At 45.5% G+C, this 288358-nt stretch overlaps 2 protein-coding genes across 5 annotated transcripts; one reads left to right on the forward strand and one right to left on the reverse strand.

Annotated features, from left to right (window-relative positions):
• Positions 1 to 12045: 12045 nt before the first annotated feature.
• On the reverse strand, positions 12046 to 132343 carry LOC138657123 (cytosolic beta-glucosidase-like). 4 transcript variants are annotated; one of them, XM_069744671.1, is made up of 6 exons: positions 132246 to 132343; positions 104844 to 104980; positions 40815 to 41042; positions 37905 to 38704; positions 26816 to 26939; positions 12046 to 13026 (listed from the first exon to the last, which is right to left on the reverse strand). In XM_069744671.1, the coding sequence occupies exons 2-6, from the start codon at positions 104908 to 104910 to the stop codon at positions 12827 to 12829; spliced, it is 1419 nt and encodes a 472-aa protein (XP_069600772.1). In that variant the 5' UTR covers positions 104911 to 104980; positions 132246 to 132343; the 3' UTR covers positions 12046 to 12826. The 4 variants fall into 4 exon arrangements, with proteins under 4 accessions (XP_069600772.1, XP_069600776.1, XP_069600773.1 ...); XM_069744675.1 differs by lacking the exon at positions 132246 to 132343 and adding an exon at positions 126175 to 126307; XM_069744672.1 differs by lacking the exon at positions 132246 to 132343 and adding an exon at positions 125819 to 125875.
• Positions 125923 to 213820, forward strand: ADGRA3 (adhesion G protein-coupled receptor A3). Its single transcript, XM_069744670.1, has 19 exons — positions 125923 to 126357; positions 163359 to 163430; positions 167288 to 167359; positions 169857 to 169928; positions 172866 to 172937; positions 173370 to 173530; positions 176916 to 177129; positions 178925 to 179089; positions 191042 to 191243; positions 192576 to 192725; positions 196374 to 196535; positions 197032 to 197235; positions 200427 to 200646; positions 201667 to 201875; positions 205064 to 205188; positions 207382 to 207505; positions 209979 to 210124; positions 212263 to 212358; positions 212439 to 213820. Exons 1-19 carry the CDS (start codon positions 126146 to 126148, stop codon positions 213676 to 213678), a joined length of 3918 nt encoding a protein of 1305 aa, XP_069600771.1. The 5' UTR covers positions 125923 to 126145; the 3' UTR covers positions 213679 to 213820.
• Positions 213821 to 288358: the final 74538 nt, after the last annotated feature.

Below are 288358 nucleotides of genomic sequence, written 5' to 3' on the forward strand. Positions count from 1 at the left end.
CCGGTGCTGTGGCCTCAGGCAATGCACAGTGTAAGGGGTATCGTGAGGGAACAGGCACTTACTTGATCAGCAGCAGGTTCTCCCAGCGGTGATGATCCCAATCCTGGATAGATGGCTATTGTCCAAATGAAAGACTGAGGCACTGAAACGTTTAACCAGTTTACTTTAACAAAAAAAGGATTTACAACCAGTCCTGTCACCGGAGTCTGTATGGGAACTCTGAGTTACTTTGACCCTGCTGGGGTCTTCGTCTCTTATTGTACGCAATATCTGTGTGGCCCTGCTGCTGTATGTGAACTGGCTGCCGGCCCAATCTGTCCCCTCCGGGTCCTGGTTCGACGGGCAACCCGAGTCCTTTTATCGGCTTACCCCCTCCGGGAGTACCGCTGAACTCTGTGTCTGTTGCTGCGTCCGACCCTAGTGAAGCTGATATCACCTCACGTTTTTCCGGTTGCTGTATTATATGTAATGAATACAGCCACGGATCCGGTATCCGTCTTTGCGCCTGTTCTGGGTAGTGATGAATGCTACCCGGTTCTCACAATGTGCTTTTTCTCTATCCCTCTTCTCCTCAGGCCGGTGATTTGGGCCTGGAAACCGTCATAGGGCTGTTAGAAATTCAGCTGTATGACCTCTCACTTTCAGCTCCTTAGCCCAACTGCCATTTCTTCTCTCAGACCAGAATGGATCAAGGGGAGTCTCTGGAGCTCCCCCTTCTGGCCGGAGGAGGTAGTGCAGTCTTGCGATTTTAGTATTTGTATTCAGTGTCAGTAACTATATTTGTGGCAAATACCTCTAGGGGTGCCACATTAACATTAATGCCATGACTGTGGAACTGGACTCTTGCTCATTTTGGGCTTCCAATCTGGAAAAATGGCCTGAGCTCACCACTCACGCCTTGGAGATCTTGTCGTGCTCCGCTGCTAGCATTCTCTCTGAACGTGTGTTCAGCGCTGCTGGTGGTGTGCTGACAGATAAGCGCACGCAGCTGTCCAGTAACAATGTAGACAGACTAACGTTCATCAAGATGAACAAATCCTGGATCCGCAAGGACTTTTCTACCCCTGTGTCATTCTGGGGAGACTAAAAGCTTGATGATTTTTGAAAATCCCCTCAACAACCATTTTAAGAAACTGGCGAAATTGATGCCACTTAAGTGGTGTATGGGGCCCAATTTTTGGAAAAAATGGAGACTCTTTTTGGAGTCACCTTGCTGTGTTTTACATGACGTTGGTATCGTCAATTCCAGGTGGGTGGAGTCGCTCTCCCACCTCCCTTTTAACCTTTAGAATCTACATACACTATGGCTTGGGGTAACACAGATGGTTGAGTCTGCAGAGCTGTTTACTCATACTATGGCCTGGGATTCAGAGGTCTGCTCCAAAGCATCAGTGTCTACTAGTCAGCAGAGTAGCCCACCCATGAAGTAAGCTACACCGCCTGTTTATCTAATTAATAATTTTTAACTGCATCTAGCCCAGGAAATCGTTTTGGGCCTAGTAGCAGTTTCTGCTACTCAGCAGAGTACCCCACCCATGAAGCAAGCTACACCGCCTGTTTATCTAAGTACTAATTTTTAACTGCATCTAGCCCAGGAAATCCTTTTGGGCCTAGTTGCATTTTGTGCTACTCAGCAAGCTACACCGCCTTCTTCCTTTCTCAATCTAACCCCTCGACTCTGGGGTGTCCGCTCTCCCTCCAGCTCTCTCCTTCTCACGGGTGGACTACCGCGTGTTTTCACACTGTGGCGAATCTTTTGGGCCCAGGCATAAGAAGTCGTCGAGGTAATGGATATGTGCCCCCTTAGAAACGTCCATGACGACCCATTCGAGGAAGCAACAAAACGCCTCAAATAGTGAGCAGGATATGGAGCATCCCTTGGGCAAACACTGATCTATGTAGTATGCTCCTTCACAGAAGCAGCCCAATGGGAGGACACTATTCGGAGGCACAGGTAGTAACCAGAACGCCCCCTCAATGTCAGTTTTGGCCATTAGGGTGCTCTTTCCCAACTTCTTGACCTGCCTGATTGCCTCGTCAAAGGAGGTACAGTATATAGTACTGTACTTGGTTCTGCGTCGATGTTTACTGACCTGCCCCTTGGATATGACAAATGGTGGATTAGTCTGAATGTATTGCGTTCCTTTTTTGGCACGACTCCCAACAGGGATACCATTACGTCTTCTAAGGAAAGTGTTCTGAATGGACCCGCCATTCTACCTACAAAAATTAGTGATGAGCGCGTGTACTCGTTGCTCAGGTTTTCCTGAGCACACTCGGGTGACCGAGTATTTATTACTGCTCGGAGATTTAGTTTTCATCGTGGCAGCTGAATGATTTTCAGCTACTAGCCAGCCTGAGTACATGTGGAGATTCTCTAGCAACCAGGCAACCCCCACATGTATTCAGCCTGGCTAGTAGCTGTAAATCATTGAGCTGCTGTGATGAAAACTAAATCTCCGAACACTAACAAATACTCGGAGGACCCCCGAGCGTGCTCAGGAAAACCCGAGCAATGAGTACACTCACTCATCACTAAAAATAATGTCTCACCCCCTTCAGCAACATCATCCACACCAGAAGAAATTTACTTTAAATGAACCTTACTCATATGCGCCCTTTATTGTATAAGACGTCATATACAGCCTGACCAAGGGCGAAGAGTGATGGACATGGCAGTACCTTGTATGAACGGTCCACTGATTCCAGATGGATCCATGTAATGTCTTAGGCTACGTTCACATTAGCGTTGCGCCGCCGTGCGTCGGCGACGCAACGCGCGACGCACGCTAAAACGCACGCAAACGCGCGCAAAAACGCGCGCGTTTTGCGACGCGTGCGTCGTTTTCCGACGAAAATCGGACGCACAGAAAATGCTACATGTAGCGTTTCCTTGCGTCCGACGCTAGCGTCGGAAACGACGCACATGGCGAAAAACGCCACCAAAACGACGCACGCGTCCCCTATGTTAAACATAGGGGCGCGTCGCCGCTGCGTCGCCGCTGCGTCGCCGGCGCAACAGCGACGCACATTGGCTGAACGCCAATGTGAATGTAGCCTTATTTCTGCACTACAATTTCTCTCAAGGACCACAGCTGGATAGTGGAAGTCCTGGCAGAGGTGCCGACACCTGAACTGTTTTTTTGTACATGATCTATCAAAACAAGACTATCCCGTTATAGCACTAAAGAAGATCTGCCGCCAAATTTCACAAATCCTAGACCTGATTAGACTAGTGTACTTATTTTGAAAATTCACACGAGAATGTCTGACTTGTCCGTTATTAACCCCTTCCCGACCTTTGACGCCACGTAGGCGTCATGAAAGTCGGTGCCAATCCGACCCATGACGCCTATGCGGCGTCATGGAAAGATCGCGTCCCTGCAGACCGGGTGAAAGGGTTAACTCCCATTTCACCCGATCTGCAGGGACAGGGGGAGTGGTAGTTTAGCCCAGGGGGGGTGGCTTCACCCCCTCGTGGCTACGATCGCTCTGATTGGCTGTTGAAAGTGAAACTGCCAATCAGAGCGATTTGTAATATTTCACCCATTATAACGGGTGAAATATTACAATCCAGCCATGGCCGATGCTGCAATATCATCGGCCATGGCTGGAAATACTAGTGTGCCCCCACCCCACCCCTCCGATCGCCCCCCCACCCCCCCGATCTGGCCGGTACACTGCTCCGGCTCCCCTCCGTCCAGTGCTCCGCTCCCCCCCGTGCTCGTGTCCGCTCCCCCCGTGCTCCAATCACCCCCCCGTGCTCCAATCACCCCCCCTGCACTCCGATCCACCCCCCCGTGCTCCGTTCCAGCCCCCCCGTGCTCCGTTCCACGCCCCCCGCGCTCCGTTCCACCCCTCCCGCGCTCCGATTCCCCCCCCCGTGCTCCGATCCCCCCCCCGTGGTCCCCCCCACCCTATCATACTTACCGATCCAGCCGTGGTCCCGTCCGTCTTCTCCCGGGCGCCGCCATCTTCCAAAATGGCGGGCGCATGCGCAGTGCGCCCGCCGAATCTGCCGGCCGGCAGATTCGTTCCAAAGTGCATTTTGATCACTGAGATATAATCTATCTCAGTGATCAAAATAAAAAAAATAATAAATGACCCCCCCCCTTTGTCACCCCCATAGGTAGGGACAATAAAAAAATAAAGAAATTTTTTTTTTTCCACTAATGTTAGAATAGGGTTAGGGTTAGGGGTAGGGTTAGGGTTAGGGGTAGGGGTAGGGTTAGGGTTAGGGGTAGGGTTAGGGTTAGGGTTAGGGCTAGGGTTAGGGCTAGGGTTAGGGTTAGGAATGTGCACACGTATTCTGGTCCTCTGCGGATTTTTCCGCTGCGGATTTGATAAATCCGCAGTGCTAAACCGCTGCGGATTTATGGTGGATTTACCGCGTTTTTTTCTGCGCATTTCACTGCGGTTTTACAATTGCGATTTTCTATTGGAGCAGTTGTAAAACCGCTGCGGAATCCGCACAAAGAAGTGACATGCTGTGGAATGTAAACCGCTGCGTTTCCGTGCAGTTTTTCCGCAGCATGTGTACAGCGATTTTTGTTTCCCATAGGTTTACATTGAACTGTACACTCATGGGAAACTGCTGCGGATCCGCAGCGTTTTCCGCAGCGTGTGCACATACCTTTAGAATTAGGCTATGTGCACACGGTGCTGATTTGGCTGCGGATTCGCAGCAGTGTTCCATCAGGTTTACAGTACCATGTAAACATATGAAAAACCAAATCCACTGTGCCCATGGTGCGGAAAATACCGCGCGGGAACGCTGCGTTGTATTTTCTGCAGCATGTCAATTCTTTGTGCGGATTCCGCAGCGTTTTACACCTGTTCCTCAATAGGAATCCGCAGGTGAAATCCGCACAAAAAACACTGGAAATCCGCGGAAAATCCGCAGGTAAAACACAGTGCCTTTTACCCGCAGATTTTTCAAAAATGGTGCGGAAATATCTCACACGAATCCGCAACGTGGTCACATAGCCTTAGGGTTAGGGTTGGAATTAGGGTTGTGGTTAGGGTTAGGGGTGTGTTGGGGTTAGTGTTGTGGTTAGGGGTGTGTTGGGGTTAGGGTTGTGATTAGGATTATGGCTACAGTTGGGATTAGGGTTAGGGGTGTGTTGGGGTTAGTGTTGGAGTTAGAATTGAGGGGTTACCACTGTTTAGGCACATCAGGGGTCTCCAAACGCAACATGGCGCCACCATTGATTCCAGCCAATCTCGTATTCAAAAAGTCAAATGGTGCTCCCTCACTTCCGAGCCCTGACGTGTGCCCAAACAGTGGTTTACCCCCACATATGGGGTACCAGCATACTCAGGACAAACTGCGCAACAATTACTGGGGTCCAATTTCTCCTGTTACCCTTGTGAATCTAAAAAAATGCTTGCTAAAACATAATTTTTGAGGAAAGAAAAATGATTTTTTATTTTCACGGCTCTGCGTTGTAAACGTCTGTGAAGCACTTGGGGGTTCAAAGTGCTCACCACATATCTAGATAAGTTCCTTGGGGGGTCTAGTTTCTAAAATGGGGTCACTTGTGGGGGGTTTCTACTGTTTAGGCACACCAGGGGCTCTGCAAACGCAACGTGACACCCGCAGACCATTCCATCAAAGTCTGCATTTCAAAAGTCACTACTTCCCTTCTGAACCCCGACGTGTGCCCAAACAGTGGTTTACCCCCACATATGGGGTATCAGCGTACTCAGGAGAAACTGGACAACAACTTTTGGGGTCCAATTTCTCCTGTAACCCTTGGGAAAATAAAAAATTCTGGGCTAAATAATTATTTTTGAGGAAAGAAAACGTATTTATTATTTTCACGGCTCTGCATTATAAACTTCTATGAAGCACTTGGGGGTTCAAAGTGCTCACCACACATCTAGATAAGTTCCTTTCAGGGTCTAGTTTCCAAAATGGGGTCACTTGTGAGGGGTTTCTACTGTTTAGGCACATCAGGGGCTCTGCAAACGCAACGTGACGCCCGCAGAGCATTCCATCAAAGTCTGCATTTCAAAACGTCACTACTTCAATTCCAAGCCCCGGCATGTGCCCAAACAGTAGTTTACCCCCACATATGGGGTATCACCGTACTCAGGAGAAACTGGACAACAAATATTGGGGTCAAATTTCTCCTGTTACCCTTGGGAAAATAAAAAATTGCAGGCTAAAAGATCATTTTTGAGAAAATAATTTTTTTTTTTATTTTCATGGCTCTGCGTTATAAACTTCTGTGAAGCACTTGGGGGTTCAAAGTCCTCACCACACATCTAGATTAGTTCCTTTGGGGGTCTAGTTTCTAAAATGGTGTCATTTCTGGGGGATCTCCAATGTTTAGGCACACAGGGGCTCTCCAAACGTGACATGGTGTCCGCTAATGATTGGAGCTAATTTTCCATTTAAAAAGCCAAATGGCGTGCCATCCCTTCCGAGCCCTGCCGTGCGCCCAAACAGTGGTTTACCCCCACATATGGGGTATCAGCGTACTCAGGACAAACTGGACAACAATATTTGGGGTCCAATTTCTCCTATTATCCTTGGCAAAATAGGAAATTCCAGGCTAAAAAATCATTTTTGAGGAAAGAAAAATTATTTTTTATTTTCATGGCTCTGCGTTATAAACTTCTGTGAAGCACCTGGGGGTTTAAAGTGCTCAATATGCATCTAGATAAGTTCCCTGGGGGGTCTAGTTTCCAAAATGGGGTCACTTGTGCGGGAGCTCCAATGTTTAGGCACACAGGGGCTCTCCAAACGTGACATGGTGTCCGCTAACAATTGGAGCTAATTTTCCATTCAAAAAGTCAAATGGCGCGCCTTCTCTTCCGAGCCCTGCCGAGTGCCCAAACAGTGGTTTACCCCCACATATGAGGTATCGGCGTACTCGGGAGAAATTGCCCAACAAATTTAATGATCCATTTTATCCTACTGCCCATGTGAAAATGAAAAAATTGAGGCGAAAAGAATTTGTTTGTGAAAAAAAAGTACTTTTTCATTTTTACAGATCAATTTGTGAAGCACCTGAGGGTTTAAAGTGCTCACTAGGCATCTAAATTAGTTCCTTGGGGGGTCTAGTTTCCAAAATGGGGTCACTTGTGGGGGAGCGCCAATGTTTAGGCACACAGGAGCTATCCAAACGCGACATGGTGTCCGCTAACGATGGAAATAATTTTTCATTCAAAAAGTCAAATGGCGCTCCTTCCCTTCCGAGCCTTACCATGTGCCCAAACAGTGGTTTACCTCCACATGTGAGGTATTGGTGTACTCAGGAGAAATTGCCCAACACATTTTAGGATCCATTTTATCCTGTTGCCCATGTGAAAATGAAAAAATTGAGGCTAAAAGAATTTTTTTGTGAAAAAAAAGTACTTTTTCATTTTTACGGATCAATTTGTGAAGCACCTGGGGGTTCAAAGTGCTCACTATGCATCTAGATAAGTTCCTTGGGGCGTCTAGTTTCCAAAATGGGGTCACTTGTGGGGGAGCTCCAATTTTTAGGCACACGGGGGCTCTCCAAACGTGACATGGTGTCCGCTAAAGAGTGGAGCCAATTTTTGATTCAAAAAGTCAAATGGCGCTCCTTCCCTTCCAAGCCCTGCCGTGCGCCAAAACAGTGGTTTACCCCCACATATGAGGTATCAGCGTACTCAGAACAAATTGGACAACAACTTTCGTGGTTCAGTTTCTCCTTTTACCATTGGGAAAATAAAAAAATTGTTGCTAAAAGATAATTTTTGTGACTAAAAAGTTAAATGTTCATTTTTTCCTTCCATGTTGCTTCTGCTGCTGTGAAGCATCTGAAGGGTTAATAAACTTCTTGAATGTGGTTTTGAGTACCTTGAGGGGTGCAGTTTTTAGAATGGTGTCACTTTTGGGTATTTTCAGCCAAATAGACCCCTCAAACTGACTTCAAATGTGAGGTGGTCCCTAAAAAAAATGGTTTTGTAAATTTCGTTGTAAAAATGACAAATCGCTGGTCGAATTTTAACCCTTATAACTTCCTAACAAAAAAAAATTTTGTTTCCAAAATTGTGCTGATGTAAAGTAAACATGTGGGAAATGTTATTTATTAACTATTTTGTGTCACATATCTCTCTGGTTTAACAGAATAAAAATTCAAAATGTGAAAATTGCGAAATTTTCAAAATTTTCGCCAAATTTCCGTGTTTATCACAAATAAATGCAGAATTTATTGACCTAAATTTACCACTAACATGAAGCCCAATATGTCACGAAAAAACAATCTCAGAACCGCTAGGATCCGTTGAAGCGTTCCTGAGTTATTACCTCATAAAGGGACACTGGTCAGAATTGCAAAAAACGGCAAGGTCTTTAAGGTCAAAATAGGCTGGGTCATGAAGGGGTTAAAAGGAACATTTCATGAGTCCAGCTAGAGCTAGTTATAATGTCAACAGGGAAGATAGCATTACACAGCCATTTTGACTTGGATTTTGAAAATAAGTATATCAGCCTCATCAGGACTAAAATTGACTAATTTATGAAGTTGGCATGGTGACAGATTCACTTTAAAGAGAATCTGTCACCAATTTTTTGTGATATGATGTAAAAATATCAGTCAATTTAGTGTCGGCTCTGCATTATAGCAGTACTTTTGTTTTGATACCCCCTGACTCCCCACCTTTGATGACTAGATACCGTTGTATGTAAATCTCCTAGATCCAGTCCGATGGGCGGGGCTTATTCTCCTCTCCCCCCTCAGCTTGCTGTGCATAATGTGATCTGTGAATATCACAGATCCCGTAGAGTTGCGCGCGCATTGAAATGGCCTCTCACGCTTTCACAGTATGCTTTGCCCAACTGTGGTCAAAAACATAAAATCAGTATTGCGCATGCGCCTGCATTTTTCATTATGGTCTATGCCCCGGAAGTCTTGCCATGCAAATTCTGTGTTCATGGACGCTGGAAACCTTTGTAAAGCCCTGCACATAACATCGGAAGCTTAGGAAACAAACTAAATATTGAGATACTGCACCCACCTGTGCTCACCTCAACGGCAGCAGAGCCAGCTGCACCTGCCTGTGCTCATCTCCATGGCAGCAGAGCCAGGTGCACCCGCCAGTGCTCATCTCCATGGCAGCAGAGCCAGCAGCACCAGCCAGTGCTCACCACACCGGCAGCAGAGCCAGCTGCACCTGCCAGTGCTCACCACATCGGCAGCAGAGCCAGCTGCACCCGCCAGTGCTCACCTCACCGGCAGCAGAACCAGCTGCACCGGCCAGTGCTCATCACACCGGCAGCTGAGCCAGCTGCACCCGCCAGTGCTCACCTGACTGGCAGCAGAGCCAGCTGCACCTGCCAGTGCTCACCTCCATGGCAGCACAGCCAGCTGCACCCGCCAGTGCTCACCTCACTGGCAGCAGAGTCAGCTGCACCTGCCAGTGCTCACCTCACCGGCAGCAGAACCAGCTGCACCTGCCAGTGCTCACCTCATCGGCAGCAGAGCCAGCTGCACCCGCCAGTATTCACCTCCATGGCAGCACAGCCAGCTGCACCCGCCAGTGCTCACCTCACTGGCAGCAGAGCCAGCTGCACCCACCTGTGCTCACCTCCACAGCAGCAGAGCCAGCTGCACCTGCCTGTGCTCACCTCCACGGCAGCAGAGCCAGCTGCACCGGCCAGTATTCACCTCCATGGCAGCACAGCCAGCTGCATCCACCAGTGCTTCCCTCAATGGCAGCAGAACCAGCTGCACCCGCTGGTGCTCAAATCCACGGCAGCAGAGCCAGCTGCACCCACCAGTGCTCACCTCTACGGCAGCAGAGCCAGCTCCACCCGTCAGTGATCAACTCTCCGTCAGACTGTCCTGTCTGCACCTGCGGTTTCTGTCACCTTTTCCACCTGCCTACATCTATTGGACATTCCCCCAGGCCATTCCAGCTATCCGCTCCAAGGGGTCAGCCGCCATCTACCCAAGGTCAGTCCTGGAGTAGCACCTGGATCACCTCCATTGTCACTCCAAGGACTGCGGTGTCGTTAGCTGCTGCATCCGTGGTCAGAATAGGTGAGGCTCCTAGTCATGCCCCTACAGGTCTTCCTTGGGCTTTGGCACAGTGCTTCCACCACCCAGCCCATTACATAACTTCGTGAACCACAATATTCGGTTCAATAAACAGTACGGTATACACCGGTTATGTACGAGGGGTAAATGCTGGATTTACCATCACACTGAGTCATCATACATGAGTTCATACACATAAAATTGTATGATAATTGGCATCACCATAACCTGGAAAAATATTGGAAGTCTTTATGTTTTTTTCTATGTACCATATCTCTTTATTTTCTTCCTAATATGCCCTTCATCATTCTTCCTAGAACTATCAGAAGATAGGGGGGAGGGGGGATCAAGGTGTAAGATATTGGTAGTGATAGAAAAGCTTTAAGTATCTTGAGGGAATCTCAAGCAATCTAATCATCAGGAGGTATATAGACAATTGTTATCTTTTTTCTTCTTTTAGTACGGTAGTTATTCTCATAGTGGGGTCTCCTGCCTTGTGAGACCACCTTTACACCAGTGGTAAACATTTATTAAAATTGGGCCTCCACACAGTGACCTTTCCCGGGCAATCACATTTCCTTATGCTATGTTTGCACAGAAGACAATGAAATAAACCAAAAGAAGCGAGATCAGGACTTTCTAGTGTTTTGCTGTGACCTGCAGATTTCTCTGCTGCATCAAATGCGGGCATAAAGATCTATGAATTTTAGAGCGGATTTTCTTCCATAATGTTCTTTCTATAAGCAGCATAATAAATTATTGGCTTGGTTACGGTGTCAATGAAAGTAAAGGAAAACTAAAGAAGTAAGTCAGTCTGGAGCAAGTAGCCTAAGAACAAGAAACACTTTAAAAAAAATTACTCATGTGTTAAATCCTCCAACGCTCCAGCAGTGCCGGTGCGGACACCAATCATGGTGGTCACATGAAGGATGTACATTATTGCTGCAGGACCAGCAGGGACCATCACGTGTCTAATTCCTGGAACCCCAGACAAGGTTTTATCCAGCCATGTATTCTCCAGCAGAGGACACTGAAAAGAAAATATAAATATCAAGCTGCCCATAATCATGAGACATCATCTGCCAAATGTCAAGACAGAAGGCATCTACATAAGCACTTGGCTTGGCTAAGCATTCATGTGTTTCAAGGGGATGGGAGGAGAAACCATTGAAATTCCAAAAGTTGGATACTTCTTTCCCCCCAAATCATCTGTCTGAAGGCCCACCATCACATCAAATAGCCAACTTTCATGCTATGTGTATGGAGGCTTTTAGAAGCTGTCAAACGGCCAACCAAGTAATAAAAAGCAGACACGAGATGAAAGAGCAAGAGCTACCTCAGTGCTAAACATACACATTTGCTGGCTATGGGCTGAACAATTCTTTGACTGATCATTCAGCCAACAATAATCTCAGACATCTCTCCCATACAGAGGAACGCTTGCTCAGCCGAGTGCTCCAGTATTCTTTATGAGAAAGCCCCCAATTAACATATCAGTAGGGAGAACAATCAGCAGTCTGAAATCAGACATGGCCGATCGACAACTCTCACGACTTCCAGAAGGCTGTCGCCTCCATATACATTAGAATGTAGGCTCAACTGTTCGATATTTGGTGGGATCAGCCAACTTTAGTCCAACGGGCCTATAATCACTGGATAGCTGTCAGCCGAATGATTGTTTGGCCGATGCTTTGACAAGCAACTATCTCAGTCATCTCTCCCATATATATAGGAGCACTTGCTTAGGTGAACGATTTTGTGTTCTCTATGAGAGATCAGCTGCCAGACATCATCGGTGGCAAACTATCTCATTGAGAACAAATAGATCGGCAATCTGAAATCAGACATGCCGGAACCTTATCTCCTCTTTCATCTGCTGGGGAGAGTCATGAGGTCCTCATACATTGTTGGACAACGTTAGTCTAATGTGTAAGGGGGCTTTACTGAGAAACTCCTTGCTCTGACTCATGAAGGGGAACCTTAGTGTTGTAATCTTCTCTGTGGTGAGATACAGGCACTTCTCACAAAATTAGAATATGATCAAACAGTTAATTTATTTCAGTTCTTCAATACAGAAAGTGAAACTCATATATAGAGTCATTACAAACAGAGTGATCTATTTCAAGTGTTTATTTCTGTTTATGTTGATGATTATGGCTTACATCCAATGAAAACCCAAAAGTCATTATCTCAGTAAATTAGAATACTTTATAACACCGGCTTGAAAAATGATTTTAAAATCTGAAATGTATGATCAGTAAATGCACTCAATACTTGGTCGGGGCTCCTTTTGCATCAATTACTTCATCAATGCGGCGTGGCATGGAGGCGATCAGCCTATGCCACTGCTGAGTAGAGTTGAGCGAATTTGTTCGGATTTGGTCGCCGAATCTGAATTTGCCATATCTGGGCAATATGACTGTGTACAAGAAAAGGGAAGACGGGAGTAATAGCTGTCGGCCAAATGACAGCTATTGAATGAGTATGGTTACATCTAGTCTAAGACGTAGCGGGTTTGGTAGTCTTATCAATCCGATCCCTCTCCACAGAAGTCTTGGTAACAATACCTATCACAACAAGGTCAGGATTCCCAAGGTGGTCATTGATTTCCTGTTGGACAGGTTTATGGGCTAAAGGCCAGAAAATGCAGGATTTCCATAATGTTTGATATATTTGCTACTATGCGAAGTAACATGTTATTTTTTTTAATTAAGAATGTATTTCTCAGATCACATAAATGTAGTAGGGTGTTTTTTTAATATGACAAAAAATGATAAAAACATCGCAGTAAGAGGAAGCTAGGATAATATCTACTTATAAACCAATTCATTTCCTTTGACCACTTTGGCATACTCAAAAGCTGAATAGTACGGCATTCTTGGAAGATTCGGCTGATTAAAATCCACATTGAACAATCCAAACCGAGCGTTGTAGCCAAAAATCCACTCAAAGTTGTCAATCAGGGACCAAGCAAAGTAACCTTTAACCTTCACCCCATCTTGTCGGATCGCTGCCAAGGAAAGAGATGCAAAGTGTTAGATCTAATGAACATTTAATGCAATGTCTTATGTTACATATATCAGTAGATGCAAGTAGTAAAATTCAATGGCTTCACTTAAAGGGCCACTGTCACCCCCTCCAGCCGTTATAAACTAAAAGAGCCACCTTGTGCAGCAGTAATGCTGCATTCTAACAAGGTGGCTCTTTTAATTTTAGGTTCAAGTATACCCCAAATAAAGCGTTTTTATACATAGCCACAATTCCTGTCTCTAGCCAGGGAGGCGGGTCCTCACTCCCCAGCTCTAACCGCTCCTCTGCCGTCACTCACATCTTCCTGCGCTTTCGGCACCACCCCCTCAGCGCTGTGTACATTTCAAAACCGGCGCCTCCGCAGTGTACTGCTGTGCTGCGCAGACGCAGTGAGCTCTGGCCATCTGACGTCCCAGCCAGGCTTGCAGACTGCGCCTGCGCGGGCATTGCGGCCAGCCACCTTTGGAATCCCTGCCCCGCACTGTGTTATGCATTCATGCCTGTGTTATGCATTTATGCCCATAAAGGTAGACACCCTCAAGTGTATAACCTATGCTTTTCAGACTGTAGCTCATGAATGTAGGATCCATGAATAAGGACCGAGCTTCAGTCAGAAACGCGTTGGGAAAGAATATACAACTTTGTATACACTGGAGGATGTCTGCCGTCTAAACTATTATCTGGAATACAGCTGGAGGACTTTTTTATCTTGGCTACAGTTTCACAAGTACATATGAGCGCTCTTATAATCAGCCATAGGCAGCTGTGACCATCAAATGATCAGAGGTGATTTTCGATCTTTACATTTAGAAAATGACAAGTTCTATCAATTAAGTCAAGATTTTGAAATTAAGCAAAAATCACTTCCCTTGTGAAGTGGTGTGTACGTGTTACCACCACTCCATTCACTTCTATGAAACTGATGAATGGAATGGTGGTGTACATGTGTTACCCTCACTCCATTCACCTCTATGGGACTTATGGAAATCTCTGGAGTCCCCAAATCACCTTTGTAAATGGAGTGGTCGGGTGCAGGTGTGTCCACTCGTCTTTCAATTTCTATGGACAAATAGAATTCTTGGGGTCTGAAAATCTCCTGTGTGAATGTAGCAGCAGTGTGAATGTGTGACCATCACTCCATTCACTTCTATGGGTGGTCCCAAAATCTCCTGTGTGAATGTAGCAGTAGTGTGAATGTGTGACCACCACTCCATTCACTTCTATGGGTGGTCCCAAAATCACCTGTGTGAACAGGAAGGTACTGTGCTTGTGCAACCATTGCTCTTTTCATCTCGGTGGTCCAAAAAAAAAAAAATCTTGTGTGTGAATGGAGAAGTAGTGTGCATGTGTGACCACCACTCCAATCACTACTATGGGACCTATGGAAATTTTGGTGGTCCCAAAATCACTTGCGTGAATGGGGAAGTACTGTGCATGTGCAACCACTGCTCTTTTCACTTCTATAGGACAGAAAGATGTCTTGGAGGTCCAAAATCATGTTTGTGAATGAAGCCGTATTGCACATTTTTAACCACTGCTGCATTCACTTTTATGGGACAGAAGGATATCTTGGGGGACCAAAAAAAAAAAATCACCTTTGTGAACGGAGCAGTGCACATCTGTGACCATTATTCCATTTTCATCTACTGGATTGGCATAATTGCTGTCAGTCCCATAGAAGTGAATGAAGTAGTGGTTAGGAGCTTTGCTCTTGGGATTGGTGGTATTTCCAGCAATCGGACCTCCCTGTGATCATACTTTGGACAGGTGATAAAAAATATTTAGTGGGAAAAACCTTCATGGAAATCAGGCATATCTCACTGTCGGTAACTAAGGAAGTGTACAAGATAAGTTGATACAATGTATCCACAAAGTTGCATACTAAATGCAAAGTGATGCAAGACACAAATAAAACTGTAACTATGTGAATTCTTGTCAACTAAACTGTTTATCCAACAAATAAAAGTACGAATCCTCTACATTTCCAAACACTGTAGAAAAAACACACACATCCAAGTAGAACTTTTATAATCCATCCAAAGAAACCCAGAAAAAAAGGCAAAGAAATGTAATAGTGTGATATGCCAATATGATTTATGAAGCACTGAAGCAGTGAAAGTAAAGTAAAAAGCAACCTTTGTGCGCTCAACTTCTCCTTAAAACTGAGTGGAATTTTAAGATAACAGACAGAATGGAACGGCTGTGGATCCAAGGAAACTGGAACAAATGCGATAAGCGCGCTCTTCTTAAGTTTCAAGAACATTCACTCGTACCTGAAGACTTTATTAAGAAGAAAAGAGCAGGCAAGACGTATCGCACGCTTCGTAATGCCTCTCACCAGCTACACATTACTTAACCCTTTTGAACGTTTTACAAGACCCCCAGCTATAATTACACCAGGATTGAGAAGACGCAGAGATCACTGCTCTGAAGGTGCCCAAAGATCCCATTCAATAGAAAGCAGTTACCCTGTCACCTGCCCCAAGAATCATTTCAAAGGATAGGATGCATTCTCATAAATTAAAGGGGTAGTCTACCCTTCCCATGTCACAGCTGCAATGGATCTATCCGCTATTCCTAACAGGTCTGTTATAATGCCACATCTAGGGCATCTTTTCTTAAGAGTTCTGCATTCTGGGTTCCTCTTTTGTTCCTCCTTGAAATCTGTAAATAATGTATTATTAGAGTTACAATTATTTAGGAAAAATAGGAGGAACAAAGCGAAGAGGAAGACCATCAACATGACGGCTTGATACTATCAAGATAATGGCAGAGAAGACCCTGGTGGACCTATCTAGGCTTGCACAAGATCGATCTTCCTACAGATCATTTGTCCATTAAGTCGCCAAGGCTTGAGATCGAGCTATTAATTCCTCTGTGCTTTTCGGAAATCATCATCATTACTGTCCCTACTGGGGCTCACAATCTAAATTCTCTATCAGTATGTGAACCCGTAGGAAACCCACACAAACATGGGGAGAACATCCAAACTCCTTGCAGATGTTGTCCTTGGTGGTATTTGGACCCAGCGCTGTAAGGATACAGCGAGGACCACTGGGTCACTACGTCGCTCCCTTTGACTTGAGCAAAAATATTTGCAAGACTCTGCTCCAGCGTCTACAACTTTAGTCCGTGGCTGAAGATCAGATCCCTGGAGGGAGGGAGTTTGCAGTGCTCAAATATGGCCATTGGATCAAGGTCCTGAAAATCTTTTTCATCATCTTCCCCCCCGCCCATCGGGGTCGTGGCATCATCAGACCAGAGGTATTGTAAATCATACAAGTTTATCTTTTGTTATTTTCCATCATGCCGTTTGTTTTACTGACCTATTTGTGGAAATTGTGAATGACTGCCGTTAAGGCGAGAGAGACTTTTTATCCACGGGGTTAATGAATAATGCAGCAGTGGATTAAATGGCTCACTATTACCTTTGGTCTGTGGTGTTGTTTTTTCATTTTTGGTACCATTTCCATCATTATTGTTTCAAAATTTTACATGTTATCAATAAAATTTATGGAATTTTTTGTATGTTAAGGTCTAGTGTGTGCAATTTTTTATAGGTTTATATATGTGCTTGGTGCACGGGACTGATTATGATTTATATCTCCAGATGGGCACAGAGTCTATTGATTGATAACCCTGTGCATTGTGTGTCTAATTGGTATTTCTATGGGAAGCAAGAAATCAGAAGAATAGTACGGCAACACTCACCGGTCCAGTTGTGGTGCAAAAATCTTTATTCAAGCCATAAAAACGCCTTCACATAGACGGCCCGGGACAGTGGAAGGAGGTGAGCAGGATGTGACGACAGCCGTTTCGCGCTTGCGTCAGCGCTTCAACGGCTCTCTCTTCTATGGGAAGTAATAAGACTTTCTACTGATTGTTCCTCTGATTAACCATTGGGTGCCATTACTGGTCTCACCACTGTGCTGCCTGACGACACTCTTGAGTTTTTATTCAGCCTGACCTCCTGGAACTGGCCTCGGCTATCTCCAACTATATATTTGGTAACAACTATGTCCTTTTACTATGGTCTCTGCTTCTGACCTCAACCTATTTGCATATTCCCGCTGCTCCCTCTACTAGTCAGTGTTACACACCAGGTGGTGCAGGTGGTTCTTGGATCCACTGTGCCACAGGGATGGGCTTACCTAGGATACCTAAGCGGCTAACTGGTGTTCACTGGAGCTCCTGATGGTGGAGTCAGGCTTGCGCTGCAGGTAGCCGCCAGATACCACTCACCAGGTTCGCCGACATGGACTGGTCATGGGTCCGATCAGACTACTCCTCGGGCAGGATGGATACTGACTTGGAGTACTGGAATAGGTACATTTTCAGACACACAGGACTCAGTAACTGACACAAGTTCAACCGGAGTAGCTTCAGACTTCAGGGATCGCCAGAGTGGCTTCAGAGTTTAGGGACTGGCCACACAAGGACCAAGGTTTCAGGTTCAAGCACCGACTGCACAAGGACTGGGGGAGCAGGTTCTGGCACTGGAAGCACAATGACCAGGGTTTGGGTTCAGGCACCAGCCGCACAAGACCTGGGGGAGCAGGTTCAGGCACTGGCTGAACAAGGACCATGGGTTCAAGTTCAGGCACTGGCCGCACAAGGTCTAGGGGAGCAAGTTCAGGCACTGACTGCACAAGGACCAGGGATTCAGGTTTCAGGCGCTGGCCACACATAGACCAGGAGAGAAGTTTCAGCCACCGGCCGTACAAGGACAAGATTGAGCAGCTTCAGGCACTGTCCGCACAATGACCAGGTGTTCTGGTTCAGGCACTGGCCGCACAAGGACCAGGGTTTCGGGTTTAGGCACTGGCCGCATAAGGACCAGGGGAACATGTTCAGGCTCGGCCGCACAAGGACCAAGGGTTCAGGTTCAGGCACTGGCCACATAAGATGCCTCCCAGCTATTGGCTGGGGGCAGCTTAGCAATCTGTGTGAGCTGCCCATTTAGGAGCAGGGGAGCGTGAGTGCACTAGGTGTGCCGCCGGAATCAGTGCACAGGGACATGTGCCAGGTGACGGGGAAGTGACCGCCCGGCCGCAGCAGTAAGTACAGTATGTCAGCGCCCTGCATGGAGGGAGAACTGTGCAAGGGTACAGGCATGTGTGTTACATAGTGACTATACCACAGACAAAACTGGAGACTGCTGCAGCAAAGTACAGAGCTCTTATAGGGCATAAGACAAAAAAACAGTAAACCGCTTACTATAGATTCTACCAAGCAAAGTTGCAAGCGCCAGCTCTGGCTGTGGCACCTTTTTTTGCGCTGACAGCTTGTAATAAAAGCCTCCTAGTCCGAGCTGTGTCACATAGTTATGACCACCAGCGTTTAGTAAATATTTCTCATGATCGGAGGTTCAACTGTGAGAACAAAAATGTGACCATTTTCCCCCATTTCATGGAGTGAATTGTAGGTGCATAAATACTGAAAGCACAACTCCAGTGTTTTTTATTATTGCAGCGCTGGAGTGGTGCCACTAATCTAAGTCACTTGCCCCTACTTCCAGCCACCATCTTCATCTGTTATTAGCGCTGCTCTGGTTGGTCTCCAGCAGTTTGCAACCTGCCATATCACTCCAGTGTTTGCTGGGCGATCGGTAAGTTATATCTCAATGTAAGTCTGTAAGACCGAGGCCAAAACAAGGATAGCACCACACAAGTCTTCCAGTAAAAAAAAACTGGAAGATTTGTGTGGTGCTGCTATTTTCTTCCTCTTTGGATTTCCACTCATGTTTTTTCAAGCAAGCACGCCTTATTCCATTGGATTACCGTTTGGTGGGGTTGTCGACTCAGCTCATCCTACTGGATTCTGCTAGACTGCTCAAACAGTGAGTACTCACCTGTTTCTTAGTGCCATTCAGCTTTTTTCTTGTTTTTTATGTTATGCAAAACAAGGATAGACTTACACTGAGAGGTTGTGATCATTACCTCCGACTTGTGGTCACAAAATGGTGATCGGAACAGCACCGAGAAGAGCTGAAAATGGCGGACGGTAAATATATTAGGGTCAAAGGAGTTAGACTAGTAGCACCTTTCCTGGCACTGCATTAGTTAAATCATCATTGGCCACAATTCAAAGTCCCCAAATTCTGAACTTATTGCATTCTGGTTCTGAGGTGTGAGTGATGGAGCTACTTGTGACTCAGGGCATTGAGGGAACTTGAAATGTCTCTTTTTTGTATCCCATCTATTCTGCAGAAAGTATAAAATGAGTGTTTGTGTGTGATTGCAGCCAGGGTTTGTGCCGATCGCTCCAGGCATCTCCGGGATACCAAGTGATTCTATGAGAGACGTGCTGCAGAGGAAAGCTGTCCTTGCTGCATGCAGAGGAGCTCTCACCCCGCATTTATTACCGCCATTTATATACATTGGCTATGTTAATGAATGGAAAGTTGTAGAAAAGGCTTTTTATTTAAGTAAAGACATTTTTCATATCGACTTAATCTCAGTTTCCTAGAACAACTTTTGAACAGGTGTACATGCCTAGCATCTAGAAGACGGAAGAATTGTATAGGAATTTCACAGACGCTGGGTTTAATCATTTCTATATAGTATTGGAGACGTGTGAGAACACTGCCATCTCCAGTCTGTGCCGAGCCAGCACCAGGGACATGATGGGAGATAATCACTACATCACCATTTCTGGTTACTACAATGGGGAAAATAAGTATTTCATACACTGCTGATTTTGCAAGTTTTCTCACCTATAAAGAATGGAGAGGTCTGTAATTTTTATCGTAGGTACACTTCACCTGTGAGAGACAGAATCTAAAACTAAAAACCAGAAAATCACATTGTATGATTTGCATTTTATTGCATGAAATAAGTATTTTATTCAAACGAAAATCAGAACTTAATATTTGGCACAGAAACCTTTGTTTGCAATTACAGAGGTCAGACGTTTCCTGTAGTTCTTCACCAAGTTGGCACACACTGCAGCAGGGATTTTGGTCCACTCCTCCATAAAGATCTTCTCCAGATCTTTCCGTTTTCGGGGCTGTCATTGGGCAACATTGAGTTTCAGCTTCCTCCAAAGATTTTATATTGGGTTCAGGTCTGGAGACTGGCTAGGACACTCCAAGACATTGAAATGTTTCTTACGGAGCCACTCCTTAGTTGCCCTGACTGTGTGTTTTGGGACATTGTCATGCTGGAAGATCGAGCCACAATGCATCTTCAATACTCTAACTGAGGGGGAAGGAAGTTGCTGGCCAAAACCTTGTGATACATGACCCCAGTAATCCTCACTTCAATAGAGTGGAGTCGTCCTGTTCCCTTTGCAGAAATGCACTCCCAATGTATGATGTTTCCCCCACCATGCTTCATGGTTGGGACGGTGTTCTTGGAGTTGTACTCATCCTTCTTTCTCCAAACACGGTGAATGGAGTTGATACTAAAAAGTACAAAAAAGTTCTATTTTGGTCTCATCTGACCACCTGACCTTCTCCCATACCTCCTCTGGATCATCCAGATGGTCATTGACGAACTTCAAATGGGTCTGGGCATGTGATGGTGTGAGCACGGGGAGCTTGCATCCTCTGCAGGATTTTAATCCATGACAGCATAGTGAGTTACTAACGGCAATGTCTGAGAAAGTGGTCCCAGCTCTCTTCAAGTCATTGATCAGGTCCTCCCATGTACTTCTGGGCTGATTCTTAACCTTTCTCAGAATCATCCTTACCCTAAGAGGCAAGATCTTGCATGGAGCCCCAGAAGTTTGTCATCTGGCGTTTCTTCCATTTTCTAACAATTGCGCCAACAGTTGTTGCCTTCTCACCAAACTGCGTGCCTATTGTATGGTAGCCCAACTCAGCCTTGTGCAGTGCTACAATTTTGTCCCTGGTGTCATTACACAACTCTTTGGTATTGGCCATGATGGAAGGGTTGGAGTGTGATTGATTGTGTGGGCAGGTGTCTTTTATACAGGTAATGAGTTCAAAGAGGTGCAACTAATACAGGTAATCAGCACAGAGTAGGAGGCTTCTTAAAGAAAAACTAACAGATCTGTGAGAGCCGCATTCTTGCTGGTAGGTAGGTGATCAAATACTTATTTCATACAATAAAATGCAATTTAATTATTTAAAAACCATACAAAGTGATTTTCTGTTTTTTATTTTTAGATTCTGTCCCTCACAGTTGAATTGAACATAAAATTACAGATGTCTCCATTCTTTGTAGGTGGGAAAACTTGGTCAACAGTGTATCAAAATCATCCTAAAAAGGACTAAAGGGATAATATAAATGATGCCTATACAATAAAGCACTGGAGAAATTAAAGGGGTTTTCCTCCTTCAGGAAATATTTGTCCTCCGAGTCAGGTTGGTATAAAAAACAAACTGCGCTGAACTCACTGTCCATCACTGCTCTGGATATCTAACATTGGGCGCGGCACCGACGTCACACTGACCATCAACCAGTGAGATCGGCGGCCAAGCCCAGGTAGGCGGGACGCTCCATTCCGAGCCGCTGACCTCACTCACTGGCTGCCACACAACTCATGGGGACGATGATTAAATCATGTTTGTTTTTTGTTGTTTTTTACTAAGCTGCGCTTAGGAATAACTCCTTTAAAACCTTTAAGGGATTTTCCAGCCTTATGGAGCTTAAAAATTTGAACATTTACAAAAATGAAAATACTTTGGACGTGATTCCATTGTTGTCTTCGTGCCTTTTTTCAGAAGTAAAAATGGTTCTAATTGTGACTTCTTAGTTTTTGCTTTATTCATTATTTGATTTGTGCCCTTTAAAAAAAAAAAAAGGGTAGTCCAAATGAAGAAGTAATTTTCATCTAAATCACTATCTATTTTGTGCCATTATACAAGATATTCTCTAATATATACTTGTTTCAGAGGCTAGTCGAGTCCCTGCATGCTGTGCACAATGACAGCGCACTCCCTCACTGGCTCTGGTCAGCAGTAATGAGCCAACAACAGAGAAGAGCGTACTGTTAGTGTAGAGTGTCAGAATAGCCGACGAGCAGAGATGAGCGCCGCCCCCGGCAGTGATGTAATTAGTCTCTGCCAGGTAAGCTGGCAATAGAGCAGAGCACACTGTCAGAATGTTACTGCTCATCTGAGCTAGCAACACAGAGAGAGCTGTCATTGTGCACATTGCACAAAGCGCAGGGACTAGCGCAGCTCCTGAAATGAGCGTCACTGATGATAAAGGGAGAGGGCAGAGGTTGTGGCATTGATCACAGCCTCTGCCCTCCTGATGATGCTTTGTTTGAGCATCCCAGCATGCACTTGGATTCTCAGAGGAAGCATTATCAGATAGAAATTAGGGAACAAAATACAATAGCAGTTATATAGTGTACTTAAGGAACGGTAGGGAATTTTTAATGCAAGTTTATTAGAAATTGGTTTAGATTGTGGCAATAAAAAGATAGAGATTTAGATGAAAGTTACTTTGACCTTTTGATCAAACCTTTAAGCTGTCTTTTCTTGGTTTCATCTTATTTTTTGTTTACCATTATCACTGTGGTTTTCTCTATCCAGATGCTGCAGCTGACGTCATCATTTGCAAGTATGCATGTATTTTGAGCAGTTGAAGACTAATGTGTGACATTTTAAAGGATTATATCACTTTTTGCACTGAAAGGTAAAACATACAGAAAAAGCATGTTTCATTTTTTGCAAAATTCATTAACCCACATGCGCCAGTTCGAAGAATTTGGTGCAAAAAACACCAATGAATACCACAAGACAAAAATGTAAAAGTCATTTTAAAAAAAATATGAATTGGGGGGCTTTTTTGTTTCACTATTTCCAAGATCTGTTTGCTGTCGGGGAGTGTAAACACTTTGAATCTTCATTCTTTCATTTAGTTTTAGACCTCCTGAAGTGCAGTAGGCAGTGTGATCCAAGCTTCATTTTTTTTTTCTGTGGGAGTGTCTCTACCAGAAATATAGGCTGGATGTGAGGTCTGTATGTATTAAGTTTGCTGCTATCTTCATTGCTCCTAATCAGGACAGCTTCCATTCTGCATTTACCTTTTTTCTTATCTTATATTTCTTATCTCTGCCCTCCCCGAGATACTTTCTCCCCTTTCCACTGTAATCTCTGCACATCCTTCTACCCCTGAGTATTGCAATATACAACACTGGGAGGAGGGAAAGCAGATAGCGTCATTACAACCATAAAAAGGAGTTCTGATGGAAAAACTGTGTTTTAAATTAAATGTCATAAGCTTTAAATGCTTAGCAGATGGGAAATGCAGAACTTTAATAACAGAGACTACCAAGGGCACACCACCTCTACTGCTATCATACAACATACCTGCAAGTTCTCCTCAACTGCCATTATATTACAATGTAGAAAAAAGTATAAATGTGCCTATATATATATATATATATATATATATATATATATATATATATATATATATATATATATATATATATATATATATATATATATATATACACACTAGATGAAGAGCCCGGCGTTGCCTGGGCATAGTAAATATTTGTGGTTAGTTATAGCACCTCACTTCTCTTATTTTCCCATCATGCCTCTCATTTTCCCAATCACATCTTTCATTTTCCCCCTCACATCTCTCATTTTCTCCCTCACTCCTCTAATTCCCCCCTAACACTTGTCATTTCGACCTCACATCTGTCATTTTCCGATCACTCCACTATTTTCCCTCACTCCTCTCATTTTGCAATCACACCTTTTCATTTTCACCTCACACCTCTCATTTTCACCTCAGTATATACATGTTTGTCATCTCCCTTATATATAGTATACACCTGTATGTCATCTCCTGTATATAGTATATACCTGTTTGTCATCTCCCCTGTATATGGTATATACCTGCTGTGTGTCATCTCCCCTGTATATAGTATATACCAGTATGTCATCTCCTCCTATATATAGTATATACCTGTATGTCTTCTCCTTCTATATATAGTATATACCTGTATGTCATCTCCTCCTGTATATAGTATATACCTGTATGTCATCTTCTATATAGCATATACCTGTATGTCATCTCCTCCTGTATATAGTATATACCTGTAGGTCATCTGCTCGTGTATATAGTATATACCTGTGTGTCATCTCCTCCTGTATATAGTATATACCTGTGTGTCATCTCCTCCTGTATATAGTATATACCTGTAGGTCATCTGCTCCTGTATATAGTATATACCTGTATGTCATCTCCCCTGTATATAGTATATACCTGTATGTCATCTCCTCCTGTATATAGTATATATCTGTGTGTCATCTCCTCCTGTATATAGTATATATCTGTGTGTCATCTCCTCCTGTATTAGACCGCATTCACACGTTATTTGGTCAGTCTTTTTACCTCAGTATTTGTAAGGTAAATTGGCAGCCTGATAAATCCCCAGCCAACAGGAAGCTCTCCCCCCGGCAGTATATATTAGCTCACACATACACATAATAGACAGGTCATGTGACTGACAGCTGCCGTATTTCATATAAGGTACATTTGTTGCTCTTGTAGTTTGTCTGCTTATTAATCAGATTTTTATTTTTGAAGGATAATAACAGACTTGTGTGTGTTTTAGGGCAAGTTTCGTTTGTCAAGTTGTGTGTGTTGAGTTGCATGTGGCGACATGCATGTAGCGACTTTTGTGAGATGAGTTTTGTGTGGCAACATGTGTGTAGCAACTTTTTGTGTGTCGAGTTGCATGTGACAGGTTAGTGTAGCAAGTTGTGTGCAGCAAGTTTTGCGCATGACGAGTTTTGCGCGTGGTGAGTTTTATGTGTAGTACCTTTTGAGTATGTGCAAGTTTTGTGTGAGGCAACTTTTGCATGTGTTGCAACTTTTGTGCATGTGGCAATTTTTCCGCGTGTGCAAGTTTTGCGTGTGGTGAGTTTTCCATGAGGTGAGTTTTGCACTTGTGGCGAGTTTTGTGTGAGCCTAGTTTTTGCATGTGGCGAGTTTTGCGCGTGGCGAGTTTTGAGCGGCGACTTTTGTGTTTCGACTTTTATGTGGCGAGGTTGGTGTATGTGTGGTGAAATGTGTGCTGAGGGTGATATGTGTTCAAGCACATTTTGTGTGTGTGTTCATATCCCCGTGTGTGGTGAGTATCCCATGTCGGGTCCCCACCTTAGCAACTGTATGGTATATACTCTTTGGCGCCATCGCTCTTATTCTTTAACCCCTTACCGGCATCGGACGTACTATACCGTCCGATGCCGGCTCCCCTGCTTTGATGCAGGGCTCCGCGGTGAGCCCGCACCAAAGCCGGGACATGTCAGCTGTTTTGAACAGCTGACATGTGCCCGTAATAGGAGCGGGCAGAATCGCGATCTGCCCGCAGCTATTAACTAGTTAAATGCCGCTGTCAAACGCAGACAGCGGCATTTAACTACCGCTTCCGGCCGGGTGGCCGGAAATGACGTCATCGCCGACCCCCGTCACATGATCGGGGGTCGGCGATGCGTCTCCATTGTAACCATAGAGGTCCTTGAGACCTCTATGGTTACTGATTGCCCGTCGCTGTGAGCGCCACCCTGTTGTCGGCGCTCACAGCACACGTGCAATTCTGCTACATAGCAGCGATCAGCAGATCGCTGCTATGTAGCAGAGCCGATCGGATTGTGCCTGCTTCTAGCCTCTCATGTAGGCTATTGAAGCATGGCAAAAGTTAAAAAAAAAAGTTTAAAAAAATGTGAAAAAAATAAAAAAAACATAAAAGTTTAAATCACCCCCCTTTCGCCCCAATCAAAATAAATCAATAAAAAAAATATCAAATCTACGCATATTTGGTATCGCCGCGCTCAGAATTGCCCGATCTATCAAATAAAAAAAAGTATTAACCTGATCGCTAAACAGCGTAGCGGGAAAAAAACTCGAAACGCCAGAATTACGTTTTTTTGGTCGCCGCGACATTGCATTAAAATGCAATAACGGGCGATCAAAAGAACGTATCTGCACGGAAATGCTATCATTAAAAACGTCATCTCGGCACGCAAAAAATAAGCCCTCAACCGACCCCAGAGCACGAAAAATGGAGACGCTACGAGTATCGGAAAATGGCGCAATTTTTTTTTTTTTTTTTTTTTTTTTAGCAAAGTTTGGAATTTTTTTTCATTACTTAGATAAAAAATAACCTAGTCATGTTTGGTGTCTATGAACTCGTACTGACCTGGAGAATCATAATGGCAGGTCAGTTTTAGCATTTAGTGAACCTAGCAAAAAAGCCAAACAAAAAACCAATGTGGGATTGCACTTTTTTTGCAATTTCACCGCACTTGGAATTTTTTTCCCGTTTTCTAGTACACGACATGCTAAAACCAATGATGTCATTCAAAAGTACAACTCGTCCCGCAAAAAATAAGCCCTCACATGGCCAAATTGACGGAAAAATAAAAAAGTTATGGCTCTGGGAAGGAGGGGATTGAAAAACGAACACGGAAAAATGAAAAATCCCCCGGTCATGAAGGGGTTAAGTCCCTCTTGTTCACATCTGGCAGCTGTCAATTTGCCTCCAACACTTTTCCTTTCACTTTTCCCCATTATGTAGATAGGGGCAAAATTGTTTGGTGAATTGGAAAGCGCGGGGTTAAAATTTCGCCTCACAACATAGCCTATGACACTCTCGGGGTCCAGACTTGTGACTGTGCAAAATTTTGTGGCTGTAGCTGCGACGGTGCAGATCCCGGCCAATCCCGGACATACATACACACACACACACACACACATACACACATTCAGCTTTATATATTAGATATATATATATATATATATATTTTTTTTTTTTTACACACAAAGTTTCACCTTTCAAAACTTCCTCCAGAGTTTCTTGAAAGTATCCCCATCTGTGTATGTCCTGGAGGACAGGAGGGTCACTTTGAGCAAATCCATTCTCAGTGATGTAGATATCTGGGTCACCAAATGTGTCCTAGAAAGATACATAATCATTAGTTGCCAATGGTGAAAATCCAGGATACATACAGTCAGGATGGCTGTATATTTGTAGAGTTTCCACACTTGATATTAAAATGAGCATTCTGTCAGTTTCATAAAATCAAAAAGTATTGTACAGCTACTTTTAGATGGATATTCACAGCATGTATAACAGCCTCATCAGGTCTAAGAGATCTACCTATACAATATTGTATGCAGTTTGCATTATGAAATCTGTTGACAGAAAGGAAAACATCATCCAAAAAATTATCCTATTGTGTAAATCAGGCGTTGCGCAATTCTTTTTGGAAATTGATGGAATTTTTTTTTCATATCATAATATCTCTCTCTCTCTCTATATATATAATTATTATACATTTTTTATAGCGCCATTTATTCCATGGCGCTTTACATGTGAAAAGGGGGCAAATATAGACAAACACAATAAACATGAGCAAAAAACAAGGCACTAACAGGTACAGAAGGAGAGAGGACCCTGCCCGCGAGAGCTCACAGTCTGCAGGGGATGGGTGAAGATACACTAGGAGAGGGTAGAGCTGGTTGTGCGGTGGTTCAGTAGGTTGAGGATCCCTGAAGGCTGTAGGCTTGTTGAAAGAGGTGAGTCTTCAGGTTATTTTTGAAGCTTTCTATGGTAGGCAAGAGTCTGATATGATGGGGTAGAGAGTTCCAGAGTATGGGAGAAGCACGGGAGAAGTCTTGGATGCGGATGTGGGAAGAAGAGATGTGAGGAGAGCAGAGAAGGAGATCTTGAGAGGATCGAAGATTGCGTGTGCGTATGTACCGGGAGACCATGTCACAGATGTATGGAGGAGACAGGTTGTGCATGCCTTTGTATGTCATTGTGAGGGTTTTGAACTGGAGTCTCTGGACGATAGGAAGCCAGGGCTTGGCATAGGGGAGAGCCTGGGGAATATCGGGGACACAGGTAGATTAGTCAGGTAGCAGAGTGTAGGATGGATTGGAGTGGTGCCAGACTGCTAGAGGGGAGGCCAGAGAGTAGGAGGTTGCAGTAGTCAAGGCGGGAGATGATAAGGACGCGCACTAGAGTTTTTGTGGTTTCGTGGTTAAGGAATACGCAGATCCGGGAAATATTTTTCAGTTTGAGACAGCAGGAGGCAAGGGCTTGGATATGTGGCTTGAAAAAGAGGGCAGAGTTTAGGATCACCCCGAGGCACTGAGCATGCAGGACTGGGGAAAGTGAGCAGCCACTGACATTGATGGATAGGTCTGGTGGAGGGGTAGAGTGAGATGGGGAAAGATGATTTTGTCCATGTTCAGTTTTAGAAAACGAGCAGAAAAGAAGACCGAGATAGCAGACAGACAGTGCGGGATTTTGGTGAGTAAGGAGGTGAGGTCAGGTCCGGATAGGTAGATCTGCGTGTCATTGGCATAGAGATGATACTGCATACCGTGGGATTCTATGAGTTGCCCTAGGCCGAAGGTGTAGATGGAGAAGAGTAGGGGTCCTAGAACAGCCTTGAGGAATGCCGAGAGACAAGGGGCGAAGTGAGGAGGTGGTGTGGGAGAGGGAGATACTGAATGTTCGGTCTGTTAGATATGACAAGATCCACGATAGGGCCAAGTCTGTGATGCCAAGAGATGAGAGGACCTGTAGCAGAAGGGAGTGGTCCACAGTGACAAAGGCAGAGTACAGGTCCAGGAGAAGGAGGACAGAGTAGTGTCGCTTGCTCTTGGCAGTCATTAGGTCATTGGTGACTTTAGTTAGGGCAGTTTCAGTTGGGTGATGGGGTCGGAAGCCAGATTGTAACCGGTCAAAGAGGGAGCAGGACGAGAGGTGGGAGGACAGTTCAAGACGGACATGCTGTTCCAGTAGTTTTGAGGCATAAGGGAGAAGAGATATCGGGCGATAGCTAGACAGAGAGGATGGGTCGAGGGAGGGCTTTTTGAGGATGGGTGTGATCATGGCATGTTTGAAGAATGAGGGGAAGACGCCTGTTGTGAAAGGTTGAAGAGGATTGTTAGGGTTGGGATGAAGCGGGTCAAGCTTGCAAGTGGTGAAGTGTGATCTTGATAGGAGGGTGGAGAGCTGATCTTCTGTCATGGTGGAGAAGCTGGTTTTTGGAGGAACAGGGTTGAGCAGCTAAGAGGAGCATTGGGCGATGTGGGCCAAAGCCTCCTCTGATCATATTGATATTCTGTTTAAAGAAAGAGGCAAAGTCTTAAGCAGAAATGAGAGGGGACGGAATAGCAAATTGAAAATGTTGAAAAGCTGTTTAGGGTTGTGATACAGGGAGGATGAGAGATGTGAAGTTTGTTTTATATATATATATATATATATATATATATATATATATATACACACACACACACACACACACACACACTGCTCAAAAAAATAAAGGGAACACTTAAACAATAGAATATAATTGCAAGTAAATCAAACTTCTGTGGAATCAAACTGTCCACTTAGGAAGCAACACTGTTTGACAATCAATTTCACATGCTGTTGTGCAAATGGAATAGAAAACAGATGGAAATTATTGGCAATTATCAAGACCCCCTCAATAAAGGAGTGGTTCTGCAGGTGGGGATCACAGACCACATCTCAGTACCAACGCTTTCTGGCTGATGTTTTGGTCACTTTTGAATGTTGGTTGTGCTTTCACACTCGTGGTAGCATGAGACGGACTCTACACCCCCCACAAGTGGCTCAGGCAGTGCAGCTCAACCAGGATGGCACATCAATGCGAACTGTGTCAAGAAGGTTTGCTGTCTGTCAGCGTAGTGTCCAGAGGCTGGAGGCGCTACCAGGAGACAGGCCAGTATACCAGGAGACATGGAGGGGGCCGTAGGAGGGCAACAACCCAGCAGCAGGACCACTACCTCAACCTTTGTGCAAGGAGGAACAGGAGGAGCACTGCCAGAGCCCTGCAAATTGACCTCCAGCAGGCCACAAATGTGCATGCATAAACAGTTAAAACCGACTCCAGACAGACGAGTCTGGAGATGCCGTGGAGAGCGATCTGCTGCCTGCAACATCCTTCAAAATGACCGCTTTGGAAGTGGGTCAGTAATGGTGTGGGGTGGCATTTCTTTTGAGGGCCACACAGCCCTCCATGTACTAGCCAAAGGTATTCTGACTGCCATTAGGTACCGAGATGAGATCCTCAGACCCCTTGTGAGACCATATGCTGGTGCGGTTGTCCCTCGGTTCCTCCTAATGCAGGACATGCCAGACCTCATGTGGCTGGAGTGTGTCAGCAGTTCCTGCAAGATGAAGGCATTGAAGCCATGGACGGGCCTGCCCATTCCCCAGATCTGAATCCGATTGAACACATCTGGGACATCATGTCTTGCACCATCCACCAACGTCACACTGCACCACAGACTGTCCAGGAGTTGGCGGATGCTTTAGTCCAGGTCTGGGAGGAGATCCCTCAGACCATCCGCCGCCTCATCAGGAGCATGCCCAGGCATTGTAGGGAGGTCATACAGGCACATGGAGGCAACACACACACAACTGAACAGCATTTCCTTGTCATGAGGCATTTCCACTGAAGTTGGATCAGCCTGTAATTTGATTTTCCACTTTGATTTTGAGCATCATTCCAAATCCAGACCTCCATGGGATATTAATTTTGATTTACATTGATTATTTTTATGTTTTATTGTTCTCAACACATTCCACTATGTAATGAATAAAGATTTACAACCGGAATATTTCATTCAGTGATATCTAGGATGTGGGATTTTAGTGTTCCCTTTATAGATAGATAGATAGATAGATAGATAGATAGATAGATAGATAATGAGAATTATTTTTTTCTACATGGCATTTTGCAATTTTTACACAGGACACTGGGTTACCTTTAAACTTATACTTCCTGTTCTTTAGAGGAAGCTTTTCAGAAGTCTCATTATCATCACAGGCAGGAAAATAATCACAGGTAACAATTCAGCTAATTATAATAGTTACTGACACAGCTCCTCCTGGTCACTGTCATTTCAAAATAACCTATGCACATGCTCATTAGATGCTTTAATACAAAAATAGGGTCTGAGCAAGTCTATTGCTACTAATATGCGTGTGGATTTCCAGACAGAAGAGGTAGGAGTTGAAAATATCCCTAATGGCCAGTGTGAAAACAGAACTTCTTTTTTTTTAATACAGGTCAAAATAGTCAGGAAAGTTCTGATAATAATAATAATAATTCCCTTTACAGAGGTTTTCTCACTTTTATTATATACTAGAAGGGTCAACTACCTTTTCTGGTGGGTCTTTTCTTTAACAAATCCACTTATAAAAGAAGATACAGACTTTAATCCAAGAGAGGATTCACATTAGGTTCCCATAGAGTTGTAGAATATCTAAAGAGAGGATTGGCATTAGGTAATGGCATCGAGAAGCGCCTTAACATGGCTGCCAGGTACACATGAATTGGCCAATTTATGCGCTAAGTATGCTTAATTTTTCATATTTCTAGTGCAGTAATGCAATTCAATTCTCGTATTTTATGTTAGCATGCTATAGCACTACAGAGTGCTGCCTTATCTGTTTCATTGTATATGAGTTAGCGACTCTAGGTAAGCACCTGTTCAGACCTGAATTATGTTTGGATGTGAAGGTCAGTTTTTTTGATATAACAAGAACATAGACATCCCATCCTTAATTTTTTTTACACATTTGGATACAAAAAATATATATTTTGCCATTAAACATTTCTGATTGCCTTCAGACATGTATTACTATAAAAGATATCTATTGTCTAATATCCTTTAGTTTTTAATACTGTTTCCCAACAGATTAGTAGCTTTTCATCTACTGTAAGTTATTAAAACAATCTCTTACAAAGGATGCCCATCCGAGTGACATTCGGTGTATAAAACGCTAGTATATCTGTTCAGATCAATAATCAGCTTTTTTTCTGCCACGCTTGCCAATTAGAAGTGTTCAGTTTTAGATATGAATCATTAAACCAGCACAGTTATTAGCAATACATGTTATTTTACGAGAGGGAAAGTTGAATATTACGCTTTAATAGTGCTTCAGAAAGCCTCCGCTATTGATGTACTCCTTAGAAACCTGTTATTTTCTGGACATTCTCCGCTCCACGTTTTAAATGGTGAAACATTTTATTTTTTGTCATCATCTTCCAGAAATAGCGTTTAAACATTAGGAGTAACAATCTTCCAACAATGAAGTCTGGATCATTACCAGCGATACATAGAAGAGCATCATTAACAATCCCGAAGTTCAGTCCTTATCTGGTGCCGCTAGAAGTCATGGTAGATGGGTTTACAACTTGCATTCCATAGATTATAATTATTTTTCTTATTCTCCTTACCCTAGATGTGGTGGCAGGGTAGTAATTAGATGATAGAGAATCTGGTCTGGATCATTACAGTCTCGTTGAGAGTGGAAGTTGATAGCTCTTTTCATAATTAAATATAAAATATATGAAAAGTCTCATATCTACGATTTGATTCTGGCTAACATGAGGGAAAAGCAAATTTTAAGGTTTAAGGAGCCACCATTGAGACAATGGGCACTCGGTATAGACTTTGCATTTCATATCAAGTCACTGCAGCTCCCCGACTAAGCAGCTGATTGAGGAGTCATAAGATCTCCAGAAATCTGCATTTCGAAGCTGGATGACCAATCTAAACAATTATTAGGCGAGTGTTGTGACCATATCACCATTTTTACACAGACTTTCCAACTCCAAGTTTTATATACTTGTATTTGTGTAATGAGTGGGGTGAGGGCTAAGGACACAGCACCCCTTTGAAGGTGTGCAGAATTAATAGGCAGCTTGTTTTCCTTCGGCAAATTGAGCAAAAAAAGGAGTTTTAACTTACTCTGAAAAGTCAAAAAAATATTGGGTTGTGAGCACAGGAACCATCAAAAGTGGTGTTGCAACTAGTCAACAGGATGGAAACAGGTTGAGAAATGAAGACGCACATTAAAGACCAAAGATTTGCTAAGGCTGAAAGGTGAAGCAACCAGGAAGCCATTATTCCAGAACTGTAACCTCCATGGATTGCCCAAAAGTGTGAGGTGTTCAGTGCTCAGAGACACGGCCAAGGTAGGGAAGGCTTAAACCCGACATTCCACTGAACAAGACAAGTGGAAACGTGTAGACTGGGCTAATGAATATGTGAGGACAGATTTTTTTTTTAAAGGTGTTATGGACTGATCAGATGAGAGTGACTACTGATGTACCAGATGGATGGACTGGTGGATGGATCAGTATTGGTTACAGACCTCCCACTTTGACTCAGATGCCAGAAAGGTGGCGATGGGCGCTAGTCTGAGCTGGTGTTATTATAAAGATGCTAATTAGACCTTTTCAACCTGAAGATGGACTCAAAATCAAATCCCAAACCTACTGCATGTTTTTAAAAGACAATTTCTTCAAGCAGTGGTAAAGGAAAAAGTCTTCATCTTTTAAGAAAACCATTGTTTTCATGTAGGACACTGATCCATTGCAAAGTCTCCACTGCTTGGCTAGCAGTTTCTTGGCCCAGTCTTGACATTTCAACTTTAGTATGTTGTTCAGTGGTGGTTGGTTAAAGCCTTCCATACCTTGGCTGTGCCTCTGAGCACTGAACACCCTGTACTTCTGGGCCGCCAAATTATGATATGGTCAAAATCGTTACTTTATATTTCTGCACACAGTGTATTATAGGAAAATAATACAGAAAAAGACTGATATTTCAATCAATCATTCGGGCCTGCTGAGGGTCTCCTGACCCACGCTCAACAGCCTTATAGGAACATATGAGGATGTTGAGTTTGATCAGGCCAGTGAATGTCAGACCATGAATGTTAATGCAAGTAAAGAAGCTGCGGAGACACCATCACGTGTTTCTCGACGCAAGCAATGAATAGCCAGGCCTTTCCCCGGGAAGGAACAACCACGGGAAGGGCAGCATCCTAAGAAGGAAAGCCACCTATGCCAAGCATGGTATCCATCCACAGACAGCCGTTTCGGGGTTTTTGCCCCTCATCAGTGTGGAGTAGGAATCTGGCTATTAGGAGCAGTGCCTAGTAAAAAGGCTATAAAGGCACAGATGATTGGCCTCGGGGAGACCAAAACATCCAACACCGCGGAGACACCATCACGTGTTTCTCAACGCAGTGATTCCAGAACACTGCCCCCATCCCTTATGGGAAATATGCAAATGCAAGTAAAGAAGCTGCGGAGACACCATCACGTGTTTCTCGACGCAAGCAATGAATAGCCAGGCCTTTCCCCGGGAAGGAACAACCACGGGAAGGGCAGCATCCTAAGAAGGAAAGCCACCTATGCCAAGCATGGTATCCATCCACAGACAGCTGTTTCGGGGTTTTTGCCCCTCATCAGTGTGGAGTAGGAATCTGGCTATTAGGAGCAGTGCCTAGTAAAAAGGCTATAAAGGCACAGATGATTGGCCTCGGGGAGACCAAAACATCCAACACCGCGGAGACACCATCACGTGTTTCTCAACGCAGTGATTCCAGAACACTGCCCCCATCCCTTATGGGAAATATGCAAATGCAAGTAAAGAAGCTGTGGAGACACCATCACGTGTTTCTCGACGCAAGCAATGAATAGCCAGGCCTTTCCCCGGGAAGGAACAACCACGGGAAGGGCAGCATCCTAAGAAGGAAAGCCACCTATGCCAAGCATGGTATCCATCCACAGACAGCTGTTTCGGGGTTTTTGCCCCTCATCAGTGTGGAGTAGGAATCTGGCTATTAGGAGCAGTGCCTAGTAAAAAGGCTATAAAGGCACAGATGATTGGCCTCGAGGAGACCAAAACATCCAACACCGCGGAGACACCATCACGTGTTTCTCAACGCAGTGATTCCAGAACACTGCCCCCATCCCTTATGGGAAATATGCAAATGCAAGTAAATAAGCTGCGGAGACACCATCACGTGTTTCTCGACGCAAGCAATGAATAGCCAGGCCTTTCCCCGGGAAGGAACAACCACGGGAAGGGCAGCATCCTAAGAAGGAAAGCCACCTATGCCAAGCATGGTATCCATCCACAGACAGCTGTTTCGGGGTTTTTGCCCCTCATCAGTGTGGAGTAGGAATCTGGCTATTAGGAGCAGTGCCTAGTAAAAAGGCTATAAAGGCACAGATGATTGGCCTCGGGGAGACCAAAACATCCAACACCGCGGAGACACCATCACGTGTTTCTCAACGCAGTGATTCCAGAACACTGCCCCCATCCCTTATGGGAAATATGCAAATGCAAGTAAAGAAGCTGCGGAGACACCATCACGTGTTTCTCGACGCAAGCAATGAATAGCCAGGCCTTTCCCCGGGAAGGAACAACCACGGGAAGGGCAGCATCCTAAGAAGGAAAGCCACCTATGCCAAGCATGGTATCCATCCACAGACAGCTGTTTCGGGGTTTTTGCCCCTCATCAGTGTGGAGTAGGAATCTGGCTATTAGGAGCAGTGCCTAGTAAAAAGGCTATAAAGGCACAGATGATTGGCCTCGGGGAGACCAAAACATCCAACACCGCGGAGACACCATCACGTGTTTCTCAACGCAGTGATTCCAGAACACTGCCCCCATCCCTTATGGGAAATATGCAAATGCAAGTAAAGAAGCTGCGGAGACACCATCACGTGTTTCTCGACGCAAGCAATGAATAGCCAGGCCTTTCCCCGGGAAGGAACAACCACGGGAAGGGCAGCATCCTAAGAAGGAAAGCCACCTATGCCAAGCATGGTATCCATCCACAGACAGCTGTTTCGGGGTATTTGCCCCTCATCAGTGTGGAGTAGGAATCTGGCTATTAGGAGCAGTGCCTAGTAAAAAGGCTATAAAGGCACAGATGATTGGCCTCGGGGAGACCAAAACATCCAACACCGCGGAGACACCATCACGTGTTTCTCAACGCAGTGATTCCAGAACACTGCCCCCATCCCTTATGGGAAATATGCAAATGCAAGTAAAGAAGCTGCGGAGACACCATCACGTGTTTCTCGACGCAAGCAATGAATAGCCAGGCCTTTCCCCGGGAAGGAACAACCACGGGAAGGGCAGCATCCTAAGAAGGAAAGCCACCTATGCCAAGCATGGTATCCATCCACAGACAGCTGTTTCGGGGTTTTTGCCCCTCATCAGTGTGGAGTAGGAATCTGGCTATTAGGAGCAGTGCCTAGTAAAAAGGCTATAAAGGCACAGATGATTGGCCTCGGGGAGACCAAAACATCCAACACCGCGGAGACACCATCACGTGTTTCTCAACGCAGTGATTCCAGAACACTGCCCCCATCCCTTATGGGAAATATGCAAATGCAAGTAAAGAAGCTGCGGAGACACCATCACGTGTTTCTCGACGCAAGCAATGAATAGCCAGGCCTTTCCCCGGGAAGGAACAACCACGGGAAGGGCAGCATCCTAAGAAGGAAAGCCACCTATGCCAAGCATGGTATCCATCCACAGACAGCTGTTTCGGGGTTTTTGCCCCTCATCAGTGTGGAGTAGGAATCTGGCTATTAGGAGCAGTGCCTAGTAAAAAGGCTATAAAGGCACAGATGATTGGCCTCGGGGAGACCAAAACATCCAACACCGCGGAGACACCATCACGTGTTTCTCAACGCAGTGATTCCAGAACACTGCCCCCATCCCTTATGGGAAATATGCAAATGCAAGTAAAGAAGCTGCGGAGACACCATCACGTGTTTCTCGACGCAAGCAATGAATAGCCAGGCCTTTCCCCGGGAAGGAACAACCACGGGAAGGGCAGCATCCTAAGAAGGAAAGCCACCTATGCCAAGCATGGTATCCATCCACAGACAGCTGTTTCGGGGTTTTTGCCCCTCATCAGTGTGGAGTAGGAATCTGGCTATTAGGAGCAGTGCCTAGTAAAAAGGCTATAAAGGCACAGATGATTGGCTTCGGGGAGACCAAAACATCCAACACCGCGGAGACACCATCACGTGTTTCTCAACGCAGTGATTCCAGAACACTGCCCCCATCCCTGCTTGGCATAGGTGGCTTTCCTTCTTAGGATGCTGCCCTTCCCGTGGTTGTTCCTTCCCGGGGAAAGGCCTGGCTATTCATTGCTTGCGTCGAGAAACACGTGATGGTGTCTCCGCAGCTTCTTTACTTGCATTTGCATATTTCCCATAAGGGATGGGGGCAGTGTTCTGGAATCACTGCGTTGAGAAACACGTGATGGTGTCTCCGCGGTGTTGGATGTTTTGGTCTCCCCGAGGCCAATCATCTGTGCCTTTATAGACCATGAATGTTAGACATGTGAAACTGGTCTCATATAGAAAATAAATGGCTAAAGTTATCATGTGCCCCACCTAATGTAGCTAGTCAAATCTGTTTTAGAGTTAAGGTGGCCAATTAAATGAGTATCAGTCAACCCAGACTACCATCTGATGTGAACATTGGTGTTAAGGCGCCAATACACACAAGACTAATGTCAGCCATATCCACAGACATCGGAGACGATTGCCTAAAGTGTAATGGGAGCGCCCTAGCTCTTCTCCAATAAATTACATCGAGGGAAAGAAAGATCATTTTGTTCTCTAAGAGGTCTCTTATTTGACTAAAATTGCAGTAAAGCTTCCATAGAGATATGCTAAATAGTGCATGGAACTTTTAGAATTTGAAACCTGTACCATCTTGGCTCTAAATTTATGGTACATAGTCCACAGGGGGCACAAGCCAATTCTTTAGGGGGTATTCACAGTTTGCTCATGCTACGTTTTTAGTAGCATAGAGTATTTTCATAGCTTTGGCTGTAATTGACCCTAAATAGAGGGAACTTTACCAAGGAACACTGAGAAAAACTGCTCATGAACTTACTGCAGTTCTTGATTAGAAAGAATCTGGGACTATTCGCGAATTAAACAGGAATCTGGACGGTATGTCTAAAGAACATAAGTCACATTATTTCACTATCACCGTTACCATACAAGGATATGATAAGACTTTATTATATATCACCACATACCTTTATATAAGCCAGCAGTCTACGTAGACCCCAAGGAACAACAGCCAGCCATTCCACTCCTGCTATAGGCCATTGTGGATCCTTAATTCCTTCTCCTCCCATGTCAGAGTCATAACTTGGCCCACTTTGATTTGTACTGATAGGTTTCACTTTTCGAGTGGTATAATAGTTTAGACAGAAGAAATCGGCTGTGCCTTTTATCATATTCTTTTCTCCGTCTGTGAATTCTGGGAGTCGAGAGGTCGTTAACCCTTCTTTACTCTTTTTGGAAATCTCTGATTTCATCACTGCAGGATAATCCCCATCTACGAAGATTGGTTTGGCAAACCAATCGAGGTAAAACTTCAAATATCGCTCACACGCTTCTCTATCATCTGAACAATTTGGGTCGAAAGGCTCTGCCCAATCAGAATTCAGAGCAATGGACACAAGGCCTTTCTGCTTTTCTTTAAAAAAATTGTTGTATGCATGCCATGCCTTGGCATGGGCTTTTATCATGTTGTGAGCAGACCGATATGCACCAAAGCCTGGTTCTTCTTTCCCCGGGGCAATTAGGCCTTGCTCATAGCCAAGCTTGGCAACAATATATGGCTCATTAATGGTAATCCACAATTTGACCCTGTCACCAAAGGTAGAGTAGCAGAATTTTGCATATTGCTCGAAGACTTCTGCTGTCTTCTCCGAATACCATCCACCTTGGTCTTCTATGGCTTGAGGCATGTCAAAGTGATAGAGTGTCACCAGCGGAGTTACATTCATCGCAAGAAGACTGTCGATCAACTTGTTATAATAATCAACCCCTGATTGGATGAGAGCATTAGGTTAGAAACAATGTAGTACACCATAGTAACCATTTTATAAGTTTAGTGACCAGATCGGTAGTCTCTGCCCCTGTATGAGAGTCCTAAGAACTGCCTCTTACCTCCTGACACCTGTCTCCCATACTTAGGAACGTTCAGATCAGATCAGCATCCCTGTGATTTCAGCACAGGGCGGCTTATTTTACTTGAAAATAAAATAATTGGGCATTTAAATTGCAATTTTCTTCAGACAGATGATGTTGGGAGGTCAGGAGGCCCCTGTAGACATCAGATCATCTTGTCGAAATCATCGGATTCTGCCAACTCTTATTCAATGTGTATGCACACCTCAAATAGAATAAGACATCAGAGTTCATCTTCCCCACAAACCGCTAATAGGGTCAGGTATCCCTTCTAAAGATAAGTCAATTCATTCCTTTCTTTATAAAAATGACTTCAGAATAAAAAAAAAAACGTTTTTATTAAATTTCGGAAGAGGCCACAGGTGCTATGGGTGTGACAGAACACTACCCAAGATTCTGCCTCTCATTTTCAAGCCCCTGTCTTGACTGACAGCTCAAGAACCAGCAAAGGAAATTTTGTGTCAGTCAAGCAGTAGTGGGAGGCACAAGGTTGGAGAGGCAAAGTCTTAGGAAATGCTTAGTCACGCCCAGAGCACTTGTGGCTTCATTTGCATATGAAAAACCATGATTTTTTTTCAATGACTGAGGCCTCTTTCACATTTCCATCGGTACGGGCCCGTCGCAATGCGTCGGGCTGACGTGCCAATGGACGTTGTGAATTCTCTGCACGACGAGGGAAGTGGATGGACACATCTGCTGCCCATTCTGCAGTCCGGGGAGGAGGGGGCGGAGTTTCGGCAGCGCATGCGTGGTCGAAAATGGCGGACCCGTCGCACAAAAAAACGTTACACTGAACGTTATTTTGTGACGACGGTCCGCCAATTACCGACGCATCTAGGGCACGACGTATAGAACGTGTGTCCATACGTCGCGATTCGTCGGTAATACAAGTCTATGTGCAAAAAACGCATCGTGTGGGCAACTTTGCAGGATGCGTTTTTTGCACAGAAAGACGCATTGCAACGTCTTAAAAAAGACGGAAGTGTGAAAGTAGCCTGAGCTGCAAATTTTATAAAGATATGGACTGAGCTACCAGACCAGGTGTGTACCCTGATGTCTGGCAGCGCCTTAGAGGGAATCAGTCATCTATTCTAGTGGTTATCTCCCATAAGAACAGATAGGGTGTTAAAATTCAGCAGGATTCTCTTTCCAACACCATGTGCCAGGAGAAAATCAGCAAGTCTTCATACCAAGTTGGTCTTGACAAAATCACTAAGTTAGCAGATTTGGCGGCCTTTTCACATTGCTTTCAGGCACCCGATCCTTGGCCTCATCGGGGCTTGAGTTCAAACCACCCGCAAAACAGGATTTGGGCATATGTGCCGATGAGGCCATAGACTCTAATGGTGTGGACAGAACGCACTTGTGCTCTGTCGTGCATCATTTTCCAGACTGTACGTCTACTGGTGGTGGACACTCAGATGTAGCAAATTGCGTATAGGCCCAAAAAGAATGCACGGCAGAGTACTTGTTCGTCCTGCTGGCACCATTATAGTCTATGGCCCTGTTGGCGCATAGGCCCGAATCCCATCCCATTTTGCGGGGGGATTGGACGTAAGCCCCGTCAGGGCCTCTGAATGGATGCCTAAACGCAATGTGAAAGAACCTCAAAGCCTAAAGAATATAATGGTTCAGTATAAGAGCGGAGTACGTACAATCTCAGCGCTATATCATTACTATTACTATTTTATAGTCGTCAGTGATTTGTAAATCTCCTTATAACATTTAGTAAATGTACATGGTGACTACATTAACAACATATCAGCTCGGCCAAGTCCATCCATGACATAAAATACCACTTAGGACCCGATACCAATAGTCAGGAACTATACCGCAGAGCGCTTCTTTGCTCTTCCGCATGTACCCGTACATAGATTGATGCTGGTGAACACCCAAAATGAATTATGCCAGACAATAGCAATAACCTTGATTAAAGCTTCAACCTTGTATCCGTAAGAAACAATTACCTTTCTGGTTGATAAAACCTGTCGTCCCATCAGGTAACAGACGTGACCAGGAAAGAGAGAAGCGGTAATGAGTCAATCCAAGCTGTTTGATGCATTTCACATCTTCTTCCCACAGTGCGTAGCTGCCACAAGCTACATCTCCAGTCTGGTTCTGAAAAACGCGACTTCCTCCCTGATGAGTGAACGTATCCCAGATATTCAGGCCTTTCCCATCTGCATCCCATCCTCCTGGCGAAAGGCAATCAGGCAGTGCTTTATTATAGGTCTTTGTGAGGACTCTAAATACACAACGGACGTTACACACCATCGCAGATGGCTTTACACTGCATACACATGGTTAATGGAAACTGAAGGACTGCAGAGCAAATAGAAGATTGCTTCCCAATATATGGCCTCAGTGTAGACAGGCACGGGCAATTCGGCATTCAGGAGGACACTGCCAACAGAGAATCTGACACGTTGTACATGCCGTCCGATCTGTGGGCAGCACAGTGTAGAGGGGGAGAAGGGGAGCAGAATGATGTGTAGAGTTGTGGGAAAAGAATCAGTATAACTTGGGTATTATTCACTGAAATCCCTGGTGTTTGTATGTATAGGAGTCCAGTGGGCGGTCCTCCTAGTGACTGACAGCTCTGCATGCACACAAGGAAGACTGCCAATCACTGCACAGCACCGCCCACTGGACTGATGCATACAAACACCATGGAATTCAATGAATAAAACATAACCTTTCCCACAAAAATATTAAAATATATATCAATTTGATATCTGTTCCCTGTGTCTGTTTTTACAATCCATTTGTCCTCCGTGTTTTTTCTCATATAAGAAAAAAAAATGTTTCCTAAGCTTCTCCTAACATTAGTCAGTGATAAAGAACAGCATGTGAATGCATCAGAAACGACATACGGTAGTTATGTTGTCTTTTTTTTTTTTTGAAGACCCAAAAATGGACATGCAAAAAGGCCTACAGACTCCAATGGGTGGGTGCTCTATCCAAGAAGAATCGGATAAAAGATATATGTGAAACTTAGATGTGTGAATGGGGCCTGAGGGGTCCGTCACCTCTTCTGTGTTCAGTTTATCTAGTGCTCAGAAAACACAGACTGGTCACAAAGACTCTGCAATCACATGATCGTCGGGTCTCTGCCTGACAATAGCCGGGGTGCCTGGTCGTGGAAGACCCAGATCAGCCCCTCTAATAATTTATGCCATAGCATCAAGCTTTCTTTTTTTTCTTTCCATGAAACAGGGTCATACAGGTATTCCATTAACAGCAAAAAAAACACATAAAAAAATAACCCTGTGAGATATTTTAGGACCTCTTGATGGACTTATTATAGAACAAGTACAGTATATATATATACACATATATATATATATATATATATATATATATATATATATACATATATATATATATATACACACAGTACAGACCAAAAGTTTGGACACACCTTCGCATTTAAAGATTTTTCTGTATTTTCATGACTATTCACACTGAAGGCATCAAAACTATGAATTAACACATGTGGAATTATATACTTAATAAAAAAGTGTGAAACAACTGAAAATATGTCTTATATTCTAGGTTCTTCAAAGTAGCCACCTTTTGCTTTGATGACTGCTGTGCACACTCCTGGCATTCTCTTCATGAGCTTCAAGAGGTAGTCACCGGAAATGGCCTTCCAACAATCTTAAAGGAGTTCCCAGAGATGCTTAGCACTTGTTGGCCCTTTTGCCTTCACTCTGCGGTCCAGCTCACCCCAAACCATCTCGATTGGGTTCAGGTCTGGTAACTGTGGAGGCCAGGTCATCTGGCGTAGCCCCCCATCACTCTCCTTCTTGGTCAAATAATAATAATAATAATAATAATCTTTATTTTTATATAGCCCTTACACAGCCTGGAGGTGTGTTTGGGGTCATTGTCCTGTTGAAAAATAAATGATGTCCAACTAAACGCAAACCGGATGGAATAGCATGCCGCTGCAAGATGCTGTGGTAGCCATGCTGGTTCAGTATGCCTTCAATTTTGAATAAATCCCCAACAGTGTCACCAGCAAAGCACCCCCACACCATCACTCCTCCTCCTCAATGCTTCACGGTGGGAACCAGGCATGTAGAGTCCATCCGTTCACCTTTTCTGCGTTGCACAAAGACACAGTGGTTGGAACCAAAGATCTCAAATTTGGACTCATCAGACCAAAGCACAGATTTCCACTGGTCTAATGTCCATTCCTTGTGTTCTTTAGCCCAAACAAGTCTCTTCTGCTTGTTGCCTGTCCTTAGCTGTGGTTTCCTAGCAGCTATTTTACCATGAAGACCTGCTGCACAAAGTCTCCTCTTAACAGTTGTTATAGAGATGTGTCTGCTGCTAGAACTCTGTGTGGCATTGACCTGGTCTCTAATCTGAGCTGCTGTTAACCTGCAATTTCTGAGGCTGGTGACTCGGATAAACTTATCCTCAGAAGCAGAGGTGACTCTTGGTCTTCCTTTCCTGCAGCGATCCTCACGTGAGCCAGTTTCTTTGTAGCGCTTAATGGTTTTTGCCACTGCACTTGGGGACACTTTCAAAGTTTTCCCAATTTTTCGGACTGACTGATCTTCATTTCTTAAAGTAATGATGGCCTCTCGTTTTTCTTTACTTATCTGCTTTTTTCTTGCCATAATACAAAGTCTAATAGTCTATTCAGTAGGACTATCAGCTGTGTATCCACCAGACTTCTGCGCAACACAACGGATGGTCCCAACACCATGTATAAGGCAAGAAATCCCACTTATTAAACCTGACAGGGCACACCTGTGAAGTGAAAACCATTCCCGGTGACTACCTCTTGAAGCTCATCAAGAGAAAGCCAAGAGTGTGCAAAGCAGACATCAAAGCAAAAGGTGGCTACTTTGAAGAACCTAGAATATAAGACATAATTTCAGTTGTTTCAAATTTTTTGTTAAGAATATAATTCCACATGTGTTAGTTCATAGTTTTGATGCCTTCAGTGTGAATGTACAATTTTCATAGTCATGAAAATACAGAAAAATCTTTAAATGAGAAGGTGTGTCCAAACTTTTGGTCTGTATTGTATATACACACAGTATATACACACACTCTTCCTTAAAAAAATGCAAGAAAAAAATACATACATTTCTCCTGTCTAAAGCAAAGTCACATTCAGACACATCTGTGAATAAGAAGTTACAACTGAAATAAAGAGAAAGGTAGGAAGATAGAAAAAAAAAGTAATTAAGGCCCTTACTCGGCAGTTACAGGGGTATTCCCATCTCCAAGATCCCCCCAATATCTAGTAGATGTAATAATAACATTAGTAAATACCTCCCATTAGAAATGTAGTATAGTTCTCCTGATTAGCTATGTTGCTTACCTCATGGGCAGGGCAATGCAGTATCTAAGGAATCCCTGGTTATGATCACTCATATAGTGACAGTTAGTTAGCTAGCTGCTAGTGGTTGTAACCATAGAAACCTAAGCTACTGCAATACCCTGCACATGAAGTAAGCGACATCGTTAATTAGAAGAACTATAGCACATTTAAAATTGGAGGTACAGTATTTGCCAATATAATTATTATTGCACCTTCTACATATTGGGATAGGATCTGGGAGATGGAAATACCTCTTACATTTAACCAGCCATGCTGATTGCCTCTTAAGAGAGGAAGACGACTTGAACTCTAGCACCACTTATTGGACGCAGCAATCCTAAAAGTCAATACTGACTATTCAACGAGCCTTGCCACATGACTTAGGATAAAAGCCAAACCAAAATCTCAATTTGCAGACTTGTGTTTCAGGTGCTGCCCCTCCTCGATGGAAAGCATACAGCATTGCACGGCCTATAAGCCACTCTGGCATTTTAGAAAAAAATTCTAGTAGACACTGCTCCATAGCGTAACATTGGAGTGAGTGTGTGAAGCGGAGTCACAACCCACGGGCAAGTCATAAGACAGGGTAGTCAGAAAGTCAGATACCAGGAGGGCTCGTAGCTCAGGCGGGTAAGACAAAGGCGTGGTAAGGTAACATTCCGGGGTCAAATGCCAGAAGGGTACGATAAGGGAGGACAACAAATGGATAGTCAGAGGCCATGTCCGGGGTCAGATACCTGAAGTCATAGAGCATCAAAAGCAGAAGGGATAATCCACACGAATAGTGACAGCAAGCACACACACCTATCAAAAGGAAGACGAAAACGATCCACTAGCCTAAATATAAAATGTACAAATACTTTATTAAACATCAAAATGGGAGTAACTTAAATACAGGTAAGGGAAAAGACATTGATGTATAACAGATCAATATGAATGTATATAGTCATGACATACTGCAGCAAAATAAATGCATATGCAACCCTAATGGTCTAATCATATAGTCCAGTGTGCATCCACAGAAGAGGAGATCTTGCTGACAGTGCAGCACAGTGCAATAACTAGATAGGCATATGTGCCAATCACATCATGTGGCCATTATAGCCCAAATAGCAAAAGTATTACCATAGTAGGAACATATACCTTGGGAATGCACACCAGAAGGGTCAAAGTCACCGGCGTCTACGTGACCGCCCGCACCCAACTATACAAAGCTACAACTGACCATGGACTGCAAACAGCAATCCAGCAAAATAACTAAAGATGGGAAGCACCTGGGGAAAAACCTGCAGGCAAGACCAGAGAGGGCAGCAGGGCTGTCAATCAACATCCCAGCATGTCCCAGGATCAGACTGGATGACTGGACCGTCACTCACAAAACCGACAGTCCAGCACACTCCAGATCCCACAGGACGGCTGAACTGTCACTCAAAGCGCCCCTAGGCCACAGTCAGACATGAAACCATGGTAGAATGCTATCTGCCGAAACATTGGACAGCACTTGTTCCAGTTAGGCTACTTTCACACTTGCGTTTTTTTAATCCGTCGCAATCCGTCGTTTTGGGCAAAAAACGGATCCTGCAAATGTGCCTGCATTATGCGTTTTTTGCCCATTGACTTGTATTGCCGACGGATCGCGACGTATGGCCACACGTCGCGGCCATCGTGCACTGGATCCGTCGTGTTTTGGCGGACTGTCGGCACGAAAAAACGTTCAAGGGAACGTTTTTTCGTACGTCGCATCCGACAATTTCTACCGCATATGCGCGGTCGGAACTCCGCCCCCTCCTCCCCGGACTTTAGCATGGGCAGTGGATGCGTTGAAAAACTGCATCTGCTGCCCACGTCGTGCATAATTTTCACAACGTGCGTCGGTACGTCGGGCCAACGCTTAGCGACGGAGCCGTACCGACGCAAGTGTGAAAGAAGCCTTATACACTGGCTACTGACCAGTGTGAGCGAACCCTCACTCTCACCTTTTCATCATTTCCATATCACCAACATGTCTATCCATCCTCCAATATCCATAATTTCACAACTTTTCCTTCATGGTTGCACAATTTCAGTATTTAGAGGTGTATAAACCGACCACCCAACCCATAGTCTTCTACCTTTCCCAGATGAGCTTCCATACTTCACCAAATCTACTTCATGGTGTCGCAATTTTTTTTTTTTTTTTAATGCATTGAATAAAAAAATAAAAGAAATACCTAAATAAAAATATATAAAAAGAAAACTTGTTTTATCCTCTGGTTTTAAAGGAGGTTTCTTGGCGAGTACATTTCCAATTACTCCGTTAGATCACGCAAAATGAAACGATTTTTCCATTCTTTAATATTTCTACATGGCAGTCTGTGCGGTTTTGTAAAACCTTTTTGCAAACTGCCGGCATTTGCACGTATTTGGTAACTGTTTAGAAATGTTGGGGCTTCCAACTCTACCACTCAGGCTCTTGTTCACACAGACTTTTATGAGGAGTTATTGGAGCAAACGCGTTCCAAAATCTTTTTTTGAAAAACCCTTCCTATTTCTTTCTTTGTGTGAAACCCACTTTGCTGATCACATTTCGAGTTCGGAGATCTTTTTTTTTTTGTTTGTCTCTGGAAGAAGTTGTGAAAAACACATAGTTCGGAAAAAAAAAAGTGCACGTCACTTCTTCGAAGTGGCTCCTGATGAAATTCGCTCCAAACGTGGCACTGTCAAATCAAAAGGCTGCAATAAAAATAAAATAAAAAAGTTTCAAAACTTCTTCAGGAATCATTTCAGAAAAGAGAAAAAAAACTCCTTCAAAAACTTCCCCAAAAAAGAAGCATTATCTTCTTGAGAAATTAACTGAAATTAACAGTTTTGAACGCTCGAATACGGTATTTTGATCCGTAGACAGAGGACTTTAAGCACAGATGTGCATTGGTTTATTTAGGGCCGGCAAATTGAAAAACAAGCAATAGGTAAGAGAATTATTTTGGTGTTTTTTTCCTCTCTATCACCTTTTTTTAACATTTAATTTGCCTTTAATTGTAATAATGAAACGTTTAATCTGCACTAAATACTGATGAGATCCGCAATCGTTTCTTAAATTATTTATTTCCCAGCAGAGGGAAGATTTACATATGTCAGAAAACTAATTGTGTGTGCAGCGGTTGATTAGAAAAGGATATTTTTGGACAGGACAGACATGAAATGAGTAGCTGAGGGATATTCCTGTTAAAAGGCTGTAAATGACCTTCATCAGTAGAAGTGCAGTTTTCTGTAAAATACGGCTCCTTATGGAATGTTTTTTTTTTTTCGCTCTTGCTGTGATTGCACTTGTCTTTCCCCCAGGCTTTGAGCCTATACATTAATGGTTAGATAATGCTTTCCCCGATTGGTGGGCAAGGTTTCATTAAAAAGGGAGGTCACAAAAAAGGAGATTTAACAAAATAAAATAATTAATTATGATCTAATACAAATAATGTTAACGTGGTAGAACAAGAGCAATTCTTGTTTTAACCTTTTCTCAAATGCCAATTCTATAGTACATGGTGGAAATATTTTGATGGGTGTATGTGTTGTAAAAGGAAACATTTTCATTATGGGAAAACAAAAAATGTTGGCAAATAGAGAAACGCGTAAAGAGAAATTGTATGGAATGTTTAGGACGTGGATATTAAAGGGAATCTATCAGCAGGTTTTTGCTATGTAATATGAGAGCACCTTGATGTAAAGTCTGAGACCTTGATTCCAGCGATGTGTCACTTACTTGGCTCTGCGTTCCCATTTGAATGAAATAATTATTTTATCAGCAGGAGATTATCACTACAGGACTAGGTGTCACATGTCTCCTAGTCCTCCCAGTCTGTTTGACTCCGCCCCCACCTCCGATTGGCAGCTACGCCACAGAAAGCTGCCAATCAGAGGTGTGGGCGGGGTTATACAGGGCTCAGATCTGCAGCAGAGAAAACGGTGATTGCAATTAAAAACGACAGCATGCAGAGCAGCAAGTGGCAACGATGGATTCTGGGTCTCAGCATCTACGCTATGCTGCTCTTGGATTTCATAACAAAAACCTGACCACAGATTCGCTTTTTACAGAAAATAACTCACATCCCCATTCACAGACACATTCCCATTTTTCACCACCCTCTTACACAGACCACATCGTAAGAGTGTTCATACAGTGCCTACAAGTAGTATTCAACCCCCTGCAGATTTAGCAGGTTTACACATTTGGAATTAACTTGGCATTGTGACATTTGGACTGTAGATCAGCCTGGAAGTGTGAAATGCACTGCAGCAAAAAAGAATGTTATTTCTTTTTTTCTTTTTTTTTTAAATTGTGAAAAGTCTTTTCAGAGGGTCATTTATTATTCAACCCCTCGACCCACCAGAATTCTGTTTGGTTCCCCTAAAGTACTAAGAAGTAGGCACAAAGAACAATGAGCTTCACATGTTTGGATTAATTATCTCTTTTTCCAGCCTTTTCTGACTATTTAAGACCCTCCCCAAACTTGTGAACAGCACCCATACATGGTCAACATGGGAAAGACAAAGGAGCATTCCAAGGCCATCAGAGACAAGATCGTGGAGGGTCACAAGGCTGGCAAGGGGTACAAAACCCTTTCCAAGGAGATGGGCCTACCTGTCTCCACTGTTGGGAGCATCATCCGGAAGTGGAAGGCTTATGGAACTACTGTTAGCCTTCCACGGCCTGGACAGCCTTTGAAAGTTTCCTCCCGTGCCGAGGCCAGGCTTGTCCGAAGAGTCAAGGCTAACCCAAGGACAACAAGGAAGGAGCTCCGGGAAGATCTCATGGCAGTGGGGACATTGGTTTCAGTCAATACCATAAGTAACGTACTCCACCGCAATGGTCTCCATTCCAGACGAGCCCGTAAGGTACCTTTACTTTCAAAGCGTCATGTCAAGGCACGTCTACAGTTTGCTCATGATCACTTGGAGGACTCTGAGACTGACTGGTTCAAGGTTCTCTGGTCTGATGAGACCAAGATCGAGATCTTTGGTGCCAACCACACACGTGACGTTTGGAGACTGGATGGCACTGCATACGACCCCAAGAATACCATCCCTACAGTGAAGCATGGTGGTGGCAGCATCATGCTGTGGGGCTGTTTCTCAGCCATGGGGCCTGGCCATCTGGTCCGCATCCATGGGAAGATGGATAGCACGGCCTACCTGGAGATTTTGGCCAAGAACCTCCGCTCCTCCATCAAGGATCTTAAGATGGGTCGTCATTTCATCTTCCAACAAGACAACGACCCAAAGCACACAGCCAAGAAAACCAAGGCCTGGTTCAAGAGGCAAAAAATCAAGGTGTTGCAGTGGCCTAGTCAGTCTCCTGACCTTAACCCAATTGAAAACTTGTGGAAGGAGCTCAAGATTAAAGTCCACATGAGACACCCAAAGAACCTAGATAACTTGGAGAAGATCTGCATGGAGGAGTGGGCCAAGATAACTCCAGAGACCTGTGCCGGCCTGATCAGGTCTTATAAAAGAAGATTATTAGCAGTAATTGCAAACAAAGGTTATTCCACAAAATATTAAACCTAGGGGTTGAATAATAATTGACCCACACTTTTATGTTTAAAATTTATAAAAATTTAACTGAGCAACAAAAATTTTTGGTTTGTAAGATTTATGCATCTGTTAATAAATCCTGCTCTTGTTTGAAGTTTGAAGGCTCTAACTTATTTGCATCTTATTAAACCTGCTAAATCTGCAGGGGGTTGAATACTACTTGTAGGCACTGTATATCCACCTCCTTACTGCCTGTTACTTGTTTCTTAGAACAAGTCAGATTCTGCCTGTGGCAAATTATAGGCAAGGTGACAGACAGCCACAGATGCAGGAAAAAGGCACCGGAGACGCTGCGGGCTGCGCCCTTGTGCATCAGGATGCATGTCGAGAGCGGTATGTAAAAACCAGCCCTCTCCAAAAAATGCTATAGCCCTCGCACATTCTGCCTAGTCCTATCAGAATGGGACAGTTTCCAAGAAATTGCCTTCTTGCTTTAGATGATTTGGCTCAAAGATGCATTTTATAAATAGCCATCAAATTTAGTAGTGAATTAAAAGAAATAACGTTGATATGTCTATACAATGATGCCGGTAGGAGTATTTTCTTTAATTTTGTGATAAAAAAAAATAATAATACAAAAACATAGGAAAGCAACCTCTTACCCTTCACCTTAACCAAAACAGTATAAACATGACAAAAGCATTTTGCGTGACACAACTAAAAATAAATAAACCAACATAGGAAAAGGGGAAAAGGATTTACTCAGAGCTCACGAGAGTATCACAGGACCACGGGTGCTAGGTTCAGTGTGGCTGGAGTCCACTTACAAATGCAGGCAAAGAGGAAAAACCAGCACCGGGCGATTTCCATTAAAATTCAAAATTTTTATCTTTTATTTAATCCATTGCTTGCAAAATGTTAAAAACATATTTGTCATTAAGTGTCAAGGGGCAAAACATCCCCCGCACGCCTGACCGCGTTTCGGACTTCATGTCCTTACTTATAGGCATTTAAAAATGTGTATGTGTTATAAAATATATATGTATGTTCCGTACAGAAAAAGAAAATAGGCAACAATTAGGATCTATTCTGGATACAATATGAACAAAAAAACAATTAAGTTATCTGTGCAGTCCGACAGACACGAACTACTCCCATCCGACAGACGCGGTCTAGCCCGTCCGACAGACGCGGACTAGCCCATCCGACAGACACGAACTACTCCCGTCCGACAGACACGAACTAGCCCGTCCGACAGACGCAGACTAGCCCGTCCGACAGACACAGACTAGCCCGTCCGACAGACGCAGACTAGCCGGTCCGACAGACGCAGACTAGCCAGTCCGACAGACCGACTACCCTCGTCCGACAGACACGGACTAGCCCGTCCGACAGACACGGACTAGCCCGTCCGACAGACACGGACTAGCCCGTCCGACAGACACGGACTAGCCCGTCCGACAGACACGGACTAGCCCGTCCGACAGACACAGACTAGCCCGTCCGACAGACACGGACTAGCCCGTCCGACAGACACGGACTAGCCCGTCCGACAGACACGGACTAGCCCGTCCGACAGACACGGACTAGCCCGTCTGACAGACACGAACTACTCCCGTCCGACAGACGCAGACTAGCCCGTCCAACAGACGCGACTATCCCCGTCCAACAGACACGGACTAGCCCATTAGACAGACATAGACTACTCCCTGTTGTGAATTCCGCTCTTGGGCTCCCTCCGGTGGTTGTAAGTGGCACTTTTGTGAGTTCTGCTCTTGGGCTCCCTCTTGTGGTTTCTAGTGGTATGGCTGCTCCTTGGAGTTAGCTGTCATCAGCTGCCTCCACTTATCGTCTCTTCTGCTCGGCTATTTAGGCCTGGCTCTTTCTTCAGCCAGTGCCACTTGTAAATGGTTCCTGGTTCGATTCACATCTCTTTGGAGTTCCCTGTTATCCTGACCAGTTCAGCAAACCTAAGTTTTTGCTTGCTCTTTTCTGTCCATAGATTGTGGACTTATCCATTCTGTGCTTTCTATGTTTGTCCAGCTTATCAGTGTGAATTAATTCTGTCTTGCTGGAAGCTCTGGGAGGCAGATTTGCCCTCCACACCTTTAGTCAGGTGTGGAGATTTTTTCGTAAACTCTGCGTGGATTTTTGTAGTGTTTTATACTGACCGCACAGTATTCCATCCTGTCCTATCTATTTAGCTAGACTGGCCTCCTGTGCTCATCCTGGTTTCATTCTGTGTATGTCTTTTCCCTCTCCTCTCACAGTCATTATTTGTGGGGGGCTAATCTATCCTTTGGGGATTTTCTCTGAGGCAAGATAGCTTTCCTGCTTCTTTCTTTAGGGGTAGTTAGCTCTTAGGCTGTGACGAGATGCCTAGGGAGAGTTAGGAGCATTCCACGGCTACTTCTAGTGTTTTGTTGAGCTTAGGGACTGTGGTCTGTACAGTTACCACTTCCTTCAGAGCTCGTTCCATGTTGCTCCTAGACCACCGTATCATAACAACTCCCGTCCGACAGACAGAAACTAGCCCGCCCGACAGACGCAGACTAGCCCGTCCGACAGAAGCAGACTAGCCCGTCCAACAGACGCAAACTAGCCCGTCCGACAGACGCAGACTAGCCCGTCCGACAGACGCAGACTAGCCCGTCCGACAGACGCAAACTAGCCCGTCCGACAGACGCAAACTAGCCCGTCCGACAGACGCAAACTAGCCCGTCCGACAGACGCAAACTAGCCCGTCCGACAGACGCAAACTAGCCCGTCCGACAGACGCAGACTAGCCCGTCCGACAGACGCAGACTAGCCCGTCCGACAGACGCAGACTAGCCCGTCCGACAGACGCAGACTAGCCCGTCCGACAGACGCAGACTAGCCCGTCCGACAGACGCAGACTAGCCCGTCCGACAGACGCAGACTAGCCCGTCCGACAGACGCAGACTAGCCCGTCCGACAGACGCAGACTAGCCCATCCGACAGACGCAGACTAGCTCGTCCGACAGACCGACTACCCTCGTCCGACAGACATGGACTAGCCCGTCCGACATACATGGACTAGCCCGTCCGACATACACGGACTAGCCCGTCTGAGAGACACGAACTACTCCGTCCAACAGACTCGAACTACTCCCGTCCGACAGACGCAGACTAGCCCGTCCGACAGACGCAGACTAGACCGTCCAACAGACACGGACTAGCCCGTCCGATAGACACGGACTAGCCCGTCCGACAGACACGGACTAGCCCGTCCGACAGACACGAACTACTCCGTCCGACAGACACGAACTACTCCCATCCGACAGACACAGTCTAGCCCGTCCGACAGACGCAGACTAGCCCGTCCAACAGACGCGACTATCCCCGTCCAACAGACACGGACTAGCCCGTTAGACAGACACGAACTACTCCCATCCGACAGACGGAAACTAGCCCGCCCGACAGATGCAGACTAGCCCGTCCGACAGACATGGACTAGCCCGTCCAACAGACACGACTACTCCTGTCCGACAGACACGGACTAGCCTGTCCGACAGACACGGACTACTCCCGTCCGACAGACGCAGACTAGCCCATGCGACAGATGCAGACTAGCCCATCCGACAGACACGGACTAGCCCGTCCAACAGACACGACTACCCCTGTCCGACAGACATGGACTAGCCCATCCGACAGACACGAAGTACTCCCGTCCGACAGACGCGGACTACCCCCATCCGACAGACACGGACTCCCCCCGTCCGACAGACACGGGCTAGCCCCATCCGACAGACACGGACTACCCCTGTCCGACAGACACAGACTAACCCGGCCGACAGACACAGACTAGCCCATCCCACATAGACTAGCCCGTCCGACAGACATAGACTAGCCTGTCCGACATAGACTAGCCCATCCGACAGACATAGACTTCCCCTTTCAGCTCTACCTACATACATCTTAGGAGCCTGGTACATTAATAATAAATACAAAGGTTATCTTTATAGCACCTAACATAGATATAGAGCGGGATTATAGCTCTATATCTATCACTGATGTCACAGGAAACAAACCAGGGCTAATATGTCATGGGAGATCTGGATATAGAGATAGCTTCTAGGTCTACATGAAATACAGTAATAAAGTCCCGCTCACATTAATGTGCCGGGACTAGAACCAATTTTTTGTATTTCTAATTGGCTGTTATTATGCTGCCATTAATGTTACCTTGCACAGCTTTATGCCCGATATGTGGCGAGTACCTATGGTGGTACTGTTTAGGCTTTCGGTCTGCTGTGAACACTAGTATATGGCACTAGGAGGACACGTTGGTTTTGTCACATGGTATTGTCCTGTAGTAATGACCAGAGGTAGAGCTAAGATAATCAGGAGTAAGCTTGGGATATTCAGGTGTGGGTTAGGATAACCAGGAATGGGGTTGTGTTAATCAGGAGCATGGTTGGAATAATCAGAGGTGGGGTTCAGATAATCAGGGATGAGGATAATCAGGAGTGGGGTATGGTAATTAGGGAAAGGGATAGAATAATCATGTGTGGGTTATGATAATGAGGAGTGGGGTTGTGGTAATCAGAGGTGGTTTTGAGATAAACAGGGGTAGAGATAGAATAATCAGAGGTGAGGTTCAGATAATCAGGGATGAGATTAGGATAATCAGGAGTGGGGTTATGGTAATTAGGGCAAGGGATAGAATAATCATGTGTGGGTTATGATAATGAGGAGTGGGGTTGTGGTAATCAGGAGCATGGTTGGCGTAATCAAAGGTGGTTTTGTGATAAACAGGGGTAGAGATAGAATAATCAGAGGTGAGGTTCAGATAATCAGGGATGAGATTAGGATAATCAGGATTAGGTTATGATAACCAGAGGTCTGCTTAGAATAATCAAACTGGGATAGGATACTTAAAAGTGGGAAAATGTTGTGCCAACTTCAGGAAAATTTGTAGCATACTAGCAGACTGGACTTGTAAGGAGAGGAAGGTGAGGAAGGAGAGCACCCAGAAAAGGTGGGGAACTGGAGAAGGTGCTTTTGTATCAGAATTCAACCAGCTCCACCCACGGGCATGGTAGCCCATTACGGACTAGATCTGGTATAAGAATATGTATTTTTATATAGCTCTGTAATCAGATATTACATACAGATTTTTTTTATTACCTTGTGACTTTTTTGTAAAAATATTATTGCAAAATGTGCGCTAACAACCTACATGGAGTGCTCAAACTGGCAATGGCTCTGGCGTCTTCTGTCATGTTTCCTGGTCAGCGCTGTGAACAGCTGCAGAAGCAAAGTGATTCAATCAGTAAGTGAATGGAGGGCTAAGTGTTCCCAATATGTTGAGAAGTCCTAAGGGCCATCCTCAATTGTTCATGCAGATGCAAATGACTCACAGTCCTCGTCAATTAGTTCTCTAATATGTCTGCTTACTCTGCAGTCTTGATGGGAACATGATGAAATGCACTGGAAACGTAAAATACATTTATTCTGACACAGAGTCAGAACTGGAAGGATTTTCTTAAAATCTTCTACCCTAAATGCTGCTTCCTGTATGAGCGATATATACATCTATTCAATTAATTGCTTCTTTTACGTGCAGGAATGGTTTGAGAAGTAAAACAGAATAGCGAAGGATTGCAAGCCCCGCATTGATTCACATAGGCACCATCTGGCTCTGTGTGGGTAAAGTATGGCACATTCAGTGTAAAGCTTGACTTGTATGGTTACTGTGCAGGTCTATGTGGGTGCAGTATATTACTAAGTACGTAGGGGCAGTCTGTCTCTATATGAGGACTATGTGATAATGAGGGCAAATATGGCTCTCCAGGGCGTGAAGTGTATGTAACTCTGCAAGGAGTATAGAGAATTTACCCCAGGACAGCTGGTGCTTAGGGATTTAGGAGATGTGTATAAGTTATGCTATCACATCTCTGGCTTATAGTCATTATTTATTTATCCTTGTCAAGCCTTTAAATTCCAGCGTTTTGCAGGAAATTTAAAGTCACAATAAAGACATGTCAAAACTGACCCCCTGATGAAGCCGAGACTTGGCAAAACGCGTGGGGATTGTTCTGTCCCTCACAGAGGCTTTTTTACACTAATTCATCCATCATTCATCAGGCGGCACGGGAACGAGCGCAGGGAGTGCAGGAAAAAGGCACACTGTGCACAAGGACCTGAAAGTACGGTAAGTAGTGAGCACAGGACCTGGAACTGAGGAGTCACGTAACCAGGGGCAGAGTCACCGCGCAGAGTGCAGGGAAGGCAACTGAGTGCATGGAGTGTAAGGCACAGACAGTAAAAGTAGTCAAGGAAAGCCGAGGGTCAAAAGCCAGACGACAGCGTAGTGCCTTGGGATAAGACAAAGAGTAAACGGAGACAAGCCAAGGGGTCAGATAACCGGAAAAGACAAGGCAGGATACAGAGGCAAAAGTCAGGGAATAATCCGGGTCATACACAGCAAAGCACAGAGGCACAACGTTTACGGACAAGTAACCTGGGTCGGCAACCATAAACAGAGTATATGGAAGTATCACCGACACCAATCCAGGAACTGCCAACATTAAAACAGCCACCCCAGAAGCAAAGAGAGGCAAACTGAAATTACCCCTGACCTGACCAGAATGGAGGCAGAACCATCCTCTCCAGAGTCATGGCAGTATCTATTCACCATGAGTATTCTTTCATGTGCTCCTTGATTATGTTTTTTTTTTTATAACTCTGTGCTCATATAGCCTGTCATGGGGCCTATTCACTCATTATCTTGAGCATAGACCTTTATCCTAGCTGGACACATTGATTTCTGCGGCTTTTAATTTAGAGTAATTGGCGTTTTTGTATATTTAAGTATTCTTATAGGATCTCTAAGTAAAAATTGTATTTTTCTTTCTTGGGATCTGCCCTTTTCTAGCATAGTTTTCTTCTTTTCTCTAAATTATTTACATTTTTTTTTACTATGCATTGTGCACTCCCCATTGTTTCAGTGGTGCCTGATCTATAGGCAATAGCAGAATGAGAGGTCATTCCCTTTACAGGGTAAGGACACCTCTGAGGCCATTGACTTGGTCAGAAATCAGCTAAAAAGATCGTTTCGGGAGAAGAGAAAAAAGTGGCTGGAGGTACGGGCTGTGAGATCAAATTGTCTTTCTTCAGTCTGCTATGTACAGTGATACAGAGAGGCTGCAGAAGTCAAAATTTTCATTAAAACCTGTCACGAAAAAAAGATTTTGAAACAAAAAAAAAAAAGCTCCCCCGAAAGGAATCTATTGCATTTATGGACAAACTTTCTAAAGCGGATCTGTTAGCAGATTTCATGATTTAAACTGAACACATTACCAGATCTGTTAGACCTGTTGATGCTGGTGTAATTATTATGAAATTTCATTTCAGAATACGTTTATCATCCTGATATTAGGATGAGCAGGTTCAAAATCCAGCTTTATCATCATATTAATATCAATCGGAAAAACTTTCCAAAAAGATCATACAGCAGTTCTGGCAAAGATTTTCAAAGTATATATACCAGCAGGGTGGATTTGATTTAAATCTAACTGATTTAAATCACTAGTCAGTAAGGCTTGATTTAAATCAGTGATTTAAATCAAAGTTTCTACCTAACTGAATTTGACTCCGCAGAGGTCCCAGCCTCTTCTTCACGGCAAAAATGTTACAACATGAACAGAGTTGAGAAAAAGACCTTAATCCTATTGTTCTACAAACCTATGAATACAGAATCAACCCCTTCAGTGCCAAGTCCAAGAAGTTAGACAATATGTTTCTGATTGTTTGGAGTGGAATAGATCTGCACAACACAAGAAGAATGTGAATCTAAGTGTGAGGAGGAGGATGACTCCTCTTCATCACCGCACTTCTCATGATGTTGCCTCATTCGCGCCACCAGGCCTTGCATCTCTTTGTTGCATCGTTTGCATTTTGCATGCATGCCTGCCTTACCGATAGGCTAAGGAGCTTCATTAAAATATTCCCAAACTGGGTCTCTTTTACGGACTGCTGCCATTATAAGGAAAGAATGTAATAAACCTCAGATCGTACACACAAACAGATCCAGACTTGTCTGTCTGTGGCTATGCTGCAGTATTGTGCTCAAAGTTTCACTTTCATTTTCTTGTCTGCTTGCCCTTCCTCCTCCTTAATCCTAGAACAATAGGATTAAGGTCTTTTTCTCAACTCTGTTCATGTTGTAACATTTTTGCCGTGAAGAAGAGGCTGGTACCTCTGCGGAGTCAAATTCAGTTTTGAGAACTGCGTAAGTAAAGCGAGCGTCTATGATAATATAGGAGAGAAACTGCCCACTAATCCTACAGAAACCTCTGGAAGAGCATGGCATTGTGAATGTTACACATATACAGCCTTTATTCTACTGAGTTAAACAACTCAGCTTTATCTCATGATGGAAGAACCTTTGGATGGTAAAATATTTTCCTCAAAAAGCAGTTTATTGAAAAAAATCCGATTTAAATAAAAAAAATCCGATTTTTTTGATTTTTTTTTTTAAAAAACATTGATTTTTATCCACCCTGTATACCAGCCACCTCAGGTCTAAAAGATCCATTTAATAAGGCAGGCAAATAGCATTGTGAAATCTGATGGCAGGTCAGGGTTGAGGAAATGTTACATAGAATTTCTGGATAGTCTACAACTAGTGATGAGCGAGTGTACGCATTGCTTGGGTTTTCCCTAGCACGCTCGGGTGGCCTCCGAGTATTTGTAAGTGTTCGGAAATTTAGTTTTCATCGCGGCAGCTGAATGATTTACAGCTACTAGCCAGGCTGAGTACATGTGGGGGTTGCCTGGTTGCTAGGGAATCCCCACATGTATTCAGGCTGGTTAATAGCCATAAATCATTCAGCTCCGATGATGAAAACTAAATCTCTGAGCAGTTACAAATACTCGGAGACCACCCGAGTGTGCTCTGGAAAACCTGAGCAACGAGTACACTCACTCATCACTATCTACAACTAAAAAATACTAAATCTGTACATTCTTTTGGCGTGCCAAGTACTTTGATATATTTCTCTACTGAAGATTTTTATTGGTAAAAATGATGTTAGGGTATGTGTCCACGTTCAGGATTGCATCAGGATTTGCTCAGCATTTGACGCAGGTAAAATCTGCACCAAATCTGCACCTGAGGTCACTGGCAGGTTACGTGCGTTTTTCATGCGTTTTTTGACACGTTTTTCTCCTGCGGATTTGTGTGTGTTTTTGTAAGCTCAATAAAGATATACAAAAAAAAGAATTGTGATGTCATTTCTTGTCCAACCTCTTCATTTACATACTCCATTGAAGAATATACACACACAGATAGACAGATAGATAGATACGTTAGATGGATACAATAGATAGATACGATACATATCTATCGTATCTGTCTATCGTATCTATCTATGGATCTATCTATCGTATTTATCTATGGTATCTATCTATCGATATATCTATTATCTAGCGATATATCTATATAAATATATCTATAGATAGATATATCGATAGATAGATAATAGATAAATAGAAAATAGATACGATAGATAGATAGATAGATACAATAGATAGATGTATACGATAGATAGATACGATAGATATCTATCGTATCTATCTATTGTATCTATCATATCCATTTATCGTATCTATCAATATATCCATCTATAAATATATCTATCTATATATAGATATATCGATAGATAGATAGATATCGATATATAGACATATTGACAAATAGATATATCAATAGACAGTTTAATACCCGGCACTGCCGCAGGCACTCGGGTGCGGAGCGTACAGCTGCATGTATTTCTATGCAGCCGCACGCTCCGGTCCCGAGTGCCGGGTATTGAAGCGAGAGACTCGTCTGAGTTTCTCGCATGTGTGAACCCGGCCTTAAATAAAGAAACACACACGAAATCTGCGTCAGGCCGGGGTCACACTCGCGAGAAACTCACACAAGTCTATCGCTTCAATACCCGGCACTGCCACCAGTGTCATGATCCCAATGGCAGGGGATCACTAAAGGACAAGCACAGATACAAACAAGCTCTAGGGCGATGGAACCTGAGCTGACCGCGACCCTGAACCTAACACACAAATAAAAGTAGCCGGGGAACGTGCCTGCGATGATCCTAGACGTCTCGCTCCAGCCGAAGATCTAACTTCCCCTATTAGAAGAAACACAGACCTCTCTTGCCTCCAGAGAAATACTCCACAGAAATAGCAGCCCCCCACATATAATGACGGTGAAATGAGAGGAAAGCACATACGCAGTATGAAAACAGTTTCAGCAAAATGAGGCCCGCTAAAGCTAGATAGCAGAGGATACAAAAGTGAACTGCGCGGTCAGCGAAAAACCCTTTAAAAAACCATCCTGAAATTACTTGAACTCATGTGCCAACTCATGGTACATGAGGAGCAATTTCAGCCCACTAGAGCAACCAGCAGCAATAATCACATATCTGCAGGCTGGACTAAAAAACCAAATAAAGCAAAACACCAAAACAGGAAAATCCAAACTTAGCTTGACCAGAAGGTTCTAGGAGCAGGAAGCAGAGGTAACAAGACACACTGGATACATTGATAACCGGCAAGGAAATGCCAGCAAAGCCAGGTTAAATAGGAAACTCCCATATCCTGATGGAACAGGTGGAACCCAGAGACCCAGGAAAGACAAGTCACCCAGTACCATCAGTAACCACCAGAGGGAGCCCAAAAACAGAACTCACAACAGTACCCCCCCCTTGAGGAGGGGTCACCGAACCCTCACGAGAACCACCCGGGCGACCAGGATGAGCCCTATGAAAAGCGCGAACCAAATCATCAGCATGAACATCCGAGGCAACCACCCAAGAATTATCCTCCTGACCATAACCCTTCCACTTGACCAAATACTGGAGTTTCCGTCTGGAAACACGAGAATCCAAGATCTTCTCCACAACATACTCCAATTCTCCCTCCACCAGCACTGGAGCAGGAGGCTCAAGCGAAGGAATAACAGGTACCTCATACTTCCGCAACAACGACCGATGGAACACATTATGAATAGCAAACGATGCCGGGAGATCCAAATGAAACGACACAGGGTTAAGAATTTCCAAGATCCTATAGGGACCGATGAACCGAGGCTTGAACTTAGGAGAAGAGACCTTCATAGGAACAAAACGAGAAGACAACCACACCAAGTCCCCAACAAGAAGTCGAGGACCCACGCGGCGACGGCGATTAGCAAACTGCTGAGCCTTCTCCTGGGACAACTTCAAATTGTCCACCACATGACTCCAAATCCGATGCAACCTATCCACCACCATGTCCACTCCAGGACAATCAGAAGGTTCCACCTGACCAGAGGAAAAACGAGGATGAAACCCCGAATTACAAAAGAAAGGAGAAACCAAGGTAGCAGAACTAGCCCGATTATTAAGGGCAAATTCGGCCAGCGGCAAAAAGGTAACCCAGTCATCCTGATCAGCAGAAACAAAACACCTTAAATAAGTTTCCAAGGTCTGATTAGTTCGTTCAGTCTGGCCATTCGTCTGAGGATGGAATGCAGACGAAAAGGACAAATCAATGCCCATCTTAGCACAGAACGTCCGCCAAAATCTAGACACAAACTGGGATCCCCTGTCAGAAACGATGTTCTCAGGAATCCCATGCAAACGAACCACATTCTGAAAAAACAGAGGGACCAACTCAGAGGAGGAAGGTAACTTAGGCAAGGGTACCAGATGAACCATTTTAGAAAAGCGATCACACACAACCCAGATGACGGACATTTTTTGAGAGACAGGGAGATCCGAAATAAAGTCCATGGAAATGTGCGTCCAAGGCCTCTTCGGGATAGGCAAAGGTGACAACAATCCACTGGCCCGAGAACAGCAAGGCTTAGCCCGAGCACAAACCTCACAAGACTGCACAAAAGAACGCACATCCCTCGACAAGGAAGGCCACCAAAAAGACCTGGCCACCAAGTCTCTAGTACCAAATATTCCAGGATGACCTGCCAACGCAGAAGAATGGACCTCGGAGATGACTCTACTGGTCCAATTATCCGGAACAAACAGTCTCTCAGGCGGACAACGATCAGGTTTACCCGCCTGAAACTCCTGCAAAGCACGTCGCAAGTCTGGGGAGACAGCAGACAAAATCACCCCATCCCTAAGGATACCAGAGGGCTCAGAATTTCCAAGGGAGTCAGGCACAAAACTCCTAGAAAGAGCATCCGCCTTCACATTCTTTGAACCTGGCAGGTATGAAACCACAAAATTGAAACGAGAGAAAAACAGTGACCAACGCGCCTGTCTAGGATTCAGACGCCTGGCAGACTCAAGGTAAATCAAATTTTTGTGATCAGTCAAGACCACCACACGATGTCTAGCACCCTCTAGCCAATGACGCCACTCCTCAAATGCCCACTTCATGGCCAAAAGTTCCCGATTACCAACATCATAATTCCGCTCAGCCGGCGAAAACGTTCTAGAAAAAAACGTGCATGGCTTCATCACTGAGCCATCGGAGCTTCTCTGTGACAAAACCGCCCCCGCTCCAATCTCGGAAGCATCAACCTCAACCTGAAAAGGGAGCGAAACATCTGGCTGACGCAACACAGGAGCAGAAGAAAACCGGCGCTTAAGTTCCTGAAAGGCCTCCACAGCCGCAGGAGACCAATTAGCAACATCAGCACCCTTCTTAGTCAAATCCGTCAAAGGCTTAACAACACTAGAAAAATTAGTTATAAAACGACGATAGAAATTAGCAAAGCCCAAGAACTTCTGTAGACTCTTAAGAGATGTAGGCTGCGTCCAGTCACAAATAGCCTGAACCTTGACGGGATCCATCTCAATAGTAGAAGGGGAAAAAATATACCCCAAGAAAGAAATCTTCTGGACTCCAAAGAGACACTTTGAGCCTTTTACAAACAAGGAATTGGCCCGCAGGACCTGAAACACCTTCCTGACCTGCTGAACATGAGACTCCCAGTCATCAGAAAAAACCAAAATATCATCCAAATACACAATCATAAATTTATCCAGATATTCACGGAAAATATCGTGCATAAAGGACTGGAAGACTGAAGGAGCATTAGAAAGTCCGAAAGGCATTACCAAATACTCAAAATGGCCCTCAGGCGTATTAAATGCGGTTTTCCACTCATCACCTTGCTTTATTCGTATAAGATTATACGCACCCCGAAGATCAATCTTAGTGAACCATTTAGCCCCCTTAATGCGAGCAAACAAATCAGTCAACAATGGCAAAGGATACTGATATTTTACGGTAATCTTATTCAAAAGACGATAATCTATACAAGGCCTCAAGGAACCATCTTTTTTGGCCACGAAAAAAAAACCTGCTCCCAAAGGGGACAAAGATGGACGGATATGTCCCTTTTCCAAGGACTCCTTAACATATTCCCGCATAGCAGTATGCTCTGGCACTGACAGATTGAACAAACGACCTTTAGGAAATTTACTGCCTGGAATTAAATTTATAGCACAATCGCAATCCCTGTGAGGAGGAAGCGAACTGAGCTTAGGCTCCTCAAAAACATCCCGATAGTCAGACAAAAACACAGGAATCTCAGAAGGAGTAGATGAAGCGATAGAAATCGGAGGTGCATCATCATGAACCCCCTGACAACCCCAGCTTAACACAGACATCGATTTCCAGTCAAGGACTGGATTATGAGTTTGTAACCATGGCAGACCAAGCACTAGGACATCATGCAAATTATACAGTACCAGGAAGCGAATCACCTCCTGATGAACAGGAGTCATACGCATGGTCACTTGTGTCCAGTACTGAGGTTTATTCATAGCCAAAGGTGTAGAGTCAATTCCCTTCAAAGGAATAGGGACTTCCAGAGGCTCCAGACTAAACCCACAGCGATTGGCAGATGACCAATCCATAAGACTCAGGGCAGCGCCTGAATCCACATAGGCATCGACGGAAATGGATGATAATGAACAAATCAGAGTCACAGACAGAATGAACTTAGACTGTAAAGTACTAATGGCAACAGACTTATCAACCTTTTTTGTGCGTTTAGAGCATGCTGATATAACATGAGCTGAATCACCACAATAAAAGCACAACCTTTTTTTCCGCCTATAATTTTGCCGTTCACTTCTGGACTGAATTTTATCACATTGCATTATCTCAGGTGACGGTTCAGACGACACCGCCAAATGGTGCACAGGTTTGCGCTCCCATAAACGCCGATCAATCTGAATAGCCATAGTCATAGACTCATTCAGACCAGTAGGCGCAGGGAACCCCACCATAACATCTTTAATGGCCTCAGAAAGGCCATCTCTGAACCTTGCAGCCAGGGCGCACTCATTCCACTGAGTAAGCACCGACCACTTCCGAAATTTCTGACAATAAATTTCTGCTTCATCTTGCCCCTGAGAGAGGGCCAACAAAGCTTTTTCAGCCTGAATCTCTTGGTTAGGTTCCTCATAGAGCAAACCCAATGCCAGAAAAAACGCATCCGCATTAAGCAACGCAGGGTCCCCTGGTGCCAATGCAAATGCCCAATCCTGAGGGTCACCCCGCAGGAAAGATATAATAATCTTGACTTGCTGAGCAGGGTCTCCAGAGGAACGAGATTTCAAAGAAAGAAACAACTTGCAATTGTTCCTAAAATTCAGAAAACGAGATCTATCTCCAGAAAAAAATTCTGGGACAGGAATTCTAGGTTCAGACATAGGAGCATGTACAACAAAATCCTGTATATTTTGAACCTTAGCGGCAAGATTATTCAGACTGGAAGCCAAACTCTGGACGTCCATGATAAACAGCTGGGATCAGAGCCATTCAAAGATTAAGAGGAGGAGGAAGTAGCCAGGCTGCAATAAGGCTAGGCAGCAAACTCTGAGGGGAAAAAAAAAAAAAAAACTTCCTCAGACTACTTATCCTCCTACTTCAGCCAATACAATTAACACTTTGTGTGCCGGTTATACTGTCATGATCCCAATGGCAGGGGATCACTAAAGGACAAGCACAGATACAAACAAGCTCTAGGGCTATGGAACCTGAGCTGACCGCGACCCTGAACCTAACACACAAATAAAAGTAGCCGGGGAACGTACCTGCGATGATCCTAGACGTCTCGCTCCAGCCGAAGATCTAACTTCCCCTATTAGAAGAAACACAGACCTCTCTTGCCTCCAGAGAAATACCCCACAGAAATAGCAGCCCCCCACATATAATGACGGTGAAATGAGAGGAAAGCACATACGCAGTATGAAAACAGTTTCAGCAAAATGAGGCCCGCTAAAGCTAGATAGCAGAGGATACAAAAGTGAACTGCGCGGTCAGCGAAAAACCCTTTAAAAAACCATCCTGAAATTACTTGAACTCATGTGCCAACTCATGGTACATGAGGAGCAATTTCAGCCCACTAGAGCAACCAGCAGCAATAATCACATATCTGCAGGCTGGACTAAAAAACCAAATAAAGCAAAACACCAAAACAGGAAAATCCAAACTTAGCTTGACCAGAAGGTTCTAGGAGCAGGAAGCAGAGGTAACAAGACACACTGGATACATTGATAACCGGCGAGGAAATGCCAGCAAAGCCAGGTTAAATAGGAAACTCCCATATCTTGATGGAACAGGTGGAACCCAGAGACCCAGGAAAGACAAGTCACCCAGTACCATCAGTAACCACCAGAGGGAGCCCAAAAACAGAACTCACAACACACCAGCACTCGGGAGCAGAGCGTGCGGCTGCATGTATTTCTATGCTGCTGAACGCTCTGGTCCTGAGTGCCTGCGGCAGTGCCGGGTATTGACGCCGGACTTAAACGCAATGTTTAAATGGCGTGGGCTCCCGCGCAATTTTCTGCGCCAGAGGGGGAAAGTCGACAGCTGGGAGCCAATATTTGTAGCCTGGGAAGGGGGTAATAGCCATGCCCCCTCTCTAAGCTATAAATAGCCCGCAGCTGTCTGCGTAGCCTTTACTGGCTATTAAATTAAGGGGACCTTAAAAAAAAATGACATGGGGTCCCCCTATATTTTATAGCCATAAAGGCTATGCAGAGAGCTGCGGGATGATATTCATAGCCTAGAGAGGGGCCATGGTTATTGGCCACCCTGGCTATCTCTAAGATGCGCCAATTCCGGCACTTAGCCCCTCTCTTCCCACTCCCCTGTAGCGGTGGGATATGGGGTAATAAGGGGGTTAATGTCACCTTGCTATTGTAAGGTGACATTAAGCCTGGTTAATAATGGAGAGGCGTCAATAAGACGCATATCCATTATTAGTCCTAGAGTAGTGAAAGGGTTAAAAAAAAATAAAGACACAGCCAGAAAAAAGTATTTTAATATTCTTAATTTTACCATACTCGATCGCCTGCATAAAAAATTAAAATAATAAACCAACCGTATACTTACTTTCCGCCGTAGTCAAATTAATAACGAATGTCCCACGACGATCTCCCCTATAGAACAGTGACATCGGGTGATGTCATCACCCTATGGGCCCTCCAGTCACACACTGACAGGAGACAATGGCTCCTGCAGTGTATCACTGAGGTTACCTTTATGGCAAAGCTGTGTTGGAATTTTCCCACACAGTAGTGCCACAAGTGAGACTAGGGACTATTTTCTCACAGGGGCGGAGGAATACATTGTGGGGAATACATTGTGGAAGGATACCTTCCATCATTGTATTCCTGGAGCCCCTGGGGAGCGGTCACATCAGCAGATGTGGCTGCTCTCCACGGGAGATCGTCATGGGACACTCGTTTTAATTGGATATCTGCGGATCAAGGAGTATATTGTGTGTTTATTATTTTATTATTTGTTACAGGTGACACTGGCTTCGGGGATCAAGGTGACAAGGTGATGGTGAGTATGTACTCTATGTTTAATGTACTGTATGTTTATATGTATGTATTGTATGTACTGTATGTATGTATTGTATGTTATGAATGTTGCATGTTCTGTATGTATGTACAATATGTTGCATGTTGTAGCATGTTGCATGTCGCATGTCTCATGTCTCATGTTGCATGTCTCATGTTGCATGTCATGTCGCATGTCATATGTCGCATGCCATATGTCGCATGTCTCATGTTGCATGTCATATGTCACATGTCGCCGCACTGTAAACAGACATGCTGCGTTCTGAAAAGACGTGCCGCATGTCTGTTTCCACGGGTCTGCCGCCTCCGTGTTTTACCGCATAGTGGAGACAGGATTTCATGAAATCCCCTCCACTATACTGTAACATCTGGACGCTGCGTGTTTGACGCTGCGGCTCTAAGCAGCGTCAAACACGCAGCGTTTCCTGAACGTGGAAACATACCCTTATTCTGCAGATATCGGGTTAATCTGCATGTAAATAGCATTGAAATCCTGTATGGCTGCCTCAAAGGAGCAGCGGATACAGGGCGAAAATGAAGCTTTATTCTCCCTGCAGCCACTTGTGTGCAATCATCGGAGCGGTGCAGGGAGCGGCTACAGTCACCGTTCACTATACTGCGAGCAGCGGCTGTAATCACTCACCGCTAGTGATGAGCGAACGTGCAGGGATAAGGTCTTATCTGAGCATGCGCGGGTGTTTATCGGAGCATCTTGGGCACGCTCGTATATTATGTTCAAGTCCCTGCGGCTGCATGAGTTGTGGCTGAAGTTAAATAGCGTTTCTCTAAATCTATAAGCCGGGGGAACGCTCAACAACTTATGTTAAAAAAAAAAAGCGATTAAAAAAAAATCCAGATTACTTAAAAGGATATTTGTTAAATCCCACCCAGTGTAATGCCACATTCACCCTCTCCTCCGTGGCTTAGTACGGCATGTCGGTCCAAGCCATGCTGGCTCGTCTTGGTCTTCTCCATCTGCTAAGCCACACGCATGTCTCCCAGCCTCTTAAAGGGCCAGTAGGGCCAAATCCCTAGTCCCCGGCTTCCCTGAGTTTTTCGATGGACCTTTCCCTATTGCTCCTATTGTTTAGATGCGAGTGATCCGCACAGTGCTCTTTTCCAACATTATATATCAGTCTGCTGGCAGTACAGACCACATGCCCATCTACGTTCCGACCAGCCTGTCTCCTCAATCTGCCCTTACCACTGAGGGTTGGAGTACTATTCAGTCTTGGCACCATGGATTTTAAATGTCCAGTTGTTGATAATGGAGGTGTAGTAGTGTACTCGGGATTTTTTGGGGATAAATTCACACCCAAAGGGACCTAGTCAGCATGTTTTCACATATGGAAGCAGTGGTATGGAGGGGTAGGAACTTCTATCTGGGTTTAGCGCTGACAGTAAATATTAAGAATGGAGGAATAATACGCCTATATTGTTCCCGATGAAAGCTTCTAATGGCAGCTGCTGCATTAATAGAATCCCTGTGAAACAAGTGAGATCCGACACTTGCTAATAATTTACCAGGTCTACATGAAGCATTGACGCCGGCTTCAGTCCAGAATAACAGGATCATCGGGTTCTGCTACAGATTTCCACCATAATCTTCTTTTATGAGACGTTGTCTCCCTCTAGTGGCCAAAATAGGTTACCACATGTAAACCGTGTGTATAGGAATACAACGTGCTTCTGACAAGCGGTGACATGGATTAAATACAAATGAAATCAAATAATTCGATTTGTCTCTTTCTAGCATTTTCTGTGTAAATAAATCCTCTTTTATTAGTTTTGTAATAGGTTATAAAAATCCATAGCTTTAATAATCTATAAAGTTTGCTGTGTATAATATTGGTATATTTCAGAATTTATTCTATTGATTTCTCAGTAGAAAAGGTTTGAAAGTGAATTTTCCCACATTGATTTTTGGTTGAATTAATTCACCGTTCCTCCTTTTTTTAAATGTCCTTTTTTGTTTGTATCAATTTTCATCTTGGGTTCAATATATTAACCTTCAGTAAAATGAACATTTAATGATATTTGAAGCATGAATTTTTACAATACAATGTCTTAGTGCTGGGTTCCGTGTACATAACGGAGATATCGTTCTACCTTTATTTCTACATATGTTATTATCACACATACAATTAAGTCCTATAATCCAGAACCCAACAAGCAGACAGCACTGAGAGGGGAGAGCGAAAACTGTAGACGTGTTTGTACGGTGACGGAGTTCAGCTCTGCTGTACTGCCATCTCCCACATAGAATGCTGTACGATAAAAGCTGAAAAGTGTATGTAATCACACGCATCTACTCTTCTCCCAGCACTTTGCAATCACACACAGCCCTGGTTTACCACACAGAACTGCCCTGTTCTACTCCTGACACTTTGTGATCACACACAGCCCTCATCTACTCCCAACACTTTGCGGTTACACACAGTCCTGTTCTACTCCTGACAACTTGCAGTCACACACAGCCCTGCTCTACTCCCGACACTTTGTGGTCACACACAGCCCTGCTCTACTCCCGACACTTTGTGATCACACACAGCCCTCCTCTACTCCCGACACTTTGTGATCACACACAGCCCTCCTCTACTCCTGACAACTTGCAGTCACACACAGCCCTGCTCTACTCCCGACACTTTGCGGTTACACACAGCCCTGCTCTACTCCCGACACATTGTGATCACACACAGCCCTCCTCTACTCCCGACACTTTGTGATCACACACAGCCCTCCTCTACTCCTGACAACTTGCAGTCACACACAGCCCTGCTCTACTCCAGACACTTTGTGATCACACACAGCCCTGCTCTACTCCCTACACTTTGTGATCACACACAGCCATCCTCTACTCCCGACACTTTGTGATCACACACAGCCCTCCTCTACTCCTGACAACTTGCAATCACACACAGCCCTGCTCTACTCCTGACACTTTGTGATCACACACAGCCCTGCTCTACTCCCGACTCTTTGTGGTCACACACAGCCCTGCTCTACTCCCGACACTTTGAGGTCACACACAGCAGTGCTCTACTCCCGACACTTTGCGGTTACACACAGCCCTGCTCTACTCCCAGCACTTTGTGATCACACACAGCCCTCCTCTACTCCCGACACTTTGTGGTCACACACAGCCCTCCTCTACTCCTGACAACTTGCAGTCACACACAGCCCTGCTTTACTCGCGACACTTTGTGGTCACACACAGCCCTGCTCTAGTCCCGACACTTTGTGATCACACACAGCCCTGCTCTACTCCCGACACTTTGTGGTCACACACAGCCCTGCTCTACTCCCGACACTTTGCGGTCACACACAGCCCTGCTCTACTCCCGACACTTTGTGGTCACACAGCCCTGCTCTACTCCCGACACTTTGTGATCGCACACAGCCCTGCTCTACTCCCGACACTTTGTGGTCACACACAGCCCTGCTCTACTCCCGACACTTTGTGGTCACACACAGCCCTGCTCTACTCCCGACACTTTGTGGTCACACACAGCCCTGCTCTACTCCCGACACTCTGCGGTCACACACAGCCCTGCTCTACTCCTGACACTTTGTGATCACACACAGCCCTGCTCTACTCCCAACACTTTGCGGTTACACACAGCCCTGCTCTACTCCCTACACTTTGCGGTTACACACAGCCCTGCTCTACTCCCAACACTTTGTGGTCACACACAGCCCTGCTCTAATCCCTACACTATGCAGTTACACACAGCCCTGCTCTACTCCCAACACTTTGTGGTCACACACAGCCCTGCTCTACTCCTGACAACTTGCAGTCACACACAGCCCTGCTCTACTCCCAACATTTTGCGGTTACACACAGCCCTGCTTTAATCCCTACACTATGCAGTTACACACAGCCCTGCTCTACTCCCAACACTTTGTGGTCACACACAGCCCTGCTCTACTCCTGACAACTTGCAGTCACACACAGCCCTGCTCTACTCCCAACATTTTGCGGTTACACACAGCCCTGCTCTATTCCAGGCACTCTGCGGTCACACACAGCCCTCCTCTAATCCCGACAGTTTGCGGTTACACACAGCCCTGCTCTACTCCCGACACTTTGCGGTTACACACAGCCCTGCTCTACTCCCAACACTTTGTGGTCACACACAGCCCTGCTCTACTCCCGACACTTTGTGGTTACACACAGCCCTGCTCTACTCCTGACACTTTGTGATCACACACAGCCCTGCTCTACTCCCAACACTTTGCGGTTACACACAGCCCTGCTCTACTCCCTACACTTTGCGGTTACACACAGCCCTGCTCTACTCCCAACACTTTGTGGTCACACACAGCCCTGCTCTAATCCCTACACTATGCAGTTACACACAGCCCTGCTCTACTCCCAACACTTTTTGGTCACACACAGTCCTGTTCTACTCCTGACAACTTGCAGTTACACACAGCCCTGCTCTACTCCCTACACTTTGCGGTTACACACAGCCCTGCTCTACTCCCAACACTTTGCAGTTACACACAGCCCTGCTCTAATCCCTACACTATGCAGTTAAACACAGCCCTGCTCTACTCCCAACACTTTGTGGTCACACACAGCCCTGCTCTACTCCTGACAACTTGCAGTCACACACAGCCCTGCTCTACTCCCAACATTTTGCGGTTACACACAGCCCTGCTCTAATCCCTACACTATGCAGTTACACACATCCCTGCTCTACTCCCAACACTTTGTGGTCACACACAGCCCTGCTCTACTCCTGACAACTTGCAGTCACACACAGCCCTGCTCTACTCCCAACATTTTGCGGTTACACACAGCCCTGCTCTATTCCAGGCACTCTGCGGTCACACACAGCCCTCCTCTAATCCCGACACTTTGCGGTTACACACAGCCCTGCTCTACTCCCGACACTTTGCGGTTACACACAGCCCTGCTCTACTCCCAACACTTTGTGGTCACACACAGCCCTGCTCTATTCCTAGCACTCTGCGGTCACATACAGCCCTGTTCTACTCCCAACACTTTGCAGTTACACACAGCCCTGCTCTACTCCCGACACTTTGCGGTTACACACAGCCCTGCTCTATTCCAGGCACTCTGCGGTCACATACAGCCCTGCTCTACTCCCTACACTTTGCGGTTACACACAGCCCTGCTCTACTCCCGACACTTTGCAGTTACACACAGCCCTGCTCTAATCCCTACAGTATGCAGTTAAACACAGCCCTGCTCTACTCCCAACACTTTGTGGTCACACACAGTCCTGTTCTACTCCTGACAACTTGCAGTTACACACAGCCCTGCTCTACTCCTGACAACTTGCAGTCACACACAGCCCTGCTCTACTCCCGACACTTTGCGGTTACACACAGCCCTGCTCTACTCCCGACACATTGTGATCACACACAGCCCTCCTCTACTCCCGACACTTTGTGATCACACACAGCCCTCCTCTACTCCTGACAACTTGCAGTCACACACAGCCCTGCTCTACTCCCGACACTTTGTGATCACACACAGCCCTGCTCTACTCCCTACACTTTGTGATCACACACAGCCCTCCTCTACTCCCGACACTTTGTGATCACACACAGCCCTCCTCTACTCCTGACAACTTGCAATCACACACAGCCCTGCTCTACTCCTGACACTTTGTGATCACACACAGCCCTGCTCTACTCCCGACTCTTTGTGGTCACACACAGCCCTGCTCTACTCCCGACACTTTGAGGTCACACACAGCAGTGCTCTACTCCCGACACTTTGCGGTTACACACAGCCCTGCTCTACTCCCAGCACTTTGTGATCACACACAGCCCTCCTCTACTCCCGACACTTTGTGGTCACACACAGCCCTCCTCTACTCCTGACAACTTGCAGTCACACACAGCCCTGCTTTACTCGCGACACTTTGTGGTCACACACAGCCCTGCTCTAGTCCCGACACTTTGTGATCACACACAGCCCTGCTCTACTCCCGACACTTTGTGGTCACACACAGCCCTGCTCTACTCCCGACACTTTGCGGTCACACACAGCCCTGCTCTACTCCCGACACTTTGTGGTCACACAGCCCTGCTCTACTCCCGACACTTTGTGATCGCACACAGCCCTGCTCTACTCCCGACACTTTGTGGTCACACTCAGCCCTGCTCTACTCCCGACACTTTGTGGTCACACACAGCCCTGCTCTACTCCCGACACTTTGTGGTCACACACAGCCCTGCTCTACTCCCGACACTTTGCGGTTACACACAGCCCTGCTCTACTCCTGACACTTTGTGATCACACACAGCCCTGCTCTACTCCCAACACTTTGCGGTTACACACAGCCCTGCTCTACTCCCTACACTTTGCGGTTACACACAGCCCTGCTCTACTCCCAACACTTTGTGGTCACACACAGCCCTGCTCTAATCCCTACACTATGCAGTTACACACAGCCCTGCTCTACTCCCAACACTTTGTGGTCACACACAGCCCTGCTCTACTCCTGACAACTTTCAGTCACACACAGCCCTGCTCTACTCCCAACATTTTGCGGTTACACACAGCCCTGCTTTAATCCCTACACTATGCAGTTACACACAGCCCTGCTCTACTCCCAACACTTTGTGGTCACACACAGCCCTGCTCTACTCCTGACAACTTGCAGTCACACACAGCCCTGCTCTACTCCCAACATTTTGCGGTTACACACAGCCCTGCTCTATTCCAGGCACTCTGCGGTCACACACAGCCCTCCTCTAATCCCGACAGTTTGCGTTACACACAGCCCTGCTCTACTCCCGACACTTTGCGGTTACACACAGCCCTGCTCTACTCCCAACACTTTGTGGTCACACACAGCCCTGCTCTACTCCCGACACTTTGTGGTTACACACAGCCCTGCTCTACTCCTGACACTTTGTGATCACACACAGCCCTGCTCTACTCCCAACACTTTGCGGTTACACACAGCCCTGCTCTACTCCCTACACTTTGCGGTTACACACAGCCCTGCTCTACTCCCAACACTTTGTGGTCACACACAGCCCTGCTCTAATCCCTACACTATGCAGTTACACACAGCCCTGCTCTACTCCCAACACTTTTTGGTCACACACAGTCCTGTTCTACTCCTGACAACTTGCAGTTACACACAGCCCTGCTCTACTCCCTACACTTTGCGGTTACACACAGCCCTGCTCTACTCCCAACACTTTGCAGTTACACACAGCCCTGCTCTAATCCCTACACTATGCAGTTAAACACAGCCCTGCTCTACTCCCAACACTTTGTGGTCACACACAGCCCTGCTCTACTCCTGACAACTTGCAGTCACACACAGCCCTGCTCTACTCCCAACATTTTGCGGTTACACACAGCCCTACTCTAATCCCTACACTATGCAGGTACACACATCCCTGCTCTACTCCCAACACTTTGTGGTCACACACAGCCCTGCTCTACTCCTGACAACTTGCAGTCACACATAGCCCTGCTCTACTCCCAACATTTTGCGGTTACACACAGCCCTGCTCTATTCCAGGCACTCTGCGGTCACACACAGCCCTCCTCTAATCCCGACACTTTGCGGTTACACACAGCCCTGCTCTACTCCCGACACTTTGCGGTTACACACAGCCCTGCTCTACTCCCAACACTTTGTGGTCACACACAGCCCTGCTCTATTCCTAGCACTCTGCGGTCACATACAGCCCTGTTCTACTCCCAACACTTTGCAGTTACACACAGCCCTGCTCTACTCCCGACACTTTGCGGTTACACACAGCCCTGCTCTATTCCAGGCACTCTGCGGTCACATACAGCCCTGCTCTACTCCCTACACTTTGCGGTTACACACAGCCCTGCTCTACTCCCGACACTTTGCAGTTACACACAGCCCTGCTCTAATCCCTACAGTATGCAGTTACACACAGCCCTGCTCTACTCCCAACACTTTGTGGTCACACACAGTCCTGTTCTACTCCTGACAACTTGCAGTTACACACAGCCCTGCTCTACTCCCTACTCTTTGTGGTCACACACAGCCCTGCTCTACTCCCTACACTTTGCAGTTACACACAGCCCTGCTCTACTCCCGACACTTTGCAGTTACACACAGCCCTGCTCTACTCCCAACACTTTGTGGTCACACACAGCCCTGCGCTACTCCTGACACTTTGCGGTTACACACAGCCCTGCTCTACTCCCTACACTTTGCAGTTACACACAGCCCTGCTCTACTCCCAACACTTTGTGGTCACACACAGCCCTGCTCTACTCCTGACACTTTGTGATCACACACAGCCCTGCTCTACTCCTGACACTTTGTGATCACACACATCCCTGCTCTACTCCCAACACTTTGCAGTTACACACAGCCCTGCTCTATTCCTGGCACTCTGCGGTCACATACAGCCCTGTTCTACTCCCAACACTTTGCAGTTACACACAGCCCTGCTCTACTCCCGACACTTTGCGGTTACACACAGCCCTGCTCTATTCCAGGCACTCTGCGGTCACATACAGCCCTGCTCTACTCCCTACACTTTGCGGTTACACAAAGCCCTGCTCTACTCCCGACACTTTGCAGTTACACACAGCCCTGCTCTACTCCCTACACTTTGCAGTTACACACAGCCCTGCTCTACTCCCAACACTTTGTGGTCACACAGCCCTGCTCTACTCCTGACACTTTGTGATCACACACAGCCCTGCTCTACTCCTGACACTTTGTGATCACACATATCCCTGCTCTACTCCCAACACTTTGCAGTTACACACAGCCCTGCTCTACTCCCTACACTTTGCGGTTACACACAGCCCTGCTCTACTCCCGACACTTTGCAGTTACACACAGCCCTGCTCTAATCCCTACACTATGCAGTTACACACAGCCCTGCTCTACTCCCAACACTTTGTGGTCACACACAGCCCTGCTCTACTCCTGACAACTTGCAGTCACACACAGCCCTGCTCTACTCCCAACATTTTGCGGTTACACACAGCCCTGCTCTATTCCAGGCACTCTGCGGTCACACACAGCCCTGCTCTACTCCCAACATTTTGCGGTTACACACAGCCCTGCTCTATTCCAGGCACTCTGCGGTCACATACAGCCCTGCTCTACTCCCTACACTTTGCGGTTACACAAAGCCCTGCTCTACTCCCGACACTTTGCATTTACACACAGCCCTGCTCTAATCCCTACACTATGCAGTTACACACAGCCCTGCTCTACTCCCAACACTTTGCAGTTACACACAGCCCTGCTCTACTCCCTACACTTTGTGGTCACACACAGCCCTGCTCTACATCACACACAGCCCTGCTCTACTCCTGACACTTTGCAGTTACACACAGCCCTGCTCTAATCCCTACACTATGCAGTTACACACAGCCCTGCTCTACTCCCAACACTTTGTGGTCACACACAGTCCTGTTCTACTCCCTACACTTTGTGGTCACACACAGCCCTGCTCTACTCCCTACACTTTGCAGTTACACACAGCCCTGCTCTACTCCCTACACTTTGTGGTCACACACAGCCCTGCTCTACATCACACACAGCCCTGCTCTACTCCTGACACTTTGTGGTCACACACAGCCCTGCTCTACTCCCGACACTTTGCGGTTACACACAGCCCTGCTCTATTCCAGGCACTCTGCAGTCACAAACAGCCCTGCTCTATTCCCAACACTTTGCGGTTACACACAGCCCTGCTCTACTTCCGACACTTTGCGGTTACACACAGCCCTGCTCTACTCCTGACACTTTGTGATCACAGACAGCCCTCCTCTACTCCCGACACTTTGCGGTTATACACAGCCCTGCTCTACTCCCGACACTTTGCGGTTACACATAGCCCTGCTCTACTCCTGACACTTTGTGATCACAGACAGCCCTGCTCTAATCCCGACACTTTGTGGTCACACACAGACCTGCTCCGCCCCTGGCACTATGTGGTTACACACAGTCCTGCTCTACTCCTGGCACTTTGTGGTCACACACAGACCTGCTCTATTCCCGGCACTTTGTGGTCACACACAGACCTGCTCCGCCCCTGGCACTATGTGGTTACACACAGACCTGCTCTACTCCTGGCAGTTTGTGGTCACACACAGCCCTGCTCTACTCCCGGAAGTTTGTGGCGACACAAAACCATGCTGTACGCCTGTCACTTTGTGGTCACACACAGCTCTGCTCTATGCCCGACACTTTACAGTCACACAGAGCTTTGTTCTACACCCAACCCTGTTCTACTAAGACACTTTCAGATCACATACAGCCCTGCTTTAGCCCCGACACTATTGTGGCTCTATTATACTCCCAACATTTTGTGACCACACACAGATGCCAACTTTATGACATTAGATATTTCAAACTTGCCCTAATCGGTTGTGGAGGAGTGTTCTTTTTTCCATATGTTGCTGCTTTCTTATGATTGGTTAACCTCATTCAGGGGTAAAAATACAAGCTTCAAAAGACAAGTCTCCGGAAACTAAAATATACGTATTCAGCTCTGCATCAACTCTTCTATGGGACCAGTTTACCATTTTGAAACTGGTGAAAGGTCCTCTTTAAGTTGCTGTTAATTGACTATCCTGTATTCAACGTTTTTTTCAGGACTAACATATTGAAGACATAATGGTTGAATAGATCATCAATATAAGATCAGTGAGTGTCTGACATCCAACAGTCCCACTGATCACCTATTCTAGTGAACAAGAGATAAGGTGGAGTACCTCTGAGTGACCACTAAACAGCATATGTAGCAGCGGTGTTTAGATTGGGCAGCTGCAGGTATGATAACAGCTGATGGGTGGGAGTACCAGGTGTCGCATCCCCAAAGATCTGACAATCTTGACCTATCCAACCAAGAGGTCATCAGTATATTAGTCACAAACAACCCCTTTCAGTTCCTGTTAATGGAGCAGAGAGCATTTTAGGATGTAGGTATCGATTTGTAGAGACAATTCAGTAAGGGGCAAGGGTTTATTGCCACTGTAATAGTAGTAACCGTTCTGTGTGCGCTGTGGGACTGTGCATGTATAAATTGCGATATGGCTGGTGCAGTATTATGGGTACATTTTTGGTAATTTTTCAATAATGACTTTAGTGTTCTGAAATAATAGTTTGCTGTCTGCCTAATTTCCTCTAGGTACTCTGATGGTGCTAAAGCTGCAGGAGGCATTACTGTGTAGGTATTATTCTGCTCTAGTTTGAGGACATCTGTATGTGGGAACAAGTAAGAACACTTCAGAGGTGTCAAATTTATTCATTTAGATGTGAAATTGTGCTAGCTTATATAGCGCCATTAACTCTTTCATGACCTTAGATGCATCCATAAGTCATGGAAGGGGTTCCCGACCTCGGACGTATGGATACGTCAAGGAGAAAATGTGTCACCGTGACCGAGCGCACAGTAATCGCATTAAGATGACTGCTAATTCTATTAGCAGGCACCAGGATTTGTCACTACGGGGCCTTGCGCCATCACCCCCGCCCAAGCAAACACAATTTCTGTTATTGACAGTTCAATTCAGAGGCTGGAGCTTAGTAACAGCAGCGTCACCAGCCCCAGCCCCTAATTGGAGCAATTGGTGATGACGTCCAATCGCATCAATTCGCGAGCAGCGAACGCTCTGCACTTCCTCATTCCTGCTTGGTGCCACAGGCTTTTCCAAGCTTGTGCCATTACTGCTGCTATTCCTACTAGAAGAAAGAACACATTCCCGATCCGTGACTGACCTGTTCCTGTCCCCTGCTTCTTCCTAATCCACCCCATTCCCCCTCTCCCTAACCACTTCCCCACCCCACTCCTTCTGCCTGCAAGTGCTGATCAGTACTTGATTTCTCATTTTTGGGCATTTTTGTCAGTTTTCTTGTGCGTCCTGCAGCCGCCGAGTGCTAATCAGTGATGCAAATCACTGATCGGCACCCGTGCTCTATTTGGACAAGACTTTTTTTCTCTTGTCCATCTTTTCTTCCCCTTCCCTGCATCGCCTCCGTGCTTTCATCCTGCAGCCACTCAGCGCAGATCAGAAATTAGGCAAGTACTTTTTTTTTTTTCTTTCCTGTACATTATTTCCCCCCAACCACATCTGTGAGTGTGTCCTACAATTGACGAGCCCTGATCAGTGATGCATATCACTGATTCGCATCTGGTTGTTGGAGGTTTTTTTGTGAAAAAAAAAATCAAATAAAAATAACTTCGATTAGTTGATGGGGCTAGATAAGGGACGGTAAAAATATACCGTTGTAATCAGCGTATAGTCAGTATTAGTGTCAGATAGTTGCGGGCACTCAATTTTTTTTTTTACTGACATTCGTTTAGTACCGTATATACTTGAGTATAAGCAAACCAGAGTATAAGCTGAGACCCCTAATTTTGCCACAAAAAAAAACTGGGAAAACTTAATGACTCGAGTATAAGCCTAGGGTGGAAAATGCAGCAGCTACCGGTAAATGTCAAAAAAAAAAATAGATACCAATGAAAGTAAAATTAATTGAGACATCAGTAGGTTAAGTGTTTTTGAATATCCATATTGAATCAGGAGCCCCATATAATGCTCCATACAGTTCATGATGGGCCCCATAAGATGCTCCTTATTAAAATACTAGATTGTGGCCCGATTCTAACGCATCGGGTATTCTAGAATATGCATGTCCCCGTAGTATAAGGACAATGATGATTCCAGAATTCGCGGCAGACTGTGCCCGTCGCTGATTGGTCGAGGCAACCTTTATGACATTATCGTCGCCATGGCAACCATTATGACATCTCGTCGATACTGTGCCCGTCGCTGATTGGTCGAGGCGAATTCGCGGCAGACTGTGTACGTCGCTGATTGGTCGAGGCAACCTTTATGACATCATCGTCGCCATGCTGTGCCTGGCGGCCTCGACCAATCAGAGACGCGGGATTTCCAGGTCAGACAGACAGACAGACGGAAAAACCCTTAGACAATTATATATATAGATATGCCCCATAGAATGCTGCACAAATGTTGATTATGACCCATAAGATGCTCCATACAGACATTTGCCCCATATAATGCTGCACAAATGCTGATTATGGCCCCATTAGATGCTCCATAGACACATTTGCCATGCATAATGCTCCACAAATGCTGATTATGGCCCCATAAGATGCTCCATAGAGACATTTGCCCCATATGCTGTTGCTGCGATAATAAAAAAAAAAAAAAAAAAAAATCACATACTCACCTCTCATCGCTCAAGCCCCCGGCACTTGCTATAGTCACCTTTCCGCGTTCCACCACCGGGCGCCGCTGCATCTTCTGCACTGAAGTTCAGGCAGAGGGCGGCGCGCACGTTGCGTCATCGCGCCCTCTGACCTGAGCGTCACTGCAGAGAACGCGGAAGACGGAGCCCGGCGGTGGAACCAGGAGAGGTGTATATCGCACACTGCCCCAGTTATACTCACCTGCTCCTGGCACGGTCCCTGCACATCCCTGGTTCTCCGGGCGCCGGCAGCTTCTTCCTGTGTTGAGCGGTCACCGTTACCGCTCATTACAGTAATGAATATGTGGCTCCACCCCTATGGGAGTGGAGTCGGGTCCATATTCATTACTGTAATGAGCGGTACCATGTGACCGCTCAACGCTGGAAGAAGCTGTCAGCGCCCGGAGAAGCAGGGAAGCGTAGGGACCGTGCCAGGAGCAGGTGAGTATGATTAGACAGCTGCTGCTCCCCCTCCCCTGCCGACCCCTGGGAATGACTCGAGTATAAACCGAGAGGGGCAATTTCAGCCTTAAAAAATGGGCTGAAATTCTTGGCTTATACTCGAGTATATACTGTAAGTTTGTTTTTTATTATACTAATTTTTTTTTATATTCTTTTTACTTTATTTTTGTTTCTAGATTCATTTCTTCCATTTTTTTCTTTCTTCTATATACAAAAGTTTAAACCAAACACTCACGCACACCTTAATAATATTTGGTTATTTTGCGCGCACACACACACACACACACACACACACACACACACACACACACACACACACGTAAGAAAAAATATCCCACTCGTCCCAATCATGGTATTCAATCGAAGAGGCATACGCTTTCCCTTTCTCCGACACTGATAGTGAAGGAGAGGATCCCACCTTCCTTTATCTTTTGCCTCCTCCTTGAGTGATACCTAATCGCCACGTAGCCACTCCAGGACAGAAAATGAACCAGTGCGTACATTTAGTGACCTCCTATGGACGTCACCCCAAAGACTATAAGCCACAAATTCCTGATTTTGTGGTGCAATCAGGAATCAAGTTTGACACTACCAGCCACACAGAAACCTCATGGGGGCTGAGACAAATTTGTACACAACAATTTTTGGCCCAAAACCCCACTTCACCATTGTCTAACTGGACCCCCGCAGACACAGTAGAAATTATGAAGTTTTGAGACTTTGTTCTTCACATGGTGTTAGTGAAGAAGCCAGAACTTCGGCAATATTGGAGTGTTGAGGTTTTATACAGCACTCCAGTATTATGCATGAACTGTAAAGGCTTTGAGGCAATACATAAATTTTTGCATTACAATTATAATGCACAATGTCCTCCCCGAGATGACCCCAAGTTTGACTGACTTTCAAAAAATTAGGCAGGTCACTGATCACGTCAGCAACATGTTTGAGGAGGTGTACAGTGGGTACTGAAAGTATTCAGACCCCTTTAAATGTTTCACTATGTTTCATAGCAGCCATTTCGTAAATTCAAAAAAGTTCATTTATTTTCTCATTAATGTACACTCTGCACCCCAGCTTGACTGAAAAAAAAAAAAACAGAAATGTAGACATTTTTGCTAATTTATTAAAAAAGAAAAACTGAAATATCACATGCTTATAAGTATTCAGTATTTGCTCAGTATTAAGTAGAAGCTCCCTTTTGAGCTAGTACAGCCATGAGTCTTCTTGGGAATGATGCAACATTTTTACACCTGGATTTGGGGATCCTCTGCCATTCTTCCTTACAGATCCTCTCCAGTTCCATCAGGTTGGATGGTGAACGTTGCTGGACAGCCATTTTCAGGTCTCTCCAGAGGTTTAGGTTTAGGTTGGGGCTCTGGCTGGGCCAGTCAAGAATGATCTCAGAGTTGTTCTGAAGTCACTCCTTTGTTATTTTAGCTGTGTGCTTAGGGTCATTGTCTTGTTGGAAGGTGAACCTTTGGCCAAGTCTGAGGTCCAGAGCACTCGAATAGTTTTTCATCCAGGATATCTCTGTATTTGGCTGCATTCATGTTTACTTCAATGACAGCCAGTCATCCTGTCCCTGCAGCTGAAAAAGACCCCCATCGCATGATGCTGCCACCACCATGTTTCACAGTTGGGATTGTATTGGGCAGGTGATGAGCAGTGCCTGGCTTTCTCTACACATACTGCTTAGAATTATCACCAAAAAGGTCTATCTTCGTCTCATGAGACCAGAGAATCTTATTTCTCATAGTCTGGGAGTTCTTCATGTGTTTTTTAGCAAACTCTATGTGGGCTTTCATATGTCTTGCACTGAGGAGAGGCTTCTGTTGGGCCACTCTGCCGTAAAAGCCCGACTGGTGGAGGGCTGCAGTGATAGTTGACTTTGTGGAACTTTCTCCCATCTCCCTACTGCATCTCTGGAGCTCAGCCACAGTGATCTTGGGGTTCTCCTTTACCTCTCTCACAAAAGCTCTTCTCCCACGATTGCTCAGCTTGGCTGGATGGCCTGGTCTAGGAAGAATTCTGGTTGTCCCAATCTTCTTCCATTTAAGGATTATGGAGGCCACTGTGCTCTTAGGAACCTTGAGTACTGCAGAAATTCTGTTGTAAACTTGGCCAGATCTGTGCCTTGCCAAAATTCTGTCTCTGTACGAAAGAAGAGAAAAAAGACTAGACTAATAATGGTGTGCACATCCACATAGTAAAATATAAAAGAAAAAACCTTTATTGCACCTCAAGACAAAACAACATTTAAAAATATGTAAAATACATATAACATGACAAATAAATGTTGTTTTGTCTTGAGGTGCAATAAAGTTTTTTTTCTTATATTTTACTATGTGGATGTGCACATCACTATTAGTCGAGTCTTTTTTCTCTTCTTTCGTACATATCCAATACAGACTAGGTGCTGCACCCCATTTTCGCAATTTATATGGTGATATATTTGTGATAGCAGTGCACCCGATTCCTCTTGTAACAATTCTGTCTCTGAGCTCCTTGACCAATTCCTTTGACCTCATGATTCTCATTTGATCTGACATGAACTGTGAGCTGTGGGGTCTTATATAGACAGGTTTGCGTCTTTCCAAATCAAGTCCTATCAGTTTAATTACACAGCTGGCCTCCAATAAAGTAGTAGAACCATCTCAAGGTTGATAACAAGGAAATGGACAGCATGTGACATAAATATGAGTGTCTGAGCAAAGGGTCTGAATACTTATGACCATGTGATATTTCAGTTTTTTTTATTAAGTTTGCAAAAATTTCTACATTTCTGTTTTCTTTCAGTCAAGATGGGGTGCAGAGTGCACATTAATGAGAAAAAAAATGAGCTTTTTTAAATTTACGAAATGGCTGCAATGAAACAAAGAATGAAAAATGTAAATGGGTCAGAAAATTTTCCGTTTTCACTGTGTGGCACCCCTAGGGGTATTTGCCACAAAAATAGTTACTGACAGTAAGTACAAATACTAAAATAGCAAGACTGCACTACCACCTCCGGCCAGAAGGGGGAGCTCCAGAGACTCCCCTTGATCCATTCTGGTCTGAGAGAAGAAATGGCAGTTGGGCCAAGGAGCTGATAGTGAGAGGTCATACAGTTGAATCTCTAACAGCCCTGTGACTGTTACCAGGCCTAAATCACCGGCCTGAGGAGAAGAGGGATAGAGAAAAAGGACATTGTGAGAACCGGGTAGCATTAATCACTACCCAGAAAAGGCGCAAAGACAGATACCGGATCCGTGGCTGTATTCATTATATATAATACAGCAACCGGAAAAACGTGAGGTGATATCAGCTTCACTAGGGTCGGATGCAGCAACAGACACAGAGTTCAGCGGTACTCCCAGAGGGGGTAAACCGATAAAAGGACTCGGGTTGCCCGTCGAACCAGGACCCGGAGGGGAAAGATTGGGCCGGCAGCCAGTTCACATACAGCAGCAGGGCCACACAGAAATTGCGCACAATAAGAGGCGAAGACCCCGGCAGGGTCAAAGTAACTCAGAGTTCCCATACAGACTCCGGTGACAGGACTGGTTGTAAATCCTTTTATGTTAAAGTAAACTGGTTAAACGTTTCAGTGCCTCAGTCTTTCATTTGGACAATAGCCATCTATCCAGGATCGAGATCGTCACCGCTGGGAGAACCTGCTGCTGATCAAGTAAGTGCCTGTCCCCTCATGATACCCCTTACACTGTGCATTGCCTGAGGCCACAGCACCGGGTCAAGCCACCTGTGACATCCCCCTCAAGAGACAGACCCCATTGGTCCGGTGCTGGGTATCCCGGTCTCCTGGGCGTCACAATTGGCGTCACGAACAGGATCTAGCCAGCCCGTATACCGGGTATTGTGTGCCGTGATTGGAGCCCAAAACTGTGAAAACTGGGATGAAAAATCTTGAAAATTGACTTTATTAAAGAAAAATCCATTCCCCATTGAAAACTATTGAAAGTGACTTTTCCCCATTGGTTATAATGGAGTAAAGATGGCCACCATCCCCTGAGGTAATCACTTCATAACCGTTAGGCACGAGACTGTTAATTGAGCTACGCCATCACCTGAGCCCCAGTCTAACTGAAAAACTTCAGAATCCGCCATTACAGAGCGCGGTGGGTGGGAGCAGCAGGGGACGTGTCATTGTGGGCGGCACCAAGCTGAGCGCTCTGACATCAGAGCAAGGGGAAAATCGATCCTGCTGCACAGCGGAACGAATCTACACTATCCCGACGGAAGCGGAGGACCGGAAGGGTCCGGATTAACTAAGGGGGCACAGTATGTCGCAGCACGGAGACGCAGCAGCACTCGGCAACGCTAATGCAGCTGAAAGACAGAGTGTCAATAGAGAGTCCGGCAGCGCAGCGGTTCAAGGAGTGGCGCCCATCATGCCGGTGCTGATGCCATATACCCCGGGTGGCCCATGGCTTCCAATGTATGAAGGTGAGCCTAATACCCTTGACGATTTCAGAGAAAAGATGCTGGCCCATTTTGACATGTTCCCTGTGGGTGAAGTTCAGCGTGTTAGTCTCCTGATGATGCAGTTAAGTGGCCATGCTAAGCGAGAAGTCACAGCATGGGCAGCTGATCTAAAAGGCACTGTTGAACGCATATTTGCTGGATTAAAAGCTACATTTGAAACCACGGCCAGCAGCAAAGCTAAAATACGATTCTTTAGTTGCAAACAAAAAGCTAATGAGGGCGTGAGAGACTTTGCCTTAAACCTGCAGGAAGCCCTTAAATCACTTACACTGGCTGAACCCATTTTTAACACCGGAGCGGATAAACTGCTAAGAGACCAATTTATTGAGGGACTCTACACCCCTTCTCACCGGGGGCATGTGAGCATGCTTGTTTTTAAGAACCCTGAATTGACATTTGCCCAATTAAAGGAGAGCGCTATACGTCTCCAGCTGGCAGAGGCACCTCGGGATCAGGATCCTGCGCAACCCATGGCAGAGGCACCTCAACAACAGGGAGTGCCAGTGACATCAGCTATGTCTGGGGCCATTGCTAAGCCCCTGGGGCCCAGTACTAATGAGGCTCTTCAACAAAAGCTTGACTCTTTAGCTGATGTTGTCGCTTCAATGGCTAAAACCATGCAGGAGATGAGAGGACACAAGATGGAGTTGGCAAACTGTAGAGAGGATGTTCCATGGATGAGACCCCGGAGATACCCGACATGGAGAGGACGACCGCTACCAACCGGATGGACAGCCCATTTGCCGCCGTTGCCAGCAGCCGGGCCACTTTGCACGAGATTGTGATTTAAACGGGAATCCCCTGGGAATGCGGGCCGCTTCGCAGGAATGAACTTTCAAGGCCCAACACCCTGGCACAACAGGTACATCGGAGGACGACCCATTATCCCTATCGTGCTGAACGGAATTCCCCTCAACGCTTTGCTGGACACAGGTTCCCAGATTTCATCTATACCGTATATCCTTTATAAGAGGTACTGGGCTGATGCAGATATTGATAAAGGGCCCTCTGATGTTGAACTAGATATATGGGCCAGTAATGGTAAGTTGGTACCGAAACTAGGATTCAGGGAGATGACCATAAAGATTGGTAAAGTAGAACTGAAGAAACAGGGTTTAATTGTTGTTGATGTTGACCGGCGGAACTGTGAACCAACTGTATTGATAGGAATGAATGTGTTAGAGAACTGCTTTTCCGAAGTCATTTCTGTCTTACAGCAAATTGCTGAAACTGCCCAATCCTGCCAGCAGAGAGTTCTCCGGAGGGAAATAAAAGTATTGATGTTAAGGCAACAGGTAGAAGTTGCAGGTGGAGAAATCGGCAGTGTGAGGGTAAGTGATCCAACGTCTATTGTAATCCCACCAAAAACAGAAATGCTGGTATGGTGTAGAGCAGCCATTGGTACTAAGGGACGAGATTATCAAGCCTTAATAGAACCAGTGTACACCGACAGCAGGCCCACTATACTCACAGCACGAGGGATAGTCGAGGTACACCGGGGACGAGTGCCGGTACGACTTTTGAACTGTGGAGAGGAAGAGGTCACTTTGCCAAGGTATGCTACAATGGCAAAGCTATATACTGTTGACAACAATGCCATCACAACCATTGAGCCCTTAGAACCAACCTGTCAGGTGGAAGGCAATGGCTCAGATGGAGAAATGGAGGATTGGTGCCAACAGCTACACGTGGGCATAAATTCAACACCTACCCATCAAAAACAAGGGGTGTATAGGCTAGTGACGGAATATGAACAAGTCTTCAGTAAACACCCATTGGACTTCGGACGGATAGAAGGGGTAGAACACACAATCCCCACAGGTGACCATCCCCCAATAAAAGAAAGATATAGACCCATACCGCCCGCTCACTATCAATGTGCAAAAGATATGCTGAGGGAAATGAAACAGGCCGGGGTAATAAAAGACAGCTGTAGCCCCTGGGCGGCCCCTCTAGTGATTGTCAAAAAAAAGGACGGAACCATGAGAATGTGCGTAGACTACCGGAAGATTAATAACATCACCCATAAAGACGCCTACCCCTTGCCTAGGATAGAAGAGTCCTTAACTGCTTTGAAATCTGCTAATTATTTTTCCACCTTAGACTTAACAAGCGGGTATTGGCAAGTCCCTGTGGCTGAGAGAGATAAGGAAAAGACGGCATTCACCACACCAATGGGTCTATGTGAATTTAATCGCATGCCGTTCGGACTCTGCAACGCATCCGGTACCTTCCAGCGGCTGATGGAATGCTGCCTCGGACACAAGAACTTCGAGACCGTCCTCCTGTACCTAGATGATGTGATCGTCTACTCAAAGACTTACGAACAACACTTAATAGACCTGGCAGAAGTGTTCGAAGCCTTATCCAGGTATGGCATGAAAGTCAAGCCATCCAAATGTCACCTTCTCAAGCCAAAGGTACAGTACCTGGGACACATCGTGAGTTCGGAGGGAGTAGCACCGGATCCCGAGAAAATAAGCGCCATAAGGGATTGGCCAAGACCTACCAGCGCAAAAGAAGTGAGACAATTCCTGGGATTGGTGGGTTACTATCGCAGATTTATAAAAGGATTTACCAAGTTGGCAGCACCCTTGCAAGACACCTTGGTAGGGCAGACGAAGAAACCTTCAAACCGAAACCCTCCTTTTCAGTGGAACGACGAAAGGGAAGACTCCTTTGAACAACTAAAGAAGGCACTAACCGGAGAAGAGGTTCTGGCATACCCAGATTACCATAAACCTTTCATCCTCTACACCGATGCCAGTAATGTGGGACTAGGAGCGGTGCTGTCACAAAAGCAAGAAGGTCGGGAGAAAGTCATCGCCTTTGCAAGTAGAAAGCTCCGGCCTACTGAAAGAAATTCAGAAAATTACAGCTCCTTCAAATTGGAACTACTGGCAGTAGTTTGGGCTGTGACGGAGCGTTTCAAACACTATCTGGCCGCTGCAGAATTTATTGTCTGTACTGACAACAATCCGTTGACCCACCTGGACACAGCCAAATTAGGTGCGTTAGAACAGCGATGGATAGCCCGGTTATCTAATTACAACTTCATAATCAAGTATCGAGCAGGTCGCAAGAATGGAAATGCCGATGCCCTATCCCGGATGCCACACTTGAGAGATGTAGAAGAGGAAACGGGGGAGCTTGAAGAAATTGAACTACCAGCCTTCCATCGTCCCAAGGCAAAACATCATCAGTCAAGTACCTATCAGAAACAACAAGAGGTGAATTTTAATCCGTTAGCACACCATAGATGGGCTGACACCCAAGACAGCAATCCGGCTGTGAAGTTGGTGAAGGAACTGTTGACTGAGCAAAGTGCATATCCCTATGAGGATGCCCCAGAAGAGACGCATCAACTCTGGAAAGAGAGAGGCAAAATGTTCCTGTATCAAGGGAAGCTCTGTAGAAGATACACCAATCCGAAAACACATGAATTGGTTTGGCAGATTATTGTGCCTAAACAAGATGTGAAGATGGTCCTCGAAGCTTACCATAATGGTGCTGGTCACTTCGGTTGGAAAAAGTTAGAAGTACTTCTAAGAGAAAGATTTTATTGGGTCGGGATGAGAAAATCAATCCTACAGTGGTGCAGAAATTGTGGCCCGTGCAACCTCAGAAGAAACGATCAAAAGAACCAAAGAGCACCACTGCAGCCCATAATCACCAAACAACCACTTGAACTTGTAGCCATGGACCACGTGAAGTTGACACCAAGCCGGTCCGGCTATGTCTATGCCTTGACCATCGTGGACCATTATTCACGTTTCTTGGTAGTAGTACCCGTAAAAGATCTGACAGCAAAAACAGCAGCCAAAGCGTTCCAAACGTACTTTTGTAGACCCCATGGATATCCGGAACAGGTTCTCACCGACCAAGGTACAGCCTTTGAATCAGAGATCTTCAGAGAATTCTGTAATATGTATGGTTGCAAAAAGATCCGGACGACGGCCTATCATCCACAAACAAACGGCTTATGCGAGAAGATGAACCATATTGTAATAGACCTACTAAAGACTTTACCTGAGACAGAAAGGAATCAATGGCCAGAGAAATTGCCTGACTTGGTGGATCTGTATAATCATGTCCCGGTGAGCTCCACCAACTGCACCCCAGCTTACCTTATGCGTGCAAGACCCGGCCAATTACCAATCGATCTAGAAATGGGAATTCTGAAACCAGACGCAGAAGTTCAAGACTCCAATTGGGATATCATACGGCAAAAGGTGCGGGGTCTGGAAGAAAGAATAGCAACTTTGAAACTCATCAAAGAGAATGAAGACTTTCTAGACAGAACAGAAGCATCTCTACTGGTCACAGAAGGTGCAAAAAGTGTCAGAGAACCTCCAAAAGCAGATGAGTGGAAGCATGTGACCAAAAGAAGCAAGAAGACCATGGAGAAATCACCAACCACACAACTGAAGAACCGATATCAAATCTTTGTAGAGGATGAAGATGGCACACCTAAGAATGAAGCAATACCAGCAAGCAAAAAAGAAAAGGGCACACAGCAACAAGTGACAGCAAAAAGTACAGCCAAGAAGCAACGAAGAGTGGTGGTGGTGGGAGACTCACTACTGAGAGGCACCGAAGCAGCCATCTGCAGACCAGACATAACTGCAAGAGAAGTATGCTGCCTTCCAGGTGCGATGATCAAGGATGTGACCGATAGGATACCAAAGCTCTTCAGCTCCAAGGACGTCCACCCATTTCTTCTGATACATGTTGGCACCAATGACACGGCAAGGAAGGACCTACCGACAATCTGCAAGGACTTTGAAGAGTTGGGGAAGAAAGTAAAGGAACTGGATGCACAGGTAGTTTTTTCTTCTATCCTTCCAGTAGACGGGCATGGCACCAGGAGATGGAACAGGATCCTTGATGCAAACAACTGGCTAAGACGATGGTGCAGACAACAAGGATTTGGATTCCTGGACCACGGTGTGAATTACTGGTATGATGGACTCCTCGCCAGAGACGGACTACACCTCAACAAACCTGGGAAACACACATTCGCCAGAAGACTCGCTACACTCATCAGGAGGGCGTTAAACTAGAAGAAGAGGGGACGGGAAGAAAAACATTAGACTCGAACAAAGACGACCCAGGAAAACATACTCAGAAGGGAGGTAAGAACATTTCTAAAACAATCCACAGTGAGGAGATTGGAACAAAACAAAATCCTCTAAACTGCATGCTCGCAAACGCCAGAAGCCTGACAAACAAGATGGAAGAACTAGAAGCAGAAATATCTACAGGTAACTTTGACATAGTGGGAATAACCGAGACATGGTTAGATGAAAGCTATGACTGGGCAGTTAACTTACAGGGTTACAGTCTGTTTAGAAAGGATCGTAAAAATCGGAGAGGAGGAGGGGTTTGTCTCTATGTAAAGTCTTGTCTAAAGTCCACTTTAAGGGAGGATATTAGCGAAGGGAATGAGGATGTCGAGTCCATATGGGTCGAAATTCATGGAGGGAAAAATGGTAACAAAATTCTCATTGGGGTCTGTTACAAACCCCCAAATATAACAGAAACCATGGAAAGTCTACTTCTAAAGCAGATAAATGAAGCTGCAACCCATAATGAGGTCCTGGTTATGGGGGACTTTAACTACCCGGATATTAACTGGGAAACAGAAACCTGTGAAACCCATAAAGGCAACAGGTTTCTGCTAATAACCAAGAAAAATTATCTTTCACAATTGGTGCAGAATCCAACCAGAGGAGCAGCACTTTTAGACCTAATACTATCTAATAGACCTGACAGAATAACAAATCTGCAGGTGGTTGGGCATTTAGGAAATAGCGACCACAATATTGTGCAGTTTCACCTGTCTTTCACTAGGGGGACTTGTCAGGGTGTCACAAAAACATTGAACTTTAGGAAGGCAAAGTTTGAACAGCTTAGAGATGCCCTTAATCTGGTAGACTGGGACAATATCCTCAGAAATGAGAATACAGATAATAAATGGGAAATGTTTAAGAACATCCTAAATAGGCAGTGTAAGCGGTTTATACCTTGTGGGAATAAAAGGACTAGAAATAGGAAAAACCCAATGTGGCTAAACAAAGAAGTAAGACAGGCAATTAACAGTAAAAAGAAAGCATTTGCACTACTAAAGCAGGATGGCACCATTGAAGCTCTAAAAAACTATAGGGAGAAAAATACTTTATCTAAAAAACTAATTAAAGCTGCCAAAAAGGAAACAGAGAAGCACATTGCTAAGGAGAGTAAAACTAATCCCAAACTGTTCTTCAACTATATCAATAGTAAAAGAATAAAAACTGAAAATGTAGGCCCCTTAAAAAATAGTGAGGAAAGAATGGTTGTAGATGACGAGGAAAAAGCTAACATATTAAACACCTTCTTCTCCACGGTATTCACGGTGGAAAATGAAATGCTAGGTGAAATCCCAAGAAACAATGAAAACCCTATATTAAGGGTCACCAATCTAACCCAAGAAGAGGTGCAAAACCGGCTAAATAAGATTAAAATAGATAAATCTCCGGGTCCGGATGGCATACACCCACGAGTACTAAGAGAACTAAGTAATGTAATAGATAAACCATTATTTCTTATTTTTAGTGACTCTATAGCGACAGGGTCTGTTCCGCAGGACTGGCGCATAGCAAATGTGGTGCCAATATTCAAAAAGGGCTCTAAAAGTGAACCTGGAAATTATAGGCCAGTAAGTCTAACCTCTATTGTTGGTAAAATATTTGAAGGGTTTCTGAGGGATGTTATTCTGGATTATCTCAATGAAAATAACTGTTTAACTCCATATCAGCATGGGTTTATGAGAAATCGCTCCTGTCAAACCAATCTAATCAGTTTTTATGAAGAGGTAAGCTATAGACTGGACCACGGTGAGTCATTGGACGTGGTATATCTCGATTTTTCCAAAGCGTTTGATACCGTGCCGCACAAGAGGTTGGTACACAAAATGAGAATGCTTGGTCTGGGGGAAAATGTGTGTAAATGGGTTAGTAACTGGCTTAGCGATAGAAAGCAGAGGGTGGTTATAAATGGTATAGTCTCTAACTGGGTCGAAGTGACCAGTGGGGTACCGCAGGGGTCGGTATTGGGACCTGTTCTCTTCAACATATTCATTAATGATCTGGTAGAAGGTTTACACAGTAAAATATCGATATTTGCAGATGATACAAAACTATGTAAAGCAGTTAATACAAGAGAAGATAGTATTCTGCTACAGATGGATCTGGATAAGTTGGAAACTTGGGCTGAAAGGTGGCAGATGAGGTTTAACAATGATAAATGTAAGGTTATACACATGGGAAGAGGGAATCAATATCACCATTACACACTGAACGGGAAACCACTGGGTAAATCTGACAGGGAGAAGGACTTGGGAATCCTAGTTAATGATAAACTTACCTGGAGCAGCCAGTGCCAGGCAGCAGCTGCCAAGGCAAACAGGATCATGGGGTGCATTAAAAGAGGTCTGGATACACATGATGAGAGCATTATACTGCCTCTGTACAAATCCCTAGTTAGACCGCACATGGAGTACTGTGTCCAGTTTTGGGCACCGGTGCTCAGGAAGGATATAATGGAACTAGAGAGAGTACAAAGGAGGGCAACAAAATTAATAAAGGGGATGGGAGAACTACAATACCCAGATAGATTAGCGAAATTAGGATTATTTAGTCTAGAAAAAAGACGACTGAGGGGCGATCTAATAACCATGTATAAGTATATAAGGGGACAATACAAATATCTCGCTGAGGATCTGTTTATACCAAGGAAGGTGACGGGCACAAGGGGGCATTCTTTGCGTCTGGAGGAGAGAAGGTTTTTCCACCAACATAGAAGAGGATTCTTTACTGTTAGGGCAGTGAGAATCTGGAATTGCTTGCCTGAGGAGGTGGTGATGGCGAACTCAGTCGAGGGGTTCAAGAGAGGCCTGGATGTCTTCCTGGAGCAGAACAATATTGTATCATACAATTATTAGGTTCTGTAGAAGGACGTAGATCTGGGTATTTATTATGATGGAATATAGGCTGAACTGGATGGACAAATGTCTTTTTTCGGCCTTACTAACTATGTTACTAAAAGCAGTATCGCCAAGTGCAAGAGAGTGTGGAAAGAAGCCTTCAGCAAACTAGAGAAAGACAAGAGCGAACTTTCAACCAGAATGCTCTAGCGACCCCATTAAGACCGGGTGACCAAGTGCTCAAGAGAAATCGTCGAACCAATAAACTGGACAATCAGTGGGAAGCCGTACCCTACACAGTTTTACCAACAAGAGTGGATAATCCTAAAATGTGTCTCATTAGCAAAAACGGAGGCTTAACATCTGTACTAGTGTCAAGAGACAATCTTAAATTATGTCCGGAAGCATTGAAAGAGCCAGACGTTGTCCAGCCAGAACCAGAAGTTATTCAACCCATACAGGTTCAACCAGTAAAGGAAAAAGAAGAGGAAGTGTATCACACCTGTATAGGAGACTTTCCCAAAACCCTACTAACATACCATGGTGCAGTAGTGGTTCCCATGGTGGCCTTTTACCCAACACCGAACCCAATACCAGAAGTCCCAAGACAGGAAGAGGCTGACCCCGTACTACAGGAGGTTCCAGGCCAGGAAGAACAGATTCCTGGTCAGAGTAATCCCATTCACGGTGGACTTGCCAACTCCATAGTCGTGGAATTATCTTTAGCAGAGCGGGCAGATACTACATCCGCAGTAGACAGTAGTACACCACATGAAGAGACACCGCTATTACGTAGATCACAGCGTAGTACCCAGGGTCAATTACCGGCCAGGTATGCAGATTACCAACTATAAAGCTCATAATGTGAATTGTATATATGTTATGCCGTATATAGTTAAACAGAAAATGTAGTATAGTCATTGCTATCAGTCTGCAACGTTTAAGCCCAGTGCCTACAGAGACTTGTCTGTATGAACTTATTGCATATTCTTGAACTTTTTATCAGCCCGGAGGCACTAAATCAAAGCTCCGGAAAGACTGCTTTTTGAACTTTGCTTTTTGCTCTTTTTGAACTTTCTTTAGACTTTATATTGATAACTCCGTTGGAAAAATGGAACTAAATTCCTGGACACTAAGTACAGTGCCGTTCCTAATACCTTCAAGGATAGAACTGTATTAATGGACGCTATTTGAAGTGACTTTTTACAGAACTCTATTTTTGTTTCCTTGAGTGGTTTTTGTAACTTTTCATTTTTAAGACTCTGTACATATTAATTGTTATTTCAAAATGTTATTGTCCCACAGTCCCGGAGTACTGTTATTAACTAAGGGGGAATGTGGCACCCCTAGGGGTATTTGCCACAAAAATAGTTACTGACAGTAAGTACAAATACTAAAATAGCAAGACTGCACTACCACCTCCGGCCAGAAGGGGGAGCTCCAGAGACTCCCCTTGATCCATTCTGGTCTGAGAGAAGAAATGGCAGTTGGGCCAAGGAGCTGATAGTGAGAGGTCATACAGTTGAATCTCTAACAGCCCTGTGACTGTTACCAGGCCTAAATCACCGACCTGAGGAGAAGAGGGATAGAGAAAAAGGACATTGTGAGAACCGGGTAGCATTAATCACTACCCAGAACAGGCGCAAAGACAGATACCGGATCCGTGGCTGTATTCATTATATATAATACAGCAACCGGAAAAACGTGAGGTGATATCAGCTTCACTAGGGTCGGATGCAGCAACAGACACAGAGTTCAGCGGTACTCCCAGAGGGGGTAAACCGATAAAAGGACTCGGGTTGCCCGTCGAACCAGGACCCGGAGGGGACAGATTGGGCCGGCAGCCAGTTCACATACAGCAGCAGGGCCACACAGAAATTGCGCACAATAAGAGGCGAAGACCCCGGCAGGGTCAAAGTAACTCAGAGTTCCCATACAGACTCCGGTGACAGGACTGGTTGTAAATCCTTTTATGTTAAAGTAAACTGGTTAAACGTTTCAGTGCCTCAGTCTTTCATTTGGACAATAGCCATCTATCCAGGATCGAGATCGTCACCGCTGGGAGAACCTGCTGCTGATCAAGTAAGTGCCTGTCCCCTCATGATACCCCTTACACTGTGCATTGCCTGAGGCCACAGCACCGGGTCAAGCCACCCGTGACATCCCCCTCAAGAGACAGACTCCATTGGTCCGGTGCTGGGTATCCCGGTCTCCTGGGCGTCACAACTGTATACCAGAAAGAGGCCCAGGTTGTAGGCATATATACCAGGATGAGGAAAATATATACCAGATACCAGGAAGGAATCCAGGATGGCAGGCCTACAGTGGGTACAGAAAGTATTCATACTCATTTAAATTTTTCACTCTTTGTTTCATTGCAGCCATTTAGTAAATTCAAAAAAGTAAATTTTTTCCCCTCAATAACCCTTTAACCCCCAGACCTTTTTCCCGGTTTTGTGTTTTCGTTTTTCGCTCCCCTTCTTCCCAGAGCCATAACTTTTTAACTTTTCCGTCAATATGGCCATGTGAAAGCTTATTTTTTTTGCGGAACGAGTTGTACTTTTGAATGACACTATTGGTTTTACCATGTCGTGTACTAGAAAACGGGAAACAAATTCCAAGTGTGGTGAAATTGCAAAAAAAAGGCAATCCCACACATGTTTTTTGTTTGGCCTTTTTACTAGGTTCACTAAATACTAAAACTGACCTGCAATTATGATTCTCCGGGTCAGTATGAGTTCATAGACACCAAACATGTCTGGGTTCTTTTTTATCTAAGTGGTGAAAAAAAATTCCAAACTTTGCTAAAAAATAAATAAAAATGCGCAATATTCCGATACTCGTAGCGTCTCCATTTTTTGTGATCTGGGGTTGCTTGAGGGCTTATTTTTTGCGTGCCGAGCTGATGTTTTTAATAATACCATTTTGGTGCAGATACATTCTTTTGACCGCCCGTTATTGAATTTTAATGCAATGTCGCGGCGACTAAAAAAACATAACTGGCGTTTTGACTTTTTTTCTCGCTACGCTATTTAGCGATCAGGTTAATCCTTTTTTCATTGATAGATCGGGCTATTTTGAACGCGGCAACACCAAATATTTGTATGTTTTATTTTTTATTTTTATTTTGAATGAGCGCGAAAGGGGGATGATTTTAACTTAAAAAAAAAAATGTCATTTTTAAAAACATTAAACAGCCTCCATGGTAGACTAGAAGCTGCCACAACCGGATCGGCTCTGCTATAGAGGCTATAATCAGATCGCCTCTATAAAGCTGAATTACTCACTTACTATGAGCGCCAAACACTGGGTGATGCTCACAGCAAGCCGGCACTGACAATCATAGAGGTCTCCAGGAGACCTCCGGTTGTCATGCCAACACACCGGTGACCCGCAATCACCTGACGCAGGTCACCGGTTGGTGGATTTCTGGCACGATTGCTGGAAGCACTTGTTAAAGGGAACCTGTCACCTCATTTTTGAGCTATGAGCTGCGGCCACTGCCTTTCGGGGCTTATCTACAACATTCTAGAATGCTGTATCCAAGCCCCAAAAGGCAGTGGCCGCAGCTCATACAGTACAGACCAAAAGTTTGGACACACCTCATTTAAAGATTTTTCTGTATTTTCATGACCATGAAAATTGTACATTCACACTGAAGGCATCAAAACTATGAATTAACACATGTGGAATTATATACTTAACAAAAAAGTGTGAAACAACTGAAATTATGTCTTATATTCTAGGTTCTTCAAAGTAGCCACCTTTTGCTTTGATGACTGCTTTGCACACTCTTGGCATTCTCTTGATGAGCTTCAAGAAGTAGTCACCGGGAATGGTCTTCCAACAATCTTGAAGGAGTTCCCAGAGATGCTTAGCACTTGTTAGCCCTTTTGCCTTCACTCTGCGGTCCAGCTCACTCCAAACCATCTCGATTGGGTTCAGATCTGGTGACTGTGGAGGCCAGGTCATCTGGCATAGCACCCCATCACTCTCCTTGGTCAAATAGCCCTTACACAGCCTGGAGGTGTGTGTGGGGTTATTGTCCTGTTGAAAAATAAATGATGGTTCAACTAAACGCAAACCTGATGGAATAGCATGCCGCTGCAAGATGCTGTGGTAGCCATGCTGGTTCAGTATGCCTTCAATTTTGAATAAATCCGCAACAGCGTCTGTTGTGAATTCTGTTGTCGAACTCCCTCCTGTGGTTGTGAATGGTACTTCGGCGAGTTCTGTCCATGGACTCCCTCTGGTGGCTGTGAGTGAAGCTGCTGCTTCTGAGGTTCCTTACACAGGTGACGTGGTTTATCCTTTGGTTGGCTGCTCTATTTAACTCCACTCAGATCGTTATTCCATGCCAGCTGTCAATGTTCCTGCATTGGTTCAGTTCGCTCTTGGATCTTTCTGGTGACCTGTCTTCTCCAGCAGAAGCTAAGTTCCTGATAGTTATTATTTGTTCATTGTTTCCTTGTCCAGTTGGCTTTCATGATTTTGTCTTGCTAGCTGGAAGCTCTGGGATGCAGAGTGGCACCTCCGCACCGTGAGTCGGTGCGGAGGTCTTTTTGCACACTCTGCGTGGTCTTTTGTAGTTTTTGTGCTGACCGCAAAGATACCTTTCCTATCCTCTGTCTGTTTAGTAAGTCTGGCCTCCCTTTGCTGAAACCTGTTTCATTTCTGTGTTTGTGACTTTCATCTTTACTCACAGTCAATAATAATAATAATAATAATAATAATAATTTTTATTTATATAGCGCCAACATATTCCGCAGCGCTTTACAAATTATAGAGGGGACTTGTACAGACAATAGACATTACAGCATAACAGAAATACAGTTCAAAACAGATACCAGGAGGAATGAGGGCCCTGCTCGCAAGCTTACAAACTATGAGGAAAAGGGGAGACACGAGAGGTGGATGGTAACAATTGCTTTAGTTATTCGGACCGGCCATAGTTTAAGGCTCAGGTGTTCATGTAAAGCTGCATGAACCAGTTAACTGCCTAAGTATGTAGCAGTACAGACACAGAGGGCTATTAACTGCATAAAGTGAATGATAACATGATGCGAGGAACCTGATTGTTTTTTTTTTTTTATAAATAGGCCACACAGGGATCGTTAGCTTAATGCATTGAGGCGGTAGGCCAGTCTGAACAAATGAGTTTTTAGGGTACGCTTAAAACTGTGGGGATTGGGGATTAATCGTATTAACCTAGGTAGTGCATTCCAAAGAATCGGCGCAGCACGTGTAAAGTCCTGGAGACAAAAGTGGGAGGTTATGATTATTGAAGTCAATATATGTGGGGGGCTGCCTTTTCCTTTGGGGAATGTCTCTGAGGCAAGGTAGGCTATATTTTCTGCGTGAACCCGTTTAACGGACTACGTTACACCGCGGCATAACGCGGCATAACGCGGTGTAACGTAGTCCGTTAACGCCGCCATTACAAGCAATGGCGAGCGCATCGCTAGCGCACGCCCACAATGGGCGTGCGCTAGCGATGTGCCCTCATTGAGTGCCGGACCCGAGACGCCGCCTGCAGCGTTTTCGGGTCCGTCACTGCTAGCTCGCCGCTAGCGCAGATGGAGCTAGCAGAAGCTCCATCTGCGCTAGCGCTGTGCAAGTGCCGGCACTTGCGTTAGTGCAGTCCGTTTAACGGATATGTTGAACGGATTGCACTAACGTAGTGTGAACCTAGCCTTAGGCTGTGAAGAGGCATATAGGGAGTGTCAGGAACGCTCCACGGCTATTTCTAGTTGTTGTGATAGGATTAGGGCTTGCGGTCAGCAGAGCTCCCACATCCCAGAGCTTGTCCTGTGTGAGTTTAACTATCAGGTCGTGCCGGGTGCTCCTAACCACCAGGTCCATAACAAGCGTCACCAGCCAAGCACCCCCACACTATCACACCTCCTCCTCCATGCTTCACAGTGGGAACCAGGCATGTAAAGTCCATCCGTTCACCTTTTCTGCGTCGCACAAAGACACTGTGGTTGGAACCAAAGATCTCAAATTTGGACTCATAAGACCAAAGCGCAGATTTCCACTGGTCTAATGTCCATTCCTTGTGTTCTTTAGCCCAAAAAAGTCTCTTTTGCTTGTTGCCTGTCCTTAGCAATGGTTTCCTAGCAGCTATTTTACCATGAAGGCCTGCTGCACAAAGTCTCCTCTTAACAGTTGTTGTAGAGATGTGTCTGCCGCTAGAACTCTGTGTGGCATTGACCTGGTCTCTAATCTGAGCTGCTGTTAACCTGCGATTTCTGAGGCTGGTGACTCGGATAAACTTATCCCCAGAAGCAGAGGTGACTCTTGGTCTTCCTTCCCTGGGGCGGTCCTCATTTGAGCCAGTTGTTTTGTAGCGCTTGATGGTTTTTGCCACTGCACTTGGGGACCCTTTCAAAGTTTGCTCAATTTTTCAGACTGACTGACCTTCATTTCTTAAGGTAATGATGGCTACTCGTTTTTCTTTACTTATCTGCTTTTTTCTTGTCATAATACAAATTCTAACAGTCTATTCAGTAGGACTATCAGCAGTGTATCCACCAGACTTCTGCACAACACAACTGATGGTCCCAACACCTTTTATAAGGCAAGAAATCCCACTAATTAAACCTGACAGGGCACACCTGTGAAGTGAAAACCATTCCAGGTGACTACCTCTTGAAGCTCATCAAGAGAATACCAAGAGTGTGCAGAGCTGTCATCAAAGCAAAAGGTGACTACTTTGAAGAACCTAGAATATAAGACAAAATTTCAGTTGTTTCACACTTTTTTGATAAGTATATAATTCCACGTGTGTTAATTCATAGTTTTGATGCCTTCAGGGTGAATGTACAATTTTCATAGTCATGAAAATACAGAAAAATCTTTAAATGAGAAGGTGTGTCCAAACTTTTGGTCTGTACTGTAGCTAAAAAATGAGGTGACAGGTTCCCTTTAAATGCTGCTGTCAGCGTTATTTAACGGGTTAATAGCCGCGGGTGGATCGCGATTCCACCCGCGGCTATTCCAGGCACATGTCAGCTGTTCAAAACAGCTGATATGTACCAGGAAAGGGAGGGAGTCCGGCATCAGCGTAAATGTACACCCTATGTTGGAAAGGGGTTAAAAATGGGAAAAAAATGTGATGCCTTATTCTGCAGGTCTTCCAGGGTGTATTGCAGTCCATCCTTCTAATTTTTGGCAGCCCTTGCACTTAGTGCATAGGCTTTATGAGTCTAGGAGTCCCACTTCGATATGACTTGCGTTTATCTGTGAAAAAAACGGAAATTTGGCGAAAATTTTGAAAATGTTGCCATTTTCAAACTTTGAATTTTCATGCCCTTAAAATCAGACAGATATGTCACACAAAATACTTAATAAGTAACTTTTTCCACATGTCTACTTTACATCAGCACAATTTCGTAACCAATTTTTTTTTTTGTTAGGGAGTTAAGGGTTAAAAGTTGACCAGCAATTTCTCTTATTTTTTTTAGGGACCACATCACATTTGAAGCCACTTTGAGGGGGTGCACATGACAGAAAATACCCAAAAGTGACACCAATCTAAAAACTGCACCCCTCAATGTGCTCAAAACCACATTCAAGAAGTTTATTAACCCTTTACGTGCTTCACAGGAAGTGAAGCAATGTGGAAAGTAAAAATGAACATTTAACTTTTTTCACAAACATTTTACTTCAAAACAATGTTTTTCTATTTTCACAAGTGTAAAAGGAGAAAATGAGCCACAAAAGTTGTTGTGCAATTTCTCCTGAATATGTCGATACCCAACATGTGGGGGTGAACCACTGTTTGGGCGCACAGCAGAGCTCGGAAGAGAAAGAGTGCCTTTCGATTTTTTTTCAACACAGAATTGGCTGGAATTGAGATTGGATGCCATATCTTGTTTGTAGAGCCCCTGATGTGCCTAAACAGGGGAAACCCCCCACAATTGACACCATTTTGGAAACTAGACCCCCCAAGGAACTTATCTAGTTGTGTGGTGAGCACTTTCAACTCCCAAGTGCTTCACAGAAGATAATAACGTAGAGCCAAGAAAATAAAAAAATGATCTTTTCGCCCCCAAATTTTTATTTTCCAAAGGGTAACAGGAGAAATTAGACCCGCAATGTTGTTGTGCAATTTGTCCTGAGTAAGCGGATACCCCATATGCGGGGGTAAACCACTGTTTGGGTGCATGGCAGAGCTCAGAAGGGAAGGAGCGCCATTTGACTTTTTGAATGCAAAATTGTATGGAAACAATGGTGGCACCATGTCGCATTTGGAGACCCCTTGATGTACCTGAACAGTGGAAATCCCCCAATTTTAACTCTAACCCTAACCAACGCACCCCTAACCCTAATCCCAACCCTAACCATAATCCTAACTACAATCCTAACCCCAACACACCCCTAATAGTGATGAGCGAGTATACTCGTTGCTCGGGTTTTCCCTAGCACGCTCGGGTGATCTCCGAGTTTTTGTTAGTGCTCGGAGATTACATTTTCTTGGCGGCAGCTGAATGATCTACAGCTACTAGACAGCTTGATTACATGTGAGGATTCCCTAGCAACCAGGCAACCCCCACATGTACTCAGCCTGGCTAATAGCTGTAAATCATTTAGCTGAGGCGATGAAAACTTAATCTCCGAACAGTAACAAATACTCGGAGGTCACCTGAGCATGCTCGGGAAAACCCGAACAACGAGTACAATCGCTCATCACTAACCCCTAACCCTAATCCCAACCTTAACCACAACCCTAACCCCAACACACCTCTAGCCCTAATCCCAACCCTAACCATAATCCTAACCACAAACCTAACCCCAACACACCCCTAACCCTAACCATAATCCTAATCACAACCCTAACCCCAACACACCCCTAAACCTAATCATAACCCTAACCCCAACACACCCCTAACCATAACCACAAACCTATCACCAACACACCCCTAGCCCTAATCCCAGCCCTAACCATAATCCTATCCCCAACCATAATCCCAACCCACCCCTAACCCTAATCCCAACCGTATCCATAACCCTAACCCCAACGCTAACCCTAACCCCAACACTAACCCTATCCCTCACTTTAGCCCAACTCACTTTAGCCCAACTCTAACCCTAATGGAAAGATAGAAATAAAGATATATTTTTTATGTTATTATTTCTCCCTAAATAAGGGGGTGATAAAAGGGGGTTATATTTACTATTCTTTTATTTTGACCTCTGTGATAGGGTATATCACAGTGATCAAAATGAACAAAAGGCATATCGGTGGTTGTTATGGGGTTAAGTCTATTTCAAGGTGTATCAGAGCCACTCTAATGTTCCTTCTAATTTATGGCAGTTCTTGCATTGTCCACATAAACTTCCTGAGTTTTACAGTCCCTCCTTCATAAATTATACAGGAAGTTTCTGACCATGTCACACACCACGTGTCCACATAAGGTAGTAAAATGTTAAAATTTACATTTACTAGTATAGTCATAGGCAACAGGGAAGTACGGTGGGAGATGTCCCAGGTAGTAAGCGGTCTTTTTTAATTTCACCTTATATACTAGTCATTATTCAAGATAGAAACTTCCCTACCATTATTTCCTGTAAAATCCATTCTAGCTTTGGTTTTGCATGTTTTATTGTCAGTCCGTAAAAGTAGAGTAAATATGTGACCCCCACTGTTCTCAGCAGTGATCTGGGAGTCAGAGATGCATCCATGCTATTCCCATTACATTTGAGTGCTGTTTCCATCCATTTCAGCGATTTCCCTGACACCACCCCTCCCTCCAATTCGCAAGGGTCTTTTTGAAAAATGTTCGAGTTTCCCATTGACTTCCGTTTTACTCGGTAGTGTAGTCAGGGCCATCCGAGTGTCTGACTTGCTTGGTTCGATTACGAGAGGAGCTGACACTACAGGAATAAAGTGCACACGCATCCTCAATTTGCCCAATTAAAATCATGGAGGTCTGAACCAGGCCTAAAGCTTAGATCAGGTACCGGAGTTTTCAGTCGACGCGCCGTGTGAGAAACGAAGAGAACATGAAGCAGCTAATGAATTTGTTTGAGAATTTCTATTAGGAGTAGAACTAAACTTCCTCAACCATTTCTTCCCTCTTGGTGAGTAATAGAGGGGTAATTTGAACTTGTGTTTTTCTTTACTTTTTTCTTATTTTTAAAAACTTTTTACCCCTCACTTTTTAGGGTGCTTTTACACTGCATTTAGTACATGCTCAGTGACTCCGTCAGGGCATAAGTCCAAACCAGCCCACTCCCGCAATTCAGAATTGGTACGTATGCACCGATGGGGCCAATGCTGTAATGGTGCTGGCAGAGTGGAAGTCTGAGCATCATTTTCAGGAGTGTATGTCTACTTGAGGCAGATACCCAGACGCAGTCTACTACATCTGAGTGCCCACCTCCAGTAGGCATACAGTCCTGAAAATGATGCACAGCAGAACGTACGTCGCCCTGCCGGCACAATTACAGCCTATGATGCCCAGTGGGCTCATGTGTCCGAATCCAGCTTTGCGGGGGGGATTTTGGATGAATGTCTCGATGGGGCCATCGAGCATGTACTAAACACAATGTGAAAGCACCCTTAAGGTTATGTGCACACGTTGCTTTTTTTTAGCGTTGTACCTGCGTTTTTTCGCTGCGGAAACGCTTACCAGACGCCTCCCATTATTTTTAATGGAATTCCGCATTGTTGTGCCCATGCTACGCTTTTTTTCCGCAGCAAAAACGCATCGCGGAAAAAAAAGCAGCATGTTCATTAATTTTGCAGAATTTCAGCGATTTTGCCGCTATATAATTGTATTGGTAAGCATGGGGAAAAAACGCGAAAAAAAAAACGCTAGAAAAACGGGAGCGGATTTCCTGCGAAGGGACTCCAGTTTTGATGAGAAAAATTCTGCGAACAGTCATGAACGTGGGCACACAGCCTTACTGTATTCAATAGTCCCGCTCAGGGAACTTGGAGCTGAAATTGTCCGATCGCCTGTGCTATATGTAGCACCAAGTATACTAGAGCAGAAATCACAATTTCCTATGAACGCTGGCTTTCACAGGAGGATAGTAGTGATTGGTCTTCAGCAGACTCCTGGCTGTCAGGACAACCCATTGGTGCGCCCGTCACATGATCACGGGGTGCCAATAGGCTGCGGTGACAAACGGGTTTGGTGAAGACCACCCCCCCCCCCCCCCGTGCCTGTCATTATGCTTCCGGCTGGTACAAGTTAAATAAACCTGTCGGTGAGCAAAGCACAGATCCACCGGCGGCTGTTAAAGGCACATGATGGCTGATTAAATCAGCCATCATGTGCGGGGAAAGATGTGGGGGCTTGGCATACGAGCTGCATCAAAGGCAGGGACACCACCTTTGACATAAATGTACGTCAAAGGTGATGAAGGGGTTAAGAACTTCAGAAAATCCCTTTAAGAAGTTTCAAATATGGTGGAAGGAGTCCCTTCTAATGCCCATCAGCCTCCCACAATGTGAATGAATGGTTTCAATGACATTGTCAGCAGGGGGGCTACTGAAGGCCCGCATGTTTGTACAAGTAGGTAGCACAGCCTTTGGCATAATCCCATATGCTAGTCATAGAACTGGGTGCACCCTGGGTGTGGCAAGAGGCTCAGTGCTCTCTCTCACCCACTAGTTTTGCAGGTCCCCACCTCCCTCACTATTGATTGACAGCACTGAACTTCCTCTGCTGACAGTGGTCGCTCCAGGTAAGTCAGTGCTGTCACTCACCAGTGCAGGAGGCGGTGACATGTGACACCAGTGGTCACACCAAGGGTGCACCAGCCACTAGCCAGCACACGAGACAAGAACAATAAATGCTTCATTATCATGGGGACTGTAATCTATATCTTCCTGTTTGCCATCTATGATTTTTCAATTTTCTATTGTTACCAGCAATTGTATTTCTATGATGCTGGCTATGTGCAATCTCCCGATGTCACCTGGACACCGCCGTCTGCTGAAAGATGTAGTTCTACATGGATTCAGCCATCAGAAATACATAATAAGAAATAAGTCGGCGACTGACTGTACAATAAACATCAGATATCAAATGAAAAGAAAAAGAAAAAAAGAAACGGTGGATGGGAATTTTCAGGTTTTTAGAACAATAAATACATTTCTACTAATAATGGAGGATGGTTTCCAGTTTTACCTTCAATCTGATAGGCCGCTGTTGCTGCTCCCCAAGCAAACGAATCGGGAAACGTGAAACTGTCCATTTCTTCTCCTAGATAACCATATATATTTAATGGGTATTATACTGTCCTGCTGTCAAACTTGATCCTCAATCTGGAAAATAAAAATTATATGGTTAAAAATGATCACTTTCATAAAAAGAAGGAAAAAGAAACTGTATATAACAATTTAGCTTGAAGTACAGAAATGTAAAATAAGCGTCCGTGTGATGACACTGATGCCCACCAGATGGCGCCATTGCAGCATCTCCCTTGATCTGGAAGCCAGCAGTGTTGTGTGTATGGGGGAGCCAGAGTCTCTGCACATTGGGCCTTATTCAGACGTCAGCCATGAGCTGTACATGGTTTGCATGGACACAATATATTCTATCAGGCTTCCTATGTGTCTGTATAAAAAATTGTCCTATTCTGGTTTGATTTACAGAGTAAGTCCAGAAAAAAAAAAAAAAAAGAACGATGGCACTGATGGCATCCTATAGGGTGCAAATTGTTTTTTTTTTTTTTTTTTTGCAAAATAGACATGAAAATTTGTAATTTTCTTTGTTCTGTCTGGCGTGCTAATTAATGGCTGCAGCTGGAATAAGGAATGATATGTGATCCTTCCCTGGGGACCTCATATGTAGGTAAATCCGACCAGTAAATTTTCGGTGTTGTAGCCGATGCTGTCAGGGGTCTGCCAAATACTCTGGGGCTGCCATATTGGTACTCCTGTGGAACCTGCGCTCAGCCGGGCTTAAGGGGATTTACACACAATCGCATACATACACCACAGCATAATATTACTTGACATTTATTGGTCTTTTGTTATGTTTGTTATGTCGTTCTATAAAAGAGCAATTGGATTCACTCTCAGGTCGATACAGTATTCCTGATCGGCCTCTATCCTTGTTTTTATTAAACTATTCCTCCTCCTCCCATCAACATTTGTATCCTATTAATACACTGCTCAAAAAAATAAAGGGAACACTAAAATCCCACATCCTAGATATCACTTAATGAAATATTCCAGTTGTAAATCTTTATTCATTACATAGTGGAATGTGATCAACGTAAATCACAACTAATATCCCAAGAAGGTCTGGAGTTGGAATGTTGCTCAAAATCAAAGTGGAAAATGAAGTTACAGGCTGATCCAACTTCAGTGGAAATACCTTAAGACAAGAAAATGATGCTCCATAGTGTGTGTGGCCTCCAAGTCCCTGTATGACCTCCCTACAAAGCCTGGGCATGCTCCTGATGAGGCAGCGGATGGTCTCCTGAGGGATCTCCTCCCAGACCTGGACTAAAGCATCCACCAACTCCTGGACAGTCTGTGGTGCAACGTGACGTTGGTGGATGTTGAGGGACATGATGTCCCAGATGTGTTCAATCGGATTCAGGTCTGGGGAATGGGCGGCCAGTCCATAGCTTCAATGCCTTCATCTTGCAGGAACTGCGTACACACTCCAGCCACGAGGTCTGGCATTCTCCTGCATTAGGAGGGACACAGGGCCAACCGCACCAGCATATGGTCTCACAAGGGGTCTGAGGATCTCATCTCAGTACCTAATGGCAGTCAGGCTACCTCTGGTGAGCACATGGAGGGCTGTGCGGCCCTCCAAAGAAATGCCACCCCACACCATTACTGACCCACTACCAAACCGGTCATGCTGAAGGATGTTGCAGGCAGCAGATCGCCCTCCACAGCATCTCCAGACTATCAGGGGCTCAGTGTGAACCTGCTTTCATCTGTGAAGAGCACAGGGCGCCAGAGGTGAATTTGCCAATCTTGGTGTTCTGTGGCAAATGCCAAGCGTCCTGCATGGTGTTGCGCTGTGAGTGCAACCCCCATCTGTGGACGTCGGGCACTCAGACCATCCTCATGGAGTCGGTTTCTAACCATGCACATTTGTGGGCTGCTGGAGGTCATTTTGCAGGGCTCTGGCAGTGCTCCTCCTGTTCCTCCTTGCACAAAGGCTGAGGTAGCGTTTCTGCTGCTGGGTTGCTGCCCTCCTACAGCCCCTTCCACGTCTCCTGGTGTACTGGCCTGTCTCCTGGTAGCGCCTCCAGCCTCTGGACACTATACTGACAGACACAGCAAACTTTCTTGCCACATCTTGCATTGATGTGCCATCCTGGATGAGCTGCACTACCTGAGCAACTTGTGTGGGTTGTAGAGTCCGTCTCATGCTACCACGAGTGTGAAAGCACAACCAACATACAAAAGTGACCAAAATATCAGCCAGAAAGCATTGGTAGTGAGAAGTGGTCTGTGGTCCCCACCTGCAGAACCACTCCTTTATTGAGGGTGTCTTGATAATTGCCAATAATTTCCATCTGTCGTCTATTCTATTTGCACAACAGCATGTGAAATTGTTAAGCAGTGTTGCTTCCTAAGTGGACAGTTTGATTTCACAGAAGTTTGATTTGCTTGGAGTTATATTCTGTTGTTTAAGTGTTCCCTTTATTTTTTTTTTGAGCAGTGTATATTGCAGCCATCATATTATATAGCACTGTGTACTTACAATTGCTCATTTTGTCTTTCAACCCAAATAATTCTTCTCATTTCCGTTAGGTCTATGACACGATTAAAAACTGACTAGCTGAATTCTTCAAAGCTCTATGTAGAAACAGGAGGTCGATTTTCACTGTATGACTCATGAGACACTGCAAAAGTCTCTGGCAGTTTTTTCCCATTTTTCAGCACATTATATGGTAAAATAATGGTGTCATTCAAAGCAACAACTCACCCTGCAAAAATAAGTCCTCAAACGGAGGGTGGAAAACAAAAAAAAACATCAGGGGTTAATACTGTCACCTATTTATGTGTGGACAGTGTGCTGGTACTGCTTCTGGGGGAACTGTTACTTCTAGCACGGTCATTAGAGGGCGCCACTATAGTACTGCAAATAAGGACGTGTACAGGTCATAGCTTTATATAGAGAGCACTACAGGTAACATATGGCACAAACACTTTACTGTTTATATCACACTATCACAGCATAGATAGCATATATAACATTATGTATACACACACACATACACAACACTACTATGATATATTTACAGTTGTGGCCAAAAGTATTGACACCCCTGCAATTCTGTCAGATAATTCTCAGTTTCTTCCTGAAGATGATTGCAATCACAAATTCTTTGGTATTATCTTTATTTGTCTTAAATGAAAAAACACAAAAGAGAATGAAGCAAAAAGAAAAACATTGATCATTTCACACAAAACTCCAAAAATGGGCCAGACAAAAGTATTGGCACCCCCAGCCTAATACTTGGTTGCACAACCTTCAGCCAAAATAACTGCGACCACCAGCTTCCAGTAACCATCAATGAGTTTCTTACAATGCTCTGCTGGAATTTTAGACCATTCTTCTTTGGCAAACTGCTCCAGGTCCCTGATATTTGAAGGGTGCCGTCTCCAAACTGCCATTTTTAGATCTCTCCACAGGTGATCTATGGGATTCAGGTCTGGACTTATTGCTGGCCCCCTTAGAAGTCTCCAGTGCTTTCTCTCAAACCATTTTCTAGTGCTTTTTGAAGTGTGTTTTGGGTCATTGTCCATCTGGAAGACCCATGACCTCTGAGGGAGACCCAGCTTTCTCACACTGGGCCCTACATTATGCTGCAAAATTTGTTGGTAGTCTTCAGACTTCATAATGACATGCACACGGTCAAGCAGTCCAGTGCCAGAGGCAGCAAAGCAACCCCAAAACATCAGGGAACCTCCGCCATGTTTGACTGTAGGGACCGTGTTCTTTTCTTTGAATGCCTCTTTTTTTCTCCTGTAAACACTATGTTGATGCCTTTGCCCAAAAAGCTCTACTTTTGTCTCATCGGACCAGAGAACATTCTTCCAAAACGTTTTACGCTTTTTCAGGTAAGTTGTGGCAAACTCCAGCCTGGCTTTTTTATGTCTCGGGGGAAGAAGTGGGGGTCTTCCTGGGTCTCCTACCATACAGTCCCTTTTCATTCAGACGCCGATGGATAGTACGGGTTGACACTGTTGTACCCTCGGATTGCAGGGCAGCTTGAACTTGTTTGGATGTTAGTCGAGGTTCTTTATCCAACATCCGCACAATCTTGTGTTGAAATCTCTTGTCAATTTTTCTTTTCCGTCCACATCTAGGGAGGTTAGCTACAGTGCCATGGGCTTTAAACTTCTTGATGACACTGCACACGGTAGACACAGGAACATTCAGGTCTTTGGAGATGGACTTGTAGCCTTGAGATTGCTCATGCTTCCTCACAATTTGGTTTCTCAAGTCCTCAGACAGTTCTTTGGTCTTCTTTCTTTTCTCCATGCTCAATGTGGTACACACAAGGATACAGGACAGAGGTTGAGTCAACTTTATTCCATGTCAACTGGCTGCAAGTGTGATTTAGTTATTGCCAACACCTGTTAGGTGCCACAGGTAAGTTACAGGTGCTGTTAATTACACAAATTAGAGAAGCATCACATGATTTTTCGGACAGTGCCAATACTTTTGTCCACCCCTTTTTTATGTTTGGTGTGGAATTATATCCAATTTGGCTTTAGGACAATTCTTTTTGTGTTTTTTTCATTTAAGACAAATTAAATGAAGATAATAATAACAAATAATTTGTGATTGCAATCATTTTCAGGAAGAAACTGAGTATTATCTGACAGAATTGCAGGGGTGTCAATACTTTTGGCCACAACTGTATGTATATGAGCTACATAATACACTTGATATATGCACTGTTATACAGCACTATGGATCTACTATATAATTGTCTAAGGGTCACTTCCGTCTTTCTGTCCTTCTGTCTGTCACGGATATTCATTGGTCACGGCCTCTGTCTGTCATGGAATCCAAGTCGCTGATTGGTCTTGCCAGCTGCCTGTCATGGCTGCCGCGACCAATCAGCGACGGCCATAGTCCAATTAGTCCCTCCCTACTCCCCTGCAGTCAGTGCCCGGCGCCCGCTCAATACTCCCCGCAGTCACCGCTCACACAGGGTTAATGCCAGCGGTAACGGACCGCGTTATACCGCGGGTAACTCACTCTGTTACCGCCGCCATTAACCCTGTGTATGAAGAAATATGGTACACCGCACACTCTATGCGTATATTTGCAAGGTGATGGAAAGTTTATTTAACAGGTTTAGTTTATAATACAAGGAAAGCGACCAGAGGTAATTATTATTGACGTTTCGGCCCAACCTGGGCCTTAATCATATAATCGCTTAAATGCCAGATGATAATGCGTGTAGTAACGCAATAGTAGCCCTGAGATGGGTGCTGGTAGGTAGAGGAACTGAGCGGCGCTCCCGCGCCCTGCTGCCGGTGTCTTTCCATCACCTTGCAAATATACGCATAGAGTGTGCGGTGTACCATATTTCTTCATATACGTGGGGCTTACACAGCCCACTACACCAGCACCTCGCTCCCCCATTATACTGAGTGCGCGCCAATTTTCGTATATTAACCCTGTGTGACCAAGTTTTTACTATTGATGCTGCCTATGCAGCGTCAATAGTAAAAAGATCTAATGTTAAAAATAATTAAAAAAAATTTAAAATCATTATATACTCACCTTTCGCGACGCTCCGGTGACCGCTCCATGCATGCGGCAGGTTCCGTTGCTAAGGATGGTATGTGACAAGGACCTGCCATGACGTCACGGTGACCGCAACGTCATCACAGGTCCTGCGCACCTGCGCGAGAAGTACCTGCCATGACGTCACGGTCATGTGACCGCAACGTCATCACAGGTCCTGCGCGCCTGCGAGAGAAGTACCTGCCATGAAGTCACGGTCATGTGACCACGGCGTCATCAAAGCCTGGGACCGGAAGCTGCCGCATGTACTGCGCACAGGCGACAGAACTACAAGGTGCCTTCGGATCGGAAGGTGAGTATATGTTTATTTTTTAACCTGTGACATATGTGGCTGGGCAATATACTACGTAGCTCTGTGCTGTATACTACGTCGCAGTGCAATTTACTACGTGGCTCTGTGCTGTATACTACATCACTGGGCAATATACTACGTGACTGGGCAATATACTACGTGGCTGGGCAATATACTACGTGGCTGGGCAATATACTACGTGGCTGGGCAATATACTACGTGCCTGGGCAATATACTAAGTGCCTGGGCAATATACTAAGTGCCTGGGCAATATACTACGTGGCTGGGCAATATACTACGTCACTGGGCAATATACTACGTCGCTGGGCAATATACTACGTCGCTGGGCAATATACTACGTGGCTGGGCAATATACTACGTGGCTGGGCAATATACTACGTGGCTGGGCAATATACTACGTGGACATCCATATTCTAGAATGCCCGATGCGTTAGAATCGTAGAATAGTAATATATAACACTGTACAGAATATAGGGCACTATAGATACACTACCGTTCAAAAGTTTACGGTCACTTAGAAATGTCTTTATTTTTGAAAGAAAAGCACAGTTTTTTCCAATGAAGCTAACATTTAATGATTCAGAAATACACTCTATACATTGTTAGGCTATGTGCACACGTTGCGGATTAGGCTTAGGAATTTCTCGTGCGGATTCTGCCTCTCCTGGCAGAAAACGCACCTGCGGATTTGTCGTGTTTTTTGTGCGGGTCCGCAGCGTTTCTTGTGCATTTTTGCTGCGGTTTTCTTGCGGATTTGCTGCATTTTTTACCCCTGCCGTTTTCTATAATAGAATGGGTACAAAAACGCTGCAGATTCACAAAAAAGAAGGGACATGCTACTTCTTTTAAACCGCTGCGTTTCCGCAGCTGATTTTCCGCAAAGTGTGCACAGAATTTTTTTTCTCATTGATTTACATTGTACTGTAAATCAATTGCGGATCAGCAGCATTTCTGCACTGCAAAAAATGCTGCGGATCCGCAGAGAATCCGCAACGTGTGCACATAGCCTTAATGAGGTAAATGACTATTCTAGCTGCAAAAGTCTGGTTTGTAATGCAATATAGGTGTATAGAGGCCCATTTCCAACAACCATCACTTCTTATGGTAATTTGTATTTGCTAACTGTGTATGAAGGATGGTTAGAATACCCTTGAAAACCCTTGTGCAGGTATGTTAGCACAGCTGAAAACAGTTTGGCTGATTAGAGAACCTATGAGCCTGACCTTCCTTTGAGCTAGTTGATAATCTGGAGCATTACATTTGTTGGTTTCATTAAAGGGAACCTGTCACCCCGTTTTTTCAGATTGAGATATAAATACTGTAAAATAGGGCCTGCGTTGTGCGTTACTATAGTGTATGTAGTGTACCCTGATTCCCCACCTATACTGAGAAATACATTACCAAAGTCGCCGTTTTCGCCTGTCAATCAGGCTGGTCAGGTCGGGTGGGCGTGGTGACATCGCTCTTTTCTTCCCCAGCTTTCCGTTGGTGGCGTAGTGTTGTGCGCATGTCCAAGTTCCGAATTCCCTGCGCGCACGTGAAGAAACAGCGCGCGATCTGCGCTGTTATCCCGTTCATCGGTGGGGGCGGCCATCTTCCTGGGGCCGCGCGTGCGCAGATGGAGTGCTCTGCTGCACGGGGCTTCAGGAAAATGGCTGCGGGATGCCGCGCGTGCGCAGAAGAGATCGCGGCGGCCATTTTCCCAAAGCCGAGTTTGCATCTGTGAACACGCCCACCTGACCAGACCAGCCTGATTGACAGGCGAAAACGGCGACTTTGGTAATGTATTTCTCAGCATAGGTGGGGAATCAGGGTACACTACATACACTATAGTAACGCACAGCGCAGGCCCTATTTAACAGTATTTATATCTCAATCTGAAAAAACGGGGTGACAGGTTCCCTTTAAACTCTCAAAATGACCAGAAAAAAATAAATTTCATGTGAAACTCGACAGTCTATTCTTGTTCTTAGAAATGAAGGCTATTCCATGTGAGCAATTGCCAAGAAACTGAAAATGTCCTATAACGGTGTGTACTACTCCCTTCAGAGGAGAGCACAAACATGCTCTAACCAGAGTAGAGAGAGAAGTGGGAGGTCCCGCTGCACAACTGAGCAACAAGACAAGTACATTAGAGTCTGTAGTTTGAGAAATCGACGCCTCACAGGTCCTCAACTGGCAGCTTCATTAAATAGTACAGGCAAAACGCCAGTGTCAAGAGTGAAGAGGCGACTCCGGGATCCTGGCCTTCAGGGCAGAGTGGCAAAGAAAAAGCCATATCTGAGACTGGCTAATAAAAGGAAAACATTAATATGGGCAAAATAACACAGACATTGGACAGAGGATGATTGGAAAAAAGTGTTATGGACAGACGAATCCAAGTTTGAGGTGTTTGGATCACACAGAAGAACCTTTGTGAGATGCAGAACAACAGAAAAGATGCTGGAAGAGTACCTGACGCCATCTGTCAAGCATGGTGGAGGTAATGTGATGGTCTGGGGTTGCATTGGTGCTGGTAAAGAGGGAGATTTGTACAAGGTAAAAGGGATTTTGAATAAGGAAGGCTATCATTCCATAGGACACTATAAATACCATATACCACATTATACAGTATATAGGACACTGTAAACACCATATATCACATTACACAGTATATAGGACGCTATAAATACCATATATCACATTACACAGTATATAGGACACTATAAATACCATATATCACATTACACAGTATATAGGACGCTATAAATACCATATATCACATTACACAGTATATAGGACACTATAAATACCATATATCACATTACACAGTATATAGGACACTATAAATACCATATATCACATTACACAGTATACAGGACACTATAAATACCATATATCACATTACACAGTATATAGGACACTATAAATACCATATATCACATTACACAGTATATAGGACACTATAAATACCATATATCACATTACACAGTATATAGGACACTATAAATACCATATATCACATTACACAGTATTATAGGACACTATAAATACCATATACCACATTACACAGTATATAGGACACTATAAATACCATATATCACATTACACAGTATATAGGACACTATAGATACCATATATCACATTATACAGTATATAGGACACTATAGATACCATATACCACATTATACAGTATATAGGACACTATAAACACCATGTATCACATTACACAGTATATAGGATACTATAGATACCATATATCACATTATACAGTATATAGGACACTATATATACCATATACCACATTACACAGTATATAGGACACTATAAATACCATATATCACATTACACAGTATATAGGACACTATAAATACCATATACCACATTACACAGTATACAGGACACTATAGATACCATATACTACATTATATAGTATATAGGACACTATAAACACCATATATCACATTACACAGTATATAGGATACTATAGATACCATATATCACATTATACAGTATACAGGACACTATAGATACCATATACCACATTATACAGTATATAGGACACTATAAACACCATATATCACATTACACAGTATATAGGACGCTATATATACCATATATCACATTACACAGTATATAGGACACTATAAATACCATATCTCACATTACACAGTATACAGGACACTATAGATACCATATATCACATTATACAGTATATAGGACACTATAAATACCATATACCACATTATACAGTATATAGGACACTATAAATACCATATATCACATTATACAGTATAGGGTCATTCCATGGTAGCTTACGTTACAAAGATGATGGTAACTTACCTTACAATAAGTTTAATCCAATGGATGGTAACATATTGTAATGTAAGTTACCATCAGCTTGGTAACAAAAGTTACTATTCTGTGCGGTAACGTAAGTTATCTATATTTCTTGTAATAAAAACTGTTGCTTTTAACTTGAGAGGTAAAAATTTTTTAAAACCCTTCAAGACGCGGCCCTTTTTCGTTTTTGCGTTTTCGTTTTTCGCTCCCCTTCTTCCCAGAGCCATAACTTTTTTTATTTTTCCTTCAATATGGCCATGTGAGGGATTATTTTTTGTGGGACGAGTTGTAGTTTTGAACGACATCATTGGTTTTACCATGTCTTGTACTAGAAAACGGGACAAAAAAGTGCGGTGAAATGGCAAAAAAAGTGAAATCTCACACTTGTTTTTTGTTTGGCTTTTTTGCTAGGTTCACTAAATGCTAAAACTGACCAGCCATTATGATTCTCCAGGTCATTACGATTTCATAGTTAAGTAAAAAGGGCAGCACACTGCAGCGCCAAAACATACAAACTTGAAAACACGAAATTTGAACTGCATTACTGCACTAGAAATATGAAAAATGAGAGCGTTTAGCGCATAAAAATGGCCAATTTTATGTGTACCTCGTAGCCGCTTTACGGCATCTCTCTTATACGAGGTCCTACGCTTGACCCACCTCACTGAGAATAAACGTCTCCATCTGAATGGGTACATGTGAAACCTCTTCTTGGACTCAAATTCTCTCTTTCTGTGGAGGGGTATTGGACCTACTATAATTAAAACACCTCTGGCTAGGAGGCGGGGAGTGCACGATCAGAAGGCTAAAGAATACATTTCAAAAACCTGACCGGCACATCCAAACATAGACTGAGTGTGAACAGGTGCTGAACCCAGAGTCGCCAACTCGTATATAGTTAAGTAAAAAGGGCAGCACACTGCAGCGTTTGGATGTGCAGGTCAGGTTTTTGAAATGTATTCTCTAGCCTTCTGATCGTGCACTCCCCGCCTCCTAGCTTCAGGTGTTTTAATTATAGTAGGTCCAATACCCCTCCACAGAAAGAGAGAATTTGAGTCCAAGAAGAGGTTTCACATGTACCCATTCAGATGGAGACGTTTATTCTCAGTGAGGTAGGTCAAGCGTAGGACCTCGTATAAGAGAGATGCCGTAAAGTGGCTACGAGGTACACATAAATATGGCCATTTTTATGCGCTAAAAGCTCTCATTTTTCATATTTCTAGTGCAGTAATGCAGTTCAAATTTCGTGTTTTCAAGTTTGTATGTTTTGGCGCTGCAGTGTGCTGCCCTTTTTACTTAACTATATACGAGTTGGCGACTCTGGGTTCAGCACCTGTTCACACTCAGTCTATGTTTGGATGTGCAGGTCAGGTTTTTGAAATTACGATTTCATAGACACCAAACCTGTCTAGGTAATTTTTTATCTAAGAGGTGAAAAAAAATCCAAACTTTGCTTAAAAAAAAAAAATTGCACCATTTTCCGATACCCGTCGCGTCTCCATTTTTCGTGATCTGGGGTCGGGTCAAGGCTTATTTTTTGTGTGCCGAGATGACGTTTTTAATGATAGCATTTTGGTGCAGATATGTTCTTTTGATCGCCCGTTATTGCATTTTAATGCAATGTCGTGGCGACCAAAAAAACGTAATTCTGGTGTTTTGATTTTTTTTCTCGCTACGCCGTTTAGCGATCAGGTTAATCCTTTTTTTATTGATAGATCGGGCGATTCTGAATGCAGCGATACCAAATATGTGTAGGTTTGATTTTTTTTTTATTGTTGTATTTTTAATGGGGCGAAAGGGGAGTGATTTAAACTTTTATATTTTATTTTTTAAAACATTTTTTTTTTACTTTTGCTATGTTCAATAGCCTCCATGGGAGGGTAGAAGCTGGCATAGCCTAATCGGCTCTGGAGCGATACTCAGATCGCTCCAATGTAGCTGTATCCCCACATTGCTGTGAGCGTCGACCACAGGGGGGCGCTCACAGCAATCCGACACCATAGCACAGTATACAGGACACTATAGACACCATATACAGTGCCTACAAGTATTATTCAACCCCCTGCAGATTTAGCAGGTTTACACATTTGGAATTAACTTGGCATTGTGACATTTGGACTGTAGATCAGCCTGGAAGTGTGAAATGCACTGCAGCAAAAAAGAATGTTATTTCTTTGTTTATTTTTTTTTTAAATTGTGAAAAGTCTTTTCAGAGGGTCATTTATTATTCAACCCCTCAACCCACCAGAATTCTGTTTGGTTCCCCTAAAGTATTAAGAAGTAGTTCAGGCACAAAGAACAATGAGCTTCACATGTTTGGATTAATTATCTCTTTTTACAGCCTTTTCTGACTATTTAAGACCCTCTCCAAACTTGTGAACAGCACTCATACATGGTCAACATGGGAAAGACAAAGGAGCATTCCAAGGCCATCAGAGACAAGATCGTGGAGGGTCACAAGGCTGGCAAGGGGTACAAAACCCTTTCCAAGGAGTTGGGCCTACCTGTCTCCACTGTTGGGAGCATCATCCGGAAGTGGAAGGCTTATGGAACTACTGTTAGCCTTCCACGGCCTGGACAGCCTTTGAAAGTTTCCTCCCGTGCCGAGGCCAGGCTTGTCCGAAGAGTCAAGGCTAACCCAAGGACAACAAGGAAGGAGCTCCGGGAATATCTCATGGCAGTGGGGACATTGGTTTCAGTCAATACCATAAGTAACGCACTCCACCGCAATGGTCTCCGTTCCAGACGAGCCCGTAAGGTACCTTTACTTTCAAAGCATCATGTCAAGGCTCGTCTACAGTTTGCTCATGATCACTTGGAGGACTCTGAGACTGACTGGTTCAAGGTTCTCTGGTTTGATGAGACCAAGATAGAGATCTTTGGTGCCAACCACACACGTGACGTTTGGAGACTGGATGGCACTGCATACGACCCCAAGAATACCATCCCTACAGTCAAGCATGGTGGTGGCAGCATCATACTGTGGGGCTGTTTCTCAGCCCAGGGGGCCTGGCCATCTGGTCCGCATCCATGGGAAGATGGATAGCACAACCTACCTGGAGATTTTGGCCAAGAACCTCTGCTCCTCCATCAAGAATCTTAAGATGGGTCGTCATTTCATCTTCCAACAAGACAACGCCCCAAAGCACACAGCCAAGAAAACCATGGCCTGGTTCAAGAGGCAAAAAATCAAGGTGTTGCAGTGGCCTAGTCAGTCTCCTGACCTTAACCCAATTGAAAACTTGTGGAAGGAGCTCAAGATTAAAGTCCACATGAGACACCCAAAGAACCTAGATACCGTATATACTCGAGTATAAGCCGACCCGAGTATAAGCCGACCCCCCTAATTTTGCCACAAAAAACTGGGAAAACTTATTGACTCGAGTATAAGCCTAGGGTGGAAATGCAGCATTTACCGGTGAATTTCAAAAATAAAAATAGATCATTATTTCCCCATAGCTGTGCCATATAGTGCTCTGCACCGTTCATATTTCCCCATAGGTGTGAACCATATAGTGCTCTGCACCGTTCATTGTGCCCCCTAGCTGTGCCATATACGGTGCTCTGCACCGTTCACTGTGCCCCATAGCTGTGCCATATACGGTGCTCTGCACCGTTCACTGTGCCCCATAGCTGTGCTGTGCCATATACGGTGCTCTGCACCGTTCACTGTGCCCCATAGCTGTGCTGTGCCATATACGGTGCTCTGCACCGTTCACTGTGCCCCATAGCTGTGCTGTGCCATATACGGTGCCCTGCACCGTTCACTGTGCCCCATAGCTGTGCTGTGCCATATACGGTGCTCTGCACCGTTCACTGTGCCCCATAGCTGTGCTGTGCCATATACGGTGCTCTGCACCGTTCACTGTGCCCCATAGCTGTGCTGTGCCATATACGGTGCCCTGCACCGTTCACTGTGCCCCATAGCTGTGCTGTGCCATATACGGTGCTCTGCACCGTTCACTGTGCCCCATAGCTGTGCTGTGCCATATACGGTGCTCTGCACCGTTCACTGTGCCCCATAGCTGTGCTGTGCCATATACGGTGCTCTGCACCGTTCACTGTGCCCCATAGCTGTGCTGTGCCATATACGGTGCCCTGCACCGTTCACTGTGCCCCATAGCTGTGCTGTGCCATATACGGTGCTCTGCACCGTTCACTGTGCCCCATAGCTGTGCTGTGCCATATACGGTGCTCTGCACCGTTCACTGTGCCCCATAGCTGTGCTGTGCCATATACGGTACTCTGCACCGTTCACTGTGCCCCATAGATGTGCCATATACGGTGCTCTGCACCGTTCATTGTGCCCCATAGATGTTCCACATAAATTTGTGCCGCCGCTGCCGCAATAAAGAAAAAAAACCACATACTCACCTCCCTTGATTGCAGCTCCCGGCGTCTCGTTCCGGCGCCTCCATCTTCCCGGCGTCTCTGCTCTGACTGATCAGGCAGAGGGCGCCGCGCACACTATATGCGTCATCGCGCCCTCTGACCTGAACAGTCAGAGCGCAGACGCCGGGAAGATGGAGGCGCCGGCCGGGAAGATGGATCGGCGCCCGGCGGCTGGAACGAGGACAGGTGAATATGCTATACTCACCTAGTCCTGGCGATCCTCGCGCTGTCCCCTCCTGTCTTCGGTGCCGCAGCTTCTTTCTCTATCAGCGGTCACCGGCACCGCTGATTAGAGAAATGAATAAGCGGCTCCGCCCCTATGGGAGGTGGAGCCGCTTATTCATTTCTGTAATGAGCGGTCCCACGTGACCGCTGAAGAGAGGAAGAAGCTGCAGCGCCGAAGCCCGTGGGACGGCAGGGACAGCGGGAGGATCGCTGGGACTAGGTAAGTATACCTCAGCGCCCTCACCCCCTCACCTGCCGACCCCACCGCTACCGTGACTCGAGTATAAGCCGAGGGGGGCACTTTCAGCCCAAAAATTTGGGCTGAAAATCTCGGCTTATACTCGAGTATATACGGTAACTTGGAGAAGATCTGCATGGAGGAGTGGGCCAAGATAACTCCAGAGCCCTGTGCCGGCCTGATCAGGTCTTATAAAAGACGATTATTAGCTGTAATTGCAAACTAAGGTTATTCCACAAAATATTAAACCTAGGGGTTGAATAATAATTGACCCACACTTTTATGTTTAAAATTTATAAAAATTTAACTGAGCAACAAAACTTTTTGGTTTGTAAGATTTATGCATCTGTTAATAAATCCTGCTCTTGTTTGAAGTTTGAAGGCTCTAACTTATTTGCATCTTATTAAACCTGCTAAATCTGCAGGGGGTTGAATACTACTTGTAGGCACTGTAACACAGTATACAGGGCACTACAGACACCATATAACACAGTATACAGGACACTATAGACACCATATAACACAGTATACAGGGCACTATAGACACCATATACCACATTACACCGTATACAGGACACTACAGACACCATAACACAGTATACAGGACACTATAGACACCATATAACACAGTATACAGGGCACTATAGACACCATAACACTGTATACAGGGCACTATAGACACCATATAACACAGTATGCAGGACACTATAGACACCATAACACAGTATACAGGACACTATAGACACCATATAACACAGTATACAGGGCACTATAGACACCATATACCACATTACACCGTATACAGGACACTACAGACACCATAACACAGTATACAGGACACTATAGACACCATATAACACAGTATACAGGGCACTATAGACACCATAACACTGTATACAGGGCACTATAGACACCATAACACAGTATACAGGGCACTATAGACACCATAACACTGTATACAGGGCACTATAGATACCATAACACAGTATACAGGGCACTATAGACACCATATAACACAGTATACAGGGCACTATAGACACCATATAACACAGTATACAGGGCACTATAGACAACATAACAGTATACAGGGCACTATAGATACCATACGGTAAGGAAACACGGCACTCAGTAGATATGAGGGTTGGCAGTGCTCAAGTAGGGTGTCCACCCCGTATATTAAAGATGAATGAAACTTGGCACTCAATTTTTGAGAAGAAAAGCTTCTTAGTTTATTGATGCATCCAGACCAACAAAACCGCTAAACGTTTTCGGTCCACACCGGACCTTCGTCAGAGCGTTTCTTAGACATTGACTGGATGAGGAAGCTAATGAGCCTGAATGAGCGTCAGCCAGAGCACGGGATATAGGAGCTGCAGTCTGCAGGATCACAAAGGAAGGTGAAGCGCCAGAGGAGAGGCACAAAGCCTGGAGGGAGTAACGGCGCTGGATCCTGAGCGCTAGTAGTGCAGAGCAGAGGAGAGCGACACTATAGACACCATAACACAGTATACAGGGCACTATAGACACCATAACACAGTATACAGGACACTATATACACCATAACACAGTATACAGGACACTATAGACACCATATAACACAATATACAGGACACTACAGACACCATAACACAGTATACAGGGCACTATAGACACCATAACACAGTATACAGGACACTATATACACCATAACACAGTATACAGGACACTATAGACACCATATAACACAATATACAGGACACTACAGACACCATAACACAGTATACAGGACACTATAGACACCATAACACTGTATACAGGACACTATAGACACCATAACACAGTATACAGGACACTATAGACACCATATAACAGGATACAGGACATTATAGATACCATATACCACATTACACAGGGCACTATAGACACCATAACACAGTATACAGGACACTATAGATACCATATACCACATTCCACAGTATACAGGGCACTATAAACACTATAACACAGCATACAGGGCACTATAGACCCCATAACACAGTATACAGGACACTATAGACACCATAACACAGTATACAGGACACTATAGACACCATATAACAGGATACAGGACATTATAGACACCATATACCACATTACACAGTATACAGGGCACTATAGACACCATAACACAGTATACAGGACACTATAGACACCATAACACAGTATACAGGACACTATAGACACCATATAACAGGATACAGGGCACTATAGACATCATAACACAGTATACAGGACACTATAGTTACCATACACCACATTACACAGTATACAGTACACTATAGACACCATAACAGTATACAGGACACTATAGACACCATAACACAGTATACAGGACACTATAGATACCATAACACAGTATACAGGACACTATAGACACCATATAACACAGTATACAGGACACTATAGACACCATAACACAGTATACAGGGCACTATAGACACCATATAACACAGTATACAGGACACTATATACACCATAACACAGTATACAGGACACTATAGACACCATATAACACAGTATACAGGGCACTATAGACACCATAACACAGTATACAGGACACTATAGACACCATATAACACAGTATACAGGACACTATAGATACCATAACACAGTATACAGGACACTATAGAAACCATAACACAGTATACAGGGCACTATATACACCATAAAACAGTATACAGGACACTATATACACCATAACACAGTATACAGCACACTATAGACACCATATAACACAGTATACAGGACACTATATACACCATAACACAGTATACAGGGCACTATAGACACCATATAACACAGTATACAGGGCACAATAGACACCATATACCACATTACACCGTATACAGGACACTACAGACACCATAACACAGTATACAGGACACAATAGCACAGTATACAGGACACTATAGACACCATATAACACAGTATACAGGGCACTATAGACACCATAACACTGTATACAGGGCACTATAGACACCATAACACAGTATACAGGACACTATAGACACCATATAACACAGTATACAGGGCACTATAGACACCATATAACACAGTATACAGGGCACTATAGACACCATATAACAGTATACAGGGCACTATAGACACCATAACACAGTATACAGGACACTATAGACACCATAACACAGTATACAGGACACTATATACACCATAACACAGTATACAGGATACTATAGACACCATATAACACAGTATACAGGGCACTATAGATACCATAACACAGTATACAGGACACTATAGACACCATAACACAGTATACAGGACACTATAGACACCATATAACACAGTATACAGGGCACTATAGATACCATAACACAGTATACAGGACACTATATACACCATAACACTGTATACAGGGCACTATAGACATCATATAACACAGTATACAGGGCACTATAGATACCATAACACAGTATACAGGGCACTATAGATACCTTAACACAGTATACAGGGCACTATAGACACCATAACACAGTATACAGGACACTATAGACACCATATAACACAGTATACAGGGCACTATAGACACCATAACACAGTATACAGGACACTATAGACACCATAACACAGTATACAGGACACTATAGACACCATAACACAGTATACAGGGCACTATAGACACCATAACACAGTATACAGGACACTATAGACACCATAACACAGTATACCGGACACTATATACACCATAACACAGTATACAGGACACTATAGACACCATATAACACAGTATACAGGGCACTATAGATACCATAACACAGTATACAGGACACTATAGACACCATAACACAGTATACAGGGCACTATAGACACCATAACACAGTATACAGGGCACTATAGACACCATATAACACAGTATACAGGGCACTATAGACACCATAACACAGTATACAGGGCACTATAGACACCATAACACAGTATACAGGGCACTATAGACACCATAACACAGTATACAGGACACTATAGACACCATATAACACAGTATACAGGACACTATAGATACCATAACACAGTATACAGGACACTATAGACACCATAACACAGTATACAGGACACTATAGACACCATCACACAGTATACAGGACACTATAGACACCATAACACAGTATACAGGACACTATAGACACCATAACACAGTATACAGGACACTATAGACACCATAACACAGTATACAGGACACTATATACACCATATAACACAGTATACAGGGCACTATATACACCATAACACAGTATACAGGACACTATAGACACCATAACACAGTATACAGGACACTATAGACACCATAACACAGTATACAGGACACTATAGACACCATAACACAGTATACAGGACACTATAGACACCATAACACAGTATACAGGACACTATATACACCATATAACACAGTATACAGGGCACTATATACACCATAACACAGTATACAGGACACTATAGACACCATAACACAGTATACAGGACACTATAGACACCATAACACAGTATACAGGACACTATAGACACCATAACACAGTATACAGGACACTATAGACACCATAACACAGTATACAGGACACTATAGACACCATAACACAGTATACAGGACACTATAGACACCATAACACAGTATACAGGACACTATAGACACCATAACACAGTATACAGGACACTATAGACACCATAACACAGTATACAGGACACTATAGACACCATATAACACAGTATACAGGACACTATAGACACCATAACACAGTATACAGGACACTATAGACACCATAACACAGTATACAGGACACTATAGACACCATAACACAGTATACAGGACACTATAGATACCATATAACACAGTATACAGGACACTATATACACCATAACACAGTATAGAGGACACTATAGACACCATAACACAGTATACAGGACACTATAGACACCATAACACAGTATACAGGGCACTATAGACACCATAACACAGTATACAGGACACTATAGACACCATAACACAGTATACAGGACACTATAGACACCATAACACAGTATACAGGACACTATAGATACCATATAACACAGTATACAGGACACTATATACACCATAACACAGTATACAGGACACTATAGATACCATATAACACAGTATACAGGACACTATAGACACCATAACACAGTATACAGGACACTATAGACACCATAACAGTATACAGGACACTATAGACACCATAACACAGTATACAGGACACTATAGACACCATAACACAGTATACAGGACACTATAGACACCATAACACAGTATACAGGGCACTATAGACACCATATAACACAGTATACAGGACACTATAGACACCATAACACAGTATACAGGACACAATAGATACCATATAACACAGTATACAGGACACTATAGACACCATAACACAGTATACAGGACACTATAGATACCATATAACACAGTATACAGGACACTATAGACACCATAACACAGTATACAGGACACTATAGACACCATAACACAGTATACAGGGCACTATAGACACCATATAACACAGTATACAGGACACTATAGACACCATAACATAGTATACAGGACACTATAGATACCATATAACACAGTATACAGGACACTATAGACACCATATAACAGTATACAGGACACTATAGACACCATAACATAGTATACAGGACACTATAGATACCATATAACACAGTATACAGGACACTATAGACACCATATAACACAGTATACAGGACACTATAGACACCATATAACACAGTATACAGGACACTATAGACACCATATAACACAGTATACAGGACACTATAGACACCATATAACACAGTATACAGGACACTATAGACACCATAACACAGTATACAGGACACTATAGACACCATAACACAGTATACAGGACACTATAGACACCATATAACACAGTATACAGGACACTATAGACACCATAACATAGTATACAGGACACTATAGACACCATAACATAGTATACAGGACACTATACACACCATATAACACAGTATACAGGACACTATAGACACCATAACACAGTATACAGGACACTATAGACACCATAACACAGTATACAGGACACTATATACACCATATAACACAGTATACAGGACACAATAGACACCATATAACACAGTATACAGGACACTATAGACACCATATAACACAGTATACAGGACACTATATACACCATAACACAGTATACAGGACACTATAGACACCATAACACAGTATACAGGACACTATATACACCATAACACAGTATACAGGACACTATAGATATGCCCAGTATTCCCACCCTCCCTGCTCCCAGTCTATAGTACTTTTGTCTGTGCTGCTACCTTGGTGCGGGACCCCCCTCTTCCCGCTGACATGTCTGTGCCCGTAGAGGAGGAGACAGGGGGAGGAGGAGACCATCCCGGGAGACTGGGGGGAGGACAGTCTGGAGCAGCTGTGTGTATGGAAGAGAAGGGGCCTCCTCCTCACTACTGCCCGGGGCCATAATGTGACCGGACCTCCCAAGCTGAGAGCCGGGACCCCGCACAAGAACCGGAGCCGAACTCGCCGGCCTGAACGAGGCCTGGATCCCCCGCTCCGCAGACAGGGGGCGCCCGCTCGGTCCGGGCTGTGCAGACCTTTCTCCGGCCCGGGCTGTGGCCATTACTGGGATGGAGGCCCCGGGCCTGGCTGTACTCACCCTCCTCTCCATGGTATCGGCACAGTGGGCGCTGCCCCCCGGGTGTAAGCAGGACGGGAGACCCCGTGGAGCTGGTGGGAGAACGGCAGGAGCCGGAGGGGACGGCGGGAAGGTGGTGTGCAACTGGCCGGACAGCGGGAGGACCTTACCCCTGGGAGCTCTGCCCAACCGGACCTCCACACTGTAAGTACCGAGCCCGCCCACCGGCACCACAAGTACCAGCAGGCCCGGTACTGCTCCTCAGCTGCTGTGTATATCCGGCACCACAAATACCAGCATGCCCAGGGCTGCTATTCAGCTGCTGTGTATATCCGGCACCACAAGTACCAGCAGGCCCGGTACTGCTCCTCAGCTGCTGTGTATATCCGACACTACAAGTACCAGCAGGCCCAATGCTGCTGCTCAGCTGCTGTGTATATCCGGCACCACAAGTACCAGCATGCCTGATACTGTGATCAGCTGCTGTGTATATCCGGCACCACAAGTACCAGCAGGCCCAATGCTGCTGCTCAGCTCCTGTGTATATCCGACACTACAAGTACCAGTAGGCCCGGTACTGCTCCTCAGCTGCTGTGTATATCCGACACTACAAGTACCAGCAGGCCCAATGCTGCTGCTCAGCTGCTGTGTATATACAGCACCACAAGTACCAGCATGCTCAGTACTGCTCCTCAGCTGCTGTGTATATCCGGCACCACAAGTACCAGCATGCCTGATACTGTGATCAGCTGCTGTGTATATCCGGCACCACAAGTACCAGCAGGCCCAATGCTGCTGCTCAGCTCCTGTGTATATCCGACACTACAAGTACCAGTAGGCCCGGTACTGCTCCTCAGCTGCTGTGTATATCCGGCACCACAAATACCAGCATGCCTGATACTGTGTTCAGCTGCTGTGTATATACATCACCACAAGTACCAGCATGCTCAGTACTGCTCCTCAGCTGCTGTGTATATCCGGCACCACAAGTACCAGCATGCCTGATACTGTGATCAGCTGCTGTGTATATCCGGCACCACAAGTACCAGCAGGCCCAATGCTGCTGCTCAGCTGCTGTGTATATCCGGCACCACAAGTACCAGCAGGCCCGGTACTGCTCCTCAGCTGCTGTGTATATCCGACACTACAAGTACCAGCAGGCCTGATACTGTGATCAGCTGCTGTGTATATACAGTACCACAAATACCAGCATGCTCAAAGCTGCTCCTCAGCTCCTGTGTATGTCCAACACCACAAGTAACAGCATGCCCGATACTGCTCCTCAGCTGCTGTGTATATCTGGCACCACAAGTAACAGCATGCTCAGTACTGCTTATCAGCTGCTGTGTATATCCGGCACCACAAGTAACAGCATGCCCGGTACTGGTTAGCAGCTGCGGTGTGTATTCGGCACCACAAGTACCAGCATGCCCAATGCTGCTCCTCAGCTACTGTGTATATCCGGCACCACAAGTACAAGCATGCTCAGTACTGCTTATCAGCTGCTGTGTATATCCGGCACCACAAGTAACAGCATGCCTGATACTGTGATCAGCTGCTGTGTATATACAGCACCACAAGTACCAGCATGTCCGGTTCTGCTCTGTAGTATGTGTATATACCGTAGACTGCCTGGCTGCTCTACAGTGTATATACTGTATACTCCCTTGCCACTCTATTGTGTATACTGTATACTCCCGGGCTGCTCTATAGTGTGTGTATGTACCGTATACTCCCGGGCCGCTCTATAGTGTGTGTGTATAAACTGTATACGCCTGGGCCGCTCTATAGTGTGTGTATATACCGTATACTCCCGGGCTGCTCTATAGTGTGTGTATATACCGTATACTCCCGGGCCGCTCTATAGTGTGTGTATATACCGTATACTCCCGGGCCGCTCTATAGTGTGTGTATATACCGTATACTCCCGGGCCGCTCTATAGTGTGTGTATGTACCGTATACTCCCGGGCCGCTCTATAGTGTGTGTATATACCGTATACTCCCGGGCCGCTCTATAGTGTGTGTGTATAAACTGTATACGCCTGGGCCGCTCTATAGTGTGTGTATGTACCGTATACTCCTGGGCCGCTCTATAGTGTGTGTGTATAAACTGTATACGCCTGGGCCGCTCTATAGTGTGTGTATATACCGTATACTCCCGGGCTGCTCTATAGTGTGTGTATGTACCGTATACTCCCGGGCCGCTCTATAGTGTGTGTATGTACCGTATACTCCCGGGCCGCTCTATAGTGTGTGTATGTACCGTATACTCCCGGGCCGCTCTATAGTGTGTGTATGTACCGTATACTCCCGGGCCGCTCTATAGTGTGTGTATGTACCGTATACTCCCGGGCCGCTCTATAGTGTGTGTATGTACCGTATACTCCCGGGCCGCTCTATAGTGTGTGTATGTACCGTATACTCCCGGGCCGCTCTATAGTGTGTGTATGTACCGTATACTCCCGGGCCGCTCTATAGTGTGTGTATGTACCGTATACTCCCGGGCCGCTCTATAGTGTGTGTATATACCGTATACTCCCGGGCCGCTCTATAGTGTGTGTGTATGTACCGTATACTCCTGGGCCGCTCTATAGTGTGTGTGTATATACCGTATACTCCCGGGCCGCTCTATAGTGTGTGTGTATGTACCGTATACTCCCGGGCCGCTCTATAGTGTGTGTATATACCGTATACTCCCGGGCCGCTCTATAGTGTGTGTATATACCGTATACTCCCGGGCCGCTCTATAGTGTGTATATACTGTATACTCCAGGTATGCTCTATAGAGTGTGTATATACTGTATACTCCAGGTATGCTCTATAGAGTGTGTATATACTGTATACTCCAGGTATGCTCTATAGAGTGTGTATATTCTGTATACTCCTGGGCTGCTCTATAGTGTGTGTATGTTCTGTATACTCCTGGGCTGCTCTATAGTGTGTATATATACCGTATACTCCTGGGCCGCTCTATAGTGTGTGTGTGTATATATACCGTATACTCCTGGGCCGCTCTATAGTGTGTGTGTATATATACCGTATACTCCTGGGCAGCTCTATAGTGTGTATATATACCGTATACTCCTGGGCTGCTCTATAGTGTGTGTGTGTGTGTGTCTATGCCGTATACGCCCGGGCCGCTCTGTAGTGTGTATATACTGAATACTCCTGGGCCACTCTATAGTGTGTGTATATACCGTATACTCCCAGGCCGCTCTGTAGTGTGTGTGTGTGTATATACCATATACTCCCGGGCTGATCTATAGTGTGTATATACTGTATACTCCTGGGCCGCTCTATAGTGTGTGTATATACCGTATACTCCCGGCTGCTCTATAGTGTGTATATACTGTATATGCCTGGGCCGCTCTATAGTGTGTGTATATACCGTATACCCCCGGGCCGCTCTGTAGTGTGTGTGTATATACCATATACTCCCGGGCTGATCTATAGTGTGTGTATATACTGAATACTCCTGGGCCGCTCTATAGTGTGTGTATATACCGTATACTCCCGGGCTGCTCTATAGTGTGTGTGTGTGTATATACCGTATACTCCCGGGCTGCTCTATAGTGTGTGTGTGTATATACCATATACTCCCGGGCTGATCTATAGTGTGTATATACTGTATACTCCTGGGCCGCTCTATAGTGTGTGTATATACCGTATACTCCCGGCTGCTCTATAGTGTGTATATACTGTATATGCCTGGGCCGCTCTATAGTGTGTGTATATACCGTATACCCCCGGGCCGCTCTGTAGTGTGTGTGTATATACCATATACTCCCGGGCTGATCTATAGTGTGTGTATATACTGAATACTCCTGGGCCGCTCTATAGTGTGTGTATATACCATATACTCCCGGGCTGCTCTATAGTGTGTGTGTGTGTATATACCGTATACTCCCGGGCTGCTCTATAGTGTGTGTGTGTATATACCATATACTCCCGGGCTGCTCTATAGTGTGTGTATGTACTGTAAACTACTGTATAGTGGTAAAATCACAATGCAAACACATCGTGGGAACACGGCCTAAGGGTATGTGCACACATATTCTGAAGGACTGCGGATTTTTCCACAGCGGATTTGGAAAAACCGCAGTGCAAAACCGCTGCGTTTTTTCCTGCGGATTTATCGCGGTTTCTACTGCGGATCCGCAGCGTGTGCACATACCCTTAGAGAACGGCCACTTTAGTGGATACGTTGCAGATATTCTTTCTGGATTTGCAGGCAGAAAGTCATCAGACCTGGGTCCCGCTTGCTAAAAAAACAAAAAGTTTTTTTTTCTGCACTAAGATACCTGCACGTTGCCATTGTTGTGTTTTGCTGTATCTGTTACATGCATTTGTTTAGGTGCTTTTTTTTATCTCTTGCGATTTTTCTGAGGATGACATGCCATAACAATCTGCTCTGATTATTGCGTTTTTCCTGCTTGTTTACTGTGTTTTTCCTTTTTCAATTGATTTCTTTGTACAGATTTGACCCGGGTTTTTTTTCTTTTCTTTTTTTTTTTTAGTACAGAAATACTAGAATTCTGCACTTAGAGGGAACCTGACAGCTGATGTCTGCTGCCCGATCCATGGGTGTCATATATCAGACACAGGCTGTATGAGCTCTATAGTCTAAGGGTACCGTCACACAGTGGCATTTTGATCGCTACGACGGCACGATTCGTGACGTTCCAGCGATATATCCATGACGTTCCAGCGATCTCGCAGTGTCTGACCCGCTCCTGCGATCAGGGACCCCGCTGAGAATCGTACGTCGTAGCAGATCGTTTGAAACTTTCTTTCGTCGTCTAGTGTCCCGCTGTGGCGGCATGATCGCATGGTGTAACAAAGGTGTGCACGATATTGTATACGATGTGCGCATAGTAACCAACGGCTTCTACATCGCACATACATCATGAAATTATCGCTCCAGCATCGTACATTGCAAAGTGTGACAGCAGTCTACGACGCTGGAGCGATATTGTTACGATGCTGGAGCGTCACGGATCGTGCCGTCGTAGCGATCAAAATGCCACTGTGTGACGGTACCCTAATCAAGAAGACGTGTCCCCGGCTTCTTCTCCCCTATTCCCTTATGTGACAGGTCTCATTTAGATCGCATTTGCTGATGGTCGTCTCCGCAGGAAACCTGCTGGAATATCTGCACAGAATCGGGGGCTGTTGGGGCCTTTGCAGATTTTCCTGCGGATTTCCTTAGAAGGAAATAAGGATATGTACGGTATCTGCAAACTTGTGGCAATTCCTCAGAGAAATCCTTGACCTCTCATTTCTCGCAATTTTGATTGAGGATTGTCTTTTTCTTCCCCCATAGAAGTCGTTAGGAAAAATCCCCAGCGGGTCTGGGCTCAAACTGCAATGGAATTGATCTCCTGCAGATTAAAGACATTTTCTCTCCCCACTGGATTATAACGATTGTGTCTGGTTCTGTGATACGCTGTAAATCTCTATGCAAAATGCAAATTTAATTTCCCAGACGAATTGGCCTAAAAGTCTCCTTACACTGACATATCGGGCATTTCACTCTCCACAAGGAGAGACGTTTCCCCTTAGATCCCAGTTATAATCTGTAACATTTCCATTCTGTGTGGATTCGCCTAGTGTTAGAGCCGCTGTCACCTTATTGTACAGTGTCTCCGCAGACAGACCCTCATTAGACAGCAGCGCGCCCTCCCATACTGTAGCATTATATAGCTACTATTTACGCTGCCTCATTTCCTGCCCTTACTTTTGTGTGCGCTGCTGTTCCTAAAGATGTGCTGCAGACTTCCAGTCCGATCATGGCTGGGGCCACCCCATACAGAAACCTACAGTACAGTGATGGTGGATCAGATTTTGCCAAACCTCACAGATTTTAAGGCTCATTTTCCAAATCGCATTTGGCCCTGTATATTGAATTTTAGCCTCATAATGTTAAGGATTTTGCAGAGGATTAGTCAAGCCTCCATCGTCCGCTCACAGTACTGTGCAGCCGCTCTGCAGCTTTCATTTATCGTGTTATGAGCGATCACTTGGATTTTCCGGTGGGGCAGGGCTGATAATCTTGAATTCCGTTTTTTTGGTAATGATTGGCGCTGATTACCTGTAGATTGTGCTGTCGGGCGCTGAATGTCCCAGTGTTTTGACCGGCGCAGCTTCTCCTGCGGCTTCACTCCTGGACTTCACCCTTTTTACTTCGTTCAGATCATTAATGATCACTAGACCTTTGTCACATGAGCCGCACCCAATAAATTCTGCCGCTGACCTCCTCCCTTTGTATCTAGTGTTCGTAAGGCAACAATACACATCCAATAACATAGAATGTTTAAAAGGGTCTCCACCAGGGCTGTGCAGTCGGCAAGTCAAACCTCCGACCCCCACAGCCCTGCCTCACTACTGAGCATGTACTTAAAAAGGGCAGCACAGATTCATCTTATCTCCGACCCCACAGCACTGGTCACTACTGAGCATGTACATAAAGTGCAGCACAGATTCATCTTCAACCCCACAGCGCTGGTCACTACTGAGCATGTACATAAAGGGCAGCACAGATTCATCTCATCTCCAACCCCACAGCACTGGTCACTACTGAGCATGTACATAAAGTGCAGGACAGATTCATCTCATCTCCGACCCCACAGCACTGGTCACTACTGAGCATGTACATAAAGTGCAGCACAGATTCATCTCATCTACGACTCCACAGCGCTGGTCACTACTGAGCATGTACTAAAAGTGCAGCACAGATTCATCTCATCTACGACTCCACAGCGCTGGTCACTACTGAGCATGTACATAAAGTGCAGCACAGATTCATCACATCTTCGACCCCACAGCACTGGTCACTACTGAGCATGTACATAAAGTGCAGCACAGATTCATCTCATCTACGACTCCACAGCGCTGGTCACTACTGAGCATGTACTAAAAGTGCAGCACAGATTCATCTCATCTCTGACCCCACAGCACTGGTCACTACTGAGCATGTACTAAAAGTGCAGCACAGATTCATCACATCTCCGACTCCACAACACTGGTCACTACTGAGCATGTACATAAAGTGCAGTACAGATTCATCACATCTCCGACTCCACAGCACTGGTCACTACTGAGCATGTACATAAAGTGCAGTACAGATTCATCACATCTCCGACTCCACAGCACTGGTCACTACTGAGCATGTACATAAAGTGCAGCACAGATTCATCTCACCTCCAACCCCACAGCACTGGTCACTACTGAGCATGTACATAAACTGCAGCACAGATTCATCACATCTCCGACTCCACAGCGCTGGTCACTACTGAGCATGTACATAAAGTGCAGCACAGATTCATCTCAACTAAAAGCCAAGATCCTGAGATCTGAGACAGAAGAGACATTTATAGGAGACTAGCTGAAGAGCCCGGCGTTGCCTGGGCATAGTAAATATCTGTGGTTACTTACAGCACCTCACTTCTCTTATTTTCCCATCACGCCTCTCATTTTCCCAATCACATCTTTCATTTTCCCCCTCACATATCTCATTTTCTCCCTCACTGCTCTCATTCCTCCCTAAAGGTACCTTCACACATAACGATATTGTTAACGATATCGTTGCATTTTGTGACGTAGCAACGATATCGTTAATGAAATCGTTATGTGTGACAGCGACCAACGATCAGGCCCCTGCTGGGAGATCGTTGGTCGCTGAACAAAGTCCAGAACTTTATTTCGTCGCTGGATCTCCCGCGGACATCGCTGGATCGGCGTGTGTGACACCGATCCAGCGATGTCTTCACTGGTAACCAGGGTAAACATCGGGTAACTAAGCGCAGGGCCGCGCTTAGTAACCCGATGTTTACCCTGGTTACCAGCGTAAAAGTAAAAAAACAAACACTACATACTTACCTACCGCCGTCTGTCCTCCAGCGCTGTGCTCTGCTCTCCTCCTGTACTGGCTGTGAGCGTCGGTCAGCCGGAAAGCAGAGCGGTGACGTCACCGCTCTGCTTTCCGGCCGCTGTGCTCACAGCCAGTACAGGAGGAGTGCAGAGCACAGCGCCGGGGACAGACAGCGGTAGGTAAGTATGTACTGTTTGTTTTTTTTACTTTTAGGATGGTAACCAGGGTAAACATCGGGTTACTAAGCGCGGCCCTGCGCTTAGTTACCCGATGTTTACCCTGGTTACCGGCATCGTTGGTCGCTGGAGAGCGGTCTGTGTGACAGCTCTCCAGCGACCAAACAGCGACGCTGCAGCGATCCGGATCGTTGTCGGTATCGCTGCAGCGTCGCTTAATGTGAAGGGGCCTTAACACTTGTCATTTCAACCTCACATCTGTCATTTTCTGATCACTGCACTATTTTTCCTCACTCCTCTCATTTTGCACTCACACCTTTTCATTTTCACCTCACACCTCTCATTTTCACCTCATCACCTCAGTATATACATGTTTGTCATCTCCCTTATATATAGTATACATCTGTATGTCATCTCCTGTATATAGTATATACCTGTATGTCATCTCCCCTGTATATAGTATATACCTGAATGTCATCTCCTTCTATATATAGTATATACCTGTATGTCATCTCCTCCTGTATATACCTGTAGGTCATCTGCTCCTGTATATAGTATATACCTGTGTGTCATCTCCTCCTGTATATACCTGTATGTCATCTCCTCCTGTATATATATATGTACCTGTATGTCATCTCCTCTATATAGTATATACCTGTGTGTCATCTCTCCTGTATATAGTATATATCTGTGTGTCATCTCCCCTGTATATAGTATATATCTGTATGTCATCTCCTCCTGTATTAGACCGCGTTCACACATTATTTGCTCAGTATTTTTACCTCAGTATTTGTAAGCTAAATTGGCGGCCTGATAAATCCCCAGCCAACAGGAAGCCCGCCCCCTTGTTGCTCTTGTAGTTTGTCTGCTTATTAATCAGATTTTTATTTTTGAAGGATAATACCAGACTTGTGTGTGTTTTAGGGCGAGTTTCGTTTGTCAAGTTGTGTGTGTTGAGTTGCGTGTGGCGACATGCATGTAGCGACTTTTGTGAGATGAGTTTTGTGTAGCAACATGCGTGTAGCAACTTTTTGTGTGTCGAGTTGCATGTGACAGCTTAGTGTAGCAAGTTGTGTGCAGCAAGTTTTGCGCGTGGCGAGTTTTATGTGTGGTGCCTTTTGAGTATGTGCAAGTTTTGTGTGAGGCAACTTTTGCATGTGTTGCAACTTTTGTGCATGTGGCAACTTTTCCGCGTGTGCAAGTTTTGCATGTGGCGAGTTTTCCATGAGGTGAGTTTTGCACTTGTGGCGAGTTTTGCAAGAGCCTAGTTTTTGCATGTGGCGAGTTCTGCACGTGGCGAGTTTTGAGCGGCGACTTTTGTGTTTCGACTTTTATGTGGTGAGGTTGGTGTATGTGTGGTGAAATGTGTGCTGAGGGTGGTATATGCGTTCAAGCACGTGGTAGTGTGTGGCGCATTTTGTGTGTGTGTTCATATTCCCGTGTGTGGTGAGTATCCCATGTCGGGGCCCCACCTTAGCAACTGTACGGTATATACTCTTTGGCGCCATCGCTCTCATTCTTTAAGTCCCCCTTGTTCACATCTGGCAGCTGTCAATTTGCCTCCAACACTTTTCCTTTCATTTTTTCCCCATTATGTTGATAGGGGCAAAATTGTTTGGTGAATTGGAATGCACGGGGTTAAAATTTCACCTCACAACATAGCCTATGACGCTCTCGGGGTCCAGACGTGTGACTGTGCAAAATTTTGTGGCTGTAGCTGCGACGGCGCAGATGCCAATCCCAGCCATACACACATACATACATACACACATTCAGCTTTATATATTAGATTTCATAACTTTCCCAAATTACGAAAGCATAAATGGCCACCGACTCCACAGCCCTGGCCTCCATAGACTCCCCTCAATGGTATGGGGGTTCACTTGAATTGCTCTTGGCTGAGCGACAGCTGAAAAGTAACTCGTATGTATGGCCAGCATTAGAGGGGCATGGTTTTCTGGTAGCATTTCTATAACTCACTTTTTAGCACTGATGCCTTACAGCATTTCATAGGAGATCATGATTTCCACTTTATATTGCAATATTGTAAGAGAATGTGTCACTATATTTTTTTTCTACCCCAGCTGAGACCAGCATGATGTAGGGACAGACACCCTGATTCCAGCCATTTATTACTTACAGAGCTGCTTGCTGTCCTTTTTTTTTTTTTTATAAAATCCTAGGTTAATCTATTGCAGATCTTGCAGCTCTCTGAAGGCTCAACTCTGTTTTCCCCACGCTGACACCTTTCTGCCTATGCACAGTGTGCACAGAAGCAGATTAACTAACTAGTCCTCCAGTGATAATCTCACGCTGATAAAACAGTGATTTAATGAAAACTACAGAAAACAGCCCAGTAAGTTACACATCGTTGGGATCAGGGTCTCTACCTCTACATCATGCTGCTCATAGCATACAGAAAAGTGATTCCTTCAAAACCTCTTCAGGTTAAGTTCGCAAAGGGCAAAGATACCGCTGCAGATTCGCTTATAGGCTATGTGCACACGTTGCGGATTTCCTATGGATCCGCAGCGTTTTTTTTCCGCTCAGATTCGCTGCAGATCCGCAAGTGATTTACAGTACAATGTAAATCAATGGAAAAAATGCTGTGCTAATGGTGCAGAAAAATCCGCACAGAAAACACAGCAGATTCAAAAAAGAACCATGTCAATTCTTTTTGCGGATCTGCAGCGTTTCCACACCCATTCTATAATAGAAATCCGCAGGGGTAAAAACGTAGGAAATCCGCACAAAATCTGCAGCAAATCCAAAAAAAAAAACCCACACACAATCCGCAAAAAAAAGCACAGATTTTTCATGCACATGCTGCAAAATATATCCACAGTGTAAATTGTCAGGAGCTGCAGAGCCAAGAACCACAGCACGTCCATTTCTGCTGCACATGCAGGTGTGGATCTCACTTTTGCTCCACTGCTTCTTCATCATGATGCCATCCGTAGTAGTAGTAAGAATCGCTGGGGCATCTCTGTACAGTTCAGATGCTACATGGGAACATAGCCATAAAGGGGAGGTATTATCAAAAAATGACCTATTTTTAAAATATAATATCTATCTACTATATAATTGTCTGAGGGTCACTTCCGTCTATCTGTCTGTCCTTCTGTCACGGTTATTCATTCGCTGATTGGTCTTGCCAGCTGCCTGTCATGGCTGCCGCGACCAATGAGCAACGGGCACAGTCCGGAAGAAAATGGCCGCTCCTTACTCCCCGCAGTCAGTGCCTGTCGCCCGCATACTCCCCTCCGGTCACCGCTAAAACAGGGTTAATGCCGGCGGTAACGGACCGCGTTATGCCGTGGGTAACACATTCCGTTACCGCCGCTATTAACCCTGTGTGTCCCCAACTTTTTACTATTGACGCTGCCTATGCGGCATCAATAGTAAAAAATGTAATGCTAAAAATAATTTAAAAAAAAAAAAAACCTGCTATGCTCACCCTCTGTAGTCTGCTGAGCCGCTCCCGCCGGCCGCAATCTTCTGCGGCAGTTTCCGGTGGCAAAGATGGTATGGCAGAAGGACCTGCCATGATGTCACGGTCATGTGATCGCGACGTCATCACAAGGCCTTCGCTCTGATACCAACCCTGGGACCACAAGCTGCCGTGTACTGCAACGGGCCTTCGGAAAGGTGAGTATATGTTTCTTTTTTATTTTTTCACCTGTGACAAACCTGGCTGGGCAATATACTACGTGGCTGGACAATATACTACGTGGCTGGGCAATATACTACGTGGCTGTGCAGTATACTACGTGACTGTGCAATATACTACGTGACTGGGCAATATACTACGTGGCTCTGTGCTGTATACTACGTCGCTGTGCGATATACTACGTCGCTGTGCGATATACTACGTCGCTGTGCGATATACTACGTCGCTGTGCGATATACTACGTCGCTGTGCGATATACTACATGGCTGAGCAATCTACTACGTCACTGGGCAATATACTACGTGACTGGGCAATATACTACGTGACTGGGCAATATACTACATGACTGGGCAATATACTACGTAACTGGCCAATATACTACGTGACTGGGCAATATACTACGTGACTGGGCAATATACTACGTGACTGGGCAATATACTACGTGACTGGGCAATATACTACGTAACTGGGCAATATACTACGTGACTGGGCAATATACTACGTGACTGGGCAATATACTACATGACTGGGCAATATACTACGTAACTGGCCAATATACTACGTGACTGGGCAATATACTACGTGACTGGGCAATATACTACGTGACTGGGCAATATACTACGTGACTGGGCAATATACTACGTAACTGGGCAATATACTACGTGGCTGTGCAGTATACTACGTGGCTGGGCAATATACTACGTGACTGGGCAATATACTACGTAACTGTGCAATATACTACGTGACTGGGCAATATACTACGTGACTGGGCAATATACTACGTGGCTGGGCAATATACTATGTGACTGGGCAATATACTACGTGACTGTGCAATATACTACGTGACTGTGCAATATACTACGTGACTGTGCAATATACTACGTGACTGTGCAATATACTACGTGACTGGGCAATATACTACGTGGCTGGGCAATATACTACGTGACTGGGCAATATACTACGTGGCTGGGCAATATACTACGTGACTGGGCAATATACTACGTGGACATGCATATTCTAGAATACCCGATGCGTTAGAATCCGGCCACCATCTAGTATATATATGATTGTCTAAGGTCCACTTCCGTCTGTTTATCTGTAACGGAAATCCCGCATAGTCAGTCCTAATCCCCTCCAGTCAGCGCCCACATAGCGTTTTAGCAGTCCGTTACGCTGCCATTAACCCTGTAAGTGTGACCAGCTTTTTACTATTGATGCTGACGAAGGTTGAAGACCGAAACGCGCGTCGGGTACACGCTGGCACAGGAGAGAGCCCCCCCAGGTAGAGAGAATTTTACAATTTTGATTGCACAGCTGCACTTTTTACTATGCACCTTTAGACAGGCGTTACCAGTAAGCCTGTGTAGCGATAACCTGTAGGAAGGCATCTGAATTGATTTGGATTGTGTGGGCACATTATCACTTTAAACATTCTTGCACTTTTTCAAAGTTCTAGTGGTTATATTAGTGGTTTTTTAACCCCCCGTTCTATTAACCCTCTGGGGTTTTTTTGTTGTTTTTATTTAGATTTTTTTCTCACCACTTTTGTGTAACAGATAACTATATACACATTATAGTTATATGTGAATTTGTAGTCAGGTGACTATTTATATTTTATATTTTGCACTGATATTTATTAATATATTATATTTACTACACATATAGCAACAATATATATATAATTTTAATATTTCTTATATATTTTACACTGGGAAAATATTCCCCTCCTTTTCTTTTCGTTTTTTCTTTTTCCTACATGTTATATTGTTTGGTGTACAATCTGTTAATTTCCTGATATTGTGGGGGCCATATTGCTTGTGTATATATATACAGCTCTGTAATCCTGTGCTATGCGGATGTGTTTTTTTCTGTTTTTATTTGTATTTTTTATGATTGTGTAATTATTGGCATTCCCTTTAATAAAGCCATATTTCTGATAGCTCTTTGCCTTGCATGTTTTTCTTCTTTTTTTTAGTCCCTGTAATATTGCCTTGCTTTTTACCTTCTTGAGCAGTGGTTTCACTGCAATTGGGCACAGCGCACCCTGGTGGTGGATTTTTATATATATATATATATATATATATATATATATATATATATATATATCACTTTTTGTGATAGTATATTGGTGGAATTTATGTACACCAATCGTGGGTGGACTGTGCTATTTATCTGATGCTGCCTATGCAGCATCAATGGTAAAAACATATAATGTTAAAAGTAATAATTTTTTTAAAAAATCATTATATTCTCACCTTCCGGCGCCTTTCCCTCTCCTCGCAACGCTCCGGTCCCAAGAATGCAATGACCCCAGATGACGTAGCGGTCTCGCAAGACCTCTACATCATCACGGGTTATTGCCGCAAGGCATTCTTGGGACCGGAGCGTTGCTAGGAGCATCCCTAAACGCCTCGGCTGGATCCAGGGGCCGATGGAAGGTGAGTATATAACTATTTTTTTTTTCATTCTTTTTTTAACAGGGATATGGTGCCCACAATGCTATATACTGCGCGGGCTGTGCTATATACTGCGCGGGCCGTGCTATATACTGCGCGGGCTGTGCTATATACTGCGCGGGCTGTGTTATATGCTATGCCAGCCCTGGCTTCACTGATTGGTCGCACCCAGCCGGCCGCAACCAATCAGCGACACACGCAGTCCGGCCGCGAATTGGCGCAGGATTTCAACCACACTTCCCTAATTGGTCACGCCCAGTCGGCCGAATTCTGAGTATTCATTGCATTATTCTGAAATCTTCATAAATAAACTATATACATATTCTAGAATAACCGATGTGTTAGAATCGGGCCACCATCTAGTAATCTACTATATAATTGTCTAAGGGTCACTTCCGTCTGTCTGTCCAATCTGGAAATCCAAGTCGCTGATTGGTTGTGGCAAAACTCCCAGTCCGGTGGCAAAATGGCCGGGCCATACTCCCCTCCAGTCAGCCCTCACACAGGGTTAATGGCAGCGCTAATGGACCGCGTTATGCCACGGTGTAACGCACTCCATTAACGTAGCTATTAACCCTGTGTGACAAACTTTTTTACTATTGATGCTGCCTATGCAGCCTCAATAGTAAAAAGATCTAATGTTACAAATAATAATTAAAAAAAAGGTTATTCTCACCTTCCGACGTCGCGAGCTGTCCTCGGCAGTGCAAGCGGCAGGTTCCGGTGCCAAGGATGCTATGCGAGAAGGACCTGCCATGATGTCACGGTCATGTCACCGTGACGTCATCACAGGTCCTGCGCTCATACCAATCCTGGGACTGGAAGCTGCCACGTGCACCGCACACAGGCGCCAGGACTTCAAGGGGCCTTCGGAAGGTGAGTATATATTTATTTTTTATTTTAAGTCTTTTTTAACCATGCATATAGTGCCCATATTGCTATATACTACGTGGGCTGTGTTACATGCTGTGTGGGCTGTGTTATATACTTCATGGCTGCTATATGCTATGTGGGCAATGTTATATACTGCGTGGGCTGCATTATACACTACATGGCTGCTATATACTATGTGGGCAGTGTTATATACTGTGTGGGCTGCGTTATATACTACATGGCTGCTATATACTACGTGACCAGTGTTATATACTATGTGGGCTGTGTTAACGCATTGGGTATTCAAGAATATGTCGTGGCCTGTGCTATATACTATGTGGCTGCTATATACATACATATTCTAGAACAGGGGTCCCCAACTCCAGTCCTCAAGGCCCACCAACATGTCATGTTTTCAGGATTTCCTTAGTCTTGCCCAGGTAATAATTGCATCACCTGTGCAATGCAAAGGAAATCCTGAAAACATGACCTGTTGGTGGGCCTTGAGGACTGGAGTTGGGGACCTCTGTTCTAGAATACCCGATGCGTTAGAGTCGGGCCACCATCTAGTAGTAAAATCCGCACAAAGTCCACACAAAATCCGCATCAATTCCGCAGCTTTTCCGCAGAAAATCTGCACCTGCGGATTCTGCCAGGAGATGCAGATTTGGTGCAGAAAATTCTGCACCCCATTCCACAACGTGTGCACACAGCCTTAAGGTACCGTCACAACGATGCCGATCGCTGCAGCGTCGCTGTGTGGTCGCTGGAGAGCTGTCACTCAGACAGCTCTCCAGCGACCAACTATGCGAAGTCCCCGGGTAACCAGGGTAACATAGTAACATAGTAACATAGTTAGTAAGGCCGAAAAAAGACATTTGTCCATCCAGTTCAGCCTATATTCCATCATAATAAATACCCAGATCTACGTCCTTCTACAGAACCTAATAATTGTATGATACAATATTGTTCTGCTCCAGGAAGACATCCAGGCCTCTCTTGAACCCCTCGACTGAGTTCGCCATCACCACCTCCTCAGGCAAGCAATTCCAGATTCTCACTGCCCTAACAGTAAAGAATCCTCTTCTATGTTGGTGGAAAAACCTTCTCTCCTCCAGACGCAAAGAATGCCCCCTTGTGCCCGTCACCTTCCTTGGTATAAACAGATCCTCAGCGAGATATTTGTATTGTCCCCTTATATACTTATACATGGTTATTAGATCGCCCCTCAGTCGTCTTTTTTCTAGACTAAATAATCCTAATTTCGCTAATCTATCTGGGTATTGTAGTTCTCCTATCCCCTTTATTAATTTTGTTGCCCTCCTTTGTACTCTCTCTAGTTCCATTATATCCTTCCTGAGCACCGGTGCCCAAAACTGGACACAGTACTCCATGTGCGGTCTAACTAGGGATTTGTACAGAGGCAGTATAATGCTCTCATCATGTGTATCCAGACCTCTTTTAATGCACCCCATGATCCTGTTTGCCTTGGCAGCTGCTGCCTGACACTGGCTGCTCCAGGTAAGTTTATCATTAACTAGGATCCCCAAGTCCTTCTCACTGTCAGATTTACCCAGTGGTTTCCCATTCAGTGTGTAATGGTGATATTGATTCCTTCTTCCCATGTGTATAACCTTACATTTATCATTGTTAAACCTCATCTGCCACCTTTCAGCCCAAGTTTCCAACTTATCCAGATCCATCTGTAGCAGAATACTATCTTCTCTTGTATTAACTGCTTTACATAGTTTTGTATCATCTGCAAATATCGATATTTTACTGTGTAAACCTTCTACCAGATCATTAATGAATATGTTGAAGAGAACAGGTCCCAATACTGACCCCTGCGGTACCCCACTGGTCACAGCGACCCAGTTAGAGACTATACCATTTATAACCACCCTCTGCTTTCTATCACTAAGCCAGTTACTAACCCATTTACACACATTTTCCCCCAGACCAAGCATTCTCATTTTGTGTACCAACCTCTTGTGCGGCACGGTATCAAACGCTTTGGAAAAATCGAGATATACCACGTCCAATGACTCACCGTGGTCCAGCCTATAGCTTACCTCTTCATAAAAACTGATTAGATTGGTTTGACAGGAGCGATTTCTCATAAACCCATGCTGATATGGAGTTAAACAGTTATTCTCATTGAGATAATCCAGAATAACATCCCTCAGAAACCCTTCAAATATTTTACCAACAATAGAGGTTAGACTTACTGGCCTATAATTTCCAGGTTCACTTTTAGAGCCCTTTTTGAATATTGGCACCATATTTGCTATGCGCCAGTCCTGCGGAACAGACCCTGTCGCTATAGAGTCACTAAAAATAAGAAATAATGGTTTATCTATTACATTACTTAGTTCTCTTAGTACTCGTGGGTGTATGCCATCCGGACCCGGAGATTTATCTATTTTAATCTTATTTAGCCGGTTTCGCACCTCTTCTTGGGTTAGATTGGTGACCCTTAATATAGGGTTTTCATTGTTTCTTGGGATTTCACCTAGCATTTCATTTTCCACCGTGAATACCGTGGAGAAGAAGGTGTTTAATATGTTAGCTTTTTCCTAGTCATCTACAACCATTCTTTCCTCACTATTTTTTAAGGGGCCTACATTTTCAGTTTTTATTCTTTTACTATTGATATAGTTGAAGAACAGTTTGGGATTAGTTTTACTCTCCTTAGCAATGTGCTTCTCTGTTTCCTTTTTGGCAGCTTTAATTAGTTTTTTAGATAAAGTATTTTTCTCCCTATAGTTTTTTAGAGCTTCAATGGTGCCATCCTGCTTTAGTAGTGCAAATGCTTTCTTTTTACTGTTAATTGCCTGTCTTACTTCTTTGTTTAGCCACATTGGGTTTTTCCTATTTCTAGTCCTTTTATTCCCACAAGGTATAAACCGCTTACACTGCCTATTTAGGATGTTCTTAAACATTTCTTATTTATTATCTGTATTCTTATTTCTGAGGATATTGTCCCAGTCTACCAGATTAAGGGCATCTCTAAGCTGTTCAAACTTTGCCTTCCTAAAGTTCAATGTTTTTGTGACTCCCTGACAAGTCCCCCTAGTGAAAGACAGGTGAAACTGCACAATATTGTGGTCGCTATTTCCTAAATGCCCGACCACCTGCAGATTTGTTATTCTGTCAGGTCTATTAGATAGTATTAGGTCTAAAAGTGCTGCTCCTCTGGTTGGATTCTGCACCAATTGTGAAAGATAATTTTTCTTGGTTATTAGCAGAAACCTGTTGCCTTTATGGGTTTCACAGGTTTCTGTTTCCCAGTTAATATCCGGGTAGTTAAAGTCCCCCATAACCAGGACCTCATTATGGGTTGCAGCTTCATCTATCTGCTTTAGAAGTAGACTTTCCATGCTTTCTGTTATATTTGGGGGTTTGTAACAGACCCCAATGAGAATTTTGTTACCATTTTTCCCTCCATGAATTTCAACCCATATGGACTCGACATCCTCATTCCCTTCGCTAATATCCTCCCTTAAAGTGGACTTTAGACAAGACTTTACATAGAGACAAACCCCTCCTCCTCTCCGATTTTTACGATCCTTTCTAAACAGACTGTAACCCTGTAAGTTGACTGCCCAGTCATAGCTTTCATCTAACCATGTCTCGGTTATTCCCACTATGTCAAAGTTACCTGTAGATATTTCTGCTTCTAGTTCTTCCATCTTGTTTGTCAGGCTTCTGGCGTTTGCGAGCATGCAGTTTAGAGGATTTTGTTTTGTTCCAATCTCCTCACTGTGGATTGTTTTAGAAATGTTCTTACCTCCCTTCTGAGTATGTTTTCCTGGATCTTCTTTGTTCAAGTCTAATGTTTTTCTTCCCGTCCCCTCTTCTTCTAGTTTAACGCCCTCCTGATGAGTGTAGCGAGTCTTCTGGCGAATGTGTGTATTCTGTGAATGTGAATGTGGTGAATGTGTGTAATGTGTGTAAGTGTGCTGTGACACTGTGCTATACGGGAGTATACTGTAACAATGTGCGCTGTACGGGAATATACTGTAACAATGTGCGCTGTACGGGAGTATACTGTAACAATGTGCGCTATACAGGAATATACTGTAACAATGTGCGCTGTACGGGAGTATACTGTAACAATGTGCGTGGTACGGGAGTATACTGTTACACTGTGTGCTGTACGGGAGTATACTGTGTGTACCCGATGTGTAAACATCGGGTTACTAAGCACAGGGCCGCGCTTAGTAACCCGATGTTTACCCTGGTTACCATTGTAAAAGTAAAAAACAAAACACTACATACTTACATTCCTGTCGTGTCCCCCAGCGTCAGCTTCCCTGCACTGTGTAAGCGCGCTTGCCGGAAAGCAGAGCGGTGACGTCACCACTGTGCTTTGCTTTACGGCTGGCCGGCGCTGACACTGGGGGACGCAGGGAAGCTGACGCTGAGGAACGTGACAGGAATGTAAGTATGTAGTGGTTTTTTTATTTTTATTTTTACATTGGTAACCAGGGTAAATATCGGGTTACTAAGCGCGGCCCTGAGCTTAGTAACCCGATGTTTACCCTGGTTACCAGTGAAGACATCGCTGGATCGGCGTCACACACGCCGATCCAGCGATGTCAGCGGGAGATCCAGCGACAAAATAAAGTTCTGGACTTTCCCCAGCGACCAACGATCTCCCAGCAGGGGCCTGATCGTTGGTCGCTGTCACACATAACGATTTCGTTAACGATATCGTTGCTACGTCACAAAAAGCAACGATATCATTAACGATATCGTTATGTGTGAAGGTACCTTTACAGAGGATCCAGCACTGTGCCATTGTCCCGGCTGACCGTGTGTTCTCCCTCCCTCCACAATAACCTTTGCACTTGATCATTTGAAGATTACCCCATGCTCCGGTTAGACAAGGTCCATAAGTTACTAATCAGAGCTTGTTCTCTATTTGTGCAGAACAGTCTGATATTTGCAGCTCCATAATCCACTGTTCTCCATGTAATCTCATGTACCATTATATCTTGCTGGGCATGGCAACCTCTACAGAGCACGATGTAGTAATAGCTGCATGTGAGTGATTGGTGATTAAATATTACTCGTTATTTCCAGAGCTGCTCTTGGTGTAGTGAGGATTGTATTGTTCTGTTGTGAATAGATGCTATACAGGAGTATACTGTAACAATGTGTGCTGTACGGGAGTATACTGTAACAATGTGCGCTGTATGGGAGTATGCTGTAACAATGTGCGCTGTACGGGAGTATGCTGTAACAATGTGTGCTGTACGGGAGTATACTGTGACACTGCGTTGTACAGGAGTATACTGTGACACTGTGCTATACGGGAGTATACTGTAACAATGTGCGCTGTACGGGAGTATGCTGTGACACTGTGCTATACGGGAGTATACTGTAACAATGTGCGCTGTACGGGAGTATGCTGTGACACTGCTATACGGGAGTATACTGTAACAATGTGCGCTATACAGGAATATACTGTAACAATGTGCGCTGTACGGGAGTATACTGTAACAATGTGCGTGGTACGGGAGTATACTGTTACACTGTGTGCTGTACGGGAGTATACTGTGACACTGCGCTGTACGGGAGTATACTGTAACAATGTGCGCTGTACGGGAGTATACTGTGACACTGTGCGCTGTATGGGAGTATGCTGTAACAATGTGCGCTGTACAGGAGTATGCTGTAACAATGTGTGCTGTACGGGAGTATACTGTGACACTGCGTTGTACAGGATTATACTGTGACACTGTGCTATACGGGAGTATACTGTAACAATGTGCGCTGTACGGGAGTATGCTGTGACACTGTGCTATACGGGAGTATACTGTAACAATGTGCGCTGTACGGGAGTATACTGTAACAATGTGCGCTGTACGGGAGTATACTGTAACAATGTGCGTGGTACGGGAGTATACTGTTACACTGTGTGCTGTACGGGAGTATACTGTGACACTGCGCTGTACGGGAGTATAATGTAACAATGTGCGCTGTACGGGAGTATACTGTAACAATGTGCGTGGTACGGGAGTATACTGTTACACTGTGTGCTGTACGGGAGTATACTGTGACACTGCGCTGTACGGGAGTATACTGTAACAATGTGCGCTGTACGGGAGTATACTGTAACAATGTGCGTGGTACGGGAGTATACTGTTACACTGTGTGCTGTACGGGAGTATACTGTGACACTGCGCTGTACGGGAGTATACTGTGACACTGCGCTGTACGGGAGTATAATGTAACAATGTGCGCTGTACGGGAGTATACTGTAACAATGTGCGTGGTACGGGAGTATACTGTTACACTGTGTGCTGTACGGGAGTATACTGTGACACTGTGCTGTACGGGAGTATACTGTAACTATGTGCGCTGTACGGGAGTATACTGTGACACTGTACTATACGGGAGTATACTGTAACAATGTGCGCTGTACGGGAGTATACTGTAACAATGTGCGTGGTACGGGAGTATACTGTTACACTGTGTGCTGTACGGGAGTATACTGTGACACTGCGCTGTACGGGAGTATAATGTAACAATGTGCGCTGTACGGGAGTATACTGTAACAATGTGCGCTGTACGGGAGTATACTGTAACAATGTGCGCTGTACGGGAGTATACTGTAACAATGCGCTGTACGGGAGTATACTGTAACACTGTGCGCTGTACGGGAGTATGCTGTAACAATGTGTGCTGTACGGGAGTATACTGTGACACTGCGTTGTACAGGAGTATACTGTGACACTGTGCTATACGGGAGTATACTGTAACAATGTGCGCTGTACGGGAGTATGCTGTGACACTGTGCTATACGGGAGTATACTGTAACAATGTGCGCTGTACGGGAGTATACTGTAACAATGTGCGCTATACGGGAGTATACTGTAACAATGTGCGCTGTACGGGAGTATACTGTAACAATGTGCGTGGTACGGGAGTATACTGTTACACTGTGTGCTGTACGGGAGTATACTGTGACACTGCGCTGTACGGGAGTATAATGTAACAATGTGCGCTGTGCGGGAGTATACTGTAACAATGTGCGCTGTACGGGAGTATACTGTGACACTGTACTATACGGGAGTATACTGTAACAATATGCGCTGTACGGGAGTATACTGTAACAATGTGCGCTGTACGGGAGTATACTGTAACAATGTGCGCTGTACGGGAGTATACTGTAACAATATGCGCTGTACGGGAGTATACTGTAACAATGTGCGCTGTACGGGAGTATACTGTAACAATGCGCTGTACGGGAGTATACTGTAACACTGTGCGCTGTACGGGAGTATGCTGTAACAATGTGTGCTGTACGGGAGTATACTGTGACACTGCGTTGTACAGGAGTATACTGTGACACTGTGCTATACGGGAGTATACTGTAACAATGTGCGCTGTACGGGAGTATGCTGTGACACTGTGCTATACGGGAGTATACTGTAACAATGTGCGCTGTACGGGAGTATACTGTAACAATGTGCGCTATACGGGAGTATACTGTAACAATGTGCGCTGTACGGGAGTATACTGTAACAATGTGCGTGGTACGGGAGTATACTGTTACACTGTGTGCTGTACGGGAGTATACTGTGACACTGCGCTGTACGGGAGTATAATGTAACAATGTGCGCTGTACGGGAGTATACTGTAACAATGTGCGCTGTACGGGAGTATACTGTAACAATATGCGCTGTACGGGAGTATACTGTAACAATGTGCGCTGTACGGGAGTATACTGTAACAATGCGCTGTACGGGAGTATACTGTAACACTGTGCGCTGTACGGGAGTATGCTGTAACAATGTGTGCTGTACGGGAGTATACTGTGACACTGCGTTGTACAGGAGTATACTGTGACACTGTGCTATACGGGAGTATACTGTAACAATGTGCGCTGTACGGGAGTATGCTGTGACACTGTGCTATACGGGAGTATACTGTAACAATGTGCGCTGTACGGGAGTATACTGTAACAATGTGCGCTATACGGGAGTATACTGTAACAATGTGCGCTGTACGGGAGTATACTGTAACAATGTGCGTGGTACGGGAGTATACTGTTACACTGTGTGCTGTACGGGAGTATACTGTGACACTGCGCTGTACGGGAGTATAATGTAACAATGTGCGCTGTACGGGAGTATACTGTAACAATGTGCGCTGTACGGGAGTATACTGTAACAATATGCGCTGTACGGGAGTATACTGTAACAATGTGCGCTGTACGGGAGTATACTGTAACAATGCGCTGTACGGGAGTATACTGTAACACTGTGCGCTGTACGGGAGTATGCTGTAACAATGTGTGCTGTACGGGAGTATACTGTGACACTGCGTTGTACAGGAGTATACTGTGACACTGTGCTATACGGGAGTATACTGTAACAATGTGCGCTGTACGGGAGTATGCTGTGACACTGTGCTATACGGGAGTATACTGTAACAATGTGCGCTGTACGGGAGTATACTGTAACAATGTGCGCTATACGGGAGTATACTGTAACAATGTGCGCTGTACGGGAGTATACTGTAACAATGTGCGTGGTACGGGAGTATACTGTTACACTGTGTGCTGTACGGGAGTATACTGTGACACTGCGCTGTACGGGAGTATAATGTAACAATGTGCGCTGTGCGGGAGTATACTGTAACAATGTGCGCTGTACGGGAGTATACTGTGACACTGTACTATACGGGAGTATACTGTAACAATATGCGCTGTACGGGAGTATACTGTAACAATGTGCGCTGTACGGGAGTATACTGTAACAATGTGCGCTGTACGGGAGTATACTGTAGCAATATGCGCTGTACGGGAGTATACTGTAACAATATGCGCTGTACGGGAGTATACTGTAACAATGTGCGCTGTGCGGGAGTATACTGTAGCAATATGCGCTGTACGGGAGTATACTGTAACAATGTGCGCTGTACGGGAGTATACTGTAACAATGTGCGCTGTACGGGAGTATACTGTAGCAATATGCGCTGTACGGGAGTATACTGTAACAATATGCGCTGTACGGGAGTATACTGTAACAATGTGCGCTGTACGGGAGTATACTGTAACAATGTGCGTGGTACGGGAGTATACTGTAACAATGTGCGCTGTACGGGAGTATACTGTGACACTGTGCTATACGGGAGTATACTGTAACAATGTGCGCTGTACGGGAGTATACTGTAACAATGTGCGTGGTACGGGAGTATACTGTTACACTGCGCTGTACGGGAGTATACTGTTACACTGCGCTGTACGGGAGTATAATGTAACAATGTGCGCTGTACGGGAGTATACTGTAACAATATGCGCTGTACGGGAGTATACTGTAACAATGTGCGCTGTACGGGAGTATACTGTAACAATATGCGCTGTACGGGAGTATACTGTAACAATGTGCGCTGTACGGGAGTATACTGTAACAATGTGTGCTGTACGGGAGTATACTGTAACAATGTGCGCTGTACGGGAGTATACTGTAACACTGTGCGCTGTACGGGAGTATGCTGTAACAATGTGCGCTGTACAGGAGTATACTGTGACAATGTTCACATGTAAAGCGCCATGGAATAAATGGCGCTATAATAATAAATAATAATATTAATAATAATGTGACTGTTAATCTGTCTGATACCCCACCACATTGCTGCCTCTGGTGCTGTAATCCACAGCTGTGCGGACGGTGTTGTGTCCTATAGTCACGGAGTTACAACAACACGCGTCGTCTCACTTATTACTGTACGCGTCTGTCCCGATTCACAAGTCCATGTTTCGCTCTGGACCCCAAAGCATGGACCGACCGCTGGTCTCCTGACCTGACCCCGGCAGCCTCATACATGCCTAGAGGCTGTCATTTTGGGTCAGCTGACCCTCGCCGTCCGTTCTCCAACAGTGAATCTGGATATGTGAGTTGTAACTTATTCTGAGAGCTCTTTGCTCAGCCATAAAAAAACAATTACATTTTCGCTCTGCTGACAATTGGTAAATCTCTCCCAATAGTGACACTTTTTTGTTGTCCCAGATGTTGAGTTTATATCTCAGTTCCACTTGTGTTTTTTATCTGATTTTCATCAATTTCCGTTTTTATCATCAAGGTTTCATTATCGATTTTCAAGTATTAAAAAATAAAAAAATTCAATGTATTTAATGGCTTTTGCATGGACTTAGACATGGATGGCTAATTTTAATCCGTGTCTCAGATCAAAAAGTGACATAAATAGCACCACAGTCATTTATGTGTATATTAAAGATAGGTTTATTCATTAAAAACACGGTTGCATTTTTTGTGCTCATTTTTATGGCCTTTCTCATTGCCTTCAATGGGTAAAAAAAAGCTGGAAGAATTGACAACAGGGGCAAAAATTCTGCATCTTTTTCATGTGATTCACTTTCATGTGAATATCAGACATTTCTACATCATTGGAAAGATCATTTCATGTAGACTGCAGTGCGGCAAAATCCGAAAACGAAACCCCATGTCCCCAGGTCATGTAACACAGGTGACAGCAGAACATCTGTCTTTGCATTGTGCGGTCGGGTTGGTGGCTTTTTCCCTCTCCTTTGTGTAGTGAGCCTGTAGAACGAAGAGAAGAGGTGACTGGTTGCCCACAGAGGGTGGTAAAATAATAATTGTGCGTGGTCGAGGCTACACTTCTGATGGAAGAAAAAGAGACGTAAGAAGAATCGGTCACTGGTGATGGAAGATTTACTAGACTGTGTCCAGGTAACACAGAAGAAAATTGTCTGAGTCTATAGAAAGTGTGAATAAAAAGTGTGTACAAAGAATGGACGCCTTTGAAATGTGATGCTGGAGAAGGATGTTATCAATACCATGGATGGCAAGAAGAGCAAACAACTCAAGCCAGGCATGTCACCGGAAGCAAGGATCACCAAGCTGCGACTTGCCTACTTTTGGATACATCCTCCAAAGAGAGCCATTACTGGAGGAGGACATGATGGTCGGAAGAGAAGACGGAACAAGGAGAAGAGTAACCCAATAGAGAAGACCCTGGTGGACCATCTAGGCTTCTACATCATCGATCTTTCTACAAGAGAGTTCATCCATCGCCATGGCTCGGGATCAAGGTGATAAAAAATAGAAAGTGAGCCATGTATACCTGGTATGAAGTTGAGTATAAGGACTGTTTAGTGCAGGTGATTAAAAAAAATCTTCGAGTTCTATGAAAGAAACCCAGATTTGTCTCTCAAAGACTTATCCATGTGCCTAAGCACTAACAGGAAGGTGGTTGCTACTTACCTGGTTGCTGTGCCCTGCGCCGATCGTCGCCGACACAGAGCAGTCCCAGGCCGCTCCTGCTGGCGATTCAGCTGCCTCTGCTGACGTCACGTCGACAGAGCGCCAACTTCTTTTCCCGCTTTGTTGATGGGGTGTGACTGCCGATGTCATTCTGACTGACAGCCAGATCCCCGCTGCCTTACTGGGGGAGCCGTGTTCATGAAAAAAAAATCAGACATCTGTGTGCTGTTAGTTTTCCCAGACTGATGGATAAGAGAAAGCGGAGAAACCTTTTTATTTTTCTCAGAGGAAAACTGACTCAATCAATAATAATAATCTCTATTTTTATATAGCGCTAACTTATTCCGCAGCGCTTTACAATCAATCTTCTGACGGATTTTGCTGTACAACAACATTACTGTTGTCTGCATTAGCTCTTAGGCTATGTGAATATGGGGTAAAAACGGAGCACAGCATCCAAGTTATTGAGGTCTTTATTGGGTCGTTTTTCACTTCAAAAAATTCCCATCTTTACATACCCGACTGACTGTCGATAGGTTTTGAATATTACTTTTTTGTGATATGGTAATATAAAAAAAATTAGTGTTGTGAACAATCCAATGACAAAAGTGCGTTTTTTTTTTTTTCTCCCAAAGGTTTCCAGAATTTTGGCCACTACTGTTAGGCTATGTTCACACGTTACGTTTTTTATGCTTTTTTTTTTCACAGGCAAAACCTGTTGGCAGAAAGAAACTTGCAGAAAAAAAGGTTTTGCTTAGGTTTTTTTTTTTTGTTGTTTTTTGTTTGTTTTTTTTCAGCGTTTTTGTCAGGGCACATTTGTCTCTTGTGTATGATGATTAAGTTTAGTGCATAAAAAAAAAATCTGATGCTAGCAGAAACACAGCAAAAAACGGATACCTAATATGCTGAAAAAACTCTGAAAGATGCAAAACCCACAAAAAAATATCTGCGTGCATGAGATCTCTGAAATCTTTGCTGGTACTGTAAAATGCAGGTGAAAATTTGCGTAAAAAGAAAAGCTGAAAAAAGACAACGTGTGAACATAGTCATAAGGTCCTGTGCACATGCAGATTTGTCATGGTTTTTTTGTGCTTTTTCTTTTTCTGCACAGATTTGTCACATAACCTAAAGGGTTTCCTTATGCCAGCAAAGTGAATGTCAGTTCTTTCAGTGTTTTTGCTGCAGATTACACCCATACTAATGAGAGCCATTTAGTAGGACTATCAGATAATCCAGAATATTTAATAATCTGGCACCTATCCTAAACTACAGATCTAATGTTAGGGCAAAGTCGCACATAATCCAAGTGTTTTTTTTTAAATCAAAATCACTTGTTTGTGCAGATTACAAAATCTTGGATGTTTCTGGCTGCACTACACTTCTCACTTGCTCCAGTGGGCCTTCCCTGTAGGATTCTGCAATTTTCCATGTCAGACTTCCTTTGTTATGATGAGCTGGTTGAGGGGCTCACCTGGTTTACAAGTGCTGTAAACATTAATGTCCGCCCCTCGTATAGTAAAGGACATGCTCTGCAGGTGTTAGCAGGGAAGTGATGAATAGTCGGCCTCTTCCTGTGAGAAACTCCCAGCAGCCGATTTATGGCTGGTCATCAATCCCTGCCAGATCATCTGTCCATCTTGGAACGACTTCTCTTTTTTATGCCTTTACTAGAAACCTCGTCTTAAAGGGAACAAGACAAGCGAGCACCCGTAGCGAAGACGTCACCATCTGCGTCATAGTTCGTTCCTAAACTTCAGAGCTGATGCTTAAATGTTCTCAGAAAGCAGATGAAAGTGCTCTGTAGTCCTTGTGCTCGGGGAGAACATGAGCCTCCCGGCTGCCCTGGTGGCCCCCAGCCTAAACAATACTTGTCCCAGCTGGTTCCCTGAGTGACGGCCGTGATAAATGCTGCTCACACAACCACTTCTAGCCCACAATTACCTGTGTCACAAACATCTCGTTGGGTTGTGAAAATAGGGACAAAATTTTAAGAATGTTATTATATAGAAACTAGATCAGGGGTCCCCAAACTTTTTACACAGGGGGCCAGTTCACTGTCCCTCAGACCGTTGGAGGGCCGGACTATAAAAAAAAAACTGAAAATCCCTATGTACACTACACATATCTCATAGAATCCCTATCAGTATGTCAATATCCACCGCCACACACGACTACACTAATCCTCCACACATCACCCCTCCAAATATACACCATACACCGACCCATCATATACACAGGGATGCCATATACACCGTACACCCCCCCCCTCCAAACACACAGGCCAGCAGTATATACTGCACACCCTCCTCCAAACACAGGCCAGCAGTATATACTGCACACCCTCCTCCAAACACACAGGTCAGCAGTATATACTGCACACCCCCCTCCAAACACAGGCCAGCAGTATATACTGCACACCCTCCTCCAAACACAGGCCAGCAGTATATACTGCACACCCTCCTCCAAACACAGGCCAGCAGTATATACTGCACACCCCCCTCCAAACACAGGCCAGCAGTATATACTGCACACGCCCCTCCAAACACAGGCCAGCAGTATATACTGCACACCCCCCTCCAAACACAGGCCAGCAGTATATACTGCACACGCCCCTCCAAACACAGGCCAGCAGTATATACTGCACACGCCCCTCCAAACACACAGGTCAGCAGTATATACTGCACACCCCCCTCCATACACACAGGCCAGCAGTATATACTGCACACCCCCCTCCAAACACACAGGTCAGCAGTATATACTGCACACCCCCCTCCATACACACAGGCCAGCAGTATATACTGCACACCCCCCTCCATACACACAGGTCAGCAGTATATACTGCACACCCCCCTCCAAACACACAGGCCAGCAGTATATACTGCACACCCCCCTCCAAACACACAGGTCAGCAGTATATACTGCACACCCCCCTCCAAACACAGGCCAGCAGTATATACTGCACACGCCCCTCCAAACACACAGGTCAGCAGTATATACTGCACACCCCCCTCCATACACACAGGTCAGCAGTATATACTGCACACCCCCCTCCATACACACAGGTCAGCAGTATATACTGCACACCCCCCTCCAAACACAGGCCAGCAGTATATACTGCACACCCCCCTCCATACACACAGGTCAGCAGTATATACTGCACACCCCCCTCCATACACACAGGTCAGCAGTATATACTGCACACCCCCCTCCATACACACAGGTCAGCAGTATATACTGCACACCCCCCTCCATACACACAGGTCAGCAGTATATACTGCACACCCCCCTCCATACACACAGGTCAGCAGTATATACTGCACACCCCCCTCCATACACACAGGCCAGCAGTATATACTGCACACCCCCCTCCATACACACAGGCCAGCAGTATATACTGCACCCCCCCTCCATACACACAGGCCAGCAGTATATACTGCACACCCCCCTCCATACACACAGGTCAGCAGTATATACTGCACACCCCCCTCCAAACACACAGGCCAGCAGTATATACTGCACACCCCCCTCCATACACACAGGCCAGCAGTATATACTGCACCCCCCCTCCATACACACAGGTCAGCAGTATATACTGCACACCCCCCTCCATACACACAGGCCAGCAGTATATACTGCACCCCCCCTCCATACACACAGGCCAGCAGTATATACTGCACACCCCCCTCCATACACACAGGTCAGCAGTATATACTGCACACCCCCCTCCAAACACACAGGCCAGCAGTATATACTGCACACCCCCCTCCATACACACAGGCCAGCAGTATATACTGCACACCCCCCTCCATACACACAGGTCAGCAGTATATACTGCACACCCCCCATACACACAGGCCAGCAGTATATACTGCACCCCCCCTCCATACACACAGGCCAGCAGTATATACTGCACACCCCCCTCCATACACACAGGCCAGCAGTATATACTGCACACCCCCCTCCATACACACAGGCCAGCAGTATATACTGCACACCCCCCTCCATACACACAGGTCAGCAGTATATACTGCACCCCCCTCCATACACACAGGCCAGCCGTATATACTGCACACCCCCCTCCATACACACAGGCCAGCAGTATATACTGCACCCCCCCTCCATACACACAGGCCAGCAGTATATACTGCACACCCCCCTCCATACACACAGGCCAGCAGTATATACAGCACACCCCCCTCCATACACACAGGCCAGCAGTATATACTGCACACCCCCCTCCATACACACAGGCCAGCAGTATATACTGCACACCCCCCTCCATACACACAGGCCAGCAGTATATACTGCACACGCCCCTCCAAACACACAGGTCAGCAGTATATACTGCACACCCCCCTCCATACACACAGGTCAGCAGTATATACTGCACACCCCCCTCCATACACACAGGTCAGCAGTATATACTGCACACCCCCCTCCATACACACAGGCCAGCAGTATATACTGCACCCCCCCTCCATACACACAGGCCAGCAGTATATACTGCACACCCCCCTCCATACACACAGGCCAGCAGTATATACTGCACACCCCCCTCCAAACACACAGGCCAGCAGTATATACTGCACACCCCCCTCCATACACACAGGTCAGCAGTATATACTGCACACCCCCCTCCAAACACACAGGCCAGCAGTATATACTGCACACCCCCCTCCATACACACAGGTCAGCAGTATATACTGCACACCCCCCTCCATACACACAGGCCAGCAGTATATACTGCACACCCCCCATACACACAGGCCAGCAGTATATACTGCACCCCCCCTCCATACACACAGGCCAGCAGTATATACTGCACACCCCCCTCCATACACACAGGCCAGCAGTATATACTGCACACCCCCCTCCATACACACAGGCCAGCAGTATATACTGCACACCCCCCTCCATACACACAGGTCAGCAGTATATACTGCACCCCCCTCCATACACACAGGCCAGCCGTATATACTGCACACCCCCCTCCATACACACAGGCCAGCAGTATATACTGCACCCCCCCTCCATACACACAGGCCAGCAGTATATACTGCACACCCCCCTCCATACACACAGGCCAGCAGTATATACAGCACACCCCCCTCCATACACACAGGCCAGCAGTATATACTGCACACCCCCCTCCATACACACAGGCCAGCAGTATATACTGCACACCCCCCTCCATACACACAGGCCAGCAGTATATACTGCACACGCCCCTCCAAACACACAGGTCAGCAGTATATACTGCACACCCCCCTCCATACACACAGGTCAGCAGTATATACTGCACACCCCCCTCCATACACACAGGTCAGCAGTATATACTGCACACCCCCCTCCATACACACAGGCCAGCAGTATATACTGCACCCCCCCTCCATACACACAGGCCAGCAGTATATACTGCACACCCCCCTCCATACACACAGGCCAGCAGTATATACTGCACACGCCCCTCCAAACACACAGGTCAGCAGTATATACTGCACACCCCCCTCCATACACACAGGTCAGCAGTATATACTGCACACCCCCCTCCATACACACAGGTCAGCAGTATATACTGCACACCCCCCTCCATACACACAGGCCAGCAGTATATACTGCACCCCCCCTCCATACACACAGGCCAGCAGTATATACTGCACACCCCCCTCCATACACACAGGCCAGCAGTATATACTGCACACCCCCCTCCAAACACACAGGCCAGCAGTATATACTGCACACCCCCCTCCATACACACAGGCCAGCAGTATATACTGCACACCCCCCTCCATACACACAGGCCAGCAGTATATACTGCACACCCCCCTCCAAACACAGGCCAGCAGTATATACTGCACACCCCCCTCCATACACACAGGCCAGCAGTATATACTGCACACCCCCCTCCATACACACAGGCCAGCAGTATATACTGCACACCCCCCTCGATACACACAGGCCAGCAGTATATACTGCACACCCCCCTCCATACACACAGGCCAGCAGTATATACTGCACACCCCCCTCCATACACACAGGCCAGCAGTATATACTGCACCCCCCCCCCATACACACAGGCCAGCAGTATATACTGCACACCCCCCTCCATACACACAGGCCAGCAGTATATACTGCACACCCCCCTCCATACACACAGGCCAGCAGTATATACTGCACACCCCCCTCCATACACACAGGCCAGCAGTATATACTGCACACCCCCCTCCAAACACACAGGCCAGCAGTATATACTGCACCCCCCCTCCATACACACAGGCCAGCAGTATATACTGCACACCCCCCTCCAAACACACAGGCCAGCAGTATATACTGCACCCCCCCTCCATACACACAGGCCAGCAGTATATACTGCACACCCCCCTCCATACACACAGGCCAGCAGTGTATACTGCACACCCCCCTCCATACACACAGGCCAGCAGTATATACTGCACACCCCCCTCCAAACACAAAGGCCAGCAGTATATACTGCACACCCCCCTCCAAACACAAAGGCCAGCAGTATATACTGCACACCCCCCATACACACAGGCCAGCAGTATATACTGTACACCCCCCCCCCCCCCTCCCTGTACACGGCTCAGCCACATTCAGTGCACCCGCATCCACAGCACAGGGTGTAGGCCACAATCCCCGGCCTGTACTGCGGACCCCACCCGGAACAACACTGCACAACCCGACCGGAGCTCACCGCCTCACTGAGGGAAGAATCATTTCAGAGAGAGGCCATACACCTCGCACAACAAGCGGGCCTCCATGACACCCTCACAGGCACGGACACCGTGTGTAATCTCCGCCAGGACGGGGAACTGCAGCCAATATCCAATGCCGCAGCATCAGGAGGGTGTCTGGGAGCCTCTGCCGGGCCGAACAAGGAGAACTTCAGGGCGCAGGGGAAGGGTGATTACGGATTGTGCGACGGACAGAGTAAGATGCATTACCTAGCAGTGCTACGTAGCCGCGCCCGCGCTCCTCGCTGTTCGTCTGTCAGGCCTAGATGCGCACGTCGCGCGTCACTACGTGCGACATGCTCATCTAGGTCTGGACTGAGTCTCTGGAAGATGAGCGCCGAACTCTCGCTTCTGCATAGCGCCGGCCGCTCAGAAGCGAGAGGAACATGTGAATTGCGGCGGGGGCCGGGTAAAAGGCCTCCGGGGGCCGGATGCGGCCCGTGGGCCGTAGTTTGGGGACCCCTGAAGTAGATGGTGGCCCGATTCTAACGCATCGAGTATTTTAGAATATGCATGTCCACGTAGTATAATGCCCAGTCACGTAGTATATTGCCCAGCGACGTAGTATATTGCCCAGCCACGTAGTATATTGCCCAGCCACGTAGTATATTGCCCAGCCACGTAGTATATTGCCCAGCCACGTAGTATATTGCCCAGCCACGTAGTATATAGCACAGCCCACGTAGTACGGTATATTGCCCAGCCACGTAGTATATTGCCCAGCCACGTAGTATATTGCCCAGCCACGTAGTATATAGCACAGCCCACGTAGTACAGTATATTGCCCAGCCACGTAGTATATTGCCCAGCCACGTAGTATATAGCACAGCCCACGTAGTACGGTATATTGCCCAGCCACGTAGTATATTGCCCAGCACAGAGCCACATAGTATAGAGACTTAAAAAAAAATAAACATATACTCACCTATAGCCCGTTGAAGTCCTGCTAAACTCACCATCCGCCGCCTTTCCCGCTCCTCGTCACGCTCCCGGGACCGCTCCATTGCAAGCGGCAGCTTGCGGTCCGAGGGCTGGTGTGAGCAGGACCTATGATGACGTCACGGCAGGTCCTTGTCGCACACCAGCCCTGGGACCGGAAGCTGCCGCTTGCAATGGAGCGGTCCCGGGAGCGTGACGAGGAGCGAGAAAGGCGGCGGAGGGTGAGTATAGCAGGTTTTTTTTATTTTTTTTTTATTTTTAACATGACATATTTTTACTATTGATGCTGCATAGGCAGCATCAATAGTAAATAGTTGGGGACACACAGGGTTAATAGCAGCGGTAACGGAGTGCGTTACACCGCGGCCCGTTACCGCTGCCATTAACCTTGTGTGAGCGGAGGGGATTACGGAGCGGGCGCCGGGCAGTGAGTGCAGGGGAGTAGGGAGGGACTAATCAGACTGCGGCCGTCGCTGATTGGTCACGGCAGCCATGATGGGCAGCTGCCGAGACCAATCAGTGAACGAATAACCGTGACAGAAGGACAGACAGACAGACAGAAGTACCCCTTAGACAATTATGTATATAGATGACCAGACATCGGAGGCTAATAAAATATGTGATAAAAAAAACTGTTAAAAAAATCAAATCAAATCGTTTTCAATCAGTTTCGGTTTAAAAGGTCCAGGATTTAAAAAAAATAAATAAAATGACTGGTTTCTTAAGAAAAAAACAGCACCACACATGCGTACAGGTCATGTCTGGTCTATTCGTAGTGCAGATTTAGACATAAAAGCAAAACTTTCGTCCTAGTCCTTGAAAGCAATTTTTGCCAGAATTCTGTCGTAAATTGCTTGGAAAAGTCTAAAAAATGTTTCAACTTTTGGCAATTTCACATAACTGGGGGTGCGACGCCACATTAGGTCTACTCCGTGAAGGTCCAATGGCGCTCCTCATGCCAGAAATCTTATTCCAGTCTCTCCCTCTGAATGAATTGGGATTGTATTCCCTCTTAGCCTTACAGTCATATTTCTATTTAAAAGGCAATGTGCACACGTCAGGATTCTTTGCAGAATTTTCCTGAACAAAATCGAACTTTTTCTGCATTAAATCTTGCATTTTTATTGCGTTTTTTTTTTTCGCGTTTTATTCACATTTTTTATGCTGATTTTTCCGGAGCTTTCTACTACTATATTATTATATAGTGGCAAATCCGGAGATTTTCTGCAAAATGAATGAATATGCTGCGTTTTTTTCCGCGATGCGTCTTTTTTTTTTTTTTTTTTTTTTTTTGCGGAAAAAAACGCAACATGTGCACAAAAATTGCAGATTGCATTCTAATAAATAGGATGCTTAATGTAAGCATTTTTTTAGCGTTTTTATATAGAAAAATCCTGAACGTGTGCTCATAGCCTAGAGGGTGAAAACTAATATATTTGATCTGTTCTGACAAACGGAGGATTTCCCAGTGCAGCTCTGTGTAATAGCATACACTGTAAGGCTAGGTTCAGATTGCGTTAGTGCAATCCGTTTAGCGCCTAGCGCTAGCGGATTGCGCTAACACAATGTGATATAAAGGGGTCGCGTTAAACGTGCAAGCAGCGTCCGCGGCGCGTCACAAAACACCGGCACATCGCTAGCGCGTACCGAAAATGGCACGCGCTTCACTATTGCTGTTAATGGGCGTGCTAACGGACGCGCTGCACGGCGTTAATTTCACCGTGCAACGCTGTCCGTTAGCGCGGTCCCATTAACGCAATGGGAACCTAGCCTAAGACCTCTGTACTAGGCCATCACACAGGAGCTTTCATCTCCTGTTTACGGCCTCCTCTCCTGGGAAGGGTTTCTACAAAATTTTTGGAGGAGTTTGTGAGCAATTTTTCCCATTCATCCAGAGGAGCATTGTTACACCCAGACTTGGCCATCAGACTTGTAGATAGAGAAGTGTGAGCCATCACTCTACAACACACATCTGCTCCAGAGTCCAATGGTGCCGGCCTTACACCACTCCATCCGACGCTTGACATTGTGCTTGGTGGTGTAAGGCTGCATGCAGCTGCTCGGCCATGGAAACCCATGACCTACTATTACCTTCCTGGCAGAATTTCTGCGGTTCCTTCCACTCCTCTATAATTCAATACAGAGGCGATTGTGGAATATTTAGGAGGAAGAAATATCATTCGCTGACTGGTTACACCGGTGGCTTCTATTACAGGACCGCACTGGTTATCTGAGCTCTGTGTAACCACATGGTAGTAAAGATATTAATGGAAGGAGGCATGGCAACGGGGTGGTGGGATGTTAAACTCCAGGGCCAAATGTTATATGTCGAGACTAAGGGGTCTGAATGAAAAACCTGAAAACAATGATTATGACGAGTATCCCGATACTTTGTCTATGTTGCTTCTGCAATGTGATTGAATTTACCATAAAGGACAAAACAAGGACCCGAGGCTTCAAAGGTAAAAGTGACTTGTTTTGGAAGAAATCAGTCTCTGTATTGCCTATAAGGGTGCCGTCACATTGCGTTCTGTTGCCTCGTAGGGTCCGGGGACACATTCATCGACGGAGCCATAGACCTGTAATGGTGGCGGTAAAGCGAACATGCACTCTATCATTTTCCAGAGTGTCAGTATCAGAATGGAGCCTGCCGTAGCTGTAGGAAAAAAAGACCTCGACGCGCGTCCAAATGATATACCCCTCTACTGCAGATTAGCGACCTTTATAAAGCTGGAGAGGCACTTTTTGCAGGGTCGTCTATTATGTTCCCAGCTTTTTGACTGACACAAGGAAGGTGATTTTTTTATTTTTTATTTTAAGATCTATTCACTTGGAGTTGGTGACCATTATTACTGTGGCTTCCCCTTTCCGCACGGTATTATGCCTGACAGCTGATGACCCCTCTCGGAGGTTCGCCGTGACGTGGCCGTGGGCTTCTGCATTCTGATCAGTATAACTAAGAACCTCGCTTTTTCTCTGAGCCGTGGTAGATCACTGTGTAATATTTGATTGGTCCAGGCCATTTTTTACTACAGCTATGGTATCTCGTAATGGAGCCTACAGGCCCCGTGTACGGACCCTAGACAGTCTACGTAATGCTGTAACCCCCCAGGATGTAGCCCGATGGGCGATCTTCTGGGTTACAAGGTGTGTGACAGATAATGGGTCTCATCTCTATTCTAACTTGTTCTTTCTTTGTCCTTCCAGAATCCTGAACAGTAATAAGATCGCTGAGCTGAAGAACGCTTCCTTTGAGGGGCTGAGCTTCCTGGAGAGGCTGTAAGTATCCCCTTCTGTTATGGTCCCAGTGGTGGACCTCCTGATGGTTCATTAGAAGATCTCACCGACACTGCTCCATCTTTGTATAGTGATTTAGTGTGAATGATGTTTTCCAGGATTGGATAAACATGGCGGCATTTCTACCACAAACAGCGCCACTCCTGTCTATGGGTCATGCTAGGTATTACAGTTCAGCTCCAGTAAAGCGAATGAGTCTTAGCTGCTTCACCGCACAAAACCTGTGGACAGATGGGCTTTACAAGAAACAGCCATGTTTTAAGGCTATATTCACACTTTGCGGATTTTGCTGCGGATCCGCAGCGGATTTGACCGCTGCGGATCCGCAGCAGTTTCCCATGAGTTTACATTACAATGTAAACCTATGGGAAACAAAAAACGCTGTGCACATGCTGCAGAAAAATCCGCGCGGAAACGCTGCAGATTACATTCCGCAGCATGTCACTTCTTTTCTGCGGATTTTCACCTGCTCCAATAGAAAACTGCAGATGAAAATCCGCAGAAGAAAACGCAGTAAAAACCGCCATAAATCCGCAGTAAAAACCGTGATGGGTTTTCACTGTGGATTTTGGAATTCTGCTGCGGAAAAATCCGCAGTGGAATCTGCAAAGTGTGAACATATCCTTAGTATTTTTGGACAACCCTCCCATAGGGATTATCCAAACCCATTAAGGGAAACAAAGACATTCCAGCTCCCACGATCCAATGGAATAAAAGTCTATTATTAAATAATCCAAAGGACGGGAGGAAAGAAGCAATTCCCCTGTGATTGAGGAATAATATACCTTCCCCAGTTACAGGGGAAACAAAATAAAAATACTGAAATTACCTCCCCTCCTCCCAAAGATCTTTTATGACTTTATGGAGGACACGGTGTGTAAAATAAATGAGGAATAAATTAAAAAATAATTTTTTTTTAAAATGCAACAGTCAGTCCAAATAGCTGTTACCGGCCCCTTTCAGGGTATAACAATTGATACAGAATGGGTGGCACATGGATTAATGTATTTTAGTGGTCATAAAAATTAGAAATTGGGAAAAACAGATTCTCATTTTATTTCTTTTTCACCAATATCAGAAAATAGCGAGAATATGACATTGATCTTAAAAATGAAGCCCCGTGTATCATGAAAAATAGGTGCAAAAATTACGTGAATTTCCAGACAGAAATATTATTTACAGCTCTTTAAACTGCATTTACTAAAAACCTGAAAAATATGCCTGATCATGAATGGGGGTCCCGAGCTGGGTAAGCCTTCTTCTGTGCAGCTCTCAGCCTGACCGCGGCTCGGACGTTCTTGAGCGCGGAGTACAAGGACCGGTCGTTGTTTTTATTAATAGGTTTTATATGAAGTGTTGTGGGAATGTGCCTCCTGATTGGATTGGCGGCTGCCGGTGATCCCTGCGTGTTGGGGGAGGGCGAGTGTTGTGGTATTTCGTGTGCTTTACTCTGCAGGAAATGGACTCTCGAGGGGACAAGTCGGAGAACGCACCACACATTTTACAAGACTCCTTGCTTTTCCTATCCTGTTCCCAAGGATCGGATAATCTCCCTCCCGCAAAGTTTTCCTTTCTTTTTTCTCTTTTTCCTGGCCTGCCTCATTTACTTTGTTAGTACTTTAGGAGATACAAACAATTGGAAGTCCCGGTTTTATGATGGAGGAACGCTGAAGTCTCCCTGCAAATATATTCCCTCAGAATGGGACTTCATGGCACTGGGCTGGTGAAATGACCCTGAGTGTCTGCATTCTCCCGGTGGGACGGGTCCTTTTTCTCTATCGGCCTTCTTTCTGCGCTTCTCACATTCGAGCATGTGACGCGTCCTAATTCTATAAATTAGAGGAGGTTTCCATCTAATTTATTACAGAAATGACGGCATGTTGGGCGGCGAGTGCGACCTTATAGCCTGAGCACAATGCACTTATCAACCATGGTGCCGATCAGAGAGTATCATCCCAGGAACAATGACGTGCCCAAAATATTTCCTTTCCTTTTCTTTGTGCCAAAAATCCATACATTGTGCAATAGTTTTGTGATTAGAGCTTCATTCCTCTCTTACAAAGTGATGGAGATGCTGAGGACGGGCCTGGTTTATTGCTTTCCCAGCTTTTCCCTGCACGGCCGGTAGTTTGGGCACCGACGTGAAGGAGACGCCATGCTACACTTCCACCGCCGCACCTTCATTCTCCACATTAGTGGGTCGTCCACACCCTACTGATCATACAGCGAGGACGTGTCCAAGCCAAACACCATCACTTTTCAGTATGACAACTCTATAAAGCCGATGGACGCATTGGCAATGTAAGCAATGTCCTCATTCACTGCCAGAAAACCGAGATCTTGACTTCCAGCTTGTCATTATATGGCTGTAAACCGTGCCCAGAAGAGCACAGCCCTGTGCAGCACAGATCAGTCCCTATAGATGAGAACAGGAGCTGATCTTCAGTTCCAGCGGCGGTCACCATCCGGCGTATGGCGCCCAGCACGCGGTGGTGTGCATCAGGCTTGTGCCCATGGATATGCTGACCGCCTCTGCCCCTCTCAGGATCAGGACCCCCACCTATCAACACTACTAACCCGGGGCCGCAACCTATCAAAGATTAAACATTTAGTGTAGAGATCATAGAAGGGGGGGCACAGGCCCTCTGTCCTTATATCCAGTGTTTTAATGGTTAGACACTAGAATCGGTAAGAATCCATTTACACTGGCGATATAATTGCTAGTGCGAGTAGACGACGTGCTGAGGAGAACAGTGATTTTTTTTTTCCTGCTGCCCATAAAATAATTTCACAAGACAAACGAGCATTTTGTTTGTTTGTCTGGTGCTCATCATCCGGTTTGCACTGTAAGAGTATCGTGAAGAGATCGTTCCCAGGAGCCATAATGGTGCCGTGTGATCGCACCTTAGGTTCTGGCGTACGACCCTCGGGGTAACCCCTATTTCTGAGTATCCCTCGGTCTCCCGCTCTGGGCGTTATATGGATGACATCTGCCGCTTTCTCATTCCCCTTTGTGCACAATGTCTGATATTCTGTTATCTGGTGAATGTACATAGCACCGGCACATGTTTAGTTAATAGGTGCCACAGAGGTAATGGAGACTTCATCCTGTTTATTTTTTTTGTTCTGAGGGAAGCGGTCAGCCCTTGTTTGTTTTTCTGCTGGTGTCGGATTACATGGCCTGTGGGACAGTGAGGACGGCGGCTCATGGCTGCCCATATCTCCCGGTATGCGGGCGGGTGGCGGAGGATATATATAAGTGGCATTCCAGTACTGGATATATTTAGCTGTGAGCAGTGACAATGGGCACACTCCACTAAGGATTTACTGCTGGATATAGTCACAGGATTGAACACCAGTCTGGGTTACAACCATGTATTATTTAATCCACTCCTGTAATTTTGGTTATTAATCTGTTGAAATCCACAGCTTTAGTTTCATCTTCATTAACACTTGTATGTATTCGATGGTATTTTATTTCTACACTGAAAACCTTTCCCAGATTATCAGCTTTATTGGATCCTGGATTGTAGAAACTTTATCATGTAATTTATCATTAGAGATGAGCAAAAAGATTTGCCTAACCTCGGTACGGTGTTGACTTCAGTACTCCGTAAAGCTGGACCAGGGCAGAGGGAGACTGGCACCCTGGTCATTTGTTGACTCCCTCTCCTCCCCTCGACAATACTTATGAATGTGGCATGCTCTTGGGTTTATGTCAGAAGCAGCACAGCCTGTTATATAAAGGAACTGCACAGACTTTACAACAGCAAAATGGTGGAAAATGATGAATGAAGCGTGTTTTGGGAGTTGCCTAACTTTTTGCGCTCTATTTCCAGAGATCTTCGGAATAACTTGATCAGCACAATAGAGCCTGGTGCCTTCTGGGGGCTTTCAACTCTTAAACGGCTGTAAGTTACCTTTAAGATATAAAAAAATGCAACAAGTCTTATTAATGAGTGTTACACACAAGTCCGTAAGAGACCTGAAAGGATAACGCAGGTGAAGGTCCATGAGACGAGAACCCTACCTGTTTCTGGAAGGAAGGTGTCATAATAGTGTTCACAAGCCCAGGTGAGGGTCCATGAGACGAGCCCCCTACCCGTCACTGGAAGGGAGGTGCCATAATAATGTTCACGAGCCCAGGTGAGGGACCATGAGACGAGCCCCCTACCTGTCACTGCAAGGGAGGTGCCATAATAATGTTCACGAGCCCAGGTGAGGGTCCATGAGACGAGCCCCCTACCCGTCACTGCAAGGGAGGTGCCATAATAGTGTTCACGAGCCCAGGTGAGGGTCCATGAGCCGAGCCCCCTACCTGTCACTGGAAGGGAGGTGCCATAATAATGTTCACGAGCCCAGGTGAGGGTCCATGAGCCGAGCCCCCTACCCGTCACTGGAAGGGAGGTGCCATAATAATGTTCACGAGCCCAGGTGAGGGTCCATGAGCCGAGCCCCCTACCTGTCACTGCAAGGGAGGTGCCATAATAGTGTTCACGAGCCCAGGTGAGGGTCCATGAGACAAGCCCCCTACCCGTCACTGCAAGGGAGGTGCCATAATAGTGTTCACGAGCCCAGGTGAGGGTCCATGAGACAAGCCCCCTACCCGTCACTGCAAGGGAGGTGCCATAACAGTGTTCACGAGCCCAGGTGAGGGTCCATGAGTCGAGCCCCCTACCCGTCACTGCAAGGGAGGTGCCATAATAGTGTTCACGAGCCCAGGTGAGGGACCATGAGACGAGCCCTCTACCCGTCACTGCAAGGGAGGTGCCATAATAGTGTTCACAAGCCCAGGTGAGGGACCATGAGACGAGCCCCCTACCCGTCACTGCAAGGGAGGTGCCATAATAGTGTTCACAAGCCCAGGTGAGGGACCATGAGACGAGCCCCCTACCCGTCACTGCAAGGGAGGTGCCATAATAGTGTTCACAAGCCCAGGTGAGGGACCATGAGACGAGCCCCCTACCCGTCACTGCAAGGGAGGTGCCATAATAGTGTTCACGAGCCCAGGTGAGGGTCCATGAGACGAGCCCCCTACCCGTCACTGCAAGGGAGGTGCCATAATAGTGTTCACGAGCCCAGGTGAGGGACCATGAGACGAGCCCCCTACCCGTCACTGCAAGGGAGGTGCCATAATAGTGTTCACAAGCCCAGGTGAGGGACCATGAGACGAGCCCCCTACCCGTCACTGCAAAAGAGGTGCCATAATAGTGTTCACGAGCCCAGGTGAGGGACCATGAGACGAGCCCCCTACCCGTCACTGCAAGGGAGGTGCCATAATAGTGTTCACGAGCCCAGGTGAGGGACCATGAGACGAGCCCCCTACCCGTCAACTGCAAGGGAGGTGCCATAATAGTGTTCACGAGCCCAGGTGGGGGTCCATGAGATGAGCCCCCTACCCGTCACTGGAAGGGAGGTGCCATAATAGTGAGCACAGGTGAGGGACCATGAGACGAGCCCCCTACCCGTCACTGCAAAAGAGGTGCCTTAATAATGTTCATGAACCCAGGTGAGGGACCATGAGACGAGCCCCTTACCCGTCAACTGCAAGAGAGGTGCCATAATAGTGTTCACGAGCCCAGGTGAGGGACCATGAGACGAGCCCCCTACCTGTCACTGGAAGGGAGGTGCCATAATAGTGTTCACGAGCCCAGGTGAGGGACCATGAGACGAGCCCCCTACCCGTCAACTGCAAGGGAGGTGCCATAATAGTGTTCATGAGCCCAGGTGAGGGTCCATGAGACGAGCCCCCTACCCGTCAACTGCAAGGGAGGTGCCATAATAGTGTTCACGAGCCCAGGTGAGGGTCCATGAGACGAGCCCCCTACCCGTCACTGCAAGGGAGGTGCCATAATAGTGTTCACGAGCCCAGGTGAGGGTCCATGAGACGAGCCCCCTACCCGTCACTGCAAGGGAGGTGCCATAATAGTGTTCACGAGCCCAGGTGAGGGTCCATGAGATGAGCCCCCTACCTGTCACTGGAAGGGAGGTGCCATAATAGTGTTCACGAGCCCAGGTGAGGGACCATGAGACGAGCCCCCTACCTGTCACTGGAAGGGAGGTGCCATAATAGTGTTCACGAGCCCAGGTGAGGGTCCATGAGATGAGCCCCCTACCTGTCACTGGAAGGGAGGTGCCATAATAGTGTTCACGAGCCCAGGTGAGGGTCCATGAGATGAGCCCCCTACCTGTCACTGGAAGGGAGGTGCCATAATAGTGAGCACAGGTGAGGGTCCATGAGACAAGCTTCCTACCCGTCACTGCAAGGGAGGTGCCATAATAGTGTTCATGAGCCCTAAAGAGGGAATCTCCACATAGCAAAGTCCATGTAAAATCCTCAAGTAACATTATAAATTAATAATAGATAATATAACAAGTGTGATAACGAATCTCTTGTCTTTATTTTAGAGATCTAGCCAATAATAGGATTGGATGCCTTAACGCGGACATATTTAAGGGGCTCCCCGCCCTGGTTAGACTGTAAGTATTATATTACATGTATTAAAGCTGATGAGATGATAATAATAATAAATTATCCTTGTGAAATACAAATATTTAGATGATTTAACAGGACATCAGACAATATAACTAAAGGGTATTCTGACTGTTCACTTCCACACCAGGAGGATAGCAGGGCCCGTGAAGTCACGGCCACGGATACCTGCCGACATGGTTAGGACAGACGCACTATAATCACCCGTCCCGGCAGGTATTAATGGCTGTGACGCCATCGAGTCCGACGCGGGGTTTGTGGAGCCAGAATAGAGACCTGGATGGCAAGCGATCTAGTTAGTTGGTGGCGTCACAAATATGCCACAAATGTCCGACCAGTGTTAATTTCAAATATAGTGATCCCTAACCATGTAAGTAAATGGAAGCTCTGCATTCAGTGTATTAAAAAAGCAAAAAGGTCCAAACATAGTACGGTTTATAGGAAACAAAGAACACGGCTTTCCTCCAGTGTGGTTATAGATCATTCCTAAACAGTGATGTTTACCAGGCAGCCGGCCAAACACTTATTCTTGCCATGATCCCAGAATGAATCATGGATTGACAGATGCCTAAAAACAAAACACATTACATAGGCGTGTTATGGGATCCAGCAAAGGACTATGTACTCTGCTGCCAGTCATTAATTGCTGCCAAAGACCGTGTTCTGCAGTGATTGGGTGGGTGATAGCCGAAATGCTTTCTCGTCCTACCCCCTCCAACACTCACCTTTTATAGCCGATGAGTGAATTTTAGTTAATTTACTCGCTTATACAGTACTATTAATTTCTCAGCATGTTAGACATCATCATCGCTTTCCCCAATGGGGCTCGCAATCTACATTCCCTATCGGTACAAAAGTTTGCCCTGTTTAAGCAATTGAAAAATTATTTACATGGCATAATCTTATCCTTATTACTGAAAGAATGCGTCCAAGAAGGCAACGTTGTACCAAATTTGGGAAGATTGTGAAAGAAAATGCTACTTGTGTGGTTTCCAAAAATAATCGCAATCATCCTTGAAAATCGGTTTCAGGAGTCTCCCGTAGGCAGCAGTCCTAGCTGATGCCCCACTGACTGCGGGTACTGTGGAAAGAAAGTGTCTGCATGGCACATCACCGACTTATAAGGTTTCATTAGAATATTTTACAAGTTATTAGCAATAGCGACCCTTATTAACCTGCTAAATCCAGATGATAAGAATGGCATAGAGGAGCGTATGGGCCAGATGAGAAGAATGGGATGGAGGAGCGCATGGGCCAGATGAGTAGAATGGGATGGAGGAGCGCATGGGCCAGATGAGTAGAATGGGATGGAGGAGCGCATGGGCCAGATGAGTAGAATGGGATGGAGGAGCGCATGGACCAGATGAGAAGAATGGGATGGAGGAGCGCATGGGCCAGATGAGTAGAATGGGATGGAGGAGCGCATGGACCAGATGAGAAGGAAGGGATGGAGGAGCGCATGGACCAGATGAGAAGAATGGGATGGAGGAGCGCATGGGCCAGATGAGTAGAATGGGATGGAGGAGCGCATGGGCCAGATGAGTAGAATGGGATGGAGGAGCGCATGGGCCAGATGAGTAGAATGGGATGGAGGAGCGCATGGGCCAGATGAGTAGAATGGATGGAGGAGCGCATGGACCAGATGAGAAGAATGGGATGGAGGAGCGCATGGGCCAGATGAGAAGAATGGGATGGAGGAGCGCATGGGCCAGATGAGAAGAATGGGATGGAGGAGCGCATGGGCCAGATGAGAAGAATGGGATGGAGGAGCGCATGGGCCAGATGAGTAGAATGGGATGGAGGAGCGCATGGGCCAGATGAGAAGAATGGGATGGAGGAGCGCATGGGTCAGATGAGTAGAATGGGATGGAGGAGCGCATGGGTCAGATGAGTAGAATGGGATGGAGGAGCGCATGGGCCAGATGAGAAGAATGGGATGGAGGAGCGCATGGGCCAGATGAGAAGAATGGGATGGAGGAGCGCATGGGCCAGATGAGTAGAATGGGATGGAGGAGCGCATGGGCCAGATGAGTAGAATGGGATGGAGGAGCGCATGGGCCAGATGAGAAGAATGGGATGGAGGAGCGCATGGGCCAGATGAGTAGAATGGGATGGAGGAGCGCATGGGCCAGATGAGAAGAATGGGATGGAGGAGCGCATGGGCCAGATGAGTAGAATGGGATGGAGGAGCGCATGGGCCAGATGAGTAGAATGGGATGGAGGAGCGCATGGGCCAGATGAGTAGAATGGATGGAGGAGCGCATGGACCAGATGAGAAGAATGGGATGGAGGAGCGCATGAACCAGATGAGTAGAATGGGATGGAGGAGCGCATGGACCAGATGAGAAGAATGGGATGGAGGAGCGCATGGGCCAGATGAGTAGAATGGATGGAGGAGCGCATGGGCCAGATGAGAAGAATGGGATGGAGGAGCGCATGGACCAGATGAGAAGAATGGGATGGAGGAGCGCATGGGCCAGATGAGTAGAATGGGATGGAGGAGCGCATGGACCAGATGAGTAGAATGGGATGGAGGAGCGCATGGACCAGATGAGAAGAATGGGATGGAGGAGCGCATGGCCCGTGTTCCTGCAGACCCACAGTTCTATCTCTTCCATGTTACAGCTAGTGCTACATCTCCTGGACGGGGTGAAGCAGTTCCTCCTATATACAGGTCTCTTCTAGCTCATTGAGTAATTACAGGGTTCTGCATTGCCAACTCCTGGTAATGAATTGCTTTGCTACCTTCATTAGGGTGAGTTATTATTTCGCCTCCTTCCATTAGCTGTATGATCACACATAAAGCGCCCGTAAACTGTACTTATCCTGTGCTGTGACGCCTGCGTTGTGGTAGATTATTAAGCTGTAATCTGACCAGGTATTTACATTGCGTGTAGTGAACGTTTTTATATCTTCCTTCCTAGAAATCTCTCTGGGAATTTATTTTCGTCATTGCCGCAAGGAACATTTGCCAACCTGTTTGCCTTAAAGTCACTGTAAGTATCCTGTGTCCGCTTGGATTAGTATTTGCACAAATGCTAGATATGATAAGGTGGTCTGTATCCAGTATTCCCGCACCGCCATCGTACCGCGACATATCTGCACAAAGTCTCCGTGATACGGATGACGGTAAATATCCCGATCGTGATGATGACAAATGGTCTGATAAGGCTCATGGATTGTAAGGGCAAGGACGCGACTCCTATCCCCTCTATTAAAAAAAAAACTTCCCATAAATGGCCCGTAGACCATAATGTGTGCATGATCTATTGGGAAAAAAAAATGTGTAGCGCACATACCGTACATGTGAGCTGGATCCTGTAAAATGTTCCATCCAGTTAGTCAGGGCTTTATGTGGGATTATTGCAAAGTTTTAAGGTTGTGTCCATAAACATAGGTCAGCGACGTGGCTCTCTGTTCCCTTACAGTGAATTTCAGACAGACTATCTTCTGTGTGACTGCAATCTACTCTGGATGCTGCGATGGATAAAAGCAAAGAATATAACGGTCCGGGAGACAAAATGTTCCTACCCCAAGTCTCTGCAAGGGCAGCCGATCCCGGCAGTGAGAGCCGAGCAGCTGACCTGCGGTAGGTGGAATAGCCATTATAACACAGATCTGTGTATTCTCAGAAACATGCTTAATCTGTACTTACAGGGGCTCTGTACCTATTTGTTTTCTTCAGGTCTCGCCTGTTGGCTCCGCTCCATTATACAGGGCTGTGATATGTGACTACGGTTTAGCTACAGCACCTACTGGAGTCTGCGGTAGTCTGAGACACGCCTCCTGTCTCGTCATTGGCTCAGGCTAATGCTCTCTTCCGATTGGCTTCCTGCTGAGCCTATCACAGCTCAGCAGGAAGTCAGTGCATGGGAAGCTGATTTCTATCATACCACGGGCAGTGAGAACGTCATCTGGAGCCGCTGATTTCGGCAGGCCAAGCGTTCCTGTGTTTGGGGAAGCCCAAATTCATTCATATGATACCAATCTAATGTGCATATCCTGCTTTCGTAAAGGGCGAACTGGAAAGTCTCTGTAAAGGGAACATGTCAAAAATGGTATCTCGTTTGGATGTTGGAGAGCAGATCCGATTAATGTATGGGTGGATTTTTGTGGGAAAAATTTCATTAAAGCTTCTATTTTAATCATTGAAATCCCTGATGTTTGTATGTATGAGTCCAGTGGGCGGTCCTTATAAATGATTGGCAGTGTTCCCTGTATGCAGCGCTATCAATCACCAAGTAGGACCGCCCACTGGACTCATATGTTGTACAAATACACACGTTATACTGAATTTGCTTCCTATAAACCCATATATCATTCTGCTCCTCATCTCCTCTACATCATGCTCTCCATAGATCGGACGGCAGGTGCAACGTGACAGGTTCCCTTTAAGGCATTTTTATTACCTGTCACAAGACGCCCCTTTCTCAGACGTAATGGCTTGCACAGGACTGCCCTCTCTTTTTGGAGCTGGGGAGACATTTATTAGGTGCAGATAGGTACATGCATCACTTGTTCCTGTTCAGCATGTTAATGAGATCTCATCGCCTCTCCGGATCAGTCCACTTTAGTAAATACATTTATTGACAGTTCTGGCCGGATCTTTTCCGATAACTGCACTGTGCTGCTCCTCTATAATTCCTCTGAATAAAATGACAATTGGGCGTTACCGTCCCCTCTTATTATAAGCTTAAACTGTGATACCGTCAACTCTGATTGGACAGTGTAGGGACTCGCACCGAGCTGGTAACACCCAGTTGTCAGTTTATTATTATCTAGGAGTTCTAAAATTTTACAAATAAGATTTCCTGAGCGGAGCTGTGGGGAGCGGTGCCGGCTCGTGTGCGGGTCCATTACTGGTGGCGTTCACCTTCACAGCTCCTTACATTCACCTCTTCTCTCATCCACCACCGCGTCGGCCATGATGGTTCCTGGCAGCCGATCCATAGCGGTGAGATTACACGTCCGGGTCCTTACTTGTACCGAGAGTACATCATCCTGTGCGTGATTCTCCCGCCGAGCGCTCTTCTTTTTCTTCCGATCCTCGGCAGCTCAGCTGCGCACGCCGTGTCTCCCATGTGCACGCCTGTCACGAAGCTGAGGCGTGACCTCACCTCCTCTGGGTGGATTAATGTGTCTGCTATTGACAGGACTTGATGGGTAAATAAGACGAGGCATGACTTGCTGGAGATGTGTATCAGCACAGGCGGAAGACGAGACGTCTAGAGCGGCTCCAGGGGGCGCATACTGTAGGGAAACATGGCGTCCTGATGATGAACAGTCCCCGCAGGGGGATATATACACTGCTGTACTGGTTAGGAGGTGAAAGTTCATTGATCATAAATATTTCCTGTCTAAATGCAACCTTCTATATAGTCTTCATTACAAGTGTTCTATCATCAGAGTGTCTGCAAGTCCTTTTATCTAGCAGAGTGCTCTGCAAACATTATACAAATCCAGCAAAGCTCCTGCTTGTGACTGCTCTCCCCTCTCTTCTCTCGGTGTTAGGGAATAGTCAGATGGCCGTATTTTGTGACATTGCAATCTGTGTTTCAATATTTTTGTGGTCTGATCTGTGTCTGATGCATGAGCACCAAATAGTCTGCGGTGGTGAAGTGAGAAAATGTCAATCTGATGATCCCCCGGAGCACCATCAAATCCATTATCCTCAAATGGAAAGAACATGGTACCACAACAAACCTGCCAGAGATAGCCGCCCACCAAAACTCTCAGCCCGGGCAAGGAGGACATTAATCAGAGAAACAGCTCAGAGACCAAACCAACACAGCTCGTCACCTCAAGAACACCATCCCCACAGTGAAACATGGTGGTGGCAGCATCATGCTGTGAGGATGCTTTTTGGCAGCTGAAACAGAGTAAATGGTCCGAGTCAAAAGGAAGATGGATGGTGTGAAATACGGAGATTTCCTGTTTCTTTCAGTGTTTTGAGACTGGGACGGCGGTTCACCTTCCAACAAGACAATGACCTAAAGCATACTGCTAAAGCAACACTTGAGTGGTTTAAAGGTAAATGTGTAAATGTTTTGGAGTGGCCTAGTCAAAGCCCAGACCTTAATCCAATTGAGAATCTGTGGTCAGGCTTGAAGATTGATGTTCACCAGAGGAAACCATCTAACTTGAAGGAGCTGGAGCAGTTTTGCTTTGAGGAATGAGCAAAAATCCCAGTGGCAAGATGTGGAAAGCTCATAGAGACTTCTCCAAAGCGACTTGCAACTGTAATTGCCACAAAAAGGAGGCTCTACAAAGTACTGACTTTAGGGGAGTGAATAGCTATGCACAAATGTTCACAGTTGTATGATGCAAACCCTAAGAAAACAGTGAAATTCCATGTTGTGAGGTAGCAAAATATTAAAAATAGCAAGGGAGTGAATACTTTTTGCTAGCCGCTGTAGATGCTGTCACACTCTGGTCGAGAGAGCCAACGGCCAGTCATGAGAATTGCGATCCTTGTCTGAGTTATAGGGCCGTGTGCCCCAATGCCCTCCTCCGATCTTTAAGGGAAAGGTTGTACACAGATTTCCACTGGAGAGTGAGGAAAGCAACTAAAGTGTCAGGGAGGGCAAACAAAGCAGACTGTAGATAAAGAGGAGAAATAAAGCCAGGATAGAAGCTGTGCTAATATGAGTTAATCAGTAATGCAGCATACACACAGTTCTCACAGACCTCATTCATACATTTCTGGAAAGCAGAATAGAGGAACAATGCAGTGCAGAGAAAATATTCCTGAATTATTTTATAGGTCATATACAGTAATTATTTACTAATGCAGCGGGAATTGACCGAACTTCTATGTCCCGATAAGGTGTGCAGGGGTGAAAATCTGCTTATTGATACTTTTTGTAAGTTGTATTTTGAAATTGAATTAATAATGTTGTATATTTGGTAACTTTAAAAGATTTTGATTTTCTGATTTTTGAATTGTGTTTTCTTTTCTCCACCTTTATTTTCAGATTCGCCTCTGGAGCTGCCATCATTTTACATGACCCCGTCCCATCGTCAGGTTGTGTTTGAAGGGGACAGCCTCCCTTTCCAGTGCATGGCGTCCTACATAGACCAGGACATGCAGGTGTTGTGGTATCAGGATGGGAGGATTGTGGAAACGGACGAGTCGCAGGGGATTTTTGTTCAGAAGAACATGATCCACAACTGTTCACTGATTGCCAGGTACCCGCGTGTTCTCCGGTATATCGTCAGCACAGCAGTATCCTATGCGGCTTGGCCGATAATCTACACCTTGTTTATTGGACAGATCATAAAATCCCTATAGGAAATTTGGCATTATATAGCAACCAGTAGCCTAAGGGTGCCCTCATATTCACTGTGCATATTGGGTGATAAATATGCCCCGATTCACCAAACCCTGGAGAATCTTACGCATTGCACTGCAATGTCCTGACCTGTTTGGGGTGATATGCAATGTCCTATATACATTTTTAACCATTTTCAGCACATGCATGACCAGAAATATTCAGTGCCACGGGTACAAGTTAAAAGGGGGGTTGTCAAGTTTAAAAGAGATCCCCTATCCATCTATTTTTTCCTAATTTATTTTTTCGTCTAAACAAAAAAAATCTGAGCTGGACTATAAGCTGGTACACGAAGTGCATAAGTGTAAGAGCATGTTCACACTGCGGCAATGTCACAGACAAAAGCCATGGAAAAATAAAATAAATATATGTAATTGATCAATATAGCATTAACTAAGTACCCTATATTAATTTCTGTAGGGTATGTGCTCACTTTTGTTTTTTTCTTGGGTTTTGTCTGTGAAATGACAGCAGTGTGAACTTGCTCTTGCACTTTGCACACATACCATCTTAGGCTAAGTGCACACGCTGCGGATTCCATTGCGGAATTTTCCACAGCGGATTTGCTAAATCCGCAGTAAAAAAAAAACGCTGCGGTTTTTACTGCGGATTTAGCGCAGTTTCTTTTGCAGTTTCCTCTGCGGGTTTTCACCTGCAGATTTCTATTGGAGCAGGGGCAAACCGGCAGCGGAATCAGCAGAAAGAATTGACATGCTGCAGAAAATAAACCACTGCGTTTCCGTGCGTTTTTTTCCGCAGCATGTGCACTACGGATTTCATTTCCCATTGCCTTACATGGTACTGTAAATGCATGGGAAACTGCTGCGGATCCGCAGCAAAATCCGCAGCGTGTGCACATACCCTTATAGTCCGGTTCAGTTTTTTGGTTTTGCCGTTATCGCTTGTACCCTGAACAAACAGGAGGCAGGGCTCCCTTTCTTCATCTGTATAGCTTCCCATGGATGGGTGTCTCAGCCGGGCCTTGTCCTGCTCTGCCCTTATTCACATTGACATCATTTGACACATAGTAAGAGTTTAATAGTAGAGACCGGTTAGAACCATCCCGATGGGTACACCTTGGTGTGGTGGGATGACTTTTATGGGTTTTTTTTTAATCAAAATAGCATTAACCAAGTGCCCTGTATTATTTACATGTACTATTACCTTTTACTTGCTCTTTTTGTTTTGTTTCTTTTTTAGAGAGGGCTCTTTTATTTTTTGTAAATTTGCTATACTGTTCCAGAAATATGAGCCTTTTTATTGACTTGTTATAATTATGCTCTTCACTAAGGAGACGTGACTTACAGGGAAATATAATGCAAAGCTGCCTAAAGACACGCCCCCGAGGATCCTGTGAGCCACGCCCCCAAGGATCCTGTGAGCCACGCCCCCATGGTACAGATAATGAAAATCAGTACTAAATAAAAAGGCCCATATCCCTGAAACGTACAGAAAAAATACAGAACGCTTTGGGTTAACAGCAGGAATAAAATAAGTGCACAACCTGGCCATTTTTTGTCTGGTGATAGGTCCTCTTTAAAGTCTTTTATCATGTGTCGTAATTGCTCTAGTAGGTAAATTGTGGAAAGTGTGAGTTTATTGTAACAGTATTGCCTTTGTGTGTGGTTGTGACGCCTTGATCCCCTTTTTAGTGCACTGACCATTTCCAACATACAAGCTGGATCAACCGGGAACTGGGGCTGCCGGGTGCAGAGCAGGCGAGGTAATAACAGCAGGACTGTGGATATCGTGGTGCTGGAGAGTTCAGCACAGTATTGCCCCATGGACAGAGTGATCAACAACAAAGGGGATTTCAGGTGGGTGAACATTTCATCTCTCAGGGTCTGTTTTAACATTATTCACCTGTAATCAGGCACTGAGTATTTCATATACATGTTTACCCATAACACTGGGGCTTCATCAGTGTAATGGCTGCTGTAACGTGTTCCCAAAGAGCATCTGGCACCAGTCTGACCATTTCTGGTGCTATGGACCCTCTGGGTATTCATCAGAGGGGCAGACTTATTTTATCCTGTCTACTAATCAGAAACTGTGAACTCTTGTTTTTGCTGGATGGTTGGGAAGCCATTGAGTGCATGCTGCAGACATTCACTAGCATCACCTGGGTAGGATATGTTTCGCAGTGATATATAAAGTATATCACAAAAGTGAGTACACCTCTCACATTTTATCCTAAAAATGTATATCTTTTCATGGGACAACACAGAAGATCTGACACTTTCGTACAATGTAAAGTAGTCGGTGTACAGCTTGTATAGCAGTGTAAATTTGGCGCCCTCTAACTCAACACAAAGCCATTAAAGTCTAAACTGCTGGCAACAGAAGTGAGTACTCCCCAAAGTGTCAATATCTTGTGTGGCCACCATTACTTTCAAGCACTGCCTTAACTCTCTTGGGCATGAAGGTCACTAGAGCTTCACAGGTTGCGACTGTAGTTCTCTTAAACGCCTACATGATGACATTATGGAGCTGGTGGATGCTGGAGACATTGTGCTCCTTCACCATCTGTTTTGAGGATGCCCAATAGGGTTTAGGAATGAAGACGCGATTGGCAGATCCAGCACCTTTACCCTCAGTTTCTTTAGCAAGGCAGTGGTCGTCTTGGAGGGTCTTCATCATGTTGGAATACTACCTTGCGGCCCAGCTCCACAGGGAGAGGATCATGCTCTGCTTCAGTATGTCACAGTACATGTTGGCATTCATGGTTCGCTCAAAGAACTGTATCTCTCCACAGCCAGCAGCACTTATGCAGCCTTAAACCATGACACTCCCACCACCATGCTTGACTGTAGGAATGCCACACTTGTCTTTGCACTCCTCACCTGGTTGGCAACACACACGCTTGACACTATCTGAATCAAATAAGTTTATCTTGGTCTCATCGGATCACAGGACATGGTTTCAGTAATCCATGTCCTTTGTCTGCAGCAAACTGTTTGCGGGCTTTCTTGTGCATGATCTTTAGGAGAGGCTTCCTTCTGAGACGACAGACATGCAGACTAATTTGATGCAGTGTGCGGCGTATGGTCTGAGTACTGACAGGCGGACCCCTCCACCCCTGTAACCCCTGCAGCAATGCTGGCAGCACTCTGTTCAGAAATGACGACCTCTTGATGTGACGCTGAGCACGTGCACTCAACTTCTTTGGGCGACCATAGCGAGTCCAGTTCTGAGTAGAACCGGTCTTGGTAAACCGTTGTATGGTTTTGCCGACCTTTCCGCAGCTCATTATCAAGGTGTTGGTAATCTTAGCCTCGGCCATCCCTATATAGAGCAATAAATCTTTTTTTTTTTTTTTTTTTTTTGATCTTCAGAGAGATCTTTCTCATGAGGAGCCATGTTGAACTTCCAGTGACCGGTATGAGAGAGTGAGAGCGATAACCCCAAATTTACCGCACCTGCTCCTCCTGAGACCTTGAAACACTAATGAGTCACATGACACTGGGGAGGGGAAATGACTTATTGGGTACAATTTGGCCATTTTCAATTAGGGGTGTACTCACTTTTGTTGCCAGCGGTTTAGACCTTTGACTATGTTGTTATTTAGAGGGCACACCATATTTAAACTGTTACACGAGCTGTACGCTGACTACGTTACATTGTATCAAAGGGTTGTCCCATGAAAAAATCTAAAATATTTATAAAAATGTGAGGGGTGTACTCACTTTTGTGAGATACTGTATTTATGAAATGGCCAATCTTGGATGCGGGTTATGCTTCTTGCTGTATTTGAGTACTGTTGTAAAGTCGTCATCGCATCTTGACGTTTCTCGCACGGCCTCATATGCAGCACTCATGGGGAGAGGCCTAAATTACAACTTATTCTCCATCCACTAAAAAGAGCATAAATCATGGGGACGTTCGGGGAGAATGAACCTATTAATATGGGCCTCTGACCAATTCCCAGCTAAACATAAGGAATAGGAGTAGTATGGTAATATGAGGTTTGTTTGCACAGTGTAGATGCAGACTGAAGACCGCAAAATCACCAAGGAACACCTATGGAAACAAGGAATAAAGAAAATCACGTGAACAAACCAGAATGTGTTGAATCTTACATTGCTCAGAGTGCCCCTCTTTTTGTACCTTTTTGACAGTCCCTCGAACAGCTTTATCAGATCTTCGGCTGGAATGGCTTCCAACAATCATGAAGTTCCCCGAGGTGCTGAGCGCTTGCTGGCTCCACGGTCTTCACTTTGAGACCAAATTTTCCCAAGCCATCTGCATTGGGGTGAGGTCAGGTGGTTGTGGAGGTCATGTCATCTGACGCAGCAATCCTACTCTCTCTTTCTTGGGCACTCAGCCCTTACATAGCCTGGAGACATGTTTTGGGCCATTGTCATAGGCAACACAAATGATGGTCCCACGAACTGCAAGGCTGATGAGATGGCATGTTGTTGCAGAATGCGGTTGTAGCAATGCTGGGTAAGTGTGCCTTGAAGTTGGAATCGCCAACAGTGTCACCGGCAAATCACCATCACACGTCACCATCCATGCTTCATGGTGGGCACCACACATGTAGAAACAATCTTTTCTGGATTTCACAAAGAATTGGTGGATGGTACCAAAATCTAAAATTTTGATTTCTCCAGCCACAGTACACATTTCCACTGATTCAGTCTTTGTGTTACTTCTTCCATACAAGTCTCCTCTTTGTGATCCTCAGTAGCGGCTTATTTGCAACCATTCAAGCATAAAAACAGGATTTTTGCAGCTTTGTCTGGACAGTTGATGTTAAAATGTCTGCTGTGCTGTCAATTCGGGCTTTTTTTGAGGCTGGTATTTCTGATGAACTTATCTTTTGCAACATGGGTGTGATGAGGGAACAGCCGCCATCTTTGGACGGGCATACTAAAACAGATTGGCGTGGCTCCATTTTGTCTCCTGGTCACAGGAGGGCTCCTGGCCCCCACCTTTTCTAATGAATAAAGTTCCTATTAGTATGCTAACGGGGTGAGCTCAGTGTAAACTGTAGATGGTATTTCAAAGCTCCATGAGGAAACCACGCCACCAGGGGGCTTGGAAATGCTTGGGGGCTTAATTAAAACACGCATGCCAAGTGGCCACTGGATACACATCTATTATGGCAGCCCAGCCAAACCGTCTCCAACATGGAATTGTGAATTATGGACGCATCGTCCAAGGTACAGGCTCATAAAAAATATTCTCCTTACCCTAAAGAAATTGTGCATCCAACAGTGTGACTCCCGTGACGGTGGAAGGTCTGAAACCCGAGATATAGGGATCAGCCTCCCACAGGGACCGAATGGGTCCAGGTTTGATCCCAGTACGACCGGCAGAACAAACCACAGGCGCTGGTACTGCCCGTGTGCTGATCCGATCATCGTGAGGGAAGTTATCCCATTTATTAGAAATTGGAATAAATCTTGCAGGGAGACAGAGGGGGTGGAGATTGCTAAGCCCACCCAGCTGCAGGCAGGGGGGCTCAGCCAGGTATAAGAAGAAGCTGAGGTCACTGGGAGGGTCTCACTCCACAGAAGAAGACTGTGATGATTTCTTAAGGAACAGGGTATGCCAGCCAGAGGGGGGAGCAAGCACACGCTTTCTGGGGGCTGCCCGGCAACTAAGTTTTGGACCTGCGGAATGCTATGCCCCACCGGCTTCCACAAGCGACCTTCAACCTGGTAAATTGACCTCCAGCTTTATACCTTTAAGCCTTGTATTATTGTTGTTATATTGTACTCTGACTGTAACTCTTGATATATTGTGATTGTATATTTCTCGTAATTATCTAGTGCGCCCTTAAAGCAATTAAATCATAAATTAATTTTGGGCTGATCCTTTTACTCTGATTGCGAATCTTAGAATACCCAGTGTGGGTAACAGGGCAGTCTCCCCGGCGGCCATTTGCTCTAGGTGCAGTTCCTTTACTGACCTGAGAGACAAAGGGGGCGCCGGAGAGCTGGACCTGTGTAGTGACGTCACGGATTGGGGACGTGGTAGGAAGGGGTAATCCTTCACAGTGGTGGCAGCGTACGTGGGATCAGAGTAATAGTGTGCGTGGGACCCCTACTCCCAGACACTAAAGACTACCAGCAGTAACTTTCACTGCTGGGGTCTTAAGGTCAGCCCAGCACTAGACGGTCAGAGTGTAGATATAATAAGTTGTGTGCAAGGTCAGGGTTACAGCTGTGTCAGTAACCAGAGGTTCCAAAGATGGCGGAGGGCACCAGGAGTGCAGTGAGGGCGCAGGCCAGTGCTATGGCCTATGAGGAGGTGGTGGTGGACGGTACTGTTCCAGGCGAGGGGGAGCTCAGCCCAGACTCCCCAAGGAGCCAGCCACCCGTGCTTAGTCCGGCAAGGGACTACCCACCACCTACCCGCCCCGGCCTGTCCACATCAGCGGCCCTTGTTGCAGCGGCAGTGGCACGTCTCGAGGCGGGTAATGAAGACGCCTATATGAGACTCATGGCAGCTGCAGAGAAAGCAGCGGAGGCTGAGCGTGCAGAACGCCGTGAAGCAGAGGAGCGGGAGAGGGCAGAACGCCGCGAGGCAGCGGAGCGGGCAGAGAGAGCTGCTGAGCGGGCAGCGGAGCGCCAGCACCGACTGGAGATGGCTCAACGCGGGCTCCCGCTGGACGCCCCAGCACCACCAGAGTCCAGGGCTTCCAAAGTCCGGGCCGAGGACTTCCCTCTGCTTGAGAAGGATGGAGACCTGGATTCCTTCTTGCTGGCCTTTGAAAGGACCTGCCTTCAACACCATCTGGCCCCGGATCAGTGGGCAAGATACCTGACCCCCCGTTTGAGGGGTAAGTCCCTGGAAGTTTTGGGGGACTTACCTGCCGGGGCGGAGCAGGACTACAGCGGCATCAAGCGGGCCCTGATCCAGCACTACAACCTCACCCCAGAGTCTTACCGCAAGAAGTTCCGGAGCCTGCAGCGGGGCCCAAAGGACACCTGGACCGACCACATGCGGGCGTTGCTGAGAGCTGCAGAGCACTGGACCTCGGGTCTAGCGCTCACCACCCGCCAGGAGGTCCAGGAACTGTTCGTCATGGAGCAGTTCTTGTGGAACTGCCCAGAGGACCTCCAGCAGTTCCTCCGTGACCGGAAACCGAAGGGGGCTTCTGCTACAGCCGCCCTGGCAGATGAGTATGCCAATAACAGGGCGCCTGAGCCGAAGAAGCCTGCCAGCAGCACCTGGAGAGGGGGTAAGCCCAATCCTGCCCCTGTTTCCCCAGCCCCCAGAGTGCAAGGGGTGTACCCCCCTGCTGCCCTCTCCAGGCCAGGCGCAGAACCCAGACGTTGTCATCACTGCAACCAGCTGGGACACTTCAAGACCGCATGTCCCCAGCGTCTTAAGGCCCCATCCATGTCCCCGAAACCGTCCACTGTTTTATGTGTGGGAGGGGGTGGTGGGAGGTCCCTGGACAATTACCAACCCGTCACTATCGGCCGCTCAGCGGTCATGGGACTGCGGGACACAGGCGCTGAACGAACCCTGGTACGTCCTGAGGTGGTGTCCCCTCAAGACTTGGTACCGGGGAAAACCCTTTCCATCTACGGCATTGGAGGCGTGGAGCCGGCGCTGCCTGTCGCCAAGGTGTTTTTGGACTGGGGCGCCGGGAGGGGAATGCGGGAGGTGGGAGTAACGTCAAATATTCCTGCTAATGTATTACTTGGGACCGATTTGGGGCGGCTAGTGTCTCAGTATGTGGCCACTGAACCCCCAAGTTCGGCTCCCCAAGAATGTCATGACTCTACTGTGAATGTTGATGTGTTGAATGTGCCTCCAACAGTGGGGGAGGGAGTGAAACCTGAGGGTACTCCATACACTGACACCACACACACCGGGCTCACGGGGAGGACAGGTGAGGAGACTGTAGGGGAGAGCTCAGAGGTGGAGGGAGGGGCTGCTATGGGCAGTGTAGGGCCCCTAAGTGAATCCAGCCTGCTGAGTCTAGGACCCCTGCAGGAGGAGGAACAGGCCATGGGGGGAGGAGGCGTCCCTGGAGAGGAGCCACCAGGTAAGACCCCAGGGCAGGAGTTCCCCACACCCGGGATGTCAGGAGGGCAGGAAAGTCTGCCTGACCCGGCGACTTGGTCAGGGGCCGGGGGGAAGCAGGTGCTACCCATGGGCACAGCGGTCGTGGCCGCTGTCACCCGGAGTGGGAGCGCCGGAGCCCAAGGAGCCTTGCAGAGGTCCGACGGCTTCCCCCTCTCTGACCAAGTGGCTGCCGAGTCAGACAGCGGCCAGGAGACAGATCCCGGGGAGCTGACAGCGGATGTGGCGGTGTCGTCCATTCTCGCCACATCGAGTCAGGGATTTCAGGCAGCGTTGGAAGCCGACGCTAGCCTGAAAGCTCTCAAGGAGTAGGCGGCACAGCCTCCTGGGGAGTCAGACCTCGAGCGGGTGGTCTGGGACCAGGGACGGCTGTACCGGGTATCGGTCCAGCAGGGTTCACCGGAGGCGTGGCCCAGGGACCGACAGTTAGTGGTACCCTATCCGTTCAGGGCGGAATTGTTGCGGATAGCCCACGAGATTCCCATGGCCGGACACCTAGGGATCGCTAAGACCAGGGCCAGGCTAGTGCAGCATTTCTACTGGCCTGGAATGAGGACCGAGGTAATTGCCTACTGCCGTTCGTGTGACACCTGTCAGAGGGTGGGGAAGGCGGGGCGGCGCCCCAAAGCCCCACTGGTAACTCTGCCCATCATTGAAGAGCCTTTCTCGAGGGTGGCTGTGGATCTCATTGGACCTCTGTCCACTCCCAGTCGCTCCGGGAAATGCTTCATATTAACGGTAGTGGACTATGCCACTCGGTACCCGGAGGCGGTCGCTTTGTCATCCATTCGGGCTGACAAAGTGGCCACTGCCTTACTAGAGATCTTCTCCAGAGTGGGGTTTCCCCAGGAAATGCTCACCGACCGAGGGACCCAGTTCATGTCCCAGCTGATGGAGTCTCTCTGTAAGCAGATCCAGGTGCAACATCTGGTAGCCAGCCCGTATCACCCACAGACCAATGGCCTGTGTGAGCGGTTCAACGGCACCTTAAAGCAGATGCTTAAGATGTTGGTCGACTCCCACGGGAGAGATTGGGAGCGGTATCTCCCACACCTTCTATTTGCCTACCGGGAGGTTCCACAGGCCTCAACGGGGTTCTCCCCCTTTGAGCTCCTGTGTGGGCGACAAGTACGGGGGCCCCTTGCTCTAGTGAAGGAAGCGTGGGAAGGAGATTTGGCCACCCCTGGAGTGTCGGCCATTGAGTATGTTGTGCGCTTCTGGGACAGAATGACGGCCTTGACGCGGCTGGTGCATGACAATATGGCCCAGGCCCAAGCTGACCAGAAGCGGTGGTACGACCAGAATGCTTGGAAAGGACCTACCAGGTGGGTCAAAAGGTGTGGGTACTGGTCCCCGTCCCACAAAACAAGCTTCAGGCAGCCTGGGAGGGTCCATACCTCGTGCACCAGCAGCTCAACGCCGTCACCTATCTGGTCACCCTGGACCACGCCCGTGGAAGGAGGAAGGCCTTCCACGTGAACATGATGAAAGCACATCATGAGCGGGAGGCTTGTGCCCACCCAGTGTGCAACCTCCTGGAGGAAGGGGAGGTAGAAACCCTCCTGGATCTGCTTACCCAAGTCAAGGCGGGTGGATCCATCGAGGATGTGGAGGTTGGCCACCAGCTTTCGGAGGACCAACGTTCCCAGCTGGGGGTCACCCTACACCCCTTCCGGGAGCTGTTTAGCAGCCTGCCCGGAAGGACTGAGGCAGCCGTCCACGATGTGGACACCGGCAATCACCCCCCGATCCGGCGTTCAGCATATCGGGTCTCTCTCGAGGTGCAGCAGCACATGCGCCAAGAGATAGACGAGATGCTGAAGCTGGGGGTGATCCAAGCATCCAACAGCGCGTGGGCTTCGCCGGTAGTCCTTGTCCCCAAAAAGGACCGGACTACGCGGTTCTGCGTGGACTACCGGGGGCTCAACGCTGTGACGGTCACCGATGCGTACCCAATGCCGCGCATCGATGACCTGCTCGTTCAGCTGGCCAGGGCCAAGTACCTGACCATCATGGATCTGAGCAGGGGATATTGGCAGATTCCCCTGACCCCTAAGGCACGGGAACGCTCTGCCTTTATCACCCCATTTGGACTGTACGAGTCCACGGTGATGCCCTTCGGCATGAAGAATGCCCCTGCCACTTTTCAGCGGATGGTCAACACGCTGCTCAAGGGACTGGAAGGGTATGCGACTGCGTACCTGGATGACATTGCCATCTTCAGTCCCACCTGGGAAGATCACCTACAGCACCTGGCGCAGGTGTTGGGGAGGATCCAGAGGGCAGGGTTGACCATTAAGCCGGAAAAGTGCCAGCTGGGTATGAGTGAGGTCCAGTACCTGGGACACCGGGTAGGTGGGGGAGCTCTGAAGCCAGAGCCCGGGAAGGTGGATGCCATCACCTCCTGGCCCTCCCCCAGGACCAAGAAGCAGGTGATGTCCTTCTTGGGGACGGCCGGGTACTATAGGAGGTTTGTTCCACACTATAGCACCCTGGCCAAGCCCCTGACGGACTTCACCAAGAAGAAGCTGCCCGTCGCAGTCGACTGGACAGTCGCCTGCGAGACAGCTTTCCAGGCGCTCAAAACCGCCTTGTCTAGCTCTCCTGTACTACAGGCAGCCGACTTCACGCGGCTGTTCGTAGTACAGACCGACGCCAGTGACTTTGGCCTCGGTGCTGTGCTCAGCCAGGTCGACACTACGGGACATGAACACCCCGTTTTGTACCTGAGCCGGAAGCTCCTGCCGAGGGAAGTGGCCTATTCCACGATGGAGAAGGAATGTCTGGCAATTGTATGGGCCCTGCAACGTCTGCAGCCATACTTGTACGGACGCCACTTCACCGTGGAAACAGACCACAACCCCCTCAGCTGGTTACACTCGGTCTCTGGGACGAATGGGAGGTTGCTATGCTGGAGCCTGGCTCTCCAGCAGTATCACTTCAGCATTCGCCACAGAAGTGGCAGAGACCATGGTAATGCTGATGGGTTGTCCCGGCAAGGAGAAGGTGTGGAAGGGCGCATGGGGGAACACAGGAATGTGATGCCCCCTAGCGCCCTCTAAAGCAGGGAGGTGTGATGAGGGAACAGCCGCCATCTTTGGACGGGCATACTAAAACAGATTGGCGTGACTCCATTTTGTCTCCTGGTCACAGGAGGGCTCCTGGCCCCCACCTTTTCTAATGAATAAAGTTCCTATTAGTATGCTAACGGGCTGAGCTCAGTGTAAACTGTAGATGGTATTTCAAAGCTCCATGAGGAAACCACGACACCAGGGGGCTTGGAAATGCTTGGGGGCTTAATTAAAACACGCATGCCAAGTGGCCACTGGATACACATCTATTATGGCAGCCCAGCCGAACCGTCTCCAACATGGAATTGTGAATTATGGACGCATCGTCCAAGGTACAGGCTCATAAAAAATATTCTCCTTACCCTAAAGAAATTGTGCATCCAACAGTGTGACTCCCGTGACGGTGGAAGGTCTGAAACCCGAGATATAGGGATCAGCCTCCCACAGGGACCGAATGGGTCCAGGTTTGATCCCAGTACGACCGGCAGAACAAACCACAGGCGCTGGTACTGCCCGCGTGCTGATCCGATCATCGTGAGGGAAGTTATCCCATTTATTAGAAATTGGAATAAATCTTGCAGGGAGACAGAGGGGGTGGAGATTGCTAAGCCCACCCAGCTGCAGGCAGGGGGGCTCAGCCAGGTATAAGAAGAAGCTGAGGTCACTGGGAGGGTCTCACTCCACAGAAGAAGACTATGATGATTTCTTAAGGAACAGGGTATGCCAGCCAGAGGGGGGAGCAAGCACACGCTTTCTGGGGGCTGCCCGGCAACTAAGTTTTGGACCTGCGGAATGCTATGCCCCACCGGCTTCCACAAGCGACCTTCAACCTGGTAAATTGACCTCCAGCTTTATACCTTTAAGCCTTGTATTATTGTTGTTATATTGTACTCTGACTGTAACTCTTGATATATTGTGATTGTATATTTCTCGTAATTATCTAGTGCGCCCTTAAGGCAATTAAATCATAAATTAATTTTGGGCTGATCCTTTTACTCTGATTGCGAATCTTAGAATACCCAGTGTGGGTAACAGGGCAGTCTCCCCGGCGGCCATTTGCTCTAGGTGCAGTTCCTTTACTGACCTGAGAGACAAAGGGGGCGCCGGAGAGCTGGACCTGTGTAGTGACGTCACGGATTGGGGACGTGGTAGGAAGGGGTAATCCTTCACAATGGGTGAATCTCGTTCTCCCTTTCTTGGGGAGGTCGTCCTGAGAGCCAATTGCATCATAGTGATTGTGACTGACCTTCAAGGTTCTAGCAACTTTCTGGATTGAAAGTAAAGTAATGAATAGTTACTTCTCTTTGCTTAGTCAAGTGGTTCTTGCCATATTCTGGCTTAGGACAGTTGTGGCCTAGGGCTCAGCACTTATGGAGATGTGTACCTACACCGCCTCTGTAAAACTCGCCAGTGGCCACAACTTCTTACTGATATCTGGAGATTCCACAAATGATCTGAATAGGCATTGCTGTTCACTAGAAGCCATTCCTGGAGACGTCTCGATGAAACTTCGAGTGAATTCCAAGAGTGTGAAAGTTTTCATCAGAGTAAAAGGGGAAATCTCATATTTAACAGATATTGAAGGTAGTTTCCCACATGTTCCTTTACTCCTTGTTTCCATATGTGTGCCTCTGTGGTTTTGTTGCCTTCAGCCAGGATCTACAATGTGCAATTCCTATAAGAACAAGAAAACCATGGCATGAAGAGACCTTTCATATACTAATACTAGTACTCACCAGGTAGTGCTGCAGTTAAATTTTACATCTAGGCTGATGCTGATGTGAGTTAACCCCTTGTCGACCATAAAATTCGGTCACATGCCATGCTACACATCCAGCAGCTGCAAGTAACGGCAGCTACCAGACCGAGCTCCGATCGCTGCTGGTTAGCTTATCTAGATGCAGCTGTCAGTCTCTGAAGAGCGGCATTCCCAGTGAGATCACAAGGAGCTGATGGGTGATCATGGCAGCCAGGCGCCTGCTGACGGCTGGGCCTCATCAGAGAATGTTAATTCACCTGTATACTGCAATGTTGCCGGTTATAGTCAGAGCAAATATGTGGTCGCAAGTTCCCTAAAAGGACAAAAAATGTATATAAAAAAATGTATATGAAAGTTTAAAATATCCTTCATTCCTCGGTTAAAAATCAAGAAAAAGCAAATTGTTATTGTTTTTGTCCGAACGTGAATGTCCGTCCGTTAAAAAAAAATGTAAAAAAAAAAAACCTCCAAAATTTGTTGATTAATTGTTCCACTCCCCCTAGCCAATAAAAAATTATAATAAAAAAAATAATACACTTGCCTCACCATTCCCTTCCACTTCTCATCTAATGCTGCTCCAATCCCACGCGGCGGTCTTGGGCGATAAATGGTCACCGCTGCTGACTGTGATTGGCTGCAGCATTTGAATGTCCATGTGACTGAAACCAAATGCACAGAGACTACACAATGGTGTAACGTTATATAATGTGTGTGAACTGGGACAGACCCAGCGGCCATTCATCGGACTGAATGGGGACGCGTTACATGATAGGGATTGTAGTTTTAGTCTTTGTGTTGTACGGAAAGTTGATACGTAGTTTATGGATAATTGTGTTTGTTGTTTTACTGCCCACAGCAGTGTAACAGTGATATGTCTTTGTATAACCGGCTAGGTGGCCAAGGACATTGGCAGGGATCACGGCGTATCTCCTGTGCACCCGCTACTCCGCCGGAGGTGGCATCTATCCTGGCAATCAGCAAGATGACATCAGAGCCTGGCGGCGGTGTGACCGCGGGGGCTTCTGGGCAGAAGACGACTATTCCAGATGCCAGTACGCTAATGATGTGACACGAGTGCTGTACATGTTTAACCAGGTAGATATCACATGACCGAAGAGCTGCCACGTACATGGGTCATGTTTAGTACCGAGGACCTGTAAGGCCGTGCTCACATGCTGCGTTATTGCTGTGGGGTTTTTATACAATGCTAAAGCTGCTTTTTTAAAGTACCGCTTGTTTTTTTCTTTTCTCCATGACTAAATTTGTGAATTGCAAGGTTTTTTCTTTTTTTTTTTTTTTTTTTCTTTTTTTTTTTTGTATCTATAGAAAGCGATGCAAAAGTGGAAAAACGCTGGAAAAAAATGCAGTTTTTGAAGCGTTTTTGGTGAATAAAACTACTTTTATTAAACATGTACTGAAGTCAAAGCACACATGTAATATGCACCCAAAAAAGGCAACAAAAATGGAGCTAAAACGCTGAAAAACGGGTGTTTTTCCTGCCAGGGCTGTAGAAAAAAATGCAGCAAAAAGCTGTGTGTGAACATAGCCTAACTCTGACAATTCTCAATTCAAAAAGTGGTCTCTGACAAACGGATTCACAACTCCGTGCACCATGTAATCAATCAGTCTGAACGTTCTGGGGGGGGGGGGAGATAAAGGGCACTCAGAAGTGGATTTGCAAGGGTGGGAGAAAGAGAGGTCTTTCTTTTTTCAGTTTTTTATTTATTGATCTGTGTAAAAGAAAAAGTAAAAAAAAAAAAAAAGTTCTGTCCCCAGGAGTAGGTATTTTTAGGGTTAAACACTACTTTCCTCCTCATCTACAAATATGAATGTCTGCAGCGGTTCTGTGGCCGATATCCTTAACACACAGATGCTACCTGTACAATAAAGAAGAATATTTTTGATTTGTTATTCTATTCACTTAAAGGGATTGTCTAAAATTTTTAAATGGGTGAAATTGCAAAGTGTTTGTAAAAACGATCAACTTTGCAAACTGCCTCTTATTAAAAATCCTCTCCGTTCTCAAGAATGGTGGGATTTTTAATTGTATGGTTTACTGCTCTTTGCCTAGGTTACTGGTGGTCTATCTCCGAGACGGACGGTTTCCAGGCTGTGCGCGCAGCTCTTGGATCATTGGGTACGGCCAGCTGCAGTCCTCCATGAGCTCCTCTGATGCTGCAGAGACAAATCTGCTTCTGCTTCCAGCATTGGAGAGCGCTTTAATACAGACCAGTAGCATGACCATGCCGTGAGTCTGAACTGTCAATCTTCAGGAACGCACCGCCCCCCGGGAGGCAGAGGAGTAGTGTGCTCCTGCAGAAAGGAGGTCTGACAGCCAAGTACAGTGTTCAGCTTGTACTTCTTCCTTGATTGTATTGTTTTTATTGTGACTTTCTTTCACTTTTTTTAATGATTGCTCATTTTTAGATGCCTCTGAACTTGACAAATGCCGTGGCAACTGCAAAGCAACTTCTGGCTTACACCGTGGAGGCGGCCAACTTCTCTGACAAGATGGACGTGATCTTCGTGGCGGAAATGATTGAAAAATTTGGACGTTTTGCAGATAAATACAAAGAGGTAAGCCATAAGCATGAGACGTGGTGCATCTTTCCACTGCTACACATATCATAGAACTGGGAGTGTCAAGCGGACCACCGTCTGGAGCTGCTACATGGAAGGGAACCGTGCGGCAAAGATGCTGCCAGCCGAGGAGCAGCACATTGGGTGATGTTAGATTTCTATGGAAATGGGCAGAAGAATAATCCATTTCTACCTCAAATGCTGAATTCACTTGTGCTGCGTCTGTTCCGCAAGACATTAGAGACCCGTGGACTGTGTGTAGGGTGGTCTCCCGACTCTTCCCTGACATGAAGTAGGACAATTGGAATTTCAATCCTTTTGTTCTCGGCACGGCTATGGAGTCGGTAAGCCAAACCTCCGACTCCTCAATTTCCATGACTGACTCCGACTTTGACTCCACCAAAATGGGCTCTGACTCTGTCCACAGCCCTGATTCTCGGGGTATTTATCTGCTGTCACTCTATGGACGTCTGTGACAATCTCCCTTAGAGTACACATGGGGCGCCTGCTGGATCCTTCCTGTGTGTGGAGCAGTCAAGGGAGATAGCTATCGGACAAACAGTCATTTAGCTAATAGCAGTCTAATCTACAATAGACCTGAAGACTATTCCCAGGAATGAATCCGCCCAGATGACTATGTGAGGGTAATTAGCTTATTGCATTGTCCAGATTATAATAGAAAGCTCATTTAAATGAACCAATACTAGACATAAAGTTGTAGTACAGGACATTCAGTACCGATCGTGGACTCTCCTTAATCGTCGCTGATCAGCCAAGGAATTATTTTATTATTATTATAGCGCCATTTATTCCATGGCGCTTTGCATGTGAGGAGGGGTATACATAATAACAAGTACAATAATCGTAAACAATACAAGTCATAACTGGTACAGGAGGAGTGAGGACCCTGCCCGCGAGGGCTCACAATCTACAAGGGATGGGTGAGGATACAGTAGGTAGGGTAGAGCTGGTCATGCAGCGGTTTGGTCGATCAGTGGTTACTGCAGGTTATAGGCTTGTCGGAAGAGGTGGGTCTTCAGTTTCTTTTTGAAGGTTTCGATGGTAGGTGAGAGTCTGATATGTTGTGGTAGAGAGTTCCAGAGTAGGGGTGATGTGCGAGAGAAATCTTGTATACGATTGTGGGAAGAGGAGATAAGAGGGGAGTAGAGAAGGAGATCTTGTGAGGATCGGAGGTTGCGGGTAGGTAAGTACCGGCAGACGAGGTCACAGATGTATGGAGGAGACAGGTTGTGGATGGCTTTGTATGCCATGGTCAGGGTTTTGTACTGGAGTCTCTGGGCAATAGGGAACCAGTGAAGGGATTGACAGAGGGGAGAGGCCGGAGAATAGCGGGGGGACAGGTGGATTAGTCAGGCAGCAGAGTTTAGAATAGATTGGAGGGGTGCGAGAGTATTAGAGGGGAGTCCACCGAGCAGGGGGTTGCAGTAGTCAAGGCGGGAGATGAGGGCATGGACTAGGGTTTTTGCAGATTCTTGGTTTAGGAATGTACGGACTCATTAAATATTTTTGAGTTGAAGTCTGCAGGAAGTGGAAAGGGCTTGGATATGTGGCTTGAAGGAGAGATCAGTGTCAAGGATTACCCCGAGGCAGCGAGCTTGTGGGACTGGGTAGAGTGGGCAGCCATTTACTGTAATGGATAGGTCCTTGGGGGGGGAGGGGGGGCATATGACATGGGGGAAAGATGATGAATTCTGTTTTGTCCATGTTAAGTTTTAGAAATCTAGCGGAGAAGAAGGATGAAATAGCGGATAGACATTGAGGGATTCTGGTTAGTAGGGTGGTGACATCTGGTCCAGGGATATAGATCTGTGTATCATTAGCATAGAGGTGATACTGAAAGCCATGAGATTCTATGAGCTGTCCCAGGCCAAAGGTGTAAATGGAGAAGAGCAGGGGCCATAGAACTGAACCTTGTGGGACTCCGACAGATAGGGGGCGAGGTGAAGAGGTGGTGTGTGAGTGGGAGACGCTGAATGTCCGGTCTGTTAGGTATGATGAGATCCAGGATAGGGCCAAGTCTGTGATGCCAAGGGATGAGAGGGTCTGTAATAATAGGGAATGGTCTACTGTGTCCAAGGCAGCCGACAGGTCGAGGAGGACAGAGTAGTGTCGCTCTTGACGGTTAATAGGTCATTGTTAGTTAGGGCAGTTTCAGTGGAGTGGTGTGACCGGAAGCCAGATTGTAAGCGGTCAAAGAGGGAGCAGGAAGAGAGATGGGAGGACAGTTCAAGATGGACGTGTTGTTCCAGTAGTTTGGAGGCATAGGGGAGAATCGATATAGGGCGATAGCTAGATACAGAGGATGGGTCAAGAGAGGGCTTTTTGAGGATAGGTGTGATTGAGGTATGTTTAAAGCTTGAGGGGAAGATACCAGTTAGTGATAGGTTGAAGAGATGGGTTAGGGTTGGGATGAAGACTGTGGTGAGGTTTGGGATAAAGTGGGATGGGATCAGGTCAAGTGCACAGGTGGTGAGATGTGATCTTGAGAGTAGAGTGGAGAGTTGATCTTCTGTAATGGTGGAGAAGTTGGTTTTGGAGGTGGAGGGCTGGGAAGTCGGGAGGAAGGGCTCTGGGGGTTGTTGACCAAAACGGTCTCTGATGCTATCAATCTTCTGCTTGAAAAATGAGGCAAAGTCTTCAGCTGAAATGAGTGGGGAGGGAGGAGGTGCTGGGGGACGGAAGAGAGAATTGAAGGTGTTGAATAACTGTTTAGGGTTGTGAGACAGGGAGGTTATGAGAGAGGAGAAGTAGGTTTGTTTAGTGAGGGACTGTTTGAATGCGATGAAGTGCTCATTGGAGTGGGATCTTTTCCATCTGTTTAGCAGCCCTGGAAGCTCGCCTCCGTTCTTTGTTCAGGCTGGTGTGCCAGGGTGTGCAAGGAATGAGCAGAACACTCATTCATCGGCTTATTGAATAGTTTCTGCCGGCATAAAAGTCGCCGTTGTCTGCAGCACAATGGTGCACACGGGGTGTACTGCTAACAGGACGCTGTATGGGGGCAGTCGTATTCATTCATGGTCCAGGTGGACCATAAGCTCTTGTTAATGGAAAAAATCCGTGTAAAATGTTTTCTGTCAGAACAATCCTCTGTGAATAATTGGGCGGCGGTTTAGTGAAGGCTTTGCTTTGACAGCTATGGACTTTATTGCTCCAGGGAGCTTTGAAAAATAGGGCCAATTTACATTTAGCCTTCATTTAAGCATTTTCTCCCATTTTATGTCTGTAGCTGCACTACACAATTGTCTGCTGGGTGACGGAAGGACAAGCAACCCTATCCGTGTAGTCTGAACCTGCAGTCTCGTTCTCATCTGTCCGTCTATCTCTTCCTGCTTGGGAAAGTAATGCGTATTCTGTAAAATCAGTGGATTGGTGAAAAAAAGTGTGACCAGAGAATCTGACTACACAGGGTTTGCTTGTTGTCGGTTACTATGGAGACGCATGAGTCTGCACATCATCTGTAGACTCCAAACAGTAGGACACTTTTTTTTTTTTTGTGAAGTCTTTTTGCACAATTGCTTTTTTTGTAGCGTAGAGGTCATCTGTGATGGTGTACATAACCTGTGATATACGCCATTGTAAATGTTTCTTGTACGACGCACATCTCTTATTTCTTCCCTGCTGCAGCTCGGTGACGTCATGGTTGATATAGCAAGTAACATCATGCTGGCGGATGAACAAGTCTTGCTGAAGGCCCAAATAGATGCCAAGGCTTGTACACGTATAGTGCAGTGCTTACAGCGGATAGCCACGTACCGACTCGCCAATGGGGCCCCCGTGTACTCCACGGTAAGACCATAGGTGCCAGTGGGCAGGACCTCTTTGCATCGAGTTATATAAGATGCTGGGGGTTTTAACAGCTATGTGTAGCACATTAGGCAAACCTCAGCCGTCTGTGGGCCCGACAGATGCCGGCACGTATTTTGCCTTTTAAAGGGCTATTCTCATCTTGTACATTTATGACATATCCACAGCATTTTCCATAAATGTTTCCCACCCGTGGGATCTGCCTCTATATAAAGAGCAGACCCGTGGCATGTCGCTCTCAGTAGAGATGTCGTTGGAGTTTCCTTACAATTGATTGGCCGTTCGGACCATCCCTCTACCATGGGACCGGCATCTATTATGGTTTGGATTAGCCATAAATAAACAAGATGGGATTACCCCTTTAACAGTATTGAAAAGCAAAGATTATTGCACTGTTCAACGCAGACAGGTACAAAGAAAAGCAAATCTATATTCTTTACAGTGAGCAATTTATCTCACTTGTTCTTTTTATCCCCAGTATTCCCCAAACATCGCCCTAGAAGCCTATGTGATAAAATCCGCCCTCTTCACCGGCATGACCTGCACGGTGTTCCAGAAGCTGGCCGCGTCCGACCGCGTGGTGATGGCAGACTTGGGGAGAAGAGACCCAGATGGAAACCTGGATAAACAGCTGAGCTTTAAGTGTAACATGTCCAGCACCTTCAGTGCGGTGGCGTTAAAGGTAACTTTCTGGAAAGTCCAATTTAATGATTCTGAGCCTACGTCAAATAATAATATGCAATCCCAAAAATATCAAATCTTCTGTGAAAACCATATGACCGGTTCACATATGGGGTCAAATTATTATTTTTTGTTCGTTTTAATGTCTTTCAAAAGTCAGAAACAAAAACCAATGGATGATTTTTGCAATTTTATTTTTCACAGCTCCAAGGGATGACTGCCCTGTTTTAGTAGCAGGCAATACTATACATAGCGCTCATTAAAAAACACTTGTCTTTTCTCCTGGGTATGTGGAACGCACCAGCAGTCAAAATGTAGATTAGCACAACTGCCAGCCATACATATACAATGGACAGTTTTCACCCGAAAACTCTTTTATGAACGATCCATAGTAAAGCTGATAACTTATTGATTGGTGGGTGTCCGACTCCAGGGATCCGCACTGATCAGCAGAACGGGACACTTCTATCCCGGTTTAGAAAGGAGCGGCAGCGCACATGATTGACCGTCGGCGCACGTGACTGACCGTCGGCGCATGTGACTGACCGTCGGCGCATGTGACTGACCGTCGGCGCACGTGATTGACCGTCGGCGCATGTAAATTGACCGTCGGCGCACGTGATTGACCGTCGGCGCACATGATTGACCGTCTCTCCATTCACTCACTATGGGCGGCCTGCAGACTGCTGTACTCTGCCTTCTTTCTGGCAGTCCATAAAAGAATGAATGGCGCTGCAGTCGGGTATCTGATTTGATGCTCCATTTTGGAATAGGATACAAATCCCCAATTCTTCCAGTTTGTGCTTGTACCAGGGATCGTCCCCCCACCAACCTACAAGTTCTCATCTGTACCATACCTAGGTGATAACTTGTTTTCAATGGAGAACCCCTTTGCGTGCTTAAACATGTGCATGTTCTGTCCCAATACAGTTACCAAATAAGGTTTTTGATAAAAATGGTCAGTTGACCATGCCAAAAAATTACTGTCAGACACCCTCTGCCCACAAAAACAAAAATTTTCTAACCATTATTTATACATACCTGATACCCTCCCAAAATAGTGAAAATGTAAACAATGGGTTTAATGGAGGACACTATAAACAAACTGTTCCTGAGAAATAAAGGTCCAGCTTTAGGTTACTATTCTGTGACTGCAGACCTGGGAATCCTTGCATCCCACACGCTGTGCGCTGTCAGGATTCTCTGGTATCGGGAGTGGGAGGTCATGTGAGCGTAAGTACGTGATTTTCATAAATCCGGCCACATTCCAACTAGACGTATACACTGGCATTGAGCAAGGCCATGCACGTCTAGTTGGCATGTGACCACATGTACAGTGGGGCAAAAAAGTATTTAGTCAGTCAGCAATAGTGCAAGTTCCACCACTTAAAAAGATGAGAGGCGTCTGTAATTTACATCATAGGTAGACCTCAACTATGGGAGACAAACTGAGAAAAAAAAATCCAGAAAATCACATTGTCTGTTTTTTTAACATTTTATTTGTATATTATGGTGGAAAATAAGTATTTGGTCAGAAACAAAATTTAATCTCAATACTTTGTAATATATCCTTTGTTGGCAATGACAGAGGTCAAACGTTTTCTGTAAGTCTTCACAAGGTTGCCACACACTGTTGTTGGTATGTTGGCCCATTCCTCCATGCAGATCTCCTCTAGAGCAGTGATGTTTTTGGCTTTTCGCTTGGCAACACGGACTTTCAACTCCCTCCAAAGGTTTTCTATAGGGTTGAGATCTGGAGACTGGCTAGGCCACTCCAGGACCTTGAAATGCTTCTTACGAAGCCACTCCTTCGTTGCCCTGGCGGTGTGCTTTGGATCATTGTCATGTTGAAAGACCCAGCCACGTTTCATCTTCAATGCCCTTGCTGATGGAAGGAGGTTTGCACTCAAAATCTCACGATACATGGCCCCATTCATTCTTTCATGTACCCGGATCAGTCGTCCTGGCCCCTTTGCAGAGAAACAGCCCCAAAGCATGATGTTTCCACCACCATGCTTTACAGTAGGTATGGTGTTTGATGGATGCAACTCAGTATTCTTTTTCCTCCAAACACGACAAGTTGTGTTTCTACCAAACAGTTCCAGTTTGGTTTCATCAGACCATAGGACATTCTCCCAAAACTCCTCTGGATCAACCAAATGCTCTCTAGCAAACTTCAGACGGGCCCGGACATGTACTAGCTTAAGCAGTGGGACACGTCTGGCACTGCAGGATCTGAGTCCATGGTGGCGTAGTGTGTTACTTATGGTAGTCCTTGTTACATTGGTCCCAGCTCTCTGCAGTTCATTCACTAGGTCCCCCCGCGTGGTTCTGGGATTTTTGCTCACCGTTCTTGTGATCATTCTGACCCCACGGGGTGGGATTTTGCGTGGAGCCCCAGATCGAGGGAGATTATCAGTGGTCTTGTATGTCTTCCATTTTTAATTATTGCTCCCACTGTTGATTTCTTCACTCCAAGCTGGTTGGCTATTGCAGATTCAGTCTTCCCAGCCTGGTGCAGGGCTACAATTTTGTTTCTGGTGTCCTTTGACAGCTCTTTGGTCTTCACCATAGTGGAGTTTGGAGTCAGACTGTTTGAGGGTGTGCACAGGTGTCTTTTTATACTGATAACAAGTTTAAACAGGTGCCATTACTACAGGTAATGAGTGGAGGAAAGAGGAGACTCTTAAAGAAGAAGTTACAGGTCTGTGAGAGCCAGAAATCTTGATTGTTTGTTTCTGACCAAATACTTATTTTCCACCATAATATGCAAAAAAAATGTTAAAAAAACAGACAATGTGATTTTCTGGATTTTTTTTTCTCAGTTTGTCTCCCATAGGTGAGGTCTACCTATGATGTAAATTACAGACGCCTGTCATCTTTTTAAATGGTGGAACTTGCACTATTGCTGACTGACTAAATACTTTTTTGCCCCACTGTATCCAAATCACAGTCATGTGCTTGTCGCTCCTGGCACAGCGTGCAATGTAAGGATTCACACGGCTGCGGTACCAGAGACCACAGACTTGTTCTGTAAGCCAGACAACCCAGGAAATGAGGAATGGTGTAGACATTTAATTGCCTCTTTTCCTCATGCAGGATCTTGTTCACATCCACTTATTTGTACATTTTCGCCTATATATACTGCTAATGGTAACAAGCATTTTTGTGTCTTTTTTTTTTCCCCCCCAGAATACGGTTGTGGAAGCTTCGATCCAGCTCCCGGCTGCATTGTTTGTACCTAAAGAGAGAGAGAAGCGTGAGAAACGAGCGGCGGACGAGTTTGTGTACAAGCTGCAACTGATTGCATTCAGAAACGGGAAGCTTTTCCCGGCCACGGGGAACGTCACACACCTCGCCGATGATGGGAAGAGGCGCTCCGTGGTGACGCCCGTCATTCTGGCCAAACTAGGTTTGTGGTAAAGAGCGAAATCTCATGTAGCAGGTCTTAACCTAATGCCAGAAAGTCAAGTAATAAAGGGGTGCTGCAGATTCCCGGTGGTCATGGCAGTAGACAGCAGCCCGGCCTCCTCAGGCTCCCCTGTCTCGTTATTTGCTCAGTGTAAGGGTGTCCTATATTTTGTACAGAGACTCTGTCCCATTCTCAGGAATGTCTCGTGCGGTTTGATAAAGTTACGACATTTCCAAATGCTCTAGATTAAGTTTATACCAGTAAGTTGCACCAAAATTTTGGTTTGGTGTCAGGTCGTCACATTTCAGGTCATAGACTAATGCTAAAGATTATCGTGAACAGGCATTCTGAAATAAAACACTCGTTCACAATCATTTTTCAGTGTGAACAGTCTGCTGATCTCCCGATCAACAAGCAAAATACTTCTTCATCAGGGGAAGTTACTTTTTGGTTTTCGCAAAAGATGATTGTTCTCGGTAGCACATCGTCCTGTTTGAACAGGACCTGTGCTGCCAAGAAAATGGGCAGCCCATCCACTCTGAGCAAACTATGACAGATCATTCAGAGCTCATCCTTTGCTTTGGTCTGTCTGAGTAAACCGGTTATTAAACAGCCGCCCATCATTAAATGTTTAGCAGTGCGTAGGACAGGATAACTGGTCCGATCAGAAGGTAAAAATAAAATGATATGCAATGCATTTGCTTTTCTTTTCTGGTCCCTAATGTTCGAGGTGATAGTGATGCTGGAAAAAAATAGTTTGGGTTTTACCGAGCTGCAAACTGGGGCCAAAATGATGAAGCGTGAAATGAAGAACTTCCCATAACTTCTTTTGCCACTGACCGGACAGATGATATGAACTCAGTCCTCTGATGAAGCAACCTATAGCGAAACGCGTGGTACTTCACATTCTGTTACACGATCTAAAGGTCCATATGCCTCATGGGATTGTAAACGGCCCATAATTACTCTTGGCACTATGATATGTTGTTTTTATTTATTTTGTTTTGTTTTTTTCTTTAGATGGCCCAAACAAGAACCCTCCCAGTGTTCCCATTAACATCACCCTCCGTCGCATTGCTCATGGGAAGGACCCTGTGGCAGCTCAGTGGGATTTTGATCTTCTTAACGGACAAGGTGGATGGAAGTCAGAAGGCTGCAGTATCCTGGCCTCCGACGAGAATATAACCACGATACAGTGCCACACGCTCAGCAACTACGCCGTCCTAATGGTAGGATCATCAGCCCAGCACGCTGCACAACGTTCTATATCCACACCCAAAGCCTGGTAACTTTGTTAGGCTATGTTCACACTCGGCGTTGTTTTTTTTTGTTTTCTTAATACTTGAATTTGACAACCTCAGCGATTTTTACTGCCAAGAGATCAGGTTCTGGTTGTAGAAAATAATGCTGGGTGTGAACATAGCCTTAGCAGATATCTATAAAACGCTATGACACAGGCAAATACCGAACCGACGGCCTGTAGTGTTCTAGTATTTCTGCCTCATTACTAACCTTTGTCTTGGGTGCAGCTAGGACTGCTGCACTGCGGAAAGGAAAGCCATAAATGTGCTGTGTTTTATCACTCTGCAGTACAGTGTACATAGTGCTGTCCTACTTAACCCCTTTCCAGTATAGTCCAACCACATCGGACTCCTTCCCTTTGATGTGGGCTCCGTCGGTGAGCCCACATCTTTCCCGGCACATGTCAGCTGTTTTGAACAGCTGACATGTGCCTGGAATAGCCACAGGTGGAATTGTGATGCACCTGCGACAATTATTCTGTTAAATGCCGTTGATAGCTGCATTTTACTCGTGCTTCCAGCCATCGGGCTGGAAACCCACCCACTGGTGACCCCCGCGAGTCACTGGTTGGTTGGCATAATAACCAGAGGTCTCCTAGAGACCTCTATGGCTGTCACTGCCGGTTGCTGTGAGCACCACCCAGTGGTCGGCGCTCATAGCAAGTGAGTAATTCAGCTACATAGAGGCGATCTGATCAGCCCCTATATGTTCATAGAAAAAAATTATAGGAAAAAAAATTACCGCACACTCAAGACTGGTATGATGCAAAAGGTGTATGCCAATTTTATTCAAGAAGACAAAAAAGTGGTTGCCACATTCACATTGATTTGAGTAGACCGAAACCCGACGTTTCGACCCTCCCGGTGTCTTATTCATGGGGTTACTAAAAAAAGCAAAGAAACTGTATAAAACACTGTTTTACATAAGACAACACTTCAAGAGAAACATTAAGAGAAAAAAGGGAACAAAAAAAACAGTACATGCAATAATTAATCACCAACAAGAAAAAAAGGAAAAACATTATGTACACAGCAACATAAAAAGGCGAAGGTCATATAATCAGGAACGGCGAAAAGCTATAGTGATTTGGTGTAAAAATAGAGGAACATGATAATGAACTGTACAAGGTTTACCTCTAGTCCTTTGATATAAATGCATAAAGGTGGCAGTGGTAGGGGGTGAACGAACGGTCCCTTGTTAAAGCATACACATATTTGGTATCGCCGCGTTCAGAATCGCCCGATCTATCAATAAAAAAAGGATTAACCCGATCGCTAAACGGCATGGCGAGAAAAAAGTCAAAATGCCAGAATTAAGTTTTTTTGGACATAGCATTAAAATGTAATAACGGGCGATCAAAAGATCGTATATCTGCACGAAAATAGTATCATTAAAAATGTCAGCTCGGCACGCAAAATATATGCCCTCACCCGTCCCCAGATCATGAAAAATGGAAATGCTACAGGTGTCGGAAAATGGCACAATTTTGTTTTTTTGTTGTTTTTTTTTTAACAAAGTTTGGAATTTTTTTTCACCACTTAGATAAAAAAGAACCTAGACATGTTTGGTGTCTATGAACTCGTAATGACCTGGAGAATCATAATGGCAGGTCAGTTTTAGGATTGTGAAAAAGAACCTAGCACTCAACTAATGCTTAAGTGCAGCTTTTATTGTAGTGGTACACAAACGTTTCGGTCCAGTCTACGGACCTTCGTCAGTAACGTACTATAGAATAGTAAGAGGGACCATAGGGTCAGAAGAAGCAGCGTCGTCGAACGGTGGATACCGCGTCGGTCAGCGCCCTCATTCTTACCGGTCTCCTCAGTACCGCTCCTATCGGGCTTACATACAAGACGCTGCTTCTTCTGACCCTATGGTCCCTCTTACTATTCTATAGTACGTTACTGACGAAGGTCCGTAGACTGGACCGAAACGTTTGTGTACCACTACAATAAAAGCTGCACTTAAGCATCAGTTGAGTGCTAGGTTCTTTTTTACAATTTACTAAGGTGTGGGAACCTAACCTTAGCACCTCCCTTTCCAGTAGTGCACACGGTATATTTTGAGTTTTAGGATTGTGAACCTAGTAAAAAAAAAAAAAAAAGCCAAACAAAAAAACAAGTGTGGGATTGCAATTTTTTTGCAATTTCACCGCACTTGGATTTTTTTCCCGTTTTCTAGTAGGCAACATGATGAAACCAATGGTGTCGTTCAAAAGTACAAATCGCCCCATAAAAAAATAAGCCCTCACATGGCCATATTGACCAAAAAATAAAAAAGGTATGGCTCTGGGAAGAATGGGAGCAAAAAAACAAAATGAAAAACCAAAAATAACTCTGGTCATTAAGAGGTGAAAGGTTTTTCAAGGATTTGGAAAATGGAACGGCTATATTGCCAGAAACCTTTTGGAAATCTTTATTATTGCAGCTTATTAATAATCGTGCTGTAAAGCGCACCATCACTAAATGCCGAGAGCCAACGATTGCTGCGGCTGTTTGGCCTTGCCGGTGCCTGGAGCAGGGCAGGGTGCGGCTGATAGGCTTTCTATGTCCGTATGCTGCTAACCCCAGTTCTATAGGATCTCCCAAATACATTCACAGTACCCTCCTGAGCACCGTTACCACCTTCATTTCATCACTCGGGGGAGGTTTCAACACTGGGCAGAATTTCAAAAGTTTTTTTATATACAATATGCTCAGTTACTTCTTTACTCCCCCCCCCAAAAAAAAAAAAAGACTGAGCGTTACCTACTTTTCCCTGGTCCCATACTGAGTCTTCCCGGCAGCCCCGGTTTCCATATGGTGGTAACGATGACCTCACATTCATAGCAGTGCAGCCAATCGCTGACGGCTGTGCAGCCAATCGCTGACTGTAGTGCAGCCAATCGCTGAGCTCAGCGACTAAATTCAGTGGTTGGCGGCAGCTCTGTTGACGTGGTCTCAACGCTGCAGCCAGACAACAGAGACCGGGGGCAGCAGTAGAGACTCTGCATTGGACCCAGGGAAGGTACATAAATCATAGTTTTTGTTTTTTTTAAACTAACTGCGCATATGGTAAAAAGTTTTCTGAAAGGGGACAAACCCTTTAACCGCTTAATGTTCTCTTTTCCCTCCAGGATCTGACTGGAGCGGAGACCTACACACATCCTGTGACTCTCCTACATCCGGTGGTGTATGCGTCTGCGGTGGTGCTGCTCCTGTGTGTGCTGGTGCTGATCATCAGTTATTTGTACTATCACAGGTAAAAGGCTCATGTACATCACACAGTGTAACCTGGCAGAATAAGTGCACTGTTGCTTGCTACCATTTTTATAGATTTATTTTTTCTATAAATATGGACCATATATACTCGTGTATAAGTCGACCCGAGTATAAGCCGAGACACCTAATTTTGCCTAAAAAACTGGGAAAACGTATTCACTTGAGTATAAGCCGGGTATGCAATGTCCCCTAATCCCTGTCCTTTTCTGCATGTCTCCTCATCCCCATCCTTGTCTGCATGGCTCCCGATCCTTGTCCTTGTAAGCATAATTCCTTATCCCCTATCCTTGTCTACATGGTTCCTTATCCCCTATCCTTGTCTGCATGGCTCCTTATCCCCTATCCTTGTCTACATGGTTCCTTATCCCCTATCCTTGTCTACATGGTTCCTTATCCCCTATCCTTGTCTGCATGGTTCCTTATCCCCTATCCTTGTCTGCATGGCTCCTTATCTCCTATCCTTGTCTGCATGGCTCCTTATCCACTATCCTTGTCTACATGGTTCCTTATCCACTATCCTTGTCTACATGGTTCCTTATCCCCTATCCTTGTCTGCATGGCTCCTTATCCCCTATCCTTGTCTACATGGTTCCTTATCCCCTATCCTTGTCTACATGGTTCCTTATCCCCTATCCTTGTCTGCATGGTTCCTTATCCCCTATCCTTGTCTGCATGGCTCCTTATCTCCTATCCTTGTCTGCATGGCTCCTTATCCACTATCCTTGTCTGCATGGCTCCTTATCCACTATCCTTGTCTACATGGTTCCTTATCCACTATCCTTGTCTACATGGTTCCTTATCCCCTATCCTTGTCTACATGGTTCCTTATCCCCTATCCTTGTCTGCATGGTTCCTTATCCCCTATCCTTGTCTGCATGGCTCCTTATCTCCTATCCTTGTCTACATGGTTCCTTATCCACTATCCTTGTCTACATGGTTCCTTATCCCCTATCCTTGTCTACATGGTTCCTTATCCCCTATCCTTGTCTGCATGGTTCCTTATCCACTATCCTTGTCTACATGGTTCCTTATCCACTATCCTTGTCTACATGGTTCCTTATCCCCTATCCTTGTCTGCATGGTTCCTTATCCCCTATCCTTGTCTGCATGGTTCCTTATCCACTATCCTTGTCTACATGGTTCCTTATCCACTATCCTTGTCTACATGGTTCCTTATCCACTATCCTTGTCTGCATGGTTCCTTATCCACTATCCTTGTCTACATGGTTCCTTATCCCCTATCCTTGTCTACATGGTTCCTTATCCCCGTCCTTGTCTGCATGGTTCCTTATCCCCTATCCTTGTCTGCATGGTTCCTTTTCCCCTATCCTTGTCTGCATGGCTCCTTATTCCCATCCTTGTCTACATGGTTCCTTATCCCCGTCCTTGTCTGCATGGCTCCTTATCCCCTATTCTTGTCTGCATGGTTCCTTATCCCCGTCCTCGTCTGCATTGCTTCTTATCCCCATCTTTGTCTGCGTGGCTCCCCATCCCTGTCCTTGTAAGCATGGTTCCTCATCCCTATAATAAAAAAACAAAACACATCCTACTTACCTTCCCTGCGCGCCCTCGCTGCATCTCGTTCCAGTGCCAGCAGCTCTTCCGGCCAGGATATTACGTGTCCCCGCTCATTAAGGTAATGAATATTCACCTCTTTCCACACCTATGGGACTGGAGAGAGGTGAGTATTCATTACCTTAATGAGCGGTCACCCGCTGCTGGAATCCCGCTGTTGTGGATGTTACTGTGCACTATAAGAGAAATGAATATTCGTTGCCAGTGCGGTAAATATTCATTTCTTTTTAGCAGCGGGCACAGGCTTTAGCTGCAGTCACCAACTTCTGCCTCCTGTGATCCACCGCTTCCCCGCCGGCTTCTGAGATAATGACTCGTGTATAAGCTGTGGGGGGGGGGGGGGTCGTTTTCTGCACAAAAATTGTGCTGGAAAAACTCTGCTTATACACAAGTCATTGTCATATACGGTATATATGAAGTTTCTAAATTGGCCGTTTATTTAATCTGTAAACGCCATTTCTCTGTATCGCTAGTGGTATGTTTCCTATGTTTTCTTCTAGTGTATCATTCTACTACCAGACATAAATCCTTTAGGATCCCGTGTTATAATTTAACCTGCACAAGATACTGTTAGACATTCTGGAATTTTGTTTTTCAGCCTGATCCGCGTCAGCCTTAAGACCTGGCACATGTTGGTAAACCTTGGTCTTCACATCTTCCTGACCTGCGCAGTGTACGTGGGAGGCATAAACCAAACTAGGAACGCCAATGTTTGTCAGGCTGTGAGTATGGACCCCTCCATGTAACAAAATGACTACTAATAAAGGGGCTGACCATTAAAACACATTTACTGAATAGATAACAAAGAATCAAGTGTTGGGTAAAATTATTTAGTGTAGGGTTATGACACAAGTTTACGTAGTCTGACTCCTGGTATTCATAGTATATAGCAATGTGCAGGTCCACCTTATCATCGGCCGCTGCACATACCATATATAATCGAGTATAAGCCGACCCGAGTATAAGCCGACCCCCCTAATTTTGCCACAAAAAACTGGGAAAACTTATTGACTCGAGTATAAGCCTAGGGTGGAAATGCAGCATTTACCGGTGAATTTCAAAAATAAAAATAGATCATTATTTCCCCATAGCTGTGCCATATAGTGCTCTGCACCCTTCATTATTTCCCCATAGCTGTGCCATATAGTGCTCTGCACTGTTCATTATTGCCCCATATCTGTGCCATATAGTGCTCTGCACCGTTCATTATTGCCCCATAGCTGTGCCATATAGTGCTCTGCACCGTTCATTCTTGCCCCATAGCTGTGCCATATAGTGCTCTGCACCGTTCATTATTGTCCCATAGATGTGCCATATACTGCTCTGCACCGTTCATATTTCCCCATAGCTGTGCCATATAGTGCTCTGCACCGTTCATATTGCCCCATAGCTGTGCCATATAGTGCCCTGCACCGTTCATATTTCCCCATAGCTCTGCCATATAGTGCCCTGCACCGTTCATATTTCCCCATAGCTCTGCCATATAGTGCTCTGCACCGTTCATATTTTCCCATAGCTGTGCCCCATATAGTGCTCTGCACCGTTCATATTTCCCCATAGCTCTGCCATATAGTGCCCTGCACCGTTCATATTTCCCCATAGCTCTGCCATATAGTGCTCTGCACCGTTCATATTTTCCCATAGCTGTGCCCCATATAGTGCTCTGCACCGTTCATATTTCCCCATAGATGCTCCACATAAATCTGTGCCATTGCTGCTGCAGTAAAAAAAAAAAAATGCCATACTCACCTCTCTTGCTTGCAGCTCCCGGCGTCCGGTCCCGGTGTCTCTCCGCTCTGACTGATCAGGCAGAGGGCGCCGTGCACACTATATGCGTCATCGCGCCCTCTGACCTGCACAGTCAGAGCGGATAGACGCCGGGAAGATGGAGCGGCGCCCGGCGGTTGGAACGGGGACAGGTAAATATGCGATACTTACCTGGTCCCGGCGTCCCGCTCCTTCTCCCGGACAGCTGGTCTTCGGTGCCGCAGCCTCTTCCACTGTTCAGCGATCACCGTTACCGCTGATTAGAGAAGTGACTATGTGGCTCCACCCCTATGGGAGGTGGAGCCGCATATTCATTTCTCTAATGAGTGGTCCCACGTGACCGCTGAACAGTGGAAGAACTGCAGCACCGAAGACCGTGGGACAGGGGAGGAACGTCCGGATCGCTGGAAGCAGGTAAGTATGCCTCAGCGCCCTCACCCCTTCACCCGCCGACCCTGCCACCCACCTTGACTCGAGTATAAGCCGAGAGGGGCACTTTCAGCCCAATAATTTGGGCTGAAAATCTCGGCTTATACTCGAGTATATACGGTACTTACCTTTCCTACAGGTCTCTACGTAGAGATCTTCTGTTCACTGTACAGCAGCCAATAGAAATCTCTTTCTGTCCTTGTCAGCACAACCTCTGCAGCTGAGAAAACATCTACTGGGGAAGTAAGAACAGAATATAGTGTCAGCTGCCAGAGGGGGAAGGAGACTGATCCTGTTCTAGAGTCAGGCCCAGCAGCACAGATTATGTATTTTTTACTCTAGAAATACTGAACATGTCCTTACTTTAAAACCTCAAGAATATTTTGCATCATTTTCCATAAAGGGCTATACTACTGGAAATGTACATAACTTTTCATTTGTAGTTAAAAATCCACACTGCAACAATACAACCACAATAAGCCGTACACTTCATAGAGGTGGCCTTTATGGAGGAGTTGGCAAACAAAAGCCTTTACTTGCACACTAGAATTGTAAGTCTCATTTTTAGTTTTCCAAAAGACATGTGAGAAACTCCCCAAATGTATGGAGGAAGGTGCAATGGTCAGCTAAGACCAAAATTGAACTTCTTGGCCACCAAGGTAAATATTCTGTCTGGTGCTAAAACCAACCCAGCTCATCACCCAAGAACACCATCTTCACAGTGAAACATGGTGGTGGCAGCATCATGCTGTAGGGATGTTTTTCAGCAGCAGGGACAGGGAAAATAGTCTAAGTTCAAGGGAGGATGAATGGTGCGAAATACGGGGATATTCTTGAGCAAAAGCTGTTTCAGTTTATCAGTGCTTTGAGACTGGAACAGAGGCTCTTTTATCAAGCTAACTTTATAAGAGTGAGGTACAGCTCATATGGATGAACGTGTGCTTTCACTTAATAAGAATCTGCAATCTAAATTGTTTGTAATTTTCCATTGCTTTGTAGATTGGTATTCTCCTGCATTACTGTACACTGGCCACTGTGCTGTGGGTGGGAGTCACTGCCCGCAACATATACAAGCAAGTCACCAAGAAAGCCAAGCGCTGTCCGGATCCAGACGAGCTCCCACCTCCTCCTAGACCAATGCTAAGGTTTGTAGTAATGTCTTAGTCTGGGACACTACACATCACACCGACAGGAGCGTTTATCACATCCCATTCTTCACTCATGGGCATTAATATGGAGCTAGATCAGCTTAGGGAAGGTTTTCAGCTCTGTACGACCGGTCATGTTCTTCCACAACAACGTCCCCCAAACCATGAAATTATGGACCTTGCTTTGTACATTGGGCACAGTCAGGAGGAACAGAAAAGGGCCTTTCCCAGACTGTTCCCACAAAGTTGGAAGCTACAATTGCCCAAAATGTCTTGTAATGCTGAAGTCTTAAGATTTCCCTTCACTGGAACAAAGGGGCCTAGATCCACCCCTAAAAAACAACCCAATAGTTGTCCTTCCTCCATGGATATGTACACTGTGCAGTCAGGCAGGTAATTTTCTCCTGGCCGTAAAAAATAAGAGACTGATCCTCCATTTGAAATATTCTTCACTTTATGCAGAAATCCATTAAAAATAACAGCATGGCGGAACAGCAGAGTAGAACTGTCGGTGCATCTCAGCCATTCAGCCGACTTCTTTCACCGCTGTGGTTTGCCTGCATTAGCCAGTAGCTAATATCCAGACTATATGCGTTGGTGGAATAGTCAAACTGTTGAACTGAAATTGTTCTCCTGGCATTCGCCAAACCTAGAATCGCCCATCAGACTACCAGATTCATCATTTCACAAAACATGTTTCCACTGCTCCAGAATCTAGTAGCAACATACTTTGCATGATTCCTTCCTCCGCTCTGCATTGTGCTTGGTGATGTAAGGCTGCATTCAGTTGCTCGGCCTGGAAGCTCCCAATGGAGGGACAGGTTTTGTTGTGATGTTAATACAAGAGGAGGTCTAGGCAGTTATGGAGTCAGCAGAGTGGTGGGGACATTTATGCCCTCGGTTACTCAATGACCCCACTTTGTAACTTTGTGCTCTTTACGTAGCGGAGTTGCTGCGGTTTCTTCCACCTTTCAATATCACTCACAGGTGATGGTGGAATATTTAGGAGGGAAGAAAGTCATGAATGGACGTTTTACACAGGTGGCTACTATTCCAGGACTGCACTGGTATCAGTGAGATCTGTGCCACCGGCCATTCTGTCCCATGTTTGTAAAGACAGACTGCACGGCAAGAGGCCGGAGGTTATACATCAGGGGGCTATGGACCGGAGGTTATACATCAGGGGGCTATGGACCGGAGGTTATACATCAGGGGGCTAGGGACCGGAGGTTATACATCAGGGGGCTAGGGGTCGAAGGATATACATCGGTGGGCTAGGGGCCGGAGGTTATACATCAGGGGGCTAGGGGTCGAAGGATATACATTGGGGCTAGAGGTCGGAGGATATACATCGGTGGGCTAGGGATCGGAGGTTATACATCAGGGGGCTAGGGACCGGAGGTTATACATCAGGGGGCTAGGGACCGGAGGTTATACATCGGGGGCTAGGGACCGGAGGTTATACATCGGGGGGCTAGGGACCGGAGGTTATACATCGGGGGGCTAGGGACCGGAGGTTGTACATCGGGGGGCTAGGGACCGGAGGTTGTACATCGGGGGGCTAGGGGCCGGAGGTTATACATCAGGGGGCTAGGGGCCAGAGGTTATACATAAGGGGGCTAGGGGCCAGAGGTTATACATTGGGGGGCTAGGGGCCGGAGGTTATACGTCGGGGGGGCTAGGGGCCGGAGGTTATACAGAAGGTGGGAAATGGGACCAAGTGATAAATCTGAATTCATGAAGATGTGTGTGCCAATACTTGTGGCCATGCAGGGTATATCCATGTGTAGAAATCACAACACAATCCTTTTGTAGTTCTAAAGCTCCATCCACTAGGTGGCACTATAATCCTAGCGGCAGCGCATTATTTATTTTATTATTATTCCGCTTAGGCTTTAACTTTTGGCCTTTCTCCAAGGAAAATACTTTTGAGGTTGTATATCCATGTGTGAAAGTGATGAATGAAACCGTCGTGTTTGCTCAGAGGAAGTTCTAATGTAGTCAAATAAGTCAGCAATTCAACAGAAGTCGGAAACCATTAAGGAAACAGCTGTTTACATTGACTTTCTCCTCGCGTTGGATTGTATTTCGTTCATATCTTTGTTGGAGTCATTTATCTGTTGTTTACTTTTTAGATTCTATCTTATTGGAGGCGGCATTCCTATAATTGTGTGCGGAATAACAGCAGCGGCAAATATTAAAAACTACGGGAGCCAGCCCACTGCCCCTTAGTGAGTATCTCGTACTTAGTCGTGGGGGGGAAAGTGCTTGTTCCAACCTGGTGATGACGCGGTTTGTGTTCCTTTTCCAGCTGCTGGATGGCGTGGGAGCCGAGCCTTGGAGCCTTCTACGGTCCGGCCACTTTCATCGTCTTTATAAACTGCATGTACTTCCTCTGTATATTCATTCAGCTGAAGCGTCATCCCGACAGAGTTTTCGAGTTGAAGGAGCAAACCGAAGAGCAGCAACGATTAGCGGCCAGCGAAAACGGGGAAGCGAACCAGCAAGATTCCCTTTCCGTGTCTTTAGTTTCTACGTCCGCCTTGGAGAACGAGCAGACATTTCAAGCCCAACTTCTTGGCGCCAGCCTTACCCTGTTCCTATACGTGTCCCTTTGGATTTTTGGTGCTCTATCCGTTTCCTTGTATTATCCAATGGACCTGGTGTTCAGCTGCTTTTTCGGGGTGACTTGTTTAAGCCTTGGTGCCTTTTTGACTGTACATCATTGTATGAACAGGGAAGACGTAAGACGAGCGTTGGTCAACACCTTCTGCCCAGGTAGGAGCACGTATTCAGTCCAAGTTAACGCCCCTCCTTCCAGCTCTCCTGGCGTCAACGGTGATGCCCCGAAATGTACGAACAGCAGCGCCGAGTCTTCCTGCACCAATAAGAGCGCATCGAGCGTGAAAAACTCCTCGCAGGGTTGCAAGTTGACCAATTTGCAGGCAGCCGCAGCCCAATGCAACACCAACCCCTTGCCGGTCACCACACCACCCCAGCTTGACAATAGCTTGACCGAACACTCTTTGGATAATGATATTAAGATGCACGTTGCACCCGTGGAGGTTCAATATCGCCCCAATGGTCACCCGTCCAGACATCACAAAAACAGAAGTAAACACCGTTCCAGTAGGCTCACCGTGCTTAGGGAATATGCATATGATGTTCCCACCAGTGTCGACGGCAGCGTGCAGAATGCTGCCCCAAAAAGCCGTCAGAGCTACTCTGAAGGTCACTCGCGAAGCCGGAGGGCTTACTTAGCCTACAGAGAGCGCCATTTTAACCAGTGCCATCAGGACAGTAGCGACGCTGGAAGCACTCTTCCAAAGTACAGCAGAAATATGGAAAAGCTTCCGTCCGCCACCCACAAAAAAGACATTTTGACCGAACCCAGCGGTGTGGAGCTCGAAAGCCAGCAGAAATCATACGGTCTGAATTTGGCGGTCCAAAATGAGCCAGTTAAAAATGAAGCAACCGAGGAGCCACCGGTAAACACAGACAGCAATGGAAATGTTAGGACTGGTCTATGGAAACATGAAACTACTGTGTAGTATCTCCATGCTGGTTTTTACCCTTCTGGAGCCCACATGTAAATGGATCGATTCCATTTGCTTCAAAGACTTTTCCAATCTGATTGTTTACAGATACATTATGGGAGAACACTAACTATGATGGAAACCTCAAGTGACTTTTGTACGTCAAAAAGAGACCACGTGTGATTTTTTTTTTTTTTTATATATATTTTTTTTAATATTTTTTTAATATTTTTTTTTAAGAAAAGAAAAAGGAAAAAAAAAACTTTTTTATGTATTTTTGACATATACCGGATGCCTTGTTTCCTATTGGATTTGTATTTAAACTTGTAATAAACAGCGTTTGACACTGTCACATTTATTCTTTTAATATTATTGCACCAAAACATTTTTCCCATTATAGAATCAGCCTCTGTTAAAGTAAATCTGTCAACTGGATTTTGCTATGTAATCTGAAAGCAGCATGAGGGATGGGATAGAAATCCCTAGTTCCAGCGATTTGTCACTTAGTTTACTGGATGCAGCACTTGTGATGCAATCACAGTTTTCTCTGCTTCAGATCTAGCAGAGCTCCGAAGGCTGAGCCCTGTATAACCCCGCCCACACCTCTGACTGCTTTCTGTACACACTGTATATTGAAAGAATGCTGCTAATTAGTGGGGTAGGTGTGGTTGGACTAGGAGACATGAGGCTTGTTCTGTCATGATAATCTCCTGCTGATAACACTGTATTGAAACAGCAAAACACAGCCAAGTAAACGACATCCCTATAATCAGGATCTCTGTCCCTACCTCATCCTGCTCTCGGATTACATAGCAAAAGCCTGCTGACAGATTCACTTTTAAGCCGATATAGATGAGATAGATGCTAGAAGCAGATTGTGTTAATTCTTAAGCTATTCATTAGATAACTTTCATCTGTACAATAGTTTGGCTATCTACCTCGCCCATATACAGAAACGCTTAAATCATATATCAGTGGTACTACCCGATCCTTCTTTTGCCTGACATCTCTCAGGGTGGATGTCAATATTCATTAGATGAATTTCGTCTGAACCCGCAGAATCTGCTGTCAACGGCCTTAAGATATGTTCCATGAATAGATGTCTGCCCAAGTGTTTTTCCTTTACCTAAACTGTCTTGGAAGTTAAAAAGGCAGCTGTAATCATTATTTTCCATAGCCCTCTGTGGTTTGTCTCCATCCTCATGCAAAGTGTGATCTAAGGGCAAACTTTCTCCATCAAACTGTTCAGCTGACCTTCAATTTCTGAACCTGCAGGACTATGCATGGTGACAGAGAGAAGTCTGATCTTGTTAAGGCAGAAGATGAATTTCAATATCGCACTAAAGTGACAGTCAGTGATCCATTTTAGCCTTCATGGCTAGTTTCTATCAGGAACCTCACCACCCCTGACCATGGGTTCTACCTGGTTTCGGCGCTCTTGTTGATTCACTTTAATGGGGCTGAGTTGCAATTACACATACAACCCATTGTCAGGTGTTGTAATGTGAAAGAAAGCAGCCCTGTTTTCTCGGTTGCGTCATTGGGGGACTGTAACAACCCTGCCAGCATCACTGCATGGCCTTCCATCCCCCTCCTGCCTGTTACATCAACTCACTCACCCTGTGCCATGCTGTGAAATCTGTCTGCTGCCGGCTCCATGCCGTGTGCTTCATGGCCGCTTGCTCTGTGTACACTTCCTGGCTGTGTGCATAGGAGGGCGGAGCTGGCAAATCTGGATTCTTATTGAGACTGTGTGCACCTCCCTATGGTGTCCCCGGCCAATGGCCTAGAGGCCTCTGATTCTTGAGGCGTCCTCACCCATTGGAGGACACCTGAGCAAACTATTTCCCTCAGTTAGTATTTGCTACTGAGGTGCCAGGTCGTGTCCTGTCGCTGAGGGCTGCAATACGCAGGCCTTTATCTGTGTTCTGTTTGTGCGTCCGTTCCTGTCTGTACTCTGGTCTATGTCCGTTCCTGTTCCTTCTTTGTCTGTTGTCATTCCCACTCTGCTGTGTGTACCTCTTCCTTATCTCTCTGCTCTGTTTCCCACTACCAGTGGCTCTGCGCCTCTCTGCTCTGCTCGCCACAACCCGTGGCTCTGTGCTTCTCTGCTCGCCAACCTGTGGCTCTGCGCCTTCTGGCTCTAGGCTTTGCCTCCTGCGGATCTGGCTCTTGGCTCCGCCTCCAGTATCTCTGCTCTTGGCTCCGCATCCAGCGGCTCCATCCTTAGCTCTGCCTTCTTCTTCTCTACCTTCTTCTCTGCTCTTAGCTACGCCTTTCTATGCACCTAGCACTGTCTTCTCCTTCTCTGCCCTTAGCTGCGCTCCTGCTCTTGGCTTCCCCTTCTGCTCTTGGCTCCGCCTCCTGTGTTTCTGCTCTTGGCTCTGCCTCTTAGCTCCGCCTCCTTCTCTTGGCTCCGCCTCCTGTGGTTCTGCTTTGCATGCGGTCTTGCTCTATCTCCGCTCTGCAACTTGCCACACAGGTCTCTACCTGTTCCCATATACCCTCCAGTCTGAACAGGTTCTTACCTGTTTCAATACACCCGCCTGTATACCAGTTCCTACCAGAGTATCAGCCTTGTCCGTCTGACCTGACTGAGTACCAACCGTGCCCGCCTGTCTGCCAGAGTGCCAGCTGTGCCCGCCTGCCTGCCTGTGACTCCGTCAAGGCCGTCTGCCCATCCGGGCCTCTGCTGTACCCATCCGCCAGCCATTGTCATAGCCGCATAGCCTGCACGTAAGCAGCATTGCAGGCCTGCATAACATTCAACTGGAGATCAGGAGTAAGGTGTTCCGACATGCCCTGTTCAGTTTGATTGAAAAAATGATGTGCTGGCCTCTGGAGGTCGGCTTTCACTTGGTCAAGGCTTCGGGTGACATCCTGGATAAGTGTAATGTAAAAGTCTAGCACTCAACTTCAGTAACCGTAGAAACAATGGTAAACGTGAAAACGATTTATTTGTAGCACCAAATAAATCGTTTTCACGTTTACCATTGTTTCTACGGTTACTGAAGTTGAGTGCTAGACTTTTACATTACACATATTGACGGTTTGGGAACCTAAGTCTTAGCACCAGTCTGTGAGCTGTGCACACGGTGTTTCCTTTTCATCCTGGATAAGTGTCTTCATAAGGTTGAAGCCACTATCCAGTCTGTCTCCCATCGCCTTGAGTCCATCATGAAAGATCGAGCTCAAGTGCAAAAACTCGGGCATGAGTGACCTGTCCGAGGCCCTCTGCCCCTGGCAGGAAGAGCCCCATAAAAGAGGCAGAGGACTGGGACAGAGGAACACCTGATAGACCAGCTTCCTGGTCTCCAGCCTGTGTTGTAGGCCCACTTGCTGCTGCGCTGGTGGATGGCTGGGACGGGTCCGTGGCTGTTCAATGAAGGACCGCTCCAGAACCAGGCTCAAGGGTGCTGCTCCAGGTGCTGTGAAAAGAAAAGAAAACCATTAGTACCAAACATTTACAATAGTAAAAGCGCCAACTCCTGTGGAATAGAAAAATACAGATTAGGCAATACAAGACAATCCAATATACCACAAAAATACTTGCGTTCTCTGGGCAAGGACCGGTCTCAAAAATGCCAGCATGCGGTGATGTTTATATTTTCTGATCCTTGCTCCAGAACCACTGGGAACCTGGCTCTCCTCACGAAGGTCCTTGTTGAAGCGATCCTTCATCGAACGCCAACGTGTTCTGACTTTGAGCACTGTTTTAAAAAAAAAATGGTCAGACAATGCAGTTTTGGCCAGGATCACACAAATGTGTGTGATGAGAGAAACTCTCAGGAGTTTCTCGCATCATACACAGTGGTGTGATCCCGGCCAAGGTCACTGCTGCATCACACCAGCATTGCATACTTACGAAATGCCTTGCAGACCCGAGCCGGGGCATCGTCCCATCCATCAATCATCACTTGGGCCACCTCATTCCATAGTCGCCGTATCGTCACTTCCTAGTGCTGCGGAACCCGGGTGTCCCACAATGGGACTCGCTCATGGACCAGGGATATGAGGAGGTCATTGTCAATGAGGTCTTCATCCCGTTCTGGAACCTAGAAAAGAAGGAAAGATATTGATGTTGGAGAGATTAAAAAAAGGAAAAGAAAGAAAACAGAGACAGAAAACAGGCAAGAATAATTAAAGTCAAGGAAAAAAAAAGTAGTCAAGACCAAAAAGGTAAAGAAATAAGCAAAGTGAAGAAAAATGAACAGGTAAGAATAGTACAGTCAGGATACAATAAACAGTATACAATCAGTCAGGTATACTTACATGCCGCCTTGCCACTCAAACTTGTCCGTGCTGCTCCAGCTCGGCCTCTGCTGCAGTGGAAGAACTGTTCTGAAAGAGAAAAAAAGAAATTGGCACATGTGTAGATGTGACAGAGAATACTTACCAATCTGAAGAGGTGAGTACTCACTTCACTTTCCTGTCCAGCATGTTCAGGGCCAGGACTCTCCTGAAGAAGACATTCTGATGAATACTGCAAGAAAAGAGACAGAAATTATTACTACATATAAAGAGAGAAAAAAGAAAAGACCAACATTGGCTTTTATACTCACATTGTCCAAAGTGGAGATTCTTCACTGCTTCAGAACTTCTTCTTTTCTTGTTCTCAGTCTGCAGAGTTGTGGACTGCAAATGTCCACTCCCTCTTTTTATCTGTCTGTAGAGGGTGACTAATTAGTGTCGAGACAGGTTTACTCTGGAAAAACACGTGTTCACAAACGCAAACAAACGCGTGTACCTGCGAATGCATGTGTCCTCTTAGACTGAAATGCATTGTTTCACCGCATTCCTTCTGCAAACAACCGCATACGTTTCTAGGCAGCAAATTGATGCCTCCAAAATTGCAACATGTTGCGTTTACCCAGCCGCAGACGACGAAGCGACACATGCGTCAAACGTGGCTAACAGATTATTATCCTCATTTAATTTGTCTTAAATGAAAAAACACAAAAGAGAATGAAGCAAAAAGCAAAACATTGATCATTTCACACAAAACTCCAAAAATGGGCCAGACAAAAGTATTGGCACCCTCAGCCTAATACTTGGTTGCACAACCTTTAGCCAAAATAACTGCGACTAACCGCTTCCGGTAACCATCAATAAGTTTCTTACAATGCTCTGCTGGAATTTTAGACCATTCTTCTTTGGCAAACTGCTCCAGGTACCTGATATTTGAAGGGTGCCTTCTCCATACTGCCATTTTTAGATCTCTCCACAGGTGTTCTATGGGATTCAGGTCTGGACTCATTGCTGGCCACCTTAGAAGTCTCCAGTGCTTTCTCTCAAACCATTTTCTAGTGCTTTTTGAAGTGTGTTCTGGGTCATTGTCCTGCTGGAAGACCCATGACCTCTGAGGGAGACCCAGCTTTCTCACACTGGGCCCTACATTATGCTGCAAAGTTTGTTGGTAGTCTTCAGACTTCATAATGCCATGCACACGGTCAAGCAGTCCAGTGCCAGAGGCAGCAAAGCAACCCCAAAACATCAGGGAACCGCCTCCATGTTTGACTGTAGGGACCGTGTTCTTTTCTTTGAATGCCTCTTTTTTTCTCCTGTAAACTCTATGTTGATGCTTTTGCCCAAAAAGCTCTACTTTTGTCTCATCTGACCAGAGAACATTCTTCCAAAACGTTTTAGGGTGTGTGCCCACGCTGCGGATTCCATTGCGGAATTTTCCACAGCGGATTTGATAAATCCGCAGTGCAAAACCGCTGCGGTTTTTACTGCGGATTTATCGCGGTTTTTAGTACGGTTTCCGCTGCCGGTTTTCACCTGCAGTTTCCTATTGGAGCAGGTGAAAATCCGCTGCGGATTCCGCACAATTGACATGCTGCGGAAAATAAACCGCTGCGTTTCTGCGCGGCTTTTTCCGCAGCATGGGCATTGCGGGTTTTCATTTCCCATAGGTTTACATTATACTGTAAACTCATGGGAAACCGCTGCGGACCCGCAGCTGCGGATCCGCTGTGGATCTGCAGCGAAATCCGCAGCCTGTGCACATACCCTTAGGCTTTTTCAGGTAAGTTTTGGCAAACTCCAGCCTGGCTTTTTTATGTCTCGGGGTAAGAAGTGGGGTCTTCCTGGGTCTCCTACCATACAGTCCCTTTTCATTAAGATGCTGACGGATAGTACGGGTTGACACTGTTGTACCCTCGGACTGCAGGGCAGCTTGAACTTGTTTGGATGTTAGTCGAGGTTCTTTATCCAACATCTGCACAATCTTGTTGTGTCTTGTCAATTTTTCTTTTCCTCCACATCTAGGGAGGTTAGCCACAGTGCCATGGGCGTAGACACAGGAACATTCAGGTCTTTGGAGATGGACTTGTAGCCTTGAGATTGCTCATGCTTCCTCACAATTTGGTTTCTCAAGTCCTCAGACAGTTCTTTGGTCTTCTTTCTTTTCTCCATGCTCAATGTGGTACACACAAGGACACAGGACAGAGGTTGAGTCAACTTTAATCCATGTCAACTGGCTGCAAGTGTGATTTAGTTATTGCCAACACCTGTTAGGTGCCACAGGTAAGTTACAGGTGCTGTTAATTATACAAATTAGAGAAGCATCACATGATTTTTCGAACAGTGTCAATACTTTTGTCCACCCCCTTTTTTATGTTTGGTGTGGAATTATATCCAATTTGGCTTTAGGAGAATTCTTTTTGTGTTTTTTCATTTAAGACAAATTAAATGAAGATAATAATACCAAAATGTGTTTGCAATCATTTTCAGGAAGAAACTGAGTATTATCTGACAGAATTGCAGGGGTGTCAATACTTTTGGCCATGACTGTACCTGGACCCAGTAGCAAAAGGTTCACCTTCATGTGTCAGAGCTATTGCTGCTGTTTGCATAACAGTCCACAAGGCATCCTCCATTGTTCTTGACATTCCAACTATCATTCATATACCACATGACAAACATGAGGTTCTGTCCCAAGTCCAGCCCAAACACCTATCCATTGCCAGACATCTCAGACTTCCGTGTGCATTGCTTCTTCCCCCTTCACTTTCTTTACAAAAAGTGTACTAACGTCAATCCAGCCACTCTTCTCCCAAAGAAGGGTGATGAGGAGATGGAGGGTCAGGAAGTGGAACATGATTGTCTCTGGTTAATAGAACAAGAGGCAGTTGGATAGGCAAATTTGGCAGAAATCCCTTTGCAAAATGCAGACTTTGAACTTTTTGTGGACGGTTCCAGATATGCCATAGATGGGACCTTCCATACATGTTATGCAATCACCGCAGAACACGCAGTCATTAAAGCAAGACCACTTGCAGCACACATGTCTGCATCGGAGTTGAAGGCCCTTGCTAAAGCTTCCACACTACCTACGGATCCCACTGCTAAGATTCATACAAATACAGATTGCCATAAGCACATGTTCAGGGGAATATATATCTGTAATACAGCATCCCATTAGACTTGTTACATATTAAGGGGGTGTCCAGGAACTTATAATAAAAAAAAGTACCTAAGCACTAACAGGCAAGTAATTGCAACTTACCTGCCTATTGTGCACGGCGACGTTCTTCCCCAGCACAGGGCGGTCACAGACGCTCCTGCTGAGAATTCACCTGCCTCTGCTGACATCATGGAGCGTGACTTCCGACATCATTCTGACTGACAGACTGCTCCCCAGTTAGGCAGTGGGGATCCAGCTGTCGATCAGAATGACATTGGAATTCCCGCCCTGTTGACAACGGAGCAGAAAAGAAGCCTCCGCTGTGTAGACGTGATGTCAGCAGAGGCAGCTGAATTGCTGGCAGGAGCAGCCTGTGACCACTCTGTGCCAGGGAAGAATGGCGCCCCACACAACAGGCAAGTAAGCTGAAATCACCTGCCTGTTAGTGCTTAGGCACGTTTTTTTGTTATTTATATAGTCCCAGATGTGCCCTTTAAATTAGAGACCTAAAGGTTTCCCGCAGAACCTTGTTCTTCATTGTGTTTGATATTGATTCTTTGTACATCTCTGATGTTGGTTGGAGCCATGACAGAGACCTTTCTCATTTAAGTAACTTGAATAAAATAGATTTTAATGGTTTCTCATTATCATTTATGTTATTGTCTGCTAGAATGATAAATCTGCTGCATCTTCCATGCGCCAGCATAAGAAGTGATAGAAATGGACTCCAGTCTGAGACAATGTCAATTTATGATGAATTAATTTACGATAAATTTGTCGGTTATGTTAGGCCCACTCTTAAAAAAAAAAAAAAAATTAGAGGGAGCTAGACAGCCGTGGTTATTATGCAACCACAAATTGGGCAGACCGTTTTATGCCGGACAGCCGGTGCAAACTGTTTCATGATGTGACCCCCATCGATATGACCTCGGTGTAATCAGCAGATGGCGTTCATGTAAGGACTATGGTCACGTACAGGTTAAATGCTTAGCGAAATTCCTTAGAAGATTTTTAATAAGTTTCCCATTGCTAAGAACCCTAGTGATCACATTTTATCTGTAGAAAAACCTGTGAAATTAAAGTTTTGGGTTGGTGTCGTCAAAAACTAAAACATTTATCCACAGAATAGATCGGTAGGTGTGCTATGCTTGAAAAAGACCTTTATGGTCGAAACGTTGCTGTGACATGGCAGAATAAAATGTGTTCTTGAATTAGCACACCTGGATGGAGCGCTGTCCTTCACTATTTCTGATCACTTGGAGTATCCAGTAAGGTTCCCTGGATTTGGAACGGGCGCCTCAATAAGTGAGTGCTGTCAGTCTTTTGCTTTTCTCTCGGTCCTGCGGATAAGTCCTCATTAGTTCACCCCCGCACATGCCCTGTAAGCATTCAGTTTCCATGCAGCGCTACCACAAGGGAAATAAGGTATTACACTGGCACAGCTCCTATTGTAGATTTTCAACAGATTGAAAACCACAAGCTGGGGAACCTGATCCAAAGCGACAGGAACTGATCCAATCTGTTTTTTGTTGTCACAGCTTCAAAAACTATTTCTGCTCAAATAATTTGGTTTGGACTCTGTTTTAACGTGCAGAAGAAAAATTGTCAGCATTGTCCTATCTGCTGGCCGGGGGCTTCTTTTAGTCTCAGTGCAAGTATTGAATCGCAGTGATCAGTGAGGTTCCAGCATCCACTGCTCTTATTAATGTCCGTAGGTGGAACATCTAGCATGGAAGAAGCTTGTATAGGAGCGTCCCTTGCACCTCCCAATGCAAACCAAGGGGTGCTCATGTTTTGGCCTGGATTTAGTATAAAAAAATCTGTTTTAAGTAAAAAATTTTTATTCAAATCGCATTGAAAACCCGACCCCGGTTAACGCATAGCTGGAAAGGTTCATATAACTGCTTTGGACATCATTCTTCATGCTAAAATCCTTCCATCTTTGTATCTGTTGTGTCACAGCCTCTTAATGGGAACCTATCACCGAAAGCAGCAATATGTAGGGGCAAAACCCTGATTCCAGTGGTGTATCACTTACTGTGCTGCTTACTATAGTTTTGAAGAAATTCCTGTTTTCAGCTGCAGAACTACAATCTCTGTGAATGCTGAGTTCTGTATAACACCCCCCAAATCACTGATTGGCAGATTTGTGTGTACACTGTGCATAGGCAGAAAGAAGCTAATCATTGATGGGGTTATACAGAGATCATGAATATTGAGGACTACATGGCAGCTGGTTTACTAGTCCTTTAGTAATATTATCAAAACTACAGCAAGCAGGCGAGTAAATGACACATTGCTGGAATCAAGGTCTCTGTTTCCATTATGCTGCTCTCGGATTACGCGGCAAAAACCTGGTGACAGATTCCCTTTAACTGATTTAAATAGTTTTGAGTGAGAGAAATGAGTACGTGGGCTGCCAAGAGCAGGAAAAGTTGCAGACTGCTATTGATCCCTGTAGTATATCGAATGATAAATCTAATACATGAACGGGGCATCAATGAAAATGTTCTGAATGCCGTCCGCTGTATCACTCACTATCTGCATGGTTGGTGTTGCATTTCTTACATTAGCAGCATCGCTTGGAGCCAAGTCTTATTTTTGAGCTTCTATTTTTTGCTATTGAAAAAATGGAGAACTGCCAAAAGGATCCAATGTTCTCAACGGAATTGTTCTAATGCCAAATGCGATCCTGTTTCGTCAGGAAATGTTTTAGGGATCAGAGTAATGTAGCCCCCAGTATTCTCCCCAGTAAGGAAGATAAAAATGTTGTACCTGAATTCAGGGAAAAACCCATGAATAAGTGTAGATTCCAGAGGTTTTCAATGGGGTTCAGGTCTGGAGATTGGGCCGCCCATGACAGGGTTTTGATGTGGTGGTCTCTTAATTTTGGCCAGGGCTATATTTTTTAAGGGACATTCTGTATCTTTAAAAACAAAAGAAATAGTCTGTTGCACAACCCTTTGACGATGTGTTAATATGACCAAATCATAGCTCCATTCCACCTTTGAGTTATATGTATCTGTAATATGGTTTCCATAAACCTGTAGAAGTCTTAAAGCGAGCAATACAAAGAATTGTCAGCTCTGCCTCCTAACTTTCCCCAAACACATGAACCGATCATATCTGCTAATCGCTCATGAATTTTCAACAAGAAGAGAAAGCTAAACCCAAGAAATGAGCCAGATTAGGCTACTTTCACACTAGCGTCGGAATCTCCCCGTCGCAATGCGTCAGGCAGCGATTCCGACGCTAGCGTTTGACGCACTGCACAACAGGTGCAGCGGATGCATTTCTCCGGCGCATCCGCTGCCCCATTGTGAGGTGGGGGCGGAGTTCCGGCCGCGCATGCGCGGTTGGAAAAAGCAGTCCGTCAGGAGCAAAAAACGTTACATGTAACGTTTTTTGCTCCCGGCGGTCCGCTACAACACGGCGCAACCGTCGCACGATGGTTGCGACGTGTGGCAAAGCATCGCAATGCGTCGCTAATGTTAATCTATGGGGCAAAAACGCATCCTGCAAACAACTTTGCAGGATGCGTTTTTTGCCATAAACGACGCATTGCGACGTCTGGCAAAAAACGCCAGTGTGAAAGTAGCCTAAGGCGTTGGTATAAGTGCAATGTGTAGATGCGCGTTCACACTGTGGCCATTTAAGAGACAAAACCTAGAATAAAAGCAAAATGAGCAAATACCCTGCAATAAATACAGTGGGGCAAAAAAGTATTTAGTCAGTCAGCAATAGTGCAAGTTCCACCACTTAAAAAGATGAGAGGCGTCTATAATTTACATCATAGGTAGACCTCAACTATGGGAGACAAACTGAGAAAAAAAAATCCAGAAAATCACATTGTCTGTTTTTTTAACATTTTATTTGCATATTATGGTGGAAAATAAGTATTTGGTCAGAAACAAACAATCAAGATTTCTGGCTCTCACAGACCTGTAACTTCTTCTTTAAGAGTCTCCTCTTTCCTCCACTCATTACCTGTAGTAATGGCACCTGTTTAAACTTGTTATCAGTATAAAAAGACACCTGTGCACACCCTCAAACAGTCTGACTCCAAACTCCACTATGGTGAAGACCAAAGAGCTGTCAAAGGACACCAGAAACAAAATTGTAGCGCTGCACCAGGCTGGGAAGACTGAATCTGCAATAGCCGACCAGCTTGGAGTGAATAAATCAACAGTGGGAGCAATAATTAGAAAATGGAAGACATACAAGACCACTGATAATCTCCCTCGATCTGGGGCTCCACGCAAAATCCCACCCCGTGGGGTCAGAATGATCACAAGAACGGTGAGCAAAAATCCCAGAACCACGCGGGGGGACCTAGTGAATGAACTGCAGAGAGCTGGGACCAATGTAACAAGGCCTACCATAAGTAACACACTACGCCACCATGGACTCAGATCCTGCAGTGCCAGATGTGTCCCATTGCTTAAGCCAGTACATGTCCGGGCCCGTCTGAAGTTTGCTAGAGAGCATTTGGATGATCCAGAGGAGTTTTGGGAGAATGTCCTATGGTCTGATGAAACCAAACTGGAACTTGTCGTGTTTGGAGGAAAAAGAATACTGAGTTGCATCCATCAAACACCATACCTACTGTAAAGCATGGTGGTGGAAACATCATGCTTTGGGGCTGTTTCTCTGCAAAGGGGCCAGGACGACTGATCCGGGTACATGAAAGAATGAATGGGGCCATGTATCGTGAGATTTTGAGTGCAAACCTCCTTCCATCAGCAAGGGCATTGAAGATGAAATGTGGCTGGGTCTTTCAACATGACAATGATCCAAAGCACACCGCCAGGGCAACGAAGGAGTGGCTTCGTAGGAAGCATTTCAAGGTCCTGGAGTGGCCTAGCCAGTCTCCAGATCTTAACCCTATAGAAAACCTTTGGAGGGAGTTGAAAGTCCGTGTTGCCAAGTGAAAAGCCAAAAATATCACTGCTCTAGAGGAGATCTGCATGGAGGAATGGGCCAACATACCAACAACAGTGTGTGGCAACCTTGTGAAGACTTAGAGAAAACGTTTGACCTCTGTCATTGCCAACAAAGGATATATTACAAAGCATTGAGATGAAATTTTGTTTCTGACCAAATACTTATTTTCCACCATATTATGCAAATAAAATGTTAAAAAAACAGACAATGTGATTTTCTGGATTTTTTTTTCTCAGTTTGTCTCCCATAGTTGAGGTCTACCTATGATGTAAATTATAGACGCCTCTCATCTTTTTAAGTGGTGGAACTTGCACTATTGCTGACTGACTAAATACTTTTTTGCCCCACTGTAACTATTAATAGTACATGTACATAGCATAGGGCACTTAGTTAACGCTGTTTTGATTAAAAAAAAATGCATAAAAGCCATTTCACCGCGACAAGGTGTTACCCAATCAGGATGGACCCTAACTTGTGTAGTTTACCTCGCTATCTGTCAGCAGACCTCAAAATAGATGCGGGCAGAGCAGGATCCAGGCCTGACTGTTTTGCACCTGCCCGTGGAAAGTTATATAGACAAAATATACAGCCCAAAAAAGGGGAGCCACGCCATTATATCTTCAAAGTGCAAAAAAATTATGCAAAACCAAAGAAAAGAGCCAGAACACACGTTGTTCAATGTGTAGGTGCACAGAAGAGAAGGCTGTTGGCAGGGACTTCCTACAGTGACAGCCACACGCCATCCACAACTAAAGCTGCTGCGCCGGCTAGAGGCCGAAGCCGAGACAGGCAGGAGCTGGCACAGATGTTATTCTTGATTGGTGAAAGTCTCTCTGGGACCAGCACTGATTGGCAGAATGGGTAACTTTTATATTCTTTACAATGGGTGGCAGTATGTGTACTCGGCCACCTCTTCATTCATTGCTTATGAGGCTGCCGAGTGCTGCACTCACCTTTTTCTGGCAGCCTCACAGAAAATTAATGAATTACTGGTAGGGCATCCTGCGTACCATGACATTTTGTAATGTGACAAAAGTTCTGCTGATCGTTGTGGGTCACAGTGGTGCGACACTCGCCAATCAGCAAGTTATTGCCTACCTTGTGGATAGATGATGACCTGTTTTAACTAGACAATCCCTTTAACTACCTCCTTTTGTCTCTGACATCATTTTGAGGGGTTTTTTTCTGTCTGATTTCTGCTCCATCAGATGCTATGTTTCTGGAAATATATTTAATATATTCAAACCCAATGGAGCTTTGCATGGCTAAGCACTTGGAGGTCTTACAGATTTATACTAAAGAGTGGTTGACTTCCTTATCCTATTTGCACGGGGCCCAAATTATCTATTATGTCAGACCCAGAGACCCAGAAATCTGGGCTCTGGAATCCTAAGGATGTGGTTATGTAAACCTGTCTTAAATGGAACAAAGGTGCTCCATACGTCGTCAATGGGACCAATGGAGAAAGCTTACAAAGGTAGCACCCCTCAATCATCAACAAATGATCCTCAATTCTATGGTGAGGGAATACATAACTTTTTTTGGTGGGAATAACCCTTTAATAGGTTAAATTAAGCCACTTTGAAAATATTGTTTTTTCTTAATTGTCTTTCCATATTCGTTCTTGTACCTTGGGCAGTAAGCAAAACCGTGTGTAGTCTGATCCTACAGACATCTTCTTTGTCCCTGTAACACCCCAGGTAACTGGTTGTTACAGTGATGTTGCCTTCCTTTCGTGGAGGGTGATGTCATGCCTGGAGGCAAGGAGGATTCCCTTTAACCTTTAATTTGTTTAAGGTAGTACATCTACATGCAACACATTCTGATTCGAGGCCAGAAGGGGGAGCTGTGAACCCGGATTCAGGGGAGTTCCCCGTATATATGTATTCTGGTCTTGAGGAGGATTTAGGAAGTTGGTAGCAGATAGTGGAAGAGAGAGGAGGGAGAGCAGAGAGTGGGGCCGTGCAGCCATGTGTGGTGCTGCAGCTCCAGAACAGAAGAGAACCAGACGGGTTGCTGTCATGATATGTACTTTTGCCCTGTCCTGTATTTGAATAATATGCCATTTGATGTATGTAACTGTTCTCTGGTTTCTATTAGCTGTAATTTATGTATTTTCTTGTGCTGGGAGTTCACCTGTAACAATATGTCTCCTTCCCCCAATACTTGCAGCCATAAGCTATAATGTAATTAAGCTTTGTCAACACCACTAGTGAAAGAATAGCCATTCTTCCTCACAGCAGGTGGCTAGTCAAATGTACATACTACATAGACTACTTGGAGCCCACCAGTCTAGAATCTTCTGGTGGACCCAACTATTGAATAGAAGGTGTGACCCCTACCCCCCTTCATGGGCATATCCCAGGAGCTCAGACAATCCATTCTTATTTTGAGATCAGATGTGAGTTGATCCTTGAAGGAGAAGGAGTGGGGATTCTTAGCTGAGGCAAGACCCCACGCCCATCTGGGACTGCGGAAGCGAACGGGGTGAGACTTGAGCTGAGGACATATCTCGTCGTTCGTGAGATTGTGTTGGGATCCATTGGACTAATTGTGGACTATTGCTTTGCTACCAGGCACAAGGATTATCGGGAGGTGCCCCCGAACCTGTTCCGCTGGACTAATTGTGGACTCTGTAGATCTACCTGCATGTGTTGTTCCAGCGTTCTTGATAATAAATCTGTGGAATCATCCCTTGGCCTGTTGTCCCTTCTTGCTCTGCCGTACACCCCGTCACATTGCATTGATGGCAAATGTCAGAGGGGAGAAGCAAAGGAGAGCAAAGGAGCTGGAGGGGAACTGTGATTGGGCATCCTCTAAGTTGAAGCGCAGGAACCTGGCACGGGAGCCCAAGGCTGTGTAGCACTTCACATTCCACAGCAAAACCGGAGGGCAGAAGACTCCAAGTCGTCTGTCCGCACCCACACCCGAAGGTGCAGCAATACACAGAGCCCGGGTCATGATAGAGACCCTGTAAAAAGGTTTGCATTGCCCACCATATAGGTACTGTCCCAGGACAGGAGAGAGGGGACCTTGTAAGGGAGCCACAGGTAGCAAGGAACTCGCATTAAAGGCATGACAAGGAAGGCTTACGAATCTCACCTGGGAGAGGGATTCATCATTGCCTCCAGGCCGACTGGACCACACCAACGACTGTTGCTAGTTCCCTGGACTGAGGTTGTCTACCATCAGTAAACCAGGTAAAGAGACTGCAACCCTGTGTCCTCCGTTTATTTTCCGGCATCACACCATCCTTGCCAAACACACTGGGAGCCCTGCAGACCCAGCTTCACCTGTGTGAAGCGATACCATCTTTGCTGCAGTACCATCACCCCCCGAGGACCCTTTTAGCAGCGTTGGTCACCCCTGACCGAGTACCACAGGTGGCATCACAAACTTTTATTACTTTATAAATCCCTTTAACTGTGATGGGGTGTACGGCAGAGCAAGAAGGGACAACAGGCCGAGGGATGATTCAACAGATTTATTATCAAGAACGCTGGAACAACACATGCAGGTAGATCTACAGAGTCCACAATTAGTCCAACAGAACAGGTTCGGGGGCACCTCCCGATAATCCTTGTGCCAGCTAACAAAGCAATAGTCCACACGAGTCCAAGGGATCCCAAAACAATCCCACAAGCGACGAGATATGTCCTCAGCTCAAGTCTCGCCCCATTCGCTTCCGCAGTCACAGATGGACATGGGGTCTTGCCTCAGCTAAGAATCCCCACTCCTTCTCCTTCAAGGATCAACTCACATCTGCTCTCAAAATAAGAATGGATTGTCTGAGCTCCTGGGATCCGCCCATGAAGGGGGGTAGGGGTCACACCTTCTATTCAATGGTTGGGTCCACCAGAAGATTCTAGACTGGTGGGCTCCACTTAATCTATGTAGTATGTACATTTGACTAGCCACCTGCTGTGAGGAAGAATGGCTATTCCTCCACTAGTGATGTTGACAAAGCTTAATTACATTGGAGCTTAGGGCTGCAAGTATTGGGGAAGGAGACATATTGTTACAGGTGAACTCCCAGCCTAGAAAATACATAAATTACAGCTAATAGAAACCAGAGAACAGTTACATACATCAAATGGCATATTATTCAAATACAGGACAGGGCAAAAGTACATATCATGACAATCCCTTCCCCTCCCAATTTGTGTACGTACCAGGGACCTCTACAGGTCGCTGGTTAAGTACACACAGGCAGAGCGTAACTTACATGTGGCTTCATGCAGCCACAAATTGGCATCGTAGCTCTCCCACATCATTGCCCAGGAGAACATCTGCAGGCAGACCACCCATCACCCCAACCACACATCGCCTGACCCCAAAACCAAAGTTCAGATCCACAGTGGCTGTGGGAATAATCCTCCATTGTCCACCAGCCAGTTCAATGACAATCCCAGGTCCTCGATGGATTGCCTCAGGCCGAACCAGTCGGGGATCAGCCAGTGTGAGGAAAGCCCCTGAGTCACAAAATCCAATAAGTCTCTGTCCATCTAGCACGACCTCCTGTAAGTGTTTACCTCGATGAGCAGAAGTCGTCATAGCTGCAGGTCGCACACCATAAACTCCTAGTGGTGCAACATGGGTGGGTGAGGCACATGGCCAGTCCTCACGTAGTGGTGACACATCGTCCTCCATGGCACTTGGCTGTACATAATTAATAATACGACTGGGTACAGGATTAATCCTCATTTGAACAGCTGGGCAGGAGGCTTGCAGATGCCCCGGCTGTCCACATCGATAGCATCTGTGCTGGGTCTCACTCCATCCAAGGCGTCCTCTTGGGCGAGGGGTAAGGGAACCTGGAGGCCGGCCCCCACCTGAAGGTGCTGTAGGGTTTTGAGGACGACTCCTCCATGGGCTGGCTGGGCATGAGGCCTGCAGATGCCCCGGATGCCCACAACCATAACACCTGCGCTCTGCTACTTCCTCTCCTCGTCGTATTCCAGAAAATGCAGTAGAAGCAACTGGAGGCACATTTACACGGGTATCAGCATGAGGTGGTGGCTTAGAGGAACGGGGAACAATGGGGACAGAAGAACAGGGGGCCACCGGTGTTGTGGAGCTGATAGGCCTCTCTCCATCCTCCAACAGAACCCTCCACTGAGGCTTGATGGTGAGAGCCTCATCAGCTAGAGCTGCAGCTTCCTCCACAGTGGCTGGTCTCCTTTCACACACCCATTCCCGGATCTCAGCAGGGCACATGAAGTAAAACTGCTCTTTTAGGATAACCTGGAGGAAGGTCTCCCAGGTTAAGGCCTCCTCTGCCTCCAGCCAGCGACGACATATTTGTTTGAGTCTGTGGGCATACATCTTGAAAGACACTTCCTCATCACAGGCTAAAGTACGGAACTGAGTCCTGTAAGTGTCTGGGGTAACAGCATAATGTTCTAGAATAGTCCGTTTAATCTCCGCATACTCACAGTTCCCCTGAGGGTCCATAGCTCTATAGGCTGCGGCAGCTCCACCCTCTAAGAGCCCCACCAGATGTCGGACTCGGTCCCTTTCTGGGACTTCCATTAATCGACACTGATGCTCAAAGTCCTGGAAGAAGCCCTCAATGTCGCCTGCAGCCTCATTAAAGGGCTTGAAGTCTTTGCGGGACACTCTGGGGAGTTCCCTCATGGTGGGTGCTGGGGTTAGAGTCTGTCTGGAGCTTCTAGCTGCTTCCAAAGCGATCTGCCTCTCAGCAATGCCATCTCCTGAGCTCTGTCCTCGGCTCTGTGAATGGCCTCCCTCTCCCTCTCCTCGGCTCTGTGAATGGCCTCCCTCTCCCTCTCCTCGGCTCTGTGAATGGCCTCCCTCTCCTCGGCTCTGTGAATGGCCTCCCTCTCCCTCTCCTCGGCTCTGTGAATGGCCTCCCTCTCCTCGGCTCTGTGAATGGCCTCCCTCTCCTCGGCTCTGTGAATGGCCTCCCTCTCCTCGACTCTGTGAATGGCCTCCCTCTCCCTCTCTTGAGCTCGGTGAATGGCCTCTTTCTTATAGTCTATGGTGGCCTCTTCTCCCAGCAATGCCAACTCCTCCTCGTACCACACAACCCACTGACTTTTTTGGGTATTTACCTCCGGCTGCAGTCTTTCCTCCATTTGCTGTGAGGATCCTTCCTCAGCATCATCTTGCAGGCGAACTCCTTCCGAAGCCTCAATAAGCTGATCCTTGGAGAGTCCCTTAAAACGGACTCCTACTTCACGGGCCTTTGATTGTAGGCTCCCCAAAGTCCAGTTCTTGTACTCTGCGGTGTTGGTTCCCGATGTTGATGGGCCTTTGTCCTCCATTCCTTCTGCTCTGATCCCACTGCTGCCACCAGTTTGTGACGGGGTGTACGGCAGAGCAAGAAGGGACAACAGGCCGAGGGATGATTCAACAGATTTATTATCAAGAACGCTGGAACAACACATGCAGGTAGATCTACAGAGTCCACAATTAGTCCAACAGAACAGGTTCGGGGGCACCTCCCGATAATCCTTGTGCCAGCTAACAAAGCAATAGTCCACACGAGTCCAAGGGATTCCAAAACAATCCCACAAGCGACGAGATATGTCCTCAGCTCAAGTCTCGCCCCATTCGCTTCCGCAGTCTCAGATGGACATGGGGTCTTGCCTCAGCTAAGAATCCCCACTCCTTCTCCTTCAAGGATCAACTCACATCTGATCTCAAAATAAGAATGGATTGTCTGAGCTCCTGGGATCCGCCCATGAAGGGGGGTAGGGGTCACACCTTCTATTCAATGGTTGGGTCCACCAGAAGATTCTAGACTGGTGGGCTCCACTTAATCTATGTAGTATGTACATTTGACTAGCCACCTGCTGTGAGGAAGAATGGCTATTCCTCCACTAGTGATGTTGACAAAGCTTAATTACATTGGAGCTTAGGGCTGCAAGTATTGGGGAAGGAGACATATTGTTACAGGTGAACTCCCAGCCAAGAAAATACATAAATTACAGCTAATAGAAACCAGAGAACAGTTACATACATCAAATGGCATATTATTCAAATACAGGACAGGGCAAGTACATATCATGACAAGCTTCACCTGTGTGAAGCGATACCATCTTTGCTGCAGTACCATCACCCCCCCGAGGACCCTTTTAGCAGCGTTGGTCACCCCTGACCGAGTACCACAGGTGGCATCACAAACTTTTATTACTTTATAAATCCCTTTAACCCTTTCACCCCAAAGCCTGTTTTCAACTTCCTGACCAGGTCATTTTTTTCAATTCTGACCACTGTCACTTTATGAGGTCATAACTCTGAAACGCTTCAACGGATCCTGGTGATTCTGAGGTTTTCTCATGACATATTTTACTTTATGATAGTGGTAAAATTTCTTCGATTTGACTTGCGTTTATTTGTGAAAAAAAACGGAAATTTGGCGAACATTTTGAAAATGTAGCAATTTTTGAACTTTGAATTTTTATGCCCTTAAATCAGAGAGATGTCACAAAAATTAGTTCATAAATAACATTTCTCACATGTGTACTATACATCAGCACAATTTTGGAACCAAAATATTTTTTGGTCAGGAAGTTATAAGGGTTAAAAGATGACCTGCGATTTTTCATTTTTTTCAATAAAATTTAGGAAACCATTTTTTTTAAGGACCATCTCACACTTGAAATGACTTTGAGGTGTCTATATGACAGAAAATGCCCAAAAGTGACACCATTCTAAAAATTGCACCCCTCAAGGTACTCAAAACCACATTCAAAAAGTTTATTAACCTTTCAGGTGCTTCACAGGAATTTTTGTAATGTTTAAAAAAAATTGAATGTTTAACTTTTTTTCACAAAATTTTTACTTCAGATCTAATTTGTTTTAATTTGCCAAGGGTAACAGGAGAAATTGGACCACAAAAGTCATTGTACAATTTGTCCTGAGTACGCCGGTGCCCCATATGTCGGGGTAAACCACTGTTTGGGCGCATGGCAGAGCTCGGAAGGGAAGGAGCACCATTTGACTTTTAAATGTAAAAATTTGCTGGAATTGAGATTGGACATCATGTCGCATTTGGAGAGCCTCTGATGTACCTAAACAGTGGAAACCCCCCAAGTGACACTGTTTTGGAAAGGAAACCCCCTAGGGAACTAATCTAGATGTGTGGTGAGCACTTTGAACCCCCAAGTACAAAATGATCTTTTTGCCCCAAATTTTTTATTTTCCCAACGGTAACAGGACAAATTGGACCCCAAAAGTTGTTCAATTTGTCCTGAGTACGCTGATACCCCAAATATGGGAGTAAACCACTGTTTGAGCGCATGGCAGAGCTCAGAAGGGAAGGAGCGCCGTTTGACTTTTCAATGCAAAATTTGCTGGAATTGAGATCGGAACCCATGTCGCGTTTGGAGAGCCCATGATGTACCTAAACAGTGGAAATCCCCCACAAGTCACCACATTTTGGAAAGAAGACCCCCTAAGGAACATATCTAGATGTGTGGTGAGCACTTTTAACCCCCAATTGTTTCACTAAAGTTTAGAATGTAGAGCTGTGAAAATTAAAAAATCATTTTTTCTTTCCACAAAATATTTTAGCCCCCAAATTTTTCTTTTTCCAAGGGTAATAGGACAATTTGGACCCCAAAAGTTGTTGTCCAATTTGTCCTGAGTATGCTGATACCCCATATGTGGGGGAACCACTGTTTGGGCGCACGGCAGAGCTCGGAAGGGAAGGAGCGCCGTTGACATTTTCAAGCTAAAATTTTTAGCCCCCAGTTTTGTATTTTCCCAAGGGTAACAGGAGACATTGGACCCCAAAAGTTGTTGTCCAATTTGTCCTGAGTACGCTGATACCCCATATGTGGGAGGGAACCACCGTTTGGGCGCATGGCAGAGCTCGGAAGGGAAGAAGCGTCATTTGGAATGCAGACTTAGATGGATTGGTCTGCAGGCGTCACATTGCATTTGCAGAGCCCCTGATGTACCCAAACAGTAGAAAACCCCCACAAGTGACCCCATATTGGAAACTAGACCCCCAAGGAACTTATCTAGATGTGTTGTGAGAACTTTGAATGCCCAAGTGTTTCACTACAGTTTGTAACGAAGAGCCGTGAAAATAAAAAGTCCTTTTTTTTTTCCACAAAAAATTATATTTTAGCCCCCGGTTTTGTATTTTCTTAAGGGTAACAGAAGAAATTGGACCCCAAAATATGTTGTCCAATTTGTCCTGAGTACGCTGATACTCCATATGTTGGGGTAAACCCCTGTTTGGGCGCACGGGAGAGCTCGGAAGGGAAGGAGCACTGTTTTAGTTTTTCTACGCAGAATTGGCTGGAATTGAGATCAGACGCTATGTTGCGTCTGGAGAGCCCCTGATGTGCCTAAACAGTGGAAACCCCCAATTCTAACTGAAACCCTAATCCAAACACACCCCTAACCCTAATCCCAACCATAACCCTAACCACACCCCTAACCCTAATCCCAACCGTAAATGTAATCCAAACCCTAACTTTAGCCCCAACCCTAAACATAGCCGTAAATTTAATGGGAAAATGGAAATAAATACATTTTTTAAAATTGTATTATTTTTCCATAAATAAGGTGGTGATGAAGGGGGGTTTGATTTACTTTTATAGCATTTTTTTGGCGGATTTTTATGATTGGCAGCCGTCACACACTAAAAGACGCTTTTTATTGCAAAAAATAGTTTTTGCATCACCACATTTTGAGAGCTATAATTTATCCATATTTTGGCCAACAGAGTCATGTGCGGTCTTGTTTTTTGTGGGACGAGTTAACATTTTTATTGGTACCATTTTCGGGCACATGACATTTTTTGATCACTTTTTATTCCGATTTTTGGGACGCAGAATGAACAAAAACCAGCAATTCCTGAATTTCTTTTAGGTGGGGCGTTTATACCATTCCACGTGTGATAAAATTGATAAAGCAGCTTTATTCTTCAGGTCAGTATGATTACAGCGATACCTTATTTATATCTTTTTTTTTATGTTTTGGCACTTTTACACAATAAAAACTATTTTATGTTTTATTCTGAGAGCTATAACTTTTTCATTTTTCTGCTGATGATGCTGTATGGCAGCTTTTTTTTTGTGGGACCAGATGTTTTCAGTGGTACCATGTTTATTTATATCTGTCTTTTTGATCGCGTGTTATTCCACCTTTTGTTCACCAGTATGATAATAAAGCGTTGTTTTTTTGCCTGTTTTTTTTTTTGTGGTATTCATTGAAGGGGTTAACTAGTGGGATAGTTTTATAGAGCGGGTCGTTATGGACGCGACGATACCAAATATGTGTACTTTTACTGTTTTTTTTTTATTTACATAAATAAATGGATTTATTGGGAAATTTTTTTAATTTTTTTTCCCTTATTTGGGGATTTTTTTTTTTATACATTTATTTTTTTTATTTTTTTACTTTTCAACATTGTCCCAGGGTGGGACATCACTATATTAGATCAGATCGCTGATCTGACACTTTGCATAGTACTGTGTCAGATCAGCGATCTGACAGGCAGTGCAGGAGGCATTTCGGCACCTGCTCTGAGCAGGCGCCGGCTAACCACCTCACTTCAGGACCCGGAAGGAGCCCTACAGCCATCTTGGATCCGGGGACTCCTTCCAGGACACCGGAACAATGCAATCGCTTCATGTTGTTCCGGTGGGAGAGTGCAGGGAGCCCCCGTCCCTGCGAGATGCCCCTCTATGTCGCTGTCACTACTGAGGGCTGTCATATACAGCTGACACCTGCACGCGATCGCCGTGGCGCTCGGCGTGAGGCCGGGCGATCGTGTCGCCATACTAGTACTGCAGTTTGCGGGAACTCAATTCCCGCAGAGCAGTACTAGTACGGCACATGTCCGGAAGGGGTTAAAGACCGTCCCTTTTACTTGGGCGCCCAAGGCCACGGACCGGGTCACCGCCGCCATGACACATCCCTTTAAGTACCGGACCAGGTACTGAGTACCCCACGGCCATGGCGGGTGTTCCATCCCCACTTCTTCCTTAAATACATTTGGTGTCCTATCAGCATTAAAGGACAAATAGGACTAAATCAATACTCATGTGTTGACATGTGTAAAAACACAAATCTACTAAAATGGTCTAAGGAAGGAAAACTGATGACAAGGGACAGGGTCATGAGAACCCAAGACCTGTGGGAAGAGAAAGCTACCCCATCTGTGCAGACAGGCTCAGACTGGCCCACAGGGTAACAGGGGAATCCCCCGGTGGGCCTCTGTGCAGACCTGGGCCCCCAGCCTCACCATATGGGCAGTACTTGGCATAATTCACTTGATTCACTCTGTACAGAAAAAAGCAGCATCTCATCATTCATTAACCATGCTACCCAGTTTATTAATAAAAAGAGATAGAAGTAAATTTGTGATGAGGGTAGTGTAATATTTGTATGCAGGTGGAAAGTGGGCCCCCAAAGTCAATGTTACTGGTAGGCCATTGGCCCCTCAGTCTGACACTGTGTGCAGACCCCACAGAAGTTGCTGTATCACAAATTACTGAAAACTGTTGATCCTGGTCTGAAATAAGACAGCGACAGAACAGATTGCAGCTTATTGTGAATCTGTAAACTGGTGTAGTGCCCATCTACTACTGGAAGTGTCTACCAATATTCCGGTGCGCATCAGAACTGAACTGTGAAGTTATGGAAAACTTTGCCTGATCTGATTAATCAAGTTTTCTTCCACGACACGTGAGTGCCAAAGTGTGTGTATATTACGTATTTGAACACCAAAAGCTAATTAGATAATCTATAGAAAGAAGACCAGATGGAGAAGGCCATGTGATGTTCCTGCCAATGTTCTGCTGGGAAACTTTGGGTCTTGGGATTCATTTGGATATTACTATTATAAGGTTGTCAAGAGTGGTAGTCATGACAAAGCTGCTGTCTGGATACGCTCTGGCACTTTACAATAAAACAGTGTCCCAGTCCTAGTGTGCTGTCAGGTATGACGTGCATCACACTCATTTGTAGGCTGCAAGACTCCACTGTTTCCAGGTCTCCACCTTCAGGAGCCAACACACACAACTGGGGACAACCAGTTAATTGCAACAAGCAAACTTGTACTTGTTTCAAGTTCATCAGGTTGTAGCATGTGGGATAAGGCACAACACTTTGTATTCCTCACTTCCTTAGCACGACACATCTTCAGCCCTACCATCCGTTCCTCCTGGACTATCACCAAGCCCACTGAGTTTGTCAACCCCAGGAATTTCCTGTCCAGTTCCACGGTGCACCCAGAATCAGCCACTTGAGCTTCATACGGTTCTGGGTCCATCTACCCCTGTGCACCAGAGAGCATGATGCACACACCAGCCGGGCCTTGGACTCCTGACATTGTCAGAATGTCTTTACGGGATATCAGAACAGTCTACCACTGCCTTGAACAATTGGTGCATGCTGGCCCTAGCAGCTCACTGCACTTGAACTTAATCATGTTACTGCACTTTCCTATCTGTGTCACTACAAAGAAGTGAGTCCCTTTTCTAACCTCACTAACCCCATCCCACTGTGGTCTAGCCCCAAACATTAACTATATCTTATACTACATCTGTATGTTCTAAACCTATTGTCTGCATCTTATACCCTTGGCTCTAACCTATGTTTTACCTTATGCTTTACACTACCAACATTATACATTGCTACACATCATGCATATTATACTTCACATTACAATATTAACAATACTTGCACTACTGAAAGGACTAGAAATAGGAAAAACCCAATGTGGCTAAACAAAGAAGTAAGACAGGCAATTAACAGTAAAAAGAAAGCATTTGCACTACTAAAGCAGGATGGCACCATTGAAGCTCTAAAAAACTATAGGGAGAAAAATACTTTATCTAAAAAACTAATTAAAGCTGCCAAAAAGGAAACAGAGAAGCACATTGCTAAGGAGAGTAAAACTAATCCCAAACTGTTCTTCAACTATATCAATAGTAAAAGAATAAAAACTGAAAATGTAGGCCCCTTAAAAAATAGTGAGGAAAGAATGGTTGTAGATGACGAGGAAAAAGCTAACATATTAAACACCTTCTTCTCCATGGTATTCACGGTGGAAAATGAAATGCTAGGTGAAATCCCAAGAAACAATGAAAACCCTATATTAAGGGTCACCAATCTAACCCAAGAAGAGGTGCGAAACCGGCTAAATAAGATTAAAATAGATAAATCTCCGGGTCCGGATGGCATACACCCACGAGTACTAAGAGAACTAAGTAATGTAATAGATAAACCATTATTTCTTATTTTTAGGGACTCTATAGCGACAGGGTCTGTTCCGCAGGATTGGCGCATAGCAAATGTGGTGCCAATATTCAAAAAGGGCTCTAAAAGTGAACCTGGAAATTATAGGCCAGTAAGTCTAACCTCTATTGTTGGTAAAATATTTGAAGGGTTTCTGAGGGATGTTATTCTGGATTATCTCAATGAGAATAACTGTTTAACTCCATATCAGCATGGGTTTATGAGAAATCACTCCTGTCAAACCAATCTAATCAGTTTTTATGAAGAGGTAAGCTATAGGCTGGACCACGGTGAGTCATTGGACGTGGTATATCTCGATTTTTCCAAAGCGTTTGATACCGTGCCGCACAAGAGGTTGGTACACAAAATGAGAATGCTTGGTCTGGGGGAAATTGTGTGTAAATGGGTTAGTAACTGGCTTAGTGATAGAAAGCAGAGGGTGGTTATAAATGGTATAGTCTCTAACTGGGTCGCTGTGACCAGTGGGGTACCACAGGGGTCAGTATTGGGACCTGTTCTCTTCAACATATTCATTAATGATCTGGTAGAAGGTTTACACAGTAAAATATCGATATTTGCAGATGATACACAACTATGTAAAGCAGTTAATACAAGAGAAGATAGTATTCTGCTACAGATGGATCTGGATAAGTTGGAAACTTGGGCTGAAAGGTGGCAGATGAGGTTTAACAATGATAAATATAAGGTTATACACATGGGAAGAAGGAATCAATGTCACCATTACACACTGAATGGGAAACCACTGGGTAAATTTGACAGGGAGAAGGACTTGGGGATCCTAGTTAATGATAAACTTACCTGGAGCAGCCAGTGCCAGGCAGCAGCTGCCAAGGCAAACAGGATCATGGGGTGCATTAAAAGAGGTCTGGATACACATGATGAGAGCATTATACTGCCTCTGTACAAATCCCTAGTTAGACCGCACATGGAGTACTGTGTCCAGTTTTGGGCACCGGTGCTCAGGAAGGATATAATGGAACTAGAGAGAGTACAAAGGAGGGCAACAAAATTAATAAAGGGGATGGGAAAACTACAATACCCAGATAGATTAGCGAAATTAGGATTATTTAGTCTAGAAAAAAGACGACTGAGGGGCGATCTAATAACCATGTATAAGTATATAAGGGGACAATACAAATATCTCGCTGAGGATCTGTTTATACCAAGGAAGGTGACGGGCACAAGGGGGCATTGTTTGCGTCTGGAGGAGAGAAGGTTTTTCCACCAACATAGAAGAGGATTCTTTACTGTTAGGGCAGTGAGAATCTGGAATTGCTTGCCTGAGGAGGTGGTGATGGCGAACTCAGTCGAGGGGTTCAAGAGAGGCCTGGATGTCTTCCTGGAGCAGAACAATATTGTATCATACAATTAGGTTCTGTAGAAGGACGTAGATCTGGGGATTTATTATGATGGAATATAGGCTGAACTGGATGGACAAATGTCTTTTTTCGGCCTTACTAACTATGTTACTATGTTACTATGTATGTTACTCCATACCATATTACACACTAGACCCTTAGAGGCAAATGACACATGTCTCCTGGGTGCCCACTTTGCTTACGTAGGTAGTGCAGTGGAATCAATGGCAGACATATACTGTCGCTGCAGCACCTGCCATTTCTGATATACCCAAGGCCTTAGTACTGCCTGGAAGAAGCGTGGCAAGATTTTGTCTCACCGCTGCTCCTTAGGGAAAGTACAACTGCTTCCTGGGGTGTAGGGCTTAAGGATAGATGCTGTGCTTCAGCGGCCGCCTGGAAGGTCACCTCTTCTGACTGCACCATTTAAGGTTCTTCCTCCGCAATTAGTCACGACCACCTCATACCACCCTCGCTGCAGTGTCTCTTTTTTGAAGCGGATGCAGTCCCATTCCTGAAGTTTGGACCCGTAATGCAGCGACCTATACTTCATGTAGACCCGGCCACCCGTTTCTGCCTCTCAGATTAAACCATAGCCCTTCTTGCCTTTAAAATATTTGATGACCCCATTGGTCATCCGACCACCAACTTACAGGAAGGCTCAGCTGCGCCCACACCCAACTCTTCCAATCCTTCTACCCGATCACCTTTGCTACCCACCGGGCCATATCAGGATCTGGGGCAGGGGTCTCCTCATACATCAGGGAAGGGAAGGTGGGGACTACTTCCCAGGTCAGTACTTCCTTAAGTGGTCAAGGTGCACTTTCTGGCATTGCCACCAACAACACCCAGTCTCTCTACCCTGCCTCAGGGCTTCAGCCATACAGACTCTGCCATCCCTGGAAACTTTTAGTCAAGTCCCGGTTTTTGAGTCTGGGGCCTCAGCTTATCACAGCCCTCCTGACCGGCATTCTTCCTCCAGCCACGTCACCCTATCCTTCCACTCCATGCTTCCCGGGCTTTAGCGAACTGCTACATTATAAGATCGCTCCATTACGTCATCCTCATTATCTTCCTTGCTCACCAGTAGAGTTGAGCGACCTTGACCTTTTTAGAGTCGAGCCGGGTTTCGCGAAACCCGACTATCTCAAAAGTCGGGTCGAGTGAAATCGGCCGATTATGACATAAAGTCGGGATCGACCGAAACACGAAACCCAATGCAAGTCAATGGGGCAGCATAGTCGGCAGTGAGTGGGGGCCAGGAAAACACCTAGAGTGCCCATTTTAATGTCAAAACCATCCATTCTTCTTAATGAAGCTTGTCAAGCGTAATTTACCTTATAATAATTGGAAGGCATTTGAAATTGGGGGTCATTTGGCTAAAGTTGTGTGGGGTAGGGCTGGTTCAAGTAATTAGTGGGCCCAGGAAATCTGGACCACGTCACGGCAGTGGAGCAGGGAGAGGTAAGTATTTCAACTTTGCAAGTGCTGTGATCCTGAGCAAGCAGGGGGGGCCCACTTGTTGGCATTGGCACTGGCACAGGGCCCCTCAAAGTACAGCGGTGTGTTTGCACGGCGGGGGCGCCTCCCACCGGCAGCAACACTTTTGCGTACTATGAGAGGCCCTGTGCCAGTGACGTCGCCAGCTAGTATTCCTCCCCCCACCTGATGAAGGAACCTGCACTTTCATCTGCACCTTCCTCTTTGTCCCCGTGTAAGGTGGTATGGTATGCGGGAAGAGCAACCTGACTTTCAGCAGGGTCACAATGTTGTTGTGTAGCATGCACGGGGAATGTTGCGTTATGGGTCAATGTACCAGCAGACTCATCTATCACTGGCTGGGCAATGGGCACGATGAAGTGGAAACACAGATATAGGCCCAAAGAATAAAGTGGGCTAAATGCAGTTCAAAATTGGTAACACAGGAATAACCAGGGGGCATTGCAGTGGAGGACAACTGGAATGAGAGGCTGACACAGAGAGTAGGGCCAAATCAGTAAGTAGTCGAAATGCAGTTCAAAATTGGCAACCGTAGTAAACAGGCGGCACAGCTTTGTTCAGTGGAGGAGAACAGCAAGGAGTGGCAGACACCGATAGTAGGCCCCAACCCAACTAGTAGGCCAAATGCAGTCTAACATTAACAACTACTTAACGAGAGCCTGAAAATGGAATTTCAGGACAGGAAACCAGGAGAACAGCAAGGAGTGGCAGACACCGATAGTAGGCCCCAAACCAACTAGTACGCCAAATGCAGTTGTTCCATTTAGCCACAATTTAATGAGAGCCTGAAGATAGAAGCTCAGGAAAGGCAACCTGGGGAACACCTTGGAGTGTAACACACCATCTCTCTCCACCCCATACCCATTTTGTAGGCCTAATGCAGTGTACTTTTCTACAACTACTAAACGAGAGTCGGAAGACCGAAGCAATGGCAAGGAAACCTGGGGAACACCTTGGAGTGTAACACACCATCTCTCTCCACCCCATACCCAATTTGTAGGCCTAATGCAGTGTAGTTTCCAAGAACTACTAAACGAGAGCCGGAAGATCGAAGCTCAGGAAAGGCAACCTGGGGAACACCTTGGAGTATAACACACCCTCTCTCTACACCCCATACCCAATTTGAAGGCCTAATGCAGTGTAGTTTCCAAGAACTACTAAACGAGAGCCGGAAGATCGAAGCTCAGGAAAGGCAACCTGGGGAACACCTTGGAGTGGAACACACCATCTCTCTCCACCCCATACCCAATTTGTAGGCCTAATGCAGTGTAGTTTCCAAGAACTACTAAACGAGAGCCGGAAGATCGAAGCTCAGGAAAGGCAACCTGGGGAACACCTTGGAGTGTAACACAACGTCTCTCTACACCACGGAAGGGCTGATTCTTAGGAAGGAAGGCTGTTGGAAATAAGCATTGCGCGTCCGAGGGTGATTATATTCTTATTAGGTATATACTCACCCTCGGACGCGCCCTGCTTCTTTATTTGGAATGAATGTTTATTTGCAATGTGGTGTTGACTTTCTCTATTATTTTGGTAATTAATGATTTTATTATTTTCATTGTTTTGCATCTTCTCGGCAATAATATAAAGAAGACGCGACAGGACAACACTCGGTGGATGCCATATCTGTGTTTTCAATTTAAAAAACCTTTCAGTTAACTACTTGCAGGAGAAAGTAATTGTAGCTGGTGGCCATTTTTAGTACTGTACCAGATTTTAGTTGTGTGTTTGTTTTTAATGTTAAAATGTCTGCATTTGATATCTCACCAGTATTTTCTTTTTTATAAGCAAAATACTTTTTTTTTTATTTTATGATGTTGGTTCAAGGGGTACACGGGCAGCAGTAGACAGGTCAGTGGAGGCCTAGTGGAAGGAGGGACCGCAGACAGGCTTCGAAGCCCTAACATAATAAATTGGGCTGCCTGTAGGCAATTTAAAATTGGTTCCAGGGGAACACGGGCAGCAGTAGACAGGTCAGTGGAGGCCTAGAGGAAGGAGGGACCGCAGATGCGCCAATGTTTCCCCCATACCAAATTTGTAGGCCTAATGCAGTGTAGTTTCCAACAACTACTAAACGAGAGCCGGAATATCGAAGCTCAGGAAAGGCAACCTGGGGAACACCTTGGAGTGTAACACACCCTCTCTCTACACCCCATACCCAATTTGAAAGCCTAATGCAGTGTAGTTTCCAAGAACTACTAAACGAGAGCCGGAAGATCGAAGCTCAGGAAAGGCAACCTGGGGAACACCTTGGAGTGTAACACACCCTCTCTCTACACCCCATACCCAATTTGAAGGCCTAATGCAGTGTAGTTTCCAAGAACTACTAAACGAGAGCCGGAAGATCGAAGCTCAGGAAAGGCAACCTGGGGAACACCTTGGAGTGGAACACACCATCTCTCTACACCCCATACCCAATTTGAAGGCCTAATGCAGCGTAGTTTCCAACAACTACTAAACGAGAGCCGGAAGATCGAAGCTCAGGAAAGGCAACCTGGGGAACACCTTGGAGTGTAACACAACGTCTCTCTACACCACGGAAGGGCTGATTCTTAGGAAGGAAGGCTGTTGGAAATAAGCATTGCGCGTCCGATGGTGATTATATTCTTATTAGGTATATACTCACCCTCGGACGCGCCCTGCTTCTTTATTTGGAATGAATGTTTATTTGCAATGTGGTGTTGACTTTCTCTATTATTTTGGTAATTAATGATTTTATTATTTTCATTGTTTTGCATCTTCTCGGCAATAATATAAAGAAGACGCGACAGGACAACACTCGGTGGATGCCATATCTGTGTTTTCAATTTAAAAAACCTTTCAGTTAACTACTTGCAGGAGAAAGTAATTGTAGCTGGTGGCCATTATTAGTACTGTACCAGATTTTAGTTGTGTGTTTGTTTTTAATGTTAAAATGTCTGCATTTGATATCTCACCAGTATTTTCTTTTTTATAAGCAAAATACTTTTTTTTTTATTTTATGATGTTGGTTCAAGGGGTACACGGGCAGCAGTAGACAGGTCAGTGGAGGCCTAGTGGAAGGAGGGACCGCAGACAGGCTTCGAAGCCCTAACATAATAAATTGGGCTGCCTGTAGGCAATTTAAAATTGGTTCCAGGGGAACACGGGCAGCAGTAGACAGGTCAGTGGAGGCCTAGAGGAAGGAGGGACCGCAGATGCGCCAATGTTTCCCCCATACCAAATTTGTAGGCCTAATGCAGTGTAGTTTCCAACAACTACTAAACGAGAGCCGGAATATCGAAGCTCAGGAAAGGCAACCTGGGGAACACCTTGGAGTGTAACACACCCTCTCTCTACACACCATACCCAATTTGAAGGCCTAATGCAGTGTAGTTTCCAAGAACTACTAAACGAGAGCCGGAAGATCGAAGCTCAGGAAAGGCAACCTGGGGAACACCTTGGAGTGTAACACACCCTCTCTCTACACCCCATACCCAATTTGAAGGCCTAATGCAGTGTAGTTTCCAAGAACTACTAAACGAGGGCCGGAAGATCGAAGCTCAGGAAAGGCAACCTGGGGAACACCTTGGAGTGGAACACACCATCTCTCTACACCCCATACCCAATTTGAAGGCCTAATGCAGCGTAGTTTCCAACAACTACTAAACGAGAGCCGGAAGATCGAAGCTCAGGAAAGGCAACCTGGGGAACACCTTGGAGTGTAACACAACGTCTCTCTACACCACGGAAGGGCTGATTCTTAGGAAGGAAGGCTGCTGGAAATAAGCATTGCGCGTCCGAGGGTGATTATATTCTTATTAGGTATATACTCACCCTCGGACGCGCCCTGCTTCTTTATTTGGAATGAATGTTTATTTGCAATGTGGTGTTGACTTTCTCTATTATTTTGGTAATTAATGATTTTATTATTTTCATTGTTTTGCATCTTCTCGGCAATAATATAAAGAAGACGCGACAGGACAACACTCGGTGGATGCCATATCTGTGTTTTCAATTTAAAAAACCTTTCAGTTAACTACTTGCAGGAGAAAGTAATTGTAGCTGGTGGCCATTTTTAGTACTGTACCAGATTTTAGTTGTGTGTTTGTTTTTAATGTTAAAATGTCTGCATTTGATATCTCTCCAGTATTTTCTTTTTTATAAGCAAAATACTTATTTTTATATTTTCTGATGTTGGTTCCAGGGGTACACGGGCAGCAGTGGTGTGGTCAGTGGAGGCCTAGTGGAAGGAGTGACCGCAGACAGGCATCGAAGGCCTAAAATAATAACACATGGCTGTAGGCAATTTTAAATTGGTTCCAGGGGTACACGGGCAGCAGTGGTGTGGTCAGTGGAGGCCTAGTGGAAGGAGTGACCACAGACAGGCATCGAAGGCCTAAAATAATAACACATGGCTGTAGGCAATTTTAAATTGGTTCCAGGGGTACACGGGCAGCAGTGCCCTGGTCAGTGTAGTAGTAGTTGAAAGAATGGACCGCAGACAGGCATCGAAGGCCTAAAATAAAAAAATTGGGCTGGCTGTAGGCAATTTTAAATTGGTTCCAGTGGTACACGGGCAGCAGTGGTGTGGTCAGTGGAGGCCTAGTGGAAGGAGTGACCGCAGACAGGCATCGAAGGCCTAAAATAATAACACATGGCTGTAGGCAATTTTAAATTGGTTCCAGGGGTACACGGGCAGCAGTGGTGTGGTCAGTGGAGGCCTAGTGGAAGGAGTGACCGCAGACAGGCATCGAAGGCCTAAAATAATAACACATGGCTGTAGGCAATTTTAAATTGGTTCCAGGGGTACACGGGCAGCAGTGCCCTGGTCAGTGTAGTAGTAGTTGAAAGAATGGACCGCAGACAGGCATCGAAGGCCTAAAATAAAAAAATTGGGCTGGCTGTAGGCAATTTTAAATTGGTTCCAGGGGTACACGGGCAGCAGTGGTGTGGTCAGTGGAGGCCTAGTGGAAGGAGTGACCGCAGACAGGCATCGAAGGCCTAAAATAATAACACATGGCTGTAGGCAATTTTAAATTGGTTCCAGGGGTACACGGGCAGCAGTGGTGTGGTCAGTGGAGGCCTAGTGGAAGGAGTGACCACAGACAGGCATCGAAGGCCTAAAATAATAACACATGGCTGTAGGCAATTTTAAATTGGTTCCAGGGGTACACGGGCAGCAGTGCCCTGGTCAGTGTAGTAGTAGTTGAAAGAATGGACCGCAGACAGGCATCGAAGGCCTAAAATAAAAAAATTGGGCTGGCTGTAGGCAATTTTAAATTGGTTCCAGGGGTACACGGGCAGCAGTGGTGTGGTCAGTGGAGGCCTAGTGGAAGGAGTGACCGCAGACAGGCATCGAAGGCCTAAAATAATAACACATGGCTGTAGGCAATTTTAAATTGGTTCCAGGGGTACACGGGCAGCAGTGCCCTGGTCAGTGTAGTAGTAGTTGAAAGAATGGACCGCAGACAGGCATCGAAGGCCTAAAATAAAAAAATTGGGCTGGCTGTAGGCAGTTTTAAATTGGTTCCAGGGGTACACGGGCAGCAGTGGTGTGGTCAGTGGAGGCCTAGTGGAAGGAGTGACCGCAGACAGGCATCGAAGGCCTAAAATAATAACACATGGCTGTAGGCAATTTTAAATTGGTTCCAGGGGTACACGGGCAGCAGTGGTGTGGTCAGTGGAGGCCTAGTGGAAGGAGTGACCGCAGACAGGCATCGAAGGCCTAAAATAATAACACATGGCTGTAGGCAATTTTAAATTGGTTCCACGGGTACACGGGCAGCAGTGCCCTGGTCAGTGTAGTAGTAGTTGAAAGAATGGACCACAGACAGGCATCGAAGGCCTAAAATAATAACACATGGCTGTAGGCAATTTTAAATTGGTTCCAGGGGTACACGGGCAGCAGTGCCCTGGTCAGTGTAGTAGTAGTTGAAAGAATGGACCGCAGACAGGCATCGAAGGCCTAAAATAAAAAAATTGGGCTGGCTGTAGGCAATTTTAAATTGGTTCCAGAGGTACACGGGCAGCAGTGGTGTGGTCAGTGGAGGCCTAGTGGAAGGAGTGACCGCAGACAGGCATCGAAGGCCTAAAATAATAACACATGGCTGTAGGCAATTTTAAATTGGTTCCAGGGGTACACGGGCAGCAGTGGTGTGGTCAGTGGAGGCCTAGTGGAAGGAGTGACCACAGACAGGCATCGAAGGCCTAAAATAATAACACATGGCTGTAGGCAATTTTAAATTGGTTCCAGGGGTACACGGGCAGCAGTGCCCTGGTCAGTGTAGTAGTAGTTGAAAGAATGGACCGCAGACAGGCATCGAAGGCCTAAAATAAAAAAATTGGGCTGGCTGTAGGCAATTTTAAATTGGTTCCAGGGGTACACGGGCAGCAGTGGTGTGGTCAGTGGAGGCCTAGTGGAAGGAGTGACCACAGACAGGCATCGAAGGCCTAAAATAATAACACATGGCTGTAGGCAATTTTAAATTGGTTCCAGGGGTACACGGGCAGCAGTGGTGTGGTCAGTGGAGGCCTAGTGGAAGGAGTGACCACAGACAGGCATCGAAGGCCTAACATAACAAAAATGTCAATACAATGGTATTGTCAGTGGCAGGCATTGAAGGATGTCAGCGCATAGACTAAACATTGGTGGAGCTGTGAGATAATTTTGCACGTGGTAGAGCACTGTTTGAGCTGGGGTGGGGGGAAACTGTCTTGTGGCCGGCGGTACAGGCCCAGGGCCCCTCATATTACAACGGTGTGTCTGACGTTGGGTGCGCACCACCACCGCCAGAGACACTTTATTGTACTAGGAGGGACCCAGTGGCAGTGCCGTCGACCAAAAGCGGGCTCACCCACCTCTTCAGACAAACTGCACTCTCACGGGTGCTGTCGCCAAGTGTCGATACCACGGCCCCGTGTGGGGAGTTTGGCCATTTAGTGAGGTGTAAACATGTCGTATGCTGGACAATCAGGTGCTGAAAATTACGAGATTGGAAAAGGCATTCAGAATAGTCCACAGGCAAGACCTTTTCATAGGAAAGCTAGGTGTCAGCCGGGCAAGGTGGGGCAAAAGATTTCGAAATCCAGTTGTGGTTCATTTTAATGAAGGTTAGATCATCTACATTTTGGGTAGCCAGACGAGTCCTTTTTTCTGTTAGTATTGAACCTGCAGCACTGAATACTCTTTCTGATAGGACACTAGCTGCCGGGCAAGCAAGCTCCTGCAATGCATATTCTGCCAATTCTGGCCAGGTGTCTAATTTGGATGCCCACCCAGTAATCAAATGGGAATGACGGTTGAGGGAGAACATCGATAAGGGATGAAAAATAGTTTGTAACCATACTGGACAAATGTTGTCTCCTGTCACTTTGAATTGATGCTGCAGTACCTGTCCTGTCTGCGGTCATAGCAAAATCACTCCACAACCTGGTCAGAAAACCCCTCTGGCCAACGCCACTTCTGATTTCTGCCCCTCTAACTCCTCTGGTCTGCTGGCCCCTGCAGCTCGTGTGAGAACGATCACGGGCGCTGTGTGCTGGGAATGCCAGAAGCAAACGGTCAACAAGAGTTGATTGTTTGTTTGCTAATATTAGTTCCAAGTTCTCATGTGGCATTATATTTTGCAATTTGCCTTTATAGCGAGGATCAAGGAGGCAGGCCAACCAGTAATCGTCATCATTCATCATTTTAGTTATGCTTGTGTCCCTTTTGAGGATACGTAAGGCATAATCCGCCATGTGGGCCAAAGTTCCAGTTCTCAAATCTGCGGTTGTGCTTGGTTGAGGGGCAGTTTCAGGCAAATCAACGTCACTTGTGTCCCTCAAAAAACCAGAACCCGGCCTTGCCGCGCCACCAATTTCCAGTGGCCCCGGAAAAGCTTCCTCATTAAAAATATAATCATCCCCATCATCCTCCTCGTCCTCCTCCTCCTCTTCGCCCGCTACCTCGTCCTGTACACTGCCCTGGCCAGACAATGGCTGACTGTCATCAAGGCTTTCCTCTTCCTCAGCTGCAGACGCCTGATCCTTTATGTGCGTCAAACTTTGCATCAGCAGACGCATTAGGGGGATGCTCATGCTTATTATGGCGTTGTCTGCACTAACCAGCCGTGTGCATTCCTGAAAACACTGAAGGACTTGACACATGTCTTGAATCTTCGACCACTGCACACCTGACAACTCCATGTCTGCCATCCTACTGCCTGCCCGTGTATGTGTATCCTCCCACAAAAACATAACAGCCCGCCTCTGTTCACACAGTCTCTGAAGCATGTGCAGTGTTGAGTTCCACCTTGTTGCAACGTCTATGATTAGGCGATGCTGGGGAAGGTTCAAAGAACGCTGATAGGTCTGCATACGGCTGGAGTGTACGGGCGAACGGCGGATATGTGAGCAAAGTCCACGCACTTTGAGGAGCAGGTCGGATAACCCCGGATAACTTTTCAGGAAGCACTGCACCACCAGGTTTAAGGTGTGAGCCAGGCAAGGAATGTGTTTCAGTTGGGAAAGGGAGATGGCAGCCATGAAATTCCTTCCGTTATCACTCACTACCTTGCCTGCCTCAAGATCTACAGTGCCCAGCCACGACTGCGTTTCTTTCTGCAAGAACTCGGACAGAACTTCCGCGGTGTGTCTGTTGTCGCCCAAACACTTCATAGCCAATACAGCCTGCTGACGTTTGCCAGTAGCTGCCCCATAATGGGAGACCTGGTGTGCAACAGTGGCAGCTGCGGATGGAGTGGTTGTGCGACTGCGGTCTGTGGACGAGCTCTCGCTTCTGCAGGAGGACGAAGAGGAGGAGGAGGGGGTGCGAACGGCTACAGCCAATTGTTTCCTAGACCGTGGGCTAGGCAGAACTGTCCCAAACTTGCTGTCCCCTGTGGACCCTGCATCCACCACATTTACCCAGTGTGCCGTGATGGACACGTAACGTCCCTGGCCATGCCTACTGGTCCATGCATCTGTTGTCAGGTGCACCTTTGTGCTCACAGATTGCCTGAGTGCATGGACGATGCGCTCTTTAACATGCTGGTGGAGGGCTGGGATGGCTTTTCTGGAAAAAAAGTGTCGACTGGGTAGCTCGTAGCGTGGTACAGCGTAGTCCATCAGGGCTTTGAAAGCTTCGCTTTCAACTAACCGGTAGGGCATCATCTCTAACGAGATTAGTCTAGCTATGTGTGCGTTCAAACCCTGTGTACGCGGATGCGAGGCTAAGTACTTCCTTTTTCTAACCATAGTCTCATGTAGGGTGAGCTGGACTGGAGAGCTGGAGATCGTGGAACTAGCGGGGGTGCCGGTGGACATGGCAGACTGAGAGACGGTGAGAGATGGTATTGTTGCCACCGGTGCCCTAGATGCAGTGTTTCCTACTACGAAACTGGTGATTCCCTGACCCTGACGGCTTTGGCCTGGCAAAGAAACCTGCACAGATACTGCAGGTGGTGCGGAAAATGGTGGCCCTACACTGCCGGAAGGGATGTTGCGTTGCTGACTAGCTTCATTGGCCGAGGGTGCTACAACCTTAAGGGACGTTTGGTAGTTAGTCCAGGCTTGCAAATGCATGGTGGTTAAATGTCTATGCATGCAACTTGTATTGAGACTTTTCAGATTCTGTCCTCTGCTTAAGGTAGTTGAACATTTTTGACAGATGACTTTGCGCTGATCAATTGGATGTTGTTTAAAAAAATGCCAGACTGCACTCTTTCTAGCATCGGATACCTTTTCAGGCATTGCAGACTGAGCTTTAACCGGATGGCCACGCTGTCCTCCAACAGGTTTTAGCTTTGCCACGCGTTTTGGGCAAGATACGGGCCCGGCAGATGGAACCTGTTGCGATGTTGATGCCTGCTGCGGCCCCTCCTCCTCCGCTTCAGAACTGCTGCCGCCTGCACCCTGTTCCCCCAATGGCTGCCAATCGGGGTCAAGAACTGGGTCATCTATTACCTCTTCTTGTAGCTCGTGTGCAACTTCGTCTGTGTCACCGTGTCGGTCGGTGGTATAGCGTTCGTGATGGGGCAACATAGTCTCATCAGGGTCTGATTCTTGATCAGCACCCTGTGAGGGCAATGTTGTGGTCTGAGTCAAAGGACCAGCATAGTAGTCTGGCTGTGGCTGTGCATCAGTGCACTCCATGTCAGATTCAACTTGTAATGGGCATGGACTGTTAACTGCTTCACTTTCTAAGCCAGGGACGGTATGTGTAAAGAGCTCCATGGAGTAACCCGTTGTGTCGCCTGCTGCATTCTTCTCTGTTGTTGTTTTTGCTGAAGAGGACAAGGAAGCGACTTGTCCCTGACCGTGAACATCCACTAACGACGCGCTGCTTTGACATTTACCAGTTTCACGAGAGGAGGCAAAAGAGCTAGAGGCTGAGTCAGCAAGATAAGCCAAAACTTGCTCTTGCTGCTCCGGCTTTAAAAGCGGTTTTCCTACTCCCAGAAAAGGGAGCGTTCGAGGCCTTGTGTAGCCAGACGACGAACCTGGCTCCACAGCTCCAGACTTAGGTGCAATATTTTTTTTCCCACGACCAGCTGATGCTCCACCACTACCACTACCCTCATTACCAGCTGACAATGAACGCCCCCGGCCACGACCTCTTCCACCAGACTTCCTCATTGTTTTAAAAACGTTACCAAACGAACGGTATTTGTTGCTGTCACACAACTTACACGGTGAGCTATAACTTCAGTATGATTTAGCTACCCCTTTACAGGTGGGTGAGACCACAACGAAAATCAGCCACAATGTTACACACTCTGTTGTTGTTGGCAACAAATGAGATGGCACACACGCAGGACTGTCACTGAAGCGCAAATGTAAATATTTATCTCCCACTGATTTGTGTTTGTTTTTTTTAAAAGGGAGACTTCAGAAAAAAAAAAATTAAAAAAAAAATATTTTTTACAGAAGAATTTATAAAACAAATAAAATGAAATGATTGTTTCAGGGAGAATTTAGGAAAAAAAAAAAAAAAAAAGGCTTTGTAGGGCCCACTGAGTGAGAGAGGACGCACACAGGAGTCAGGAGTGGCACACAAGCCCAGAGGCCAATATTAATCTCCCACCGATTGATTTAGTTATTTTTTTTGGTAGATTTTGGAACCCAAATCAAGCAAAAAAATTAATAGGCTTTCTATGGCCCACAATTGGGGAGAGAGAGATGGCACACCCAGGAGTCAAGACTGGCACACAAGCAGAAGGGGCAATATGAATCTCCCACAGATTTTTTTTTTTTTTTTTTCAGGGAGACTTGAGAGAAAAAAAAATACAAAAAAAATGATTTTTTTCAGGAATAATTTAGAAACCAAAGAAAATAAAATGATTGTTTCAGGGAGAATTTAGAAAACAAATAAAACAAAAAATAGGCTTTCTAGGGCCCACTGAGTGACAGATGACGCACACAGGAGTCAGGAGTGGCACACAAGCCCAGAGGCCAATATTAATCTCCCACTGATTGATTTAGTGATTTTTTTGGGTAGATTTTGGAACCCAAATCAAGCAAAAAAATTAATAGGCTTTCTATGGCCCACAATTGGGGAGAGAGAGAGAGATGGCACACCCAGGAGTCAAGACTGGCACACAAGCAGAAGGGGCAATATGAATCTCCCACAGATTTTTTTTTTTTTTTTCAGGGAGACTTGAGAGAAAAAAAAAAACAAAAAAAATGATTTTTTTCAGGAATAATTTAGAAACCAAAGAAAATAAAATGATTGTTTCAGGGAGAATCTAGAAAACAAATAAAACAAAAAATAGGCTTTCTAGGGCCCACTGAGTGACAGATGACGCACACAGGAGTCAGGAGTGGCACACAAGCCCAGAGGCCAATATTAATCTCCCACTGATTGATTTAGTGATTTTTTTTGTTAGATTTTGGAACCCAAATCAAGCAAAAAAATTAATAGGCTTTCTATGGCCCACTATTTGTGAGAGAGATGGCACGCTCAGGACTGGCACACAAGCCCAGAGGCCAATATTAATCTCCCATTTTTTTTTTTTCCAGGGAAAATTTATAAACCCAATAAAATAATAAAAAAATAGGCTTTCTATGGCCCACTATCTGAGAGAGAGAGAGATGGCACGCTTAGGACTGGCACACAAGCCCAAAGCCCAATATTAATCTCCGACTGATTGATTGATTTTTTCAGGTAGAATTATGAACCCAAATTAACCAAAAAAATAAATAGGCTTTCTATGGCCCACTATTTGTGAGAGAGATGGCACGCTCAGGACTGGCACACAAGCCCAGAGGCCAATATTAATCTCCCATTTTTTTTTTTCCAGGGAAAATTTATAAACCCAATAAAAAAAATAATAATAAATAGGCTTTCTATGGCCCACTATCTGAGAGAGAGAGATGGCACGCTTAGGACTGGCACACAAGCCCAAAGGCCAATATCAATCTCCCACTGATTGATTGATTGATTTTTTCAGGTAGAATTATGAACCCAAATCAACCAAAAAAATAAATAGGCTTTCTATGGCCCACTATTTGTGAGAGAGATGGCACGCTCAGGACTGGCACACAAGCCCAGAGGCCAATATTAATCTCCCACTTTTTTTTTTTTCCAGGGAAAATTTATAAACCCAATAAAATAATAAAAAAATAGGCTTTCTATGGCCCACTATCTGAGAGAGAGAGATGGCACGCTTAGGACTGGCACACAAGCCCAAAGGCCAATATTAATCTCCCACTGATTGATTTATTGATTTTTTCAGGTAGAATTTAGAACCCAAATCAAGCAAAAAAATTAATAGGCTTTCTATGGCCCACTGAGTGAGAGATGGCACACACAGGAGTAAGGAGTGGCACACAAGCCCTGAGGCCAATATTTTTCTCCCACTGATTGATGTTGTGATTTTTTCTGGTAGATTTTGGAACCCAAATCAAGCAAAAAAATAAATAGGCTTTCTATGGCCCACTGAGTGAGAGATGACACAGACAGAGATGGCACTCTAGCAGAAATGTCAATCTTAATCTCCCACAAAAAAAAAAGAAAAAAAAAAGGAACTGTCCTTCAATTACTATCTCCCTGCAGTAATCTCAGCCAGGTATGGCAGGCAGCAATAAGGCTATATTCACACTTTGCGGATTTTGCTGCGGATCCGCAGCGGATTTGACCGCTGCGGATCCGCAGCAGTTTCCCATGAGTTTACATTTCACTGTAAACCTATGGGAAACAAAAAACGCTGTGCACATGCTGCAGAAAAATCCGCGCGGAAACGCTGCGGATTACATTCCGCAGCATGTCACTTCTTTTCTGCGGATTTTCAGCTGCTCCAATAGAAAACTGCAGTTGAAAATCCGCAGAAGAAAACGCAGTAAAAACCGCGATAAATCCGCAGTAAAAACCGCGATGGGTTTTCACTGCGGATTTTGCAATTCCGCTGCGGAAAAATCCGCAGTGGAATCTGCAAAGTGTGCACATAGCCTAAGGAGTGGACTGATGCACAAATTAAATAAAAAGTGTGGACAAACAAACAAGATAGCTGTGCAGAAAGGAAGGAACAAGAGGATTTGTGCTTTGAAAAAAGCAGTTGGTTTGCACAGCGGCGTACACACAGCAATGCAGCTATCAGGGAGCCTTCTAGGGCAGCCCAATGAGCTACAGCGCTGAGGAAAAAAAAAAAAAAAGGAGCTTCCACTGTCCCTGCACACCGAAGGTGGTGGTGGGCAGTGGAAATCGCTACAGCACAAGCGGTTTTGTGGTTAATGGACCCTGCCTAACGCTATCCCTGCTTCTGACGAAGCGGCAGCAACCTCTCCCTAAGCTCAGATCAGCAGCAGTAACATGGCGGTCGGCGGGAACTCCCCTTTATAGCCCCTGTGACGCCGCAGACAGCAAGCCAATCACTGCAATGCCCTTCTCTAAGATGGTGGGGACCAGGACCTATGTCATCACGCTGCCCACACTCTGCGTTTACCTTCATTGGCTGAGAAATGGCGCTTTTCGCATCATTGAAACGCGACTTTGGCGCGAAAGTCGCGTACCGCATGGCCGACCACGCACAGGGGTCGGATCGGGTTTCATGAAACTCGACTTCGCCAAAAGTCGGCGACTTTTGAAAATGTTCGACCCGTTTCGCTCAACCCTACTCACCAGCAATGGTATCGACCTGCTGTTCCGCAGGTTTACTACTTCACTATTCCCCTTCCTGGGTGGAGCTACTTCTGGCTCATCTACCTGTTTCTTGGAAATATCATCATGTTCTCCCTTGGCTTGCTGCAACGGACGGGGTTTCTTTTTTATCCACAGTGCCCATGGGGGCACTACAAGCCGGCCTCATCAGACAGGCCACTCCCCAGGCTGAATGGATTTTCGTGCTTTTCCAGTTCTCTCATGCCCATGATGGACAAGTCAGTCTTGTTATTTCGCGCCACTAACCGCCATCTTGCAGTCTATCCTTTGCTCCATTTGTATTTTCTCTGGATCCTTTCCGGCATTTGTCAAGTCTTCATGACGCATGGTTGAATGTTGCCAACTACACCAAATGTAAAGTTGCCAATGGCGGTAGTCATGACCGAGCTGTTGTCCGCTTGTGTTCTGGCACTTTACAGGAAAACAGTGTCCCAGTCCCATTGTGCTGTCAGGTGTGGGTGCATCACACTTGTAGGCAGCAGGCCTCTGCTGTCTTCAGGCCTCCATCTTCAGGGGCCGCCTCACACAACTTAGTGGACACTAAGTTCATGGCAACAAGCACATGTTTACTGGTCAGTTAAAGTTCATCAGGTTGTAACATGTGAGATTTGGTACAACACTTCGCATTCCTTACTTTCTTAGCACAACCCATCTTCAGCCCCACCATTCGTTCCTCCTAGACTTTCCCCAGGCCCACTGAGTTTGTCAGGCCCAGGAATTTCCTGTCCTGGTCCGCAGTGCATCAGAGATCAGCCACTTGCCCTTCACACGGTTCCGCGTCCATCTTTCCTTGTGTGCCAGAGAACACAATGCACCCATCAGTGCCCACACTGGGTCTTGGGCTCCTGACGTTGTCGGAATGACCGCACAGGATATTAGTATGGTCTCCCACTGCCTTGAATGATTGGTACATGCTGGCCTTAGCAACCTACTGCTCTTGAAATTGACCTTGCTACTGTACTTCCCTATCTGAATGACTACCATGAAGTGAGTCCATTTTCTAGCCTCACTAACCCCCCTCCCACTGTGGGCTAGCCCCAAATATTACCTATATCTTATCCTATATCTTTCTATACTAAACCTATTATCCTTATCTTATGCCCTAGGTCATAAACTATGTCTTACCCTATGCTGTACACTACCAACATTATACATTGCTTCACATCATGCATATTATACTTCACATAATCTTATTAACAATACTTATACTACAACATATCACTTTACACACTAGACAGACACATTACACTATTCCCATTACGCAATTGTTGTCTTCATGAACAAGGCAATACAGTCCACACCCTTACACTATGTAATGTATCACCTACTTATACACTGTAAAGACCAAACACACCTTTTCATGGCAGCAGTATTGTCTAAAGAAATTAGTCTCATTAAGCAGGATAATTCTCCCTACCATGGCATGTTTTCGGAGACATTAGAAAGAGTTCAAGGTTTCAACTTGTCTCCATGTTCCCCAGATATCTATCAGATTAAGCATCTGTGGGAAGTGCTGGAAAAACAATTCAGATCCATAAAGGCCCTGTCCCAACTTATAGGACTTAAAGGATCTGCTGCTAATGTCTTGGTTGTCAGATTCCATGGGGCACATTCGGAATTCTTCTGGCATCCATGTGAGAGGGACCTACAGAATATTAGGCTACGTTTACACTTCCATGTGAGTGATAATAATAATTTTATATAGCACCAACATATTTTGCAGCACTTTACTAATCAGAATGTACATGTTGTAGCATGGCTAACGGGTGTGTGGTCGACGGGAGGTATGTGTCACATAGGTACCTTGTCGCTGTAATGTAGCCCGGACACGTTACGGTACTATCTGCTGGGTCGTAAATTCAGACTAATATCTGACCATGCTCCACTTAGATGGATGAGGGAAACAAAGGGTAGAAATGCTAGGGTCACCCGTTGGTTCTTAGCCCTGCAGGACTTCAGTTTCCATGTGGAACATAGGGCCGGAAAGCTGCACGGTAATGCGGATGCCCTATCAAGAATCCCTTGTTTAGTTGGGGAAAGTGCCAAGCCCCACGGCTTTAGGCAGAGGGGGGAGGTATGTAGCATGGCTAGCGGGTGTGTGGTCGACGGGAGGTATGTGCCACATAGGTACCTTGTCGCTGTAATGTAGCCCGGAATATTTCTTTGTTACACATAACCATATATTTGTGTTTCAGGACCTGTGGTGATGTCAGACCACATGGCTAATCATGTGATGGGTTACTGGGTGTGGTTAGCTCTATATAAGACAGGCTAATGCTTAACACAGTAGATATGTGTGGAGGTGAAACCCTCCTGAGTGTGTTACGGCTTCAGGACTAAGCCGGATGAACTGGACACTTGTTTTTTCTTTGCCTGAACCAAAGGCTATTTGCTTTCTGTTGTTTTGCCATATGCTTTATGAAGCAATAAACCCAGTGAACTTTAAAGGAACGCGCCTCCTGAGTGTCAGCCGTCGCAGCTGAGTGAGTGGAACCCCTACAATGCATAAACAATATAAAAAAATTATAGAGTAATACATAATTCAACAATTACCAAGTGGAACAAGCTTACAATGTACAAGGAAGATAAAAAAAGTGCTTGTTGTGCATGGTCCAGCCATCAATAGGGGCTTAACCCCTTAGTGACAGAGACAATTTTGTACATAATGACCAGGCCAATTTTTACAATTCTGACCACTGTCTCTTTATGAGGTTATAACTAGGGTTGAGCGAAACGGATCGTAAATTTTCAAAAGTCACCGACTTTTAGCAAAGTCGGGTTTCATGAAACCCGACCCGACCCCTGTGTGGGGTCGGCCATGCGGTACGCGACTTTCGCGCCAAAGTCGCGTTTCAATGACGCTAAAAGCACCATTTCTCAGCCAATGAAGGTGGACGCAGAGTGTGGGCAGCGTGATGACATAGGTCCTGGTCCCCACCATCTTAGAGAAGGGCATTGTAGTGATTGGCTTGCTGTCTGCGGCGTCACAGGGGCTATAAAGGGGAGTTCCCGCCGACCGCCATGTTACTGCTGCTGATCTGAGCCTAGGGAGAGGTTGCTGCCGCTTCGTCAGAAGCAGGGATAGCGTTAGGCAGGGTCCATTAACCACCAAACCGCTTGTGCTGTAGCGATTTCCACTGTCCAACACCACCTTCGGTGTGCAGGGACAGTGGAAGCTACATTTTTTTTTTCCTCAGCGCTGTAGCTCATTGGGCTGCCCTAGAAGGCTCCCTGATAGCTGCATTGCTGTGTGTACGCCGCTGTGCAAACCAACTGCTTTTTTCAAAGCACAAATCCTCTTGTTCCTTCCTTTCTGCACAGCTATCTTGTTTGTTTGTCCACACTTTTTATTTAATTTGTGCATCAGTCCACTCCTTATTGCTGCCTGCCATACCTGGCTGAGATTACTGCAGGGAGATAGTAATTGTAGGACAGTCCCTGTTTTTTTTTTTTTCTTTTAATTCTCTCTAAAAAAATAAGTTGTGGGAGATTAAGATTGGCATTTCTGCTAGAGTGCCATCCCTGTGTGTGCCATCTCTCTCACATAGTGGGCCATAGAAAGCCTTTTTATTTTTTTGTTGTTTTTTGGGGGGGTTTATAAATTCTCCCTGAAAAAAAAAAAACAGTGGGAGATTAATATTGGCCTTTGGGCTTGTGTGCCAGTCCTGAGTGTGCCATCTCTCTCTCTCAAATAGTGGGCCATAGAAAGACTTTTTTTTTATTTGGTTTCTAAATTCTCACTGAAAAAATAAAAAAAATCAGTGGGAGATTAATATTGTCCTTTCAGCTTGTGTGCCACTCCTGACTCCTGGGTGTGCCATCTCTCTCTCTCAAATAGTGGGCCATAGAAAGCCTATTTTTTTTTATTTGGTTTCTAAATTCTCCCTGGAAAAATAAAAAAAAATCAGTGGGAGATTAATATTGGCCTTTCAGCTTGTGTGCCACTCCTGACTCCTGGGTGTGCCATCTCTTTCTCTCAAATAGTGGGCCATAGAAAGTCTATTTTTTTTTATTTGGTTTCTAAATTCTCCCTGGAAAAATAAAAAAAAATCAGTGGGAGATTAATATTGGCCTTTCAGCTTGTGTGCCAGTCCTGACTCCTGGGTGTGCCATCTCTCTCTCTCAAATAGTGGGCCATAGAAAGCCTTTTTTTTTTTTACTTGGTTTCTAAATTCTCCCTGAAAAAATAAAAAAAAATCAGTGGGAGATTAATATTGGCCTTTCTGCTTTTGTGCCACTCCTGACTCCTGGGTGTGCCATCTCTCTCGCTCAAATAGTGGGCCATAGAAAGCCAATTTTTTTTTTATTTGGTTTCTAAATTCTCCCTGGAAAAATAAAAAAAAATCAGTGGGAGATTAATATTGGCCTTTCAGCTTGTGTGCCAGTCCTGACTCCTGGGTGTGCCATCTCTCTCTCTCAAATAGTGGGCCATAGAAAGCCTATTTTTTTTTTATTTGGTTTCTAAATTCTCCCTGAAAAAATAAAAAAAAATCAGTGGGAGATTAATATTGGCCTTTCTGCTTGTGTGCCACTCCTGACTCCTGGGTGTGCCATCTCTCTCTCTCAAATAGTGGGCCATAGAAAGCCTACTTTTTTTTTTAATTTGGTTTCTAAATTCTCCCTGAAAAAATCAATTTTTTTAATTTGGTTTCTAAATTCTCCCTGAAAAAATCAATTTTTTTTAATTGGTTTCTAAATTCTCCTTGAAAAAATAAAACAAAAACAGTGGGAGATTAATATTGACATTTGTGCTTGAGTGACAGTCCTGCGTGTGTGGCATCTCTCTCATTTGGTGCCACCGAAAACAGAGTGTGTAACATTGTGCCTGATTTTCCTTGCGGTCTCACCCACCTGTAAAGGGATATCTAAATCATACTGAAGTTATAGCTCACCGTGTAAGTTGTTTGACAGCAACAAATACCGTTACTTTGGTTACGTTTTTAAAACAATGAGGAAGTCTGGTGGAAGAGGTCGTGGCCGTGGGCGTTCATTGTCAGCTGGTAATGATGGTAGTGGTAGTGGAGCATCAGGTGGTCGTGGGAAAAAAAATATTGCACCTAAGTCTGGAGCTGTGGAGCCAGGTTCGTCATCTGGCTACAGAAGGCCTCGAACGCTCCCTTTTCTGGGAGTAGGAAAACCGCTTTTAAAGCCGGAGCAGCAAGAGCAAGTTTTGGCTTACCTTGCTGACTCAGCCTCTAGCTCTTTTGCCTCCTCTTTTGAAACTGGTAAATGTAAAAGCAGCGCGTTGTTAGTGGATGTTCACGGTCAGGGACAAGTCGCTTCCTTGTCCTCTTCAGCAAAAACAACACCAGAGAAGGATGCAGCAGGCGACACAACGGGTTACTCCATGGAGCTCTTTACACATACCGTCCCTGGCTTAGAAAGTGAAACAGTTAACAGGCCATGCCCATTACAAGTTGAATCTGACATGGAGTGCACTGATGCACAGCCACAGCCAGACTACTATGCTGGTCCTTTGACTCAGACCACAACAATGCCCTCGCAGGGTACTGATCCAGATTCAGACCCTGATGAGTCTATGTTGCCCCGTCACGAACGCTATACCACCGACTTACACGGTGACACAGACGAAGTTGCGCACGAGCTAGAAGAGGAGGTTATAGATGACCCAGTTGTTGACCCCGATTGGCAGCCATTGGGGGAACAGGGTGCAGGCGGCAGTAGTTCTGAAGCGGAGGAGGAGGGGCCGCAGCAGGCATCAACATCGCAACAGGTTCCATCTGCCGGGCCCATAGATGGGACAAAACGCGTGGCAAAGCCAAAACCTGTTGGAGGACAGCGTGGCCATCCGGTTAAAGCTCAGTCTGCAATGCCTGAAAAGGGATCCGAGGCTCGAAAGAGTGCAGTCTGGCATTTTTTTAAGCATCCAATTGATCAGCGCAAAGTCATCTGTCAAAAATGTTCAACTACCTTAAGCAGAGGTCAGAATCTGTAAAGTCTCAATACAAGTTGCATGCATAGACATTTAACCACCATGCATTTGCAAGCCTGGACTAACTACCAAACGTCCCTTAAGGTTGTAGCACCCTTGGCCAATGAAGCTAGTCAGCAACGATACATCCCTGCCGTCACTGTAAGGCCACCATTTTCCGCACCACCTGCAGTATCTGTGCAGGTTTCTTTGCCAGGCCAAAGCAGTCAGGGTCAGGGAATCACCAGTTTCGTAGTAGGAAACACTGCATCTAGGGCACCGGCGGGAACAATACCGTCTCCAACCGTCTCTCAGTCTGCCATGTCCACCGGCACACCCGCTAGTTCCACGATCTCCAGCTCTCCAGTCCAGCTAACCCTAGATGAGACTCTGGTTACAAAAAGGAAGTACTTATCCTCGCATCTGCGTACACAGGGTTTGAACACCCACATAGCTAGACTAATCTCGTTAGAGATGATGCCCTACCGGTTAGTTGAAAGCGAAGCTTTCAAAGCCCTGATGGACTACGCTGTACCACGCTACGAGCTACCCAGTCGACACTTCTTTTCGAGAAAAGCCATCCCAGCCCTCCACCAGCATGTTGAAGAGCGCATCGTCCATGCACTCAGGCAATCTGTGAGTACAAAGGTGCACCTGACAACAGATGCATGGACTAGTAGGCATGGCCAGGGACGTTACGTGTCCATCACGGCACACTGGGTGAATGTGGTGGATGCAGGGTCCACAGGGGACAGCAATTTCGGGACAGTTCTGCCTAGCCCACGGTCTAGGAAACAGTTGGCTGTAGGTGTTCGCACCCCCTCCTCCTCGTCCTTCTGCAGAAGCGAGAGCTCGTCCACAGAACGCAGTTGCCCAGCCACTCCATCCGCAGCTGCCACTGTTGCACACCAGTTGTCCCATTATGGGCCAGCTACTAGCAAGCGTTAGCAGGCTGTATTGGCTATGAAGTGTTTGGGCGACAACAGACACACCGCGGAAGTTCTGTCCGAGTTCTTGCAGACAGAAACGCAGTCGTGGCTGGGCACAGTAGATCTTGAGGCAGTCAAGGTAGTGAGTGATAACGGAAGGAATTTCATGGCTGCCATCTCCCTTTCCCAACTGAAACACATTCCTTGCCTGGCTCACACCTTAAACCTGGTGGTGCAGTGCTTCCTGAAAAGTTATCCGGGGTTATCCGACCTGCTCCTCAAAGTGCGCGGACTTTGCTCACATATCCGCCGTTCGCCCGTACACTCCAGCCGTATGCAGACCTATCAACGGTCTTTGAACCTTCCCCAGCATCGCCTAATCATAGACGTTGCAACAAGGTGGAACTCAACACTGCACATGCTTCAGAGACTGTGCGAACAGAGGCGGGCTGTTATCTTTTTGTGGGAGGATACACATTCACGGGCAGGCAGTAGGATGGCAGACATGGAGTTGTCAGGTGTGCAGTGGTCGAAGATACAAGACATGTGTCAAGTCCTTCAGAGTTTTGAGGAATGCACACGGCTGGTTAGTGTAGACAATGCCATAATAAGCATGAGCATCCCCCTAATGCGTCTGCTGATGCAAAGTTTGACGCACATAAAGGAGCAGGTATCTGCAGCCGAGGAAGAGGAAAGCCTTGATGACAGTCAGCCATTGTCTGGTCAGGGCAGTGTACAGGACGAGGTAGCGGGCGAACAGGAGAAGGAGGACGAGGAGGATGATGGGGATGAGTATTTTTTTAATGAGGAAGCTTCTCCGGGGCCACTGGAAATTGGTGGCGCGGCAAGGCCGGGTTCTGGTTTTTTGAGGGACACAAGTGACGTAGATTTGCCTGAAACTGCCCCTCAACCAAGCACAACCGCAGATTTTGCAACTGGAACTTTGGCACACATGGCGGATTATGCCTTACGTATCCTCAAAAGGGACACACGCATTATGAAAATGATGAACGATGACGATTACTGGTTGGCCTGCCTCCTTGATCCTCGCTATAAAGGCAAATTTCAAAATATTATGCCACATGAGAACTTGGAACTAATATTAGCAACCAAACAATCAACTCTTGTTGACCGTTTGCTTCAGGCCTTCCCAGCACACAGCGCCCGTTTTTGTTCTCACATGAGCTGCAGGGGGCAGCAGACCAGAAGTGTTAGAGGTGCAGAAATCAGAAGTGGCGTTGGACAGAGGGGTTTTCTGACCAGGTTGTGGAGTGATTTTGCTATGACCGCAGACAGGACAGGTACTGCTGCATCAATTCAAAGTGACAGGAGACAACATTTGTCCAGTATGGTTACTAACTATTTTTCATCCCTTATCGATGTTCTACCTCAACCGTCATTCCCATTTGATTACTGGGCATCCAAATTAGACACCTGGCCAGAATTTGCAGAATATGCATTGCAGGAGCTTGCTTGCCCGGCAGCTAGTGTCCTATCAGAAAGAGTATTCAGTGCTGCAGGTTCAATATTAACCGAAAAAAGGACTCGTCTGGCTACCCAAAATGTTGATGATCTAACCTTCATTAAAATGAACCATAACTGGATTTCGAATTCTTTTGCCCCACCTTGCCCGGCCGACACCTAGCTTTCCTATGAAAAGGTATTGCCTGTGGACTACTCTGAATGACTTTACCAATCTCGTAATTTGCAGCAGTTGATTGTCCAGCATACGACATGTTTGCACCTCCCTAAATGGCCAAACTCCCCACACGGGGCCGTGGTATCGCCACTTGGTGCAAGCACCCGTGAGAGTGCTGTTTGTCTGAAGAGGTGGTTGTGCCTGCTTTTGGTCGACGGCACTGCCACTGGGTCCCTCATAGTACAATAAAGTGTCTCTGGCGGTGGTGGTGCGCACCCAACGTCAGACACACTGTTGTAATATGAGGGGTCCTGGGCCTGTACCGCCGGCCACAAGAGAGTTCCCCCACCCCCAGCTCAAACATTGCTCTACCACTTGCACAATTATCTCTCACAGTTCCACCAATGTTTAGTCTATGCACTGACATCCTTAAATTCCTGCCACTGACAATACCATTGTGTTGACATGTATGATGGTACTTAACATAGTCAGGGGCAGTGTCCTATATTTACCCAAGTAAATACTTTGTGCCAAATTACTAGGTCTGAAACTATTCAGAGGAGCCCACCCCTGTACCTAATGATTGCACCCTTTTGTGTTTTCGTTTTGTTGTAATGCGAGACATTAACATGTATTTATTGTTTGGGACTACTAACTGGCAGACACTCATTAGAATCGGCCTCCGCTGACAACACCAATGCTGCCTGTGTACCCCTGCAAGAGAATTCAAAGTGTCTACAGCCAAATTTTATTGTTAGGCCTACTACGCCTGTCTGCGGTTCCTCCTTCCACTGGGCCTCCACTGACCAGACCACTGCTGCCCGTGCACCCCTGGAACCAATTTTAAAGTGCCTACAGCCCAATTTTATTATGTTAGGCCTTCGAAGCCTGTCTGCGGTCCCTCCTTCCACTAGGCCTCCACTGACCTGTCTACTGCTGCCCGTGTACCCCTGGAACCAATTTTAAAGTGCCTACAGCCCAATTTTATTATGTTAGGCCTTCGAAGCCTGTCTGCGGTCCCTCCTTCCACTAGGCCTCCACTGACCTGTCTACTGCTGCCCGTGTACCCCTGGAACCAATTTTAAAGTGCCTACAGCCCAATTTTATTATGTTAGGCCTTCGAAGCCTGTCTGCGGTCCCTCCTTCCACTAGGCCTCCACTGACCTGTCTACTGCTGCCCGTGTACCCCGGAACCAATTTTAAAGTGCCTACAGCCCAATTTTATTATGTTAGGCCTTCGAAGCCTGTCTGCGGTCCCTCCTTCCACTAGGCCTCCAGTGACCTGTCTACTGCTGCCCGTGTACCCCTGGAACCAATTTTAAAGTGCCTACAGCCCAATTTTATTATGTTAGGCCTTCGAAGCCTGTCTGCGATCCCTCCTTCCACTAGGCCTCTACTGACCTGTCTACTGCTGCCCGTGTACCCCTGGAACCAATTATAAAGTGCCTACAGCCAAATTTTATTATGTTAGGACTTCTAAGCCTGTTATGAACAGGTGATTCAGAACCACAATGGACCTAGTAGTTAAGAGCACACAAAGTGACCTGATAGTTACTAACATAGGATGAGCTCTGAGACGTGGAAACTCTGCTGACCGCAATCCCTAATCCTATCATACCACACTAGAGGTAGCTGTGGATTGCGCCTAACACTCCCTATGCAACTCGGCACAGCCTGAGAAACTAACTAGCCCTGAAGATAGAAAAATAAGCCTACCTTGCCTCAGAGAAATTCCCCAAAGGAAAAGGCAGCCCCCCACATATAATGACTGTGAGTTAAGATGAAAATACAAACACAGAGATGAAATAGATTTAGCAAAGTGAGGCCCGACTTACTGAATAGACCGAGGATAGGAAAGATAGCTTTGCGGTCAACACAAAAACCTAAAAACAACCACGCAGAGGGGCAAAAAGACCCTCCGCACCGACTAACGGTACGGAGGTGCTCCCTCTGCGTCTCAGAGCTTCCAGCAAGCAAGAAAAACCAATATAGCAAGCTGGACAGAAAATATAGCAAACAAAAGTAACACAAGCAGAACTTAGCTTATGCAGGGCAGACAGGCCACAAGAACGATCCAGGAGAGAGCAAGACCAATACTGGAACATTGCCTGGAGGCCAGGAACAAAGAACTAGGTGGAGTTAAATAGAGCAGCACCTAACGACTTAACCTCGTCACCTGAGGAAGGAAACTCAGAAGCCGCAGCCCCACTCACATATACCAGCGGAAGCTCATAGACAGAACCAGCCGAAGTACCACTCATGACCACAGGAGGGAGCTTGGCCACAGAATTCACAACAAAGCCTGTCTGCGGTCCTTCCTTCCACTAGGCCTCCACTGACCTGTGTACTGCTGCCCGTGTACCCCGGAACCAATTTTAAAGTGCCTACAGCCCAATTTTATTATGTTAGGCCTTCGAAGCCTGTCTGCGGTCCCTCCTTCCACTAGGCCTCCAGTGACCTGTCTACTGCTGCCCGTGTACCCCTGGAACCAATTTTAAAGTGCCTACAGCCCAATTTTATTATGTTAGGCCTTCGAAGCCTGTCTGCGATCCCTCCTTCCACTAGGCCTCTACTGACCTGTCTACTGCTGCCCGTGTACCCCTGGAACCAATTATAAAGTGCCTACAGCCAAATTTTATTATGTTAGGACTTCTAAGCCTGTTATGAACAGGTGATTCAGAACCACAATGGACCTAGTAGTTAAGAGCACACAAAGTGACCTGATAGTTACTAACATAGGATGAGCTCTGAGACGTGGAAACTCTGCTGACCGCAATCCCTAATCCTATCATACCACACTAGAGGTAGCTGTGGATTGCGCCTAACACTCCCTATGCAACTCGGCACAGCCTGAGAAACTAACTAGCCCTGAAGATAGAAAAATAAGCCTACCTTGCCTCAGAGAAATTCCCCAAAGGAAAAGGCAGCCCCCCACATATAATGACTGTGAGTTAAGATGAAAATACAAACACAGAGATGAAATAGATTTAGCAAAGTGAGGCCCGACTTACTGAATAGACCGAGGATAGGAAAGATAGCTTTGCGGTCAACACAAAAACCTAAAAACAACCACGCAGAGGGGCAAAAAGACCCTCCGCACCGACTAACGGTACGGAGGTGCTCCCTCTGCGTCTCAGAGCTTCCAGCAAGCAAGAAAAACCAATATAGCAAGCTGGACAGAAAATATAGCAAACAAAAGTAACACAAGCAGAACTTAGCTTATGCAGGGCAGACAGGCCACAAGAACGATCCAGGAGAGAGCAAGACCAATACTGGAACATTGCCTGGAGGCCAGGAACAAAGAACTAGGTGGAGTTAAATAGAGCAGCACCTAACGACTTAACCTCGTCACCTGAGGAAGGAAACTCAGAAGCCGCAGCCCCACTCACATATACCAGCGGAAGCTCATAGACAGAACCAGCCGAAGTACCACTCATGACCACAGGAGGGAGCTTGGCCACAGAATTCACAACAAAGCCTGTCTGCGGTCCTTCCTTCCACTAGGCCTCCACTGACCTGTGTACTGCTGCCCGTGTACCCCTGGAACCAATTTTAAAGTGCGTACAGCCCAATTTTATTATGTTAGGCCTTCTAAGCCTGTCTGCTGTCCCTCCTTCCAATAGCTCTCCACTGACCAGACCAATGCTGGCCGTGTACCCCTGGAACCCAGCTGAAAGTGCATGGAGCCTACTTTTTCTTTGTTTTATATTTAGAAAGCCCAGATGAACTACGCTGTACCACGGTTCAAGCTACCCAGTCGACATTTCTTTTGCGAGAAAAGCCATCCCAGCCCTCCACCGGCATGAAAAAGTCTGCATTGTCATAGCACTCAGGCAATCAAACAGTAGAAAGGTGCACCTGACAAGAGACGCATGGACCAGTAGGCATGTCCACAAAAAGTTACGTGTCCATTACGGCGCACTGGGTTAATATGTTGGATGCATGGTCCACAGGGGACAGCCTACAAAGTCTGTCTGCAGTCCCTAATTCAAATTGTCCTCCGCTGACCACACCACTGCTGCCCGTGTACCCCTGGAACCAATTTTAAAGTGCCTACAGCCTAATTTTGTTATGTTAGGCCTACTACGCCTGTCTGCGGTCCCTCCTTCCAATACTCCTCCACTGACCACACCACTGCTGCCCGTGGACCCCTGGAACCTATTTTTAATTGCATAGAGCATCCATTTTTTAATAGAAGGCGTACAAAGTCTGTCTGCGGTCCACTATTGAAATTGTCCTCCACTGACCAGAGCAATGCTGCTTGTGTACCCCTGTAACCTTTTTTAAACTGCATTGAGCCACATTTTTGGTTTAAGGCCTACTACCTGTGTCTGTCTGCGCCACTCAATACAGCTGTCCTCCTTTGAAAAAAGCAGAGCGTCAATAGTCTTGTTTTCAGCCTCTAGGAATTTGAAAACTGCATTGGGGCTACTACTTCGGTAGGGCCTACTAACGGTGTCTGCCGCTCCAAGGTGTTCCCCAGGTTTCCTCGCCATTGCTTCGATCTTCTGACTCTCGTTTAGTAGTTGTTGAAAACTACACTGCATTAGGCCTACAAATTGGGTATGGGGTGTAGAGACGGTGTGTTCCACTCCAAGGTGTTCCCCAGGTTTCCTCTCCATTGCTTCGGTCTTCCGACTCTCGTTTAGTAGTTGTTGAAAACTACACTGCATTAGGCCTACAAATTGGGTATGGGGTGTAGAGACGGTGTGTTCCACTCCAAGGTGTTCCCCAGGTTTCCTCTCCATTGCTTCGGTCTTCCGACTCTCGTTTAGTAGTTGTTGAAAACTACACTGCATTAGGCCTACAAATTGGGTATGGGGTGTAGAGACGGTGTGTTCGACTCCAAGGTGTTCCCCAGGTTTCCTCTCCATTGCTTCGGTCTTCCGACTCTCGTTTAGTAGTTGTTGAAAACAACACTGCATTCGGCCTACAAGTTGGGTCTGGGGTGTAGAGACGGTGTCTTCCGCTCCAAGGTGTTCCCCAGGTTGCTTCTCCATTGCTTCAATCTTAAAGCTCTTCTTAAGTAGTTGTTGAAAACTACACTGCATTAGGCCTACAAATTGGGTATGGGGTGTAGAGACGGTGTGTTCCACTCCAAGGTGATCCCCAGGTTTCCTCTCCATTGCTTCAATCTTAAAGCTCTTGTTTAGTAGTTGTTGAAAAGAACACTGCATTCGGCCTACAAGTTGGCTCTGGTTTGTAGAGACGGTGTCTTCCGCTCCAAGGTGTTCCCCAGGTTGCCTCTCCATTGCTTCAATCTTAAAGCTCTTCTTAAGTAGTTGTTGAAAACAACACTGCATTCGGCCTACAAGTTGGGTCTGGGGTGTAGAGACGGTGTCTTCCACTCCAAGGTGTTCCCCAGGTTTCCTCTCCATTGCTTCGATCTTCTGGCTCTCGTTTAGTAGTTGTTGAAAACAACACTGCATTAGGCCTACTAGATGGGTTGGGACCTTCTATCTGTGTCTGCTGCTCCTTGCTGTTCTCCTACAGTGAATAAAGCTGTGCCGCCGGTTTACTACTGTTGCCAATTTTGAACTGCATTTAGACTACTTACTGATTTGGGCCTACTCTCTGTGTCAGCCTCTCATTACAGTTGTCCTCCACTGCAATGCCCCCTGGTTAGTCCTGTTACCAATTTTGAACTGCATTTAGCCCACTTTATTCTTTGGGCCTATATCTGTGTTTCCTCCTCATCCTGCCCATTGCCCAGCCAGTGATAGATGAGTCTGCTGGTACATTGACCCATAACGCAACATTCCCCGTGCATGCTACACTGCAAGACTGTGACCCTGCTGAAAGTCTGGTCCCCCTTCCCGCATACCATACCACATTACACAGGGACAAAGAGGAAGGTGCAGATGAAGGTGCAGATTCCTTCATCAGGTGGGGGGAGGAATACTCGTTGGCGACGTCACTGGCACAGGGCCTCTCATAGTACGCAAAAGTGTTGCTGCCGGTGGGAGGCGCCCCCGCCGTGCAAACACACCGCTGTACTTTGAGGGGCCCAGTGCCAGTGCCAATGCCAACGAGTGGGCCCCCTGTTATGAACTGGTGATTCAGAAACACAATGGACCTGGTGGTTAAGAGCACACAAAGTGACCTGATAGTTACGAATAACATAGGACGAGCTCTGAGACGTGGGAACTCTGCTGACCGCAATCCCTAATCCTATCACACCACACTAGAGGTAGCCGTGGAGCGCTCCTGACCAAACCTAGGCACCTCGGGCACAGCCTGAGAAACTAGCTAGCCCTGAAGATAGAAAAATAAGCCTACCTTGCCTCAGAGAAATTCCCCAAAGGAAAAGGCAGCCCCCCACATATAATGACTGTGAGTAAAGATGAAAATACAAACACAGACATGAAATAGGTTTTAGCAAAGTGAGGCCCGACTTACTGAATAGACCGAGGATAGTAAAGATAGCTTTGCGGTCAGCGCAAAAACCTACAAACAACCACACAGAGGGTGCAAAAAGACCCTCCGTACCGACTAACGGCACGGAGGTGCTTCCTCTGCGTCCCAGAGCTTCCAGCAAGCAAGAAAAACCAATATAGCAAGCTGAACAGAAAAAATAGCAAACAAAAGTAACACAAGCAGAACTTAGCTTATGCAGGGCAGACAGGCCACAAGACGATCTAGGAGAGAGCAAGACCAATACTGGAACATTGACTGGAGGCAAGGAACAAAGAACTAGGTAGTGTTAAATAGAGCAGCACCTAACGACTTAACCTCGTCACCTGAGGAAGGAAACTCAGAAGCCGCAGCCCCACTCACATCCACCAGAGGAAGCTCATAGACAAAACCAGCCGAAGTACCACTCATGACCACAGGAGGGAGCTTGACCACAGTATTCACAACAGTACCCCCCGCTTGAGGAGGGGTCACCGAACCCTCACCAGAGCCCCCAGGCCGACCAGGATGAGCCAAATGAAAGGCACGAACCAGATCGGCAGCATGAACATCAGAGGCAAAGACCCAGGAATTATCTTCCTGACCATAACCCTTCCACTTAACCAGGTACTGGAGTTTCCGTCTCGAAATACGAGAATCCAAAACCTTCTCCACTATATACTCCAACTCCCCCTCAACCAAAACCGGGGCAGGAGGATCAACGGATGGAACCACAGGTGCCACGTATCTCCGCAACAATGACCTATGGAATACATTATGGATGGAAAAAGAAGCTGGAAGGGTCAAACGAAAAGACACAGGATTAAGAACCTCAGAAATCCTATACGGACCAATGAAACGAGGCTTAAATTTAGGAGAGGAAACTTTCATAGGAATATAACGAGACGACAACCAAACCAAATCCCCAACACGAAGTCGGGGACCCACACAGCGCCTACGGTTAGCGAAACGTTGAGCCTTCTCCTGGGACAATGTCAAATTGTCCACTACATGAGTCCAAATCTGCTGCAACCTATCCACCACAGTATCCACACCAGGAAAGTCCGAAGACTCAACCTGCCCTAAAGAGAAACGAGGATGGAAACCAGAATTGCAGAAAAACGGCGAAACCAAAGTAGCCGAGCTGGCCCGATTATTAAGGGCGAACTCAGCCAAAGGCAAAAAGGACACCCAATCATCCTGATCAGCCGAAACAAAACATCTCAGATATGTTTCCAAGGTCTGATTGGTTCGTTCAGTTTGGCCATTTGTCTGAGGATGGAAAGCCGAGGAAAAATACAAATCAATGCCCATCCTAGCACAAAAGGCTCGCCAAAACCTCGAAACAAACTGGGAACCTCTGTCAGAAACGATGTTCTCCGGAATGCCATGTAAACGAACCACATGCTGGAAAAACAATGGCACCAAATCAGAGGAGGAAGACAATTTAGACAAGGGTACCAAATGGACCATCTTAGAGAAGCGATCACAAACCACCCAAATGACCGACATCTTTTGAGAGACGGGGAGATCCGAAATAAAATCCATAGAGATATGTGTCCAGGGCCTCTTCGGGACCGGCAAGGGCAAAAGCAACCCACTGGCACGAGAACAGCAGGGCTTAGCCCGAGCACAAATCCCACAGGACTGCACAAACGAGCGCACATCCCGCGACAGAGACGGCCACCAAAAGGATCTAGCCACCAAATCTCTGGTACCAAAGATTCCAGGATGACCAGCCAACACCGAACAATGAACCTCAGAGATAACTCTACTCGTCCATTTATCAGGGACAAACAGTTTCTCCGCTGGGCAACGGTCAGGTTTATTAGCCTGAAATTTTTGCAGCACCCGCCGCAAATCAGGGGAGATGGCAGACAAAATTACCCCCTCTTTGAGAATACCCGCCGGCTCAGGCAAACCCGGAGAGTCGGGCACAAAACTCCTAGACAGGGCATCCGCCTTCACATTCTTAGAGCCCGGAAGGTACGAAACCACAAAGTCAAAACGGGAGAAAAACAGCGACCAACGAGCCTGTCTAGGATTCAACCGTTTGGCAGACTCGAGATAAGTCAAGTTCTTGTGATCAGTCAAGACCACCAGGCGATGCTTAGCTCCTTCAAGCCAATGACGCCACTCCTCGAATGCCCACTTCATGGCCAACAACTCTCGATTGCCAACATCATAATTACGCTCAGCAGGCGAAAACTTCCTGGAAAAGAAGGCACATGGCTTCATCACCGAGCCATCAGAACTTCTCTGCGACAAAACAGCCCCTGCTCCAATCTCAGAAGCATCAACCTCGACCTGGAACGGGAGCGAAACATCTGGCTAGCACAACACAGGGGCAGAAGATCAACGACGCTTCAACTCCTGAAAAGCTTCTACAGCAGCAGAAGACCAATTGACCACATCAGCACCCTTCTTGGTTAAATCAGTCAACGGTTTAACAATACTAGAAAAATTATTGATGAAGCGACGATAAAAATTAGCAAAGCCCAGGAACTTTTGCAGACTCTTCAGAGATGTCGGCTGAGTCCAATCATAAATGGCCCGAACTTTAACAGGGTCCATCTCGATAGTAGAAGGGGAAAAAATGAAACCCAAAAATGAAACCTTCTGAACACCAAAGAGACACTTTGACCCTTTCACAAACAAAGAATTAGCACGCAGGATCTGGAACACAATTCTGACCTGCTTCACGTGAGACTCCCAATCATCCGAGAAGACCAAAATATCATCCAAGTATACAATCAGGAATTTATCCAGGGAGCAGAACAATATTGTATCATACAATTATTAGGTTCTGTAGAAGGACGTAGATCTGGGTATTTATTATAATGGAATATAGGCTGAACTGGATGGACAAATGTCTTTTTTCGGCCTTACTAACTATGTTACTATGTTACTATGTATGTTACTTTCGGAAGATGTCATGCATAAAGGACTGAAATACTGATGGAGCATTGGAAAGCCCAAATGGCATAACCAGGTACTCAAAATGGCCCTCGGGTGTATTAAATGCTGTTTTCCATTCATCGCCCTGTTTAATACGCACAAGATTATACGCACCACGAAGATCTATCTTGGTGAACCAACTAGCCCCCTTAATCCGAGCAAACAAATCAGACAGCAGCAGCAAGGGGTACTGAAATTTGACCGTAATTTTATTTAGAAGGCGGTAATCAATACAAGGTCTCAACGAACCATCCTTCTTGGCCACAAAAAAGAACCCCGCTCCCAATGGCGACGACGACGGGCGAATATGACCCTTCTCCAAGGATTCCTTTACGTAACTCCGCATAGCGGCGTGCTCAGGCACAGACAAATTAAACAGTCGACCCTTAGGAAACTTACTACCAGGAATCAAATCGATAGCACAATCGCAATCCCTATGCGGAGGTAGGGCACTGGACTTGGACTCATCAAATACATCCCGGTAGTCCGACAAGAACTCTGGGACCTCAGAAGGGGTGGATGATGAAATAGACAGAACTGGAACATCACCATGTACCCCCTGACAACCCCAGCTGGACACAGACATAGATTTCCAATCCAATACTGGGTTATGGACTTGTAGCCATGGCAACCCCAACACGACCACATCATGCAGATTATGCAACACCAAAAAGCGAATATCCTCCTGATGCGCAGGAGCCATGCACATGGTCAGTTGGGTCCAGTACTGAGGCTTATTCTTGGCCAAAGGCGTAGCATCAATTCCTCTCAGTGGAATAGGATACTGCAAGGGCTCCAAGAAAAACCCACAGCGCCTAGCAAAGTCCAAGTCCATCAAATTCAGGGCAGCGCCTGAATCCACAAATGCCATGACAGAATAGGATGACAAAGAGCAGATCAAAGTAACGGACAAAAGAAATTTCGACTGTAAAGTACCAATGGTGGCAGACCTAGCGAACCGCTTAGTGCGCTTAGGACAATCGGAGATAGCATGAGTGGGATCACCACAATAAAAACACAGCCCATTCCGATGTCTGTGTTCTTGCTGTTCAGCTCTGGTCAAAGTCCTATCACATTGCATAGGCTCAGGTTTATGCTCAGATAATACCGCCAAATGGTGCACATTTTTACGCTCACATAAGCGTCGATCGATCTGAATGGCCAAAGACATAGACTCATTCAGACCAGCAGGCATAGGAAATCCCACCATGACATCCTTAAGGGCTTCAGAGAGACCCTTTCTGAAAATTGCTGCCAGCGCACATTCATTCCATTGAGTGAGCACAGACCACTTCCTAAACTTCTGACAATATATCTCTACCTCATCCTGACCCTGACACAGAGCCAGCAAATTTTTCTCTGCCTGATTCACTGAATTAGGTTCATCATACAGCAATCCGAGCGCCAGAAAAAAACGCATCAATATTGCATAATGCAGGATCTCCTGGCGCAAAGGAAAATGCCCAGTCTTGAGGGTCGCCACGTAATAAAGAAATAATGATCTTAACTTGTTGAACTGGGTCACCAGAGGAGCGGGGTTTCAAAGCCAGAAACAGTTTACAATTATTTTTGAAATTCAGAAACTTAGCTCTATCTCCAGAAAATAAATCAGGAATAGGAATTCTAGGTTCTAACATAGATTTCTGAACCATAATGTCTTGAATTTTTTGTACTCTTGCAGTGAGATTATCCACACAAGAAGACAGACCTTTAATGTCCATCACTACACCTGTGTCCTGAACCACCCAAATGTCTAGGGGAAAAGAAAGACAAAACACAGTGCAGAGAAAAAAAAATGGTCTCAGAACTTCTCTTTTCCCTCTATTGAGAAGCATTAGTACTTTGGGCCTCCAGTACTGTTATGAACTGGTGATTCAGAAACACAATGGACCTGGTGGTTAAGAGCACACAAAGTGACCTGATAGTTACGAATAACATAGGACGAGCTCTGAGACGTGGGAACTCTGCTGACCGCAATCCCTAATCCTATCACACCACACTAGAGGTAGCCGTGGAGCGCTCCTGACCAGACCTAGGCGCCTCGGGCACAGCCTGAGAAACTAGCTAGCCCTGAAGATAGAAAAATAAGCCTACCTTGCCTCAGAGAAATTCCCCAAAGGAAAAGGCAGCCCCCCACATATAATGACTGTGAGTAAAGATGAAAATACAAACACAGAGATGAAATAGGTTTTAGCAAAGTGAGGCCCGACTTACTGAATAGACCGAGGATAGTAAAGATAGCTTTGCGGTCAGCACAAAAACCTACAAACAACCACGCAGAGGGCGCAAAAAGACCCTCCGTACCGACTAACGGCACGGAGGTGCTCCCTCTGCGTCCCAGAGCTTCCAGCAAGCAAGAAAAACCAATATAGCAAGCTGAACAGAAAAAATAGCAAACAAAAGTAACACAAGCAGAACTTAGCTTATGCAGGGCAGACAGGCCACAAGACGATCCAGGAGAGAGCAAGACCAATACTGGAACATTGACTGGAGGCAAGGAACAAAGAACTAGGTGGAGTTAAATAGAGCAGCACCTAACGACTTAACCTCGTCACCTGAGGAAGGAAACTCAGAAGCCACAGCCCCACTCACATCCACCAGAGGAAGCTCATAGACAGAACCAGCCGAAGTACCACTCATGACCACAGGAGGGAGCTTGACCACAGAATTCACAACAGCCCCCCCTGCTTGCTCAGGATCACAGCACTTGCAAAGTTGAAATACTTACCTCTCCCTGCTCCACTGCCGTGACGTGGTCCAGATGTCCTTGGCCCACTAATTGCTTGAACCAGCCCTACCCCCCACAACTTTAGCCAAATGACCCCCAATTTCAAATGCCTTACAATTATTATAAGCTAAATTACGATTGACAAGCTTCAGTAGCAAGAATGGATGTTTTTGCCAATACAATGGGCTCTGTACATGTTTTCCTGGCCTCTACTCACTGCCGACTATGCTCCCCCATTGACTTGCATTGGGTTTCGTGTTTCGGTCGATCCCCGACTTTTCGCGATAATCGGCCGATTCCACTCGACTCGACTTTTGAGATAGTCGGGTTTCGCGAAACCCGGCTCGACTCTAAAAAGGTCAAGGTCGCTCAAGTCTAGTTATAACTCTGGAACGCTTTAACGGATCCCGCTGATTCTGAGACAGTTTTTTTCGTGACATATTGTACTTCATGTTACTGTTAAAATTTCTTCGATATGACTTGCGTTTATTTATGAAAAATACAGAAATATGGCAAAAATATTGCAATTTTCTAACTAAGTCACAAAAAATTCTTAATAAATAAAATTTCCCTCGTGGCTATTTTACATTAGCACAATTTTGGAAACAAACAACTTTTTTTTTGTTAAGAAGTTATAAGGGTTAAATGTTGACCAGCGATTTCTCATTTTTACAACACCATTTTTTTTAGGTGCCAAATCACATTGGAAGTCACTTTGAGGGGTCTATATGATAGAAAATACCAAAGATTGACACCATTCTAAAAACTGCACCCCTCAAGGTGCTCAAAACCACATTCAAGAAGTTAATTAACCCTTTACGTGCTTCACAGGAACTGATGCAATGTGGAACGAAAAAATTAACATTTTCCTTTTTTTTTCACAAACATTTTATTTCAGAATCATTTTTTTTATTTTCACAAATGTAAAAAGAGAAAATGAACCACAAAATTTGCTGTGCAATTTCTCCTAAATACGCCGATACCCCATATGTGGGGGTAAACCACTTTTTAGGCGCACGGCAGAGCTCGGAAGGAAGGAGCATCGTTTGACTTTTTCAATGCAGAATTGGTTGGAATTGAGATCGGATGCCATGTGGCATTTGGAGAGCCCCTAATGTGCCTAAACAGTGGAAACCCCCCACAAAGACACCATTTTGGAAACTAGACCCCCCATGGAACCTATCTATATGTGTGGTGAAAACTTTGAACCCCCAAGTGCTTCATGGAAGTTTATAACATAGAGTCATGAAAATAAAAAATCTTATTTTTTTTCACAAAAATGATCTTTTTGCCCCGAAATTTTTATTTTCCCAAGGGTAACAGGAGAAATTAGACCCCCAAAGTTGTTGTACAATTTGTCCTGAATACGCTGATACCCATATGTGGGGAGAACCACTGTTTGGGTGCATAGCACAGCTCAGAAGGGAAGGAGCGCCATTTGACTTTTTCAATCTAGAATTGGCTGGAATTGAGATCGGATGCCATGTTGCTTTTGGAGAGGCCCTGAAGTGCCTAAACAGTGGAAACAACCTAATTCTAACTCCAACCCTAACCCCAACACCCCCCTAACCCTAATCCCAACCCTAACCACACCCCTAACCCTTATCCAAACCCTAACCCTAATCCCAACCCTAACGCTAATCCCAACCATAAGTGTACTCCAAACCCTAAACCCAACTCGAGCCCCAACCCTAACTTTAGCCCCTACTCTATCCCTAACTTCAGCCACAACCCTAACCCTAGCTTTAGCCCCAATCCTAACCCTAACTTTAGCCCCAACCCTAACTTTAGCCCAACTCTAACCCTAATGGAAAAATGGAAATAAATATATTTTTTTAGTTCATTATTGTTCCCTAACTAATGGGGAGATAAAGGGGGGTTTTATTTACTATTTTTTTATTTTGATGACTGTGATAGACCCTATCATATTGATCAAAATGAACCTATAGGAAAAATCTCTTATTGTTGCCAGGTGCTGGCCTGCAGATCTTGGCGGGCGTACTGCGCATGCGCCCACCATTTTCTTACTGGAAGAAGACGCTGGCGGCCGTGGGGAGAAGCAGGAGGACCCAGGGACACCGGGAGGTACCGGAGGGATCGAGGACTCTATTTCTTGCTCCTCTTATGTGCGATCACATGAGAGGAGAGATAATATGCAAATTGCCTCTTCAGAGAAAAAGAGGATTTAAACTCTATAGTGCCACCTGTTGGAAGTAGCAATCCTACAAGTCACAATCAACCCTTCAACGAGTCATGCAATATGAGTTAGGATAAAAGCCAAATCAGTATCTCAATTCGCAGACACGGTGTTTCGGGCTGTTGGCCCTCGTCAGTGCGAAGCATGAGAACTGATTTGCCTAGATGAGAGGCTCTGGACTAGGGTCTAAGGGGTAATGTTTCTGCTTGTGTAGAATGAAATACCAGCTCTGGCTTGTCAAGGTAAGGAGGCTTATTTGCCGTGCAATGCTCTTCTGGGAAATATAGAGACCCCAGAGAAATTCCAACTCTGGGGGCGCTATACACTTTTTCTTTTAAGTACCCTTAACTACCTCCGTTAAAAGGCATATTGGCGGTCATTAAGGGGTTAAATAAAGCTTAACCAAACCAATCAATAGCGAGTCTCTGTACAAGTACAGACACAAAGTGTTATTGAATGCATGGATGGTGAGGGAAAAGGTGAAACAAGAAACCAGATTCTGAGGAAACTTTAGGAAGAGAGAAGAGGGAATAGTTATTTCTGTGATGTGAAGTGATAGGCAAGTCTAAAATGTACTTTTAGTGCATGCTTAAAACTGTAGATAATGGGAATTAACTGGATTGTCTAGGGTAGAGCAGTCCAGAAAACTGATGCACCACAAGAGAAGTCTTGGACACCAGAGTGGGAGGTTCGGATTATAGAACATGCTAGTCTTAGATCAGTAGCAGAATAGAAGGCACAGGTAGGGTGATAGACCAAGATTAGATGAGATGTAGGGTGGTGCAGAACTGTGGAGAGCTTTGTAGGTGAGATATATATTTATATTGCATTCTGTAGCAGATGGGCAACCAGTGCAATGGCTGGCACAGGGTGGAGGCATCTGTGTAGTGATTGGACAGAAATATGACCCTGGCTGCTGCATTCAGGATATATCAGAGAGTGGAGTGGGAGACCAATTAGTAGAGCTACAGTAGTTCTGAAGAGATTGAATCAAAGAAACAGTAAGAGTTTTTGCAGCTATGAAAAGGTTAGTGTAACCATCGGAGCGAAATGAACCATTTTTTTTCTCAGGTTTTCATCCTATTTGCTTCTGTTATTTTCCTCATCCTTTTTTTCACTGAAGCAGGTGGACTCTCAACTTTTTTAAATTCAATTACTCTTAACATATCTGTTAAAAATGGAGGAATATCGGATGGATCTCTGAAATACAAAGTCTGTCTTTTGTGTGTCATCTAATTTATATGGATCCCCACAGACTTTAATGACCGATTTAGATCCACAAAAAGGTTGAGAAAAAGAAAATGCTCTGAGTCTCATGGATAACAGACATGGACCCGTTTTTAAAACTGATGGATGTATGACTCGATGAACTTATGGGTAAATTTGGTGACCAAGGAAAAACTGATTACACAGGGTTGTGTCATATGGATGTGTGAATGTTGGCAGGTGTTTCATTATTATGGCTGATCTATACAGATTAGTGTATAAAAGTTTTACTGACTGTTCGTTATTACACAATGGTGCACACTTTTGTTACGGTTATTAATGAGCGATGCTAACGATAATGATGAGACCATGAATCCTCCCAAGAAGTGTTCGGTGAATAAAATGTCTTTCCACTTTACAATTCCTAGAAAGCGGCGCCTAGTAAAACATACAATCATTTCATGGAAATAGATGGGCAATTGGCTAATGGAGAATGGCGTCTACTGCAGCTCTTTAATGCTGTGATTTTGTTTCTCTCAGTCAACAAAAGCCATGCAACATTTCCTATGGGAATTCGGAGCCTGCACATTAAGGAATAGCTTACACATTAGACCAGTGATGTGTATAGTAATCATAATCCTTTCCCAAAATAAGGAAGCGTAACTGAGAATCTGAACATTAATGCTCACGTGAAATTTGGGGAATGACCTTGCAGATGAGATTAAAAAAAAATGCAATGATATAAATGTAACTCGTGAAGGTACGAGAAATGAGAGCAGAGCATGACAAGGACCACCAAAAAGTCCATGGAAGGTCATCATTTATGTCGATCATTGTCCCTGATTTGCTTAATCAAAGATTCAGCTTCTCATTTAAATTGCACTGGGAAATAGTGCACGCTTCATTGCATTAGGAACCTGTCCGGCGCCAGGTTTTTGTGGGCCCCGGGAGAGAGAGTCTCAGCGGGCCACTTTAACACATACCGCAATTCATGATACAGAGATAAGAAATATAGGTATAGTACAATGCCAAAGATTTCACTTACTTCTTACATTACATGAGTGATATCTATTATAAATTCTACAATAGGTCAGAAACCGACGAATACTCACAGCTCACAGTGCGTGACCTGGGGGGAGTCAAAGTCTGCAGTAACACAGAGACTGCAGACTTTACATTTTAGACAGGACAGTGGAGTCCACCATAGAGTATTAGGGGAATCACATAGTCTTACAGTATTATGGGCACCATATAATGCTCCATATAGTATAATGGACCCCATATAATGCTCCATATAGTAAAATATCCATATAATGCTCAATACGATATAGCAGCCCCATATAATGTTCCATACAGTATATAATGGCCCCATATATTGCTCCATATAGTATAATGTGCCCCCTACAGTATATAATGGTACCCATATAATGCTCCAAACAGTATAATGGGCCCCATACAATGCTCCATATAGTATAATGGGCTTCATATAATGCTACATACGATATAGCAGCCCCACATATAATGCTCCATATGGTATATAATGGCCCCATATATTGCTCCATATAGTAAATGTGCGGGGTGGTGATGCTGGCCCTGGTTAGGATTATTTATCACTATTTGTAACATAGTTGCGAGTCACAATGATCTGATTCTCATGTTGGGTGAAGAGAGGCCACATCCAAGTAGGAACTTTAATGGTGACTTGACCACATGTGTATTATTCTTTCCATTCGGGTCTTTGTGCCTGGTTCATTGTAGCATTTGTGCATTGTTTTATCTAACTTGTCTTAAGTTTTTTCTTTTTTAGTTCACCTTTTTTATTCCATTGTGGGCAAAGTTTAGCATTTCCAGATATTTTCGCCTGATTAATCATTTGTCAATTTGTCACAAAGGAAATACAGTCTTTAGTGCAATTTGTGGAAAAATTTTTGGGGGCTTGTGAGAGCCCTTTGGTTTATAAGTCTTTTAAAAGCATTTTGGGTGTTTTGTTTCCTTTTTATTGAGATATTTTTTTTACATGTACTTCAAATAAGTCTATGGGGAAAATGTCAGAAATTATGCTATACCAAGAGCGAAATGTGTTTTCAGAAAAAAAAAATGAATCAGAATATTTTTTTTTTATTGTATCCCTATGTATGAAATAGCCTATCGGAGGCCTAAAGGGTTCTCTTGGTTTCTTAAATGTTAATGGACCAAAATTTTTCGAATGTGCCAGGAACAACAAATATTTGCTCATAGCGGGATGTGTAATAGATAGCGTTGATCCATTTAGAGCTGAATTCTTACGTCTAGAGCTAGGTTTACTGAACATTTACTGAGCATTTTCTATAAATCAGATTTTTCTATAGCCTGTCCTCCTCCCACCCTCTGCTGCACAAACCCTATAAGAGCTGGATCCCCTTCTCATCTTCCTAGAACATCATCACAGGATCTGACAGCAATCTGTGCCTTGTCCACCTCGATTTACACTGCCGCCTCTAGGATGGACACTAAGAAAGTGGAGAGTATTTCAGCCCGGCTGGATGTGGCGGAGGATTCTTCAGGCGGTAGGACCTGAGGCATGCTCTTACTGCATCAACCTTCATTATGGCTTTTATTAACACGTCCCCCGGGACTGCATGACAAATTAAAGCTAAGGCGATAAAAGCCACCGACCTGAAACTGCAAGTGAGCAACTGAAAAAGATTCAAAAGAAACACTTGGTTGTGGTCCATGTGTTTTTCTGCAGGTTTTGATTCTACTTTATTGTATTCTGTAAATTATATTTTTCTTTTACATTTTTTATTACTGCATTTATGAATGATTATATTTGGGGAATTTTTTTAAACATCTTATGTAGTGCACAGAAAAGTTTTGTAGAGAAGTTAACATTTTAAAGTTTCATACATTTTTGATAAATTTGTAATCCTAATATTTCTAGATTTGTATTTGTTTAGTAGACTTCTTTTTTTGTTATACAACTTTTCTGGATTTTTTAATTTACGTTGAATTTTGTTTTTCTGTAAAATGACAAGCTTGTTTAATAGTCAATATATAACGCAAGTGATCTTTAGTGCAAGGTTATCTTTCTGTCTTGTCACACACTTATTGTACAGTAGTTTTTAGCAAATAGTCACTCCTGCCAGGGCGATGGCAGTCATCCAGTCAGGCACATCAATAACGTTGCACTGACAGAAGTGGATTTTCCAAACCACTTGTCGAGCAGGTAGAATCTGTAATATATTCATATCCCAGGATACATAAATTAGGGTTCACACGTGCGATACGTAAATTGGCTAAGGTAGTTGACTGTAAACAGTAAAATCTTTTTTATGTATGCCTTTTATTATATTTCTTCATTTAGCTAATTTGCATTAATTAACACAAATCTTGAGTTTACATTGATTTTTTTGATTTGATAAGTCTCCAAACAATGGAAATATAGTATTAGTAAGAGAAGCCAAAGTCAGCTTTTAGCCAAGGCCAGCCCGCAACCTTTTCCTGAACATTGATCTTGCAACACCCAAAAGGAAAATGTGTGGAATTATGTAAATCACAAGATCAATATGCATGTTAATGATATGCACATGATGGGAAAAACAGAAACAAAATTTTTGATACAAGTCGATTTATTCAGTTTCGAGAAACTCTTTATACCTTGGCTGTCATATATGTTATTGATGGTTGTCTAAGGAATGTTCTGAAATGCTGAATGCAATTGGTCTTGACTTACAAATACTGAGGTCAAAAACTCCCCAAATCCTCAATGTTTGCACGTGGCCTAATAGCCTTTTTGATCTACGAGCTCTAGGTTTTACTCTCAATAATCCTGCAAAATGAAAACATTCTGAATACGCTTTGGGACCTTGTCGTAAAGTAATAATCGAGTTTCTATGGAGAAAAACGGGTCTAATGGTTTTACCAATCTAAATCTGATCAACAGGTGATAGTCACAAATTTCAAAAGAATATCGTCCTAATTGGATGAAGTGTTCACATAAAAAGTGCACCAAAATTAACAGGATCTGTGTGGTTTTCATGCAGTTTAGCGGTCTAACCAGGTTGTACGGTCAATCTCAGTCTTGCTATATACTACTTCATCATGTCAGTTACTCATATGGTTAGAGGGGTTGTCCACTTCTAGGACAACCCCTCATTAAAATAAATGTTATGCCCCAATAAAATAATAAACCCTGTATTCACCTCCTGTGCTGGCTCAATTCCAGCAGTGATGCCCGGTGCCCAATCAGCGCTGGCATCACTGTCTCTGCCTTCAGACAAACTGAACATGAAGAGTCAGTCCGGGCTGTAGCTGATCCCTGGCTTCGTTTTCATGTTCAGTTCGTACAAAGGTGGAAACAGTGACGCCAGCGCTGATTGGGCGCCAGCATCACATGTCACAACACAGCATCACAGCTTGGGTAGAGCGAGTGCTGACACCGTGGGAACGGCACCGCCACAGGAAGTGAGTATAGGCATTAGTATTTTATTGGGGTCAAATGTTTAGTTTAACAAGGGATTGAGGGATTGCCCTGGTACTGGACAACCCCTTTAAGGCAATTGTTACCATCCACCTCTCGTTTCTTCCTTTTTCCTATACTTTGCAAGCTTGCGAGCAGGGCCCTCATTCCTATTGGTATCTATTTTGAACTGTGATTTCTGTTATGCTGTAATGTCTATTGTCTGTACAAGTCCCCTCTATAATTTTTAAAGCGCTGCGGAATATGTTGGCGCTATATAAATAAAATTATTATTATTATAAATATTATTATTAAGGGGAATTATAGATTTCTGCTGCAACCTCATATAACTCTGGATCACTTTCGATGATATGCCAATGGCGATTAATTATTTTTTTATTAAAGAGGTTATTAGAGTATTAAACTGAGACGAAAAGACAAACCGCTCGTTAGAATTTTTCCTATGATCCTTCAAAGGGCATCAATAGATAGAATCAACCCTCGTAAACCGTCTATTTGGGCATGTAGCTCATAGAACGTTACATCAAATAATAGCGTGATATCTGTGATCTGATGATGAATGGTTTGCAAAAATCCAGGTTTTTCAAATATGTAAATGAGCTGCATGGTGTAACCCTGTAGCCATGTTTTATTCAATTTCTACTGTTTGCTCTACTACGGTGTGAGGTGGACACATCGTTTTGCATAAGAGCTGTTTACTGAAAATAATTAAAATTAAAAAAAGAAAGACTTCACACATTGGATGTAAAATGGAACACAAAATACAAACAGTTGGAGTTTTGTAATCTTTCAGTTGTACCTCTGTTAGGCTATGCTCAGACTTTTGAGGCTGTCAGGAAATGTTTCTTTCTTGGGGGGAGTTTTTCGTTTTGAAAATTTTTTTTCCTCTTGTTTTTTTTTTTTTTTTTAACAGTCTTTTAATGGGAAGGTGCCTAAAATTCAATATTTTCCATTAGGAATGTTGCACCTGGGACCTCCTGAAGCGGAAAAACTCTCAAAGCACTGAACATTCGAACAGCAAAGAGATCATACAATAGAAGTGAATAGGAGTCTTTCAGTAATTTTTTAACCAACTTTTCATGTGTTTTTTTTTTTTGTTGGAGTGGACCATGTCGACATAGTCTTTGACAACCACATAAAACAGGTTTTGCACAACAACTAAATAGGTTTTCATTACGGCTTTGTAATCAAGAAAGTGCTGATGTAAACAGTTATTCAATGAGTAGATTAGTAGAGTAAGGCCGGCGTCACACTTGCGAGTTTTACGGACGTAAAAGCGCAGAAACTACGTCCGTAAAACTCGCATAACATACGGCCCAATTATTCTCTATGCCCCTGCTCCTATCTGCTGTATTTTAGTGATCAGTATTATACGGCTTTCTACGGCCGTAGAAAATCGCAGCATGCTGTGTTTGTCACCGTATTGCGCAAAAAAAACGCCAATGAAAGTCTATGGAAGCCAGAAAAATACGGATTACACACGGACCAGCAGTGTGACTTGCGAGAAATACGCAGCGGTGTTAGAGAGAAAAGCCGGCAATTCAGTGCGGTGTACAGTAAAATCACACTGACAGCTTACAGTAGAATAGGTAGAATAAATGTGTACACATAGAATAGGTATATATATATATATATATATATATATATATATATATATGTCAGTAGACACATATACGTATATATATTATTACTTCATACAGCGCTAAATAGCTTTAAAGCCGGTAATTCAATTACCGACTTTTGCTTTCTCCTTCCTAAACCCAACATGATATGAGACATGGTTTACATACAGTAAACCATCTCATATCACCATTTTTTTTGCATATTCCACACTACTAATGTTAGTAGTGTGTATATGCAAAATTTGGCCGTTCTAGCTATTAAATTAAAGGGTTAAATGGCGAAAAAAATTGGCGTGGGCTCCTGCGCAATTTTCTCCGCCAGAGTAGTAAAGCCAGTGACTGAGGGCAGATATTAATAGCCTGGAGAGGGTCCACGGTTATTGGTCCCCCCCTGGCTAAAAACATCTGCCCCCAGCCACCCCAGAAAAGGCACATCTGTAAGATGCGCCTATTCTGGCACTTGGCCACTCTCTTCCCATTCCCGTGTAGCGGTGGGATATGGGGTAATGAAGGGTTAATGCCACCTTGCTATTGTAAGGTGACATTAAGCCAAATTAATAATGGAGAGGCGTCAATTATGACACCTATCCATTATTAATCCAATATTAGTAAAGGGTTAAAAAAAACAACCACATTATTAAAAATTATTTTAATGAAATAAAAACAAAGGTTGTTGTAATATTTTATTCTATGCTCAATCCACTCACTGAAGACCCTCGATCTATAACAAAAAAAAAAAAACAACAATATACATACCTTCCGAAGATCTGTAACGTCCAACGATGTAAATCCATCTGAAGGGGTTAAAATATTTTGCAACAAGGAGCTCTGCTAATGCAACCAGCAGAGGGCGCCTCTTATGAACTCGAGCCTGGGAGCTTTCTAGGAAAGTTCCCATGATCTAGGGACAACCAGCAGAGGGCGCCTCACCGCAAATGAAGGTAAATATAGGTAATTGACCTACTTTACCTTCATTCCCCGGGGTTTTGCAGCAAGGAGCAGCACTGCATTAGCAGAGCTCCTTGCTGCAAAATATTTTAACCCCTTCAGATGGATTTACATCGTTGGACGTTACAGATTTTCGGAAGGTATGTATATTGTTGGTTTTTCTTTTTTTTTTGTTACAGATCGAGGGTCTTCAGTGAGTGGATTGAGCGTAGAATAAATTATTACATCAACCTTTGTTTTTATTTCATTAAAATAATTTTTAATAATGTGGTTGTGTTTTTTTTTAACCCTTTACTAGTATTGAATTAATAATGGATAGGTGTCATAATTGACGCCACTCCATTATTAATTTGGCTTAATGTCACCTTACAATAGCAAGGTGACATTAACCCTTCATTACCCCATATCCCACCGCTACACGGGAATGGGAAGAGAGTGGCCAAGTGCCAGAATAGGTGCATCTTCCAGATGTGCCTTTTCTGGGGTGGCTGGGGGCAGGTGTTTTTAGCCAGGGGGGCCAATAGCCATGGACCCTCTCCAGGCTATTAATATCGGCCCTCAGTCACTGGCTTTACTACTCTGGCGGAGAAAATTGCGCGGGAGCCCACGCCAATTTTTTCCGCCATTTAACCCTTTAATTTAATAGCTAGAACGGCCAAATTTTGCATATACACACTACTAACATTAGTAGTGTGGAATATGCAAAAAAAAAGGTGATATGAGATGGTTTACTGTATGTAAACCATGTCTCATATCATGTCGGGTTTTAGGAAGGAGAAAGCAAAAGCCGGTAATTGAATTAACGGCTTTAAAGCTATCTAGCGCTGTATGAAGTAATCTATATATATAATTGTCTAAGGGTTTTTCCGTCTGTCTGTCTGTCCTGGAAATCCCGCATCTCTGATTGGTCGAGGCCACCAGGCCTCGACCAATCAGCGACGGGCACAGCATGGCGATGATGATGTCATAAAGGTTGCCTCAACCAATCAGCGACGGGCACAGTCTGCCGCGAATTCGCCTCGACCAATCAGCGACGGGCACAGTGTCGACGTAGATGTCATAATGGTTGCCATGGTGACGATGATGTCATAAAGTTTGCCTCGACCAATCAGGGACGGGCACAGTCTG

Source organism: Ranitomeya imitator, chromosome 1, assembly GCF_032444005.1.
Source record: "Ranitomeya imitator isolate aRanImi1 chromosome 1, aRanImi1.pri, whole genome shotgun sequence".
NCBI classification, from domain to species: Eukaryota; Metazoa; Chordata; class Amphibia; order Anura; family Dendrobatidae; genus Ranitomeya; species Ranitomeya imitator.

Excerpts from the sequence above, each read along its gene's own strand:
- LOC138657123 (XM_069744671.1), bottom strand. The coding sequence starts at position 104,910 with ATGGACAGTTTCACGTTTCCCGATTCGTTTGCTTGGGGAGCAGCAACA. Across the intron at positions 41,043-104,843 it reads AGCGGCCTATCAGATTGAAG|GAGGATGGGATGCAGATGGG; the intron begins GTAAAACTGGAA and ends GCCTTTCGCCAG. Across the intron at positions 13,027-26,815 it reads TCTGGAGGAAGTTTTGAAAG|CGATCCGACAAGATGGGGTG; the intron begins GTGAAACTTTGT and ends TTTCCTTGGCAG.
- ADGRA3 (XM_069744670.1), top strand. The coding sequence starts at position 126,146 with ATGGAGGCCCCGGGCCTGGCTGTACTCACCCTCCTCTCCATGGTATCG. Across the intron at positions 167,360-169,856 it reads CTTTCAACTCTTAAACGGCT|AGATCTAGCCAATAATAGGA; the intron begins GTAAGTTACCTT and ends TCTTTATTTTAG. Across the intron at positions 201,876-205,063 it reads GCAACTACGCCGTCCTAATG|GATCTGACTGGAGCGGAGAC; the intron begins GTAGGATCATCA and ends TTTTCCCTCCAG.